General features: G+C 41.1%; 2 protein-coding genes across 16 annotated transcripts; one reads left to right on the forward strand and one right to left on the reverse strand.

The window, feature by feature from the left end:
- Positions 1-1,320: 1,320 nt before the first annotated feature.
- On the forward strand, positions 1,321-30,522 carry LOC144696099 (transmembrane protein 200A-like). Of its 2 annotated transcripts, none has more exons than XM_078567362.1 (2): positions 1,321-1,555; positions 26,193-30,522. In XM_078567362.1, exons 1-2 carry the CDS (start codon positions 1,543-1,545, stop codon positions 27,554-27,556), a joined length of 1,377 nt encoding a protein of 458 aa, XP_078423488.1. In that variant the 5' UTR covers positions 1,321-1,542; the 3' UTR covers positions 27,557-30,522. The 2 variants fall into 2 exon arrangements, with proteins under 2 accessions (XP_078423488.1, XP_078423489.1); XM_078567363.1 differs by lacking the exon at positions 1,321-1,555 and adding an exon at positions 12,963-13,047.
- A 19,491-nt stretch (positions 30,523-50,013) lies between these two features.
- On the reverse strand, positions 50,014-239,028 carry LOC144696101 (protein 4.1-like). Of its 14 annotated transcripts, none has more exons than XM_078567378.1 (24): positions 238,929-239,028; positions 227,263-227,359; positions 139,109-139,560; positions 135,647-135,862; positions 133,895-133,999; positions 127,433-127,475; positions 124,433-124,508; positions 119,028-119,246; positions 116,008-116,095; positions 108,317-108,469; positions 102,806-102,900; positions 100,109-100,281; positions 98,206-98,295; positions 90,014-90,231; positions 88,872-88,931; positions 88,713-88,754; positions 88,348-88,410; positions 85,320-85,499; positions 79,430-79,480; positions 58,115-58,240; positions 56,601-56,702; positions 53,398-53,478; positions 52,508-52,612; positions 50,014-51,705 (listed from the first exon to the last, which is right to left on the reverse strand). In XM_078567378.1, exons 4-23 carry the CDS (start codon positions 135,698-135,700, stop codon positions 52,514-52,516), a joined length of 2,118 nt encoding a protein of 705 aa, XP_078423504.1. In that variant the 5' UTR covers positions 135,701-135,862; positions 139,109-139,560; positions 227,263-227,359; positions 238,929-239,028; the 3' UTR covers positions 50,014-51,705; positions 52,508-52,513. The 14 variants fall into 14 exon arrangements, with proteins under 14 accessions (XP_078423504.1, XP_078423490.1, XP_078423491.1 ...); XM_078567364.1 differs by having other exon boundaries at positions 139,109-139,577; positions 238,929-239,023; XM_078567365.1 differs by lacking the exon at positions 238,929-239,028 and adding an exon at positions 229,004-229,123 and having other exon boundaries at positions 139,109-139,577.
- Positions 239,029-288,358: the final 49,330 nt, after the last annotated feature.

A 288,358-nucleotide genomic window follows, 5' to 3' on the forward strand; every position in this document is an offset into this window, starting at 1 on the left:
AAGGCTAGAATTTCCATATGGAGGAGACCAACCTGAAACTGTAAAAAGTGCTATGCTGTAATTTGAAGGTGAAAGAGAATTTGTAAAGAACATAAATAAATTTTTACAACACTCGTGTTAAAAAAAAAATAAGTGGAATTAGGGCCAAGAAAGAGTGGTGATATTTTTAATAAGTAAAAGGAGGAAATTTAATTATTAATTTTATGTTGTTAACTACTTATCAACATGCACGCTCTGTCACTGAGAGCAACCAAATTGATAATACCCTTCGGAATGTGTAGGAGGATTTTCAGCATATGCCTGACTCCGTAGGAATCAAAACAAAAATATTTCAGCTTCCTGTTTTTTTTATGCAAGAAAGCAAGTCCATGGGACAACACAGCCTCTGTAAACAATATTTTACATGTTGATGCCACTGGCATGCTGTGAGGCATTTCCACCAACATTCACAAGTTCCAAGATAGTTTTAGTTAACATAATGCAAGTGAAACATGATAGATAATGGAACATTGTGATGAATGTAAGCTTCAAAAGCTTTGTGAGTCACACAAATTCCTGTCTCCAAAAAATATTTTACTGGTTACACAGTGTGTGTTTGTGGAACAAACCCTTATGTTACATAAAAAAATAAGTCTGTGGTTCTGAAAGCTAATATGGCTACTAAATCATTAGATTAAAATGTACAATGTTTTATTTATCCATCTGACTGTCCTCTCAAAGTTGATGTAAAAGATCCCATGACACTATTTCAAAGAAGAGCAGGGTGTTATCCCCAGTGTCCTGGTCAGTATTAATCAATATCACAAAAACAGATTATTTGGTTGTTATCACATTGTCCTTTGTGGGATTTGCTGTGTGTTTACTAATCTGCTGCATTTCCTACATTACAACAGTGACTACAGTTCAGAAGTAATCGATTGGTTGTAAAGCACTTTGAGATGTCTGGTGGTTGTGAAAGGTGCACTATAAATATAAGTCTTTCTTTTATGACTTGCTCTGCCATAGTGTTTCACATGAGGAGTCAGGAACATAGGTAGTCTTTAGCTGAAGTTAGGTTGATTGGCAGAAGACAATTGGACCTAATTTAAAATCAGTCATTTATTTTTATTTCCAATATGAACTCCTATGCAACATTTTAATTGGAAACACTCTAAGCGACTTGTATCATGATATCCTTTTGTCATTAGTAACACTGCAGTACTCCCATTGACAGGATAGGGTAATGAAAGCATGACAGGTTTACATAGGGAGGTTCCATTCTAAACATTTTATTAGGGAAAAAGTGAATAAAAAAATGAACACAGATTTTAAATGTATGTCGAATTGTTGGTCACTTGCTGGCTGATCTTACTTAAACTGCTGAGTGTGTTTCCATGAATGCAGTAAAGAATAATGGCTTACCAGATGTGAACTTTTAATCCTACCTGTATCTTCAGAATTATTTTGAACTATCTAACGTAGGGTGAAGTATTGATGATTACAGATCTGGTGGGAACAATTTTGAGGTGATAAATTGGGAGTATCGTACAAGAAGTATCTGGCATGACATTAAAATGTAAGTGTGATTTTTCATTTGTTGTACTGGCGCTGCTTTTGAGGTGTAAATTATTGGTTCTATAATTTGAGGTTCCCATAGAAATATTTTTCTCTGTGTGGTTTGACAGAAGTTCCCACACTGGTTCTTATCAATAGCAGCAATGACAGCTTTCATTTACTTAAACAGAAGTTCCCAGGCATTGCATAAAAGATTTGTGGGAAACAACCAAGAGAGGAGAGGTTAGGAATTGACCAAAAACAGTCAATGATAAATTTGAACAACATATTATAATGCCTTTAATGTAATAAAAGTCCCCAAGGCACTTTACAGGAGCATTATAAAAAAGAATTTGTTACTGAGCCATATAAGGAGATATTAAGGAAAATGACCAAAGGGTTGGTTTCAAAGAGAGTATTAAAAGAAGGAAGAGAGGTAAAGAAATGGGGATGTTTAGAGAGGGAATTACAGAGCTGAGGGCCATGACAGCTGCAGGCACAGCTATCAATGGTGGAGTGATTAAAATCGGGAATGTTCAATGTTAATTGTGTCATTTGAGCTTAAGTACATACAGGTGATGGGCATTGATTGGATGGTTACTTGAGCATATATAAAGAGGCACTGACTGACACAAGAACAGAATGGAGTCAAGAGATGTACGCTTATAATCTTTCACTCTGTGAATAAATCTATTCCAAGTAAAAGACTGGGTCTGCTTTCTTCCTTCACCAACTGGCAGTCAGGAGTACAATATTCAAGAGGCCAGAATTAAAGGAGTGCGGATAACTCAAGAGGTTGCGGGGTTGGAGGAGATTACAAAGATAGGCAGGGGTGAGGCCATGGAGGGATTTGAAAACGAGGAAGTGAATTTTACACCAAGGCATTGGTTGAGTGGGAGCCAGCTGAATAAGCACAGAGTGAACAGGACTTGGTGTGAGCTAAGACACAGGCAGCAGAGTTTTGGATGACCTCAGGTTTATGGAGGGTAGAACGTGGGAGGCCTTGAAGCAAGAGTGAAAAATGGTGGAGGTGGCTGGTGCGGAGTGGGTAGCAAGACATGGGATTAGAGAGCTATATCCCAGTCAGCTGAATGTACTGGTGTCAATGGTGAGGTGAAGGAAGTGGGAGGAAATACACATGAAGCTAGAGTCAGTGAAATGGATTATGTGTTTAAGGCCGATATAAAGCTAGAAGATGGTGTGGAGATTGCACAGGGTGAAGCCACAGAGAGATTTGAAGCAATTGCGATTTGGTGTACAATAGGATATGGAGGCTGTAATATTATAAGAGTATATTCTTATAAAGTGTGTGTCCCTGATAATCAGCTGTCATTCTGTTAGATTTAATAATCTTACTAGACTAGCGACAATGCAGCAGATTTTCCTATAGATGCTTCCTTAGGTTTGAAACATTCCATAGCACACATAACAGTAAAATACTGCAGATGCTGGAAATAAATAAAATCAGAAATTGCTGGAAATACTCAGCAGGTCTGGCAGCATCTTTTCTTTTATTTATTCACGGGATGTGGGCTTCGCTGGCTGGGCCAGCATTTATTGCCCATCGCTGGTTGCCTTTGAAAAGGTGGTGGTGAGCTGCCTTCTTGAACTGCTGCAGTCCATGTGGCTTGGGTACACCCACAGTGCTGTTAGGAAGGGAGTTCTAGGATTTTGACCCAGCGACAGTGAAGGAACGGTGATATATTTCCAAGTCAGGATGGTGAGTGGCTTAGAGGGTAACTTGCAGGTGGTGGTTTTCCCATCTATCTGCTGCCCTTGCCCTTCTAGATGGCAGTGGTCATGGGTTTGGAAGGTGCTGTCAAAGAAGCCTTGGTGAATTCCTGCAGTGTATCTTGTAGATGGTACACACTGCTGCTACTGTACATCGGTGGTGGAGGGGGTGAATGTTTTTGGATGTGGTGCCAATCAAGTGGGCTGCTTTGTACTGGACGGTGTCAAGCTTCTTCAGTGTTGTGAGAGCTGCACTCCTCCATGCAAATGAGGAGTATTCCATCACACTCCTGACTTGTGCTTTTTAGATGATGGACAGGCTTTGGGGAGTCAGGAGGTGTATTACTTGTCGTACGATTCCTAGCCTCTGACCTGCTCTTGTAGCCACAGTATTTATATAGCTAGTCCAGTTCAGTTTCTGGTCAATGGTAACCCCCGGGATGTTGATAGTGGGAATTCAGTGATGGTAATGCCATTGAACATCAAGGGGCGATGGTTGGATTCTCTCTTGTTGGAGATGGTCATTGCCTGACACTTGTATGGCACAAATGTTACTTTCTGTGGAGAGAGAAGCTGTTAACGTTTCAAGTCGATTACTTTTCATCTCCTGTCTTCAGCCCTATCACAGGCCTTCCCTTTTATTCTTTGTTGAAATGGCAAGTGACAGGGAGCTTGCCATTTCAACACTCCACCCTGCTCTCATGCCCACATGTCCGTCCTTGGCCTGCTGCATTGCTGCAGTGAAGCTCAACGCAAACTGGAGGAACAGCACCTCATCTTCCGACTAGACACTTTACAGCCTTCCGGACTGAATATTGAGTTCAACAATTTTAGATCATGAACTCCCTCCTCCATCCCCACCCCCTTTCCGATTCCCCCCGCCCCCACTTTTTTCCAATAATTTATATAGATTTTTCTTTTCCCACCTATTTCCATTATTTTTAAATGTATTTCCATCCATTGTTTTATCTCTACCTTTTAGCCTATTTTGATTCCTTCACCCCAACCCCACTAGGGCTATCTGTACCTTGCTTGTCCTGCTTTCTACCCTTAATTAGCACATTCCTTAGATAATATCACCACCTTCAACACCTCTTTGTCCTTTTGTCTATGACATCTTTTGGCTATCTCCATCTATCACTGGCCCTCTATCCAGCTCTACTTGTCACACCCCCCCTTAAACCAGCTTATATTTCATCTCTCTTCTATTTTTACTTAGTTCTGTTGAAGAGTCATATGGACTCGAAACGTTAACTGTATTCCTCTCCGCAGATGCTGCCAGACCTGCTGAGTTTTTCCAGGTATTTTTATTTTTATTTTTGTTTTGGATTTCCAGCATCCGCAGTTTTTTGTTTTTATATAATTGACTAATTATCTTTTTCGATTATTTGCTACAAAGCAAAGTTTTCATTTCTAGAATGAAGAATTTACAGGGTTCAGTCTTTGCTCTGGGTGTGCTGATTCAGTGTATTTAATATTAAACTTGTGTTTCACCCTGTGTGCTCTGTCTGAGGAGATCCCAGAACCCCTGAATTCAAGAAACCTCTAGTTTGGGCTATATTGGGCTTTTATTTTGGAAAACTCAGAAGTTTTCCTTTTCCAGTAAAAGGAAATAATGATTTCTACTATTTAGTTAGAATACAGGAAAGTTTGTTTCAATACAAACTGCTTCGTATGACTTGCTTATAATTGCTGTCTTTAAGCTTCAGTAATGTCCTTAACCTGGCCCCAGGCTTTTTGAATATTTTAAAATCTAGATTAAATATTTAAATAATGAGGCGACATTATACATCAGGAAACCTGAGTCAGCATAAGATTTAGTTCAGAACATTTAAAGCAGCAAAACTTTGCAGTATTTTCCATTTGGATTATTAACTTAACCTTTTATTTCTCATGCACCAAAACTTGTGTAAAATGATTGGTTGGTTCTGTTCTCAGCATAACGTGGGTTCTGAATGGCACATGAAAGAAAATGACCAAATAAAACAAATAAATATTCGGCCGATGATGGTGTGAAATATTTCTTCCAGTCATCAGCTGTGGTACTTGTGATACATGTCTCCTAGGAGACATGTACATTCCCACATTGAAAGGAATAATCCTTTGACTACATCTGTGGCAGAGGCAATCCATCTGCCATGAAATGAAGACCATTATTAATAGTTAAATGAAGACAGTGTTTGGCTTTTGTTTTGAATGGCTGAAAAATGGCACATGCTATCCCACCATCTGGCGACCTCTGCATAATGAATGTCTAGCTGTGTGAAGCTCTAACTTTCTGTGAAGCTCTTTAATCTAACAATATTCATCCTCTTGTGCTCAATATTTCCATCACTGTGGGCCCAGCTGTCTTAGATTAAAAAGCATCACAATGGTATTTATCCATAATTAATACACCAAATTATTGTTCTGTTTTGCAAATTCAGAAGTTTAATATCTGAAAGTTTAGGATCTGAAAACATTTTCAGAAAAACATGGATTAATTAATATACTGAGTGATATTGAGGCACAGTTTTTTTTTTAACCCATTCGTGGGATGTGGGCTTCGCTGGCTGGTTCAGCATTTATTACCCATCCCTAGTTGCCCTTGAGAAGGTGGTGATGAGCTGCCTTCTTGAACTGCTGCAGTCCATGCGGTGTAGGTACACCCACAGTGCTCTTAGGAAGGGAGCTCCAGGATTTTGACCCAGTGACAGTGAAAGAACAGCAATATATTTCCATGTCAGGATGGTGAGTGACTTGGAGGGAACTTCCAGGTGGTGGTGTTCCCATCTATCTGCTGTCCTTGTCCTTCTAGATGATAGTGGTTGTGGGTTTGGAAAGCCCTGTCTAAAGAGCCTTGGTGAATTCCTGAGTGCGTCTTGTGGATGGTAAAAACTGCTGCCAGTGTTCGTTGGTGGTAGAGGGAGTGAATGTTTGTGGATGTGGTGCTAATCAAGCGGACTGCTTTGTCCTGGATGGTGTCAAGCTTCTTGAGTGTTGTGGGAGCTGCACTCATCCAGGCAAGTGGAGAGTATTCCATCACAGTCCTGACTTGTGCCTTGTAGGTGGTGGACAGGCTTTGGGGAGTCAGGAGGTGAGTTAATCGTCGCACGATTCCTAGCCTCTGAGCTGCTGTTATAGCCACAGTATTTATATGGCTAGTCCAGTTCAGTTTCTGGTCAATGGTAACCCCCAGGATGTTGATAGTGGGGGATTCAGCAGTGGTAATGCCATTGAACATCAAGAGGCGATGGTTAGATCCTTTCTTGTTGGAGATGGTCATTGCCTGACACTTGTGTGGTGCGAATGTTACTTGCCACTTGTCAGCCCAAGCCTGGATATTGTCCAGGTCTTGCTGCATTTGGACATGGACTGCTTTAGTATTGCGAATGGTGCTGAACATTGTGCGATCATCAGCGAACATCCCCACTTCTGACCTTAGGATGGTCATTGATGAAGCAGCTGAAGATGGTTGGGCCCAGGGCACTACCCTGAGGAACCCCTGCAGTGATGTCCTGGAGCTGAGATGACTGACCCCCTACAACCACAGCCATCTTACTTTGTGCTAGGTATGACTCCAACCAGTGGAGAGTTTTCCCCCTGATTCCCATTGACTCCGGTTTTGCTAGGGCTCCTTGATGCCACACTCGGTCAAACGCAGCCTTGATGTCAAGGGCAGTCACTCTCACCTCACCTCAGGAGTTCAGCTCTTTTGTCCATGTTTGAACCAAGGCTGTAATGAGGTCAGGAGCTGAGAGGCCCTGGCAGAACCCAAACTGGGCGTCAGTGAGCAGGTTATTGCTAAGCAAGTGCCTCTTGATAGCACTGCTGATGGCCCCTACCATTACTTTACTGATGATGGAGAGTAGACTGATGGGGCGATAATTGGCTGGGTTGGGTTTGTCCTGCTTTTTGTGTACAAGACATCCCTGGGCAATTTTCCACATAGCCGGGTAGATGCCAGTGTTGTAGCTGTACTGGAACAGTTTGGCTAGAGGCGCAGCAAGTTCTGGAGCACAAGTCTTCAGTACTATTGCCAGAATATTGTCAGGGCCCATAGCCTTTGCAGTATCCAGTGCCATCAGCTGTTTCTTGATATCACGCAGAGTGAATCAAATTGGCTGACGATTGGCATCTGTGATGCAGGGGACCTCCAGAGGAGGTGGATCATCCACTCGGCACTTCTGACTGAATTTATAGCAAATGCTTTAGCCTTATCTTTTGTCAGTGCTGGGCTCCCCCATCTTTGAGGGTGGGGCTATTTGTGGAGCCTCCTCCTCCTCCTCCTCCTCCTCCAGTGAGTTGTTTAATTGTCCACCACCATTCACGACTAGAAGTGGCAGGATTGCAAAGCTTAGATCTGATCCTTTGGTTGTGGGATCGCTTAGTTCTGTCTAATCCTTGCTGCTTATGCTGTTTGGCATGTAGGTAGTCCTGTGTTATAGCTTCACCAAATGACACCTTATTTTTAGGTGTGCCTGGTGCTGCTCCTGGCATGCCCTCCTGCACTCTTCATTGAACCAACGTTGATCCCCTGGATTGATGGTAATGGTAGAGTGGGGACATTCGTGGCCATGAGGTTACAGATTGTGTTTGAGTACAATTCTGCTGCTGCTGATGACCCACAGCACCTCATGGATGTCCAGTCGCGAGTTGCTAGATCTGTTCGAATCTATCCCATTTAGCACGGTGGTAGTGCCACACAACACGATTGAGGGCTTCCTCAATATGAAGGTGGAACTTCATCTCCACAACAACTGTGCGGTGGTCACTCCTACCGATACTGTCATGGACAGATGCAACTGCGGCAGGCAGGTTGGTGAGGATGGGGTCAAGTATGTTTTTCCCTCATGTTGGTTCCCTCACCACCTGCCGCAGACCTAGCCTAACAGATATGACCTTTAGGACTCGGCCAGCTTGGTCAGTAGTGGTGCCACCGAGCCAATGTGATAGGTGTTGAAGTCCTCCACCCAGAGTACATTCTGCGCCCTTGCCACCCTCAGTGCTTCCTCCAAGTGGTGTTCAACATGCATCAGCTGAGGGAGGGCAGTACATGGTAATCAGCAGGAGGTTTCCTTGCCCATGTTTGACCTGATGCATGAGACTTCATGGGGTCCGGAGTTGATGTTGAGGATTCCCAGGGCAACACCCTCCCGACTGTATACCACCTCTGCTGGGCCTGCCCTGTCGGTGAGACAGGACATACCCAAAGATAGTGATGGTGGGACATTATCTCTAAGATATGATTTCGTGAGGATGACTGTGTCAGGCTGTTGCTTGACTAGACTGTGAGACAGCTCTCCCAATTTTGGCACTAGCCCCCAGATGTTAGTAAGGAGGACTTTGCAGGGTCGACAGGGCTGAGTTTGCTGTTGCCGTTTCCGGTGCCTAGGTCGATGCCAGGTGGTCCGTCCAGTTTCATTCCTTTCTATTGACTTTGTAGCAGTTTGATACAACTGAGTGGCTTGCTAGGCCAAGAGGGCATTTAAGAGTCAACCGCATTGCTGTGGGTCTGGAGTCACATGTAGGCCAGACCAGGTAAGGACGGCAAATTTCCTTCTCTAAGGGACATTGGTGAACCAGATGTGTTTTTACAACAATTGACAATTAGATTTTGATTGAATTCAAATTCCATCATCTGCTGTGGTGGGAGTCAAACCCGGGTCCCCGGAGCATTACCCTGGGTTTCTGGATCACTAGCTCAGCAACAATACCACTACGCCATCGCCTCCCCTACGGCACAGTTACTTCATTGCTAAGTTGATTCCATTGGCAATGAACATGATGTCTCATGTCAGGCTGTCCTGACATAATTTAAAACTAAATGACAGATTTATTAGGTCAGTGAATGCCACTCTAATCTCTTGTGGAATTGTTTGATGTATTTTAACGGCAACATCGTAAAAGTCTAGGGTGAGCAAAGGCCAGCTGGTTCTCATGTGTCCCTCTAAAAATAATGACTTGCATTTGTAAAGCACTTTTCATGATCACCAGCAGTTTATAGTCAATTAAGTACTTTTGAAATGTAGCAGCCAATTCACACACAGCAAACTCCCACAAACAGCAATGTGATAACGATCAGATAATCTGTTTTTATATGGATTGAGGGATAAATATTAGCCAGAACATCAGGGATAACCCTTTTTTTTCAAAATAGTGCCATGGGATCTTTTTACATTCACCCAAGCAGGCAGAAGGGGCTTCGGTTTAACATCTCACCTGAAAGTCAGCACTTCAACAGTGCAGCACTTCCACAGTACTGCACTCGAGCATCAGTCTTGATCTTTGTGCTCAACCCTGGAGTGGACTTGAACCTGGAATCTTGTGACCCAGAGGTGACGGTGGTGCCAATTGAGCCACAGCTGAAACTCTACCCTAGCATCTTGGCTATCCTTGTTTGCCATTCAATTGATTTGAATGCCCCATAAAGTCCAGCATCCTATACCACAGGAAGCACAGCAAGGTGGAATTTCCGCCTATAGCTTTGGTCTCACAACGACCCTGTCCCAAACCCGAGGGATGGGGTCATTACCACCATCCCTATGCCTGAATTCTTCAAGAAAAATTGGAATTTTCAGGGAAGTACAGAGGGTTTTAAAACCAAATAGTGGAGCAGGGGATCAAATTTGGGAAGATGTGGTAAAAGAGTAGAGAAAAGGCAAGAGAAAAGGCAACAGACTGTGACAGGGAGGGTCAGAGTACAGGAAGTACAAATCTAAGAGTAAATCATCAGATAAGACTGGAGGTTACAAAAATAAGAATAGGGCAACACTAAAGGCTCCATTACCTGAATACATGCAGCATTCAAGACAAAACAGATGAACTGAGAATGCAGATAGAAATAAATAAGTACAATCTGACAAGCCATTACAGAGACATGGCTGCAGATGACATAGATTGGGACCTGAGTATTGAAGGGTACGTGACATTTAGGAAGGACAGGAAGCTAGGAAAAGGTGGAAGGGTGGCTCTGTTAATTAATGATCGTATTAACATAATACAGAGGGATGGCCTAAGTTCAGGAAACCAGGATGTAGAAACGGTTTGGGTATAGCTGAGAAATCATAAGGACAAGAAGTCACTTATGGGAGTGGTTTGCAGGCCTCCTAACAATAACCATGTGGTGGGACAGGGTACAAAGGAAAAAATAATGGGAGCTTGTCAGAAAGATATGGCGATAATAATGGGGAATCTTGATTTGCATATAGACTGGTAAAATTGGATGGGCAAGGGTAGCCTAGATGAGGAATTCATAGAATGTTTTTGGGATAGTTTCTTAGAACAGTGCGTTCTGGCACTAACTAGAGAGCAGACTATACTAGACATGATAGGATTAATTAATAACCTCATAATGAAGGATCCCCTAGGTAGCAGTGATCACAATGTGATTGAATTTTACATGCAGTTTGAGGGAGAGAAGAGTGGATCAAGATGAGTACTTAAAATTTAAATAAGGGCAATTATGAGGGCATGAAAGCAGAGCTAGCTCAAGTGACCTGGCAAATTAGGTTAAGGGATAGGTCAACAGAGATGCAGTGGCGAAAATTTAAGGGGATGTTTCAGAATACACAGAACAGATACATTCCAACGAGAAAGAAAAACTCCAAGGGGAGGGCCCACCATCGTGGTTAACTAAAAAAATTAAAGGTAATATCAAACTTAAAGATGAAGCATACAATTGTGCAGTGATGGGTGGAAGGTTAGAAAAAACAGCAGAGTGACCAAAAGATTAATAGGGAAGGAAAAATTTGAGTACAAGAGAAAGCTAGCTGGAAATATAAAGACAGGTAGTAAGAGTTTCTATAGATATTTAAAAAAGAAAAGAGTTAACAAAGTGAGCGTTGGTCCTATAGAAAGTGAGCCTGGGAATTAATAATGTAAAATAAGGCGATGGCAGACGAATTGAACTAGTATTTTGCATTGGTCTTCACTATAGAGGATACAAGTAACATCCCAGAATTAGCTGTAAATTAGGAAAAGGTAGGGAGGGAGGAACACGGGAAAATTACAAGCATCAGGGAAGTGGTACTAAGAAAATTGTTGGAGCTGCGGGCTGACAAGTCCCCAGGTCCTAATGGACTTCATCCAAGGGTCTCAAAAGAAGTGGCTGATGAGATATTTGATGCGTTGGTTTTAATTTTCCAAAATTTCCTAGATTCGGAGAAGGTTCCATTCGATTGGAAAATAGCGAATGTAACTCCTTTACTCAAAAAGGGAGGGAGACAGAAAACAGGAAATGTCAGGCCAGTTAGCTTAACATCTGTCAAGGGGAAAATGTTAGAATCTATTATTAAAGACATTATATAGCAGGGTACTTAGAAGAATTCAGGGTAGTTAGGCAGAGTCACCATGGTATTGTGAAAGGCACTTCATGTTTAACCAATTTATTGGAGATCTTTGAATAAGTAACATATGCAGTGGATAAAGGGGAACCGGCGGATGTACTGTATTTAAATTTCCAGAAGGCATTTGATAAGATGCCACGTCAAAGGTTATTGTGAAAAATAAAAGCTCATGGTGTAGAGAGTAATATATTGGCATGGATAGAAGATTGGCTAGCTAACAGGAAACAGTTGGTAGGGTTTTTCTGGTTGGCAGGATGTAATGAATGGCGTGCCACAGGGATCAATTACTGGGGCATCAACTTTTTACAATTTATATAAATGACTTGGATAAAGGGACTGAAGGTAATTTGCTGATGACACAAAGATAGGATAGTAAGATCTGAAGGGAACACAAGGAGTCTACAAAGGGATATAGGTAGGTTAATTGAGTGGGCAAAGATCTGGCAAATGGGATGTAATGTGGGAAAGTGTGAAATAGTCCATTTTGGCAGGAAAAATAAAAAATAATATTTTCTAAATGGTGCGAGATTACAGAGTTTGGAGACGCAGAGAGGTGTGTAGTTGTCCTTGTGCATGAATCACAAAAGGGTAGTATGCAGGTACAGCAAGTAATGAGAAAGCTAACAGAATGTTATCATTTATTGTGAGGGGAATTGAATACTGAAGCAGGGAGGTTATGCTTCAGTTATACAGGGCATTAGTGAGACCACATCTGCAGAATTGTGTACAGTACTGGTCTCCTTATTTAAGGAAGGATGTAAATATGTTGGAAGCAGTTCAAAGAAGGTTTACCAAACTAATAGCTGGATTGGGTGGGTTGTCTTATGAGGAAAGGTTGGATAGGTTAGTCTTGTATCTGCTGGAGTTTAGAAGAGTAAGAGGCGACTTGATTGAAACGTATAAGATCCTGAGGGGTCTTGACTGTGTGGATATGGAGAGGATGTTTCCTCTTCTGGGAGAATCTAGTACTAGGGGTCACTGTTTAAAAGTAAGGGGTCACCCATTTAAAACAGAGATGAGGAGAATTTTTCTCTCTGAGGGTTGAGAGTCTTTGGAACTCTTCCTCAAAAGGCAGTGGAAACAGAGTCTTTGAATATTTTTAAGGCAGACGTAGATAGATTCTTGATGAGCTGGGGTGGGGGTGAAAGGTTATTGGGCGTAGGCAGGAATGTGGAGTTGAGGATGTAATCAGTCATGATCTTATTGAATGGAAGAGCAGGCTTGAGGGGCCGAGTGGCCTACTCCTGCCCCTAATTTGTATGTTCGTATATGAATGCAAGTTTGTCCGTACCTAAGTTCAACTTACTTTTTATCAATCTATACTGAAGGTTTCTGGTCCTATCAGCCTAACCCATTCTAAAATCACATTTTAGGTTTATCTTTTTGAACAATCATTAAATTAAAAAAAGGCTTGACAGACTTGGAGTGGAATCGCCCCAAGTTTGCACAAAGCGTGGTAAGTGGCAGGAAAAAGGACGTTTTACCCTCCAGCCACAATGGAGGGTTTTCGCGCTGTATCGTCCCATTCCCGGCATGTCCCGCCTCATTAATAATGCATTCTTGGGAAACATGCCAGATCGCTGGCGGGGCAGCCTCTAATTCACCCGCCCCGCTATCGCCTCAGGCCAATGCCCTGCAAAAGAGGACAGCCATCTAGTGCTGTAAGAGGATAAATGAGCTCCTTCGTTCTGCCAGGGTAAGTTACTCTTGTCATCACTCTGAACTCTCACACTCACAAACCCATCACACATCCACAGGGATCTCACTCACTGCCAGTTCAAAGGACATCTACCCTGCAGATCGTGTCCTCATCCTGTCCTTGGCACCACTCGTCACCCACACATGTCTGGCATGCTTCTCATCTGGCCTGGCAGGCATCCTGCTTACACTCTCTCCATCTGTCTTCATGCAGGACAAGCTGGCACACAACAAGAGGGAGATTGGTGGAGGAATGCCCAACATCAAGGTCCTCACAGACAGAAAATAGAGTCATCCAGCTGGCCAGTTACGATCTGGACCGTTCCTGTGCTGATGGTGAGGTCGGTGATGCTCGGCCAAGTGAGGATCCAGCAGTGCAACATCCACTATGCTGTGAGTGATGTGTCCTGTTCCGCAGTCCCCTGCTATGCTTTCTCTCCTTGCTTTCGCAGGTACATCTGGGAAGCAACCTAGCGGGTCCACAAACCAGCTTCTCGACTCAAGCTCCTAAGACACCTTGGAAAAGAATCTGATGACACCCTAACTAAGTTCCATCACAGCGCTCACCCACATCCTCCACCAGCGCAGAGACACACACCTTGGTAGTACCTAGTTCTAGATTAGCCTCAGGGTCACAATCTGGTTGCACAGTCTGATCCACAGCAGGTGGAGGCAGGGACTCCCCATGTCCCCAGCACTCGAAGGACTGCTGGAGGCCAGGAACCTACTGAGTCCGAGTCAGAAGATGAGTCTCTGGACTCGGTCATACCTCAGTTGCTGGAGTTGCAAAGGCAAGCTCGGGAACATCAGGAAGGGATGTCCGCTGCACTCCTCGGTTTGCAAGGGACAATGGAGGAGTCTGTCCGCCTTCAGTCTGAGGTGTAGCGCCAGCATGCCAACGCACCGAGGTCAATGCTGGTTGGATGGTGGCTGCCATGGAGACCTTGGTCCAGGACATCACCCCTGCAATGCTGAGCGGGCTGAACTCCATCGCTGATGCCATAGTTGGCCTCCAACAATGTGTACGCGAGAGGGGTGCGGGGCAGCGCGATCTCACTCCAGCTTTCCATTCTCAAGGAGTCAGTCAGGGGCCCTCGGGCACCCGTAGGGAGGAGGATCAGCAGGTGCACACCCCGGGGCCATCCACCCAGGTAACTCTGGGAGTGTCCGGCCTATCTGAATCCCCTCTTCCCGTGACCCCAGCAGCTCCAGCGCCACAGGAGGAGGGAGCCACTGCCAGACAGCAGGGCAACAAAAGCAGGCTGGTGCCCTCCAGAGGATGCCCGCCAAAGTCATCACAGACAGAGCGTAGCAGCAAACAGGCTCCCTCCACCTCTGCTGTGGATGTCGGGGGAACACCAAGACGCAGTGGCAGGGTTAGGAAGGTTAAGAAGATATAGTCGCACAGTCTGGGCATGGGTCTTAAGCAATTGTACATAATGTTCACTACCGTCAATAAACTCCCAAGAATGTCTCCCTGCTGACGGCTCCTTGTTCTGATGAGCAGTGTTCGTGTCACTCATTTGTGAAACCTTGGTTCCTGCACAAGATAAAGGCGGTGTCTCAGTCCAGGGTCTCTTCCCTGTGCAGTGTGAAACCTTCAGACCAAAGTGATGGTCCGGCCTCACACTCCCTGGACACATTACTGATGCCTGCACCTCGATGGTGTTTGTCACTGATGCCAGAATGTCACGGGCTGGCATCAGAGTTCCATCATTCTCTCCGTGTGCTCTCAGCACCTTTAAGGTGGGGTGGCCCCCATCTCATCAGCATCTGTGACCAGTGACACTGTGCTCCTGAAGGGGTCAGGTGCTGAAGGATCAGGTGCTTTTAAAGTTTCATGGCTGCGTCTCTATGATATGACCCTGATCACAGAGTGCAAGCGAGCTGCCCTCAGACAGACAGGAGTCAGACATTCTCAGAGGCTGTGTGAAGATCTATGGAGTGTCCTCATTGTATGTCGTCATCATCCTCCTGGAATCTAGTGACTATTATGGCCTCTGCTACATCCCCATTACGTGACCCTGAGCACTGAGGGCATGTGCGCTGCCATCAGCCATACAGGAGTCAAATGTTCACAGATGCAAGGTTAGGATGTCAGGACTGTCCTCACTACATCTCATCATCATCCTCCATGAATCTTGCGGCTATGAGGGTCCCCAAGCTCGCCTGCCTCATCTGGCCACCGCGATGGCCTCATCGCTGGCATTCTCGCCTTAGAGGACCTCATCACCGCCATTCCCTTCAACATCCTCCTCGTTGGAGGAGACATGCAGCTTTTCCATCTTCTTCTCAGCCAGGTCCTCCCCACCATTGCAGTACCAGGTTGTAGAGTGCACAGCAAGTGATGATGACGCGCGACACTTTCTGGGGACTGTATTGCAGTGCTCCACAGACCTGTCGAGGCACTGGAACCTCATTTTCAAAATGCCTATCATTTTCCCCGCCAAAGTCCGGGTTGCGGCATGAGCGTCTCTACACCGTCGCTCTGCTGCAGTCTGAGGCTGCCGCACGAGCATCATCAGCCACGTCCTCTGTGGGTAGCCCTTGTCCCCCAGGAGCCATCCCTGCAGCCTCTCTGGACCCTGGAAGATGTCAGGGATGTGAGACCTGCTAAGAATGTAGGAGTCATGGACGCTTCCTGGGAATCGTGCGCAGACCTGTAGGATGTGTTTGTGGTTGTGGCACACCAGCTGGACATTCAGCGAGTGGTGTCAGGAAGATATAATAATTTTCATAATGTTATTTGGAATTTATTGTAAAGTAGAGTCATAGTGGAGTGTGTGTGTGTGTCTGTGTGTGTGTGTTAATTGAATTAGAGACAGCTGATTTGAAGGCTTTGATGTAAGAAGATAGATTTGAAATGCTAAATAGGTAAACATGGGTGCAGTTTTAGAATGTGAGGTATAAAGGCAACATTTGCATTTTTAAATAAACAGTAGCTCAAATTCAAAAGAGGGGACGAAATGTTTCAGCTAGTGAGGAGATGTTAAGAGAGTGTGTTTATTTTTTCCCCAAAGATTATTGGTAAAATTGGTACTAGGATAGATTTTTGTTATTAGAGAGGTAAAGTCTGAAGACATAGTGAAACAATGGGAATTTGCATTCAAAGGGGAAAATATGTATAAAGGAGAGAAGGCTGTGTGCAAAGGAAGGCATTTTGTAAGTGTGAAAAGCCTCAAGTTGCTGTCTACAAGGAACTGAAGCTGAGGAAAAACTCACTTTCAGTTTGAATGCTCAGGGTGTGCGCTTTGCCTGGGGTCTGTTTAAATCCATGTGTTTGTCTGTTTCCTTAACGGAGGTGTGATTGGGAGTTAGATTAACAAGGGGAGCTAGGAGATATCATAGTAGTAACTTGTAAACCTACATATGTGCTTAAAATCTTTTTTTTAATTAATAAAGGTTTAGTTTAGTTTTGTAAGAAACCTCTATGCCTTGGTGGCCTTTTTACTGAATTCAAAGCCCACATCTCGAAATATGTAGAAATTTCAAATTGTTGTGGCAGCTGCTTCAAGTTTCCCTCTGGGATTTGGGCAGCTTGGCATTTACCACCCGCCTGCCATAACAGTGGAAGCTCTTGCGGTTGACGTATTTGACTGCTTGTTGCCTCAGAGATCTAAGCGCCACGTGAGTGCAGTTGATGGTAGCCTGCACTTGTGGAAAACCTGAGATCTGTGCAAATCCCAGCACTCTCACTCCCTGGCTTGCCTGATCCTGGGCTAAATGCACAAAGTCCTGTGCCTTTGTGAAGATGGTGCCCGTGACCTCTTGGATGCATTCGTGGGTTGAGGCTTGCGAGATCCTGCACAGGTCACCTGTGGAGCCCTGAAAGGAGCCACTGGCGTAAAAGTTGAACGCCGTGGTCACTTTCATGGCCACTGGCATTGGATGCCCTCCATACCCCCGTGGCACCAAATCCTGCAGCAGGGGCGCATTTGTGACCGACCAGTTCCCTAGATATGTGCAGTCTTTGGCGATACTGGTTCTTGGTCATCTGCAGGAATCACAAGCATCTTCTATGGACCCTGGGTCTAGCGAGGTGCCTACGAGTGACGGCTCCCTGTGGATCTTCAGCTGTGTGAGCAGCAGGCCTGGTTTTCCCTTCATCTTGAGGGAGGTGCTCCTCCCTTTGCTGAGCCAGGCGCTTTTGGTCGTCTTCTCTGCTCTCTGTAAGGCATGAGGAATACCGCTAAATCACCAGGCTCCATGATCCACTCTGAAGAAGTCATACGGACTCAAAACATTAACTTTGTTTTTCTCTCCACAGATTCTGTTAGATCGGCTGAGGTTTTCCAGCATTTTCTGTTTTTATTTCAGCTTTCCCACATCCGCTGTATTTTGCTTTTATCCATGATCCTGATGTTCTCCTCCTGCAGGATCACAGAGAGAGGCGAGTGGGTTAGCATATGTGTCCTAAGACCCTCTCTTGGTTAAGACTGAAGGTCCCTTCACACATGCAGGTGAGTGTTGCCCACCACTTGGATGGCCAGTGTGTAGTGAGCTTCATGGTTGTCCCAAATCCCACCCGCCTCCACCCCACTCCACTTGACCGATTGGCGGGAGCTTTGGCCACTGGACTGCAGGCATTCTCCTAACCCAGACTGCAAGGCTGCGCTGTTAGCTTGAACCATAACAGATACTAGTCCAAACCTTAATAAAGACATTGCAAAGGGCTGTGAGCACCTCCACCAGTGACTGCTGCATGGCCACCTTTCGCAAGGGGATTGTGTAACTTGCCCGGTCGGCCCTCTATCACGCACATTAATTTGCAGTCTGCGCCTGAGGGGTGCAAAGTCCTGGAGGATTTGGTGCCACTTCCGTGCTTTTGCGTTGCTTGAGTGGGCAGTAAAGCTTCAGAGGCCCGACTCCAAGCCCTGTCAATGGAGATGCAGCTGGACAGCCTCAGCTATGGAAGAATGCTCACTTTTGATGAGCTTTTCCAAGTGCATGGCCCATGACTGTTTAGTTCTGATGAAGAGTCAGACGGACTCGAAACGTTAACTCTGTCTTTCTCTCCACACAGATGCTGTCAGACCTGCTGAGCTTTTCTGGCGATTTTTGATTTTGCATCTGAACAGATCTGGGACTGAGTTCCTTGCGTGTCATTTTGCTAGTGCTGTTGGGAAGGGTTTAAACTAACTCCGCAGGGGTGTGGGAACCAGGAGAGATTATTAGAAAGTAATACCAGGGTGCATGGAATTTTGGGGGAGGCATTTAGCAATAAAATGGAGAATAGTAAGTTAATAGATAGAGTTGGAGTAAGGGAGCAAGTAATGAAGTCTAAATCACGGTTACACTGCTTGTATGTGAACGCATGGAATATAGTTAATAAAATTGGGGAGTTACAGGCACCACTTGGAGGTTCCCCTGCAAGTCACTGGAGCTCCCTTCCTAACAGCACTGTGGGTGTACCTATACCACATGGACTGTAGCGGTTCAAGAAGACAGCTCCTCATCACCTTCTCAAGGGCAACTAGGGATGGGCAATAAATGCTGGCCCAGCCAGTGAAGCCCATATTCCATGAATGAATATATAAAAAAAATTGCCTTGTGGGATTATGATGTTTTGGCAATACCGGAGACCTGGTTTAAGGAAGGGCAGATCTGGGTGCTAAATATTCCTGGTTACAAAGTGTTCAGAAAAGATAAGAAAGGGGAAAAAAGGAGAAGGGATGGCGTTTTTGGTTAAGGAGAGTATTGCAGTACTGGAGAAAGAGGATGTGTCAGAGGATTCAAGGTCAGAATCCATTTGGCTACAGCTAAGGAATAAGAAGGGTGCAATTACATGGCTTGGTGTAATGTCTAGACCGCCAGTTAGTGGGGAGGGTATAGAGGAACAAATCTGCAAGGACATTACGATGTTTATATATCTCTGTAGAGTAGTTATAATGCGGGACTTCAGTTACCGGTATATAGACTGGGATATTGGTAGTGTAAGGGGCAGAGAGGGACAAGCGTTCCTGGATTGTGTTCAGGAGAATTTCCTACAGCAGTATGTGTCCAGTCCAACAAGAAAGGAGGCACTGCTAGACCTGGTTCTTGGGAATGAGGTGGGCCAAGTAGATCAAGTGACAGTAGGGGAACATGTAGGGAACAGTGATCATTGTATCATAAGGTTTAGGATAAGCACATTGGTCAATCCAGAGTAAATATGATCAGCTGGCATAGACTGGGACCAGAGGTTGGTGGGAAAAACAGTAGCTGAACAATGGGCTACTTTCAAAGAGGAGATGGTTTGGGCACAGTCAAGATATGTTCCCTCAAAAGAGAAGGGTAGGACAAACAAATTCAGAGCTCCCTGGGTGACAAAGAAGATAGAAATTAAGTTAAAGAAGAAAAAGTGTGCTTACGACAGGTTGCAAATACAATTAAGAACCAAGCTGAATACAGAAGCTTCAGAAGGGATGTGAAAAAGCAAATACTAGAAGCAAAGAGGGATTATGAAGAAAGACTAGCAACTAACCTCAAAGGAAATCCCAAAGTATTCTATAAGCGCATCAATAGTAAAACGGTGGTAAAAGGAGTAGGGCTGATTAGGGACCAAAAAAGGATTTACACATAGAGGCAAGAGGCATGGCTGATGTGTTAAATGAACACTTTGCACCTGTCTTTCCCAACGAGGTAGATGCTGCCCAGGCCATGGTGACAGAGGAGGAAACTCAGTCACTAGAAGGGTTTAAAATTGAGGTAGTATTGGATAAGCTGTCGGTACTTAAAGGCACCAGGACCAGATGTGATGCATCCAAGGATTTTGAAGGAAGTGAGAGTGGAAATTGCAGAGGTGCTGGCAATAATCTTTCAATGTTCCCTGGATTCGGGGGAGGTGCCGGAGGACTGGAGAATTGCAAACATTACGCCCTTGTTCAAAAAAGGTTGTAAGGATCTACCCTGTAGTTACAGACCAGTCGATTCAACTTCGGTGGTGGGGAAATTTCTAGAAACAATCATTCAGGATAGAATTAATAGTCACATGGAAAAATGTGGGTTGATTCGGAAGAGTCAGCATGGATTTGTTGAAGGAAAATCAGGTCTAACTAACTTGCTAGAGTTTTTTGAAGAGATGACAGAGATGGCAGATAAGGGAAAGGCCGTTGATGTGGTGTATATGGACTTCCAAAAGGCACAGAATTGTACTCAAACACAATCTGTAACCTCATAGCCCGGCATATCCTCCACTCTACCATCACCATCAAGCCAGGGGATCAACCCTCGATCAACAAAGAGTGCAAGAGGGCATGCCTGCAGCAGTACCAGGCATACCTAAAAATAAGGTGTCAACCTCGTGAATCTATAACACAGGACTAATTGCGAGCCAAACAGCATAAGCAGCAAGCGATAGAGCTAAGCGATCCCACAACCAACGGATCAGATCTAAGCTCTGCAGTCCTGCCACATCCAGTCGTGAATAGTGGTGGTCAATTAAACTATTCACTGGAGGAGGAGACTCCACAAATATCCCTACCCTTGATGGTGGAGGAGCCCCCAGCACATCAGTGCAAAAGATAAGGCTGAAGCATTTGCTACAATCTTCAGCCAGAAGTGCCGAATGGATGATTCATCTCAGTCTCCTCAGGAAGTCCCCAGCATCACAGATGCCAGGCTTCAGCCAATTCAATTCACTCCATATGATATCAAGAAACGGCTGAAGGCACTGGATACTGCAAAGGCTATGGGCCCTGACAATATTCCGGCAATAATACTGAAGACTTGTGCTCCAGAACGTGCCGTGCCCCTAGCCAAGCTGTTCCAGTACAGATACAACACTGGCATCTACCCGGCTATGTGGAAAACTGCCCAGGTATGTCCTGTACACAAAAAGCAGGACAAACCCAACCCGGCCAATCTGCGCCCTATCAGTTTACTCTCGATCATCAGTAAATTAATGGAAGGGGTCATCAATAGTGCTATCAAGCGGCACTTGCTTAGCAATAACTTGTCCACTGACACCCAGTCTGGGTTCCGCCAGAGCCACTCAGTTCCTGACCTCATTACAGCCTTGGTTCAAACATGAACAAAAGAGCTGAACTCCCGAGGTGAGGTGAGAGTGACTGCCCTTGACATCAAGGCCGCATTTGACCGAGTGGCATCAAGGAGCCCTAGCAAAACTGGAGTCAATGGGAATCAGTGGGGCAATTCTCCGTTGGTTGGAGTCACACCTAGCACAAAGGAAGATGGTTGTGGTTGTTGGAGGTCAATCATCTCAGCTCCAGGACACCACTGCAGGAGTTCCTCAGGGTAGTGTCCTCGGCCCAACCATCTTCAGCTGCTTCATCAAAGACCTTCCTTCCATCATAAGGTCAGAAGTGGGATGTTCGCTGATGATTGCACAATGTTCAGCACCATTCTTGACTCCCCAGATACTGAAGCAGTCCATGTCTAAATGCAGCAAGACCTGGACAATATCCAGGCTTGGGCTGATAAGTGGCAAGTAATTTCACGCCACCCAAGTGCCAGGCAACAACCATCTCCAACAAGAGAGAATCCAACCATTGCCCCTTGATGTTCAATGGCTTTACCATCACTGAATCCCCCACTATCAACGTCCTGGGGTTTACCACTGACCAGAAACTGAACTGGACTAGCCATATAAATATTGTGGTTACAAGAGCAGGTCAGAGGCTAGGAATCCTGCGGTGAGTAACTCATCTCCTGACCTCCCAAAGCCTGTCCACCATCTACAAGGCACGAGTCAGGAATATGACAGAATATTCTTCACTTGCCTGGATGGGTGTAGCTCCCACAACACTGAAGAAGCTGGACACCATCCAGGACAAAGCAGCCCACTTGATTGGCACCACATCCACATTCACTCCCTCCATCACCGATGCACAGTAGCAGCAGTGTGTACCATCTACAAGGTGCACTGTAGGAATTCACCAAGGCTTCTTCGACAGCACCTTACAAACCTATGATCACTAGCATCTAGAGGGACAAGGGCAGCAGATAGTTGGGAACACCACCACCTGCAAGTTCCCCTCCAAGTCACTCACCAGCCTGACTTGGAAATATATCACCGTTCCTTCACTGTCGCTGGGTCAAAATCCTGGAACTCCCTCCCTAACAGCACTGTGGGTGTACCTACACCACAGGGACTGCAGCGGCTCAAGAAGGCAGCTCACCACCACCTTCTCAAGGGCAACTAGGGATGGGCAATAAATGCTGGCCCAGCCAGCGAAGCCCACATCCCCTGAATTAATAAAAGAAAACAATTACAAAGATGCTGTCAATCTCTGGTATTTAATTGTGCCATTGAAATTAGTTCATAAAGGAGTGGCTTCAAAGAGTCCATTTTAGTGTTAATGGGCTTCACCAAGGTTAAGAGGACATTCAGCTATTGGCTATTTGTGGGGCACTGTTTTACTCCAAATGGCTGCAACGTTGACCTAAAACAGTGGCCGCACCTCAGAGCGATTTGAGACCTTACTGAGATACGCAGCAGGGCATGATGCATGAATGCCATTTCCTACTCTCTGTGGAGAAGAAACTAAGGAGATAGAAATTCTGCTCCCACCTCTCTGGCTCACTCTGGGAGCACACCGCATGTACTCCAGCCCATGATCTTTCCGTCTACAGGTGAAATGCAAAGTTCTGCTCATTGTGCTCCCACTTGTAGGCACTGGCAGAGCAGAAGTGAACATTTATCCAGTTACCTCTAAAACCCTGGTTTCCAATTTAGAAACAAGGGCAACTTTTTATTGCAGGGACTTCTCTGCAAGCACAAAACTCTGCTTTGGACTCCCAAACACATCTGCAATCATTTTCCCCCCACAATAACTGATTGCAGTTATTATTAATGATTACTTTGGCTGCACTATTGTTATGAAAACTGTCTTTAACATCGCGATCGTTATTTGGCCATTTTCTCTCTTGCAACAAGGGAGGTTCAATCAATGATTAAGCTTAACAGTGCAGCTGTCGAACATACTGTGAAGTTTGCTTTTAAAACACTGTGCAAATACTTTCCCAAATAACAGCACAAGGGTAACTATTAGCAACCATTTCCACAACGCATTTTGAGAATCATACCCAAAGCTGTTGTTACACTTTACAGGTTTCAAAAATCTAAACAAAGCTTTATAATCTAACGGTTGGTTTATGTGTCCTAAAAGGACAAATAGTTGTTGTTATTTGTGCATGTGGAATGAAAAGATGTGTATTTTGTTACATCAGCTCAAGCCAATTAACTAACTAGTGTCAAAGCCCATTTTGCACCTTCTGTAAACTTGAGCTCTTCTAATACTCTGCTGCTTGTATCCTAACTCACACCAAGTCCTCTTTACCCATCATATCCTGTGCTCCCTGACCTGCATTGGCTCCCGGTCCAGCAATGCCTCGGTTTTAAAATTCTCATTTTTACAAATCCTTGCATGACTTCACCTTTCCCTATCTCATAAGAATATAAGAAATAGGAGCAGGAGTAGGCCATGTGTCCTTTGAGCCTGCTCTGCCACTCAGTATGATCATGGTTGATCTTCTGCTTACGCTCCATATCCGCTGATGCCCTGAAAGGTAAAAAATCGGTCTATTTCAGCCTAGTCAGAGATGGAACAAAGAACAAAGAAAAGTACAGCACAGGAACAGGCCCTTCGGCCCTCCAAGCCTGCGCCGATCATATTGCCCGTCAAACTAAAACATTTTGCACTTCCGGGGTCTGTATCCCCCTATTCCCATCCTATTCATGTATTTGTCAAGCTGCCTCTTAAACACCACTATCGTACCTGCTTCCACCACCTTCTCTGGCAGCGAATTCCAGACACTCACTACCCTCTGTGTAAAAAAACTTTCCTTGCACATCGCCTCTAAAGTTTTCTCCTCTCAGCTTAAATCTATGTCCCCTAGTAATTGACTCTTCCACCCTGGGAAAAAGCTTCTGACTATCTACTCTGTCCATGCCACTCATAATTTTGTAAACTTCTATTAAGTCGCCCCTCAATCTCCGTCGCTCTAGTGAGAACAATCCAAGTTTCTCCAACTTCTCCTCATAGCTAATAACCTCCAGACCAGGCAGCATTCTGGTAAACCTCCTCTGCACCCTCTCCAACACCTCCATATCCTTCTGGTAATGTGGCGACCAGAATTGCACGCAATATTCCAAGTGTGGCCTAACCAAGGTTCTATACAGCTGCAGCATGACTACCCAGCTTTTATACTCAATACCCCTGCTGATGAAGGCAAGTATGCCATATGCCTTCCTGACTACCTTATCCACCTGCGTTGCCACTTTCAGTGACCTGTGGACCTGTACACCCAGATCCCTCTGCCCGCCGATGCACTTAAGGGTTCTGCCATTTACTGTATAATTCCTGCCAGTATTAGACCTTCCAAAATGCATTACCTCGCATTTGTCCGGATTAAACTCCATCTGCCATTTCTCCGCCCAAGTCTCCAACCGATCTATATCCCGTTGTATCCTTTGACAATCCTCTTCACTATCTGCAACTCCTCCAACCTTAGTGTCATCTGCAAACTTACTAATTAGCCCAGGAACATCCACAAACTTTTGGGGTAAAGAATTCCAAAAGTTCATAGCCCTTTGAGTGAAGAAATTTCTCCTCATCTCAGTCCAAATGATTGACCCCTTATTCTGAAACTGTGCCCCTTTGTTCCAAATATCCCAGCCAGGGGAATCAGCTTCTGTGTCTTCCCTGTCAAGTTCCTTCAGAATTTTGAATGCTTCAATGAGATCGATTCTCATTCCTCTAAATGCCAGAGAGTATAGTGCCAGAGTGTAGGCCAAAGTTTACTCAGTCACTCATCATAGGACAACTCTCTCATCCCAGGAACCAATCTAGTGAACTTTCATTGTCCTGTTTCCAAGGCAAGTATATCCTTCCTTCCATATGGTCAGAACCGCACACGGTATTCCAGGTAGTGTCTTGTCAAAACCCTGTACAATTGTAGCGAGACTTCTTGTTCTCCTTGCAATAAAGGCCAGCATGCCATTTGCCTTCCTAATTGCTTGCTGTACCTGTGTGTTAACTGTCTGTGTTCCTTGTACGAATACACCCAAGTCTCTTTGTACATCAACGTTTAGAAATTTCACACCTTTTAAAAGATATTCTGATTTTCTTATTACCTCATACTTTCCCACATTATAACTCCATCTGCCACGTTGTTGCCCACTCACTTAAACCTTCCCAAATCTCTTTGCAGCCTCTTTGTGCCCTCCCCACAGCTTACATTCCCATTTTGTCAGCAAACCTGGATACATTCCCTCGGTAGCTGTAGCCACCTGCAGACCTACAACTCTCCACGAGCTCTGCTCCACCAGTTCTTTGGCTCTTTGTATACCCCTGATTTTCACTGCACCATAATCGGCAGCTTAGCCGTCGGCTACCTCAGTCCCAAGCTCTGGAATTCGCTCGAACAAAGCTCTCTGCTCCCGCTCTTCCTTTAAGATGCTCTGTAAAGCTTACCTTGATCAAGATGTCTGACCGTGTTCAATTAAAGCTGTTGTTGGAGTAAAATGTTTTGTGCCATGTTCTAATTTTTCATTAAAATATTACAGATGAAATCAGTCCTTCACATCATTTTCATTTCACATTTATATTATTCTTCCAATATATATCTTCATTTTTCTGTTGCATTCCATCCATTTTCTCTTTCACTAAAAGTCACCTTTGACAGTTACTTCGCTTTTAAGAGACTTTTATCTTGTTTCTCCATTGATGATGCTTCTTATCTACCAGTTGTGTTCCAATGTTTGTTTTGTGGTTGGCACAAGTGAGTATTTAAGACACTACAACATCAGTGCTCCTTCAAGGAAGGAGGGCCCAGTTTCCATTTTAAAATGTGAAAGTTATGCATGAGAAAGTAACGTTTTATTTGTAAATGTGCATGCTTGTCTCTCTAGGTGGACAAGTTTTTCTGTTTTAATGTAACATTTCCCCCTTTTATTTTAAGTGAGACTAAAACCAGCCAACATGACGACCACATCTGAAGACCCAGCAATAAAGAGCCATGAAAGCTTCAGCTGCCAGCCAGACATCCCATCGCCTCCCAAAGCATCACGGCCAAAGTACAGGTCCAGAGATGATAAAGGTGTCAAAGGAAAAATCAAAATGCGCTCTCCCTCTGGGCTTTTCATTATATTCGGAATGTTTATTGTCATGGTGGGGATCGCTATCGCAGTCGTTGGCTACTGGCCGCATAAGCACAATTCTCGGGTGTCAGTGACCCAGCAAGGAACAAACTCTAGTGAATCGAAGGTTGTGACTCAGCACGTAAGGGTAAAGCTTCAATCTCAACCTCTGCTAAAGCATGAGAAGTTGAAGCTGATTGGACCACTGATCATGGGTTTTGGATTGTTCATATTCATCTGTGCAAACACGGTGTTACATGAAAACCGGGATAGGGAAACAAAGCTTTTAGCACAGAGAAATATTTATTCTATGGCTGGTCACACTTGTAACGGAGAGAATAAAGAACCAAAACAGATTCAACACGGTCCCAATCCTACCTCCACAGATACCAATTTTAGATGTTTAGAACAGTGCTGTGCTACTGAAAAAGCCTGCAGGATAATACATGGTCACACAAGCCCTCAAAGTACAGATATATGGGCAGATTGTCACAGGTCGTCTGTTAAACATAAAATGACTGCCCAGCTGCTGCATCACAAAAGGCCTTCCCCATCCATCTCTCTTCATAGTGTACAGTCAGACTCGTGCAACTCCAGTGAAAGAAACCTCAATGTCCCCTTGAACTGTGGCTCTGACTCCTCAGTTTCCACATCGGTCGTATTACCAGTTATTAAACTCAACAACTGCATCATTGACACTCCTGATATAACTGCTGTGGTGGAAGACATTGAACTGGACCAGAAAGTGGTCATGGTCTCCACTGAAGACTTAAGCCAGCTGCAGAGCTATGGGTATATTCGGTCTAGCAGCATTCGCAGCGCTGATGATGCGACCAGGGTTGTGGACATGGACTATTCCTTGCCCAGTAAATCATTTTCCACCAGGTTTATTGGAAAGTTGCTGTCTCCAGGCATCGCCAGGAAAGTGTACGGTTCAGACATGCAACTTCACACAACATGTAGCTACTCCAAGTCGTTTGACCTTGGGAAGGATGCGAGTAAGCTCAGTGAACAGAAAGGAGAACGGAAGCATAGGAGCTGGCCACGTTTGGATTGCAATTACATAAAAAGGTATCTGAAACTGGAAAACAGAGAAGACTCTGTGGACAGACTACTTGAACAGATTGAACGCGAGTATGCAAGTGAAGAACAGAACATTCAGGAGCTCAGCAACCCAAAGGAATGAAAAAAAAAATGGCTGTAAATTGGAAGATTAGAAATGTAATGTGGGTTTCAAATATTTTATCCAGGTAATCATTTCTGTGAAACCATCGGTTGGGTACAATTAAAAATCTCCTTAGCTGACAGGAACTTATTTACAAAACTAATGCCCCAGTTTTGGTTCTTGTTGTAATTAAGCCATCTTATATTTGGTGGGCAATAAGCTACTTGTTGATCTCTACAGACTTTAGGGTTCAGGTGAGCAATTGCAGCAAGCAGTATTGTTCCTTCAGACAGCTAAAACTGTCACCCATTTCTGACCTGTTGGAGGGTTTTAAATGACTGCAAAGCTTCTGAGGAAATTAACTCTACTACCTATTGCTCAACTGAATAAAGTTTTTCCTGCGCTCCCAATACTTGTCCCAATGTAGTCAGAACCTCTTCTCCCGTGATTTTCTTTCCTATTCCCAAATGGTCATTTCAGGAATGGAGCAATACTCCCTCCTTTTCTTAGTCCACAATGGATGGGGTCAGCTCCTATCTTTATGCTAACGAGATTTGCCTCTATGCTAGCCCCTTTGACTCTTCAAACATTAATAAGCTCACTGACTACTCATTCAAGATCAAATCATGAATAAATAAGAACTTTTTACATTGTGAAGACTGAAGCCATGCTATTTGGCTTCCCCCAAACACTCCATATCTTATCTCCGACATTTGTTGCCCCTCCCCAGCTGCTCAATTACCCTGAATCAGACCCTGTGTCTTATTTGACCCCAAACTGACCCTCAACCTCCTACTTTCTATCCACTAATAAAATTAATTGTTTCCACCTCTCTTACATTGTCTGATTGTGCTCTTAACTCATCTCAGTCATTTCTGCCTGTCGCATCCAACATTGCTTCACACTCTGCTCACTGACCTCCTGAACTCCATCTTACAATGCCCTCAGGTAGTGCAACATTCTGCATTCACGTTCTTCTCACACCATGCCCGACTTCTCTGTCACCCTTTACTTATCAACATCCAATGTTCTATTCCAGATAGCCAGGAAGTAAAGGATAGAACTGGAGTCTAATATCTACACGTTTATAAGCTTTTATTTACAGAGACACACATTACAAGCATGGGCCTCCTAACCCAACAACCACAGTTTCACTCTGCTCCTCTTTATACCTCTTTTGAAGAACCCATAAAGAGTTAAGTATCCCACTGGAATTTAATAAAAAAAACTATTTTAAAGGAAATTTAATAGCTCAAATTAAAATGATGTTCCCCGGGGTTGTTGATGCACTCCAGCCCTCTGGTGCCCACCACACATGGAAAGCCTGAAGCCAACTGGCAGACACTGCATACTCTCTCTCCAGGGACACTTAGGCATGGAGGTAGCTGCAGAAGAGAGGAAGGCAGTCCAGCTGTATGACCCCCCACGACTGCCCACTGCCTGGACCTGTTAATGGCGCTTTGCAAATAAATACTCAATTACTATACAATTAACATCCATTTGTTCCTCATTCCCAAACATTGGGAATGAGGATGACGATTTAAAATTCAAAGTAATCTGCAGCTTTGCCCTTTCCCAAAGTCTGGAAGCTCCTGCAGCACTATGTTCTTGAAGCTGATCTCTGCTCTTCTAACATTGGTTTCCTGAGCAGCCCCTCCTTTCACTCCATCTTCGTTGAAAGATCCTTCAGCTGTCTACCCTGGAACTTGTTTCCTAAACATCTCTAATTGGGGCATTTTACCACTTTGAAGGCACGAGATAAATACAAACTGTAGTTCTAGGAAAAAGAAGTGCCTGATTATTGCTACAACACTCATTCATTTGTTTACTGCTTCATTGTGATGTTGTCACTTCTGATGGTTCCTTCAGCTGCATGGATGAATAAGCAGAAAGAACACCGGCTCCTCAGTGGGACCCCGGCATCAATGCTATTTGCAACTTGTCGAGTTTTCAGGTAGTTAATTGAACAAAGGCAGGTGGGTTTATGTTCTTTCGAGAGATGGTAGGGGGGGGATCCTCCCACTTATAGTAGTACGTCTTATATAGAAGTCCTGTTCAAATATGTGACAGAACTTGTCTAAGGTGCACAGTCTAAAGTCCATCTGTACAGGGAAGTGGTACTATGACTCAAGTACAAATCCAGCAAGCATTCAGGTACATCCTGCAAAAAAATAAACTTTAACCATAAAAAATTGTTCAGCTTAAAATGTACTTCATTATGCACATATTGACAATTATATTTTTGGACTAGTAACATTGTTGAGAGGCTCAATAAATGTAAGTTGCCATTGTTACTTGAGCACACCTTGAAGACTTGCATATTTTAAATTCCATATCTTTGCAGTGCTCCTTCATCAAATATTGGTCTTTTTATAAAGCCTTATGAGCTTTAGTTTACCGTTGAGTAAAATGATTGCTGGGATAACATATAGCCATTTATTCAACTGAAAATCGATGATATCTTTCATACGACCACAGTCTTATATTTAAAACAATATCCTTCTCTAATGTACTGGAAAATGACCTTGATCCTGCATCCAATCAGGTGAACTACCTCTACTCAATCTCTTGGTTATTTATTGCAATTTGGAAACAGTTCAAAAAACCTGCACCTTTAAAACAAATTCCAGCTGTTTTACCCAACATCTGGTGTAAGTGAGCCTATCATGATACCTGCTTCAAATTATTACCAGGCTGAATATTGTTTGGGCCCAGAGTGCAATGTACTGAGAGTGTATTGCACACAAGACGTATACTTTATGTTTTCCGTTACTGAATTTGAAGGAGCAAATTTCGATGTTGAGTGACAAAAGATAAACAGTTCTAGTTACAGATGTGCATCACTCCAATCTTCTGTTAGCTTTTCAATACCCTGTTGACATGTGACAGTAGAGAAGCTGACAGTAGGTACCAGGCCCAAATATTTGTAACCTGTTTTTATTTAGCAACATTACTTTTATTCTTACCTAATAAAACCAGAAGCAAGAGATGTATTGTACCAAGTGATTTATTATTCCTAGGACTTGGTCAACGTTTTCACTCCCTTTGGAACTTTTGATACAAAATTGTGTACGTGGCAAAATGGTACTGCATTCATCAATTTGTTTTGGGATAAGGCACTATTCCAAATCACTTGTTTCAAATATAAAGGCCCTGAAAACCTATTGGGTTTTTGGCTACGCTCTCATTGATGGACTGAAGAGGCCTGCTGAAAAATTTTAAGTTGTTGGTTTTGGAATCTCTAAGCATTTGGCCGGCGTCATTTTTTCTGTCCTTCTTAGTACCTACACTGCACCCAGGACCGATACGCTAATAGGGACTTCCCTTCCCAACCCCAGGTACTTTGGCTGAGGTTCCTGACTTACGTTAGAATTGCATATCGCACGCAAAGCACGCTTCCAATTCCTGTACCCTCACAGTGATGAGATCAATGCTGATTGTACTGTCTCCTATCCCAACTCTCCTTTCTAAATACTGTGGAGTTCCTTAGCATTCCCAGCCTTCCTTTAAAAACTCAAGCATAACATCACTTAACCACTATTTCTTGATTTATCTCCTTTTCCCTCCTCTCCTCAACTTTGGTGGTGCCTTACTCCTCAACCAGAATTCACAATAAAAAAGCATAGTTTTACATCCGTCCTTGAATTCCATTGTTGCAAAGGAGACTTTAGGATAGCATCAGCTGCTATGTTGAGGTAGATTTTGGTTTGGGCCCTGCTCAAGCATGCCCTAGAACTGGGGCCCAAGAGTCAATAGAAACTTGTCCTTTGGCCCCAATGGCTAGAGCTGGTTGTGCCCCCACTTCCGAGTGGAGAGATCAATGTCAAGCTGCCAATGTTTTGGATATTGATTTTAGCCGGACACAGAATTTAGGCTGACGCTGTGGGGCATCCTGCATGGCCGAATGTGCCATCCTTCCGATGCTCTGTCAAACCAAGGCTCCATCTCTTGGGGCGGTTCAAGTGGATGTTAAAGATCACAATGGCACTGTTCGAAGAGTACAGAGTTTTTCCAGTGTTCATCCATTCACAAACACCAGAAAAAAGTGATCCAACCCATTTATTTTTGATTCATGCTACGTGTAAAAGACTCTCAAATCCACCTGTAACACACTGTGGCTTTAAATCTACGCATAGCAGTGGGGCAGAAATGCAAAAAAACCAAATTCCTTCTTTCAGCTTGTAAATACATTTGAGAATATGTACTAATTTAACACATCCTTAAGTGTCAATGAATTTGTTGCAGAGCTGTAAATTCTTCAAGGGGTGTCATTGACATTGCTCACCAGGAGTTGACTGACTCTGAATCTCTTGGGTTTAGCATATTGGGCTGGATAGGCCAATATTAATCAAAAGATTATCTAAACATGAAAACAATGGCAATTCTCATATTTTCTATATTAGTACAATCGGGTGATTACAAATGTGCTACAAGTTTGCCAAGAAATGTTTTTTGTTGGATCAGGAGTTCTATAAACTACAGTTTAAAAAAAGATACCAAATCTGTAAAAAAAGAATTCCTGTAGTGCAGCATGTTCGATGATGTGCAATTCAAAATCTGAGCAATACCACCAGAAGCAAGTCAAAATAACACATTTGTATGTGGGATGATTTTTGTCTCACTGCCCCCGTGTAAAGGGGGAGGATGCAAGATGTAAATTTAAAGCAGCCGTTGACTTGCTCCTGTTGAACTCCTCATTCTGATTTTCCAACAGATGATAAAAACAAAAAACTGCCGATGCTGGAAATCCAAAACAAAAACAGAATTACCTGGAAAAACTCAGCAGGTCTGGCAAGACCTGCTGAGTTTTTCCAGGTAATTCTGTTTCTGTTTTGGAACAGATGATGGTTTCATTACCACATTTAAATGGGTGTTAAAGGCTGTAATTTTGATGTTAATCAGCATGGACACTACATGTTTACGAGGCAGATATCGATCACCAGTTGCAGTTGGGTAAAACTGGAAACAATGGAATCTGATCAGGCTCCTGCTGATATGATTGGGCAGGCAGAGCAGTTGTCCTCCCCACTGCCCTTGCACTGTACACCACAAATCAACCTCTTAGCAGAGCACCTATGGTGTTGCCCATTATAACCATAATATTTATTAACCCTGTTCTCGTTCTACCTTGAAATTCATTTGAACGCAATTCCGCTGCATGCAATTTTAACTGAAGCCTTTCAATGTTTAGCAAAACCCATCAACTTTTAAACATTAATGTAATGAGCAATATAATTTCATGTGGATGTGTAAAGGGTTTGTCCGCCAGTGCTAGTCATGGGCCTTCTGCTTTATGCTACAGCTCAAGACTTCTCCACATAATCATCCTACTCCAATCGGCACATCCCATCCAGAGAACAGGACACAACAATCAGATTGCTTTATAGAAAGGACACAAAAAGCACTGATTCATTTCAACAGTGTACTTCATTTCCCAATAGAATTATTTTCACTACTGGGTTTTATTACAGTAACAGATTTACAGCTGAATTAAGAATAAAAGATGGTTGTTAATGGTGATGGTGATTACTTTCAGATTTATAAACTGATGTAGAATTTGTAAATGTGCAAAGAACTGGAAAAGGGATACATCAGGAACAGCCACACATCTGGAGTTTATACTGCATCTTTCACTAATCATGCGGATCTGTGGTGTGCCAGATACTATAACTGTGTGCATTGTAGGCTGTCTGTTTATAATGGGGAAAGGTAGTCATGGTTTACTTAAAGAATTAATCCTTCGTAGTTTCACCGTGGGAAGAAAAAATGTTGACTTTTCTGCTAATCTTCACTCACCATATCCCGTGGAACTCACTGCATGTAAAACAGCCAGTAATCAGTTTGCAATTTTTGTGTGAAAATTATAGTTAGTATGATAGATATCTTGATTCAGGAGCTCATAGTTGGAACTAGGGAGTGCATTGGTTTTCTGCTATAAAGTTTTGTGTTCTTTTTACAAATTGCCTTGTGTAACATTGGGTTAGTGACACTCCCATGCAGTTGGAAGGGAGTGGTTTATGTTGAAGGTAATGTCCTTCAGACCCTGCCTGCCTGTTCTGTTTGTTCAGATGGGAATTGTAGATTGCACAGCACTACTGGAAGAGCACGGTGTTCATCCAAGTGCCTTGGTAATGTTGCCCAAGTACAGATTTATCTTGGTGACTTATCTCAGTTCAAGGGCTGGCACATCCAGCCATCTACTAGCTAACTGTAACATCAAAATTATGTTCACCTCCCTCCAGGAATGATGTATGGTTCATGGATGGGGATGGACCCTGGAATGGTAAACATGACTATGCTTCTTAAAAATGAAGAAATGGCACATAAAATAAAAAGGACTTGCATTTATATAGCACCTTTTATGACCTCTGGATATCCCCCAAGTGCTATATAGCCAATTAAGTACTTTTTCAAATGAATTTACTGTTATAGTGTACAAAACATGGCAACCAATTCGCACATAGCAAGCTCCCACAACCAACAGTGAAATTCTTTATGATGTAAGTTGAGTGATAAATGTTGGCCAGGACACCAATGTTCTTCTCTGCTGATTGATTTAGTGATGTGGGATAGTTTATGTCCACTTCCAAAGACTAGCTTAAATTTATTGATTAGGAATTTAGTTAGAAGACAGGTGGGGCTTTGTTTCAGGTGTTCATTGACTTGTACCTGATTTCAGAATGGGTACTTTACACCAAACTCAGGGAAATTGTTAATCTTTGCCATGTTAACCCTTGCACAGCACATGCAAAGATATAGATTTCAGTTCATAAGAAGGCTAGATCTGGTTAGAGAACCATGAACTCAAACTAGAAGTGTTTTGGGTTAGCCCAAGTTGCTGGGTGAAAAACATTGCCGATGGTTTGCTGAAACTAGCTGCGGAACAAGTTTTATGGCAAATCAAGCATCAAAAATCTAAAGATCAGCATTGCAAATCTTCACACAGCAAAGTAGGAGGAGCTGAAGTCCACAATAGCCCTGTGGTACGAAAGAGTTAACATAGGTTTGCACCATAAGGTCAAAAGCTACACCTCATATCTAACTTCATTTACGGTAATGATCATGTTAGTTTTCAACTTACTGCTCCTGAAACAAAATGAGGAAGACTGGATTTTTTTCTAAAAGTTGATATATTAAAATGTACAAAACATTTTTCTACAGCCACCTGAATGATGTCAGTAATTTATTCACATTCTGCCGGGAAACTTGGGAGTGTGAAATTTCTGCAAGTTACAAACTATTAAAATGTAAATCGGCAGGACAGAGTTTGAGAGAAAATGTTCACCTCGTCATTGAAAAGACTTGTTGCGGACGGGATGTTGGGCAGAGTTTGGAATAAGCTTGTAATTCAAACCTTGGGACACAGTGAGTGAATTAACAGCAAAGGTCTTTATTTTAAAAATAACTAGAAGAAATACAATAGAAGGAGATGGCAAGTAATTTCCCGGCTCCTACTCATCTTGAAGAAGCATTCTTTCCCTGGGGGAGCATTATTTCAATGGAACTATGCAGTTTCAAAAGACTTAGTGCACAATCAAAAGGCTTCATCGCCCTTCCTAACAGCACTGTGGGTTTACTTACACCAGATGGATTGCAGCAATTCCCCACCACCTTCTCAAGGGCATTTAGGGGATGGGCAACAAATGCCAGTCTTGCCAGCAACACCCAAATCCCATGAAAGAAAAATAAACTGCTGAAACCGAGAATGACCTGCTCTGTCATGACAGAAAATTGGGTAGAAAAAAATCACAATCTTAAAAACAAAACTAATGCCCATTTAGTATCAAATTTGTGAACCCCTTGCCCTTGTATATAAATATGAAATGCTGGAAAACACAGTAAGTCTGTCACTACATAAATGCAAGTCTTTTCTTTTACCAATCAAAAATAAGGGCAAATTAACTTTTTGGCTGTACACCTGAAGCATTAACCCATCTCCCCTCGATTCAGGGCTCGCTGTGTTTTTCTGCTTGTATTTTAAACTTCCAGCATTTGCAGTTTTTTTTTTTCATTTTATCTCCTGTGTTCCAAGCCAAACATCTTTAAAAGTTCACAACGCTAGGTATTTATGGAACCGCTTAGCTTCGGGCATTTTTGAAGCAACCAGCTGGAGATATTTCAAGTTATGAAGTAATATATTGACATATGTTTTTTTAAATGAACTTCAAAGGCTCCAGAGAGAAAAGTGGACAACAGTCAGTTGCGGCTTAACTCAGAGCATAAAATCCATGCAGCATAGAAGGTCACTCAGCCCAATTTTGTGTCTGTGCTGCTGCTTTGAAAGAGCTGTCCAATTAGTCAGACTACCCCTGTTCTTCCTCTGTAGCCCCGCATTTTTTTTTCCTTTATAAGTATATACCAATTGCCTTTTGAAGTCCAAGAAATATTCTGACTCCATTTCTGGAATTGCTAATTGAACCAATTCAAGCCAGAGCCAGAATGCTCAGTTGGAAATTGCATTTGAATTTTGTTCACAAGTTGTTTGATGCTCAGTTGCTAGCTGCATTCCATAATTTGGTATTGATACGAAGCTCCCAACTCCACTCTCTGATCTGTGCTGAGTTCAGTTGCTTCACCAGGGCAATAGCTGCAATTGGCTTCCGATTGTCGTAAAACCCCCATCTGGTTCACTAATGTCCTTTAGGGAAGGAAATCTGCTGTCCTTACCTGGTCTGGCCTACATGTGACTCCAGACCCACAGCAATGTGGTTGACTCTTAAATGCTGAACAGGGGCAATTAGGGATGGGCAATAAATGCTGGTCTAGCCAGCGACACCCACATCCCATGGACAGACAAAAAAAGGGACTGTGGAGTTTGAGGAGTACACTCCTGCTCCTCTGGACTCCATGGAAAATTTAATTTAATTTAAAAATAAAATCACCACTAGTTGTGGGGTCAGAGAAGAATCCTCATTGGGAACATGTTTTACACAGGGAATCCTTCACCAGGCTTTAGGCTGCTCATTAACTTAAGTGCTTTTTTCTTGCTCTTTGTTCCAAGTCTCTTAGATTTAATCTTGTATCTTCAAGCCTCTCAATCATTACTACTGTAAACAGCCTGCTTCTATCTACCCTGTCCCATCCTTTCATAATTTTAAACACTTACCATATTGCCTCAACATTTTTTTCCATTCGAATGCAGATTAAAATTTAAAAACACAAGAAAGAAACTGGTGTGCTGTTGAGGTACAGAGAAGCCTTTAGAGTCATAGAGTTATACAGCAGAGAAACAGGCCCTTTGGGGGGGACCTGATTGAGGTGTACAAAACTATGAGGGGCATAGATAGGAAGAAACTTTTCCCCTTAGTGGAGGTGTCAATAAGCAAGGGGCATAGATTTAAGGTAAGGGGCAGGAGGTTTAGAGGGGATTTGAGGGGGTGGTTGGAATCTGGGACACATTGCCTGAGACGGTTGGCTCTAAATTAAATACCTGACCATGGAGCTACAGGATTTAGGAATACAGCTAATTATATCCTTGACAGTCATCATAGAATCACAATATGATACAGCACAGAGTGAGGCCATTTGACTCATTACATCAGTGCTGGCTCCTTGACAGAGCTTTGCAATTAACCCCATTTCCCACAGCCTGTCACTTTTTTTCAAGTATTTGCTAAATTCTCTTTCCAATGCTATTTGTTCTGCTTCCACCATCCTTTCAGGCAGTGTCTTCCAGGTCACAACACCTCTGGTCCTTGAACCAATCATCTTAAATCTGTGGGCAACTGGAAACAGTTTCTCCTTATTTGCTCTATTACAGCAATTCATGATTTTGAGCACCTCAAATAAAAGTCCCTTCTATCATTCTCTGTTCTAAGGAGAAAGTTAGCATGCAGGTATAGCAATTAGGACAGAAAATGGCGTGTTGGCCTTCATTGCAAGGAGATTGGAGTACAGGAATAAAGCAGTCTTGCTACATTTGTACAGGACTTTGGCACAACTGCATCTAGAATACTTTTTGCAGTTTTGGTCTTCATATTTAAGGATATACTTGCATTGGAGGCAGTATCGAGAGGGTTGACTAGATTGGTCCCTGGGATGAGAGCATTGTCTTACGATGAAAGGCTGAGTAATTTGGGCCTATATTCTCTGGAGTTTATAAGAATGAAGGGTGATCGCATTGAAATGTACAAGATCCTGAAGGGGCTTGACTGGGTAGACACTGAAAGGTTGTTTCTGCTGGTTCAAACACAGTGTCAGGGTAAGGGGCCAATCATTTAGGACTGGAATGAAGAGAAATTGCTTCACTCAAAGGGTTTTGAATCTTTGGAATTCTCTACTCCAGAAGGTTGAGGAAGATTCATTATTAAATATATTTAAGGCTGGGATAGACAGATATTCGGTCTCTCAGGGAATTAAGGGATATGGGGAGCAGGCAGGAGAGTGGAGCTGGTGTGCTCCTGCTCCTATTTCCTGTGAGAACAACCGCAGCTTCTCCAGCCTCTGAATGCACTGAAGTCCTCTCATTCCTGGTATTTTTTTATTCATTCATGGGATGTAGACTTTGCTGGCTGGGCCAGCATTTATTGCCCATCCTCAGTTGCCCTTGAGGTGGTGGTGATGAGCTGCCTTCTTGAACCGCTGCAGTCCATGTGGTGTAGGTACACCCACAGTGCTGTTAGGGAGGGAGTTCCAGGATTTTGACCCAGTGACAGTGAAGGAATGGCGATATATTTCCAAGTCAGGATGGCCTGCTGCCCATTTTACGTCTATGTCCTCCTGGTGTCTTTTACTATCCGCCTCATTGTTTACTACATTCCTGAGTTTCATATCATCTGTAAACTTTGAAATTATGGCCTGTATGCCCAGATTCAGGCCATTAATCCACGTCAAGAGGAGCAGCTGTCCTAATAAAGAACCTTGGGAACATCACTGTATACCCCTTTAGCCTGTAAAGCAACCATTCACCACAACTCTATTTTCTATCCCTTAACCAATTTTTGATCCATGCTGCCACTGGCCCTTCAATCCCATGGGTTTTAGTTTTGATAACAAGTTTATCATGTGGTACATTGTCAAATATGTTTTGTAAGTCCATATACACATCAACAACATTGCCCTCATTGACCTTCTCTGTTATTTCATCAAAGAGCATAATTTGCCTTTAAAAAAATGCACGCAGGCTTTCATTTTTTAGCTCATACTTTTCCAAATGCCAAATAATATTGTCCCAGATTATTGCCTCCAAAAGTTTTCCCATCACTGACGTTAAGCTGGCAAACCTTTAGTTGCCAGGTTTCTCTCTCGACAGCGCGTTAAAATTTGCAATCCTCCAGTTCTCTGGCACCATTCTCATGTTGGAATTGGAAGATTGTGGCCAGAGACTCTGCAGGTTCCCTCAGTAAGCTACTGTGTATCCATCTGAATAGGCTGACTTTTCTACTTTGAGAACTGCAACCTTTGAATACCTTCCCTTTGTCTAATTTTCACCCCTTGACGTTCAATGGCATTACCATCGCTGAATCCCTATCAACATCCTGGGGGTTATTATAGACCAGGAACTGAACTGGACTAGCCATATAAATCTGTGGTTGCAAGAGCAGGTCAGAGGCTCGGAATCCTGTGGCGAGTAACTCACCTCCTGACTCCCCAAAGCCTGTCCACCATCTACAAAGCACAAATCAGGAATGTGATGGAATATTCTTCAATTGCCTGGACGAGTGCAGCTCCAACAACACACAAGAAGCTTGACACCATCCAGGACAAAGCAGCCTGCTTGATTGGTACCACACCCACAAACATTTACTCCCTCCACCACTGATGCACAGTGGCATCAGTACCATCTACAAGACGCAATGGAGGAACTCACCAAGGCTCCTCTGGTAGCACCTTCTAAACCCACGACCGCAACCATCTAGAAGGACAAGGGCAGCAGATAAATGGGAATATCACCACCTGGAAGCTCCCCTGCCCGCCACTCTCCATCCTGACTTGGAAATATATCACCGTTCCTTCACTGTCGCTGGGTCAAAATCCTGGAACCCCCTCCCTAACAGCACAGTGAGTGTACCTACACCACATGGGCTGCAGCGATTCAAGAAGGCAGCTCACCACCACCTTCTCAAGGGCAACTAGGGATGGACAATAAATGCTGGCCCAGCCAGCGATGCCCACATCCCATGAATGAATAAAAGAAAAAAAATCCAAATTTGCTCTCCCCACCTCTTTTACTGCTTTATTGTCATCTTCTCCAGTCAAGATAGGTACAAACTACTAATTTAGCACCTCAACCATACCCTCTGCAAGATGATTTAATCTTTGGTCCCTAATTAGCTACACTCGTTCATTGATTATGCTTTTACTATTTGTTTTTAAAATACCTTGATGTACCCTTTACATTGGGCACTAATCTATACTTTGTACTCTGTCTTTCTTATTCCTTTTTTCAGTCTTGTGTACTTTCTATATTCAGCTTGGTTTTCTGCTATCCTTTGATCTTTGTAATTACCACAAGTTACCCTTGTACATGAATCACAAAAAGTCAGCGTGCAGGTACAGCACGTGATTAAGGAGGCAAATGTAACATTGGCCTTTATTGCAAGGGGAATGGAATATAAAAGTAGGGAAGTCCTGCTACAATTGTACAGGGAATTGGCGAGACCACACCTGGAGTACTATGCACGTTTTTGGTCACCTTACTTAAGGAGGCACATATTTACATTGGAGGCAGTTCAGAGAAGATTCAATAGACTGATTCCTGGCATACAGGGGATGTCTTATGACGAAAGGTTGAGGACGTTGCGCCTGTACTCATTGAAATTTAGGAGATTGAGAGGTGATCTTATTGAAACATAAGATTCTGAGGGGGCTTGACAGGGTAGATGCTGAGGGGGATGTTTCTCTCATGGGGGAATCTAGAACTAGGGTGCACGGTTTCAAAATAAGGGGTCTCCTATTTGAGAGAGGTGAAAATTTCTTCACTGAGGGTTGTTAGTATTTGGGGTTGTTTATTCATTCATGGGATCTGGGCATTGCTGGCTAGGCCAGCATTTATTGCCTATCCCTAATTGGCTGCCTTCTTGAACTGCTGTAGTCCATGTGGTGTAGGTACATCCACAGTAGGAGTTCCAGGATTTCAACCCAGTGACAATGAAGTCAGGATGATGTGTGATGTGGAGTGAAACTTGCAGGTGGCGGTGTTCCCATGAATCTGCTGCCCTTGTCGTTTGAGGTGGTAGAGGTTGGGGATTTCAAAGGTGCTGTTGAAGGATCCTTGGTGAGTTGCTGCAGTGCATCTTGCAGATAGTACAAACTGCTGCGCCACTGTGCATCAGTGGTGGAGCAAGTGGATGTTGAAGGTGGTGGATGGGGTGCCAATTAAGTGAGCTGTTTTGCCCTGGATGGTGTCAGACTTCGGATGTTGTTGGAGCTGCACACATCCAGCGAGACGCGGAGGCTGGGTCATTGAATTTATTCAAGGCTGATGACAGATTTTTGATTGACAAGGGAGTCAAGGAATATTGGGGACAGGCAGCCAAGTGGAGTTAAGGTCACAACAGATCATCCAAGATCTTATTGACTAGTGGAGCAGGCCTGAGGGGCTAAATGGCCTACTCTTGCTCCTAGTTCTTATGTTTCTGGCTCGTTTAGCCTCTATATCTTTAGTCATCTTGAAAGATTTAGCTTTGGCTGTCCTTTTCACCCTCATAGGAATGTGTCTACCTTGTGCCCAAATCAACTTCTCTTTGGAGGTTAACTAGTGTTAAAGTTAGTGTTGAAGGTTAACTATTGCTTAACTAGTGTTTTATCTACCACCTATTGTTGTGCCCTTCTGTAATTTGCTCCTCCATCTCCCTCTCGCCATTTGGTGACCTTAATATACCCAGTAATATAATTGGTCCTCCATTGTTCCTTAATTCTCAAATAGATGGTGTCCTTGGTCCCGCAACTATATCATCAGTCTCTTTCTTTAACACTGCCAACCCTGCTCCATTTTTTCCTTCTCCATCTTTCCTGAATATCCTATAGCCCGGAATATTCAGTTTCCAGTCCTCCTTTCCTTTGCTATTTGCTTCTCCTTGTCCTCAGTGCCCCTTTTTTTATCCTCTCTAATGTTTCATTCTGGTGCCCATTAAGTTAAACATTTTAAAGTCAAACATTTTAATGATTCTTCATTCCAGCTGTCGTTGCTCTAGTGCACTGTGATGCTTCAGCTTTGGTAGTACATTTCCTTCAGTTTTGCCAGATTCTCTTAACCCACTGCAGATGTTACTTGTGGTGGTATTTGATCCAAGCCATTTCTTTGGCTATTACTTTTGTGCATAACCCAGCCAAATTGCTAAAATTCACTGTTGTTCATCTTAATCTTCATAACAATGACAAAGCTGAATAGCATTTGTTTCTTTACATGCAAATAGCTTGGTATTGTCACAAACTTGAGCTGATTTAGGAATTTAGATGCTACAACACTGGCATCTACACAGCAATGTAGAAAATTGCCCAGGTACATCCTGTACACAAAAAGCAGGGCAAATCCAACCTGCCCAATTACCACCCAATCAGTCTACTGTCCATCATCGAAAAGTGGTGGAAGGGGTCATCAACAGTGCTAACAAGTAGCACCTGCTTAGCAATAACCTGCTCACTGACACTCAGTTCGGGTTCCACCAGGGTCACTCAGCTTCTGACCTCATTACAGCCTTGGTTCAAAAATGGACAAATAGCTGAACTCCAGAGGTGAGGTGAGAGTCATTGCCCTTGACATCAAGGCAGCATTTGACTGAGTGTGGCATCAGGGAGCCCTAGCAAAACTTGAGTCAATGGGAATCAGGGGTTGGAATCATACCTAGCACAAAGGAAGATGGTTGTGCTTGTTGGAGGTCAATCATCTGAGCGCCAGGACATCTCTGCAGCAGTTCCTCAGCCCAACCACCTTCAGCTGTTTCATCAATAACCTTCTTTCCATCATAAGGTCAGAAGTGGGGATGTTAGCTGATACTTGCACAATGTTCAGCACCATTTGTGACTCCTCAGATACTGAAGCAGTCCATGTCCAATTGCAGCAAGACCTGGACAATATCCAGGCTTGGGCTGAAAGCTGGCAAGTAACATTCAGACCACACAAGTGCTAGGCAATGGCCATCTCCAACAAGAGAGAATCTAACCATTGCCCCTTTACAATCAGTGGTATTACCATCGTGGAATCCCCCACTATCAACATTCTGGGAGTTGCCATTGACCAGAAACTGAACTGGACTAGCCATATAAATATAGTGTGGCTACAAGAGCAGGTCAGAGACTAGGAATCCTGCGGCGAGTAACTCATCTCCTGACACCCCAAAGCCTGTCCACCATCTACAAGGCACAAGTCAAGAGTGTGATGGAATATTCTCCACTTGCCTGGACAGGTACAACAATACTCAAGCAGCTTGACACCATCCTGGACAAAGCAGCCAGCTTGATTGGCACCCTATCCACAAACATTCACTCCCTCCACCTCCGACGCACAATTGCAGCAGTGTGTACCATCTACAAGATGCACTGCATGAATTCACCAAGGCTCCTTAGGCAGCACCTTCCAAACCCATGACTGCTATCATCTAGGACATGGGAACACCACCACCACTTGTAAATTCCCCTCCAAGCCACTCTCCACCCTGACTTGGAAATATATTGCCACAACTTCACTGTCACTGGGTTAAAATCCTGGAACTCCCTCTCTAACAGCACCATGGGTGTACCTGCATCACATAGGCTGCAGTGGTTCAAGAAGGCAGTTCACCACCACCTTATCAAGGGCAACCAGGGATGGGCAATAAATGCTGGCCTAGCCAGCCCTGCCCTTATCCCATGAACGAATAAAAAACTTGAGGAACTCATTGGCAGTAAAGTCATTTTTAATATCAATTTCTTCTTATTGCTACAGATTTTTGTCAACAAGAATGTACACAAAGCCTTGATAGCTCATCTTGCTAAGATACTGAGGGGCTGACCAGGAAAGTTCCATTTGAATACATAGTCTGCGTGGAGTTGGCTGATCTTGCTATTAGCATTCTTTAGTGTAATTAGGGTAGGTTAGGGAAGGAAGGATTTGTTAGGGTTACTACGTCTGATTGCAGAGACCCTTGTTATGGAAAGTATTCATGTGAATGTTACCCAGAAATGGGAAAGAACTCAGCTCTAATGCTCTTGCATAACCTGCTGACATTCATGGTTTAGGTTCAGCATGAAGAATAGTAATCATCTCGTGCCATGGATCCATATTCGAGTGAGAAAACTGGTGCAAAAGCATTTAAATAGCTTGAAATCAGATCACAAAAAAACAAGTGAAGGATTAACAGAACTTTGTGATCTAACAGATTTTAAAGTACAGATAATCAGTAGTAAACCTAATGCTAAAAGTACAAAATGAAATGATAAAAATCCAGAAATGACGCTGGTTGTGATGGCATTGGCTAGTCATCGAAACTGAACATGGTTTGGAAAAATATTGTGCAAGTCTTCATAAGTTTCCTCAGGATTAAACTCAAGTGCTGGCCAAAATCAGAAAAATGCCTGAACCGATTTTCTCATCTGATTCCAATAAGAACTCAAAATTGTTATATCACCTGATAATGATTAGGGCTTTCTTTCAACACTTTTGACTATCACTTAAAGCAAAGCAGCAGGTCCCATAAACAGCTACCTATTTCCTTTAAGTGCTTGTGTGTAGAGCATGTCAATTGACTAGACAATTACCATTTGATTACTGGATACCATGTGAAATGTTCACCATTTTGCCTATCTATTCTGAAAGGCTGTAAGTACACAACATTAGACTGTTGTATTCAGGCTAAAACTATTAGTTAGATTTATTTGCAAGATAAGCACAAACATGCAGAAAGGCAAATAAACCAAAACATACAAGATATAATTAATTATGTGACAACACAAACGGTTTCAAAACATTTAATGATACAATATCTTTCAAGTAGCTTTGACCGAGTCTCTGCAGGATAACAAAGGAGATGACTGACCTAGAAACCCTCTTAACCATTTCACTTGATATAGGCAATGCAAAGGAAATGAAAACCTCAAAACTGACCACAAATTATACTAAATTAGGCAAAATTAGGCATGCAGACAAGCTCCCTCATAGTGTTAGTTGCTGACCATTGAAACCACATGCTGTCCCATTCCCACACATCAGTTAATGTACTTAAATAACCAGAAGTCCTCTTAAAAATATGCTGTCTAATTGAAATGGCTGACTGACCTCAGGTGTGCATTTTGTGACCACTTCAGACACATGCACTAAAATTTGCAAAAAAAAAAATCTGATGTACAATAGACAAATGTACTTCATGTAATGTATATTTACTGAGCCAACAGCTATAATCATTTATTGCAAAACTTTGCAATTTTTCCTCTTCCACCAAAAGTCTGAAATTCCGACATTAGTTTATCATACACAAGGACCTATTTAGTGCAACTTCCAACTTTTCGGCCAGCAGCTCTTTGACTTCAGTGAGTTCTGTGAATACTTGGTCACACAAGACATCCAGACTCATCCCTGCCCTCCATCCCCTGTGGTTCGTTGCTGCTTTCCCTGTGTCATGATTTGCTCAGATAGAGCTGTGCATTATTGATTGGGCAGGTTTTCTTCTGCTGGCCTGAGTGGTTATTTCAAAAGGATGAACTAACCACAATGACAGTACAAGTGCCAACAGGCTTACTTTCATATGGAATTCTGTCACGGCCATTATCTCTGAGCCCTATCTCAAAAGTGAGCTGCTAGCTATTCCTTAAGGTGAACAAATTGCTTAAACCGCTATCTAATCAATTTTCCCTACAGAAAATAGAACAGGTAAGAAGTTGGGATTGGCAACAATTTTGCAGCTTTTACTTCAGCACCAGTTACTACATTGACATAACGTACTCCTGATTACTTACCAAACTATCTTGAATTTGGTCTTTGGGTAGAATTTTTTTCACGGAGAAAAACTAACCGGACTTTATCCAAATTATAAAGTTACTATTTTCCGTATGTTTCAAATTCTTAAAAGCTCCATCTGGGAACTGCAAATTTCTGAAAACTTAGCTGGGAGGAAGATAATGAGCCAGGGAAAAAAGTAGCCAGTGCGTGAAGGTCTAGCACAGTGATGTTGCCTGATTGTGGAGCCTGCTGACACTATGTCCAGCCTCAAGAGGAATAGCCAAGGCAGTCAAACTCTGTTCCACTATACTGCTCCATGAATTATCTTATGGGATATGGGGATCTGAAGTTGAAGATCAATCATAATCTTACTGAATGGCAGGCCAGGTTTGAGGAGTCATTCAGCTTACGCCTGCTCTATTTCTTAGGTTCTTATGAGGGAAAAGTATGCAAGAAGTGGCATTAAAAAACCATACAGAGTTGAAGATTTAAATCATGAAACAAACCACTTTTTCACCCAACATGCTAAAGCCATAAACTGGAAATTTTACTCGCCACCAGAACATATCTTTTCAGATCATCCACTTGTTACAGAACAAATAAATATGTTTTTCTCCATAATAAATAAATAAATAGCTGGAGTTTGAGGATGCATCCAACATATTAAAAAAACATGCATATGAAGATTCAAAGCCTGTAGAACAGAGCAGTTCACTGTTTACAGGGTGACCTGATTAAATACAAACAATCCATGAGGTTCTATTAAAAGCATGGATGCAAAAAGACTAAGGTTAGAATATAGCTCAAATATACCTTTGCCTATCTGATGCCAACTTAATGCGTAATAAAAAAAAATATCTTAAATTCTCACAAATTATATTTGCATGAAATATTTAAGGCTGGAATATGTGCAATTTGATGGCTGGCTAATTTGGATGCAAACCTAGCATTGTAGACAGTCCCTCTTTAATGCTGTAGTCTTGTTCATTTGCAATGACTTAATGTTAAACAGATGAGGTTTTATGTACAGCACTGAAATCTTTATTGTACTGAATCTCTGCAGGAGCTTGTCTCTAGCATTTTCAATGCGTCAATTATGCAATTTATTTGCGAAGAATATTGAACTGTACAGTTTATAAAATCACTTAATAATTATTGAAAGTAACAGAACTTGCTGATTTCTATTTTCTCCCAACTTTAATGTGCACTGGTTATTAAAAAATTCTTAGAATGTCTTTTTATTTAGATTAATCATTGAAGTTAATTTAACCAATAGCAAAGGATTTAATTTTCAAAGTGAGGTGAAGGCCTACCTAAGCTGATAAAGGTAGTGACTAACTCATCCATATAGAGCATGGTTCAATGACTGGTTTAACCACAATTAACTGTTCTCAGCTGGGCCTGCAGGCTCAGTGCCCTCAGGTTATAAAGGGAAAACTGGCTGCAGTTCTTGCTCCTGATTACCACCTAGTGATCCTTATTTGACGTGTCCATGTATGGACTTGACATGCAAGGTAGGATCAGGCTTAGAAAGTCTGCAGTCCAAGTCAGCCAGCCATCAGGTCTACACAATATGTTTCAGCTTATGCAGATACAGCGTGAAAAAGATTAAAGATTAAAGATTTTAACTGATTTTCAAACTAAAATTATGGACAAAATAGTCACATGAATGTTAGGAACATTCATCGACTTAAGACTGCCACAGTAATTTCAATCCTTTTATCCCATGGGGAGCTTCATTCAACCACAGATTAAACATTAAAATTCTATGATTTTTTTTATCAAACCACAAAGATAATTTACTAAGCAGTCTACAACAGGCGATGATTAAAATCTGCATTACTATTCAAGTCCTATCAGCTGTATTGTGTAGAGGACATTTCCATAGCAGCACAGAAATTGCAGATGGGGTTGAGTGTAAATATAGACATATGAACAATTGCCTTTCAAAGGGGTTAATTGACATATCAGATTCTATTCAATAAATCTGCCACTCTCAGGCAATGATGGTGATGATAGGTGGGAGGGTGGAGAAACAGTATTTTAAAAAACAGGTTTCCCTCTTCTCTTGCCCCCCTATTCTTTCATGGGATGTGAGTGTCGCTGGCAGGATCAGCATTGTTGCCCAACCCTACTTGCCCTTGAACTGAGTGACTTGCGAGAGCATTGCAGAGGGCAGTTAAGAGTCAACCACATTGCTGAGTGTCTCGAGTGCATGTAGGTTAGGACGGCAGATTTCCTTCCCTACAGGACATCAGTAAGCCAGATGGGTTCTTATAATAATCGAAAATAGCTGTCATGGTCACCATTACTAAGATTAGCTTTTAATCCTGGATTTATGAATTCCACCAGCTACTGGTGGGATTTGGACCCATGTCATGGCATTAACCTGGGCTTCTGGATTACTAGTCCAGTGACATTACCATTAGGCCACCGTCTCCCCAAAAGGCATCAATTTCTTGTTGGTATCTAGTTACAGTGACATCAATGGCTCTTGCTCAAGTGACCATTATTTAAACGCAAGGTTGACCGTGAACATTGAAAGGCAATTTGACCATTAGCAGCATTACAGCTGAACTCAAATGTGTAGTCAACAAACTGCATAAAATGTGGGCGGGGACTGCGTGTGGCTATCACTGGATAGGAATTACCAAAGGGGAACACTAGCCAATCCCTTTTCCTTCCTTAACCAGAATCACTGAAGTCTATTATAGCTCCCCTTGAGCAACTCTGGCTGAGATCAATTCAATCTGTGATACTCAAAAATTTGTCTCAACCAGCAGAGCCAATGGGAGCTAAAAATAATTCTTTATATGTACCTTTGGTTCTCTTGAAATTTGTTCATTTAGTACAAGCCCTCCTTAGTTTTGGGAAAACTGTTTAAGTTGCTTACATTATATTAACATTTTCAACATTATAAAGGCCCAGAACTTGGTTAAGTCTTTTTTCCAATCAAAGAAAATAAATATATGGAACCCTGATAATGCACTAGAATCAGGGGCTACGGGTTGAAGCTTAGAGATATCAGACATACAGATGTTTTAGATTTAAAGAGGGCTTTTTTTTATTAATTCATGAGATGTGGGCAACACTTGGCTAGGCCAGCATTTATTGCCCATCCCTAAATTGCCCTTGAGAAGGTGGTTGTGAGCTGCCTTCTTGAAATGCTGCAGTCCATGTGGTGTACATGCACCCAAAGTGCTGTTAGGGAGGGAGTTCCAGAGTTTTGACCCAGCAACAGCGAAGGAACGGCGATACATTTCCAAGTTAGGATGGAGAGTGGCTTGGAGGGGAACTTCCAGGTGGCAGTGTTCCCATGTGTCTGCTACCCTTCTGTGATACAGCATCAGGTACTTCTCAACAGCATTTACAGAATAAAGTATGACACAAGTGTTTCTTAATGCTATCAGGAGAGAACACCAACTGCATTCCTGTGACACTAATGAGCTGTCCTCATTGTCTTGATGAAACTACCAATTACACTTCATTTTGGGCAGTGTGTTACACTGCAGACTATTTGATCCACCAAGATCTGGACTGAGATTGGCCCAAATTCACTGCCCTTATGATTGTTACGGCAGGTAGAAAGACTGCAATCCAGGTTCCCAAGATGAAAGGCAAGTATGCTAGCCTACTGTGCCAACCAGTCCCTAGGGCTTTAAGAAGTACAGTTTATTTGCAGATCATACCTAGCTTACCAGGACCAGGACAGGATAAATACTTTATCAGGTACTTTTATTTTGTAGGTAGGTTGAGCTGGTATTAATATTTTAAATGCACATCAATGTAAACATCTGGCTTCCAGCACTCAACTTGAACTCACGACATGCTCCAGGGAAGAGAGCACAAAGGTTTAATACGCATTCATCTGTATGCAGTCAGCATATTTATTATTGGCTAGTCACAATTTCCACTGATGGAAGCCAAAATGCAGTGTGTTCAAAGGCTAGCCAACCAGATATAATTATGAAACAAAACACAACTGGAGTGTCAACGTCTTATAATGCAGTTTTTTGTTAACTTTCAAATCAGTATAAACATACTTAACAAGTCAAATTTATTGTAAAGCTCACTGCATTCTCAAGAAATCTCTCTGCTTTCTTACTATTCTTCCATGAATAGGTCACCATCAGTCTGATTTCTGTGTAAACTCACCAAATCTTTGAAAATACAATTTAAAATTTGCAAAAAATGTTAATAAGGTTGGAAGACGCAATTTCTGACACTGTACGTTTAAATTACACTACGTATAGCTTTACAAGCTGCAGTATTCTCTTAGCCCATTGTTATTTAAAACATAACAGGCCAGGTATTAGAGCTAGGTACTTAAAAGCTTGGTATATAATTAATCACATTCACAAGTACATGAAGGCTGACGTACTGAAAACAAAATATTTTGATTTCTTTAACGTACTGGAGTTCAGGTTCTGAGGTTTCTTTCAGGAGGTTGGATTCTCAGTATTTTTACAATCAAGTTGGCAGTTCATAGTCCGGGTGTCATCTCCTAGTTTCAGAAATATACAACTGCAATGGATTGGATTTTGAACATTAACAAATTCTAGGAAAGACAGGCAAATAATTAAGGCCACACAGTCACAATGGATTCAAAGGTTTTGCAACTCAGTTTTCTGATCAAAAAGTTTTATTTCTTTAAAACTGTATTCAAAAAGCCATAGAAGGAAGAACTCAGTCAATACTTGCAGCTACCAAATGCAACTACTAAATTTTCCTATTACATCATCAGCATGATCATGGTGTGATTGAAGTCCCACAACACTGAGATAATTCCCACTAATTAATATCTACAAAGACTCTGCAATTCTTTTTTATTTTCCATCAAAAGGTGTCCTAATATTAAAAGCCGATGGAGTAAAGATTTTAAATTGCTAATTCTATACAATTATATAATTAAAAGAACTTTACAAAAATCCTTCAATCAGTAGGGATCACATCTAAAAAGAATGAAATTCAAAGTACAGAGCTTATAGTAGGATTGGGATCATAAGCTTCTTAGATGCATATTATTTGCAATACTGCACACAGCACGAGAAATTAAAATTTTCTTCTGCTTTACATTATAAAAAAAACTAAAAGCTACTTCAGAGCCTCAATATTTTTCAAATGTCTAATTTGCAAACATGATACTTATTTCAATGAGGCACTTAAAATCTTGCCAGCAACATCCTGGATAACTCCTGCTGAACAGGAAAACAAAAAAAACTTTATACAGAAATACAACATATTAGATTGCAGATAATCAGCTAAAATATATTAAGGGTTAAATTATCCAGCCAAGACAATGTATGTTTTGAGAATTTGTCACACATTTTTAAAAAAAAATTCTGAAACATAAGTAAAAGAACATTTGTAAAAAGTTTATTCTAAATAATTTATTCCATATTACTTAATTTAGCACTTGATGATCACAATCCTACTTAATGCATGAACTTTTTTGGTCGAGTATCCTGAAGCCCTGTACAACTTCCTGATAATATCAAAGTTGTTATATCCTTTTTCTGAAGTCCTTTACAGGTTTATCTTTAAAAATAGAATAAAAATTTAAAAGCTGCCTCTCCCTTGCCCCAAAACCATGAGTTTTTTTTTTTGCAAACTTTCGTGTTTCAATCATCCTTTAACAAAATTCCACTGAATATCAACCAAACTGTCGGAATTGCCAGCTAGCTGGTGCTGAATCTTGAGAAACTGTTTAAACAGTCCATTTGAAAAAGGATACATCAGCTTTCAAATGTAAAATAAAAGTAGAAGGCTCCAGACAGGTAAAAATGAAGATTCATTTTTGTTAAGATGTGAGAAATCGAAGTGTCAAAAGTTCATAACTATTCACAGCTGCTTTAATTCACAGTATAAAATGCTTCATGATTAAACAATGCTGGGATTTCATTTCTCCACTCGTCACAAACTACTCAACTTCTCAGCCTAAATATTGAAATTTAATCTGATGTTTTGCACACTAAAACAGCCTGGTGGGGAAAAACCCAAAAGCAAAGCAGTTTTCTCAACCTGTGTTTTTAGGTACTGAAATATGTAAAAATCTATGCATCTAAAACTGTATCAAATAGAATGTAATTAAAAAAACCCCACAGAAAACAGTCCAAGTTTACACATTAGCTTAGAATTCCTCTTGTTCTGTCAAATGTCCTTTGTGTACTTGGTTCCATTTATAAGATTTGGTGATTATTGAAGGGTTGCTAAATAAACGCAAATGGCAGTGGTCAGATCCTAAAAATGTATAAAAATATTCCATTGAATGGTCAAGCAGTAAGACTTGGAAATAAGTTGCTCAAAGCATTTTTTTCTGTAAAAAAAGAAATAGGAAAGGTATTACCTCATGGTAGGACAAAAACCACCAAATATAGGAATTTTAAATTATAACTCATGCAATTTAATGCTCAAAAGTTTCTGTAACTACTTATTCTGCTTTGTACTCTAATTAGCAGATTTTAAACACATCTCTTCAAAGTCACAGCAATCTCCACAAAAAGGGCCAGTTGGTTTACTTCCTTCCAAAGCAAGGTCAATGTTACTACTCGACTGACATAGATGGTGTACAGGATCTGCTGATCTTCACGCCCTGGGGGGAATGCATACTCTTGGCTCAGCATTGCCACCTGCAAAGACTTGCTGCATGGGAAGTTTTGTATCCCAAGCTGCATCTAGCCACCTTGTAAAACAAAGGTGTAACACCACTGTCTTATCTATCTACAGCTGTTCTATAGAGACAGAATGGCTGAAAGCACAAATTGTTGTTTAAAGCGGAGTGAAGATGCACATCATGCTTTAAAGCTTTAGATCACCTACAGAAGAAAACATCCAAACCAGGATTATGCAACGCAGATGTGGATCTGCACCCATGTTTTGTCTGCTGTTCAACAGTACTGATGAGTCTGTGACTTGAGGTCCACTTAGGTGACATTCCTTGCTACAGTGCACTGTATTAGCAGCTCAAATCTGAACTGATGTTAAATCACTCTACTCAAGAGTTTGATTCATCATAGAAACACTGGTATGTAATCCTGTCAGCAATTCTTTTGATTTAATTATGGTCAGAAAAAATATTGTTGTCTTTTAATATAAATACTAAGAATTAAAAACTTTACCTGGCCTTATTCCTCAGCTACCTCTGTCTCTTGATGCACCACTACCTTGGTCACTGACATATCTGGATGCTGCTCTTTGGCTTCTTTGATGGCTTGTGCCAAAGCCTGCAAAAAATACAAGAACGTTAAAAGGTGGAACATACTTCTAAATATCCATGTATTTGCCCAATCGTGCCATTGCTCTCGTATGCTTCTGCAATGTGTGGATTATTAAAGGTGTGTATTATTGTTTTCCATTTTCTGAGTGTAACTTGTATGTAAATTTTTTATGAAACAAATATAACTTTAAAAAAAGACCAATACAAAATCATCTACTAAATCGCTGTGCTTTGAGTTGAGCAATGTGGAGAAAAGCACTAAAAAAAAATTGGATCAAACTGGTTATTTCAGCTTGAAGCAGGTGTAAATGAACAAAAGTGTGCATTGTACAGGTCCAGCACATTCAACAACAGCATAATTCACCACAGGGTAGAAGGATTGCGATTCTATACTTAGAAATCTTCTGACCATGACTAATACCAGGAGTAAAGGAAGGAGGGGACGTGATTGGACAACCTCCTTAAGGCTTCCATGTTAATTTTTGCCCACCTTCTGGCAACAGGATGAACAACGATATTGTTGGAGGCCACAAAGTGGGTGACTCCGTCGTGGCCAGGCCATGGCTTCTGCTGTGAAGAAATCTAATCATTTTAAAACTGGGGCAAATTCTCCAGTAGTAACTAATTAATAATGCAGTCTAAGCACAATTTTTAAATGATGAAACCCGTTACTTACTAACAACACCAGCTGCATCAGATTATTTGTTAATATGAGGAGTAATATCCTGACTCAAGACCTTATTTTAAAAACGGAATCTAGAAACTTACTGCACAGTTACAAATAATTTTCACCTGATCGTGGTCAACATCTGTATCTCCTGTGATTACAATCCGTTTCTCAATTCTGGTTTCTGAAATTCCTCCCTTAATAGTCTGAAAAAAGTGAAAAAGGCTGCTTAAATTCTACTGTATTTAAGCATTCACTTTGACCATAAGACCATAAGACATAGGAGCAGAAATTAGGCCATTCGGCCCATTGAGTCTGCTCCGTCATTTAATCATGGCTGATAAGTTTTTCAACCCCATTCTCCCACCTTCTCCCCGTAAACTTTGATCCCTTTACCAATCAAGAATCTATCTATCTCGGTCTTAAATACACTCAATGACCTGACCTCCACAGCCTTCTGTGGCAATGAATTCCATAGATTCACCACTCTTGGCTAAAGAAGTTTCTCCTCATCTCTGTTCTAAAAGGTCTTCCCTTTACTCTGAGGCTGTGCCCTCGGGTCCTAGTCTCTCCTACTAATGGAAACATCTTCCCCACGTCCACGCTATCCAGGCCTTTCAGTATTCTGTAAGTTTCAATCAGATCCCCACTCATCCTTCTAAACTCCATCGAGTATAGACCCAGAGTCCTCAAATGTTCCTCGTATGTTAAGCCTTTCATTCCTGGGATCGTTCTTGTGAACCTCCTCTGGACCCTCTCCAGGGCCAGCACATCCTTCCTGGTACGGGGCCCAAAACTGATCACAATATTCTAAATGTGTTCTGACCAGAGCCTTATAAAGGCTCAGCAGCACATCCCTGCTTTTATATTCTAGTCCTCTCGAAATAAATGCCAACATTGCATTTGCCTTCCTAACTACCGACTCAACCTGCAAGTTAACCTTAAGAGAATCCAGGACTAGGACTCCCAAGTCCCTTTGCACTCCAGATTTCTGAATTTTCTCCCCATTTAGAAAATAGTCTATGCCTCTATTCTTCCTAACAAAGTGCATGACCTCACACTTGCCCACGTTGTATTCCATATGCCACTTCTTTGCCCATTCTCCTAACCTGTCCAAATCCTTCTGCAGCCTCCCCGCCTCCTCAATACTACCTGTCCCTCCACCTATCTTTGTATCATCTGCAAACTTAGCCAGGATGCCCTCAGTTCCTTCATCTAGATCATTAATGTATAAAGTGAAAAGTTGTGGTCCCAACACTGACCCCTGCGGAACTCCACTAGTCACCGTCCGCCATCCTGAGAAGGACCCCCTTATCCCCACTCTCTGCCTCCTGCCAGACAGCCAATCTTCTATCCATGCTAGTACCTTGCCTCTAACACCATGGGCTCTTATCTTACTGAGCAGCCTCCTGTGCGGCACCTTGTCAAAGGCCTTCTGGAAGTCCAAGTAGATAACATCCATTGGCTCTCCTTTGTCTAACCTACTCGTTGTCTCCTCAAAGAATTCTAACAGATTTGTCAGGCATGTCCTCCCCTTGATGAAACCATGCTGACTTTACCCTATTTTATCATGCACTTCCAAGTATTCTGAAATCTCATCCTTAATAACGGACTCTAAAATCTTACCAATGACCGAGGTCAGGCTAATCGGCCTGTAATTTCCCGTCTTTTGCCTCACTCCCTTCTTAAACAGGGGGGTTACATTAGTGATTTTCCAGTCCTCTGGGACCCTCCCTGACTCCAGTGATTCCTAAAAGGTCACCACTAACGCCTCCACTATCTCTTCAGCTATCTCCTTCAGAACTCTGGGGTGTAATCCATCTGGCCCAGGTGATTTATCCACCTTCAGACCTTTTAGTTTTCCTAGCACCTTCTCCTTGGTAATGACCACCATACTCACCTCTGTCCCCCCGACTCTTGAACTTTGGGGATGTTACTCGTGTCTTCCACCGTGAAGACTGACGCAAAGTACCTATTCAGTTCCTCTGCCATTTCTTTGTTCCCCACAACTACTTCTCCAGCGTCATTTTCCAGCGGCCCAATCTCCACTTTTGCCTCTCTCTTACCCTTTATATATCTAAAAAAACTCTTGCAATCTTCTTTTATATTACTGGCTAGTTTACCATCATATTTAATCTTCTCCCTCCTTATTTCTTTTTTAGTTGTCTTCTGTTGGTCTTTGTAGGCTTCCCAATCCCCTCGTTTCCCACTGCTCTTCATCGCATTGTATGCTTTCTCTTTAGCTTTTATGCTGTCCCTGACTTCCCATGTCAGCCATGGTTGCCTCGTCCTCCCTTTAGTATGCTTCTTCTTCCTAGGGATGAAATTTTGCTGTGTCTCCCAAATTATTCCCAGAAACTCCTGCCATTGCTGTTCCACTGTCTTTCCTGCTAGGCTCATCTCCCAGTCAATTCTGGCCAGCTCCTTGTTTATGCCTCTGTAGTTGCTTTTATTCAACTGTAATACCGTTACATCTGATTCCAGCTATTTCCTCTCAAATTGCAGGGTAAATTCTATCATATTATGGTCACTTCCTCCTAAGGGTTCCTTAACCTTAAGCTCCCTTATCAAATCTGCCTCATTACACATCACTAAATCTAGAATTGCCTGTTCCCTAGTGGGCTCCACCACAAGCTGCTCCAAAAAGCCATCTCGTAGACATTCTACAAATTCTTTTTCTCGGGATCCACTACCAAGCTGATTTTCCCAGTCAACCTGCATATTGAAATCCCCCAAGATCACTGTAACCTTGCCTTTCTTACACGCCTTTTCTATCTCCTGGTGTATCTTGTGCCCCGCATCCTGACTACTGTTCGGAGGCCTGTACATAACTCCCATTATGGTTTTTTTTACCTTTGCAGTTCCTCAACTCTACCCACACAGATTCTACACCATCTGACCCTACGTCATTTCTTGCTATCGATTTAATTTCATTTCTTACTAACAAAGCAACCCCACCCCCTCTGCCAACCTGCCTATCTTTTCGATAGGATGTATTGGATATTTAGCTCCCAGTCCTGATCCCCTTGCAGCCATGTCTCCGTGATGCCCACCACTTTGGTATATAAATTTCTGTTTCTCACAAGATCGAATTGGAATTTTGAGCCATCTTGGCCTGACTTGAGCACACTGCCTGATGGCTGGCTGGATAACAGCACTGGTGAACTTAACAGCACATTTCCTCAATAATTTTCAAAACTCTTTCCAATCTAAATTCATTTGCCTCACAAACGCACTACATTAGAAAATGTATACAGGCCATTTTAGTCACACAATACCAAGAAACATTCAATGGAACCCTCAAGATGTTTTAATAGTTTTTCCTTGCCTTTGTGATTTGAGTGGTTGTAGTGGTGGAGACGGTCTCGGATGTGATAGTCTGAGCACTCATCAATACCCCGGGTTCACAATCACCATTACCATCATCTGCCTGTAACAAATTACAACGTTTTACTAATGAGAAATTCATTCAAGAGGACATACAGTAATGTGATGATAATGGTGCCCACATCCCAAGATTGAATTTTTTAAAATGAGATCTAGTCTACAATACACCCATGAAAGGGATCATTCTTTTTCTAAACAAACAATTTGCATTTATCGAAACTTTTAATATAATAAAACATTCAAAGGCGCTTCACAGGAGCATAAGCAGACAAACTTTTCACACCTAGTCAAGGATGGAAATCTTAAAGAGAGAGAGATGGAGAGGCAGTGGGATTTAGGTAGAAAATTCCAGAGTTTTGATGGGTCTGGATGGCTGGTGGCATTGTTGCCAATTTTAGCACAAAGGGAATGGGTGATACACAACAGACCAAAGTTGAAGGAACGCCAAGTTCTTGCAAGGTTGTAATGGTGGCGAAGGTTGTAGAGGTAGGGATGGCAATGCCCATGGAGGGGTTTGAACACAATGATGAACATTTTAAAATGAATGCATTGGTGCGGGTTGGGATACAAGCAGCAGAGTTTTGGAAGAGCTCAAGGTTATGGATTGTGGAAGATGAGAGACCAGGCAGTAGAGCATTAGAATGGCCAGTTCTATAGAGCATTACTACTCGAGAGCCAACAGACAGATTAAAATGCTTCAAAAGTCATCTCAAAAAAAAAGGTAATGAACAGATAGCATAGCTAACAGTAAACCAGTGTGAAAGCTCCAATTAATAAGGGGCTATAATAAATCCGTTAATGTTAGTTTTTTGGGAAAGTCATTTTCATCTTTCAAAATAAAATTATTGGACTGTAGAGCTAAAAGTTGGTATACACATAAAATACAAATGCAATTAAGACACTTTTCACATAGCTAGCTCCCACAGAGTCACTTCCCTTCATGGAAGAAAATGCAGAAACAAATCAACCATATGTTCTTTGTACATCTGCTAGCCATGTTTAGGGGCAGATGCCTGGGAAGAGATTATGTGTTGTCACGATTAGATTGTAGGTAAAGCATGAGCATTGTGGGCCCTGAGTGAATGGTAGCAGACTACTTAACAGCAGAGGCCATCACAGCTAATCCTGAATCATTCCTCACCTGATGTCTGCAGACATGCACTTTCCAATAGGGAATACTGGAAAGTGAACTCTGAAAGGAACTTGTTCCAATTTTCACTATTTTAACCCAGATACTGAGGCCAACTGGAGAACCCGGCTGGCTGACATCAGTTAACAGCAAAGACTGGGGACCAAACTTGGAAGCTTCCTAATTTGTATGGCTCAGTTCATTCACTGACTGAAGCTCAGTGAGCTAAGCATGAGGCACCTCCCCCAACCCCTAAAAAGATGCCAAACCAAAATACAAATCTCAAACTGCAATCAAGACAAGATGACTTCACAATAATTTCAAACCTGTGCTGCTTCATAGGTGATTGTCTTTGTTTCAGTGTGAACAACAGGAACTTCATTTGTTGCAATTTCATTTTCAGAGTTGGGCATGTCAGAGATGGTCACAGTTTGAGTCTTTACAAGTGGTGGCTATTCAAAAGGGAAAAAACAGTAATTATATTTACTGCAAGTTTCTCAAACAAGCTTTTATACAAAACAGAATTGAATGTCAGTTACTTTTAACAATGGCAAAACAATTATAGTGTGGTTACAATATACTATAGACCACAACAGTACGGTAGCAATGTTTCTTTAGTACCCTTTTGCTACTTATCCCAAATTACTTTTAGAAATATTGAATTGCACAGTAGCAATGTCAAGCAACAGAAAATCAGTGCACCAATTGGATCTGAATTGCCCTGTTGTAGCAACCTTTTCATTTTGCCATTGAGGTTAACTCAGCTTTCATACTGGCACTCACTGAGTACAAAACTGGAATATTTGTGATTAAGCAGCATTTCTGACACAGATCACTTATTTTGTCATGAATATTATTCTTTGTTGCCTTATTTTTATTTGCCTTTTATTTTTAGACACTGAGGCATGCTGATGGATCCCCATTCTAGTAACACACTATGAATAAACAGACTTAACAGGGGTGATTTGACAAGATTCCAAAATGCTCAGGGAACAGATTACCCAATTTTAATACTGGCTCCAGGGATTTAAAAAAATTGACAAGAAGCTCAAGAAACAGTATAGTTAGTGAAAAAAGTACCAATGAGAGTTGAGACTTTTTTTCACTCACTTGCAACATCTGGTAATTAGTAACGAGAGATCGTGCTTTTTCTTCCTCTGAATTCCAACAGTTTAGTAATAGTGGGAAGCAGTTACCCGGAGCCAATAAAACCTCTAGCTACATTTAATATTTTCCAACAAATGTGGTCATAGGTGAAAGCAGGTGAAAAATATGAAAACTGAGAAAAAAACAATGGAAATTTGGATGTCAATTTGCAGCAGTGGTTGTTTTTGATCAATGGAATGATACAGCTCAAAATATCAAATTGCCAAGTTGGATTTTGTAGACTCATCTGTTATGCCCACACATGGGAAGCAGCTAACCATTGAACTTGGCTACCAATTGTCATGTTTGAAGATGCAGCATTCTTTAACTGCAATGCCAGAAATGAACTAGCAATCCTGACAACTGAAGTCAATGTAAAAGATTTAGATAAATGAGTAAATTTCACATACAAACCACTAAATTTAATAGCAAGGGTTGTTGCTGATAGTGCTTAGAAAAATGTGCAACCAAATCCAGTGAGGAAATAAAACTATATGATTTAAATATTAAAATAATAAATGTGGCTTCCAAATTTTTGTCAATTTACTGATGGGCACTACTAGGGAAAGCAGAGACATTTCCAATGACCCTGCCCAAACCAATAATGATTGCATCATTTAACAGAAGTATTGAAAAAAAAGCCCACTAAATTCATGACCCTTAAATAAGTTGTGTCAGAAAATGCTGCCCACTTCCTGTCAAGAGAGAAGTATTATTCTTTAATGTCTATTTTCTTAAACATAAGAGGAAATAAGTGTTAAGCATTTCTACCACCACCTTTTATACCCATTGTTAATGATCACCATGCAAAAGGCAACATTAGTGCTAGAGGAGTATGTCAGAATTGAAATACAAAATAGATTAAGCAAAGGCAACATTTGTCATGGTTTCTAAATTTGATTGCAAGTCGTTTGAAAAGTACTTCACCAAAATTTCCCAGTGTCTAGAAACCAATGACACTGAAGCAAGCAAACACCAAACAACCCTTTGCTTTTCATGAAACAGATGTATGATATAAATCGTATTTTGAACATATCTAAATATATAGTCAGATTTTCTCAGGAGCTCATGTTAAACCAACATGCTGCAGTGCCTGTTTTTTTAAATGGTAGAAAGTAGTTTTTTATGGTGGAAAATAGGTCAGTAATAGGAGTTGAAAGAACCTTGTGGTCTCCTAGTTCAACGTTACCTGAAAGCAGCGGATTAGCTGAGGAGGTTCATGGTAATGAGACACATCGCCATTTATCTTTAAAAGTTGTTCTTTCTGTTCCCCTTCTTTCAGAGATCATTTAGTTGAGGAGCAGCATAGCTCAAGAGGGCCTTTGCTGTAATCTCCTCTGAAGCCTCAGCCTGCACACTCAGGCCTATTTCTGACCTGTTTTGTCACTTCTGCTCCTTGTTTTGAAAGAGGTACAATCCTTCCTCCTCCTTGCCGCTACTCACAGAGAAAGGGATAAAATCCCGTCCCTGTGGGGGTTCCATTAGGTCAGCCAGTTGACTCATGATGGAGCCATTTTCCAGCTTCAGTCCCTCTATTTCTGCCTTGAGATCAACTTTTACACACTGACTGCTCTTCCAGTTCTGATTTCAGACTGTCATCCACATTCTACAAGAAAATGGCAGAAGTAAGGCCTAAACAAAAATAATGTCAAACAAAATGTAGTTGAGTCAAGGTGTCAACAAAGACAGCAACTTCCCACCATTTCTTTTGTGTTTTGTACTGTGTTGAGAAGACTCATTGTGCTGAATAAAGGATTGATTTTAATTGGAATTCTAGCTGCAATAATGGCTCAGCCTTCAGTTATGTTGAAACATCACAAAAACTCATAATTCTCAGCAAATTAATGTGTTGAAAAGTGAAATTCAACAATCTCTCTGAAACAGTAAGGTATCTACCAGAGGAACCTTAGAGGTAATGAGGTTATGATTCGGTGGGCGAGTGGGGCTAGCTAAATTGCTCTTAGGGAGAGCCGGCACAGGCTCGACGAGCCAAATGGCTCCTTCTGTGCTGTAACCATTCTATGATCCTGAACTTTAAAAGGGAAATAGAGTAATGTCTATATACATTTTATCTGCATTTTTACATTTATCTCTATTTACCTGATAAAAATTTGTTCTATTATTACACCATATTTGAGTGTGTTGAGTGTGCTAGAGAAAAAATAACGGGAAAATTAAAGGGACTAAAGGCTGACAAGTCCCTTAGACCTGATGGCCTGCATCCTAGGTCTTAAAAGGAGTGGCTGCAGAGATAGTGGATGCATTAGTTGCACTCTTCCAAAAATCCTAGATTCTGGAAAGGTCCCAATGGGATGGAAAACTGCAAATGCAACACCTCTGTTCAAGAAAGGAGGGAGAAAGAAAGCAGGAAACTATGGGCTAGTTAACCTGAAAAGGAAAAGTTTAGCTAGGACAACTGCAGGCTCATTACAGGTGGGGACAGGAGAATTTATAGTGGAGAACAGGGAAGTGGCAGAGAAGCTAAACAGTTACTTTGCATCTGTCCTCATGGAAGAAGATAATAGAACCTCTCAGAAATACTAGGCAACCAAGGGACTTATGAAACTGAGGAACTAAAATAAGTTATTATAAAGAGGTAGTACTTGAAAAGTTAACTGGATTGATGGTTGATAAATTCCCTGAACCAGATCAACTTCATCCCAGAGTGTTGAAGGAGGTGACTAGAGAGATAGTGGATGCAATGGTGGTTATCTTTCAATATTCTATAGATTCTGGAAAAGTTCCTGGGGACTGGAAAGTAGCAAATGTAACTCCACTATTTAAGAAGGGAGGAAGAAGGAGAATGGAGAACTACAGACCCTGTTAGTTTGACATCAGTAGTAGGGAAAATGTTAGAACCTATTATAAAGGATGTGATAACTGGATATTTAGAAAAGAATGGTAAAATTGGGCAGAGTCAACATGAAAGGGAAATCATTTTGACAAACGTGGAGTTTTATTTTGAAGATATTACTTGTAGCATTGTTAAACAAAAACCAGTGGATGTGGTGTATTTGGATTTTCAGAAGACTTGATAAGGTCCCACACTGGAGGTTAGTAAATAAAATTAGAGCACATGGGGTGGGGGAAATATAATAGTATAGTTTGAGAACTGGTTAACAGACAGAAAGCAGAGAGTAGGAATAAACGGATCATTCTTAGGATGGCAGGCTGTTACTAGTGGGGAACTGCAAGGGTCAGTGCTAGGTCCCACAGCCGTTCACAGTCTATATCAATGATCTGGATGTGGGGACAAATTGTAATATTTCTAAATTTGCTGATGACAAAGACTGGGTGGGAATTTAAGTTGTGAGGAGGATGCAAGGATGCTTGAAGGGGACTTGGGCAGCCTAAGTGAATGGGCAGATGGAATATAATCAAAATAACTGTGAAGTTATTCACTTTGATAGAAAAAACAGAAAGGCAGAATATTTCTTAAATGGTATGAGGTTGGGAAGTACAGGTCTAAAGGGACCTAGGTGACCTTGTTCATGAGACACTAAAAGTTAGCATGCAGATGCAAGAAGAAATCAGGTATGTAGGTCTTCATCGCAAGAGGATTTGAGTATAGGAGTAATGATGTTTTGTTGCAGTTGTATAGTGCCTTAGGTGAGACTGCACCTGGAGCATTGTTACAGTTTGGGTCTCCTTATCTAAGGAGGGATATACTTGCCATAGAGGGAGTGAAACGGAGGTTCACCAGGTTAATCCCTGGGACGGCAGATTGTCTTATGAGGAGAGATTGGGGAGACTGTATTCCCCAGAGTTTTGAAGAATGAGAGGTGACCTCATTGAAACTTACAAAATTCTTACAGGGTGTGCCAGGGTGGATGTGGATAAGATGTTTCCCTGGCTGATGAGTCTAAAACCAGGGGACATAAATGGCCAATTCCTTATCCTGAAATTAAGACTGAGATGAGGAGGAATTTCTTCACTCAGAGGGTGGTGAATCTTTGGAAATTTCTGCCCAGAGGGCTGTGCATGCTCAATCATTGAACATGTTCAAAACAGAAATCGATAGGTGTTTGGAGACTAATGACATCAAGGGATATGGAGATAGCACGGGAAAATGGTGTTGAGGTAGATGATTGACCATGATCTAATTGAATGGCGGAGCAGGCTTGAAAGGCTGAATGGCCTACTTTGGTTCCTATCAGGCAGGGTCATATGGTTTGTGAAAGGGAAATGTGTTTGACAAATTTATTAACAAATTTATTAGAGTTCTTTGGGGATGTAACAAGCAGAGTGAATAAAGGGGAACCAGTAGGTGTAGTGCATTTGGATTTCTAAAAGGCATTTGATAAGGTGCCATAAGATAACAGCTAATGGTATTGGGAGTGAAAAATTAACATGGATAGAGGACTGGCTAACTAACAGGAAACAAAGTCAGGATAAATGGGTCATTTTCAGTATGGCAAACTGTAACTAGTGGAGTATTTATGCTCTACATTAATGATTTAAATGAAGGGACTGACTGTACTGCAGCTAAATTTGCTGATGAAATGAAGATAGATAGGAAAGCAAGTTGTGAGGAGGATACAAAATATCACAAAAGGATATAGATAAGTTAAGTTAGTGAACAAAAATCTGGCAGATGGATTATTATGTGGGAAAATGTGAGGTTGCCCACATTGACAGAATAGAAAAGCAGAATATTATTTAAATGGAGAAAGACACCAGAATACTGTGGTACAGGGGGATCTGGGTATTCTTGTACATGAATCACAAAAGCTCAGTATGCAGGTACAGCGGGTAATTAGGAAGCCAAATGGAATGTTGGCCTTTATTGAAAGGAGAATGCAATATAAAATTAGGGAAGTGTGGCTACAACTATACAAGGCATTTCTAAAGTGCTGTGTACAGTTTTGCTCACCTTATTTAAGGAGGGACATACTTGTATTGGAAGCAGTTCAGAATTCACTAGGCTGATTCCTTGTATGAGGGGTTTGTCTTATGAGGAAAGGCTGAGCAGGTTGGGCCTATACTCAATGGAGTTTAGAAGAATGAGAGATGATCTTATTGAAGCATAAAAGACTCTGAGGAGACTTGACAGGCTAGATGCGGAGAGGGTGTTTCCTCTCATGGGGAATCTAGAATTAGGAGGCACAGTTTCAAAATAAGAAATCCCCCATTTAAGACAGAGATGAGGAGGAATTTCTTCTCTCAGAGGGTCATTAGTTTGGAATTCTCTTCCCCAGAGAACATTGGGGGCTGGGTCATGAATATATTCGAGGCTGAGTTAAACAGATTTTTGATTGACAAGGGAGTCAGCAGTTATAGTGGGCAGGCAGGAAAGTGGAGTTAAGGCCACAATCAGATCAGTCATGATCTTACTGAATGGCAGAGGAAGTTTAAGGGGCCAAGGGGGCCTACACCTGCTTCCATTTCTTATGGTTCAAATCTGATACTTTTGTAAATAGTGTGAGCCAACTTTAAAATCAGACCAAAGATACACTTTACAGATAAACTACTAATGGAAGAAGCCTCCTCTTGCAATAGAAGCAACATGCCTTCATAAGGAAGGAATCTGTAAAGCCAGGCCAACATCTACCAGAATTAATGTCAAACTCCACAATTTATTCATATCTATATTGTGCAGTTTGCAATCCTCTTCTGCCCCACTTTCCTCCTCCCAATTTGTGCCCAAATAAATTAATCTAATCAGTATCAAGTAAGAGGATTCAACTTATACCAAATCATATTAGAGGAGAGGCAATTTGTAAGTAGCATTAGGTGCAAGATTTCTCAGGAAATACCCAAGGAATTAACACAGATTGGAGCTTCCCTATGTTAAGGCTCCCTATAGGAAGTAGGTGTGCACGGTGAAAATTACACTGTAAAAGAAGTTACATTTCTAAAAACTTGAGAGGTCATTGCCAGTCTGGAGTAATACAAGACTCAATACTGAGAACAATATGTAACAGGGCATACAGCCAATAAAAGAGAAACTGATCCTGGATGGAAATTTGCTTACGTCCACATTATTAATAAAAGCTTAATAAAAGTTATACACGTTCATGCTGCAAACTACTAGTTACAAGTTAAAAATCCCATGGTTAATAGATACTTGAATTTGATGAATTTCACCCATTTTCAATTAGGGTCTTTAGCTAGTAGGTCTTTCACACGATTTCACTTTCTTTTGGTGGGGCGGGTGGCGGTGGGGTGGGAAGAAGAGGAGTCTTGCATATCCTCTCGTATTTTTATGAGGTAGGGAGAAAAGAGCAGTTCAGACATTGAAAAACTTCGTTCATAAGAACTGTACCATTTTTCAAAAAAAAAATCCTGAATGGTAGTGGTAAAAAGTCAAGTAGTTCTAAGCTACCAACTGTTAAAAATGCGTGAAAGTAAGAGGCACTAAAAAGAAAGATACTGGAAGAATAAAACACATATAGCACCTGAGGGTGTGAAATAGAGCAAAGCAAAGCAGATTTATTTGGAGTCTGTTTCTGTCCTTCACGTAGGGTCTTCTCAGGTGTTGCATATGGGAAGTACGTTGCTTGGAATATTGTTGGCTTTTCATTGGTACGCAAATGTCCATATAGGCCTTCTATTAATTTCTAGGCAGACAGCAGGAAAGAGTGGAAAAAAGGAAGAAAAGAAAAGGAGAAAAAGTAAAAAGCTCAGTTATAGACACCAGAAAGAGAGAGGCTCATTTCACAACAACATCAAATTGTATTTGTATAGTGCCTTTAATTAGAAGCCCCAAGGCACTATACAGTGTTATCAAATAAAATCTGACATCAAACCATATAAGGAGATATTAAGTCAGAACATCAAAAGCTTGGTCAAAGAGGTAGGTTTTAAGGAGCATCCTAAAGGAGGAGAGAGAGAGAGAGTTAAGAGGTGGTGAAGTTTAGGGAAGGAATTCTAGAGCTTAGGGCCTTGGCAGCTGAAGGCACAGCCATCAATGGTGGAGCAATAACAATTGAAGATGTTCAAGAAGCCAGAATTAGCTGAGTGCAGGTATCTCAGAGTGGTTGCTGTCATTTTAAGGGTTAAGATAATAGCAATACTTAAAACGAGAAGTGACTTTGGCTTGCTTTCCTTCTTTTGCAAAGGCTTGGTTGTTTCATGCAACTTACTCATTATAACAGAGTGTCTCAAAATCAGCAGTGGAATCTGAATGTTATTACATTAGCATAACTGAGCAGATTCTACAGCTTAAATATCCATCATTCTTGACTTAAAAGAGCCCTTTCCAAATGCAGTTAAGCTACAGAATAATAATAAAACTGAAATGTGTAACATTTGGTCTTCACAAAGAATTAATAGCCATTTAAAATCATGCTTCCTGGAAGGCCCTTTAATCTAACCCTTCCCCAAAACACAATTTTTTTAAGGGTTAAAAACAGATGGATGAATCAGACAGAATTTCTGAAGCTTCAGTATCCCTTTTCTGAATTTTCAGACTTATTTGATGATGTCACAGTTTCATTCATATAATGCTGAAATAGCCCATTTACTGAAGGCCCCATTTCCAAATCAGGTTGCCAAAAGCATTTTGTTGAACAGAAAATTTGAGATACAGAGTGAACATCTGCTGGCAAACGGATACTGCAGCTTTAAAGAACATCCATATAACAAGCAGGCATGCTGTGAAACATGAACCAAATTACAAACCTTCTGCAGAAAGCAACATAAACTGCATATCTGTGTTATACTGGGTAAACATACATCATAATAATAGGGTTTAAAATACTTGGGTGCCCATCAAATTCATTTTGGGAAGACCCAAAGGGTAAACATCTCAAGACTCCATTGATCATAGTGTAGGCAATAAAATACCAAACGTTGATACTTACTGGATTCTATTTTAAAATCACACATATACACCTCACATTTAAATTTAAAAAAAATCACAACTGCAAAGGAACAAGTAGCAACCTACCCCAGTCTCTAGAAATACTACAATTACAAGTGTTTTGAGATAGAGTGCACAAGGGATGATATTTAGATGACCTCCTGAAATTATCATTTGGAAACAATAAAACTGAAGGAGCATCAAACAGATATTTTAGCATATGATACGCTAAACTAAGACACGTTTTGAGTGCCCAGCTGATATTTAATCTACAGGATTTTTAACAGTGATTATGTCCTGTCCACAAAATTTTCAGTGGGGAAGTGCAATGCTTTTGATACTCATTCTATCACAAATGATAATTTTAGAAAATAAATGAACTAAGAATGATCTGGTGTGATGAATTAAAGTATTAAAACATTCCAAACCCAAAAACATAGGAACACAACATAAAACTTAGAGGTTTATTGAAAACATCACTTTAGAATGCCATACTATTTAAAAGGGATCCCTGATATTGTTGCAGCAGTTTCTACAAGTAGTGATTAAAGTATGCATTAATACAGGGAACAGCTGATTAAAGCAACATGTGATAGAATTTTAAATCTGTTTGAAGTTTGCTGTTCCAGAGTAGAATTTATTCAAATCATATATTACTGCAAGGTTTAACCGGTGTCAAAATGGCATGTATCTTTTTGCCATAAGGCTTCTTTTAAGTTGATTGTGATGGTAATTTTTCAATATTACAAAATCTGTTAAATTTTACATTGTGCCACTGGTAAAGAATGAAATATAGTATGGAAATCTCCGCACTGGAGAGAGAATAATCAAGTGTTAAAATGCATGAAATTACATAAAGTTATTAATAGTTTCGTCTAAATTAATTTTCCATCTAACAGGTCCAATCTTTCTCAATATATAATTAAAACATTCTGCAACTGACTAAATCAACTGCACATTTCATGCTCAAGGCATCAAAATAAAAAGCCATCTGTTACCAATAACTTTTCCTGCCTACAAAAGAAACTTAACTTTATGTTATGCATTCCATACTCAGAATTTTGACATTTAGTGCAACAGAAACAAGCACATGGGGCAAAAATGGTTTTGTACAAACGTACAAACTCTTCAAAAGTTTGACAGAACAGCATTTGCTTACATCCACGTTTCAAAAACTCATCATTCAGGTGGACACCGTGCAATTTCACAAGTATTTTAACCCCTCTTGGAAAAAAGTGCCAACTTGAAATCCATTTGGTGATCTTGTTACTTTTAATAATTAAATATGCTTCAACCAAAGTAAAAGCCTGAAAACAAGATTAAGTGATGCAATGGCTACATGGCCAACAGAAAGCAAGCTAAATGTGATGTCACATGGCAAAACTCTGCCATAGTTTAGGTTCAGGGAGAAAGGAAAACAAACCATTCCAAAGCAAATTAGAGGCTCTTCCTTGACCTACGTAGACTGCAGTTTTGCAAAATAATCTACAATTACAAATTCTAGCCCCACTTAATTACGAAAGAAGGAGAAATTTAAAGTTATAACAAGTCCTCCTGCCCAGGGTACCTGACCCAAAACCTGATGTCCTGCTGTAACAGGTCAAGTTAAGATTGCTTCAATTATGCTAAAGATATTATTATGCCATTATGTCTAAACAAAACCATTAAAAAAGGTAGCACACTACAATATCAATTACTGCTAAAAAAAACAGTATATTTAAAAAATACTTGCAGATAAATCCAGTGCCAAAAGAAAACCTCTCTGCATAATAATTCTGCACAAAGTTTACGTATAAAGTGTTCCAAGTACAAAATACAAGTTTTGTTTAAACATCTTGAACAGCTGCCTAAGTAGGTCAAGACAAGGATACTGTGTCTATCACCTCCATTCCAAGCAAAAACAAATCATTGCTCATTTATATCTGGTACAGCCAAGGTGTCAGCTAGAAAGCCATAAAAATGAAATATAAAACTGCATTGCATATAGCACTTAGGAACACTCACCAGTAACAACCGTAGTTTCAACTGTTGGGTATTCAATATAGTGAAGGTACACAGTAGGAATGCTATAGCAAAGTGCTTAATTAGAAAGCATATATACAACAGCAGTTCGTTACCTTTTGTATGAATGAGGACCCCCTTTCACAATTTAAAACATTCCATGTTTAAGATAATGCATACAGGATACTTTTCTCCCTTCAGTTTTCATTTGGAATGTCATCAAGAGGAATGTTGTTCATTAGTCAAATTGCCCAGTTGCAGCAGAAAATATGAACATTAGAAGCAGAGGCAGGCAGTGACAAAAATGTATAGAATTAACTGGCTTGCTCTGATGTGATTCTACAACTCTTCAATTATGTAATCTATAGAGACATACAGTGACAAAAATTTATACATCAAATAAGGGACAATTGAGGTGAGTTACAGCCCTGGTCCAAAGTTGTTAGAAATTAGCCTATATGTCCAAATACAAATGCAGGCTATTCATTGTGTTTCCATCATTTCATATAACACACAAAAGGCATTTTTCAACTTTCTGTACTGATATACGATGATTATGTGAAATCATAATCATAGGGAAACAAATCCAATTACTGCTAGAAAAATCTTATACATGCTTCAAGTACAGTTTCACTGCAAAATACTTTCAGATAATATGGACACTGCATGTTTTTCATATACTATAAGGGCAATTTCAGAATGAACAGAAAGCCAAACTGTATAAGGTTTATAAATGAAATTTAGTTTTGTCTATTTCAGAAATCTTAAGCATCTTTAATGAGGTGTGGGGGTAAAACTTTCTTCACTGCCAAATTTTAGAATATATCTTATTAGACGGCAACCACAGATTAACAAAAATCACATGCATGATTTAGATGACCATCTTAATTATAGGCAAATTCTGATTTTATCTTGGATAGTGGACCATAATTTTACATTAGATTAAGGACCACAGGAGAACATATTAAGATTAATAGGATTTTTTTTTAAACGCACATCCTATAAATTAGAGGTGTGTAATCTACAAAAATCAAAAACATTTTGTTGGAAGGTTGTGGTACAACTTAACACTTCTATAGGTGACAAATCGTTATGTTTCAATGTCTCTCAATGCAAAGAAAACAGGGGTTGTATAGGGCAAGTCACATTACATAAGCTTGTTCCTTAAAAAATGTTCCAGTCAGCTACACTGATAGTTGCAAAATTAAGGCATGGCAGATCTGATCTGAATTGAAACACTGCATTGATGTTATATGCATACGAAGAAGGAAGCTTAAATTTTAGCAATACATCAGAATTTTGCAGGGTCCTTATGGCGTTCATTGCCTACAGAGTTAAAGAAATTGTAGTGAAATTAGGCTTGACATCTTTAATAACACTAGAAGAAACAAATCTTCTGGCTCTGGATTACTGGTATTACCAAAATCTTCTTTAGAGAATGCAATCACATCACTCAAAATAAAATTTTGAAGATTCAACTAAAGTTTAGGAAGTGCTTGCCATGAAGAATGGTTTTATTTACTCCAAGGGAACAAGCTACATTTAACTTTAATAAAACCATAACCATAATGAACAAGCAAGCATAAATGGTTTAGTGTTCTTTTTATTTTCTACCACCTCATTTAATACGAATTAAGGCTATCCAACATTTTAACCTTAGTTAGCCAAGTTCCAACAAACTGATGTTTGTATCACCACAAATAAGCATTAAAACTATATTAAACATAGCCAAGCATAATAATTGAGGATGTTGGGCAATTAACACAAATTTTTCACTTCCAGAATATTGCGCTCCTGTATTCTCACATGTCCCCTATTCTCTGTACTGCAACTGTTACCAGTTTTCTGTCACCTTGCACTCTAGAGAAATCTTCCCTTCTCTATCAAAAACAGGTAGTGGCATGAGAAAATGGAACTCTTTCTGTACTTTCAGATCAGGATATTAACTGTACAATGGATTGGAGCTGCAGAAAAAATCCGGTTAAATACCAGTCAACCAAACTTGATCATTTACAGACTTGAACTGGTGGAAGCGTGCCTATTTTCTTCTAGTTTTAGCTACCAAAGTCACTGAACTTAGTGGATTTTCTACGCAACTATAATTGATTTAATGTAATATAGTAATTCAGGCACTCTGTTCAAACTATGATCACTTGAAGAAATTTCCATTAAAAAAAGGACATACACATTTCTACAGTTTTCTCATCGAGACATCCAATACAGTATACATTTCAGTCTAATCAACAATTTGATTGTATTGTTTAAACAAGCCAACTATTCTTCCAACTGCAACCACCTTGTCAAACATGTGGGATGCCAAGCTGTTGTTGTTCTCCCAGCTTAATAGTAAATTACAACCAAAACAAGATAGAAAAATCCATACAATAAATGATGCAGCAAGGAACATACAGAATTATTTAACTTATATTTTAAACTTCACAGTCCACTTGTAAGCTCTATGTCTAAACTAGGTCATTGCATTTTATACTCAATTTCTCTGATCTACTATAAATTTGCACCAATCAGCTAATTCAAATGATGTCCTAAACCTTCATAAGAAACCTGTTTAAACAAATAATACAAACACATTTCCTAGGATTAAATGATAGCCATAAGGTACAATATGGACTGCCAATGAGCGAAAGAAAACTCTAAGCTTACCATCCACTCCTTTACAATTAAAAATAAAAATGTTATATTTGTAGTTACACATTATCATTTAATCCTGGGGAATTTATTTGGATTTTTTTGTATAAATGGGTTTTCTCTGAAGGTTTAGGTGGTCATTGGAATAACCTGATTAACTTATACCTTTATAGTTTATTCCATCAATATACTGGTTTTACTTATTTTTCATAAATTGCTACAATGTTGTATGGTTACATGATGCCTACCTGGTCAACATGCAACTATGTAAATTAATAAACAAAGCTTAGACTAAACAATGTATTGATTTATCAGCACAGTTGAAAGGAAAACAATAAGCCTGCAGATCAGTTTTTCATGATGTAGTGTTTATTTTTCTTACATATACAAGAAAAAAGAAATCCAGGAACATATAAGGTTTCACTGAAAGGGTTTAGTTGTATATTCTTCTCATTGAAATGTGGAACATATTGCAAACTTGTTTTAAATTAATGTGGTTGAGTCTGGAAAATTGTTTATCTCAAATACTTGATATGGGAATTCCATGGTACCAATCCTAAACACTCGGCTACAAATCATGACCCAATGTCTTTGCAAATTATTTATCATCACTTAGATTCACTAGGAATATAACTAAAAGAAGATTCAAAGTACAATTTAAAATCATAAACTAATTATTTGTCATTAAGGTTATTTACAGAGAAAAATAAACTTTGAGAAAATAGGAGCTTTAATGTCCCAACAGCAAATTGGTTTATGATACTGTTAGTCAGTCTCAGTCTTTACCTGCCAAACTTTGAGTAAGCATCTTGACCATTATTTACTTTCAACATCAGACTAAATATTTAAAATTCAATGCAAATGGGCAAATGCATAACTAAATTGTTAAACTTCTATCTAGAAATAAATTACTATTTAAATTATCACTTACATAATGACTATAGCCTCTACTTTAGTTTTGCTTTTTCCAAGACATTTGATATTTCAAATACAGTGCAATCTCAACAGGTGGCCATTCATCACATTGTTAAAAACTGTTAACAACCAAATGTATTAATCACTAGTCACAAAATATTTTAAAAAGGGAACGTTTATTTTTGCCTTTCCAACTTTTATTACCTCAAAATGTACTTCTTCACATAAGTTCATATTTCTTTCTTCTCCTCAGTGCCCTAGCATTTTTCTCCTTCACACAACTTCTAATATTATTATGCATATGCCTCCTGCTCTCCATTTCTTCCCTTCCCTCAAACATCCTTACTGCATCCTTATATTCCAGATCCCACATCCAGTGAACGTTCTGCACCAGTGAAATATCTAACAATCAATGTGGAAGACCAGTGGAAAAAAACACTTTGAAAAAACATTTATGCAAACTGGTATCAGAGACTTATGCAGTTGTCCCCTACAGTGATAAACTTGTAGACTCAATTGAATAAAACATAATTAGGTCATAACATGGCCTTGCATAAAGACTCTTGTTGCATCTTTTCTTGTATGCTCTGGAATATGAACTTAATGACAGTCACAACTATTTTCTCTTTCTTTCACCATTATAGTAATATGCATTGACTCTCAATATTTTGAAATTTAATAATATTTCCATTAATATTGATAGATACATTGGCTGAGCTACTTTTATAACAACTTATTCAGTCTTACAAATTGTTGAATATTTTTGTAGATGCTACATACTGGTTTATTTTCTGCAAGCCAATGAGGAAATTCACTACTTGAAGATATAAATTCAAAAGTACCTGAATTTTGGCGTGTCCCTCCCGGTGTCCCTTTCTCCCAGGTGTTACTTAATTGACCATGCTATGTCAACTTAGAAAGTCAAACATCCAGACATTTCAAGATAATAAGTGCCAAATTCTGACTCACTGCCTTGCACAAAATACTTCCAATGTTAAGCACACTTTCATAGATACTTCTGTAGTAAGAAATGAACAGCACGATGTACTTGCATCCTGATATCTGGTTTGCTACTGCCTCAGCAACGCTATTACTGACTGTTAAATTCCAACTCACTTTTTGAACTATATGGTAACTTACTAGGCAAGTAATTGGAGGCACAACCACTCTCACTGAACAAATTCCAATATAAAAAACACCTACACATTGCCATTGTTTTTCTAATTACAGTAGCTGTTGCATAAAATGATTTCTTCTGGTCTCCTCACATATATGCTTAGCGGGAAGGTGTACTACATTACAAAACTGGGTGGGAGGGTGAGCTGTGAGGAGGATGCAGAGATGCTTCAGTGTGATTTGGACAAGCTGAGTGAGTGGGCAAATGCATGGCAGATGCAGTATAATGTGGATAAATGTGAGGTTATCCATTTTGGTAGCAAAAACAGGAAGGCAGGTTATTATCTGAATGGCTATATATTGAGAGAGGGGAATGTGCAACGAGACCTGGGTGTCCTTGTAGACCAGTCGCTGAAGGTAAGCATGCAGGTGCAGCAGGCGATAAAGGCGGCAAATGGTACGTTAGCCTTCATAGCCAGAGGATTCAAGTACAGGAACAGGGATGTCTTGCTGCAATTATACTGGGCCTTGGTGAGACCACACCTGGAATATTGTGTGCAGTTTTGGTCTCCTTCTGAGGAAGGATGCACTTGCTATTAAGGGAAGTGCAGCAAAGGTTTACCAGACTGATTCCTGGGATAGCCCAACTGACATATGAGGAGAGATTGAGTCTATTAAGATTATATTTGCTGTAGTTCAGAAGAATGAGGGGGGATCTCATAGAAACCTATAAAATTCTAACAGGACTAGACAGGGTAGATGCAGGAAGGATGTTCCCGATGGTGGGGGAGTCCAGAACCAGGGATCACAGTCTGAGGATACGGGGTAGACCATTCAGGACTGAGATGAGGAGAAATTTCTTCACCCAGAGGGTGGTGAGCCCGTAGAATTCGTTACCACAGAAAGTAGCTGAGACCAAAACATTGTATGCTTTCAAGAAGGAGTTAGATATAGCTCTTGGGGCGAAAGGGATCAAAGGGTATGGGGAGAAAGCAAGGGCAGGCTATTGAGTTGGATGATCAGCCATGATCATAATGAATGGCGGAGCAGGCTCGAAGGGCTGAATGGCCTACTCCTGCTCCTAGTTTCTATGTTTCTATTCTGCAACTCCAGTCATCTGCATGCCTCAAATGAATGTTTATTTATGCTTAAAACAAGAGATTAAAAGCTGGCAAACCAAATAGAACAATAAATTGGGGATAATCAGAATCAAACCAAAGCAAGGTATTAATAAGTTCACCAAAATCTTTTGCAGTTAGCATGACATTATGAAGCACAGTTTGACCCAAAGGGCATAGTCACAATTTGTATCTAAATATTCTGCATTAAGAATGACTGAATAAGCTAAAAACTGTATACTTGTCATTGTCCTATATAGTAAATGTAATTATATTGAGGCACCTCAGAATACAACATGCACTATGGAGAAAAGTTGAATATTATTGCACTTTCCATAATGACCAGTTTGAAATGTTTTGGAATGTTCTTTTAGATATTTTATGATAAAAATTCATTTTTGGGAAAAAAAACCATAGCCAAAAATAATTACATTTTTTTCTTTATGAGCAAAAAGCAATTTCACCAATCATTTCCTCAACTTCCACTTTAACCAATTTTTCATCTTACATCAATCAGCTTCTGTTTAGTCTAAATCTTGCATTCCACCCACTACCTGCTGTATTACTCTGTAATGGCCATTTTGAATACAACCACAGAGATCTCACAACACGAAATAAAAAGCACACATTCCAGACACAATCTAACTGCATTCGGCTAACAGCACGTTTCTTTACGTTTGAACAAAACTTACTTTGGGCCGGGTTAAGCCAAGACTGAGAGGGTAAATTGCCTGCTTAAATCCACATCTGTCAACACTATGCATACTAATATAGTGAATCCAACTACATAGTATTTTGTATGCAAAAAGTACATTCAATACAGCTTAATTAAGGAGAGATGTAATCTAAAATGGTAGTTATATTCAATTAACAGCATTAAAGTGAAACATCATTAAATTATATATTTAAACCTTATTATTCATTTAGATTTGCAGACTAAGTTTAGACTGAACTTAATTTTATTGCACTTTCTTATATCAGAGAGCCGAATAAAGCAAACGCTGTTTATTAGATGTAAAATTCTAGTTCACCATCTCTCAAAGCCCACCATCATGAATGTAACTTGAGTAGAAATGTTCACGAAAGTGAAGGTTGCATAACTACCATCTAAATCATCCTCTACATAACCACCATCCAACCTTCCCCCTGCATATGACCACTATCTAACCACCCACTCTCATAACCACCAATCAAACTCCGCTAGTTATATAGCGTCTTTAACAGGGTAAAACACAAGAGTTGCCTTAGGAAGATTATGAAACAAAATTTGACACTGAACCACAAATAAGCAAAGGTTTAAAGAGGTAGATTTTAAGGAGTGCCTTAAAAGCAGTGAGAGGTGGACAAAGAACAAAGCAGACATCAGCCCACTTGATTGACACCACATCCACCAACCTAAACATTCACTCCCTTCACCATGATGCACAATGGCAGCAGTATGTACTGATGCAACTTGCCAAAGCTCCTTCAACAGTACCTTCCAGTCTTGTCACCTCTACCACCTCGAAGGACAAGCGCAGCAAATGCATGGGAACACCACCACCAGCAAGTTCCCCTCCAAGCTGCACACCATCCAGACTTGAAATTACATCACCGTTCCCAGGTCAAAATCATGGAACTCCCTTCCTAATAGCACAGTGGGTGTAACTACACCACATGGACTGCAGTGGTGCGGGATGGTGGCTCACCACCACCTTCTCAAGGGCTATTCTGGACGGGGAACAAATGCTGGCTTAGCCAGCGACACCCACATCGTGTGAACATGTATTAAAAATATTTAGAAAGAGGTTTAAGGAAGGAATTCCAGAGTTTAGGGCCTAGACAGCTGAAAACACAACTGTCAAGGACACATTTAAAAATGTGGATGTGCAATAGTCCAGAATTAGAAGAGGGCAGAGATCTTGGAGGATTGTCAGGGTGGATGAGGTTACTGAGATAGGGGGGAGTGAGGTCATGGAGAGATTTGAAAACAAGGATGAACTTTTTTTAAATTGTGGCATTACTGGGCTGAGAGCCAATGTAGGTCGACAAGCACAGATGTGATGGGTGAATGGGACTTGGTGCAAATTAGGATATGGGTAGCAGAGTTTTGGATGAGCTCAAGTTTATGGAAGTTGGCCAGGTGAGTATTGGAATACTTAACTCTAGAAGTAATAAAGACAAGGATGAGGGTTTTTGCAGCAGATAAGCTGAGGCAGGGACAGAGCCAGGCAACATTACAGAGGTGTAAGTAGGCTGTCTTGGCAAGTACGTGGATATATGATCGGATGCTCATCTAGCTCATCAAATACAAGGCTAAGGCAACACTCAGCCTCAGGCAGTTGTCAGTGAGAGGGATGGAGTCAGTGGCTAGGGAACAGAGTTCACGGTGGGGACCGAAGACAATGGCCTCAGTCTTTCCAATATTTAGTTGGAGAAACTTTCTGCTCATCCAGTACTGGACGTTGAACAAGCATTCTGACAACTTAGAGACAGTGAAAGGGTGGAGAGAGGTTGTGGTAAAGTAGAACTGGGTTTCATCAGCGTATATGTGGAAACATGGCATGCCATCCTCCAACCTCCCCCCGCCTCCTCAAACAACTACTGTCCAACCCACTCTCACCCCACTATCCTGGACCCACCCCTCAAACAAGTACTGTCCAAGCCAGCCCTCCAGAACACAGTCACGTCCAACCTCCCAGCCCCAAACAGTCACTGTCCAGCCTCACATGCAACCAACAACCAACTTGCTGTCTCACACAGAATCACGGTCCAAATCCACATCAACAACAAACATGACACCACTCCTCTTGCGCCCATGTCCAAACCATGTACATAAAAGGAAAAGAGCAATGAATTCCTGAGGAATACTACCACTTGCATCTACCAATCCAAAAAAATATTCAATTAAATCTACGCTTTGCCTTCTACTCTGTGCATGCATAACAGTTTTGCACCTATGGAGAGATATATGATTAAAAGGGCCTGTATTTTCTCAGCCTGCTCCTGAAGCAGAAACCAAAGTAAAGTTACATTTTCTTGCATTTGACCATAAAAAGCACAATTAATTCATAAATAAATTAAATTATGTACTTTGAACGCCTCCATCTTCAAAAAGTGAAAAAAAATACACCTGAAATAAAACCAGTATTCTTGCCTCTGCGCACACATTTATGTCTACCCATAATTAAAATGAAAATATCCTGCAAAAAGTTTTAGAAAATATCCTTTTCACTTGAATACATGTCTTGACACCTCAATTTTCTACATGTAAACTGTAGTATCAACTTGAAATATTGGTATGCTATAATACTGATACAGTAATATATCACTAATAATTTCAGCACTAACATTCCAAAGCATTAATATAAAGGGCTTATTCTGTAGATAATTAAATGCAGATGGAGCAACAAACCTACATAGGGGTGTCAGAATACTTGGTTGTTCACCTGCCCTTCTCAATTAACTGAAGCTGAACAAAATGACTTTTTGCTGTTAAATGCTAAACAGGTTAGACTCTGCTATCACTAATGTTTAAAATACTTCCGTTTACAGCATAGCACCATTTTAAAATATATAGGGTATAAAATTAAAGTATCCATTTAAAAACCAGGATGAAGAAATACATTCACCATACATATACTGAAAGGTGTTTTTGACATCAGTATTCCTTAAATACCATAAATTTGACAGAAATTCAAAGAGTGCAATTGCTTTTTTAAATCCTTTCCAAGACAGCAATTAGGTAAATACCCTTTAACCCAAGAGGTTTACAGTATGAGAAATATGAAGCAGTTTTGGCAAGTTAGAATTGTCATTAATACAATGGCACAGCATGCCACAGCACAAATACAGGTAGAAGTCTTTACAAATGAAGAGGAAAACTATTCCAAAAATTGCATTGTACTCAATGTAATAGAATTAAATAAATAACACACAGAGAGCACACAATTTTGTGAGTAACAAGTAGGAAATATAAATTAGACAGGGGTTTTCATTAAAGAAAGGGATGATTTCACCTGTACAACATAGAATTAAAAAAATACAGCTCAAAGAAAGAACAAGGCCTGACAGGTTTAGATTACAGCTTCAAATGAAAACCCCTTTTGCACTCATACAAAGATAAGCCACCAAACTGTCAGAACAAACACGATAAGGATTGACATTACAAAAGGAATGCGAGGGTGCTGAAGTGAATAGAGGTAACAAGGTTTAGTTTTAGGTTTGTCATCAGGAATCTGAATGGAAACTCTTTGGGAGTTTTCTTCTTTGCTTTCTTGTGCAAGTGCAGTCCCTGTTGCTTCCTGTTTTCCTTTTATCTTATCTTCTTCCTGTACTAACAGAGGCATTTTCTTTGTCTGCTTTCGTGACAGAAGACCAAGAGAAAAAGAGATGAACAAATGCAAGATGGAAAACTAAGTCTGAAAGAAAAGTGGTGTGCAATAAGAAAAGGAAACAATGTGGCAGAGGAAGGAAAACAAAAAAACCACAAAATCAAAAAAATGTAGTGAAGATTTGGGCTTGAGGGATTTTCCTATGTGGGTTTTTAACTTTGAACTTCAAAATTTAAAAGGGAATGACAGCAAGGGTGATGTGTATTTTCAGGAACAAAGAAGAAAGGAGAAAAGAATAAAATGTAAAAATATTGTAACAGAACAGGGTTCACTTGCACTTTGGTAGCTTTTTTTTTTGAAAATGTATGGCCATTTCTTCATGCAACCTTTAACCAGCCATGCACTGTTTAGTAGGCATTCTTAAAGCTGCAGCAGTGGAAGTCTTCACTGTTAGTTTTGGGAACTGTAAGAGTAGAAAAACTAATGTCTGTTGTCTAGCAACTAAAATACAATTTAGCATTGATGAGATCTGCTCGAGCAAATAAAATATTAGCAATCACAGCACAATTGTAACAACTTTACCTCTGGCCCACCAAGCTTCTTTTCAGGGTGTATGCCTGAAATCACCATGGCCTGTACATACATAAAGTTAGTAATTTTAGATACTTCAAATACATATTTATTATATGCACTCTTATTTTAATGGCAACACATAGGTGGATTTACTTATCAAGAATATAGAATTTCTAATTCATTAAAACATCTTAATCATGTGGATAATGACTGAAGTCATTAAATCCGACTTAGAGGGGGTTACTTCCTTTTAATTTTCCTTACAAAGTCATATTATCATGTGACTTCTACCGCACAGCTTACATCTTGTGGAAAATATCAACTGTCCTTAGAGATGTTGTTTTACTTTTCAAATAGATTTAATGAAAAGAAAAAAAGAACTTCTACAAATTAAGAAAATTGGTGTTATCTTATTTCATATTTTTATCCAGTGTTGTAAATCAGTGTTTTTCACTCAAAATTGAAGTCTTAGGACAAAGATCTGAAAATTGGTGTTTACAGAATATTACTGGCAGCATCACCTAAACAATGTGAATATTGTTCAACTCATTCAGTCTCCTGCACATGACATGGACAATGACTGTAAAGCAATAGAATTGGCTAAGCATATCTTGTGTGAATAGGCATCTAGAAATTAGTGTTTAAACTGCTGGACAGTTCCAGCCTCAGTACTAGTTTACTATACCCGTGATAAACCTCAATCTGGGTGAAGAATGGGATTTGTCATCTAAAATATTCAGCATTTTTCTTAAGTGTACCTGACAAATTCTAAATAGATCACAAGTTAAGCCAAGTTCTATTTTTATTAAGTTTGGTTATTTTTACTGGTGTTTTAGGGAATTGTGTTTAAGTTAAATTCCATTCTTATTACATGCAATTCTGTGGTTTTACCAGTGCGTTGCAGATCACATTCAGCCAGTCTTCACGAAAACAGTACATCAGTGCTGTTACTTGCAGGTCAAATGCTTCCAATCCTAACTAACATTTGCATTTACGACAAGGCCACTTCTTTGTCTACCTGTATGTGTGTGTGTTGGCTGCTATACTGAACCAGGGCTCCTTTCCAGCTCTGTCAATTGTCAAGTGGTCCACTCTCTTTGGCCTCTGCTCCTGCCATCATACTTCTCAGTTCCCCATCTCAGTGTACTTAACTGCCTTCTGCTACCCCTCTGCTGGACAGCTGCATGGATTCACATTGCTCCATTCTAGGCACTCACAGTCAGTCCTACCAAAGTAACAAAGCACAATGTACCATCTTCTATCTACCTTACCACTTGGGAGCAAGCTTCTCCAAGTTCCTTGCCATTACTCTTTCCACTCTCATAGGTTTCCTACTATCCATCTACTCAGCATGCACTTCAATATTTCCACTCCTTTGTAAACAATTCCCTTATGCACAATTTTAAGTACATCAATATCCTGGCAGGGTGGCCCTTTCTTACTCAAGGAGGCAGACCATCTTGGTTCACATTCATTGCCTAGACTAGCGTGGCTCTCATCTCCAGGTCCTAGCTCAGCCTTATTCCCCAAGTACTTTCATCTAATCCTTTTGAGTATTACACCTGCGATGCCTCTCTTTCAAGGTCTTATTATCTAATGCCCTCTTAAATCCCAAAGGCAAATTCCTAGCCAAAATCTCCTCACTCTGCTGTGCAATGGTTCACTCTTGGCAATTTCAACACACTCAAATTTCCTTTGCTCCTTCTCTTGTCCTTTCTGAACATCGTCCTGTATGCTCTGTTGGCATAGGCCATGCCAACTTATCTGGTCACTTCCTCATCCTTCTTGGCATCTTCTGTTTCCTTCAAGTTCTGTTACTTACACTCTCCATCCCGGAGGTGGAAAAACTCCCCTCTCACCTATTCCCTGTGGGATACTCCCAACTTCCCACTCACCTGCACTTGTCCTATCATAGCACTGCTGCCACTGTTACCTTTCTCGACATGTTTTTGCTTTAACAATCTCACTGCCAACTTCCCCTAGCCTCACCACCTACCTTTCTCCCAGTTCATCTCTGCCTCTTCAAGTCTTAGAACTGCAGACATGAATATACATGATGCACAAATGGCCTGCTTGTTTCATGTTTCACTCTCTACAGCCAAATGTTCTTACTACTCCAGGATTATCCTGGAGAGTAAGGAAAATTTCAAATTACATCAAGAAATTGCCTTCGCTGACCACTTTCCACTGTTCCTCCAGACTATCCGTTCAAATGCCTCAGCTTCCTTCTGTGCCACCACCCCCAATTTTCACAATTCTCAATCACTAGGCCGCTTCTCACTTATGTGCCTCCAGCCCTCGAACTCATCTCAACATCCGCCTCCTACACTTCCAACACATTTTCAACCCAAATCTGACCATACATCTATTTTTCTTTCGCCCAATGTTCAGTAACATTACTAATAGCTCTCCCAGGTGATGTCATCACTCTCCCCTCAAAAATCTTACACTCACCCCTCATCTTACATCTACCTTTCTTTTTTAACATTGTTAATTTATGCCATTTCCCAGCTATGCACTCACTTTTCCTATCACATCCTGTCTGAATCCCTTTGGGCTGGTTTCCATCCCCACCCACTCACTTGAACACTTAGAATTTGGGTAAAGTTGTGTGTTTAGAAGGTGCTAATCATAATACCCTGACAAAACAATATTATTGAACTTATACAAATTTTAACATTGAGGATCTGGCATAAGTTTGACAAATTTTTAAGGCATAAAACAGAGGAGGTAAAAAATAATCTGTCTTAGAGTTGTTGCACTGATTTCAACTGGCCAAACTCTCTGTACCATATTCAAATAATTTTCTCTCTAGGGAGTAAAATATATCGGACTGAAGCCAAAAGGATAAAGAACAGCTTGGGGCACCATATAAGGTACGGAAAGACAAAATACTAAAAGGGCCTTTACATTCTTCAAAGACATGCCCTCAAAGGGATTTTGCACCTTTATATTGTTACCTTTTCTCTGTGGGAAATGGAGATTAGAATCATTCAAAATGGATATGAAAGATTTAAATTTAAATAACAGACTGTGAAGTTGATACTTTATAAATTTCCTACTTCAAACTTCGGATATTAGGATTGGAGATCAATCACATTTCATATTGTGAATGTATTTCCAATTTGGCGAATATGTATATTCTGCATTGGCTAATATCTGTAATAGAAGAATTTGAGAACTACACGCAAAGTTTATATAATGTTATATACAAAGCTTCCTTACCTCTGTGCTTGGTTATGAACAAGACACAGAGGACTTAAGGTGAAACTTTGACAGTCGCGAAGGTGTACGAAACTAACTTTGAAGATAAGGGATTAGACAATAGGCACAATTTGAGATTTTTTTAGCAACTTGGTTCTCTGGGCTTGGCAATCATAATTACACTGGCTCAATACACATACTAGCACTTTTTAGAGCTGGTTTCTAACTAGGTTCATCCATCAATCCTAACAGGATTGTGGTTTTAAATGGCTGGAAGATGGGAACAATACCATCAAATAAAGCAAGGTATATAGTTAAATAATAGAGTTCTCTATTGAAAACAAAAACAGAACCAGAAATACCTGGAAAAACTCAGTAGGTCTGGCAGCACCAGCGGAGGAGAGCACAGTTGACGTTTCGAGTCCTCATGACCCTTCAACAGAACTAAGTAAAAATAGGAAAGGGGTGAAATATAAGCTGGTTTAAGGAGGGAGTTGTTGGGACAAACCCCCCCCCCCTTAAACCAGCTTATATTTCACCCCTTTCCTATTTTTACTTAGTTCTGTTGAAAGGTCATGAGGATTTGAAACGTCAACTGTGCTCTTCTCCGCCGATGCTGCCAGACCTGCTGAGTTTTTCCAGGTATTTCTGTTTTTGTTTTGGATTTCCAGCATCCGCAGTTTTTTGCTTTTATATTTGAGTTCTCTATTGAACTTGTACAACACAACCATAAACATGTAAAGAACTTTTGACTTGAATGCTAAACAGGCCACATAAAGAAAAGCAATTTAGCAGAAGGCAAATATTTTCAACAAGACTGTGTCAAGCTTCTAGGTGGCATTAGTTTAAAATATTGTTCACTTTTTCTGTAGCTAGATTCAAATTTGCTTTTGATTGATGTCCTGTGCAAAACTTAATCACGTCTGAGTGCTTTTAAATCTATTTAATAGCAGAGAGGTCAATAGGTGAAATATTATGAGATATGCAAATGCCACACTGGTGCAAATGAGAGGACAAACAGGCTCTTCTAAATTTGGAGTTTTGGGGTATATTATTGGGCAACGTAAAGGAAGCTTTTCCAAGGAAGCATCTGACCTATGGAGAATACAAATGCAGGTTTTCTAGATGCACAAAGGGTGCAAAAATCTTTAGTTTTGCAGTAATGACATCTCTTACTGAGATAGGCACATTTTAAAAACAAACTCCCTCATAATGCCCACTTTGTTTGTTTTATTCAGTGCCACCTCCCACTTCCCCCTTCATTGGGATGAAGGGATTTTAGTCTGTATATAGAATATGTTTTACTTTTTAATTATGAAGGGATCAGAGCAACACTCAGGAATCGATTCCTGTTCCCTCCCACACAGACACATTTTCTAACATATTATTTTGATGCCTGGGGATGATTGATACACATTTTGAATATTTACTGAAACACAGTTCTACGCAATTTATCCACCAACACCCCATCCCCACCACCACATATAGGTTGGGATTTTCTGGCCCCATTGTGATAGGACCCATCACCGGAGATTTGGCGGCCCAGCCAAAAGTCTATTGACTTTCTGCGGGACCAGACAATCCCAGTGGTGGGCAGGGTTGGAAAATCCCACCCATAATACTTGTGGGCGTTATAAAAGCAAATTTTGAAATTATATCTTTACTAGTCAAAGATGTAATGACATTTTTGTGAGCAAAGGATGTGATTCCTCACTGGTTCTCCAGAACATGGGTTGGAATAGTAATTAAAAAGTAGAAAATTGTAATTTACAAATTCACCTGCCAATAATTGAAATCTGTGGTATGTGGTCAAGAAATGAGTGATAACACTGATGAAAATAATAAAACTTATCCCAAAATGTCTTATATTACTAATACTCTTTGTCCACCTGTGTAATGGTTCATGTGCCAGGTTAAATCTTACAGGTTAAGTGGTTTATTTGAACTTTATTTCTTTTGGGACTTAATCTAAGCCTTTAGGTTTAAATAATATGGAATGAAAGAACATCCACCAAGAAAGATTCAATTAAAAGAAAGAATTATTAATAAACCTGTGGAAATATGTACTTTAATCATTATTACTTTAACAGGTCTATCCTTGGCCTAATTTAACATAATATAGTTTGAATGAATGACATTTTAAACAAAAACTTTTACAAGCACCCATAAAAGTATAGAAGAACGATCTCCATTTCTACATTCCTATAATCATCATCTTTCCAAATTCATTCCCTCTCATGTTTTGCTCCACAACTGAGGGAAATGCAGGCCACTTGCTTCCAAATCTCTGTCAATAATGTGACTGCCTAATAGGAACAGAGTAGGCCATTCAGACTCTCAAGCTTGTTCTGCTTGAGATTATGGCTGATCTGCGCCCCAACTCTATTAGTCTGCATTTGATCCACATCCAATGATAACCAATCTCAAGTGACACCCACAGCTTTTTGGAAGACAGGATTCCACATTTTCATTGCCTTTGAGCTTTGAAGTAAAAATGTGCTCACTGATCTCGCTGCTGAATCACCTATCTCTAATTTTAAGATTGTGCCCTCTTGCTCTGGATTCTCCCACCAGAGGAAATTGCTTCCCTGTATCAACTCTATTTTATCATTTTAAACAGCTCTGTAAAGATCACTATGTGGTAAATGGCTATCAGAACACAAACTTGAGCAGAGAGAAAAAAAATTAAACTTACTCCTTCTGTGCCAGACTGAACTTGCCCATTGATATTCAATGTTCTAAAAGGCGAGTGTGCCGAGAGCCGTTTATCCCATTCACTAGGACGTGGTTCAGGTACAGATTCCATAAAGCTCCGCTTCAGTTCACTAATACTAGCATGATGTTTCATTATCTCATCTTGGGTTTTGTCTAGATCCTATTACAAAAAAAAAAGCAGAAAGGGGAGGAAGATCTTAAATTTCAGAAATACTGAAATAAGTTAAATGGAAATCCATGCTTTTAAAAGGGAACACTAACCAAATTAGTTAGGCAATCCATTCTTTTGAGGGAAACTAATAAAGCATAAACACTGCAATTTATTTTACATCTAAAATAGGTTTTCTTTTATCTATGTACTTTATAGTTTTCTGCTTAAATTAGACTTTTACCGTCATCGTTTGTACTAAGTTATAATAAAGGCAAAAAACATTTTATTTTAAATTATTTCTTCCCTTCTCGCTTGAAAGTGTCACCTCATCCTAGAGTACGGTCCCATGGGCATTGGCAGCCCTCTGGAACCTTGCCCAAGCAGACATTCTTCCTGTACAAGTTCCAGTGACTGTTCACAGGCAATTCACCAGTGTTGGTCTCACAACTGAGTTTAATGCTATCAGCCAATGCCCACACTTTCCAGTAGGAATCGCTGGCTGAATTCTTCCCTAGCTCAAGGAACCACCTTTAAGGAATCTTAATTCTTTCCCCTCTGTTAAAAAAGCAAAATGAAAATAAAGTTGACTGACCATTTTAGTGTATATCTCTGCAAAAACATCAAAATCTTCAAGTGAGCTGCTCAGTAGTGAACATTCTGAAAATCAATGTGGAAACCAGAAAGAAACAAAACGTCCAAACTGTGCAGTCTGGTCACGTGTAGTATCACTACAAATCCTACTTTTCTTCCAGTGAGCTGCTCTGTTAATTTACCATGATGTTTGAGCAAAGTCACAGATGAAATGGAACACACACAAGACCAGAAGCAACATAAAATCTCCTGATTCTCTTTATAAGCTTATGGCTAGGAAGTTGGTAATACAGTACCCTGCAACATAAAGAGACAGTGAAGAAGAATAAGCACAAAGTTTGTGTTTGACATGCCCAAATATATACCATTAGGATCCTTTGAACTTTCCTCTTTAATTTTTGTAGACTTGGAAGTACTACTTTTTTTCTATCTTTTGTAAGATTTCTGCAGCTATTTAGGTTATGAGAAATTGAATTTTTAAAATAAAGCCTGGTCTGAAAGCAGATTACCCACATGCTCAACATGTCCACATTTAAAATCCATGTAAGTAAAGGAGGAAGATCAATATTAAGTACCTAGATTCAAATTCAACCCCCATTCTATGGTGGTACAGAATGAGAATAGAAAATTTAGTATGCAACTTTTCAAAGCAATAAACCAAGATGAATCAGCTGATCCACATCAGGCCGGTAGTAAAGAAGCTGGCCTCAAATGATCATGTACTGTGCATCAGGAGATTACAAACCAGTACAACCAATAAATACTTTTTAAAAAGTTTTAAAGGTATGACTGGTCCCCTGATGAGTTAATGGGAAAAAGCAGTGCATGATGTGGTACTAATCAACAGAGGGTCCCAGGTTCAATTCCAAGTTTGCACTGTCTTAGCAAATCTCAATCAAGACAGTGGTTGCAAGCAGCCTCAATACTAAGGTCCTCAATTCCTCATCACTACCTATAGTGACCTCTCCTGGAAAGATGAGAATGGACTGGACTCAGCTGCAATGATTTCTACAGCTCAGTAGCCAGCCTCACCTACTAAAACATCAATTTCCCAGAGGAATGCCCAGGGAAACATAACTGAATGTCAATCAGCACATTCAGGAGAACAGAGCTAAAAAGGGGAGGAAAAACTTTGTGGTACTGGTGTTGTGAAATTCCCCCAATTCAAGGTACACACAACTGATTTGGTGCCTGAATGAAGTTTTCCTTCTGCATATTTCCTTTCCTATTTTCTCACTTTATTTCCATTCCATATTAACTAAATACTTTTTCCAGTTCTTTTGGTTTTCTGACCCTGGTTCTTCACTGTACATGTTTTAAAAAAATGCTCAATTTTCTTTGCTTAACTCTTGACCCTTGATTTTGACTTCAGTTTAAGTTCCTATCCTTTAAATCCACTTGTAAGTGCAAACCAGATCAATGTCACTGCACATCTACCACATTCATACAGTCAGCCCAGAGTCTTTCTAAGATTGACTGAATGTAAGAGGCAAATACAGTTTGGAAGCTGCTGGATCTTAGGTGCAACTTTAGACCTGTCTTCAAGTTCTTCAATTTGTTTTGAATCTTCACAGTGCCCCTACTCTCTGGGGTAGAAGGACAAGAAAACAATATCAACAAGTATTCAATAAGATGCACATGTCAAACTCAAAAGTGATCATTCTCCTTTTGACCCATTAGGTTATATGTAGGATTAACAAAAGATCTTTTTAACCCATCAAGTTGCCAAAGGGTACAAGAATGATTAAGCAAATGGTAAAATTGTGTTTCAGTACTGTAACCAAATTAACCAGAGGGAACACTGTCTTTTTAAGCTATGCAGTGTTACTGTGGTTCAAGAATCACCATATTGCGAAGAGTGCATTTATTTATTTTTTTAATTTGTTTTTTTATATTCACAGAAATGTACTTCCGTGCACAGGGGTTAGCATAAACCTTTATACCGGTCAAAAAATAAATAGCAAAGGCAAAATTAATTTACAGTTCTAATGTCCTCTTGGGCCTCACTGTGGACTTTCATAATGGATCATCTTAAACGACCACCTTCCCAACCATACTTTCAAGCAGCTTAAAGAAAAATAAACAGAAAACATGCCATGGCTTGCTTATAAAGAGACAGCACTTAAAAAAAAAATAAAAACTCAAATGATGTTTGCATTTTGGTCACATGCAGCACATGCAACAATGTGTGAATTCAGCCAAAGAATGAATGCAGAACTGGACTAAAGACAACTTGATGAGTAACAAGCTTTCAGTTCATACAAACCTCCAACATTAAATTGCTATGCCTGACATAAATGTTTTCACCCTCAACTTTCTTTGATCTCTTCTGCAAAATGAAAGAAGGGAAAAAAGAAAAGCACAAAAATTAAAATGTTGCTCTTGTGGCATTGCAAAGTAGCAAATAAAAAGTGTTCAAAAAAAAAGTTCCATTAGCGCAGCAGAATCTAGACAGGATGATCATGGAACCACAAGAACATACCCAGATTCGATCACCAAAAGAAAAAGCAGAATGAGCAATTCACCATTGATGAGGGGACGTAATGCGATTAAACAAGGAAAATGATGCTTGGTACACAAGGACAAATATTCCCAAACACCCATCTAATGAAAACACTAGAAAATGCTAACCTTGCGCATTCGGACAACCTCTTCCTCTCCATCAGGTTTTTGCTGTTTAAGTGTTGAAAAAAATAGATGAAGTTTAGTAACCCCTGTCTGCGTAACTTCAAATATTTTATTTTAAAAAACCCCATACATTTGAACTATTTTCATTTTATGGAGACAAACCTGTGATTTTTCATTTGCTGTGGTTGGAATTGGTGTGATTTCAGTCTGCTGTGCGATGACCTGTGTTGTTATTGGAAATAAATGATTGCAGATTTAAGATAAATAATAATCTCAAGTATACAATTTTACAGAATAATTTGCAAAGATTTTTCAAAACCAGGCAGAGAAATGCCATTTTACATTTCCAAACATTATACTTCTACAGCATTATCTTGTTAAAAGGTTAATAGACTTGTACTCCATTTCCACTTTTAAAAAATTCTTTTTGAACGTCAGTCTTTAATGTGAAAGAGAAGCTGAAATCTTCTGTAATCCAAGGTGCAATGTGGACTTTCTTTGTAAATCCTGATGTACATGACTGCAGTAAATATCAATAAACTTAGCCATACTCCATTTGTAGATACAAAAAAGTTTTATGTATGAGCTCGTATCCCCTTATACTGGACATCACTACAGCAAGAATTTGGCACTGATCCTAGTTTAATGACTGATGAAAAAAAAATTGAACAGAAGCAGTGTGAACATTTTTTTTTTTAAATACCTTCCAGTACATCATCATCAGCTGTTGCTCTGTTCCTCTTGCAGTACAATACTTAAAATGAAAACACTCCATTCTTCAGTCCTGCCTCCTGTAATAATTTCAAATTTCATCTCGCAGCATCTATGTTACTGACATGTTTGATTTTAAAATTGGCAGTAAGAGCCTGGATTGAAGCCAAGATGGAAAGCTGCCATTTATATGTCATAGTACTCCAGGATAGTACTGCAGGAGTAAAATGGGTCAACAGCAATATGTAATATTACCAATATGTAATGCAATTGCTCTGGAATAATACTGTCGTCACTGGCCAATCGTCTTTGGCGAAACTGCTCTGCCAAGACGATTACCTGAGGGAGGATTATCTGACACCCCAAATAAAATTGCTCCCCTCTTCCTTCACTAGGCTGTAAGAGGGGTATAAATTTATCGTACTTTTATATAATAGTCATAATTTCAGTAAAGGCTCATTTTAAAATTAGATAACAAATGATTAGGACTGCAACTGAATATCAAGTATATTGAGCTAAAGATCTATTGACTAACCTTCTCATGCATTTAAAATATGTTAAACCAAATAGAAGGTTCAGCACAAAGAATATACCTTAACCTCCTCAACTGGTTCTGATCTTTTTTTGTCAACTAGGTGCTCTTCTTGTTTTACCTCCACCTTCACTTCCTCTTTAGCTGCTTTTGATTCAGTCACTCTTGTTGTCTCGACTGTGGGTGGGCTGCTGGCTTCCACTGAATGACTTTGAGATATGGTTGGTGCAGAGGTAGTAACTGCCCTCGGGCTTCTGTCTGGAGTCCCAGCTACTGCAGCTGTAATGAAATGCATCACGCTCACTCACCGGTATCATACAAACAATCGTTCAATACAAATTTAGTATTTATCTCTACCTTAAATACAGGAAATTGCAAAAATAGCCAATAAAAGTGCAAGGGATTCTGAGTAAGCAATTTATATCTTCAGGAATGTGAATGCCAGGTGGGCATAAACAAGTTATCTTATGTACAAAATCTGCTGCTAAAGACTTTCTGCACACAAGTTTCAAAGCAATCAGTTCTTAAAAGTTGCTGACAAGCTTTCATCTTGATATTAGTGAACATGCCAAATTATGAATTTTATCAAAAATTATCTAAAAGAGGGGTGAAAGTGTCATTAAGCTTGAAGTAGTGCAAGCCAGAATTAAAACACAGCTTCAGTCCCTGAGTAAAATGGTAGCCCACTAGTCACATTCTGTCATCTGAAAATGACCTATTTATCGTTAATCTGTTTTGTGATGACTAATCTTCAATCTATGGAAATATATTACCCCCCCAATCCTAAGAGCCCTAATATTCTGCAACAGCCTCTCATGCGTCACCTTATCAAATATTTTCTGAAAATCTCAAAATGGCATAGCGGGATACAAAGTAAAAGATGCTTTTTGTTGGTTGCCTTAATGTACAACCTGCTTTTCATCTATGAAAAAATATATCCTTCAAAAGCAAGTCTTATATCCTGGGACAGATTAGTATAACACTCTGTGATAAATATTATATTTCAAAATAATGGGCACCATTTGCTGACTGGCTATGAAATCTTAAAGTGGATAATATTCTCACCCTTGTATGAATCCAATTTTGGGGTTGTGTCTATCATAGGAGTCTGTGGATCACTACGATTGAAACTTTGCGGAACAAATTATCATCTGCACTTCATTAACATTTAAAATAAATTATTCAACTATCAAGATCTATGTTCAAGAAGTATAAATAAAATTTGAGACCATCCACCACTAGACAATGCAGGAACATGTCAGCACCATCCAGTAATACTGAACCAGTACTAAAGACGACATAAAAGTTCTAGGATAATCGATTATAACCTTGCCCAACGAGCACTGCACCAGTTGATGTGAATGGATAACCTGAACATTTAAATTTGTTTAGAAGAAACTTCAATTGGGAGTGAAGAGGGAGGAAAGAATAAAAAAGAAAGCTACAACCAGCTATAACACTAGCAAATTTAAATTTTGAACATTGTACAAACACATTTGGCATTTCTGTTTAGCTTTTATAAGCTTTGTGAAATGCGGAATTAATCCAGAACAACTCATTAGAAAACCATATTTGAATCTCAAGCATTACTCTGTGACCCTACCAACATTTCCCTTCACCGAATAAGGAGTACAACATACATTCAAAAATGGCTGTGTATGTGACATTTCTTGTGCCTACACTGACCGCCACCAAATTTTGAAAATATTAATTGTGTGAAGGTCTTTAAGATATGAAAGCAGATTATATAAATAAAAGTACAATTATTTACAGCAAATTAAGATCAACCATTTTATTTTCTTAACCACCTATTCCTACATTTTTATAATAATATAACATCACAAGCATAAGAACATAAGGAATAGGAGCAGGAGTAGGCCATTTTGCCCCTCAAGCCTGCTCCATCATTCAATAAGATCATGGCTGATCTGATCCTGGTCTCAAATGAACTTTCTTGCCTGCCCCCCCCCCCATAACCTTTGACTCCCTTGTACATCAATAATCTATCTAACTCAGCCTTTGAATATATTAAATGACCCAGCCTCCACTGCTCTCTTATGTAGAGAATTCCAAATAACAACCCTGAGAGAAAAAAAAATCCTCATCTCCATTTTAAACGGAAGACCTCTTGTTGTGAAACTGTGCCCCCACGAGGAGAAACATCCTCACAAGAATCTACCCTGTCAAGCCCACCTCAGAATCTTATCTGTTTCAATAAGGTCACCTCACTCTTTTAAATTCCAATGAGTATAGGCCCAACCTGCTCAACCATTCCTTATAAATAACTCCTTCGTCCCAGGAATGAAACTAGTGAACCTTCTCTGAACTACCTCCAAGGCAAAAATATCCTTTGATAAATAAGGAAACCAAAACTCTAGACAGTACTTTAGATATGGTTTCACCAAGGCCCTGTGCAGCCACATTGGAGAAAGCCTGATTAAATAGAACCAACAAAAAAAGGCAATGAATTGTGATAAAATTGCAATTATATGGTTATGAATGTGAAAATCTTGCATTTAGAAACAGTTGTCTTGTCGACTTTTCATAAAAGTACACTGAACTTAAACCACTTCAGTGTTCTCTGGCTAGTTTCCATGGCTTATAAGATGCTTGCTGAACAACTCAATCAACAGCAAATTTTTGGTTATGGAGATTTAAAAAAATTAGGTTCTCTCTCTACCAAAGACATTTGCTATACCATGGGCAGAATTCTGCCCTTGGCGGGTGGGCGGGAAGCTGACTGCCACCCGCGATTGGGTTCGGAAGGCGATTTTGCGCTGGCGGGCCTCCAGCGTGAAAGGCGGCTGGGGAAGGTCTGAGAAGGGGGCGGGCGAGGCCGGGGCATGATGTCCACCGGGTCCAATGGCAACCCAGCGGCTGATTCAGAAGCGCCCCAGGCAGCCCCTGGAAGTATGCCACACAGAAGGGCATCTCCTGTACTCTCGCTATGGATTCCAGTGCAGTTAGACACAGCAAGCGGGAGGGCAGGTTGGCGGGGCAGTTGGCCTCGTAGCCCTCCTGGAGGAGGTGGCTGCTAGAAGGGACACCCTTGTCCCCAGAGATGGGAGGAGGTGGTGGCCACTGCATCTCACCTGGAAGGCCTGGAAGGAGGTGATACCCCGGGTGAGCAGCCACAACGTGGCGAGGCGCACAAGGGTGCAGTGCTTCTGCTGCGATTGGGAAGGATTAGTACCATGTTGGCATGGGTCAGTGTGGAGAGCAGTTAAGGGCTGGCCATCCCCCCCACCACCGTTGACCTCAGGGGTGTTAAGAGTGTGAGTTGCAACTGTCAATGACTCCGGAGTTGGCCAAGGGGGAGAGCCCTGGCTGCTTGGACTGAGTGCCTTGTGGCTCGAGGGCCACAAATCGGATGTGCCCTGCGAGGTGTCCCTTAGGTGGGATTGGCCAGGCTGCAATGGCGCTGCAGGTACAGAGTAGACTAATCAATGTTCCTCTATCCTTTCAGGAGAAGGCATCCCACTACAATATTGAGAGGTCGCGGAATGGTGGGGGACCCCACACCTCCTCACCCTCACCCACTATGAGCAGGAGGCCCTGGAGCTCGAGAGGCAGCGTCCACCTCGCTCAACCGGCCGCGGTGAGGTTGGGTGTCAGACGAAGGTAAGAGTGCAGTGCACAGAGCCGAAGAATGTCAGATATTGCAACCATTCTCATGCAGTCTCTATATTGATGTGAGCCACAAACCTGGAGTCCCCATTGATAATCGAAAGACGTGGGGACCATGAAGCAGATCTCCATTGCCTCACCAGGGTATCAGGCATGCACAGTGACAACGTCATGACTTAAAACTAATGACATGTCCTTCTTGTCTCTTTTAGGTCCACCAGCAGGCATTCGCACCGAGGACCCTGAAGAGCCACCATGCTCCCCATGCACCTGAGTCACACCCACTCTGTCAAGCAGGCACCAGCGCAGATACCAGCACCTCGGTGGGCATAAGATCACCGTCTAGTATCTTGGTGCACATTGGTGAGGGCACTTCACACTTGCTTGAAGTGCAGGTGGATGCAAAGAGTGCCCAAGGCGCCAGCAGTCGGAGGGCGGCTGGAGACCAGGACAATGTTCAGTCAATGGCTGATGATGGGTCTCTGGAGTCGTCCATTAGGCAGCAGATGCTGGAAATCCAGTGGGTGTGCGGGAGGATCTGGCGGAGATACGTGAGGGAATGCGTGCCATGGTCTCCACTTGGTAGGAGTCCCAGTGGAGCATGAGCACTGCGTTGACCCTCATGGCCGAGCACACTGCCTCCTCCATGGAGAAAGTAGCGACTCTCATGGAGAGGCTACCCCAGAGACAGAATCAGGGGTCCCTGGGGATGCATTCAGACCTGCAAGCCCTCGCACAGGCAATGATCTCAGCTGGTCAGTGTCCGTGTGCGAGATGGATTGGGCACCCAGTATCCCAGCTAGGTGCCCATCCATCAATGATGAGCAGGGAGGTCCAAAGCGACCTCACATTGGTGCACGAGCTGCCTGTCGCCTCTGTGGGCTCCTCAGGGCGCTCCGGATGATGGCAGCAGCTCTTCCGCCCCTCTGCCAGTGACTGTGTAATTTGATTAGGCTGTGGCGACTGGAGAGATGTCAGCCGTGGCACTGGCCACTCCCTCCCAGGCGGGGCCATCACAGGCTCCATGGGCCAAAGGACGACCGCCAAGGTCATCAAGGCCAACAAGACAGCAGAGTCAGTGGGCTGTCTCCAATGCTGGTGCCAGTGAGGGGGGAGCACCTAGACGTAAATGTAAAGCACCTTAAGCACAAAACGCGCTTATTACGGGTGATATTTTGTTCCCCCAGTTTGCTTTAACTTTCTTAATGGTGTGATAAACATCACCGGTTATGTTTAGTTTAGCAATGTGTCACATGCAAAATTAAATGAGATGTTATTTCGTGCTATTGGCCTCTGTATGCTTCATTTGTTCTGTAGGTGCAGGATAGGCCATGATGTAATGATGGACGTGTGTCTCCTGAAACTTTATTGCACAGGCACAGAGTGTATGTTGGTGGCCAAGAAAATGGTCCTCTCTGGGATCGAGTATGGAGCCTGCAGCCTTGGCATGTGGTGGTGGTTCTTATTTGGTAGGCTAGCTGAAGGAGCATTGGATCAAAGAATCCCGGCTGTCCCTGCCTCCCTGAAGGTTAACCAGGTAAACATCCACGCCTCAGCGTTCTCCTCACTGTGCTCATCCTCTGACTCACTACTGAACTTATCACCTGTTGTCTGTGCAGCTGTGTCTACATCTTCTTCCTCCACTGGCTCCCCCTTTGCCAGTGCCAGACTGTGGAGAGCGCAACATGCAACCACTATCATTGACACCCGCTCTGGGGGGTATTGCAGAGCGCCCCCTGAACAGTTCAGGCATCGGAAGCGCATCTTCAGAAGACCAATGGTCCTCTCTATCACCGCACTTGTGGAGGCGTGACTCCTGTTATGCTGCTCTGCCTCTGTTCTTGGGTGGCAGAGAGGCGTCATGAGCCACCATTTCAGAGGATAGCCCTTGTCACCCAGCAGCCATCCATCCAGTTGGGCTGGAGCACTGAAGAGCCTCGGCACCTGGGAATCCCAGGATGTAAGCGTCATGGGAGCTGTGAGGGTACCTTGCATGACTTGCAGAATCTGCACCCTGTGATCACACACTATCTGTACGTTCATGGAGTGGAATCCCTTCCTGTTGATGAAGGCTCCCGGCTCACCCACTGGTGCCTTGATGGCCACATGCGTGCAGTTGATTGCACCCTGGACATGGGAGAACCCAGCAATCACTGCAAAGCCTCTGGCTCGCTCAGCCTGGCTGGCCTCATCTGTGCGGAAATGAATGGAAGTCAATGCACACCTGAACAGAGCGTCTGTCACCAGCTTGACGCAACAGTGGACAGCTGATTGGGAGACTCCACACAGATCCCCCACAGAGCCCTGGAAAGAGCTGAAGGCACAGAAGTTGAGGGCCACTGTGATCTTCAGAGCCACTGGCATGGGGTGTCTACCCACACAGTCGGAGCTGATCTCAGGCCCGATCCTCTGACAAATGGAGGTCACTGTCTCCCTTGAGAGATGGGGCTTCCTTCGGCATTGCACCTCAGACATATTGAGGTAACTGCATCGCCGCCTGTAAACCCTGGCAGCAGGATAATGATGTCTTCTGTGGCCCCTTCTGCCTTGGACTTCCTGCTGGCCCTGAGCCCCTTGTGCCTGCGCCTCTCCTCCCACGGGTCATTCCCCTGGAAGCCTCATTGGGACACCTGGCCTCCTCTCCCTTCTGCCCCCTCTCTTCCTACTCAGAGGAGGTGCCTCCAGCAGAGGCCACAATCCCCATTACCAGGGTTATGGAAGGCTGTCTGATATCGGGAAGGGCCCACACAGTCAGAATTCTCCAGGGGTCTGGAAAACAACGAGTCCTGAAATGAAGCCTAGAAATGATGAGAATGCAGCTCTGAAGCGAGATGAAGCTGTCCAGCTCACATAAGCAACCAGCAGCACACGATCTCCAAAACTCCTCACTACTCACATTGACAATGCTGCTGACCCTTCTTATCCCGCCCGTGGATGAGCTTTTGCAAATCGTGGCTCGTCCACCTGCCTATTTTGCCCGTGCGACGGCCGAAAAATCACACGCGGGTACGTAAATTCGGAGACAATTGGTGTGCCCAGGACCTTAACTGGACTTTTAGTTAATGGTGGGCGTGCCTCCATCTCCCTTGCGCACCCGCTGAGCGAAATATCACGAGAGTGTGTGTCGACGTCGGGACGCTCGGCCGACATCAGCGCGCGTTATTTCACGCTCGAGCGGGTCGGGCACGCGTCCGCCCGCCAAGTGGAAAAAAATCAGATGTGATTTTCTAATGTGTGAATATCAAACTTGGATTAAAATTCCTTTTACTATTTTAGAAACCAAGAACACCATTAACAAAGAATGATTAAATTAGCACCGCTGCAGTAATGAACTGCAGGTGTGACAATTCAAATGGCTGTCTAAAATAAGGTAAGTTCCCATTCTTTTAAATGAAGCAGAAACCTAGGCTAACACTTTACAAATATCAAATTGGTTAGAGTTCTGCAGTTCTCAGGATTTTTAAGTCAATGCACTAAAATATGACAGGCAGCTTTGTTTTCAAATCTTAGGGCAGGATTTTTAGCTCGGTGGGTGGGCGTGCACCCGACCCGACCCGATCCGGCGTGAAATCGCGTGAAATGACGTCGGGCGAGTATCCTGACATCATCCCGTGCTTGCGCGATATTTTGTTTGGTGGGCGCATGCGAAAGTCAGAAGCCCGTCTGCCAACAATTAAGAGGCCAATTGAGGTCATTAACAGCGCAATTCTCTAATTTTACGTTGCTCGTCAAACTTTACGGTTGACAGACGGGCGAATCGGCCAGATGGACTTTGCATTTTTCGTGAAGCCTCATTCAAGGGCAGATTGAGGTTTCCGTTATTAAATGAAAGAAAAATAAAAATCTACGGACAGCATTTTTATCATGTTATCTGTTCAAGTGACTGATTGCAATGCTTGGACAATTTTTTTCCTGATTTTAAAAACTTTATTTAATGCTTTTCAGGTCTTCAGTTCCCTGAGGCAGTTCTCTGCTCACACTGACATCAACGCCTGCCCTCCACCCGGCAGTGCTGAGTTTCTCAGCGCGCGCTTCACACTGGCTGGCCATTAATTGGCCAGCCAGTGTGAAATCACGGTCAGGGGCTGATCACGGTCGACTGTCTGTTCCCCAGCCGATTCCGCACCTGCTGATCTCGCGCGCCCACCGACCTAAAAATTCTGCCCTTAGTATTTTAAATCCGAGCGCCCTCACGTCCAAACTTTACATACAAATCCCAAAGTCATCATTTTGTTTTGCTGTCAAAGGCTTTGCTTAATTATCTAAAACAAATGCTAAAGTAATTATAAATCTGTGAAGTCAGTTCCTTTTGAAAAGCCAGTCTCAGAAAGCATAGGTTTTCATTTGCTTAGCTGTTAGTCGGCATAGTTTAAACTAATTACACTAGAGTACACAAAACATTCCTAACACCAACTAGGTGCAAGAGTTATAGAATCTGTATTAGTTGTAAAGACCAGTCGGATTTGGCTCCAGGTGAGCTCTTTAATCTTAAGTCATGCTTTGCAAATTAAACACAGGATGAACATAAGTATTTCAAGTGGTCAGTGCAAAAATTTGAAGGGAGCTTGCAAAAAGGAAAGTGTAGAGACAGGAGCACCGCAGAGCTTTAAGCCAACAAACTGGTACCTGGCTGCTCTCTGGGTGCTTCAATGCGCCTGGGCTCAAGATCCTCGTCCACAGGTAATTCAACAGAAGTTTTTGGAAACTTACGTTTAGCTGGAGAGAATGTGCACACGTTAACACATTTTTTTAATATACTTGTGGTGAGAACAATTCCAAAATTTCTGGTTTAGGTAATTTGAAACCTATTACATTTTATATCTTATTAAATGTTTATTGAGAGAAAATACAGAAAGTTTTAAACTCTGAATTTGCACATTGGAGTAGTTGTAAAATTCCTTTGGGAATATTAAGAGTTAAGTGGTGCATCAATTTTGGTGTCCTGAAGATCAAATCGTGTTTTGTTACTAAAAGGAGATGAAATACGATTTCTAACTTTACTTTCTTCATGCCATTCAGTTCTGTCAAAAAAAATTAAATCAATTATGGTTTGTCTCATTATGATGAATACCTAATGTAACACTGATACTGAAAAATTGTACACTTGGCCCCAAATCATTACATTTCTAATTGTTATAATGTGCAATAAATACTAAATATTGCATCAAGAAGGGCTACAGTGACTCATAAAATCCAAACTCGTTTAAAAATGTTTAAAAAGTTTACTTCGGTCAATTTTTCAAGACCAAACTTAACTTTGTACTTTGTTCAAGAGCAAATACAACTTTCCCCTTCTTGGTTAATCTTTTAATTTGTATGTAGTTACAGTTTTGTTCAAAGCATTTCAATAACACATCTATACTGGTATTATAAATTGAATCAGTGCTTATAGGTTAAAGCCTGGCAGAATAAACAAAACGAAAAGTTAAATATTTATTTAGTAAGCAGCAACGTATTTATTTAACTATAAACTACTATCATCATGGGTGAAAATTCTTATGAAGTTTTTGCTGAAAGGTAGGTGCAGCATTTTAAGTGAAGCACAAAACAAGTCAGTAAATAGAAAGTTATTTCAACTGTCTCTTGAAAATTATGAATTCCACATCTAAAGTTTCTAAGCGAATAGCAATTTGTTTTTAAAAGTTTAAACCCTGGCAAAGTTAATTCACACTAAATGCTGAAATCAAATCACTTTGTTCAACTGATCGTCTGCATAACCTACAATACTTTGTGTGCAACGGAAATACTGGACGCGTGGTCAGTGACTCATTATCACTTCAACCTGTGTTGCAATATATGAATACGGTCAACATTAGCACATGAACTTTCTTCAGAGAAAGTGCAAACGTCAAGACTTCTTTTTGTCAATTCTCCCATTCCTTTTCTAGGTCCACTTTTTAATGAGCGCTATTTCAATTACTTGATTATACGAAATGCTCTTTGTAGCTTTAAGAGTACTCAGCACTTGAAAAAGCAAAAGTTTGCAAGTTTGGCTGCTAGGAAGAGTGAAGATCAAATATGATTTAAAATATTCATATCCGTTATACGATCCTACAAGGATTGCCTACTTTTATCATACAAGAGGGAAGGGTAAGACCATTAAATCAGAAACAAGAACTTTCAAACTTAAGATAAGAAAACTATGTTTTTTTGGCGGACTTTTACATTATAAAGCTCTTGCCTTTCTCCTCCCTAAGTTTTAATAAATTTCAATATTCCAGATCATTAGTGCTTTAAATGGATTATAGTATATGTATTTGAAAAAGTGAGATGACCACCTTCATCTAATGCATATCCCAGTGAACCTGAAGTCACGCTGCAGAAATGGATTGGAACATCCAACCAGTTTTTTTAAAGCTATATAAGTTAAGCTTAAAAAGTCTATCTATTTACTCTAACTGTTGTCAGCAGATTTAATGCACAAATACTGCACAGAATATCAATAAGTCATCCGACATTTACAACTAAATGACATTATCCTGTAGTTCTAATGGTATAATGCAGGATTTGCAATCTCAGACAATTTTACCTCCATCAAGGCTTCTGGACGCCCGTTTACTTGCAGTGCGTTCAAAACGAGGTGCAGGTCTGTCAATCAGAGCACTTGCTTCCCTGGTCTGAACCTGTGTTCGACCACTATAACGGAATTTGGAACCTAGGGACAGGAATTTGCTCTTTGCTGTCGATTCTGGTGTCGTTAGCCTATCAAGGGAAAGTAAATGTCAAGTTAAATATCCTTAACAAAGCTTCCAAAAATACTCTTCCAACTGACGTGCAAATATTACTGATCTATTTGTCTCCTAATCTCTCACATTTTCTTTTGAAAATGGTGGCTCTTACCGGTATATGGCTCCTGCAACCTGATGGGACCTCACCAGTTGTCATTTTGCATTGAAAGGGAAGACAATAAGTGCTGGCAGGCTATTTGGCCATGGAGAGGATCAAGGCTAATCCTGATCCTGTACTCACATGACCTCCACCCATGCAAGTTTTTTTAGCAGGTGACTGATAACAAATCAAGAGTATGAAGAGTGACTAATATTCCTCCTCTTTATCCACAGTGTTGGGGCGAAATGCACCTCAATAGCTGATGGCCAGCTGAGGTCAGCTAATGCAGCATAAGCTAAGAATCAAAACTGTGGTCTTTTGGTCCGTCTGACATAGTAATGTACTGAGTTGTGCTTTTACTAAATGATCTAGGAATTCTAGTAAGATTTTTATTTATATAAAGTGAAAATAGCTTAAAAGGTAAGATAAAAAGGGTGAGAGTAAACTCCAGACCATAAATAGTTTTAACAGTAATACAAATACTTCAGGTTCAGAGAGTGTTAACAAAACTGCTAATAATAAATGCAGCAGTAGTGATGAAAAACAAAAGGTGTGTTAAGTTTAAAAGTGTCAGAAAAACAGCCTTAGGGCAAAAGGTTTTTGACCAAACAAGAATTTTATACACAAATGAGCATAAGAAACAAAACAAGTGAATTAGTTGCACAAATACAGCTTAAAGGGTGATACAGTAGCCCTCACTGAGATAAACTGGTTATTATTAGGAGATTAATATTACAAGTTATAAACATCATTACAAAGAACAGGGAAACTGGAAAGGGAAGTGGTGTAGCAATATTAATAATAAACTCAATGATATTCCTTCTTTCCAATGCTATAATAAAGAGTGGGTTGGCAGCTAAACACTGGGCAGCATTTTCCTGTTGGCAAGCGGGGGGAGGGGCGGGGCCCGCTCACCGATGCGTAAAATGATGCGTGGTGACCTCGGGCGGGCGTCCTGACGTCACAGCGCGTCATTCTGATCCTCAGTTCGGCAGGCGCACAGAAGAGTTGGCTGCGCGCCCGCCGAACTGTCAAAGGCCAATTAAGGCCTGTTAAAAACTAATTAAATTACTTAACTGAGCTGCCCGTCCAACCTTAAGGTTGGTGGGGTAGGCGAAGAGCCCAGGCGGCCTTCGCATTTTTCATGAAGCCTCATCCACGGGCGGGATGAGGTTTCACGAAGGATTTATTAATTGAATAAAAATTTTTGAAAAAATTCATTGACATGTCCCAGTTCATGTGACACTCTCACATGAGGGGACAAGTCTTTTTTTCCTTTATTTAAATTTTAAAACCTTCAGCTGATCTCCCTGTGGCATGGAGGTGCCTCAGGGAGATCTCTGTGCTCTTTCATGTGCATGTGCGAAAGAGTGCCGGGAACCACTCAGGGAATCTCCCCCTGTTCGCACAGGGAGCGCTCAGCGCTTTGGGGCGCGCGTCACGATGGGTGGGCCTTAATTGGCCCTCCCACATAAAATGGCAGCGCAGACACGATCAGGGGCGCCGATCGGGTTCGCTCCCGCCCGCCCCCACACAACACCCCCCCCCACCCCCACGGGGGGAAATTTCTGCTCTCTGGGTAGAATCAAGGAAAAGAAAATATGGTGTGCTCTCCAATGGCAACTCATGAAGGCAAATGGAACAACAAGGGCTGTTTGTATATTCTCCTTGCTTGGTTTTCATGTAGCCAATTGCCCCCTTCCCACTGATAGATGCTCCTGGGTCAAAGTGTCGCTCCCTTTCTAGGTTTATGACATTCTTTCATCTCCTGCATTTTCTGGAGGTCCACATGTGAGCCGGCAATGAGAGAGCGAGAACCAAAATAGGTACAACAAGCCTACTTCAGAATTAGCCAGCTTTCTGAGTGGTTGTGATTAGTTCTTGCTGGTCTGGAGTTACAAAACAGAGAAACAATAGGTGTTCTCCTTTGCCAAACACTTCGATATAGGGAAAAAAAACTTAAAAGGACAGAAGTACTGAAACTACCATTTTTGAAACAGGACATGACACGCAAAAAGTTCCTTAATTTTGTGATGCATTGAGATAATTCAATGTTAGTACCGAGGTAACAAAATTAAACCAAATTCTGAATTTTACAGGTGGTTACAAGAGATATGAGGCGGCAGTGATATCTCTCTTGCTCCCCCTTAAGGTCTATCTAAACACACATTGTTAGATTAGGTGTAATATTGCGAGAATTATTCTGGACCTTAGTGGGGCAGTTTCACAGCTTCTGTAGCTGAATTTGCTTACACAGGGCTGAACTTATGAAGAAGATTTGCAAATGAGAATAATTCTGATATTTTAGACTTTAAATGTTTTTAAACTTAATGGAATAGTAAATTTACTTTCTTCACAAGTTTCCTGATTTTCTTAGTATTATGGGCTGTACACGTACCTGAAAAAGGTATGATTTTCCACGCACACCTTCCACAACTTTTTGGCAGCACGGTAATTGGGCAGTTTGAACCCAATGGTGCTTTCGCATTGATCCTGCAAGATGCACACATAAACACATCAGCAATTCTTTGAACATTTGGTACACGGTTACGCATACTTTTCCAAAAAATGTCATGAGATGCACACCTATTCAAAAATACCGCACATCAAAATGTTTTAAATGTTTGCCCTTAAATATTGAGAAAATTGCCCATCTTCTGCATTTTGATACATTTCTTACATTAACAGAAACACGGCTTATATTTAGAAATTTAATATGTTTAGAGGATTACGTTAATGAATTACATATGAATCACAAATAATTTGAAATATTCAGGAACAGCAGTAGAAAAATGGCTCATCGTCAGGCCTTTTGGAAGCAAGTTCACATGAAAGGATGCAATACCTGTTTAACAACAACCTATGTATAGCAGCAGGCTATTCAGCCCTTGAGCCTGTTCCACTATTCAATGAAATCTTTGCTGATCTGTATCTCAACTCCATTCACCTGCAATGGTTCCATACCCCTTAATGTGCTTGCCTAACAACATTCAATTAATCTCAGTTTTAATGTTTCAATTGACCTACTCTCAAACAGGTTTTTTGAACACAAGGATCACAGATTTCCAGTACCTTTTTTTTTATTTGTTCATGGAATGTGAGTGGTGTTGGCAAGGCTAGGATTTACTGTCCATTCCTAAATGCCCTTCAGAAGGCAGTGGTGAGCCACCTTCTTGAACTGCTGCTGTCTATATAGAGTAGATACTCCCATTGTGCTGTTAGGGAAGAAGTTCCAGGATGTTGACCCAGCAACAGTGAAGGAATGGCGATATAGTCCCAATTCAAGGCGGTGTGTGCCTTGAGGGGCGGTGATGTTCCCATGCGCCTGTTGTCATTGTTCTTCTAAATGGTTGAGGTTGCAGGGTTAGAAGGTGCTACCGAAGAAGCCTTGGTGAGGTGAAGTGCAACTTGTAGATGGTACACACTGCTGCCATGTGTGCTTGTGGTGGAAGGAGTGAATGTTTAAAGTGGCAGATGGGCAGGTGTTTTTTTCCTGGATGGTGTTGAGCTTCTCGGTTGTTGTTGGAACTGCACTCATTCAGGCAAGTGGAGAGTATTCCATCACATTCCTGGCTTGTGCCCTGTGTATGGTGGCTAAGCTTTGGGGACTCGGGAGATAAGTTATTCTCTGTAGAATCCAGAGCCGTTGACCTGCTCTTGGGAATCAAGGAACTTATAGAGCTGTCCCAGTTAAGTTTCTAGTCAATGCCAATGCCCATGATGTCTGATGGTAATGCTTTTGAATGTCTAAGGAAAGAAGTACTTCTTGACATCACCCCCAAATCCCCCACAGGGGGGGATCACCCCCACAGTTCCCAGCTTCTCAACGTTTAGAAAATGCTCTAATCCATGTTTTAAAAGCCCAAAGTGGATGACCAAACATATCCAAGTTGAACTCCAGCTGCTACAGTTTTGTCTACTCGCTCAATCTATTAATGTCACTTTCCAATTTTCACCTGCTGGAGGCTGAGGCACTTGTACAGGTCTCTGAGGAAGATCACTATCCTGCCACTTGGAATACGTACTCATCATTCCTACTCTGTCTCCTACATGCTGAGCAAATCTCTACGGATATCGAAAAGTTGTCTGCAATTGCATTTGGTCCCATTTCTGCTAACAGTGACTGGTGTAGAAAAGGCAGAACATACAGAGTTGGGAATAAAGCAGGTAGTTACTTAAACCATAGGGTCCATGTAACATCTAAGAATAGAGTGCAAATTAAAGAGTTTTGTCTCCAGATGCACTGCATGTTGAGGCGCTGAGCTAAATAAAACTGAAATTGCAGGAATTATTTGGCAAGTTTGTGGAGAGAAACAGTTAACATTTCAGGTCTGTGGCATAGATCGGAAATGTTAATTCTGTTTCTCTGTCCTGAACTGCTCAGTATTTCTTGCATTTTCTGTTTCCATTTCAGATTTGCAGTATTTTGCATGTAGTTGTGGTACCGAGCCATATTATTGCAGATTTTATCTATTATAAGCCGATCTCAGCAAAGTTAGCAATTAGGCCAAAACTACTGGCCCTAAAATCCCTAAGCAGCATTGGTGGGGTTGGAGATTGCAAAAAGAACAAAAATGAAATCATATGGCCAAAGCTTCCACTCTTATTTGCTACCCATCCACTCCTGCTGGGAGTGTGAAATGGACACCAACTAGGACAGCATTAAGCTTGACTGTATATCATAGGTAAATAGCCCACAAGCAATCCATCATGTAACAACAAAGATCATCTGAGAAAGGAAGTATTAAAAGGCAATCAGCACCCATTGAACTCTGCCAGAATAAAATACTGCTTTCATGAGGATGGAATGATGGGGAAAATAAAGAAAACATGAGCAATCTTTATGAGACCCTGACAAGTGTAATTTGTACTTTCTACCAGTAGATGGTGCCACATGCCTATTTTTAAATGCCTTCAAAACTTGTATTCTGCTTTTGTTCTACCACCACCCAAGGATAGATGGTGCCACATATTCAGTCTCACACCACAAGATAGATTCCAAATATATAAACAATAGCATTCAGATAGCAAAGTGCGGAATTGGGAGATACAAAAGACATACATTGTGATAGAGATTTACTGAAAATAAACTCATCAAATGGGTGCACAACTCAAGTCTAAACATCATGACAAGATCACTAGAACAGATTATCTGGTCATATACCTCATAACTGTGGGAGTTTGCTGTGTGGGGATTTTCTATTAATTTTCCTTACATTGAAACAGTGACTACAATTGAAAAGGGCTTAATTATTGAGTAAAACACTTTGGGATACCCGGAGATGGAAAGCCTACTAATAAGTGCAAATGTATATTTGAAAGTAGAAATGAATTGTTTCAGTGCTTGTGTTACTTGCAGTTAGCTTGATTCGATAAAAGCCTCAACTAGCAATAGATAGTTAAAAAGTTATGGACATTTCTTATTTGTTCATGTTACTGTTTTTCACTTTTCCCATTAAACAATGCTGGAACCTGCTTTTTTTTTTATTTGTTCATAGGATGTGGGCTTCGCTGGCTGGGCCAGCATTTATTGCCCATTCCTAATTGCCCTTGAGAAGGTGGTGGTGAGCTGCCTTCTTGAACCGCTGCAGTCCATATGTTGTAGGAAGACCCACAGCGCTGTTAGGAAGAGTGTTCCAGGATTTTGACCGTGACAGTGAAGGAACAGCGATATATTTCCAAGTCAGGATGGTGAGTGGCTTGGAGGGGAATTTGCAGGTGGTGGTGTTCCCATGTGTCTACTGCCCTTCTCCTTCTAGGTGGTAGGGGTTGTGGGTTTGGAAGGTGCTGTCGAAGGAGCCTTTGTGAGTTGCTGCAGCGCATATTATAGATGGTACACATTGCTGCTACTTTGCATCTTGTGGTGGAGGGAGCGAACGTTGAAGGTGGGGGATTGGGCGCCAATCAAGCGGCTGCTTTGTCCTGAGTGGTGTCAAGCCTCGAGTGTTTTTTGGAGCTGCACTCATCCAGGCAAGTGAAGAATATTCCATCACACTCCTGACGTGCTTTGTAGATGGTGGACAGGCTTTGGATAGTTCGGAGGTGAGTTACTCGCTGCACAATTCTCAGCCTCTGACCTGCTCTTGTAAACACAGTACTCATTTGGCTGGTCCAGTTCAGTTTGTGGTCAATGGTAACCCCTAGGATGTTGATAGAGAGGGATTCAGCAATGATAATGTCATTGAATGTTAAGGGGAGATGGTTAGCTTCTTTCTTGTTGGAGATGGTCATTGGCTGGTACTTGTGTGGTGCGAATTTTACTTGTCACTTATCAGCCTGAATGTTGCCCAGGTCTTGTTGCATATGGGCACAGACTCCTTCTGTATCTGAAGAGTCGCAAATGGTGAACATTGTACTATCATCTGAAAACATCTCCACTTCTGACCTTATAATGGAAGGAAGGTCATTGATAAAACAGCTGAAGATGGTTGGGCCCAGGACACGACCCTGAGGAACTCCTGCAGTGATGTCCTGGAACTGAGACGCTTGATCTCCAATAACCACAGCCATCTTCCCTTGTTCTAGGTATGACTCTAACCAGCGGAGAGTTTTCCCCCTTGATTTTGTATATTGTTATAGTTTCTATATTTGCATCCAGTATCCAACTTAATATTCAGAGCACCAAAGCCTTTGGCCAACTGTGTGAGGCTACACCAGCGTGTTTGGAGCCTTGATGTCAAATTCAACCCAGTGACGAGCTACCGACTACAAGTTTGCACCATCATTGAGGCCACCGATTTTCACCTCTAACATTGTTCAATTCCACCCCTGCCTCAGCTCATCTGCTGCTAAAACCCTCATCCGCATCTTTGTTACACCTAGACCTGATTATTCAAATACATTACTCGCCAGCCTCCTACAGTCTACCTTCTATAAACTTGAGATCATCCAAAACTCTGCTGCCCGTGTCCTAATTCCCGCTAGGTCCTGTCCACCCACCAACCTTGTGCTTGTTGACCTACAATGGCTGTTGGTTAAGCAATACCTCAACATTAAAATTTTCAGCTTTGTTTTCAAATTCCTCCTTGGCTTTGCTCTTCCCTCTCTCGAGGGCGAGAGGGTGGGGCTAGAGAGGGCGGGGGTGGGCACCGGCGAGTGGGGGTGCGCCAGCGAGCCCAAGATTATCAGAATTATCCCGAACTCCGTTTTCAGTCTTTTCACTAACTGTTAACAAACCCTCACATTCAACCAATACTCAGTCTCCATTTTTATTAGCGAACATCTGACTTCTCAACACCTGTAGATATTAGCTCACAGTGAAAAATGGAGAATCAGTGTAACATTTTGTTAATTTAACTACTTTACCGGATCATTAATCCAGAGAACGTGATTTCAAAACCCACTATCGCTTGCGAATTTGAATTCAATTTGTAAAACTTGAAAATAAAAAGCCAGCATCAATAAAAATAGCCAAGAAGTTATTAGGTTATTGTAAAAAAAATAATAAACTGGTTAACTATTATCGCTTAAAGAAGGAAATCTGTCTTCCTTACTTGCTTGGCCTACTTGGAACTTCAGTCCCACGTGGACAATCTTAACTGCCCTCTGATGTGGCCTAGCAAGTCACTTAGTTTTGTCAAACTATTATCAGTAGTTCAAGAAGGGGGCCCCACTACCATCTCCTCAGGGCAATGAGAGATGGGATTAAATGCTTGCCGTGCCAGCAGTGACCACAAACAGTGTGGAATTTTGTACAATTAGAAAGAAACAATTTTCTGTTAAGATAATGCTGTTAATACGCATGCTAGTTTGAAACAACATTCAGGAAGCGCTTGGTTTACACCTAATAAATATCTGGGCAAATGAGTTATTCAAGCATTTTTTTCATAAAAGCAAACATTTAAATTTAGAAGATATGAATCACTTCACTTCCCAAATTTCCTCCTGTTGAACTTCAGGACATACGTACCTCTCCTGGACGAATTTTAATGAAGAAGCTGCTGCGTTTGTATGAGATCTTGAGAACTTTAGGCCAGGCGAAGCGATTTATTCTGAGCCTGTCTTTGTATACAAGAAGGCCACCTGAACATACACCAAGCATGATGTCTACTCCTTCTAAGTCCTAAAAGCAAAGCAATTAAACATTAGTGAAAACCAAGAGCTATGCATGTCCAGTTGGAAGGAAGTCTCTAATTTATTTACCCTATTAAATACCACCAAAGGCACAATATTTGTGTTTCTGTGCTACTCAAAAGGTACAAAAACCACACTTTCACATTTAAGAAACTTGGCACTCCATTTTATGATGAACATGGTGTGAGAATGGATATTCTTTTTTTTAAATATTTGTGGAACATTGTGTTATTTTGTAAAGAAGGCTGGGTGTGTGTGTGTGATTTAATTAAGCTGGGTAAGAATTTAATAGGAGTCAGGCTGTATGAGGGTTTGGAAACATGAAAAGAATAGAGAAGCTAAGTTCAGGTACAAGTAAATAGGTTAGATCTGACATTTGCATTTTTAGATAAATTGAGAGCTTGTTTGAATATCAAAGGGGCATCAGAGATTACAAGAAACATGTTTACATCTTGCAGGAGTCCATAGGTAAATAGTAGTGGGGATGTTATATTTTATTGACCCAAAAGCAAAGACAAAATGGAAACATGGAAGATCTTATATTTGATAGGGTATGAGTTTCAAAGAGCAGCATGAGAACAATGGGACTGTGTAGAAAAGGAAAAACAGTATATTAGAGTTACTGTGGATAGCTGTTGAGCTAGAGATGGCTAGAAGTAGCTGGACCTGTCTGAGCTGCTGAGATAGGTGGAACTCTGGTCTGGGAGAGGGCACAGTTTGAATTAACCATTCAAGCCAGAGAAGTCTTGGGCTGCAACAGGCAGTTTTATTCTGACTTGGATTCCACTGCAGAGTGGAAGAGGGTAAAGGTCATGTGGTACACCTTTATTGAAGCTACAGCAGTTTACCTTGTGTAATATTACTGGATTTCACAGAAGACATCTACAAAGAAGCGTTGCCTAGAAGGTGTTTATTTGTGGGTTTGAACAAGTAGTGTTTTTGGGGAATGTTTTGTAAGACTAACCTTAATTGTGTAATTGTAATCTTGTGTGCTTAAGTTTTCTTTTATTTTTGTTAATAAAACTTTTACTTTCATTTTTTTAAATCCCAGAAGTGTTACTGGACTTCTTACTCCTGAGATTGGTACATCTTCTCATTTCAGAATACAACAAAAAAAGGTAAGCCAAGTTGCCCTCTGGGATTTGGTTTGTGCAGCAATTAACACTGGTTGTGGTCATAACAATGGTTGGTGAAACCTGTACAGTAGATGCAAGAATAACTCTTTCATTTTTTCACTTTGCACACTTTTACTGCCTTTAAAAACTACAATTTACCTTCGCTAATTAATTGCACAGATCCAAGTGAGATATTTTAGCTTGCATTTGTAACAGGTGGTAAAATTGCTTAATGCCAAGATCTTTTTGAAAATCATAGTGTATTTTGTATACAGAAAGAAAAATATATACCAAATTTATGCGATTTAAACATAACACCATATCACCATGTTTCATTGTTTCTAATCTGTGAATTATTTTCTAAACTAAATTTCCATTTCAAGACTGCAGACTATCTAGTGTTGCCATTAGACAGTGTATTAGTACCAACAGGCCAGGGAAAAAACATCATTCACTTCAACTATGCTTTAATGGTCTACCAATATGATTCGTGAGATATCTCATGCACCATCTCAAATTGCTTTCACAGAGCTAGTAACAAGACATGTAATAGTTCTCCTCCCTAGTGTTTTATATCCCAACACTGTTTGCCCGACATCCAGCACCAGATAAACAGAAATTCCAACAAAATATTTGGAGGACCAAAGCCATCATCTTTGGACCCAAACCCAAACTTCATTCACTAGTCACTGACTCCATCCTGCTCCCCGGCAACCTTGGTATTGTATTTCACCCCAAGGTGAGCTTCTGACTATATTTCTGCTCCATCAAAAAGGCCGCCTATTCCCACGTCTGCAACATTGTCAGACTCTGCTCTTGCCTCTAGACTTGTTTATTCTATTGCTGGCCTCCCACCTTATACCCGACATAAACTTGAGCTCATCCAAAGCTCTACTGCCATATCTTAATTTACACCAAGTCCCACTTGCCCATCAACCATGTGCTCTTTGACACATTGGCTCCCAGTCTTGTAATGCTTCAAAATTCTCATCCTTGTTGTCAGATCTCTGCATAACTTCGCCAACTCTGTAACTTCCTCCAGCCCTACAAGCCTTGGAGATCTCTGCACTTCTCTAATTCTAATCTCTTGTGCATCCTTGATTTTAACTACTCCATCGTTGCCATCCTCAGCTATCGCAGCACTAGGTTCTAGAATTCCCTCCCTAAACCTCTCTGCTTCTCTCTCATCCTTTGAGGTGCACCTTAAAATCTCTCTTTGACTAAGCTTTTGGTCACTCATCCTAATATCTTATTACATGGCTTGGTGTCAAATTTTGTTTGAAAGCACTGCTGTGAAGTGCTGTGCTGTGTCACCATTGACAAACTGCCAAGAAAAACGGCTCAAGATGAAGCATCACAAGTCAATAAACTAAGGACCTGCCTTCCGGGAGAATACACATACCATACCTCTCGTGACTAATAACATTGCAACATGCCACACAAAAATAGTTTTTGATTTTCGCTTTCATATATTATTTTATTTAAAAATTGAAAACAATTCTCAGATTAGAATCGATGAAACATGCTGTGGTGTTACTGTTCAAGTCACAGATGATTTTATACATATATTTCCCTCTATACAAAATACAAAGAATCAGCCCTATTTTTGTTAATTACTTTAGCAATTGTATCTATTGTGTGCCTCCCCAACACTTTCTATACTCTTCTAAAAGCAGGAGAGCATCACATCATCAAATCAAATTTGGAACCAAGAGAATTTACAGGACAAAAGACAAACAGCTAAATAATACATTCATAGATCATAACTGATATGCTAAGCTCTATGGTAGATATGTCCTTATCTTCCTTTAGCGGTTTTATAGCTGCAGGAACTAGCTTGTCAAATGTACTTTTCACAGAAGATCCCAACCAACTCAACTCAATGATTTAACAATTAAACTATTTAAATGTTCCTCAGTTAAGAGAACTTAGTTGATTTGAATACCTATCAGTGATACAAATAACTGTTTAAACATCTTTATTGATTGAAGTTTGTTATTAATGCCACGTTTGAATCTCTTGAATCAGGTTTCTTCCCCTGCCACAGTACCAAAACAGTTTTCATCAAGTCACAAATGACTTCCTATGTGGCTGTGACAAGGGTAAACTTGCCCTCCTTGTCTTTCTCAACCTATCTACAGCCTTTGTCACGATTGATTGCACGATCCATCTTCCGCCAACGCCTCTCCATTGTCAACCAGCTGGGCGGGACTTCTCTCATCTGGTTCCATTCTTATCCATCTAGCCATAGCCAGAGAATCACTTGCAATGGCTCCTACTTCCACACCATTATTTCTGGCATTCCCTGAGGATCTTAGCCCCTTCCTATTCCTCATCTAATGCTTCCTCTTGGCAATATCATCCAAAAGCATAACATTAGTTTTCACACGTACACTGTCAATATCCAGCTCTACCCTACCATTTTTTATAACTCCTCCACTGTTCCTAAATTATCAGACTGCTTATCTGACATTCAGTGCTGGATGAGCAGAAATTTCCTCCAATTGAAGCCATCATTTTTGGTTCCTACTCTAAACTCAATCCCCTAGCTACTGACTCCACCCCTCTCCCTGGCAAGAGTCTGGTCTGTTCGCAACCTTGGTGTCACAATTAACCCCAAGATGAGCTTCCAGCCTCATATTTCTGTCATCACCCCTGTAAAATCACCTGACCTCTCCCGCTTCAGCTCATCTGCTGCTGAAATCATCATTCTAGGCTTCGTTACCAGATTGAAATATTCCAATGCACACCTGGCTGGCCTCCCACATTCTACCCTCTGTTACCAGGCAGTCATCCAAAACTCTGCTGCCCGTATCTTAATTTGCAGCAAGTCCCATTCCCCTATCACTCCTATGCTCGCTGACCTAAGCTGGCTCCAGTCAAGCAAATCTCTTGATTTTAAAAATTCTCATCCTTGTTTTCAAGTCCCTCCAGGGTCTCACTGCTCCCTATCTGTGTAATCTCCTCCAACCCCACAATTCTTCAAGATAGCTACACTCCTCTAATTCTGGCCTCTCTGGAATCCCTGATTTTAATTGTTCCAGCATTAGTGGCCATGCCTTCAGTTGCCTAGGTCCTAAGCTCTGGAATAGCCACCCTGCACCTCTCTGCATCTCCACCTTGCTTTTCTTCTTTCAAGCACTTCTTAAAACCAACCTTTTTTTAACCAAGTTTTTGGTCATTTGGCCTAATATCTCATGTGGCTTGGTGTCATACTTTTAAAAAATAATGATCCTGTAAGTGCCTTGGGACATTTCATTGTGTTAAAGGTGTCTTATAAATTTAAAAGCTGTTGTCTGGTGATCAGACAAATACCCCCGAGCAGACTGATGGGTGAGGGTGGGAAGGAGGGGAAGAAAGGACAATGTTGAGAAGGACGCTGAAAGCAGAGAGCTGCATCTCTAATGTTGGAGCGGAACATGAGCAGTAAACCCATTTTAAAAGGGTTGGGAGGAAAACAGAGCTACAAATTTGAAAAGTAACAAGCTCTCAAACCATTAGGGACAATATAGAAATTTCAATTGTAAAACACAACTCTGTCCACCATCTATGTCAATTAGCATCCATTACACAAATTTCCCAGAAGACATAAAATAGTTCTCCAACTGACCTCTGCCGCATTTATCTTGTTCTAACTAGAGTGGTTTCACATCCTATCAATTATACTATGCAACAAAAAGAGTGCACATTTCTTATTTCCAGTATGGAAAAACAGTGCATTGATTAATTAATGTCACTGGGACTTAATGGATAAAAGCTTCCTCTGTTGTAACAGTGACTGTAAATCACCTGAAGTACTAAGCAAGCATGCTGCAACACCAGCAAAAAAATGTGCACAGTCATTTCAGCATTCGTTGATCCTAACCAGAAAATGCATACAAGATAAATACAAAAATGTCCATTGGTGGACTTACCAGAATTGTGCAATTGATTCCCTTGCTAAATAAAACAAGGCTAAAATACAGATTGTGTAGCAAAATTGAGAGAAACAAAAAGTAATCCAAATGTAAAAATTGTAGCTCTTAATTCTGTCTTTGAAACCTTGCTTCCTGTTGGCCAACTATGAAGTTATTCTGTTAAATTGCTAAAAGGTGCTATTCAACTATATATAAATTATAACAAGGAGGTAGAAGTAGCATAGTATCAAGTAGTCATTCATCTACATTAATAAATGCAAAAAGAATTCAAATAGAAAATGTTAATTTAAAGCACAGTTTCTTATGCCTCACTCCTCCCTGTGGAGATCTGCTGGTTTGGACATTTTTACATCAAGGATGATGACATAGGTTAAGGAAACATCCAATAGCTAAGCAACAGGGCAACACGGGAACCAGCATTTGCAACTGGTCTGAATATGAATCCAGAGATACCGAATGTGGGTAAAATTTGGGCCAGGATCTTCTTCATGAATGGAAGAAACTTAGTGTGTACAGGTGACCAAGTATGCGCACAATTTCAAGATGGTTGAGCATTACGATGTGCTACACCACAAGGGATAACAAATACAAGGTTTTCTAATCAGTAATTGCAAAAAAATCTTAAACTAAATTTTGGTCATCTATAATAATCCTACTTTCATCACCTTGCTATTTATGCAGCCTTCTCCCTTTCTCATTGTACTTGCATGTGATTACAATTCTGTACAATCATTGTACATGTACAATCAAAACAAATACTTTATTCAGAGCCATGTCACCAATAATGATGCAGGTTTGATGACCAAATTACTGTATTACATTAAAAACTACAGGAAGTATAATTTCCCTTAAACAAATCATGGGATATGCCAAATTTGAAGAAACCATTACCACTGAAACACCTTTATAAAGCACGATTAGCATATGAATATTCCAAGGTGTTTCAGAAATAGAATTGAAGCAATGGAGGAAGAGATTAGGAGGTGCAACTGAAAGCTTGGTGGAAAAGTTAGGTTGTGAGACTTTTAAAAGGAAATTGAGAGATGGAAAGATTTAGGGAGGGACTTCTACAGAGTAAGGCCAGTGTGGCAGAATGCTCTGCAACCAATAATGAGGCAAAGGGAGAAGATGCATAACAGGCTAGTGAGTTGGACATGCATAGCTCACTCCCGTAAAAGGCACACAAGCACTCCTGCCGTCCATCCACAACTTCAAACCAAGAAGATGGCTTTTATTAAGAAGAACTGGCCATGAGTCCTATATAGAAGAATCAATATCATCTGCTGGATTAAAAATAAATCTTGAATAGCACCTCCGCCTTGAGCAAAATGTGGCCCTACTTCAAGTAAGCTCCTTAAACAAAATCCAATTTCCTCTAAAACATAAGCACATTTAGAAACAAATGCCTTACTGATCTCATCTTGTTATACAAATTTTTAAACACTTAGGAGAAGATGAGATCTTTAGAAGTAAAATTAACGCAGCCATGAGTCACAACATCCAGAACCCATTGAGTTTTTTTTAAGAAATGAGAAGTGTGGCAGTCTTTTCCTCCTGAAAACCAGTGCGTTAAGCGCTCTGATGCTGCTGATCAATGAGGAAGGGGCATCCCTTGAACAATGGCCCCAAATCAGTTCGTGGAAAATATAAATTGCTGTTTTGATATGTCATTTGTAAGTTTAATTTTTATTCATTTTTGGTAAGAATATTTTTCCTGTACATGTTGTATTTTCATTTTTTTTACATGATCTGTCTTTTATCATTATTGCACCATAATTAAAACAGTACAAAGTAAGGTGGCAGCAATACCTATAACTAGTTAAAACCCTGTAACCATTGGCTACAACAAAATAGCTCAAAATTGCAAATAAACAAACCAGAAATATTTTTATTGATCGCGTACATCTACAAATTCAAAACGAAAATACAAATGGCAGATGTAGGTCCACTATCAGACCCAAGTCTGACATTTACAAATCCTAATTGAATATTCATTCTATACAGTCTCAAACATTAGAGACTGTTATGAGTTGCATATGAAAAAAATAGGTTTTAATTACTGAACTAACCATTGCAGTTGTTAAACTAAACATCTGGAACATTGCTATATAGGCTTCTGGATCTCAAGATGCTTATAAACTAGTGAAATCCATCAACATTTAACTGTGCATTCCTGCTGCCAACTCTGTTCTCTTGTAACTATAGTTAATGTCTAAAGAAGAAAGAAACAAAGTTGAGAACTGAAACATTTAAACAGCAGCTCTTAACAAGACTGATTTACATTATTTATTCTACTAGCTCCAAACATTTATATTCAGCAGGCAGAAAGTCAGAGATAGATGTTATGAAGCTATTTTTTCTAAACCAGTTGCCATAGATTAAAGAGCCGAGTAAATTTTATCCCAATTTTTTTGACAGGTAAGTGTTTTCTGCAAAAATAGGTGTGTTTTTTTTAAACAGTTGGCTGAAGAATTAAAAAGGAATAAACTTTGTACCTTAGCAGGATGAAAGTCCACACCATACATTGAAAGTTTCTTTGCATTCTCCAAGAATTGCAGATCTGCTTGTGCAGGAGTCATAGCTCTAGAAAGAAACATTGTGAAAGCCAATACCACAGTACATTAATAGTAACATGTTTCATTATCCACTAAAATTGCAATTTGCTAGCAACTTCTGAAAATATCAAACTCTGATTTAATGCACATTGTTCACATATTCTTTTACATTTGAAAGGAACTTATTCCGAGAATACTAGGCAGTAATGTGTTTGAAGTTTTTAAATTCAAAAAATTAGCTGTGACAGTTATTCATAGCAGCATTATGTCAAAAAAAACTGATTCACCACCAATTACTATCCAGCAGATATCACAAAAATATTATCGTTGTATGATCAGTTCCCCTAATGATTTGGTTAAGGTAGAGAATAGCTGCACCACAGAACAGGAAGATACCTAATACCACCCATGGTCTGTGTTGAGCTGGCTGTTCTCAACAAGTAATGGCAAGTGTGTTAAAATTGATCTTAGTGAATTTGGTTTAAGAAGACAATACTAACCACAGCTCTGGCTCTTGGTTAATGTCCAGAAACTGTGCATGCTCAGCCAAGCTAACAGTCTAGATTCACACATCAAGAATGGTGACTTAGGCAAAGTCATCAGCATCCATGAATGCATTCAGCAAATAACAAGAACATTCAAGAGAATTTGGGAGAGACAGGGGGGGGTGGGAGGTGGTGGGGAGATAAAGTTGCCTGATATCATGGCATCTTAGTGCATTCATTTTTCTCTTGACCACATAGGATGAAAACACATCTGTCGTTGTTTTAAGCGAATGGTGAAGTTGACAGATGTGTGGCAGTTTGCAACTGGCTGTTGTGAATTAAGGAGCTAATGGGAGAGAGATATATTGAAGTCATTTCATCATTAGAGATGGGAATTAGCGCAACTGTTCTTTGAGGAAAGAAGTATTTTGAAAAATTCTAACAGCAAATGAAGGATTAAATTCATGACACTGCTTAACAAAAAAAACTTCACCTCTATACACTCAGCCTATGCCTAATTCTATAAAGAACTAGAAAGGTTAAACAACTCTAATAAACCAAATGCTGATGAGGTAAATGTATTCAATAAATACAGATTCTGCATATGAAAGGGGTAGCTCTCAATTTAAACTTTGATCATTCAACATGGGATGAGGCCAAACAGGCCATTGAACTGGGCCCACAACTACAAAAGAAAATATTCTTAGTTACTAACCATTATAAATGTTGCCAACCATGGGAAGAGCAAGGGAAAACAGAATGCAGGCCAAGATGGGTGTACATTCAGTACCAGGACAGAGGCCGTGCATCGTAAAAATTGTAAATTATTTCTTTAAAGTGGCATCATTCTACGATCTCCCGACTAGATGACAGTTCGGAACTTTTTTGGAAACTAGGGGCAGAATCTTCAGCTTGGCCAGTGGGGGCAGGTCCTGCTCGCCAACACGTAAAATGACGCACGGTGATATCGGGCATGTGTCCTGACATCACCATGCGTCATTCCGATTTTCAGTTCGACGGGCGTGCACTGGAGTTGGCTGTGCACCCGCCGAACTGTCAAAGGCCTATTAAGGCCATTTAAAAACTAATTAAACAACTTAACTGAGCTGCCCATCCAACTTGAAGGTTGGTGGCAGGCGAAGAGCCCAGGCGGCCTTCGCATTTTTCGTGAAACCTCATCCACAGGGTGGGATGAGGTTTCATGAATGATTTATAAGTGAAATAGAGATTTTCATTAAAATTCATAGACATGTCCCAGCTGATGTGACACTTTCACATGAGAGGACATTAAAATTTTGGAAACTCAAAACTGATCTCCCTGAGGCAGCTCTGTGCCTCAGGGAGATTTCTGTGCTCCTTTGCGCACATGCGAGAAAGAGCGCAGGCCCCGACTCAGCCTACTCCCCCCTCCCACACAGGGAGCGCACAGCGCTTCCGGGTGTGCGTCATGCTGGGCAGGCCTTAATTGGTCTGCCCACGTAAAATGGCGGTGCGCAGCTGATCGCGGGCAGCAATTGGCTGCGCACCCACCCGCACCCGCCCAACCCTCTGAAGGGGAGAAAATTCTCTCCAAGGAATATTGATTCACGGCTTAAAAATAATGGCCACTTATATAAAGAGAAAAGCAAAGTTAACACAATTCACATAGTAAAAGCTTGACATAATTTACAAAATATTAGCATCAGTGGTAGTACCCACAACCTTCTGACTCAGATGAATGCGCCACTTCCAAGACATGAGCCCATAATCTAAGTCAATATTTTAATGCAGTACTGAGGAAGTCCTGGAGGTGGTGCCGTCTTCAGGGTGAGGCATAAACCTTTGTAGGTGAACATGAGAGATCCTATGGCACTACAGGGGCGAGAACAGGACAGTTCCCCTGCTATCCTTACCAAAATAGGGGTCTCAAACCAATATTGCGAAAAAAGGTCATCATCCCAGAAACTCATTGTTGTCCATGGAATCTTATGCACAAATTGGCTGCTATTTTTTCTATATTACAACAGTGACTACCTTTCTAAAGTACTTCAATGCCTGTGAAGTGCTTTGGGTCTTCCTGAGGCCTTGAAAGGCACCAATACAAATTAAAGCTCTTTTTCTTTTACGCACAGTACGAACCATGTATTTTAAGTGTTAAATGGAATTTCAGTTATTTTTCAATCCCGTTCAGGTGACTGCCTTCACTTTCTTATTAGTATATATCACAGCATTCTAGTCTTATACAAAAACATGGAACTCACTATTAGTGGCTTTTTAGCACACCAAAAATAATAGTGTGTTAATGCTACAAGATTTGATATTGTAAATAATTGTCAAGAGGGAATATGTACACTGGTAAAATAGTTATAATCCTACATTTTGAAACAATTTAATTAGTTTCCAAGATAGATACTCATCCATAATAATTGCAGATACTTGAGTATCAAATGATATAATGTTCAAGTTAACAGCAATTTTAAAAATAAGGATACATACCTGTGTGTTTTATGAAGCTCTATAATTTTCTCTTCCAATTCTTTTGTTTGATTTGGGGCCAACTTAAACTCACTAAGATAATCAGTTCCATGTAACTCTGGGTCATATTCACCCAGCTCTGACTGAACAGTGTATGATCCCAACAGAGCAAGGGTAACAAACGAACATGGCAGACATCCAGTAATGATGTCCTGACGCAGCTGAAGACACAAGTAGTACCTGAAAAGACAAATTTGCATTCACTTTTGCATCAATAATTGCTTGAAAACCATAACTTTAAACACAAAGCCTAGCAAGCATATTCCTCATAGCCAATACTTAAATTTAACTTCAAAAATCAATCACAGTCAATCAATCACAAAATGGATGAGATAGTAATAGGATCCTCTCAGTTATGGTACAGTGTGTGTGGCACAAGTGACAATGAATCATAGAATGGTACAGCACAGAAGGAAGCCATTCAGCCCATCGAACCTGCACTGGCTATTTCAAAGAACAGTACAGTTGGTCCCTCTCCTTCCCCTTTTCCCTGCAATTCCTTTCTCCTTCAAGCATTGAATCAATCCCTTTCTGAAGGCTATGACTGAATCTGCTTCCAACATCAAGCAGAACATTCCAAATCCTTACCACTCATTTTGTCAAACAAACCTTTTCCTCATGTTCTCTGTTTCTATTGTCAATCACCTTAAATCAGTGCTCCCTTGTTTTTGGCCCTTCAGCCATACTTGGGTGCCTTCATACCATGCTTGGTCAAATGCTGCCTTGATGTCAAGGGCAGTCAATTGCTCTCACCTCACCTCTGGAGTTCAGCTCTTAGAGTCCATGTTTGGACCAAGGCTGTAATGAGGTCAAGAGCTGAGTGGCCCTGGAAGAACCCAAATTGAGCATCGGTCAGCAGATTATTGCCAAGTAACTCACCTCCTGACTCCCCAAAGCCTGCCCACCATCTACAAGGCATAAGTCAGGATTTCGATGGAATACTCTGCTTGCCTGGATGAGTGCAGCTCCAACAACACTCAAAGCTTGACACCATTCAGGGCAAAACAGCCTGCTTAATTGGCACCCCTTCCACAAACATTCACTCCCTTCACCACCGACAAACAGTGGCAGCAGTGAGTACCATCTACAACATGCACTGCAGAAACTCACCAAGGCTCCTTAGGCAGCACCTTCCAAACCCACGACCACAACTAACTAGAAGGACAAGGGCAGCAGATACATGGGAACACCACCACTGCAAGTTCCCCTTCAAGCCACTCACCATCCTGACTTGGAAATATATGGCTGTTCCTTCACTGTCGCTGGGTCAAAATCCTGGAACTCACTCACTTACGGCACTGTAGGTTTGGCTACACCACATGGACTGCAGTGGTTCAAGAAGGCAGCTCACCACCACCTTCTCATGGGAAATTAGGGATGGCCAATAAACACCTGCCTAGCCAGCGATGCCCACATCCCATACATGGAAAAAAAAAATGTTGCCAGGGCCCATAGCCGTTGCAGTATCCAGTGCCTTCAGTTGTTTTTTTTGATATCATGTGGAGTGAACTGAATTGGCTGAAGACTGGCATTTGTGAATCTGGGGATCTATAGACGGGATGGTCAAATGGGCAAATAAGTGGCAGATGTAATTTAACCCTGAAAAGTGTGAGGTGATACACTTTGGAAGGAGTCATTTGACAAGGAAGTATTCAATGAACGGCATGGCACTAGGAAGTTCTGAGGAACAAAGGGACCTTGGCGTGTGTGTCCATAGATCTCTGAAGGCGGAGGGGCACGTTAGTGGGGTGGTGAAAAAGGCATATGGGATACTTGCCTTTATCAATCAAGGCATAGATTACAAAAGTAGGGAGGTCATGTTGGAGTTGTATAGAACCTTGGTGAGGCCACAGCTGGAGTACTGTGTGCAGTTCTGGTCGCCACATTATAGGAAGGATGTGATTGCACTGGAGGGGGTGTAGAGGAGATTCACCAGGATGTTGCCTGGGATGAAATATTTAAGTTATGAAGTGAGGTTGGATAGACTTGGGTTGTTTCTGTTGGAGCAGAGAAGACTGAGGGGCGACCTGATCGAGGTGTACAAGATTATGAGGGCCATGGACAGGGTGGATAAGGAGCAGCTGTTCCCCTTAGTTGAAGGGTCAGTCACAAGGGGGCATAAGTTCAAGGTGAGGGCCAGGAGGTTTAGGGCGGATGTGAGGAAAAACTTTTTTACCCAGAGGGTGGTGACGGTCTGGAATGCGCTGCCTGGGAGGGTGGTGGAGACGGGTTGCCTCACATCCTTTAAAAAGTACCTGGATGAGCACTTGGCACATCATAACATTCAAGGCTATGAGCCAAGTGCTGGTAAATGGGATTAGGTAGGTAGGTCAGGTGTTTTTCATGTGTCAGTACAGACTCGATGGGTCGAAGGGCCTCTTCTGCACTGTGTGATCTCAAGTGGATGCTGAGATGAAGCATCCACTTGGCTTCTGGCTGAAGATTGGTGCTAATGCTTCAGCTTGTCTTTTGCACTGATGTGCTGGGCTCCCCCATTATTGAGGATGGGGATATTTGTGGAGCCTCCTCTTCCTGTTAGTTGTTTAATTGGCCACCACCATTCACAACTGTATGTGGCAGGACTGCAGAGCTTAAATCTGATCTGTTGGTTGTGGGATTGCTTAGCTCTGTCTATTGCATGCTGCTTCAGCTGTTTGGCATGCCATTGGTCCTCTGTTGTAGCTTCACCAGGTCGAAATCTCATTTTTAGGTATGCCTGGTGCAGCTTTTGGCATGCCTGTTGGTTGCAGAACACGTCTGTTAAAGAAGTCTTCATAGTCTTCAGTTTGTTAATAGCAAGTCTTTATTAACTACTTGTAACCATATACAACTATATAATAAAGGGTACAGGATTGGAGCTATCGCCAACCTAGGTCTTATCACATCTCTGGCCAACACCACACTGACCCTAGATCTAGGTCATGTGCCTTCTTACATCAGGATAAAAACAAAAAGCTAAAAGCTACTGCGGATGCTGGAAATCCAAAACAAAAACAGAATTACCTGGAAAAACTCAGCAAGTCTGGCAGCATCGGCGGAGAAGAAATCAGTTAACGTTTCGAGCCTTCATGGCCCTTTGGCAGAACTGGAGCATAGTTAGAAGAAGGGAGAAATATAAATTGGTTTAAGGTGGGTGGGGGGTGGAGAGACACATTGAGGGTGTGGTGTGGTGATTGTGGAGATGAGCAGATAATCAAAAGATGTCACAGACAAAAGGGTCAAAGAGGTGTTGAAGGTGGTGGTATTTGTCTGAGAAAAGTGCTAATTAGCAGTTTTCTCAGACAAATACCACCACCTTCAACACCTCTTTGACCCTTTTGTCCGTGACATCTTTTGATTATCTGCTCATCTCCACAATCACCACACCACACCCTCAATGTGTCTCATCCCCCCCCCCCCCCACCCACCTTAAACCAATTTATATTTCTCCCTTCTTCTAACTATGCTCCAGTTCTGCCAAAGGGCCATGAAGGCTTGAAACGTTAACTGATTTCTTCTCCGCCGATGCTGCCAGACTTGCTGAGTTTTTCCAGGTAATTCTGTTTTTGTTTTGCCTTCTTACATCAGTGTGTGGGCCATTCGGTAATCAGTCCCACATTAACCCTGCATGTATCAGGCCCATCTACTACAATGCCCTCCTGCACTCTTCATTGAACCATGGTTGATCCCTCGGCTTGATGGTAATGGTAGGGTGGGGGATATGCCTGGCCATGAGGTTACAGATTGTGGTTATATACAATTCTGCTGCTGCTGATGGCCCATAGCACATAATGGATGCCCAGTTTTGAGTTGCTAGCTCTGTTCAATCTATCCTAGTTAACATGGCGGTAGTGCTACACAACACGATGGAGGGTATCCTCAATGTGAAGGTAGGACTTTGTCTCCACAAGGACTGTGCAGTGATCACTGCAACCAATACTGTCATGGACAGATGCATTTGTAACAGGTAGATTGGTGAGGATAAGGTCAAGTAGGTTTTTCCCTCTTGTTGGTTCCCTCACCACCTGCCTCAGGCCCAATCTAGCAGCTATGTCCTTTAGGACTTGGCCAGCTCGGTCAGTGGCAGTGCTACCGAGCCACTCTTAGTGATGGACATTTGAGTACCCCACCTAGAGTACATTATGTGCCCTTCCCACCCTCAGTGCTTCCCCCAAGTGGTGTTCAACACGGAGGAGTACTGATTCATCAGCCCAGGGGGTTACTGGGGTGGAAGGGCAATAGTCGGTAAGCAACAGAGGTTACCTTGCCCATATATGACCTGATGCCATGAGACTCCCAGGGCAACTCCCTCCCAAATGTATACTACTGTGCTGCCACCTCTAGTAGCTCTGTACTGTCAGTGAGACAGGACATACCCAGGGATGGAGATAGTGCTGTCTGGGGCATTGTCTGTAAGGTATAATTCCATGTGTATGACTATGGCAGGCAGTCGCTTGACTGGTCTGTGGGACAGCTCTCTCAATTCTGGCAAAAGCCCCCAAATGTTAGCAAGAGGGACTTTGCAGGGTCGACAGGGCTGGGTTGGCCATTATCGATGCCGGGTGATCTGTCCGATTTCATTCCTTTCAGTAAACTTTGTAGCGGTTTTAATACAACTGAGTGGCTTGCTAGGCCATTTCAGAGGACATTTAGAAGTCAGCCACATTGCTGTGGGTCTGGAGTCACATGTAGGCCAGACCAAGTAAGGGTTGTAGATTTCCTTCCCTAAAAGACACGAGTGAACCAGATGGGCTTTTACAACAATCGGCAATGGTTTCTTGGTCACTCTTACCAAGACTAGCTTTCAATTCCAGATTTATTAATTGAATTTAAATTCCACCAGCTGCTGTGGTGGAATTTGAACCAGTGTTCCCAGAGCATGAGCCTAGGCCTCTGGATTACTAGGTCAGTGACATTACCACTATGCCACAGCCTCCCCGCCCCCATGCCAAGGTATGCCCCTCTCCCCCCAAACAACCACTCTTGGCCCCTCATTCCTCCCCATGCCAAGGTATGTCCCCCTCACCCACCGCCTATAGGCCCTCCATGCCTATCCTCGCAATGGAGCTGGCCTGGTTGGAAATGCAGGATGTGGGCTCGTGACCTGATCCAGCCCATACCCTTAAAAGGCACTCCTGAGTATCAGAAACCCTATGAAACCAGAATCAGGACCCACCTGCCATTTTTGAAGGGTTCTGGATTCAACGAAAATTCAGCCCTATGTCTCCACTTATAATGACCAAGATCCCATATGCTTTGAGTGGTTAGGATCTGGAGCATTACCTCCAATGGCATTATCATAAGAAACAGGAGCAGGGACAGCAAAAAATTAGTTTGTTTCCCATAACATTATCCTTTAATAGGTTTAATAGAAAACACTCTTTTACCTTGTTATGTCTTCAGTCAGCTGCGCAGGATCAGGTGGGTAAAACTTCACATTAAATGTAAAATCCCAAGGTCCACCTGGATACAAAGAACTGTCATTACACTGTCCACCAAATGGTTTTCAACACATTGTAAAATAAAATTAAATCACGGCCTTTTTTAAAAAAATGCCAACACTTGTAATTAAAGATAACCTTTTATTTAACCTAACCAGGGCATGCTAAGCGGGTCAAGTGGTCTTTTCTTGATTCCATAAAGAACATTTAGCCCAAGGAGGGGAGAGAGAGAAAAACCAAGACTATTTGATCATGATCATTACAATGATTTTTGTTTGTGTGGTTGAGTGAAAACAGAATTAGGTTTAGCTGTAATACCTGCTGTAGCTGAATAACTAATTTAAACTCACTGGAGCTCACACTTCAATAGCCAATTCGATGAGGTACAGAGAACAAGAGTATGATGGAATTACATTCCAACAAGGAATTAATACCTTCAGGAGATGGAATAAAGAACAAACTTATATTTATCCAGCATCTTTCAGACCATCAGATGTCTCAAAATGCTCAAAACCAATTACTTCTGAAATGCAGTTACTGTCATGCAGGCAAAAATCAGAAGCCAAATTGTACACAGCAACGCATTACGAACAGCAACAAGACAAGTGATCAGTTAATACTTTGGTGATGCTGGATAAATATTGGCCAAGACACCGGGGCAATGTTCCTGTTATTCAAATAGTATACCATGCACCAATAATCTACCAGAGCAGGCAGACCACTGATTTGATGTCTTATCCAAAATATGTCATCTCTGACAAATTGAAGCACTTGCTTAATACTACAAGGAAGTGCAAGCAAGGTTACTTAATGCTCAAGTGGTTTGAACCAAAGATGAGTGAGAAAAGTAAAATTTTACAGTTCTTTTCCACTTCACTGTCCATTTTTGTCTGATTACACTTCTATTTAACGCCTTCAGTTGTTTTCCTCTGTTAAAGGGACAATATAAATTCAAGTTGTTGCACAAAGGAAGCTGGGTCATTAGTAAACTTCTTTGATAACTTTGCCCTTGTTCAAATGCCCATCCCAGAATTTGAACACATTATTTACGCTAACACTCCAATGCTGTAGTTACTGCATTGTTGTGTGCCATCCTTCAAATGAGCCATTACACTGTTATGTGATGAGGCATAAATGAATCTTTATAAAATCACATCCTTTTAATACTGAAAATCCCAACATTCTCTAGGTTTTCTCTTAATACAGCCCCCTGGTGTCACCAATATCACTCTTCTCTACATTATCTCTAGAATATCAATGTTTCTCTTGGGTTTCAGAGCATGTTCTCTCTATCTTATGTTTGCTGTGCACAGCCGGCTTGTTGCACTGGGCAGTTCATTTAAGACTGACATGCAGCCATGCAGGTCTTAAAAGTGAACACTTCTTGCGTGCAGCCCGTTTGCTCCCTGTGCAGCACATTCCTGATTGCTATACTGTCACCACAGCACAGCTTGGAGTAAACATTAGTCTCAGTAATCCAAGAGGTGGTCTGACCAGAGTATTGTACAATTTAAATATTTCCTCGATTTGTACTTTTGTACCATTTAGCTGCTCATTGGCTTTGATAATTTCTGTTACGCAATGTTTGGATACATTGATCGCCAAGTTACCAAAACCCTTAGATTGCTAGTTTCTTCCCTACTCACTCTTTTCTCTCTTTATTCATCCTGTTTTAAAATGAAACAGTCTTGATAAAACAATCCTATTACACACTGTAACGGGGAAAATACAAAAAGCCACACATATGGAATGCTTCTTAGCTTGTAGTGCACTCTGAAGTAAATCTCCCCACAGTTGCTGAAATTGATGCTAGTGATCATAAGGTACTATTTGAAGAGCAGTCAGGTTCTGTGCGCTAGGCATACAGGAATGCTCTGGGGTGACCCCCTCAAACATTTCCCGTCAGTCCTGCATAAAAGCTTTTATACTTATGTTTGCTACTTCTCAGTAACCTTAATAGTTAGTAATTGGCGTGGGTGGGATTTCCAACAATTATCCTTCAAACACCAAAAGAATTAGTCATTCATCCCACTGATGTATTTTTGGAGCCTAGTTGACCACAGAAATAGTGCTACATTTCCCTATAGTAAACAGCAGCACTTCAGTCTTTTTCTTCTTCATTATAATTCTTTTTTAGCAATTGATGACAGTGAATCTATTATAAACAAAATACAACAGTGAAATGTACAGATTCTCACCAGAAGGATAGGTTTGTTTTTTGCCTAAAATAATGGACAATGGAATTGGTTTCTGAAACTCTGCCCTCCGTTCACACCACTCTTATGGAAGTATTTTAATCTTAGGAATGCTATATTTATGTCTCTCTATTTATTTTATTACTATAAACTCTTCTCTTTCCTATCCCCCCAAAATAAGGGGATGGGGAGATTCCAATTTTACACTTTAGTGAAGCACTTTGGGATGTAATAATACAAGTTTGTTGTTGCTCTCAAGAGGTTATTTAGGGTTCTTCTAACGTTAATCACCAACCATTATTTTAGTAGTATTGTATTCAATTCAAATACACTGATTATGGATAATTTTTGCTGTATTCATTCTATCAATTGTTATGGGATTATAAGAGAAACCCCACATATGAACAGCCAACATAAGGTTGGATCGAAGGACACGCAAGTACCGAGCTAGGAAACATTCCATTTTATGAAATCAGACAAAACATCCTGAAAGAATTCGTTCAAAGACAGAACAAGATAGAAATCAAAGTGATCATTAAAATCCCTAATGCACTAAAATGCATGTAAAATGAATACTTCATGGGCCTATGTTGCATTATTAACATGGTCATATTTTATAAATTTTTTTGCGTCGACAAACAAGTTTCGGAATACATTGGATAAAAGAACCCAACAGGGATTATTTTTCTCTGTTAAATAATCAGGCTGTAGGGTTTTGGATGAATCAGATTTATTGCACACAGATTCTTACCTTGTAACTGCTTCTTAATCTCTTTGGTGAGATCTAACCAACTCTGAAATCATAAAATAAAAGTTACATTAAATGCTTGTCAAACAGAAATAAAAGTGTACATCATACTGGATGAACCTCGAACAGAAGGGAAACATATTACTGAACAGTTTATAACAATAATCATGAAGAAAACTTCTTCAATATTCTCAAAATAAACCAAAACCTATTTTTTCTCCTTTAAAAGTAGTACTACTACATACAAACATTTGAATTAGGAGCAGGAGTAGGCCACTTGGCCCTTCAAGCCTGCTCTGCCATTCAAGAAGATTATGGCTGATCCAATTGTAATCTCAACTCCACATTCCACCTACCTGATAGTTTCTTTATAAGCAAAGGGGTGAAAGACTATCTAGCTCTGTCTTAAAAATATCCAAAAACTGCTTCCACTTCCTTTTGAGAAAGAGTTCCAAAAACTCACGACTCCGAAGGCAAATTTCATCTCATCCCAGTCTGAAATGGGCGACCCCTTATTTTTAAACAGTGACCCCTAGTTCTAGATTCTCCCACAAGAGGAAACATCCTTTCCACATCCACCCTGTCAAGACCCTTCAGTATCTTTTATGGTTCAATCAAGTCGTCTCTTACTCTTCGAAACTCCAGTGGATACAAGCCTAGCCTGTTCAACCTTTCCTCATAAGATAACCTGCCCATTCTGGGTATTAGTCTAGCAAACCTTCTCTGAACTGCTTCCAACGCATTTACATCCTTCCTTAAATAAGGAGACCAATACTGTACACAGCACTCTAGATGTGGTCTCATCAATTCCCTCTATAACTGAAGTATAACCTCTCTACTTTTGTATTCAATTCCCCTCGCAGTAAATGATAACAATGTGTTAGCTTTCTATTGCTCTAAAGGCATGGCCACCAATGGCAGTTGCCTAAGTCCCAAGGAATTCCTTGCCTACACCTCTCTGTCTCTCTACCTTGCTTTCCTCCTTTAAGACACTCTTTAAAACCTCTCCCTCTGACCAAGCTTCTGGTCATCTGACCTAATATCACTTTATGTGGCTTAGTGTCACATTTTGTTTTATAATCCTCCTGCGAAGTGCCTTGGGATGTTTCATTATATTCAAGGCACTATAGAAGCTTTTGTTTACTTTGTAATCTTTCATTTTTCTGCTATCAGGAGATCGTACGAATGTTTTATGTTATGGATAAACCTTTAGGCCAATTCCCCATTTGGGTAGTTCTGGTGAGAAGCTGCACTAGCACACAGCCCCTGACTTTTCCATCATGGAAAAGTTTGTTTTCTTAACCTTGTTCAATCGAGAGAATTAATGAACATAGAACAAGCTATATCAGGTAACATAACATTCATCAACTGTAACATTCTACTTTTGACAAATAACGACCTGCTGCAACCTTGACTAAAGATTGATGATGTACTCAGGTATTCAGAACACATTCTGCTCTCTAATCCTAGAGACAATGTTAAGTGTTTAGTAATTGATAGCTCTTTTACCCTTACCCATCTAATTAACCAAAGATTCAACTCAGCCATTCAATCTGTTGGGTCTAAAGTAAATCACTTCTGAAGGGTTCTCTTTTGGTTAGTGTTACGATATAGTGGGAAAAATGCACGATTAAGGCTCCACGCAGCATAGTTTAATCTTTTCAGTGAAAGCCCTTTAAACTACAATATATGAGAAAAATAAAGGGCCCTGCTATTAGGCTGGGTGGACAATTTTGAAATCTGTTCAGTAACCATCTTTTGAACTGTACACTAAACTCCCCTCAATAATGTGAAATTAACCTGTGCAAAGTTTAATTTGTTTATAGGCTTCAAATGATTTCTAATCTACACAGTAAGCACACAGATAGACTGGATGCATAAACTCTACAATCCATTAAGTGAATATTTCTCTTTACAGAAATTTGCCTTTTAAGAAGCTGCATGCAAATTTTAAAGTCCCAAACATGGATCTGTGTCACATGTTCAGAACTTATGATTTCTGCACAGTGCAAAAGCATTTAGCTGCAAGCCTTTGCAGTCTGTAATTTGCACTGTTTTGCAAACATATGTAAGGTGCTAATGCAGGAACACTAGCACAATATTAAAAAACTGCAGAGTGAAAATACTGGTATGATGCCAAAACATTTGTATGCAATACATGTACCTCCAAATGCAAGCTGCTAAATATGGTTTCTGACAAAGAAGAAAGATTATCTGGAAAGGAGCTTTTTTAAATTTCAAATTTAGTAGTTATAATTAAGTTGTAGGAGAAACAAAAGCAAGATATACCTTTACGTTTTAAGACTATTGAACATAGCTGCTGTTTAAAACAAAATTGTAATTTTTTTGGCATCAGATAACAACTAGGTACAACCTGCCTTTGCTATTTATACACAATTACTATTCAATGACCCCTGCTGCAAGTGCACATGCATATGTATATTGGCTCAGCTGCTATGCATACCCAGAAAATAGGTCTGCCAAGACTCACCGCATAAATCAGCCATGAATAATAGCCAATGGGGAGAATGGGATTTGGTGGGTGTGAAAATATAGCTCTGCAAGGACAGGAGAAAATCGATGCAGATACAAAAGAAATTGAGAAAAAAAATCAAACTCAACTTCGGGTAGCCAGTTTTTTGCTCTTTATGCATCACTGCCTGAACTGCATTCTCCACTTATATCTCACCTAACAAGTCCAATAATGTCTCATGAAATCACTGGCTGAATTTTGGATTTTTAATGTTACGTATGCCTAATGTCATAGTTAATATGTTTTAAATGTAAACTAAAATGCAAGTTCAGTGGGAAAACCCTGGTAAACAACTAGAGGCTGACAAATCACACTGACTTAAGATAATTTCAATTCAAAAGCTAACTTATGTTTACTGGGTAAGGTCACAGCTAAAAGGATGGGAGGCATAAAATGGCAGGTGGGCTTACTTAGCTAAAGGACTGGAGATGTGACATCTGTAGTTATTCTATCAGAGATATGCATTTTTTTTTATGTGGTTGCCCAGAATAAAAAGGAAACTTTGGAATTAAAAGGTAGTTAATTTGCATGGGATCAGGCATGTGTGTCACATTGCCATAGAGATGGATGAAGCTTAATGAGATTCTTTGAGTTATCTCTGTGAATTCAGTTAGGGCATAGCCAGCAAGCAAGACAATTGAGAGAAGAGCTAAGAGACTGTGCCAGCTTTGGGTCTTACATAGCTTATAGCTCCTTTGAATTCGAGAGATAAAGCCAGACTTTACACCTGAAGTAGAGTAAATGCTAAGTCAATCTTCCATGACACAGCCTGAGAGTGGGAACAGGTATTCAGCATAAGACAAAGTTGGAAAGGGGAAAAATAACCGAAGGATTCGTTTAGCTGGAAGCTAAAGGAAGAAATCTACTGTAATCCTCAATAAAAGGCAGTTAACCTGGTTGAATTTAGAGTTCTGGAAGCAATCAGCTTGGTTGCAGTTTGAAACCATAACAGCTGGCTATTGAAAGCCAAGGGTGTCTTCTGATGTTTTAAGCCACTGCGCAGGAGTTCCAGGGACGCCCATGGTGGAGCTGTGGAAGCAGAGTCCGAGGTCGATAAAGAAATTGGAGGGCTGCTAAGCCAAAAGCTAATAGAAGGACCCCCATGAAATCATGTGCCTTGGAGAAAAACTGGAACGCTGAAGAGAAATCACTGAAGAGTAAATTGTGGACAGCAATGCTAAAACTTTTGGATTGGTTCCAGGAAAAGTGAATGAATCTTAAAGATTTCATAAGATAAGGGAACCCTTGGGGTAAAAAAGAAAGTAGAACTGAGTTTGTAGCACAAGTCTTTGTAAGTTATTGTGTTAAGTTAATAGTGCTTAATTTGTTTAAATTTTTTTGATATAAAATAATGTTTGTTTTTGTTTAAAAATGTGAAATCTTGTGACATAGTTCTGTCCATTAATTGCCGGTTGTTCGGATTTCTTCTTTAACCAGTAACATTCCCTGACCAGATCATAACACTCGTCTATACGGTTTCCCATCTGACAACGGAACACACAAAATACATTGAATCACGCACCGTGAAACCCTGACCAACAATGCTTTAAATTGTAAAAAAGAAATGCAGCATTTTCTCTTTAAAAAACCTCTAAATCCTTAATATAGAGGACCGCTGAATGAAGAAAAAGGGCAATTGGACCAAAATGTCCACTTCTTCCATTGAATGTAAACAAACAATCTAACATATCATGAGTCTACTCCACCAATTTATTCTCCTTTGGGAAAATTCTCCATAAATACTTTGCCCTCAAAATGTCATTAAGTAGATCTCCACGATATTCACTCACTTACATCTCTACAATTTTTGCACAGGCTCTGTCAATACCTTACAACACCTCTCTCCTATTAGCATAGGAGGCATTATGTCCAGTACAATATTTGATCATCTCAAATCAGTAACCATCCCAATTTAACTCTATTTTATTTCCAATCAGATTATTTAACCCTTCAAAAAAAGGAGCTGAATAATTAATTTGGGCATTTTTAATGCATGCATAAGTATATGCATAGTATTCCTGTGCCCCTAATTGTAATCTCTAGATTCAATGGACTTGGTTAATTTTAAACTTGTGCAATCTAGCTGTACACTCATATTAAGTCAAACAGTTAGCTGGTATCTACATTATATATGTCCAATAGAATTTAAAAGGCCTGGATCACATCTTTTTTTGCACATTTAGCTCTGCAACTCCGTCACCAGCAACAGGACCCATAATTGTGCTTATTTCCCTCTATGGGGATTAAATTCTGTAATTCTGTTGGTTTTCTATAAAATTGTAAGTTTGTTACCTTCCTTATAATCAAGTCCTTGAGATGCACTTCATAATTCATTGGCTTTTCAGTAAGAGTTTCATGCTGAAGTGAATAATCAATAATCCTTCTACTTCAAACAATTTATAACAGAATTTAAGGTAATTGTAGAGAATAAGCAGGGTTGCTATTCTAAACATTTATTAATCACTGGTTAGGCCCAGTTGGACTATTATTTTTATGGGAACTAAGGGATACGGGGATAGTGCAGGGGGGTGGAGTTGAGATGAAAAGTTATTATATGACAGAGCAGGATTGAAGGGCTGAATGGCCTATTCCTCCTATTTCTTATATTCTTATTCTTATATTTAGTGTTTCAAGAACGCTGAAAATGTGGGGAGTGATGCTATAGATGTTGCGTTTGACACTGATGAAATATTCAGAGTATTAACAAACATTGAGGAAATAGATATAGATGTAGATTTTCATTCTGAGGATTTTGAGTGTAACACTGAGGATGTAGCGAATGATTAGTAGAAATCATATAAGTAAAAACAGTAAATCTAATTAAACTAGAGCCAAGCCAAGCAGAGTAAAGCAAATGAAAGTAAATTAATTGTGCAAATTTTTTTTTTTCTTTATTCTTTCATGGGATGTGGGCATAACCGACAAAGACAGCATTTGTTGTCCATCCCTAATTGCCCTTGAACTGAGTGGCTTGTGAGGCCATTTGAGAGAGCAGCTAAGAGTCAACCACATTGCTGTGGGTCTGGAGTCACATGCAGGCCAGCCCAGGTAAGGATGGCAGATTTCCTTCTCTAAAGGACATTAGTGAGCCAGGTGGGTTTTTACAGCAATCAACAATGGTTTCATGGTCACTATTACGGAGACTAGCTTTTGATTCCAGATTTATTAATTAAATTTAAATTCCACCAGCTGCTGTGGTGAGGATTTGAACCCGTGTCTCCATTAGCCTGGACTTCTGGATTACTAGTCCACTGACATTACTACTATACCACCATCTCATAATAATTTTGTCTGAATTTAGGTATTTGTGTTTCATATTTGTGGGATTAAAAGTGTTAATTAAAATAATTGTGAAAGAAGGTAATTAAGTGAATTGTTGAATGATGCTGGATATTCAGTCCATATGCCCATCAGCTTATGACTTCATAAAAACGTTTTCTTCATCTTATATTTTAAATCTTATTTTTAACTTTTGTTCCTTTATTTCCCAGATGTAGGATGGGTAGACCAGCTTGTTGTCCTATCGTAGTGCGAATGTAGAGAAGAAGTAGCTTCTGAGAAATAGTCACTTATCCCACTTTCAACTCTTGCCTTACATCTATGGCATCAGTGTACTCAAGAATGATGTGGTCTCACAATACTCTTATTTTTCACAACTGCGTCCTATGGTGTTCTCTACATCGTTACAACTCAAGCAGACCCGATGGGCCGAATAGCCTAATTTCTGCTTCTATGTCTTATGTCTTATGATATGTTAGTTAAGATGAGCCATAAATCAAATTCTGAACGCCTCAGTGAGGAAGCAGTGGAAAAGGAAAATCAGATTTTGAATGCAGTTGGCATATCATGTAGTATACCAGGGCCAGTACCTTACAGAAGCAAATGGTGTGATCTTTTTCTAACATATTTGCAAACAAAATAAAATAGCTTACTCTCTGGTTTGTTGAATCCCAAATGGCCAGACCAAAGTAGTCTTTCTCCAGAAGATTAAGGTGATGGCACACTTTGGTAAAGAGCTCATGTCCCTTGGAATGTCTCTGTAATCAACAACGTTACAGATATATTATGTTCTATAATATCAGTTTGTGGCATGCTATGTTTTGACTTATTGAATAATTTTAACGCTCAACATTAAAACTCACAAGAGCCATGTCACTAAGTACTGCACATGCATTACTACAGTATAATAATGAATGCTGTCACCAGGAATCAGAAAAACTCTTTTTTTTAAATAAAAGTTTTGATCAATGTTCCACAGATTTTGTTCCACTAAATGTTAAACAGTATGTTGACTTATGATTGCTGGAGTAAAGTCCTGGTAGTTGGAGGATTTAGAGATACTGTAATGACTCAAAAATTTCAGCTCAGAACATAATTTCGATGCAATATATTAGTGCCAATGTATAAAAAATCCTAATGACAGCACTGATTGAGGTTACTTTCTCACAAAAAATAGGCTACAAATGAAAACATCTTCCCCTGTAACTGTAAAAATTTATTTTGTCGATCTGGACATTTTTTGCATTGGTGTTAAGCTATTGCATTTAAACACAGGCTCCCATCAACTGACAGAATCAATACACCGCCTGGCTATCAACAATTAGATAGGATCCACTGTTAGGCCATGCCAGGATCACATCAAGCATTTATTTTGCACTGTGTGGGCAGTTCAGCTCTGGGGTCTTGCACCCACCGGGAACGAATGGAAATTTTATTTCAGAAGTCTGGTGTTGTCAAGAGAGCATACAATTATTTAACCATTTAAGCAAAATCAATAATTATTTAATAAACCACACTACCCTATCCTCTGTATGGTAAATTAATTCTGGCTATTTTAAAGGGTACTTACCTGCATTTGATGTAAAATAACAAGTGTGCAACATTGCAAAATAGTTTTTAGAAACAAATTACTGTACTAGTTAACCCTACGCTTAACTCATGCTTTCCAAAGAGCTCAAAGTTATAGAAAATATTGTCAAATTCAGTAACCCCTTTCTCTTTGATCTGCAGGCTTTTAAAACCCAAGCTTGGAATTACTTTGCTTCTGGCTTTATAGTTAGTCCACTCCCCTACTTTTTTTTTAAACCTTGGTGGTATTCCACAGTTTGGGCCTTGTAGTTCACTTGTGCTTTTCAAAAAGAACAATTTAGGTGGAGCAACGACACAGCAGGTTAGTGTCCTGACTAAGACTCCCAGTATACTGCATCACAAAGAGGGCCTCATTTTACAACCCCACCTATGTCAGTTACTAACCATTAAGATTACCAATTGGAAGTAACAAACAAAGGTTCAGGAGCTTTGGTGCAGGAATGAAAGAAAAAGTCAGCGGGGATCACCCCAGAGCGTCCTTGCACACCTAGTGGCTGGTTAAATGGTGTGAATGACAAATACCTGGAGGCAGGTTCCCTTCCCATCCTCTCAGTAGGGAAATGGTGCATGAGGACCAAAGGGGAGGCGGGAAACACAAATAAAACATTTGTTTCACACTTTTATATATAAAATGTAAAATATTATTGCTTAGAAGTTTATTTTCATATAGACTCACAAATTATTGGACACGTCTTTTGGTTAAAAGTTTTAAGAGTTTGTAATGAGTCTCCTTCAAGTTGATTCCTAAAATCTTAGTCAACAGTTGTAGACTACAGAGAAAATAATCAATGCTAGAAAGAGTGCATCATTCTTACCTCAACATCGCACTGAAATTCCATTTCATCCAACAGAGTCACCTTGCAGCGCATGGTTTTGGGGTTTTTGGTAACCTTAGGAGGCGGTTTCAAAACCTTGCTCGTTTTTAGCTCTGTACTTTCACCTTGTTTCTCTTCGGGGGTTTCTAGCTTTACTTCATCCTTAATCACTGGATCCTTTTCTGGAACAAGATCTTCTTTCTCTTCTTGCGCTGGCTGCAACGCCAAAACCAAATGCATATATCTAATCAGCAGAGATGTCTTTTCATGTTTCATGCTGAAGACACCATAAATAACTTTACATTCAAACTTATTTTGAAACAAATTGCCTCTGGCATTGCTCATGGTCAGTTGGTGAATTGCTTATAAACATGATGGCAACTCAGTTGGGAAAGAGACTTCAAAATATTCACCCGACAGGGGCCGAGTATCTCAAAAATTGAATGGAAAATGCTGATGACATATAAGAATTATAAGAGTAAATGTTGGCAGAGAGCATCACCTAAAATTTGCAACAATGAAAAAAAGTTGTGTTAAGGAAATATGTGCCCTACACTGAATTTTTATTATGTAGATTTATTTACTTCAACTTATTTGTGCGACTTATACAGATGAATGTTGAATATGGATTGTCAGTTTTTTTGCCTAAATTATAATCCAGTAATTTGATTTTTAATGTGTGACATCCTATGTACAGAATGAGCACTATTCTTATCCCAATAAAACTGAATTAATTTACTTGGATACTTTGAAACTGATTTGCATCATTACACATGGCCAAATATCCATCTTTTGCTCTCAGCATAACTCTTGAAAGACTTAAATAGATGTGTCAATCTTTCATGCGGCAGATTTCCAAACTCCAGAGGAGGATGTCTTATTTTGCACATCTATTTGGTTGCAAAAGTTAATTAGTCAGAAACAATTTAAACAGTCTGGCATCATTCATACACAATCTTAGGCTGTAGAACAACAGGATTTGGGCAATATACCAATTATTTACTTACAGTAAAACTCTAACACCTGTTCTGTGAGCAGGCTTGTGATTTCTATCAAATCTAGAATCACTCTTCTCTCACATTGCAAGTTTAGATTTACACTACTGATATCCAGTATACTAAGGAAGCCCTCGGTTATGCACCTTGCTTGAATGCCTTATTAAATTGCTGCCATATTTGATAGCAAATACAAAGGTAATTGTATTCATTTGAATTATCAAACATTTGTGTATCAACAGTTAACAAGTTTAAATGTGTTCCAACTGAATTATTCTTGTGAATTCACTTGCCAATTTCCCAGCTATTTAATGGAAAGGTCCTTAACATTGCAATTGTGTGCAGTCATCCGGGAGAAAGATTTGGGATCACTTGTACGCACATTAGTCTTTGCTAGCTGTCAGCTTAAAGTTTAGTAGTACTATAATTTAATTATACTGCTCTGGTACTGACATCGGTTTCCCAAATGAGTTAAGCAGTGCAACAAAGTACAAACCACTGTTGAAAGATTGTTGAAAATTATTGTGCAAATGTCAGGACTCTTCAGCCCAAATGGTCACACACCATGGATCCTTTCTAACTACAAAAAAGTTTAAAAGTCTATATTTCCATTCATGTCACTACATTCCAGGCAGCAATCACCAGCAAGTGGTGTTCTGATTTAAGATTCGTTCATCAATGTGGCAGCATTGCTAAAAACAGTTAATTCCAAAACTCTGCTGACAAAATTCAAGCAAGAAAGGTTAAGTATAAGGCGGACTGATTTTCTTGGTCTTCAGAGGCTGATTTACCAAGATCTGAGGGCAACATTTTGGGCATCCTTGCTTTAACCAGGTCAAACGTAAGTTTAATAATGGCTACTTTAAAAAGGTGACTGTTTTCCAAGCATCAGGAAACTTTTCAATGTACTAGTGAAACTCAAACTCACCCACAGCATAAAACTTTTGATCCAAAAACAAAATCAAACACATTCTGGGAAATGGCTGGGGAAAAAATATTTTCCGTCCAATATGTTACTCTATTTATCCTTGAAATGGAGAAGTAAACCACGACTTCACCATAGCAAAAACGTGCTGATTGCAACTTTATCATTAATCCTTCCAGCTGCATGGATGAATTGATTTAATTGACCATTGTTGGGATTCAACACCCGCCAATGATTGTACTCGTTTGCAATGCTTGACATTTAAAAAAAAAATGTATTAAAGACTTGGCCCCACTAAAATAGTTTAACCCTTGCATTCCTGGGTTCCAAAGGGTTAAAAGACATGAAACATTAACTTTACCCTATACCCTCCACAGATCCAGCCTGATCTGCTGAGGTTTCCAGCATTTTTATTCTTTTTCATTACATTCAAGCTTCTGATAACTAGGGGTTCGAAATAAGCCTTGAAAGCCAATTTTATGAAAGTTGCGCTCATTTTCAAAATGTATGGTAGAAGCTTTTCATATATTCATGCACAATAGATCAATTAATTAGTAAGTTAAAGCAAAATAGTTAAATACAAAAAGGGGAGAAGAAAGGGAGAATGGTGAAAAAGGAATAATAATGCAGCAGAATTTTTGTTAATTTAAAAATTATATTTCAAGTGCTTATTTTAGTGTTTTGAATAAATGCTATCCAATAAATTAACTCCAGCAGTAATGACGTTTATTTCAACATAACAGTGCTTCAGCTAAAAATTCATAAAAACCCAAAGACAGGAATTTCTCTGGACCCAGATTAATGCACATTTCTTCCCAGCTATATATATATTGTCATTGTAGAATGGTTAACACTTTTTAGAATATAGGGGAGAATTTTCTCCTCGTTGGGGGGGGGGGGTTGGGCAGGAGCGGGTGCACAGCCGATTGCTGCCCGCAATTGGCTGCGTGCCGCCATTTTACGTGGGCGGGCCTTAATTGGCCCACCCAGCGTGATGCGCACCCGCTGAGCACTCCCTGTGCGGGCAGGGGGAGTATACCGAGTTGGGGCCTAATCTCCCCGAGGCACAGAGCTGCCTCAGGGAGATCAGTTTGATATGTAAAAATTTAAATAAAGGAGGAAAAAAAATTTTAAGGCACGTCCCCTCATGTGACAGTGTCACATGAGCTGGGACATGGCTATGAATGTTTTTGAAAAATTTTATTAAAGTTTAAAAACCCTCACCCCACCCATGGATGAGGTTTCATGATAAACGCGAAGGCCGCCTGGGCTCTTCGCCTGCCCACCAACCTTAAGGTTGGATGGGCAGCTATGTTAATTATTTGAATTGGAACTTAAATGGCCTTAGACACTTTGGTGGGCGCTAACCGCGCATCATTTTACGTGTCAGTGAACGGGCCCCGTTCACTGAACTGAAGATTCTGCCCATAGAACTGTTTTGGCGACAAAAAAAAAGCCAATTGCAAGTCAGCAAACTTAAAGCAATCCAACACAATTTTCCACCATCTGATCATCACCCACCAATGAATGGGCACTTATTACCTGTGTTTCAGCACTGCTCAGGGAATGTAAATCTAAAGTGGCTTCTTCTTCAATATTATCATCCAACTCCTGATCAGCAATAGGAGCCCCTTGTTCCCTTTCTTCTGTTTGCTCTACTGAATTCAGTTGCTGTTGTAGTGGTACGGTGTTGTCGTCTGCAAAAGCTACACCAATCTCTTTTCCACCCTCTTCTTCTGAAATCTGAGATTTGGGTCTCTTGAACCAGCCAGGTAGGAAGCGTGACAATCCTTTGCTGCCTGAAGGCTGCTCTTTCTCTGCCTCCTCTTTGTGGGCTGGACCACCGTTGATTGGTGTTTGCTTGTCCACCACTTCTGTAGGCTGCTGATTCTCCGTTGGCTGGGTTTCTGCTTTGTCAAAGTTGGGAGGCTCTTGCTGCTCAGAAGTAGACTGTTGCTGATGGGGATTTCCTGTCGCAGCACTTGTGCTAACTTCTGTGGCCATGATGAAACTGCATTTAAAAAAAGTTAAAAAAAACATAAGATACTCATGCTCACTCTGGAGAGTTGGAACTAAACGGTGGCAAATCATGATTCTCAAGACTCAATTCAGCATTTCCTTACAGATTTATGCTAAAATACATTTCTGATTTGTCTGAGCTGTTGAACTGAAAAATGAATGCTATTCGGCACTAAGATGACGACATCACCAACAACATAGTATACAATTCAAAGCAACATGGCCATTTCTGGAAACAGAACATACAGCTGAGAGTATATTTTTCTAAAGAACTATACATACCAGAACCTGTGATTGCTTTTTTACTAATCCTTGTTGGGAAATGCTTGGCAAACTAATTGGGAAGTAACAAGTACAATTTGTATGTGTTAATGTGTGGCAAAGCTGAGAGAAACTATCCAAGAATTCCACTGTAATTTTGTTTTTGCAGTAACTAAATCGGGTGACATTAAGAGAAAATAACTTTTAAGATACTCAATTTTAAAGCAACATAGTTACACCCTAACTCTATGGAAACTAGTACCAAACAAATCCACATCACCTCTCAAGGGGACCACATCATAGGGTCAGTCATCACTTGCCCTGCACAACAGAAGGGAACTCCCTTGAAAGAACTCCCTAAATTGTCAAAACAGCTGTACATCTGGCACGGACTTGTATATTGCACTCCAATAAGCACACAACATTTTTTTTTAATGGATTACTTAACAAGTACCAACAAATGTAACAATTTCCCCCATGTTTCATTAAAATAAGTTTTGAGCACCATGCAAAAGCCACAGTACCCCACTTGGGGACACCACATCTCAACCACAACACCACATCCCACTAATCAACATACTCGGCCAAATCTTGTGGAATGGGGATCTTAGTGGGCATCTCTCTGCATACGACTTTTCCTGCAACCTACCACTTGAAAATCTTTGCGCCAGAAGTACACGCTGGTAGCAAAGCAGCGAGAGCAACCGGTCCAACAGTCTACTACCTTAACAACTGCAACTTAAGAACTGAAAACTAATTAAGAATAACAGAGGAAGGTGAATTGGACCAACACCTTAACAGGAAGAGAAATAGAGAGGAAAAATATGATCAGAGAGGAACAAGGGGAAGCACAGGGAGGGGCTGGCGAAAGCGCGACAGGGGCTGGACGGCAAAGGTGAGTGAGAGGGATACCGCAAGGGCAGGGGAGACAGAGACAGAGAAGGGAAGCCAGAGAGAGGGATGGAGAGGGGGCGGGGGAGACTAGAGAAAGAGAGAGGGAGGGAAGGAGGGAGAGGGATGTGGGGGAAGTCAGAGAGAGGGGAGGTGGGGGGAAGGCCAGGAGAGAGAACAGGAGGATGGGAAGAGAGAGGAGATGGATAGGAGAGAGAGGGGGACAGGGCCAGGAAAGAGAGTAGAGGGGGACAGGACAGGGACAGAGAGAGCGAGAGCGAGAGAGAGAGAGCGCGCGACGAGAGAGAGAGAGATCGAGGACAGAGAGAAAGGACAAATGGAAGGGTAAGAATTTTAAGAAAGGAACTTACTACATGGAAGAATGAGACTGAACAGTTTTAATTGTTTCCTCCCTGGGCCAGAGGGGTAGGTTGACACTGTACTAAAAATTAACAGGTCATTAAAAGGTTACTTATGCTCTTAAGTAACAAACACAACTTTGTGATTAGTTTAATTGGCAATTAATCTACATATAAAGCAAGTTCTTAAAAATAACAAGGGTTAAGGGTTTGTTCATGTTTGTGAGAAGCAATGGTGGAGCAACACAAGTCAGCTGGCATGTTCTGAAGATTCGCAACTCATGCTCTCGCAAGCCCCTGAACTTGCTGGTTAATTTGCGCATTAATAATTGTATGCACCATTATGTTTCCAGCAAAGTTTGGCCAATTGAGTAGCCTACGCTAAAACCGAATCTGCCAACACCGCAATATATATACAGAAAGGTGTTCTTTCATGCGTTGTCTGGAATAGACTTCACGGCTACTTTCAAAAAGCATTACACAACACAACATTGGAGGACTCATGACTGATGGTGGACAACCTTGCTCAATCTTCTCTGAAGAATTGTTTTGAGGAGTCTCCTTAAACAGATCTTAAGAACTAGAAAACAATTTGGGATAAGATCCAGGATTTAACCATTTTCTGCCAAAGTTCCCTTTATCAGGCCACACCGGTATCAAATTGAAAGTCTTGTAAAAATTGATGGAAAAAAATGTTAAGTGCATTTATCCTGGATCTTTAACAATTTCCTCCCACAGTTTCTCCAGGCCATAAGTTCAAAGCCTTATGCAAATCACTGAAAGTAATGAAAATGTTTCCTGGGCCTTATAAAATTCCACAATCTTGCACAAATCTGCAACACACCCTACACATTCCAAGAGTATAATCTGGCCTGCTCCTTTCTAATATTATTGCTGACCACAAAAAAAAACTTGCCTTTATATACCTTCCACAACCTCAGGGCATAACAAAGCCAAATGAAATACAAAGTGTAGTATTTGTTGCAACATAGAGAAATGTGGCAGCCAACATCCACACAGCAAGGCCCCACAAACAGTAATGAGATAAATAACCAAATAATCAATTTTCGTGATTAGGTTGAAGCACAATATTAGCCAGGACACAAAGAGGTCCATAACACTTCTTTGAATGGTGCCACAGGAGTCCATCAGAAAGGGCATATAGACCTCAGTATAACTTCTAGTCTGAAAGACAGCAGCTGTATCAATATGACACTTCCTCAGCACTGCATTGAAATATCAAGCTAAATTATTTGCTCTTTGAAATGAGACTTGAACTCATAACCTTCTGAATCAGAGGCCAGTGCTATCACTGAGCCAATGTTGACACCAAGTATGTATTTTTTATAACAAAAACACAATCAACTTAGATATGCAACAAATACCCTTTAAAAGAAACAGGAATTTTTATCTTGTTGTTAATTTGTGAAAGTGAGTTGCAGCAAAGTGTTTAGGAACAATACATAGCAATTAGATGTTTTATTTTAAAAGAGAGCTTTTACATAAGGTTAACTCTAACTTTACATCAAGAAGTGATATTTACTCCAAAGCATGCAATGTGTGTGCCACAGCAACCCAAAGAGCCACTAAAGACCTATTCAATCAATATGATTCTTCTGTTATGTTGGGGCACAAGATAACTATCAAGACTGCCCTTTTGACAAAAAGGTAACCAGCTTTAGTGCATGGACTCAATATGATGAATGATAGCAAAGATATTCCTTTCACTATCAGTAGATATTAATCAACCACCTATACTGGCTTACCATAGTTCTTGGAGTTCCCTGTTTTTGCGCAGAGGCCGAGGGATGACACAAGCTTATGTATAACAGGAACCTCATTCAATCACCTCATAACCTCTCCACAACCAAAACCTGTGATTGTTGTTTAATTATGTCATATTATAGGCCTCAATAGTCAGAATTCCACAATCAGTGCGGGGTGGGGAGTACAGTGCCATAAGGAACAGATTTATACCCAACTTAACACAATTACCACATTGTATTAAGTACAATGGCAGGTTAGTTTGGCATTGCAAGCACGTGTAAAATATTGGTGGTATTGTGTCTTGTGTACTTATAAAAAGTATTAGTTAAAAAAGTCTCAGATGGAATACACTTAAATTGCCAAGTTTGATTTGTTAGTGCTTCCCTTTTGGGCCAGTTCTGAGTAATGCAGGCGTTAACCAGCATATGTTGAGATCATTATAATGCACAAAAAAGCTTTAAAAAGCAGAAGTAGAAACTTCATTTCCCAATTTACCTAGAAGTAAACTGTAAACATTGCAGAACCTATTGTAAACAAGATATCTAGACTGCATGGCAAAACAAAGCATGATTTAAGGGGTGCCCCTCAGAGTAAGCAAAGCCATCTCATTTCAAGGATAGCCTTTTAATGCCATGCCATGACTTGGTCTAGTGTTGCGGCAAGTACACATGGAAAAGCAGCACCATGCAGCAATATGATGACAGCACTGATTAAGCTTGTGCATATTAAAAATGTTTCAACTGGAAGATTTATTTATTCTAATGCCACAAATGTGCTAACAAAAAAAAACTAAATGGAAAATTACCCAAAACCCCCCAAATTTGTCTGGTTAAATCTTTCGATCCTAACTTAAAAGGCAGAAACTTTGCTTTTCAAGTAACCTTAACGTGACAGAATTCTTCATTAGGATGAAAAGCGAAGTAGTCCGATCTGAAACTAGCGCCCTAAATCTAAACAAAGGTAACTATGCAGGTATGAGGCGCGAGTTGGCTAAGATAGATTGGGGAACTTCACTAAAAGGCATGACAGTGGATAGACAATGGCTAATACTTAAGGAATAAATTGCATTGCAACACTTATACATTCCTTTCTGACGCAAAAAACACAACAGGAAAAACAACCCAATCATGGCTAAGAAATTAAGGATAGTATTAGATCCAAAGTCATATAAACTTGCTAGAAAAAGAAGCTTGAGGATTGGGAGGAGTTTAGAATTCAGCAAAGGAGGACCAAGTGATTGATTAAGAGGGGAAAAATAGTGAGAGTAAACTGGCAAGGAACATAAAAGCGGACTGTAAAAGCTTGTGTAAGTGTGTAAGAAAAAAAGATTGGTGAAGACAAATGTAGGTGCCCAACAGTCTGAAACTGGAGTATTTATAATAGAAAACAATGAAATGGCAGAGCAATGAAACGGAGGAAGACACAAATAACTTCCCAGAAATGCTAGGGAACCAAGGGTCTAGTGAGGAGGAATTGAAGAAAATTAGTATTACTAATTACTAACAGTGCTGGAGAAATTAATGTGACTGAAAGCTGATAAATCCCAGGGTACTAAAGGAGGTGGCCATGGACATAGAGGATGCATTGGTTGTCATCTTCCAAAATTCTGTAGATACTGGAACAGTCCCCGCGGTTTGTAGGGCGGCAAATGTAACCCCACTATTTAAAAGAGGGAGGGAGAAAACAGCGAATTACAGGTCAGTTAGCCTCACATCAGTAGCAGGGAAAATGCTATTATAAAGGATGTGATAATAGGATACTTAGAAAATATCAACGGGATTAAGCAAAGTCAACATGAATTTATGAAAGGGAAATCATGTTTGACAAACCTACTGGAGTTTTTTGAGGATGTAACTTTAGCAGAATAGATAAGGGAGAACCAGTGGATGTGATGTATTTGGATTTTCAGAAAGCTTTTGATAAAGTCCCACATAAGAGGCTAGTGTGCAAAATTAAAGCACATGGGATTGGGGGTAATATATTGGCATGGATTGAGAATTGGTTAGCAGACAGGAAACAGAGAGTAGGAATAAATGCATCTTTTTGGGAGTGGCAGGCGATGACTAGTGGGGTATCGCAGGGATTAGTGCTTGAGCCCCAGCTATTCACAATATATATCGATGATTTGGATGAGGGAACCAAATATAATAGTTCCAAGTTTGCTAATGACATGAAACTTGGTGGGAATGTGAGTGGTGAGGAGTATTTTATGAGACTTCAAGGCAATTTAGACAAGTTGAGTGAGTGGACAAATACATGGCATATGCTGCATAATGTGGAAAAGTGTGAAGTTATCCACTTCAGTAGGAAAAACAGAATGGCAGGGTATTACTTTAATGGTGATAGCTTGGGAAATGTTGATGTACAAAGGGATCTGGGTGTCCTTGTACACCAATCACAAAGCAAGCACGCAGGTGCAGCAAGCAGTTAAGAAGGCAAATGGTATGTTGGCCTTCATTGTGCAAGAACTTGATTACAGAAGCGAGGATGTCTTACTGCAGCTGTACAGGGCCTTGGTGGGACCACATCTGGACCAGTGTGTGCAGTTTTGGTCTCCTTACCCAAGAAAGAATATACTTGCCATAAGAACTTAAAAAATAGGCGCAGGAGTAGGCCATCCGGCCCCTCAAGCCTGCCCCGCCATTCAATAAGATCATGGCTGATCTGCCCCAGGCCTCAGCTCCTCTTTCATATTAGCTCCTCATAGCCCTCAACTCCCCAATATTTCAAAAATCTATCTACCCCCTCTTTAAATACTTTCAGTGATCTAGCCTCCACAACTCTCTGGGGTAGAGAATTCCAGACATTTACTACCCTGAGAAGAAATTCCTTCACATCTCAGTTTAAAACGAGTGTCCCCTTATTCTGTAACTATGTCCCCTAGTACGAGATTCCCCCCACTAGTGGAAACATCTTCTCAACATCTACCCTCTCAAGCCCCCTCAGGATCTTGTACGTTTCAATAAGATCACCCCTCATTCTTCTAAATTCTAAACCTATTTAGCCGTTCTTGATGAGTCAACCCCTTCATCCCAGGAATCAGGCTAGTGAATCTCTTTTGAATTGTCTCCAATGCCTGTATATCCTTTCTTAAACACAGGGACCAAAACTAGGACTGATCCTTGTGGCATTCCACTAGTTACGTCTTTCCAACCTGAAAAAGGCCCATTAATCCCGACTCTCTCTTCCGTGTGTTAACCAATCCTCAATCCATGCTAATACATTACCCCCAATACCTTGAGCTTCTATCTCGTGCAATAACCTTTGATGTGGCACCTATCGAATGCCTTCTGGAAATCCAAATACACTACACCTACTGGTTCCCTTTATCAACTCTGCTTGTTATATCTTCAAACAACTCTAGCAAATTTGTCAAACATAATTTCCCTTTCATAAAACCATGTTGACTCTGTTTGATTGCTTTAAGCTTTTCTAAATATCCTGCTATTTCTTCCTTAATAATGGACTCTAGCATTTTCCCAACGACTGATGCTAGGCTGACTGGCCTATAGTTTTCTGCTTTTTTTCTCCCTCCCTTCTTGAACAGGGACGTCATATTAGCAGTTTTCCAATCCGCTGGGTCCCTCCCAGAATCCGGTGAGTCCTGGAATATTTCGACCAATGCCTCCACTATCTCTGCAGCCAATTCCTTTAAAACCCTTGGATGCAGCCCATCAGGTTCTGGCAGCTTGTCTGCCTTTAGTCCCAATAGTTTGTCAAATACTTTGTCCCTTGTGATAGAGACTGTTACAAGGTCTTTCCTCCCGTTAGCTCCTTGTTTATCTGATATCTTTGGGATGTTTATAGTGTCCACCATCGTGAAGACCGATGCAGAATATTGGTTTAAATAATCTGCCATTTTCCTGTTCCCCGCTATCAATACTCCAGTCACATTCTCCAAGAGTCCCACACTCACTTTAGCCACTCTCTTTTTATATCCCTGTGGAAGCTGCTGCTGTTTGTTTTTATATTTCTTGCCAATTTACTTTCATTATCAATTTTCTCCCTCTTTTATTAGCTTTTTAGTCATCCACTGCTGGTTCCTAAAAAATTCCCAATCCTCTGGCCTACCACTAGTTTTCACCACTTTGTATGTCTTAGTTTTTGATTGGATATTCTCCTTGACCACCTTTGTTAACCTTGAGTGATTCATCCTTCTCATCAAGTCCTTCTTTCTGACCAGGATATATTTTTGCTGAGTGTTATCAAATTTCTGCTTAAATGTCTGCCACTGCTCATCCACTGACCTTCTCCTTAGCCTGTTTTCCCAGCCCACTTTAGGCAACTCTTTCTTCATACCTCTGTGATTGCCCTTATTTAAGTTGAAGACACTGGTTTGAGACCCGAGTTGCTCGCCCTCAAACTGAATTTGAAATTCTACCATGTTGTGATCGCTACCCCCTAGATGATCCTTAACTATGATATCTCTTATCAATCTCACCTTATTACACATTACTAGATCTAAAACAGCCTGTTCCCAGGTAGGTTCTGCAATGTACTGCTCTAAGAAACAATCTCTGATGCACTCTACAAATTCGTCTTCCATGTTACACCGACCAATCTGATTTGTCCAGTCAATATGCAGATTAAGATCACCCATGACAATTGTAGTGCCCTTCTTACACACCTCCACTATTTCCAGGTTTATAATTAGCCCTACAGTGAGGCAACTCTTCGGGGGCCTATAGATGACTCCCACTCGTGACTTCTTCCTCTTGCTATTCCTTATTTCCACCCAAACTGATTCCACATCATGATCTACTGCACCTATATCTGCTCTACTCACCACTGCACTGATACATTCCTTTATTAAAAAAGCTACTCCACCTCCTTTTTCTTATTGCCTATTTTTCTGGAATGTCGAATATCCTTGAGTATTGAGTTCCTGGTCTTGGTCACCCTGCAACCACATCTCTGTAACAGCTATCAAGTCATATTCATTTATTTCAATTTGTGCCGTCAACTCATCTATCGTGTTACAAATGCTGCTTGCATTCAGATAAAGAGCCTTAAGCTTTGACTTTTTACCATTATTGCTCATTCTGGTTCCAATTTCTGCTGCACTCTTCTACTGATATTTTCTGCCCCTTCCTGTCACACTTTGATTATCGCTTCCCTCTCCACTACCCTGCACCTCTGCTCTCTTGTTTCTTTTTGATTTTTTTTAAAGCTTCCCTTCAATTGAATCCTTCCCCCCACTAATTAGTTTAAAGTCCTGTCTACAACTCTAGTATACGATTCGCCAGGACACTGGTCCCAGCATGGTTCAAATGAAGTCCGTCCCAAAGGAACAGCTCTCTCCTTCCACAGTACTGGTACCAATGACCCATGAATTGGAACCCGGACAAATCTTTGAGCCACGCGTTTACCTCTCTAATCTTATTTACCCTACGTCAATTTGCACGTGGTTTAGGTAGTAATCTGGAGATTATTATCTTTGTTGTTCTGCTTTCTAATTTAGCCCCAAGCTGCTCGTAGTCCCTCAGCAGAACCTCTTTCCTAGTCCTAACTATGTTGTTGGGACCTACATGGACCATGACAACTGGATCCTTCACCTCCAAGTTCCTCTCCAGCCCAGAAGAGATGTCCTTAACCTTGGCACCAGGTAGGCAACGCATCCTTCAGAACTCGGTCTTTGCTGCAGAGAGCAGTATCTATTCCCCTAACTATGCTACCCCCTATTACTACAACATTTCTCTTTTCTCCCCCCACTTGAATGGTGCTCTGTACCACGGTGTTGTGGTCAGTTCATTCATCCTCCCCGCAGTGTATGCCCTCATCCACACCAGGAGCAAGAAGCTTGTAGCTATTGGACAAGGGCACTGGCTGAGGCTCCTTCAAAGCTAAATTATGGGTTCCTATACTTGCCTCACTCGCAGTCACACCCTTCTGTCCCTGACCACGGTCCAAATTTGATGTTATTAATCTAAGGGGTGTGACTGTCTTCTAAAACAGTATCCAGGTAACTCTCCCCCTCCCTGATGTGTCGCAGTGTCTGCAGCTCAGACTCCAGCTCTTCAACTCTGAGCCAAAGTTCCTCAAGCAGCCAACACTTGCTGTAGATGTGGTCACCGTGAATCACACTGGTGTCCACCAGCTCCCATATACTACAGCTGCAACACATCGCCTGCCCAGCCACCTCTATTCTATTTAACTAATTTGGATGCTAAATATTTTAAAAGTGAATTTCTTAACTATACCCTTCAGATGTAATAATGTCTGTTGATTTAAACCACTTGGCCAATCAAAAGAGTCACAGGTGAGATACCCACCAATCACCTGTTTTCCTTTGACATCACACTTAAGCTCTGACAAGTAAAAACAGGTTGAAGGTGCTCTTTGCTGCCGCTTTTTATCTCCCGCCACTGCTACCCTTCTCACGCAGGTCCGCTCTCCTCTAAGTGCTGCTGACTGCCTGTCCCAGGATCCTCTTCTCATACTCTCCTCCGGAGAGAGTGCAGCGAAGATTTCACCAGATTGATTCCTGGGATGGCAGGATTGTCGTATGAGGAGAGGTTGGTCGACTAGGCCTGTATTCAATGGAGTTTAGAAGAATGAGAGGGGATCTCATTGAAACGTATAAAAGTTTTACAGGGCTGGACAGACTGGATGCAGGGATGATGTTTCCTCTGGCTGCAGGGTCTAGAACAAGGGGCCACAGACTCAGGATATGAGGTAGGTCATTTAGGATTGAGATGAGGAGAAATTTCTTCACTCAAGAGGGTGGTGAACCTGTGGAATTCTCTACCACAGAAGGCAGTGGAGGCCAAGTCAGTGAATATATTTAAGAAGGAAGTAGTTGGATTTCTAGACTCTAAAGGCATCAAGGATATGGGGAGAGCGCGGGGGTATGGCGTTGAGATAGAGGATCAGCCATAATCATATTAAAATGGCAGAGCAGGCTTGAGGGGCCAAATGGCCTAATCCTGCTCCTATTTTCTATGTATTTCAGAAAATTATAATGTCCAGGGAAAATAAGACCTCTCACTATCATTATCTAGTAACTTGTAAACCGTGACTAGGAAAGGAAGAGGGGAATATGCCTATAGACATACCTTCACAGACGATATGGCCCTGTCAAACTCTCCTTGGGAGCCTAGTGTGCTTTAATCCCCACCTTAAACATTCAGCTGAACAGTAGCGAGTGTCTAAGTACAGTATTATGGTTTTGCACGACTCCAGGGTGGATCTGATTGAAGAACACAAAAAGAGCATCTGCCTTAGTTGTTGCTTCATAATGGCAGAAAGCTTGGTGGTTGCCAACTTCTACCTGGGCACAGAGGAGGGTTGAAAGGTACTTTGATCTTTCTCCTCTTCTTTTAATGACAAAATCTCAATATGGATCAACCTTACAGCACCATAAAAGGTGTCTTAATAGTTCTTGATCGCATGATTAGAAGTGCTGATCAATTAAAAAACTGCAAAAGGTTTTTTTGGTGGATTTGTGGTAAAAAATGGGAAAACCATTTCAAGGGAGGGAGGGCGCTGACCTACAATAATTTCTCATTCAGTATATCGACTCAATGGACTACAAGGTGTGGCTATGCTGTAATAAGAAGATGGTGTCACAGCATTCAGGCACTGTTCAAAAGCAGCTCCTGGGTAGCAAGGATTCAAACTCATGGCATCTGTTATCTAATGACCAAATAATGGCTGTCTTCTACGGCAGCTGTGCAGGGAAATAAGTGGAATATCTATAGGGTTGAAGTGGTCCCAAGGTAAAATGCTGAGTGATAAGAGTTCAAAATAAAGTCAACATTCTGTGCGAGATTCAATTGTCTAAAGTCTAAACCTAACAGAATGCTGATGATGAGTGATCAGCCAACCTGGCTCACATTTGGAACTTGGAGTCTATGATCCTTCCCCACGAACTCCAGCTAACCCTGCAAGTCCATGCCCTAATGGGTAGAGTCGTTGTGGCTAGCAAAGCATTGGGAAGTTAAAGTGAACTGTTAAAGTGCATGGTTTTAATTGGCTTCACATCACTACCATGGTGTCCCACCAGTAATTATGCTTGCCGCTGCCTACCCCCCCACCACCCATTTCTCAGCTACATGTTTGGTGGCATCACCTGAAATGACAGTTTCCACAAATATGCTGACAATATCCAGCTTTACCTTACCTCCACATCTCAAGACCACCACTATCTCTAAGCTATTCAAATACCTATTCGATATCTAGTACTGAATAAGTAGAAATTTCCTCCAACTGCAGAGATAGTGGAGGCATTGGATGAAATATTCCAGAACCCACTAGATTCCGGGAGGGTCCCAGGGGATTGGGAAACCGCTAATATGATACCCCTGTCCAAGAAGGAAGGGAGACAAAAAGCAGGAAACTATAGGCCAGTCAGCCTAATATATGCCGTTGGGAAAATGCTAGAGTCCATCATTAAGGAAGAAATAGCAGGACATTTAGAAAAGCTTAACGCAATCAAGCAGAGTCAACATGGTTTTGCGAAAGGGAAATCATGTTTGACAAATTTGCTAGAGTTGTTTGAGGATATAACAAGCAGAGTTGATAAAGGGAACCAGTAGATGTAGTGTATTTGGATTTCCAGAAGGCATTCAATAAGGTGCCACATAAAAGGTTATTGCACAACATAAGAGCTCATGGTACTGGGCTAACGTATTAGCATGGATTGAAGACTGGTTAACACAAAGATGACAGAGAGTTGGGATTAATGGGTCTTTTTCAGGTTGGAAAGACATAACTAGTGGAGTGCGACAAGTATCAATTCTAGGGCCTCAATTATTTACTATCTATATTAATGACTTGGAGGAGCGGGAAGAGTGCAATGTATCAAAATTTGCTGACGATACAAAAAATAGGTGTGAAGGCATGTTGTGATGAGGGTATAAGGAATCTGCAAGGGGATATAGATAAGTTGAGTGAGTGGGCAAAAACTTGGCAGACGGAGTTTAATGTAGGAAAGTGAGAGGTCATGCACTTTGGTAGAAAGGATCAAAAGGCAAGCTATTATTTAATTGGACAGAGACTCCAAAAATGTGCAGCACAGAGGAATCTGGGTGTTCTTGAAACACAAAAAGTTAGCATGCAGGTGGAGCAAATAATTAAGAAGGCAAATGGAATTTTAGCCTGTATTGCTACGGTGTTGGAGTTTAAAAATAGGGAAACCTTGTTACAACTGTATAGGGTGTTGGTGAGGCCGCACCTGAAGTACTGTGTACAGCTTTGGTCCCTATATTTAAGAAAGGGTATATTGGCATTGGAGACAGTTCAAGAGAGATTCACTAGGCTGATTCCTGGGATGAAGGGGTTGACTTATCAAGAACGGCTAAACAGGTTAGGCCTTTATTCATTAGAGTTTAGAAGAATGAGGGGTGATCTTATTGAAACGTACAAGATCCTGAGGGGGCTCGAGAGGGTAGATGTTGAGAAGATGTTTCCACTAGTGGGGGGAATCTCGTACTAGGGGACATAGTTACAGAATAAGGGGACACTCGTTTTAAACTGAGAAAATGAAAGTCATCCTCTTCAGTCCTCGTCACAAACTCCATTTCCTTACCACTGACTCCATGCCTCTACCTGACAACTATCTGTGGCTGATCCAGACCATTCACAACCTTGGTATTATGTTTCATCCCAAGATAAGCTTCCTACCTCATTTCCACACCCTCACTAAAACCACATGTTTCAACCTCTGTTGCACTGCCCAACTCCACCTTTGCCTCAGCCTAACTGCTGCTGAAACCCTCATCCATGCTTTTGATACTTCTAGACTTGACTATTCCAAAGCATTCCTGGCTGACCTCCCACATTCTACCCTCCGCAAACTTGAGGTCGTTCAAAACCCTGCTATCTGTGCCCCAAATCACACCAAGCCCTGTTCACCCGTTTCACTTGTGCTCATTTACCTACACTGGCTCCCAAAGTAACACCTCAATTTTAAGATTCTCATCCTTGTCTTCAAATCCCTCCATGGCTTTGCTCTTCCCCAACTTCAAACTTACAGCAACCCCCTCCCACAACCCCCACACTTTCTGTGCTCCACCAATTCTGACCTGTTTAAGCATTAAATTTTAATTGGTCCCCTATTTCAACCTTGCCTTCAGCTGTCAATGTTCTAAGTTATGGAATTCCTTCCCCAAATCACTCTACTTCTTTATTCTTTTAAGATGGCTCCTTAAAACCCCTCTCTCTGATCAAGTGTTTGATCACCTGGCCAAACATCTTATGTAGCTTGGTGTTGCTTGTTAAATGTGCTGAGACATTTTATTACATTAATGACGCTATATAACTGGGGGTTGTTGTTGGTTAAACTCCAGTAACCCCATTTGTGCCTACTCGTATGTTCTGAATCTTTGGACCTGTCAACCTGCACTAAAGTCCTTACAATGCCAGCAAATAGGGTATGAGCATATAGGAACACGGCAAAGCATTTCTATGTATCAGATACCTAGCCAACCAAAACAAATAGATAGCAGTCAAGGTCCACTGGATGTATTTGTGCAATAATGACACAATGCTCTAAGTGAGCATAATATGCACCTTCAATCAGTAAAACACTTCTACACACAAAAAGGTGGCATAAGTTTAAAACCCCCTTCCACAAACAGCAGTTGATGCAGAGTCAAAGAGTCACGATGGCACAGGAGGGGGCTATTTGGCCCGGTGACCTCTCTGTAGAGTAATCCAGTCAGTCCCATCCCTGCTCTATTCCCTTAGCCTTGCAAAGTTATTTCCCTCAAGTGCCCTTCCTACTTCCTTCTGAAATCAGTTGTTAATTTTAAATTTGAGATTGAGAGATAACACAGGTTCTCAAAGGATATGGGGTAAAGGTGGGTATACAGAGTTAGGTCACAGATCAATCAACGTCTCACAGAATGGTGGAACAGGCTCAAGGGGCTAAACGGCCTACTCCTGTTCCAATTGCCCTTTAATAACTCATTTTGTTTTAAGCCTACTGAAACATGATGCTTGGTTCAAGAATCATTGTGAGGGCACTTGAGGATGATTTATAATCATGTTGTTGCACCCTACTGAAGAAATATTCCCTCTTCATTGACAGACCTCATCACTGAGAACTGATGCATTTTTACTACAATAAAATTTGAATAGAATAAAATCCTTATTTTCAGAGAACAGTGATGTGGAATGGTTTCATGGTTCTGTGTATTTCCTAAATTCAATATGCAAATACAATTTAAAAAAAATGGGACCAGCAAGTGGATAGGGTGTTTTTTCATTGGCAATACGTTGAGAACTGTTCGAGTAGAACAATCGTATTTCCAGCTAATCGTTATAGAGTAAAGCCTAAAGGCTACATACTGTAAAACTAGGTGGAATATTAACATTTTAAAGGAATAATTTCTGAATTCTTAATAGATAGAAAAAAGTGCAGTTCAAGGTTCTGTAGCAGTTACACCTTTATTCATAATGCAGCCTCTAAACTGACAGCTCAAAAGGGGTTAAATTAAGGCTATATTTGGAATAAATTACATTCAAATGTTACAAAATTTAAAGAAAACATCATTACACAACAACTGCAACTTCCATGCTTTGCAGCAATGGTAAACATGTAGTGTGAGAATGTACCAAGTACTTGAAAAAAATCTATTGAAATACAGATGAACAAACTTTGATTTATAAAGTGCCTTTCATGACCACAGGACATCCTTAAGTACTTTAAAGCCAATGAATTACTTTTGAAGTTGTAAGGTAGGAAACATGGCAACCATTTTGCATACAGCAGGCTCCCACAAACAGCATTGTAGTAACAGCAAGGTAATCTATTTTAGTGAGGTTGATTGAGGAATAACTGTCAGCCAGGACACTGGGGGTTAACACCCCTGCTTTTTGAATAGTGCCATGGGATCTTTTATGCCCACCCAAGTTTAACATCTCATCTGAAAGACAGTGCAGCATTCCCTCAGTACTGCAGCCTTGATTTTTGCACTCTCAAGCCTGGAGTGCAACTTGAACTCACTCTTCTGACTCAGGCAAGAGTGTTACCAACCATGCCACAGGCCATCATTGTGAACATACAAAGCTTATTCAGAATTTCTGTTGGTAAATGACGGAGAATCATCAATGGCTCAAGCCAAAGGACAACTTCACTGCTAGAAAGTTATTAGATAAACTTTTCCTCATCTTTGACAAATACATGACAACTTTATTTACATGAAAAACCATTGAGCTGTTGGGGTGCATTTTTTTCTCAATATGATAAAATCTTCTTTAAAATGCATAAATAATTGCATTGTGCAAGAATATATACAATACCTTGCATTATAATATTTGCCCATCAAAAGACTCTATTTCCTCATGCATCCTACCTTCCTTCACAGCACCACTAGTAGCAGTCTTCAGTTGCCTGGGTTCGCTCTCTGGAATTCTCTGCCTCTCCAAGATCTTCTTTTAAATTGAGCTTTGACTGCAATTTTGGTTATTCCTCCTAAACCCTGTTGCTTCCAGGTTTGCTTTCCTCATGTTCTTACAAACAGCCTGGAGATGTTTTTGTATGTTAAAGCTACAATGAAACTGCAAGGTACTGTTGGATTATTCCAATATAAAGAACACTAACTACTCAAAATGTGCGTATTCAAACTATCCCAATTGTGCACATTACCTAATAGGAAAGAAGTCAGTAAACATAAGCAACCTAATTCTTTGAAAAAAAATCACAATATAAACAAACTATATCTAGAATATGCACAAAGTTGATCGGTCCTTTTCAACACATTCATATGAAAACGTACCAGACTCTAACTAATATCTTAAGTGGTCTGTCTCAACATGGATTTTTAGTATTGTAATACAACAATGAAAGTTTCCTTTCAGTACAGCAGCATATCATCCCATATTTCCTGTCAACCACTGCCTGTTCACATTTTCTAGCTTGCTGTTCCAACGTTACTTTATCCCTTTAGATAATAATGATTGGACTTTGAAGAAAAACTGCAGGACAAACCTCTGACAATGCATAAGAGAATGTTTAACAGCAAAAACACTAGATTCTACAAGTTCCAAAAGCCAGTTATAAGAACAAAAGTAATTAGTACTCTAACACTAGCATTGTGGATGAGAAAATATTTAGCACCATATTATATGGCAAAAAGAAAATGGAGCATTGAATCCAATGTTTACCAAATGTTCAAATTAATTTTATTCTAAACTGGCTTTCGACATATGTGATGACGCATTAAGCAATTAATTTTAAATATACAGTAGCTTTCCTGCAGATGTGTTCAGCTATTGTATACATGTAACATTTTAAAAACCTCTCAAAATATTTAGAAAAAAATATTCATATAAAACTGTGTCCATGTTCTATGAATGCAAAACGTCAAGTGTAATAGAAATGGTGCCAAAAAATTTACAGAACTGAATTATTATATATATACTATTCTATCACACTCTAAGCACATTGTAAAGCATTTAATAAATAGCACTGTACACAACAAAGCCTACTGCAGCACCGCCACCATTAAAAAACGACAAAACCCTTTGTGTCTGGCAAAACCCAGGCTTATTTTCAACTGCTAAAACAAACTGCTGCACACATCAACATCTACATGCTGCCAAATTCTTTACAAATTGTAGCTGCCCACTGTTAACACAGAGCAAAGGCTTACACTGTCAGCATATTGTCCATACCCAGACAATTCACTGTCCATACCCAGACAATGCTCTGAAAAGATTCCAAATCCTCTTTTTTGCAAGCTTTGTAGCTACCATTGTTTATTTTGAAACCGAACTGCAGCCATAAATCTATTTACTCAAACACAGTCCAAAATGCAAAAAATAAAAACTGATCACTGGATAACCTAGGTTTTTCTCTTTCCAGACAATTTTAAAAATTGACCTCACCCACAGACATCCAAGATAAATACTGCCTCCACACATCGTTTTTCAGCACACAAAAACAAGTGGGCACAAGCCACCCACCTGATTTGTTTTACTATCCTGCAGTGTATAAATGTTTGGGATCTTTGAATCCAAATTCACAAAGCTGATGGGTATGAATCATGATTCAAGTGGAGTCCCAAATCCTATAGAACAGTGGTATTCACATTGTTGGCAACCATATCCACCAATTTCAGCTCAGTTTAAAAAAAACCTTGCCTCACTCACTCAACTTCCACTAGTATCAGACGTCTGCTTCTTCGTAATTCCGAGAATACTATTCTACGAAACTGTCTGAAATCAGATTTCTTTATTCAAAGATATAGATTATACATTCATTTTGTTCTCTAATGTTTTAAAATAATCAGGTTTTGACCATAACAGTAAATTATTTAACTTTATAAAATGCCAAGTCAGGCTAGTTCATTCTTCACAAGTATCACGTTTGAATGCCACGTGTTGAACTTGGTATACAAAAGTCGCCACTACATGAGATCACAAGTATGATCTGTGGAATATTCAGATTTTAAGCACAACAATTTACAATAAACAAAAACTAATCTTGTGCATTTATGAAAATGAAATACTGCCGCCACACAATTTTTCTGGACACAGACCACTCAATATTTACAACGTTCTAAATGTGCAAAAGTTTGCACTAAATTAGCACTAGACATTTCAAAATGGGTGAATTGTTTTTGAAATTTCTTATAATAAACAAATCAGTGTGTGAAGATTCCATATAGGTAGACTTGCTCCTACTGTGCAATATTAGACTTAACAGCAACCTAAGACTACCCAACATATCTACAATTTAATCCTGGTCATACGATTTCTCAGTATTTATTTCTACATTTTTCAGTGTAGATATAAGGGTAAAGAACAAAAGGCAGCAATTCCTGTACATTGAGCCACAGTCGACAAAACTAAGGTCCAAAACAGAATACCAATTCCAAGAAGTTAATGGGTATAGGTTCTGAAAATGGGTAACATTCACTCAAGGTGATTGAAGCTTAATTCTTCACTGTGAATTTCTGATCTCAACTGTCCTGTGGTGCAGCAGCACCAGAGAAAGGTCTGGGTATGGTAGCATTGAGATTATGTTACTGGACTAGTAGACCAGAGGCTTGAACAAAAGCTCAACAGGAGCTCAAAACCCACCATGGCAGTTTGAGAATTTGAATTCCGTTAAGTAAAGAAATTCAAAGTAATTTATATTCTAAATGAAGAAAAGCCTGAGCTTATCCCTGAGACAGTAGAAACTTCAACTGTACTACACTTCCAGTGCCAGAATGGAAACCAAGTGGTGGAATATTGAAGTTGTAACCAAAATTATGTGATCTGTGTGCTCATCTTGCTGATATCTATTTAAACCCAAATTCATTAGTATATGCCAGATATTTGCTTTATGCCCTAATTACCTATCTGGGTTCAAATTGCCAGGAAATTCCATCTGAGGTGCTTTTCCTGTGAGGATTTTTTATTTTGGTGGGGAGAAAGGATGGAAGAAGTCAAGTGGCTGGACTGTCTTACGAAGCTTATCGCAATGGTAGACAACCCAAGAAGAGGTTAGTAAAGCATAATATGGACTATGAAAAGTGCATGAGCTCAAGGAGAAAAATAACTGGCATTTCCCAGCCAAAGAGAAGAAATAGCATAGCATAGTAATAATCTTGACAAACACCACTGCGAGCTCTCCACTATCTTAGTAAAGGTAGTGAGCAGGACAGGTGGATGGAGCAGTTAATAAAGCATACAGTACCCTGGGCTTTATTAATAGGAGTATAGAGTACAAGAGCAGGGAGATTATGCTGAGCTCATTTAAGACACTAGTCAGGCCTCAGCTGGAGTATTGTGTACAGCTCCAGGCACCACACTATAGGAAAGATGTGAACACATTGGAAAGAGTGAAGAAGTTTACAAGAATGGTTCCAGGGATGAGAAACTTCAGTTATGAAGATAGGATGCAGAGGTTGGGACTGTTCTCCTTGGAGAGAAGGCTGAGGAGATTTGATAGGTGTTCAAAATCATGAGGGGACTGGATTCCCACTCATAAAAGGATCGAGAATGAGAGGGCACAGATTTAAAGTGATTTTCAAAAGAAGCAAATGTGATGTGAGAAAAAACTTTTTCGCGCAGCAAGTGGTTCGAGTCTAGAATGCACTACCTGGAAGTGTGGTGGAGGCAGGTTCAATTGAGGCATTCAAGAGGGCATTAGATGATTATCTGAATAGAAACAATGTGCAGGGGTACAGGGAAAAGGCAGGAGAATGACATTAAATCATAATACTCATTCTGCACCACAATGTTCTGTGATTCTGTGAGCAACTGGGCCATTCAGGTCAAAAAGTCTCTATCAATTCCTAGTCATTCCTGTTCAGTGTTGAATTTAATGACCTTAGCCAGGGCAGTAGTAAGGATGCTAAAAATTGACTTCAGCAACCCTGACCTTAAAGTCAATTTTCCTACTCTTGATTACTATTCAATGACTCGTGTGTGTAAGGGTGGCTGGTGAAGATTTGGGTTTAGTTATGTGATCCCCATGACCAAATAGCCCACCAATATTCACAGTCTAAACTTAAACAAGAGAAGTGGCCACATGAGTGAAGTATCAAGGATTAGTCGGTGTTTGTTGAAGAATGCCCTAGGAAGAGGCTCTTGCCTTGAGAACAGATGAGGAACGAAAACTTGCAATAACAAAAAAAACACACTGCAGTCCTCAAAGGATTAATCAAACTAGATATAATCTCTCCAGATTCCACTACAATCTGCTCCAGTCTACTCATTTGAGGCCAATCCACTTACACTGCTAAAAAATCATTAAACAACCTGTAAAGTACTTAGTGCAGCCGTGTGCTAGTATTCATGCAAAACAGCCCACTGATGACAGACATTACTTTCTATATTAGAAATATCATAAGGACACCTGCTCACTGTACTCGAGCTTCACAATGTTGACAGAAAATGGAGAGAGAGAGAGAGAGAGAGAGAAAGAGAGAGAGAATTCTTTTTCATAACTTAATGGTAATCATACTATCCAGATCTTGACAATCTCAAACATTCAATGGTCCGTTCTGGGCTGTGAAATTATAACAATTGCAAACTGGAACAATGCTTGCACTCAACATTTCACATCACTAAGGCTAAGAGCAGATTTGATAGGTATGCTGCATACTCAGGAAGTGAAAACATGCTAAAACCACAAAAACAACAATTTCAAAACCACAATATGAAGGTCAAAATACTCCTTCTCAAAGGGAATAAAAAAGAATCCACCCATTTCATAGAGTTGCCACCAATGGCATGTACTCAGTTCCAGGAAAACACGAAAGACCACCTTTTAAAGAAAATACTGTAGCGTCACTTCTGCCTAACACCTTATAACAGTGCTCACACACATCTAGTTGCAATGCTCTTAAGATCTTTAGCTACAGCCACCTTTATATATCTTTGGGAGCCATGCCATATTAAATATCCCCAGACACTTAGCAGTGGCTTCAACACCCAAAGAGTCAGTAGCATGATTATACAAATGGGGTTGGGGGTGGTCCTATCCTTTAGCTCAGTTATAGGGCATGGTAGCACAGCAGTTATTACTACTAAGAGGCATAGATTATTAATTGAGAATGTGTGTTCAAATTATATCATGATTTGAAAATTTGAATGCAATTTTTGTTGCTAGGATCTGGAATGAACTGCATGAAAGGGTGGTAGAAGAAGATTCAATAGTAACTTTCAAAAGGGAATTGGATGAATATTTAATTAAATATATTCACATTTGCTAGTATGACTACTACTACTTATATAGCACCTTCAACTCAAGAAAATGCCCAAGGTATTTCAAGGGGCATTATAAAGCAAAATTTAACACTGAGCTGCATAAAGAGATATCAGGGCAAATGGACAAAAGCTCAGAAATGCCTTAAAGGAGGGAAAAAGAGAGGTAGAGAGGTTTATGAAGGGGGGCGGGTGGTGCGTTTCAGATCTTAAGACCTTGGCACCTGATGAAGAAATTAAAAATCAGGGATGATTAAGGGGCCAAAATTGGACAAGTGCAGATACCTGGGAGGGTTGTGGACTGGAGAAGATTACAGAGACAGGGAGAGGCAGAAAACAAGGATGCGATGTGTCAGAAAAGCAGTCTGATTGTTGAGAGTGGAGGAGTTTGAGAGGTGGTAGTAAGGGAGAGCTGGGTGCCTTCAGAAGTATGTGAAAAATTATGCTTTGTTTTCGATGATGTCACCAAGGAGCAGGATGTAGCTGAGAAATAGGAGAGGGCAAAGAATATATCTTTAGATAACACCAACAGCAACAGTGCAGGAGCAGGAAGAGAAGCCATGGCAGGTGGTCCTCTGCTTACAATTAGGAAGATAAAATTGGAACCAGGCGAGTGCAGTTCCACTCAGCTGAACAACAATGGAGGCGCTGGAGGAGGATGGCATAGTCAATTGAGTCAGAGGCTGCAGGTGAGCCAAGAAGGATGAAGAGGGTTGGTTACCCTTGACACAGTCACATAGGATTTAATGAGAGCTGTTTTGGTACTGTGGCAGCAGGTGAAACCTGAGTGGAGGGTTTTAAGTATGGAATTCCAGGGAAAATGAACATGAATTTGGGAGGTAACAATATGATCAAGGACTAGAGGAAAGGAAAGTTAGAGAAAGGCTGTTGGGGAAAGAACAGGGGTGTGCTTTTTCTGGAATTGGGAGATCTTACAAGGAGCCAGCACAGGCACAATGGACCAAATGGCTTCCTTCTATGCTATAAGATTCTATGATATAACTCATGACTCAGACATCCTAACCACTGTTACGCAATTACTTGTTTTGTTTTATATTGTCTCCACAGTTTTGTCTATCATTGGGTTTGTGCATACACTACACTGTATGTAGAATATTTACGGATGCTTATCTTGACACTCGCTATTACATTATATCCTCAATTTACATTGTATTGTTTGCTTTTTAATCAGACCTCAATCACCAATCTCCATTTTCAATTATTACATTGTGCACTAATTGTGGATTTACAATAAGCTGTCAATAAGAAGAGTACTGCCACATGCTGTAGAACCTCTAATTTCATTTGAATATGCTCTATTTGGGTGTTATGAAGCATGAGATTAAGTGCCACTTCAAGGAGATTGTTCTGAATTTTAATAAAGTCAAACTTAAAAAAAAACTGCTACACTGAGCACCAACCAATTCTACAGGGAAGAATAACAACGCATTTAAAATTTGACATTTTACAAATTAAATAATAGCCAGAGTCAAATTGCAGATAGAAGAATAAAACACAGGAAGCCATTCGACCCATTGGGTCTGCGATGGCTCTTTTGAAGAGCAATTCAGCTAGTCCCGCTCCTCCACTCTTTCCCCATATCACTGCAATAATTTCTCCTTCAATCATTTATTCTAGCTTCTTTTGAAAGCTATTATTGAATCTGTTTCCATCGCCCTATCAGGCACAACAGTCCCAATCCTAAACACTCAAGCAAAAAAGTTTTCTTCATTTGTTTCTTGTTCTTTTGTCAATCACCTTAAATCAGTGCCCTCTGGTTATTGACCCTCCAGCCACTGAGAACAGTTTCTCTATCTTAGCCCTTCATAATTGTAAATGCCTTTATCAAATCTCCTCCTAGCCTTTTCTGCTCAAGGGAGAACAACTACAGCTTCTCCAGTCTACATATGTAACTGGCAATCCCTCATCCCTGGAGAAATTCTAGAAAATCTCTTCTGTATGCTCTCCAGACTTCAACATAGGTTGTAAAGTGTGGTGCTCAGGAATGGACATAATACTCTAGCCTGGGCCAAACTAGTGTTTTATATACATTTTGGAATAACTTCCTGGTTTTTGTACTCTATGCCTCTATTTATATTTGTAGAACTTGCAGAAATGTTCTAACCAAAGTTACTGAAATAACTTAAAAAACAAGGAACAAGTAGAGGAATGATACAGTCATTAGTCTCATTTACAAATGGAAGTTTTGCACTGGTGTAAAATCACTGATGATTTTTACACTACTGGTACATATTCATCAATCTCTACGGTATGGTGATTAGTTAACTCAATTAGCAAGATGGCTAGACTGTGATGCAAAGTGATGCCAGCAGTACAAGTTCAACCCCGTAGCTGCTGTGGTAGTTTATAGAGGCCTGCCTCCTTGCCTTGCCCCACGTTTGATGTGGAGTGGTGCCCCTCAAGCTGTATAATTAATTGTTTCTCTCTAGGGAGTGATGCTTATGGTCCTTCGTGAACTATGGCTCATTACTATTACCATAGTGTTACACACGGGGTAGGCAAAGCCAAATGCAATCAGGTTATATAGGATTAAAGATTGGGATAAGCAATACTCAGTGCCAATTTTAAAGTCACATATTCTGTATGTATTTTTATACTATGCATACATTTAAGGGGCAGTTTTCATTATAAGTGTGCCATGCAAAATTAAATACTTTGTGCTCATGCTGCAACACCTCCACTGGCAATAGGGTGGAGTTACAGTATGAGAAATTTATATAGAACTTTACAGCACAGAAACAGACCATTCGGACCAACATGTCTATATGCCAGTGTTTGTGCTCCATACTATCCTCCTCCCACCTTACTTTATCTCACCTAATCAACAAATCCTTCTGTTCCTTTGTCCCTCATATACTTATCCAGCTTCCCCTTAAATGCATTATGCTATTCATCTAAACCACTCCAAATGGTAGTGAATTCCATATTCTAACCACTCTCTGGGTAAAGAAGTACCTCTAGAATCCCTTACTGGATGTATTGACTATCTTATATTTATTGGCTCTAGTTTCTGACAAGTGAAAACACTTTCTTTATATTTACCCTATCAAACCTCTTTCACAAGATTTACCATAGAGAGTTTTCATTATAAAAGGTGGAGGATCTAAAATATTACAAACCACCCAAATGGTGAGAAACCCATCACATACAGTTCATAAATTAAAACAGCTGAATTGCTCCTTTAAGGAAACCATATGTAACCACAATACATACAATGATTTGTATGACTACAGCTGTAGCCAATTTGAACAAACTGAGTTGTGTTTTAGGATGACTTTGATGTGAAAGTAATGGCATAAATGCAACTTCTTTCTTTCTGCTTTTAATGATGGAGACCAAGAGTTTATTCACAAGAATGCTGTAAGGCAAAGCAGCATGCAGGTAATAAAGTACTGACATAGTGGATGTGTATTCTTCTGCCAAATCAGGTTTCACCATAGCTTTATACAGAGAATAAAAAGAAACAAAAATGCAAAATTCAAAATGCACAGCAGATTTTAAAGCATTTTAAAAGTTGGATTCTTTACCAGTTTACTTGTTCTGCACCTGTTGCGCATTTTTATTTTGCTTACAAAAAATTACCATAACTAAACTTTGTAATTATGGTAGCAATCTACACGCAATTTGTCTTCCCTCAATAAAGATGAGAAATTTAAAGACAAAAAGCTTCCTTCATTCCTCTTCCCTGCTATCCCTCTGCCCAACAAGTGGAAAATTTGATTTTAAATGTATGTTGCCATTCCATGTGTTGCTGTTGTTGCATGAACACTAAGAAGGAGAAGACTGGAAATCGAATTATTGCAATTGATGTTTAGAATGGAAATCAAAACCAAAAAAAGTCACATGATTTGTAAACAAATTTAATGACACAATGGTGAAAAGCATTTTTTTTATCCTCCGTATACAATTAAGCGATGCACCAGTATAGGTGGCAAATTTCAAAACTCAACAGAGACATAACATGGACCAGCAAAATTTCACTGTGTATGGACATTATTACAACATAGTTAACAATCTTTGTAGCAGACTATCCTGTATATGTGGGGACAATTACACTTGTTGTCACTGCAATACCTGAAACCTATCATAGCTACAGACAAATGTACTTGTATGGGCTCTGACGGAGAGCACAAAGATTCAGCAAGGCCCCTTTCAAGGCTGATGTAGTTTTATGTGATCATTTGTGTGTGGAAATTCTGAGCTCATGATTTCCTGAAAGATGCCAATAAGATTGAAAAATTGCTGTAACTGTTGGTACAAGAGACAAAGATTGGAATTTGTTTATTACACTGTCATAACTGATGTTTTTAAACTACAGCTTTCAATGTTGTTCCAATCATGTACACGGGAGAGTATACATGTTATGTTCACATTATGTTCAGGCATAGTGGTATTATCACTGGACTAATATTCCAGAGACCCAGGGTAATGCTCTGGGGGCCTGGGTTTGAATCTCACCACGACAGATGGTGCAATTTGCATTCACTAAAAATCTGGAATTAAAAGTCTGATGACGGCCATGAAATCATTGCCGATTGTTGTAAAAACCCATCTGGTTCGCTAATGTCCTTTAGGGACGGAAATCTGCTGTCCTTCCTTACCTGGTCTGACCTACATATGACTCCAGACCCACAGCAATGTGGTTGACCCTTAAATGCCTTCTGAACAAGGCCAATTTGGGATGGGCAATAAATACTGGCCGAGCCAGCGACACCCACATCCCATGAATGAATTTTTAAAAAACATACTGTTATGCCATTAAAAGCTGTTCCATAAGAATATGATGAAATACTCTGTAGTACAATTAGTTTTTCCAACCCTTTCCTTTTCAGTACTGTTCAGTCCAATCTAGAAAACAATTTTACCTCTTTCTGAATAAATGACAACTTAAAATTTTTTTTCATACTAAGTTCTTCAATGATTTCTTTCCAGATCGGTCAAGTCAGTTTACTGATTTAAGTTTTAAAACAAAATAGTGACAATACTAATTAATGCAAAAACGCTATTAACTGAGATTTTCCCCTTTTTACTCTTGGTAGCAGTTTGTTTTTAAAATTTGTTCCAGAGGCTCGTTGCAAAGATTTTGTTTATGAGGAACCCATGCACTACAAACGGTTCACCATGCTATGCCTTCCTACTCCTCAGTTGCAGAGATTAGAATTCACAGTGTTGTTTTTATGAAGGGGAGCTCCTTTCCTAAGGCATGACACAACCATACCACACCAGTCACAAGTTAATTTGTTAGGAAATCATAACCACACCTTTTTCAACATACTTCCTATGACCTGATGTTCAACAACAATTTCTTTCTTATTTTCAACAGAAATTGACCAGTTTGTTGCAGAGGGCAAAAAGCATCTCATCAAAGCTGCACTTTCCTCCCCCCCCCTCCCTGGTCTATAACCAGTAAAATCACAATCCCAAAGCCAGAAACCTCACAAATCCTTTCATCATTCATGGGTCATTATCTTGGAATTCTCCACCCACCTGAAGAGGGAGCACCATCAACTCCACAACTGAATCAGTTCAAGAAGAAGATCCATCACTACCTTCTCAGAGCCTCATCAGCATCACCAACATCCCAAAAACATACCAAAGGATAATAAAATGGAATTCAACTAAGTTAGTCCCTGCGATCCAATGGGACAAAATAAGCAGATGGGATCACAAACTTTTTGGAACAGCAGTAAAAATAGAATTTAACTTTTTGGGCACTGCTGACCAATTATCAGCAATGTGTAATGAAGTGGCAGTGATGTACAATTAACCCATGACTAGATGGATGCTTCATCACAATTATTATAAACTTTTAATTTAAGTGATGTTTTTATCCTTTAGGCAAAACTATTTTAAAAATACATTTCAGCCAACAAGTTGGCTATGTTTATGCTAGTGTAGATTTTTCAATGTACCCATGGTTTATCTTTATTGATTCAGCACCAAGTTGTACCAGAATTGACAAATTTTGCCAGCACCATTGAGTATAAGTGCTCTCTACTTCACTGTCAATACCTAAGCTGCATATAATACAAAAACAGATGTCTAATATGCATAAAGAGGGCAACTAAAAAAATACAATTTCAAATACTTTTATTAATGTTCCATCTATTTGCACAACATGATCAACACATTTTATTCTTTCCTTAAGCTCTGATTTCATCAAATTTATTAAGAAATTTGCTCCTAGCACTTAAGCCACAAGTTATTGTACCAATTTACAGCTTTGTTTCAGTAAGTCAGAAGGACAGTGTTCATTTACACTACGTTGTGATTCCAAAGAACCAGGTCCAGGAATAGTAGCATAGTGATTATATTCCATCAGCATCCTTCCATCTACCAAAGATAAGACATGCAGCAAACAATCCAGTTCAGACGAGGCACACTTTTGCTGATGGCTGAAGAGGCCCATCCTTGACAGACAGGTTCTGCCACAAGTGCAGCACATGAAGCTTCCAAGAGTCATTGAGAGTTGTTGTTTTCTGCATTGGCCCTGTAGCCAATGTGGTGGTGCATGCCAGCCTACAGGGGATATCACCACTTTCCTCTGTCATCAGCTAGTGACCCTCAGGTGCAATAATCAATGTTTAGGGCCTTCATGTAATGCTTGCAAGTATTCTTGAAGCGGAGCTTTGGCCGAAGATCACCCATGACCATAATGAATGGCAGAGCAGATGAGGGGTCAAATGGTCTACCCCTGCTCCTATTTCTAATTGTTCTTATGTTTAAAGGGCATCAATCAATATGATGGAATACTCCCCACTTGCCTGGATGACTGCAGCTCCAACAACACAAGCAGCTTGACACCATCCAGGACAAAGCTGTCTGCTTGATCGGTACCCCATTCACCACCGACACACAGTAGCAGCAGTGTACACCATCTACAAGATGCACTGAAACAACTTGCCAAAGTTCCTTCGACCTCACCTTCCAAACCTGCAACCTCTACTACCTAGAAGGCACCACTTGACAAGTTCCCCTCCAAGTCACACACTGCCCTGACTTGCAACTATAATGCTGTTCCTTTACTGTCATTGGGTTAAAAGCCTGGAACTCGCTTTCTGACAGCAATGTTGGTGTACCTACACCAAATGTACAGTAAAGTGGTTGAAGGTAGTGGTTCATCAACCCCTTTTCAAAGGCAATTAGGGATGGCAACAAATACTAGCCTTGCCACCACACTCGTCGCAGAAATGAATTTTTAAAAAATTCACCTACAGAGATCTCAAAATTTGAAATTCAATCTGAAATTCTCTTCAGAAAAATAAAATCAATTATATCAGCAGTCAGTATACTTAGGAAATTCCCTATAGTGATACCTAAAAGATACCTATTTTTACATTAGCTTGATGGAGTGTTTGTGTTGGTGAAGTAAGACCCCCCCCACCCCACCCCCCACCAAGTATGACATGTGCCATCTTACAATAACATTTTGTTCTAACAGTAAAAAAGTGTCATGTTCTGCAATACCTACTGAGCTGCATCTCAAACATCTGCACATCCATCTTACCCAGATGATTACTTTGAAGAGAAAAGGTCCAACACAACACTTCAGAGCTGTTCAATGAGACCCAGTCGAGAAAAGTCCCAATTGAGATTCTCCAAGAATATTCATTTATAAATATAGGCTTTGGTAGTACACAAAATCCACTCTTGCTCTCCCTGAAAAAGAACATTATTGGCCTGAAGAAATCTTTCAGATTTGTTGGGGGCAACAATTTCAGGGCTGATGACAACAGCCATCAAAGGTCAAGTTAATCTTGAGGCCATGCAAATTAACCTATTAACATAATATTGTGACAACCCGATACAGTCCTTCATCCCAAATAACAACCACATATTTCTCACAATAAAAGCACCACCTAGATGAAAGGCAAACTGCGGTAGTCAACATAGACACCTCCCTCTCTCAGGTCATGAACAACATTGTGCCTCTCCAGATCAGTTAAGTCGGTAGAATCCTGAAAAGCCTGCAAGAGTATGTCTTGCAACCAATTCTCTATCTTTGGCTTGTAATCACATTTGATAATGTGCATATTAAGGCACAGCATGCATTAGATTATCGTCCAGTTGAATCAATTGCTTCATGTGACAGGAAGTTACTGACATTTTAAACTCTCACCATTTTGTTTTAGTGGCAGTTGTGGGGGGTGGGGTAGGAAATGAATAGGGTGGTGTCACTGAACATCCCTACTTCATTTGAATTGGATGAGCAGCTGATAACCAGCAATTAAACTACATCAACAATTCTTCTCAAATATGATGTTTAAACACCACCTGGCTCACTGCTTCCATGTAGAAAACGACACTTAATTAGGTTTAGGAGTCAAAGAACACTAATTAATCACGCGTCAGCATGGGCTTGCAAATACCAGATACCACACAGTAAATTAATGAGATGTTAGAAAAAGCTATCACAGAAATTCTCCCATTAGTCACAGACTTGTATCACTGTGTAGTTAACAGCAACTGATATGATTGATAAGATCCATATGTATGCATATACCATGTCCATTATTAAAGACAGCAAAATACAAAGCATTTTTGTCACAAACTATATGTACTGTGTGGTTTTGTAAGTGAAAATTCAACCCATTTTAAGATTGCTCCAAATATTTATCTTCCCCGGTTCCCACACGGCACCCAAGAGAAAACTGAACTTATAGTCAAACATACTTATTCAAAACTTTGACTTATCCCTATTCAAATGGGACTGATCTATACCTAGCTTCTTTGTTTTTGATTCCCTATGCTCCTCTGCACTATCCTTTCATCGAGTCGCTATACATTTGTTCAGTGTCAAGTTCCACAAAGATAATTCTTTAGTATTAATGAAATGGCTCCCAAAAATCAGAAAACAGGGGCCCCCAATGCACTTTTATGAATGTTTCTAATTCTTCTCTACCCCATTCCGGCTGGGGTGGATTCCGAACCTGTCTCCTTACCCTTGGCGGAGGTTGTGGCAAGGTAGATCAGATCTGCATTTGGCAGGTTGCAAGCAGAGTGAGCTGATATGGATTTGGTGAGTGGGGATTTTGGTGAAGTGCTCCTTCTTTTCCCAGCTTTTTTCTTACTCCAGTGCAGCAGAAGGAGCTGGTTGGTGAGTAAGTGGTAAATTATTCTACTTATTCTAATTGTAATAAATAGTTTTGAAAGTTATGATATGGTATGGCAGGGAAGCTGCGGTATGTGGAACGTCATGGATGCACCGTGTGTCCTAGACGAACACATGTGCAGGAAGTGTCACCGGCTGCAGAAGTTTGAGCTCTGGGTTTCAGAACTTGAGCAACGACTGGAGTCACTGTGATGCATCTGCGAGACAGAGAACTACGTGGATAGCTGTTTAGGGAGGCGGTCACACCGTAGGTTAGAAGCGTGCAGGCAGAGGGGGAATGGGTGACCGCCAGGCAGTCTAAGGGAACCAGGCAGGTGGTGCAGGAACCCTCTGAGTCCATCTTGTTTGCTAATCGGTTTTCCATTTTGAATAATGGCAAGGGTGATGATTCCTTGGGGAGTGCAGCCATAGCTAAGTCCGTGGCACCACCAGTGGCTCAGCTGCATTGGAGAGGAGGAAGAAGAATGGAAGAGCAATAGTGATAGGGAATTGGATAGTCAGAGGATTTGACAGACTGCAGGACATCTTTCTGGGGGATGATGAACAGCCAGAGGTCATGGCCCACACTGGTACCAATGACAGGAGGTAGGAAGAAGAATGAGGTCCTGAAAGCAGATTTTAGGGAGTTACGTAGGAAATTAAAAAGCAGGACCTCAACAGCAGTAATCTAAGGATTACTCCCAGTGCCATGTGGTAGTGAACATAGGAGCAGGAGGATTGAGTGATTGAAGATACGGTGGAGAACTGGTGTAGGAGGGAGGGCATCAGATTTTTGAGGCACTGGGACCATTTCAGGGCAGGTGGGACCTGTACAAGGTGGGCAGGGTTACACATTAACAGGACCGGGACTGATATCCTCGCAGAGAGATTTACGAGTGGTGTTGGGGAGGAATGAAATAAGTTTGCAAACAAATGGGAAACTAAGCTCAAATTGGAAAGAAATAAAGCTGATAATAGGAAGTAGAAAAGTAGCAAGCAAAATTAGAAACAAAGGCGAGTATCAACTAGGCTTAGAATACAGAATCATTTTAAAAAGGCAAAGGGCACTCTCCCCAAATGCACGTAACATTCGCAACAAGATAGATGACTTAAAGGCACAAAAGAGGTAAATGGGTATGATTTAATTGTCATTACAGAAACATGGCTACAGGGTTACTATGACTGGGAACTGAATATTTAAGGATATTTGACATTCAGGAAGGACAGGCAAAAAAGAAAGGTGGTGGTGTTGTGCTGATAATAATGGATGGGATCAGTACATTAATAAGGGAGGATCTCAGATCAGAAGAACAAAATATGCAATCAGTTTGGGTGGAGCTAAGAAATGGCAAGGGGCAGGAAACATTGGTAGCTGTTGTTTATAGGCGACCAAACAGCATTGGTAGTGTCGGGCCTGGTATTAACCAGGCAATTAGAGAAGCATGTAGCATGGGTAATATAGTAATCATGGGTGACTTCAATCTGCATATATGAACACACGAGATAGGAGCCGGAGTAGACCACTCGGCACCTCGAGCCTGCTCCACCATTCAATAAAATTACGGCTGATCTGATTGTAACCTCCCGTTTACCCCTGATAATCTTTCACCTCTTTGTTTATCAAGAATCTATCTACCTCTGCCTTAAAAACAAAGACTCTGCTTTCACTACCTTTTGAGGATGGGAGTTCCAAAGACTTGCTATTCTCTGAAAAAATTTCACATCTGTATTAAATGGGCGACCTGTTATTTTTAAACAGTAACCCCTAGTTGTAGATTCTCCCACAAGAGGAAACATCCTCTCCACATCCACCCTGTCAAGGCCCCTCAGGATCCTGTATGTTTCAGTCAAGTTGCCTCTTACTCTTCTAAACTCCAGTGGATACAAGCCTAGCCTGTCTGATCTTTCCTCATAAAACAATCCACCCAATCCTGGTATTAGTTCAGTAAACCTTATCTGAACTGCTTCTAATGCATTTACATCCTTCCTGAAATAAGGAAACCAATACTGTACACAGTACTTCAGATGTGGTATCACCAGTGTCCTGTACAACTGAAGTATAGTATCCCTTCTTTCGTATTCAATTCCCCTCACAATAAACAATAACATTCTATTAGCTTTCCTAATTACTTGCTGTACCTGCATACTAACCTTCTGTAATTCATGCACTAGGATACCCAGATCTCTCTCAATCTGAAAGCTCTGCAATCTCTCGCCAGTTAGATAATATGCTTTTTTATTCTTACTGCCAAAATGGGCAATTACACATTTGCCCACATTATACTCCATTTGCCAGATCTTTGCCCACTCATTTAACCTATCTATATCCCTTTGTAGCCTCCTTATGTCCTCTTCACAATTTACTTTCCTACCTATCTTTGTATCATCAGCAAATTTAGCAACCATACCTTTGGTCCCTTCATCCAAGTCATTGATATAACTTGAAAAAAGTTGAGGGCCCAGCACCAATCCCTGTGGCACACTACCTGTTACATCTTGCTTACCAGAAAAAGACCCATTAATGACTACCCTCTGTTTCCTGTTAGCTCGCCAAACGTCTATCCATTCCAATATATTTCCCCCTATATCATGAGCTTTTATTTTCCACAATAACCTTTCACGTGGCACCTTATCAAATGCCTTCTGGAAATCCAAGTATAGTACATCTACCAGTTCCCCTTTATCCACAGCGCATGTGACTCCTTCAAAGAACTCCAATAAATTGGTTAAACATGATTTACCTTTCACAAAACCATGTTGACTCTGCCTAATTGCCTTGAATATTTCTAAGTGCCCTGCCACAACATCTTTAACTAATAGCTTCTAACATTTTCCCTATGACAGATGTTATGCTAACTGGCCTGTAGTTTCCTGCTTTCTGTCTCCCTCCCTTTTTGAATAAAAGAATTACATTTGCTATTTTCCAATTTAATGGCACCTTCCATGAATCTAGAAAATTTTGGAAAATTTAAACCAAACTATCAGCTATCGCACTAGCCACTTCTTTTAAGATGCTAACATGAAGTCCATCAGGACCCTGGGAATTGCCAGCCCACAGCTCCAACAATTTGCTAAGTAGCACTTCCCTAGTGATTGTAATTTTCCCCCGAGATCCTCCCTCCCTTCCAATTCCTGATTTACAGCTATTTCTTGGATGTTACTTGTATCCTTTATAGTGAAGATCAATGCAAAATACCTGTTCAATTCATCTGCCATCTTTTTATTTTACATTATTAATTCCCCAGACTCACTTTCACTCGGACCAATGCTCACATTGTTAATTCTTTTCTTATTTCAGTATCTATAGAATCTCTTGCTATCCGTCTTTTTATTTCTAGCTAGCTTTCACTCATACTCTAATTTTTCCCTCCTTATTAACCTTTTTGTCATTCTTTGCTGTTCTTTATATTCTGTCCAATCTTCTGACCTGCCACCCGTCTTTGTACAATTATATGCTTTTCCTTGAAGTTTGATACTGTCTTTAACTTTTTAGTTAACCATGGATGTGGATCCTCCCCTTGGAATTTTTCTCTCTCATTGGAATGCATCTATTGTGTATTCTGAAATATCCCTTTAAATGTCTGCCACTGCATCTCTATTGACCTATCCCTTAACCTCATTTACCAGTTCACTTTAGCCAGCTCTGCTTTCATTCCCACATAATTGCCCTTATTTAAGTCTAAAATACTAGCCTGGAACGCGCTCTTCTCTCCCTCAAAATGAATGTAAAATTCAATCATATTATGATCGCTGCAATCTAGGATTATCTTCACTATGAGGTTAACAATTAATCCCATCTTGTTGCACAATACCAGGTCTGGTATTGCTCGCTGGTTGGCACCAGAATGTTCTGTTCTAAGAAACTATCCCAAAAACATTCTATGAACTCATCTACGCTAACTTTGCCCATCTGAGTTTTTCCATCTATACGTAGATTAAAATCCCCAATGATTATCGGCATACCTTTCTGACAAGCTCCCATTATACCTTTCTTTATACTCTGTCCTACCGTGTAGTTACAATTAGGGGGCCTGTAGGGCACTCCCACAGGTGACTTCTTGCCTTTATCATTTCTCATCTCAACCCACACCGCTTCTACATCCTAGTTTCCTGAACTTAGGTCATCCCTCTCTAATGTGCATCTTTAATTAACAGAGCCAACCTCCACCTTTTCCTAACTTCCTGTCATCGTAAATGTTACGTACTGTTCAATATTCAGGTCCCAATCTGCGTCATGTCTCTGTAATGGCTATCAGATCGTGCTTATTTATTTCTATTTGTGCTATCAGTTCATCAGTTTGTTTTGAATGCTATGTGCCTTTAGTTTTGTCCTTCTATTATTTTTGTAACCGTCAGCCTCGACTGCTGTTTTACTCTTAGATTTGTACTCTCTATCCCTTCCTGTCACATGCTATTTAGCATTTCCCACATTAATACCTTTCTCTCTATCCTTGTCTCTACTCATTGGTTTACCACATCTTTCCAAGTTTGATCCCTGGCCCCCAACTACTCAGTTTAAAACTTTCTCCTTTCCTAGTTATGCGGTTTACTAGAACACCAGCCCCAGCACAGTTCAGGTGTAGACTGTCACAACAGTACAGATCCCACTTTCCCTAATACTGGTGCCAGTGCCCCACAAACTGGAACCCACTTCTCCCACACCAGTCTTTGAGCCATGCATCAATTAATCTAATCTTATTTGTCCTATGCCAATTTGCACATGACTCAGATAATAATCCAGAGATTATTACGTTTGAGGTTCTGCTTCTTAATTTGGTGCCTAGCTCCCCATACTGACTATACGGAACTTCTTTCCTGATTCTAACTATATCATTGGTACGTACATGGACCACGACAACAGGATCCTACCCTTCCAACTGCTAGCTCCTCTCCAGCCCTCAGCAGATATCCCGAACCCTAGCACAGCACAAGTAACACAGCCTTCTGGACCGTCGCTCTTTATTGCAAAGAACAGTATTAATCCCCTTCACTATACTGTCCCCTACTACCATTACATTCCTTTTTCCTTCCCACACTTGAATGGCTTTCTGTATCACGGTGCCATGGTTGGTCAGCTCATCCATCCTGCAGCTCCCACTCTCATCCAAACAAGCTGAGAGAACTTCAAACCTATTGTACAAAAGCAAAGGCACTCCTGCCCTCTGGATCTCCTTACCTGCCTCATTTGCAGTCACACATTCCTGTCCCTGAACACTGACCAAATCAGAAGACCCTGCCCTAAGAAGTGACTGCCTCCTACAATAGTGACCAGATAAATTTCCCCCTCCCTGATGCATTGCAGGGTCTGCAGCTCAGCCTCCAGTTCAATGACTCTGAGCCAAAGCTCCTCAAGCCACAAACATTGCAGATGTGTTTGCCCTGGATCACACCAGCATCCTGGATCTCCAACATGCTGCAGCCGTGACACATCGCCTGTCTTGCCATCTTTATTAGCTACTTAAATTATTTCATTCAATTCATTATTTTCCTTTTTTATATATATTTTATTAACCCTACCAGCAATTTGAATTCTTTTTAAACCTTAGAAATAAAATACACCTTAACAATGTGCAAGATACTCACCAAACAGGTAGCTTGTAATGGGAAGGAAATCGGCCATCCTTACCTGGTCTGGCCAACATGAGACTCCAGACCCACAGCAGTGTGGCTGACTCTCAAATGCCTTCCAAAATGGTCTGGCAAGCCACTCAGTGCTCAAGGGCAATTACAGGTGGGCAATAAATGCTGGCCTAGCCAGCGACGCCGCCATCCCATGCAATGATTAAGAGAAACAAAATACCTACAGGGTGGAAAAGTTAGCAAAGGCAAAAGCAAAGGAGCACCTGCTTCCCCTAACTCCCTTAGTCACCCAACTCCCAGCACTCTGTTCAAAGTCACACTCCGTGTTAAGTCGCACTGAAACGTCTGTTTATATATCCTTCTAAAACTAAGAAGTTAGCTGACCCCCGTTACAGAAAAACTGGTTTAAAGCTGCTTTCCTTAATTAGCTAACTTAAGATGCTCTTGCAGTAGGGCCCTGAAAACCCTGCTTAAGGCTGGGAAATTTAAAACTTAGGCACTAAATTTCAGTTAAATGCTAAATACAAACAAAAATTAGATTTTTACAAAGAGATTAACATTCCCTTACTCATCCAGACTGCAATCAATCAATGTAGACTGGATAAATCTAACGAGGCACTAATGCTGTGGAGGATAAGTTTCTGGAGTGATTTAGGGATGGTTTTCTAGAGCAGTATGTTGAGGAACCAACTGGAGAACAAGCAATTTTAGATCTACTATCATGTAGCGAGAAGGGTCTAATTATTAATCTTGTTGTAAAAGAACTTTTAGGGATGAGTAAACATAATATGATAGAATTTTACATCATGTTTGAAAGTGAGGTAGTTTAATCTGAGGCCAGGGTGTTAAATTTAAACAAAGGAAATTATGAAGGTATGAGGGGCAAGTTGGCTGAGGTGGATTGGGACAATGCCTTAAAAGGTATGATGGTACACATGCAATTGATGGTCTTTAAAGAATTATTACATAGCTTACAGCAATTGTACATTCCTTCATGGTACAAAAACCCAAAAAGAAAAGTCAACCACTGCTAACAAGGAAGTTAAGGACTATATAAGATTAAAAGAAAAGACCTATAAAGTTGCCAGAAATAGCAGTAAACCTGAAGATTGGGAGCATTTAGAATACAGCAAAGAGGGACCGTGAAACCAATAAAAAAGGGAGAATAGAATATGCATGTAAACTAGCAAAAAACATAAAAACAGACTGTAAAAGCTTCTATAGCAATGTAAAAAGGAAACATTTGGCTAAGGTAAATGTGGGTCCATTAGAGTTAAGAGAATTTATAATGGGGAATAGAGAAATGGTAGAGAAGCTAAATAATTAATTTGTGTCTGCCTTCACTGAGGAAAATATAAGAAATCTCCCAGAATTAGAGATCCAAGGGACTAGAGAGAATGAGGAATTGAAGGAAATTAGTATCAGTAAGATAAGTCTATTAGAGAAGTTAATGGGACTGAAGGTCAATAAGTCCCCAGGACTGATATTCCACACCCCAGAGTGTTGAAAAAGGTAGCTAGAGAGATAGTGGGCGCATTGGTGATCATCTTCCAAAATGCTATAGATTCGGGAATTGTTCCTGCAGATTGGAAGGTTACCCAACTATTTAAGAAAGGAGGGAGAGAGAAAACAGGGAATTACAGGCCTGTTAGCCTTATTTCACTAGTAGGAATAATGCTGGAATCTGTTATAAAGGATGTGATAAATGGACACTTAGGTAATAATGTTTTGATTGCATTGGGCAGAGTCAACATGCATTTATGAACGGGAAACCATGTCTGATGAACCTGTTGGGAGTTTTTTTGAGGATGTTACTGTCAGAATTGATAAAGGGGAGTCAGTGGACATAGTACACTTGGGTTTTCAGAAGTTTTTCAATAAAGTCCTCCAGAGGAAGTTGTTTAGCAAAATTAAAGCACATGGAATAGGAGGTAATATACTGGCATGGGTTAAGGATTGGTTAACAGACAAAAAACAGAGTAGGAATAAACGGGTCATTCTCACGTTGGCAGGCTGTGACTAGTGGGGTACCACAAGGATCAGTACTTGGGCCCCAGCTGTTCGGATGTGGGGACCAAATGTAATATTTCCAAGTTCACGGATGACACAAAGCTAGGTGGGAATGTGTGTTGTGAGGAAGATGCAAAGCGGCCTTAAGGGGATTTGGACAGACTTAGTGAGTGGGCAAGAACATGGAAGATGGAATATAATGTGGAAAAATGTGAGGTTATCCACTTTGGTAGGAGAAACAAACGTGTGGAGTATTTCTTAAAATGGTGAGATTAGAAAGTGTAGATGTACAAAGGGACCTGGGTGCCCTTGTCAATAAATCACTGAAAGCTAACATGCAGGTGCAGCACGCAATTAGGAAGGCTAATAGTATATTAGCTTTTATCACAAAAGGACTTGAGTAGAGGAGAAGCGAAGTCTTGCTTAAAATCTATAGAACCTTGGTTAGACCACACCTGGAGCTCTGTGTGCAGTTTTGATCCCCTTAGCTTAGGAAGGATATTAATGTCATATAGGGAGTGCAACAAAGGTTCACCAGGCTTGTTTCTGGGATAGCGGGACTATCCTATGAAGGGAGATTGGGAAAACTGGGCCTGTATTCTCTAGAGTTTCAAAGAATGAGAAGTGATCTCATTGAAACCTACAAAACACTTGAAGGGATAGACAGGGCAGATGCAGGTAAAATGTTTCCCCTGGTTGGGGAGTGTAGGGAAAAAGGCATTGAAGTGGATGATCAGCCATGATCGTATTGAATGGTAGAGCAGGTACAATAGGCTGAAAGGCCTACTCTTGCTCCTATGTTCCTATTACAAGTCACCTTTATAAAATCTATAGGTATCACTTGTAAATTGCTGTGCACCATGTTGCTCTCTAAGAAATGGGCTGCGACCACTTCAGCTTGCATCCAAGTGCTCAAAAAACTCAGCAGGTCTGGAAGCATCTGTAGAGAGAGAAACCGAGTTAACGCTTGAGTCCAATATGGTTCTTTTTCGGAACTGGAAAGAGGTAGAAATATGACGACATCTATGTTGTTGGGAAAAGGGGAAGGGTCAGGTGGAACAAAAGGGAAGGTCAGCAATGGGTTGGAGGTCAGGGGAAATTAAAAACCAAAGATGTCGTGGAACGAAAGACAAATGAATTGGCAATGGTTGTAGTAAAGAAACAAAGCATAGGTCAGAGTATGTGTTAATAACAGAATAAAGGCCAGCTCAGTCTGAAAGCAAAAAACAAGATATAGACTGGCACTTGGCAAAATAAAAATCAAAATGGAGGACACAGTTTATGGTCTGAATTTGTTCAATCAATGTTGAGTCCAGAAGACTGTAAAGTGCCTAAAAATGAGGTGCTGTTCCACCACATTGTTCAGCTCTACTTGAACACTGTAACAGGCTGAAGACGGAAAGCATGAGAGCAAGATGGTGAATTGAAATGACAAGCAACCTGAAGGTCAGGGTCATGCTTGTGGACTGAGCAGATGTTTCACAAAGCAGCCACCCAATCTGCGTTTAACATCCCCGATGCAGAAGAGACCACATTGTGAGCAGTGGCTACTGCAGATTAAATTGAAAGGGGCACAAGTAAATCACTGCTTCACCTGGAAGGATTGCTTGGGGCCTTGGTCAGTGAGGAGAGAGGAGGGAAAGGGGCAGCTGTTACACCTCCTGCAATTGCATGGGAAGGTGCCATGGGTGAGGTGTTGGAGGTGATAGAAGAGTGGACCAGGGCATTGTGACAGGGAATGCTGACGGGGGGAGGGGGGGAATGGACAATGTGTTTGGTGGTGGTATCATGCTGGAGGTGGCAGAAATGGCACAGGACGATCCTTTGAGTAGAGGTCACTGGGGTGGAAAGGGAAGACGATGGGAATCCTATCATGGTTCTGGAAGGGAGAGGAAGGGGTGAGGGCAGAAGTGTGGGAAATGGGTCAGACGCAGTTGAGAGCCTGGTCAACCACAGTGGGGGGGAATCCTCAGTTGAGGAAATAGAAAAACCTGTTGGGAGTGCTATTGCTCAAAAGCCCACCACAACAGCTCCCCAGCTTAGTCAAGATTGTGTTGATTAAGCATTGGATTAGGGTTTTATTCTGAATTCAACAGGTTGACACATCACTTTTGAATATTCTGAAATTTACATGTAAATTTTTCCATCCTCACTGACAGTGCAGATAAAGGTAGGAGTAAGGGTACTTAATTCTATTCAAACAAGGATGACTTAACTCGATCACTGTTCTGGCAACAGTCTGGTTGGGACAGCACCACAATGCTGTTTTACAAGCCGACAGGAAAAGTAATTATTTCTTTGCCCTTGTCGCCCTTACTCTTTCTCTAAGCCTTTCTATCTCAGTCATGCTCCCCTGGGGCTACGTTCTGTTTTTGCACATTTTAACAAAAAAAATATTAAAATGTTTCCTGCACAGAAGTTTCAGAACTTCTGTGTTTGTTACACTCTGATGCAGCACTGCTCTCTCTCTCTCTCCATAGCTGCTCCTGCTATTTTTAGTCACTCATAATCTATAGACTTTACAATTGTATCATTTTCCTCAATGATCTCCAACAGCTCCCTTTTAGCCCAGCAGCCATATCAAGATGCAATATTCAGTATAATGTTCTGACCAGAGCACTGTACTGAGGTCTTCAGACTTCTGCCTATCGGTTAACCGATTTGTTTATGCTTTTTACTTACTGACATACTAGCGTAATTATAAAAATACCTGGGAAAACGTACGGACTCAAAACGTTAACTGTGTTCCTCTCCGCAGATGCTGTCAGACCTGCTGAGTTTTCCCAGGTATTTTTATTTTTGTTTTGGATTTCCAGCATTTGCAATTTTTTGCTTTTATTTTATACTAGCATAATTATGTCTGTCGCTGCATATCAACAAATAATTTTAAAATTCTGCAATGACACTGCTATTGTTTTCCTCAGAGCAGCAGACACTGAATTTTAGAATTCGGGATGACATCCCCAGAGTATGTGCTGATTTTTTTTAAAGGGAGTACAAGGCAGAAAAGTCTGAAGACTTCTACTATGGCGGACTAAAAAACTAAAAAGGAAAAAAACAAAGACTCTCACCTACCAATATGCTAATTCAACAGCTGTGCTATACAATAGAAGACACAGTTTCCCACTCAAGATGTGAAAAGACCCTCGCCTTAAGCATATGGTACTCCCTGCAGGGGAAGAGGAAATACCTTCTAATTACATTTGTCTGCATTAGGTTATTCTTAAATAAAAACAAGGCACAACTACAAAACAAACACTCAACATCAGCAAAGATTCCGCCAATGATTAATTATTTTCAACATTTACACATATATCAACTGAGATTATTGGAATTTTGCCAACAAAACAGGATACTTAGACCTGAAATACTGACGGCAAGTATCAGTCATATATTGAGACTGGCACTTTTTTCCCTTTATTTTTAATATTTTGTGTGTCAAATCTGTTTTATCTATCTCCAGCCCAGTTATAGGGGTTAGCATCAGTAGAAATAAACCAAGTCCCTGCCTGAATGAGTATGATTCAGTCCAAGATGTGATTAACAGGAGTAATATCAGAATCCATTTCCTGCAGTCACATGTGAACTTGCTGGTGTGTCAGCAAGGTGGATGACTCAGTGACCGTATTTCAAATAAACCAATAGGGGTTAGGCTGGGTTGCTCCAGTGGCACTAACAGAAAGGTAACTGCACAGGTGTCCCTTAAACAGAGCAGAAATTACTGATATAATTATACATAAAATGTAATTCGACTCAAATAAGGTCAAAATTTAAATCATGGCATCAGCGTCACAACAGTTTAAATATTAATGAATATGATAAAATCTAGCCTACTGACACCCAGAGGATCTACAGGAGGCGATATTACCTAGGTGATCCAATAAGATCCACAGTTAGCGTCCTATAACTTGAATAGGAACTATAGGTATTTTTAAAGTGAAAAAAACAATTAATGCTCAGTTTATCAACTGAAACTGCTTAATTTACTTTATTCTTGTTGCTTTGTTTATAAATATGCAAAACTTTGAGTGACACTAACCAATTTTCAACAGGCTTTCAACAACATTCAAATTATGGTTTGGATTTCGCTTCTGATTAATAACATTATGAAATGCTTTACAAACACAAGATACTTTACAGTAAATTTCCACAGGTCTCATGATCATTCATTTTAATTTCAGGGATCAGCTGTAGAAATCCAGGGAAAATAGTTTAGCTCCTAACTGGTAATAACCCAGAACCATCAACAGGTTAACACCTGATGCATCAAAAACATATTAATTTTGGAAACTAGTGATATTTAGGATATTTACTGTAATTGATTTTAGGTGGAAAACATGCCCACCACTCACAATTGAATGTCTACAAAGGCCAGCTTACTTTGATTGGAAAAGTGAGTAAAGCAAAGGCCTGGCAGATGTATTGCTCTACATGAGCTAAATAACAGCTGCTCAAAGAGTAACACAGGCTTTAAATATTGTTTTCCTTGAGGAGGGAGAAAGAGGTCTTACTGAGCTGTTGTGGATCAATCAAATCAAAGCTGCAGAAATAATTTGCTGCTGGTAGATCAAGTAGATTTCAGTACAACCGCTTGATCTTAATGATACTGGAGATTAATTGCAGTAGAGAAAATGGGATGATAGGTTATGGTTGTTCACAGTCAATCTATATATGGCATCAATACCACTTTAGCCTAGATTTCACATCTATATTTGCATAAATTTCATATAATTTTTCTTACAGGAAGTCAAAGAATAGCTGTTCTAAAACCATAGAGATGCTATGTAATGCACAGTGGATTATCATGAAGTTGATATATGGTGACTTATAGTGGCATTTTTTTATTTCATGATATCCTGTGATTTTCTTTTAAAATCAGTTTTCCACAATGCTGTCCAATTTTACAGAAAACCTGCTTAGTTTTGATTATATTTTACTTACGTACTTGGATTGTTCCTTGTGCCTTCTTTGAGATTGGAATGTGGGCTTTAGTTTAACGAACAATTCCTGGTATAGTCGTTGGACTTCAGAGTTTTGGTAGCAGTACAAGGTGGATGCAAAAAAATATAGGGCACTTAATGCTGGGGCAAAGGACCCCAAGAGATGGCAGCATTGGAAAGGATGATAAGATCCAAAGCACTGAAAAGGGTCCTGGGGCATGTCAGGGCTGTACATGATGCCAGTGTCATGACAGGGTGCTGGTCGTTATCAAATGGGCAACAGTCTGGCTGGAACGGAGGCTTTGCAGTCCAGGGTCTGATCAGGGTGTCCTGGTCTGTCAACACAGGGGGAAGGGGCCCTAGTTTTCAAGCAATGGAAGAGGTGTCAGCATTTAGAGCACTGAAAGTGGTTATGGAAGCAAGGATGGTGGCAAGGATTTGGAGCAATGGAGGGAACGTGGAAGTATTGGAAAAACCTCCAAAATCGAAGTCTAAATACATTCCAGATTAACATAGAAAAGGCCTTCTCTTCTCAACCAAATTCCAACTCTGGGTGACCCAAAACTCAAAAAATATTCCTAAATCTTTAACAATTGCAAATTTTACACAAAGACCACAAAGAAGTAGAAATGTCACACTTGTGCATTAGGAGATTCTGAAGCACATTGTTGAGACAGGGTTGTGTTCTTCTCTTTTCTGCTTACATGACCAAAATAGGATAGTGCTCCATTTGCTGGTGTTACTATCCCACATGTTGGTGAGCGACAATAACTGTATTCAACAACATGTGGATGAACAATATGATGCTCTTAAAGTTATGGGTAGCTAAATTTGAGTTTTTTTCCAAAAATATACTTACTTTATTCATAAAAATATTGTAAAATTACATTACTTCATGTTCTTTCCATACACCAAGTTGCACTCAGAGGTACCTAAATACAATTGCAATTACACGTGATATTTACAACATACGTTCCATGACAAAGATACTGCCCTAGGTGGCAGGTGGACCTTGAACAGTACCCTTTTCCCATCGAGCCTTTGCATCAAAATCAATCTGGTTTAAATTTTACAATGAAATGGCTGCCCCAAGCTTTAGTGCGCCCCACAGCATGTAATCCTGGACCTTGGAATGTGCCCGTCTGCAACACTCTACTGTGGACAACTCTTTGCACTGGAAGACCAACAAGTTTCAAGCAGACCAAAGAGTGTCTTTCACCAAGTTGATGATTGTTTCAGAGTGCATCCCTGGGAACACAGAGTCCTGTGGTGCATTTGTAACTGATTTCAGATCACCTGAGCGTATTTCAATGCATTAAACACTCCACAAGTTTAGTGTTGATGCAGTTAAAACCACTTATTACTGGTGCTCACCCTGGAGAATAAATTGGGTGTGAAGGCACAAACTGACTCCAAAGTGAAGCAGAGTGCTTTGTTTGAGTGTTAGATCAGGCCTCAAATCCAGACACTGGCTGCATTTAGATAACAATTGCAGTTCTAGTAAAATGAGAAATTGCATTGAACAGACAGTGGTGGTAATGTAAATGCACCCTTGTAATAATTCTGCTGTTAGGTTGTAGTTTTGAGATTCTTTTTCATGCTATTGAACTGCAAAACAGGATACAGGGGTGCTCACTAATTGCCCTACAGAAACAGAAGTTTAGTCAAAACCTTAAGTTGTTAATTAAATTCTACAAGGCGGCTGCGGACCCATAGGACATATCAATTCACCAGTGGCATGCCCTTCATATCTGGACAAAGCACTCAGCTGATTGCTGAGTGACTAAATTTATAACCTACATTACGCCAAGTGTGCTTACAACCATGAACTGACAGGGGATGCATTTAAGTTGCACCAGTGCATAATGTTTGGGAAATTTACTAACATCATTGTAACACTAATTTCCTTCCTAGTAAAGGGTACTTAAGAGTCACTTGCAAATTAGCAACCTGCAGTTCATACCTACTAGCTATGTTTTTGAATTTTTACGACCATATGAACATATATATGAACATACGAAATAGGAGTAGGCCATTCGGCCTGTCGAGCCTGCTCCACCATTCAATAAGATCATGGCTGATCTGTTTGTGTTGAGTTCCACATTCCCATCTACCCCTGACACCCTTCAATTCCCATGCCTAACAAGTATCTATCTACGTCTGCCTTAAAATTATTCAATAACCCCACCTCCACCACCGTCTGAGGCAGAAAGTTCCAAAGTCTCACAACCCTCAAGAGAAAAAATTTCTCCTCGTCTTTGTTCTATAAGGGCGACCCCTAATTTTACCTCTCACTCTTCTGAACTCCAGTGAAAACAAGCCCAGTCTGTCTAACCTTTCCTCATAAGACAACCTGCTCATTCCAGGTATCAATCTAGTAAACCTCCTTTGAACCGCCTCCAATGCATTTGCATCCTTCTTTAAATAAGGAGACCAAAACTGCACAGTATTTGAGATGTGGTCTCACCAATGCCCTGTATAACTGAAGCATAACATCCTTACTTTTATGTTCAATTCCTCTCACAATAAAGGATAGCATTCCCTTAGCCTGCTTGATTATGTACTGTACCTGCATACTAACTTTTTGTGTCTCACGCACTAGAATTCCTAGATCCCTCTGTACCTCGGAATTCTGCAGTCGTTCTCCGCTTAAGTAATACTCTGCTTTTTCATTCTTCCTGCCAAAGTGAACAGCTTCGCATTTTCCCACATTGCACTCAGCCTGCCAGATTTTTGCCCACTCACTCAATCTATCTACATCTGTCTGCAAACTCCTTATGTCCTCTTCACAACATACCTTCCTACCTATCTTTGCGTCATCTGCAAATTTAGCTATCATGCCTTCATTCTGAGTCGTTGATTGAGACCCCTGCAGGACTCCACTTGTCACATCCTGCCAATCAGATAAAGACCCATTTATGCATAATCTGTTTTCTGCCATCCAGCCAATCTTCTATCCATACTAATATGTTAACCCCTACACCATGAGCTTTTATTTTTCGCAATAACCTTTGACGTGTCACCTTATCAAATGCCTTTTGGAAATCCAAGCACAGTACATCTACAGGCTCCCCTTTATCCACAGCACATGTTATGCCTTCAAAGAACTCCAATAAATTGGTTAAACATGATTTCCCTTTCACAGAACCATGCTGAATCTTCCTGATTACCTTGAGTTTTTCTAAGTGCCCAGCTATATCCTCTTTAATGATCGATTCTAACACCTTTCCTACGACAGGCGTCAAGTTAACTGGCCTATAGTTTCCTGTTTTCTGTCTTCCTCCCTTCTCGAATAGACGGGTTATATTTGCTATTTTCCAGTTTGATGGAACCTTTCCTGAATCTAGCAGCTTTTGGAAAATTAACAACGCATCTACTACCGCATTAGCCACCTCTTTTAAGACCTTAGGATGAAGTCCATCTGGACCCGGAGACTTGTCAGCCGCAACTCCATCAGTTTGCTCAGTACCGCTTCCCTTGTGATTGTAATTTCACCAAGTTCCTCTCTCCCTTCCACCTCCTGATTTACAGCTATTACTGGAATGTTTTTTGTATCCTCTATAGTGCAGACATAAGCAAAATATTTGTTCATTTCATCCATCACGTCCTTATTACCTACTATTAACTCCCCATTGTCTCTCTCTAGAGGGCCAACACACACTTTACTTAATCTTTTCCTTTATAAATACATGCAGAAATTTTTACTTTCTGTTTTTACATTTCTAACTAGTTTCCTCTCATACTCCAATTTCTTTCTCCTGATTAACTTTTTAGTCATTCTCTGCTATTCTTTATATTCTAACCAATCATCTGACCTGCCACTCACCTTTGCACAGTTATATGCTTTTTCCTTCAGTTTAATGCTTTCCCTAACTTCTTTAGTTAACCACTGATGGTGGGTCTTCCCTCTACGATTTTTCTTTATAGTAGGAATATATTTAGAGAATTCTGAAACATCCCCTTAAATATCTGCCACTGCTACTCTATTGATCTATCCCCTAGCCTAGTACCCCAGTTCACTTCAGCTAGATCAGCTTTCATGCCCACATAGTTACCCTTATTTAATTTAAAATGCTAGTTTAAAATTTAAAATTAAAAGTTTAAAATAGAATACCATTAATCATTGCCACTAGCCACTGCCTTTTAAAAAATGCTGTTACACTACTGCAGTAACAAGTCACTACAATGCCATCATCTCTTACCTGTAGGCACAGAAATCAAAACATTTCGTGTAGCATAAGAGGCAGCTATTAATAGTTCATTGTAACATTCTCATAAGTTTACAAAATTCAGAGCAGTGATTTCATATTAGCACTTTGAGGTTTAAACATATGCATCACAAAATTAGTTAACTCTTTTATAAAGATCTTCGTCAGCCAAATCTGTTTACTATACCATATTGACATTCATACAAGTTTGTTGTTCATATAAACCTTGTTGTTAATCTTGCCAGGGTATCAGGGGAACACAAATCTCTAAGGCTGGAAGCCTAGAAGGTAATAGGAGAAGGAAATTTCAAGTAGAAAGTCACTCCAGGGTACTTCTCGCACACATCTCAACAGCCAGTATAAATACTGGCATTACTAGAGATCTGGTAAAAGTTTATCTACACACAACCAGTGAATGGTAACAGAAGAGGGGAGAAAGTAGCAAAATTATTTAACGTAGAAATGCAGTCTTTTGTAAGTTAATGTATCATTAATACTACAGTGACAGGGCACCTGATCCCCATCTGAAGTTTCATATTGGAAAGCCCTAGATCTCTCCATTTAAAACAATATAATTTACTGAAAAAAATCCATAAAGTAAAGTGATATCCAAATTGCAGTGTCTCAGTAGCATTTGTATATAAACCACTATGCATTGTAGGAATCACATCCCAGATATTAAAAGAACAAATCTAGGCAATAATTGTGATTTCAGTTGTGCATTTAATTTTAATTTGAATAAAAATTCAAGCATTTTCAGAAAAGTTCCATATGTTAATTTATTCTTGTGTGCAAGATAACTCCTCAGTCTAGAAGCTGGTTTCCTGTCATTCAGGAAATAATGTTTAAATGTGCTGACTGATCTTAATTTTGCTGCATCACTTTCAACGTTCTCCTGAACAAACACATGGAAAAATTAAATTAAGTTAAATAGTATATAACGATTGAGTACAGTAAATATGTTGTAACACAGAATATTACACAACAGAAAAAGTCAATTTGGCTCAGAGTACTTCCAATCTCCACCCCTCCATCATTTTCACATGGTCCATCACTGACACTTCCCTCCCCTTCCTTGACCTTTCTGCCACAATTTCTGGTAATAGACTGTCCACCAATATTCATTACAAGCCTACCGACTCCCACAGCTACCTTGACTACAGCTCCTCACACCCCGTTTCCTGTAAGGACTCCATCCCATTCTATCAGTTCCTTCGCCTCCGTCGCATCTGTTCTGATGATGCCACTTTCCAAAACAGTTACTCTGACATGTCTTCCTTCTTCCTTAACCGAGGTTTTCCACCCACGGTGGTTGACAGGGCCCTCAACCGTATCTGGCCCATCTCCCGTGCATCCGCCCTCACTCCTTCCTCTCCCTCCCAGAACCATGATAGGGGCCCCCTTGTCCTCACTTATCACCCCACCAGCCTCCGCATTCAGAGGATCATCCTCCGCCATTTCCACCAACTCCAGCATGATGCCACCACCAAACACATCTTCCCTTCACCCCCCCTGGCGGCATTCTGCAGGGATCGTTCCCTCTGGGACACCCTGGTCCACACCTCCATCACCCACTACACCTCAACCCCCTCCCACGGCACCTTCCCATGCAACCACAGAAGGTGTTACACTCCTAATTGTCCAAGGCCCAAACATTCCTTTCAAGTGAAGCAGCACTTCACTCGCACTTCCCTCAATTTAGTCTACTGCATTCGCTGCTCCCAATGCGATCTCCTCTACTTTGGAGAGACCAAACGCAGACTGGGTGACCGCTTTGCAGAACACCTTCAGTCTGTTCGCAAGTATTACCCAGACCTCCCTGTCGCTTGCCATTTCAACTCACCACCCTGCTCTCAAGCCCAAATGTCCATCCTCGCCCTGCTGCAATGTTCCAGTGAAGCTCAACGCAAACTGGAGGAACAGCACCTCATCTTCCGACTAGGCATTCTACAGCCTTCCGGACTTAACATTGAGTTCAACAACTTCAGATCATGAACGCTCTCCTCTATCCCCATCCCCTTTCCGACCCCCCTCTTCCCATAATTTATATTTTTAAAATATATTTTTTATCCCCACCTATTTTTAAAATCTATCGTTTTATCTCCACTTTTTAGCCTATTTCGATCCCTTCCCCCACCCCCACTAGGGCCATCTGTCACTTGCTCGTCCTGCTTTCTACCCTTAATGTCACCATTAGCACATTCTTTAGATAATATCACCACTGTCAACACCCCTTTGTCCTTTTGTCTATGACATCTTTGGCAATCTCTTCTTTGCTTCCACCTATCACTGGCCCTCTATCCAGCTCTACCTGTCCCACCCTTCTCTACAAGCTTATATTTCATCAGATTTCTATATTTCTTTAGCTCTGATGAAGAGTCATACAGACTCGAAACGTTAACTGTGTTCCTCTCCGCAGATGCTGTCAGACCTGCTGAGTTTTTCCAGCTATTTTTGTTTTGGCTCAGAGTACAGTGTTTTCCTAAATGAGCCATAGTCTAACCCCACACTTTTCCTTGCTTCCCATGTATTTTAATATTTCTCTTTTGCAAGTAACTGGATTCCCTTTTTAAAAGAACCTAAGAATTTTGCTTCAACAATGATTTGAGGCCGAATTCCACATTCTAACTAGCATGTCTAAAGATCTTTTTCTCTCAATTCTTTTAGTGATTATCTTTAATTTGTACCCTCAATATAACTTCACCAGCCAAGGGAAATAATCTTTCATCATAAAACCTTATAATAACTTCATAATCTTGAAGACATCTATCAAATCAGCCCTCAGCCCTTATAAAAATAATCTCAACAGCTCTCTTCATCACGAACACCTTATCCCCGAATCTTAGCAAATCTACACTGCATCACTTCCAGTGCTTTTACACCCTTCCTATAATGGGATCTCTAAAACTGTAAACAATCTAGACACAAATTGAAGGATTTTTTTTCTTTAAATGGCAGCTTTATCTGTTTTTGCTGCCACCTTTAATTACTGGTGTATCTGCACAGCACTGTCTCTACTCCAATTAAAAATATATTTTTGTTCCCTAGTGCTGTATATTTCACTAAATGCAACTCCTGCGACATATCCACCCATCCTGTTAGCCTATGTTGTCTATCAGTCAATCACAATATAACATACCCCAATTTGGTGCCACCAGCAAATTAGATAATTTCCCCTTACTTCAGAAGTTTAGATCATTTAGCTATATCATAAATAATATAAGCTTCAATACAGACACTTGTGGAACACTGCTCTCCACATCTTTACAGTTCAAGAAAGTTAATTTTACGTTCTATTCTCCAACTCTAATAATTTGCCCACATTGCACAATGTGCCACTATCTTTGCTATTTTTTTGTATGGTACCTTCTCAAATATTTTTGAAAATCTATATAAAACTGCATTTTTCCCCCCTATTAATTCTTCAATTCTTCTAAGATTGATCAAGCACAAACCGCCACTAGAAATCTGTAATGACTAACTGATTAATTGACATTTCTACAAGTCTAACAAACATAGTGCTTTAAATAAATCACATGGTGTCTGGTTTCAAAACTATTGATTTACATCAATTAAGGTCAAAATTTCAAAATTAAAAGTTTTGTCCACATTATACTAGTGTATCAACAAGAAAGTTAGCACATATTTGCACATTAGTAGAAAAATGAACCCAATATGATGCATATATATTTTTCATAGGAACATAGGACTTAAGAGGAGTAGCTATTCAGCCCTTCAAATCTGCTCTGCCATTCAATAAGATCATGGCTGATCCGGTTGTGCTCTCAGCTCCACTTTGCCGTCTGCCCCCCATAGCCGTTGACTCAAAAATCTGTCTAACTCTGCCTTGAATAAATTCAATGATCCAGCCTTCACTGCTTTCTGGGGAAAAGAATTCCACATGCTAACAACCTCTTGAGAGAAAAAATTTCTCCTCGCCTCCATCTTAAATAATAGGCCTCTTATTCTTAAACTATATCCCCTGGTTCTAGTCTCACAGGAGGAAGCATCCTCCCGGTATCTACCCTGTCAAATCCCTTCAGGATCCTACGTGTTTCAATAAGATCACCTCTCATCCTTCTAAACTCCAAAGGGTACGGGCATATCAAGTGTTTGTGACAACACTGCAAATAAGCTTGAGTAGTTAATTGGGACAATCTATGTCACATTGCTAATATGACAAGTGTATCGGCATTAAACATACAGCCAATTATAGTATATCAACTCCATTACACGTCATGGTTCTTTTTGCATCTTTATTACTCTGTAGGATGAGAACGTTAATCAGTGCTGATACTAACATTTTAGTAAAAAATAAGCTATGTGGAATGCTTCTACTTTCCGCTGTATACACTAAGGTGAAGTACTGATGGTTACTGATTAACATTGTTGGCAAAGGAATTCATATATAATATGAATTAAGAGAATTCCACAAGAAGTATAATAAGACAATATTGAAACATGCTGGCTTAAACTGGACTTCTTAAATAAGCACTGGAGTACAAATGGTATGGGAAGAGGAAAAAGAAATCTTGAGTGTACCCCATGTTTTCATACATTACCCATGAGGAATATAAGTTAGCTATATTGCTTGCTGTATAACAGACACATTTAACAATATGGTGCATGATGAGAAGGAAATTTGCCAAATGCTAAAATATTAGAGGGGGTAGGGGGTCTGCTTTGGGTGCAATCAAGAAGTTACATCCAAAATTGCATTGCTTGATTTGCACCATCCCACCACAAGGTGTCAAACCTTCCATGAACCATCAAAATTGGGCAATTTTTTTCCCCATTAGAAAGTGTTCCTTGATGTATTTAAGAGTATTTAACCTTATGCATTGTTCATTAATACAGCTGAAAATGGGTTTAATTAGTAAAACTAAGCATTTTTAATAAGGGTGTCTGTTCCTCCACCTGAGATTGACCCACTTAAAAATAAATGATAATGCATTTAATTTAATACTTTTACTGGTACACACTAGTCAAGTTTCTTAGTAAATTCAATAATTTTGATGTGAAAGACTTAAAACGTGCCTACCAGTTGAGAAAGTAATTCAAAAAGAGATGGAGGATCCTGAGCTTTATAAATAGGGAGCATAGAGTACAAAAGGCAGTTATGATGAAGTTATGAGACACGAGTTTGAATATTGTGTCCACATCCTTTCTAAAATGCAGTGCCAGAATTGAAGACTTTAGAGAGGGTGGAGAAATGATTTATTAGAATGATTCCAGGGATGAGAGACTTAATTTACATGAATAGATTGGCAAAGCCTGAGGTTGTTCTCCTTAGAGCTGTTAAGGTGAGAGGAGACTTGATAGAGGTGTTCAAAATCAAGCGGGATCTAGACAGGAGAGAAACTGTTCTCAATGATGGCAGAGTCGAGGACCAGAGGACAGAGATTTAAGGTGATTGACAAAAGAACCAAAAGTGACAGGAGGGAAAAGCTTTAAAAAAAAAACCACAGCAAATGGGTATGATCTGGATTGCACTGCCTGAAAAGGTGGTAGAGGCAGATTCAATTATGGCTTTCAAAAGTGTACTTGAAGGGAAAAATTTGCAGGGTTTTGGAGAACAGTGGAATGAAACTAGCTGGACTGCTCTTACAAATTGCTGGGTCCAATCACATCCTTCTGTTATGTAACCATTCTATGATTCCATTTTATAGTATCTGTGCACTTAAGAAAATGCATGCAATTTGAAGAGCCTTCAAAAACCAGTGCAATTGGCATTTGGCTATGGGCAGGGCCTGACTGGGCAAACAGGATCTGGAACCAGCATAAAAGATTGTGGAAAATATGAACATAACCGGCCTTGGGTGTAACTCAGTTAAATTCAAAATTCCCCAATCATTAGCATTGGTTGAACTGTTATTACCAGTGAAAATTTGACCCATGAAATTTTTAGGCAGCATTTTGAATAGTAAAATGAACATGCAATAAAATTTTGGAGATGGGTAAAGAAAAAAGGTTCTGGTGCAATGGGAGCACAATTTGCATGTAGCAATAAACAAATCTCTCAAAAGTCAGGCTATTTCTTCAATTGGGGTGTAAAATTGATTCGATACCTTATGCTATTCTTAGATGCAGTTCAAGGTTTATAAAAATATTTTTTCAATGGAATAGTGCACTGCATTGGTGGACTTCACCACAATGCAACTGCTCTTTGAAATCAACCTCAAGATAATTTACTTCATATGAGTTTTAAATTATAACAGTGCACCATCTACAAACCTTACAAGTACAGACTACTGAAATCAGGAATTCAAAATAGTACAAATCCCACAAGAAAGATGCTGTTAAGACGGCAGTTCAAAAGGCAATAAACACCTAAGAATTAAGCTACCCCACCCCCATGCCTCCTCTCTAGACAGCAAGAGGCTGCAAACACAAAAGGAACGAAGACAAAGGAGGACCCCCGTACTGATCACACTGACCAGTCGCAACACGTCTGTAGGTTTTTTTAAAAAAAGTTTATATACATTGGAAGAGTGCCTCGCCCTGCCCAGTATCGACAGCTAAAGTTCATTGTTTGTGCAAGGATATAACAATTGTTAACAACAAACAAACTGATTCACAGCCAGAACAAAAGGTAACAGATGCAATGGAACAGCATTAACTATATAGTATGCGGTCTTCTTGTGATTGATAGTGACAAGTCCCGAGTACGAATGTTTTAAACACTAAATTTGCTGAAACCAGATATAAGTTTAGACGTGGTAATGAGTGCATCACCAGAACGTGGAAGGATTAAGATATTCCTCTAATAGAAAACACTCCAACACACAAATAAATTTAAAAAACTAAAATTATTCTATCTAGTAAATAGCCCATACTCAGGAGAACCTGTTTCAAGGATGCTTCATTGAAGCGACACAATTAATACCTCAGTGCAAAATGGCGTCTGTTTTAAAATCATCACAAAGTACCAGAATTAATAAGGAAAATACTCAAAATGCAAAGCAAAACTTGTAGCAGCTCACCTTGATTTGCAAAAAGAAACAGTTTCAAAAGAACAAGAAAAGCATACAAGAATCCTGAAAATCACGTTTCACTCATACAATGTACATATCGTACGTAAGCTCCAAACTCACGGGAAGTATCAGTTTCTGTTGTGGGTGGGTCAGAGTATGTAAAACAAGGAGCTAGTGACTCAAACGCACCAATCACATTAACCTAACTCACCTTGTACCCAATCATTGAGCAAAATCACCGTGGGGCATGCCAAAGCAACATCAGGCAGTGCACCCCCCCACCCACCACGAGCAGCCTGGATCAGAATATGTCAACAGCTCAGAAACGTAGCACAATAATAATCCAGCACCACCCACACCAGGTGTCACTGCTCGGGCTCCACCATGCCTACCAGGATTGGTTCAAAAATAGTTATCTTAATGTTTAAATTACTCCTTTTGTTTGTCCTTCAAAAACCGCCCTGTACACAGACAATATACGGTCTTCCACTGAAAAATTCTACATTTTCACTAACGATATTTGAAGGTTACTGCCAAACTGTTATCTACTTTTGCTCTAATATTTTCTTCCTTGCCCCTCCTGTCTGAAGGCAGCAACCCCTGGAATACTGTACGACCAACTGTAAGTCTCCAGTACCTCTCAAAATGCCGTCAGTAAGTCATATCGACTATAGGGGTGATCACTTCAATATCTCCATCCACTCCAACGCACATTTTTAAAATGAAATAAACTTAGACAGTAATAAACAGCCAATGTGCTTCAATCTTGGTGTTTAGCTCACAGTGGCACAGTCACCCTTGATATAAATAGAAAGGATTTATATGATCAGGTTAGTTCATTATTGATATTAGAACATCTATATTGAACGATATATTGGAATTGAATATTGCATGCAACCTTGGTTTCACATCAGCTCCAGTGCAGAACAATGAAATTTTGGAATTGACTAAATCCCAGTATATCCGGGGCTTTACAATGGCTCTCAGCTAAAGAAAACATTTTAAAAACATTAGCGTATACCGAGTTGACCAGTGGGGAGGGGCAAGGGATGGCAGGACAATAAAGCAAAAATTGAACAGCTGTGTAGTACTGCAGCTAGGGATGGAGAGAAAAAGGCAAACAGCATCTGCTTAGAGAAGACCAAGCAGTTACCATAGCAATGAGGATCACAGCAGTACGAAGATGGCGATGAAATGAATCTCTCGTTTTACGACGGATGTAAGGACGGTATTTGTGATAACAGATCATTATAAATACTGGAGAAAGTGTCATCACATTTTGATTATCTATTCAGTACAGCAGTAACACCACTGCTTAAATCTTATTTTGCTCCCTGTTTTGTGTAGTCAGCTGATCTCAGACAGGATAGCAATAGGGTTGTTATAATTCTTAGAAGCCTTGAGCACAGGGGCGGGGATAAAAAACAAAATCACCCAGAGTTGCCAGTCCCAATTACAGTCCAGTGACCTCTGCTGGACATGTTGTTACATGAAAATGGGTTCTGGCTCAGCCGTGGTGCCCGTGGCAGTCAAATAGTTTGTTAACTGTCACTTTAAAGTTTGCAGGTAGAAAAAGACAAACGAGGCAGAGAAAAAAGAACTTACGTTTTGTATAACAATTTAAATTGCTAAAATGTTTACAGTATTATTTCTATGATTCACATTGAAAAATCCATCTGGCAGGATTCAAATATGAAATAGAAATTCCTGTAGGGTTGAAAAATGCCACCACTCACAATTCTACTACTGTTAGAATAACAATGAATTATTCATCTATACTGCTGTTTCAATTACTCTTTTACTTGTACTGACTTTGGTTTTTAACTTGTCACATTGAAATTTTAAACAATTATAAAATAAACTGCAATTTAAAATGTTGATGCTAAACATTTGAACCTTGCTTCAAACAAAATTGTGATATTGTAAATGTTCAGTTTCTCAGGGGGTTCCTGAGCAGGGTGGTTTTATAAGATGTAACACTGTAAATAAAATTTGCTGTTCATTATTAAGGCTATTGATGAAAATTTTCTGATTTTAAGAAAAATATTAGAACACCTATTGATAACTACTTTAATAAACATAAAAACACCCAATATTACATAGCTGTGCCAAACTGAAGTCTCAAAACACATAATCTGCAAGTCATAAAGACATTATTTTAATCATTGATGTCTAGTCAAAAGCCCAGAATATTTGAACAATATAGTTTAATTTGATTGCTGTGTGAATTAATGACATTCATTTTGATCCATAAGAATCTAAAGTATTTTACCCTGAATGAGAATCACCTGTAATTACTTAACTATCTAATACATATTTGTTTAAAACACAAACTACCATGGTAGTTTCTTTCCACCATGTAATTGGTCATCTTCCATAAAATCCAATGAAACAGTAGGAAGGGAAGGGGTTAAGCACAGTGTTCTGCTGTGTACAAGCGATACTCCAATGAATGCGTAATTTCCTTCCTTAATCAGCCAGTCATAAGAATAGTTCAAATGACAGGCAGAAGAATTAGGTTGCTCCCCAAAAACAAAGAATATTTATTTGATCTTCCAATATGCCTTCTTAAAAAACAAATCTATTCCAGACTCCTTTCCCTCTGGCCACGTTCTAAAGTTCTACAAGGAAACAAAATGCAAACTTTCATTTCAAATTTTTGAAATGAATATCTCACTGCCAACTATTGTTAGAAATATTGCTGGTGCAACATTTCCTTATAATTAGTCATGGCGAGGATAACCATTGTTTCCAGTCTGGAACATTTTATAAAATGATATGACACAAATGTGCAGCATGAGTTGATCGTGTCTCTCTAGTGTTAACTAACTAGTCAGTCATAAATGTTAAATAACACTGCGGTGTCTGTTTTGCATTAATTTTAACTTACAAGTCACAAAGTTATGTAATTAGAGACTTGAGCACAAAATCTAGATGTAGTAATTTAGTGCAGTACTGAGGCAACATTGCACTCTGTCGGAGGTCCCATCTGCTCTTTCACGTCGACCTAAAAAATCTAATGGTACTATTTGAAGAGCAATAGGAATTATCCTGGTGTCCTGGCCAATAGTTATTCCTCAACCAACATCACATAAGCAGGTTGCCTGGTCATTTTCTCACTGCTGTTTACGGAATCTTGCTGAGTGCTGCTGCAGTTCTTCAAGTTACAGCAGTAATTACACTTCAGAAATATTAGTTTGGGATATCCCAAAGTTATGACAGTTGTGATAAGAATATAAGTCCTTTCTTACTTTAAATTAATGGCTAATTGATTTACTAAAATACTGAATGCATTAATGAAAGAAGAATGAGTTCAGGAGGGCGGAGTTATACATGCATATGATACAGTAAGCACTAACAACTGAACCTCGTTTCCTATGGCACATAGAGTCATGATTTTTAAGTGGAAGTGTGGCTGAGAGGTCTAAGGCGCTGGATTAAGGTTCCAGTCTCTATGGAGGCGTGGGTTTGAATCCCATCACTGCTAAACATTCAAGTGATCTGCATTTTAGGGACTGCAGCAGCCCCATTCAGACCAACAGATGCCAGCCTATATTGAATGCAGCAGGGTGTGCGGTGTTTTATTTATACTATTGCCTCTATGGGAGTGCAATATTATTGCCATAGAGGGAGTGCAACAAAGGTTCACCGGACTTGTTTCGGGGATGGCAGGATTGTCTTATGTAGAGAGAATGAGGAAACTGGGCCTGTATTCTCTAGAGTTTCCAAGAATGAGGGATGATCTCGTTGAAGCCTACAAAATACTTATGGGGAAAAGACAGGGTAGATGCAGGTAAGATGTTTCCCCTGGTTGGGAGTCTAGAACCAGTGGACACAAATTCAAAATAAGAGGGAAAACTCTTAGGACCGAGATGAGGAGATATTTCTTTACTCAGGGGGTTGTGAATCTTTGGAATTCTCTACCCCAGAGGGCCGTGGAAGCTCAGTCATTGAGTATGTTTAAGATAGTGATTGATAGATTTCTGATTAACAATAACGTAAAGGGTTATGGGGATAGTGTGGGTAAAAGGCATTAAAGTTTTCGATCAGCCATGATCATATTGAATGGCGGGGCAAGCTTGACTGGCTGAATGGCCTTCTCCTATTCCTATGTTCTTTTTCAGAATTGGCATAGCATGGGCCCAAAACCTCTAACAACAGTAGAGTGGACTAAATCAAAGATAATAACAGACATATTTCAGCAGGTCAGGCAGCATTTGATTATTATTTAAGTCAATGGCCTTTTGTCAGAACTGAAAGATTTTCTAGATTTTTAAAAATTCATTCATGGGATCTGGGCATCTTTGACAAGGATAGCATTTGTTGCCCACCCTTAACTGCCTTCGAGAAGGTAACGGTGGGCTGCCTTCTTGAACCACTGCAGTCCATGTGATGTAGGTACGCTCACAGAGCTGTAAGGAAGGGAATTCCAGGATTTTGATCCAGTGACAGTGAAGGAATGGTGATATAGTTCCAAGTCAAGCTGGTGTGTGTCTTGGTGGGGAACTTGTCGGTGGTGGTTTTCCCATGCATCTGTTGCCCTTGTCCTTCTAGATGATCAAAATCGCTGGTTTGGAAGGTGCTGTTCAAGGAATCTTGGTTAGTTGTTGCAAAGCATCTTGTATATGGTACACACTGCTGCCATAGTGCTTTGGCGGTGGAGTGAGTGAATGTTTATGTTGGTGGATGGGGTGCCGATCAAGTGGGCTGCTTTGTCTTGTATTCAAGCTTGAGTGTTGTGGGAGCTGCACTCATCTAGGCAAGTGGAGAGTATTCCATCACACTCCTGACTCGTGCCTCGTAGATGGTGGACATGCCCACCCTCCCGAACAACCCAGCTACCCTCGATTACCTCCCTGACCATCCAACTACCCCCCCACCCCATGAGCTCCCAACTACCCTTCCACCGCCTGATTAACTACCCAAGCATCCCCCCGACCTATCCTACTCCCGATCCATCCTACCATCCCCCCACCAACCCCCCCACCAACCCATCCTATCCACTTACCTTCTCCCGAACTTCTCAAAGTGCATTTAAACATACAGACCTTTAAATTTACGTGGTTTACAGCAGTTAGTGCTGTAAAAAGGGGGCATGGCTTCACTGCCCTGATGCTGCTGCCCTGCACTGGAAGGCCTCGGGAACCTGGTACGCTGCACGTTTCTCAGCAGGCCCCGGTTGGAAGAGCAGGCGAGAAATGTGCAGCTCCTGACCTGGGTAAATAAAAAGGAGCAGAGTGGCAATCCAATTGCGATTGTCACTCCTCAGAAGTTCTGTCATTAATTAATTGAATTTCAATTCCACCAGCTGCAGTGGTGGGATTTAAACCCATGCCCCAGGGAATTAGCCTGGGCCTCTGGGTTTCCAGTCCAGTCACATTACCTACGTGCCACCGACTGCGCAGGTTATAAGCAGGCACTGGGAAAGGGAAAGGCAGGGTGTGGTGGGGGAGGAAGATGAAAAGTGAGCAACAAGTATTGATTTAAGCACCTTTAATGTTATACAATGTCACAAGGATCTTCACAGGAGCATTATGAAGCAACATTTTACAACGAGCCACATAAGGAGATATTAGGACAGATGACCTTACTCTGTCATGGGTGGAGGGCAGTAGGCGATGAAGCAACAGCAGCAATGTTGGTCCAAGGCAAAAGAAGGTGATAATGAAAGAAATTGGATACAGACCTGAAAAGTTAACTGCTTCTCTCTCTACACAGATTCTGCCTAAACTGATGAAATTTTTTTTCCAATATTTTCTGTTTTTACTTCTAAATATGTGTCCAGTGAATGGTTGAATACCATAACTAGAGGAGAAGCAAAGCACAGTTGTAAAGTGGAGATGGCTCCTGTGGCCCTGGGGCATGGCAGAAGAAGGCAGCTAAACGTCAGGGGTGCAGACCACCTGATGGGCCATATACACATCTTTGAACTTGACCAAGAACTTTGTAGTTATACTTGGGAAAGTGTAAAAGTATACATGGAGTTGTTACATTTAATTTCAATTTACCAGAAATAGACTGGGAAATCTATAGAGATGGTAAGAGTTAAGACATAATCCTTGCACCGTATTGGATCAATACACGAAACAATTGGTCAAAAACACAGAAGCAGGACCTGACATTAAGTAAGAGACAGTAAATATTAGAGGAGGTCAGAGTCAGAGAACAAGCTGGCGACAGTGACCAAAACACAGCGGAGTTGAAGGCCAGGTTTATGATAGCAAAGAGAATTAATACAATAGAAATATTCTACTTCAGATAGGAAGATTGTGAGCTAATGAGCTCAGGAAACTGCACTAAACAGCTCTGACAAATGGGAAAAAATAGGCAACAACATGAATCATGTTTAGAAATACTATTCGCAGAGTGCAGAACTAGGAAGGAAGAAGTTGTAGGGGAAAAAAGATCCATGGAAATAATGCAGGGATTATAGGCAAAGAGATAGGTTCCCTAATGTATAAAGTCACAAGTAGCATCACGGCCGAGATGACTATAAAGACAAGATAAAGGAGATGGAAAAACTGCTAACTGGTAAAGGGTGCAGCGCATTACACATTAATCTTTCACTTGAAAACCCAGCCTAGCTGATGAAACGGATGTCTCATGTCTACAGCCTATGCAATGTAGGGTAGGGCAGTCCCAACATGGTTCATAAAGGGATTGAATTTGCAGGATAAAATTGTTCTTAAATTACTGAGGCCAGAGATCAGTTAGTGTGAGAAATGGAACATGTCACACTTGGTGCAGTAGTGGATGTTCTCTTAGAGTGAGCAGTTCTCCATACTTGCCTGTCTACTTGAGAATCCTTGTTTAAAGGTTGCCTATCCTGTCATTATGTCTGTGAGTTTCCTGGATTTGAGGATTAATCTCGAGGCACTACAGCAAGCAACCCGAAAGGAAACATTCGCTTGATTCGCATCAGATTTTGTTCTTTACCTGACCCCTTTATGATAGTGCAGCCCCTCCCATGGCCAGAATATGACTTTAGCCACTCATACAACAGAAGAGCTTTGGTAGTGCAAGGCATTGCAGGTATTTGGCATCACTGTTGCAGTCTTTAATATTTGAAAGTGTTGTTTGTTACCTGTTGGCTTGCTCTCTGGCTGCAATCTTAGAAGCACAAGTAACATAAAAGTGTCCACTTTCGTAAGCAGTGACAATGTATAAATTAATGGAAGCAGGGAACTCCACATCCTCCTTCAATTCCATACGCTTGGAGCTTGATGTGAAAGGAGATACAAGTATTTGCTTTTTTCTCAAAAGGCACCAATTCCAGGCTGGTTAATTGTGTGGTGCGATTACAGTTGATTTTATGAATTCCTATATCTAGTGATGTTCCCGCTATCTGTTTCTTTTTAGTTTGTAACTAGGGTTGTCAAGTTGGAGGGCATTCAGCTGGCGTGGGAAGAACACTGTTAGCAGTTAAAACATGATCAAAACCTCTCTCTGACTGAAGTTCAGGGAGATACATCATGTCCACCGCCCTCATTGCGCAATGAAAAAGTCTAAATGATCCAAAACTCAAACCGTTAGTCGCACATCATTCAAGCCATTTACTTTGCTGATCCCACCTCCTTCCCCCACCCCTTCTCCTCGCTGGAACTCACCATCCTCCTTCATGCCAAACAACTATTTTCTCCTCAACAGTTCCTGACACTACCTGTGTTCACTAACACATTTCTAGTTCCATCTCGTCATTGACCTTCCAATCACATTTCCTGTCTTCCAAGTGAACCAACACAGTTAAGGCCATGTCAATATTCTTGTTCTTTCTGAAGTACGCATACATTTAAGATGCTCTTCTTCCTGCTTGCATCCTCCTTGTTCTCAAAGCAAGCCATTTCTCCATGTCTCCTGCTTTACTTCTTTCCCAGTACCTCATTTGGAGCTTCAAGCCCTTGGTTTGCAGCTGTGCACTTTCTTCATCTACTCCTGGGCAACCTTCTAGTTCTCAAAACTTCTAACCTGACAACTGCTAACACTAAACCATAAGCAAAGACACTACAAGGGACCCAAATTTTTCAATAACGTTTTCAAACTATGGGATAGTGTTACATGTTCAGATGTTGCATGACCAACTGTCCAAGAATATGTCCAACAAGGGTTGGCAACCCGAGTTTGATGCAGAAACTAGGTGCTTAAAATAGGAAGCACCCCACTGATGAGCATTTAAAGTTTTTAAAACGATCTGGAGATTTAATTCCTAGAAAATTAGATCAACAAGGCAGGAAATATTAAAAGAAAAGTGAAGCATTTATATAAATGTATTCCAAAGCAAACAGGTTAAAATAAAGAAATGGTAAAAACACTGAAAGATCCTAAATGTGTCATGACATCAAGTGACCACAGGACAGCAAATATACTAAAATCATTTTTTTTTTCTGTGCTCAGAAATGAGTCTGTAGACATTGGAATTTCTAGGGTGTGGAGGAAGTACGAAAATAAATAGAAACTTTAGAAAATGTAATCACTTATAGACAGAGGAAACAAAAAGGCATAAGGCAATTGGCCAAATTTGCATACAAAAGATACTTAAAGAAGTCCTTATCAAAACCTACCACATCTTTGGCATTATTTTTATAAGGATTAATTAGAAATGGTAGTTTGAGAGGATGAGAAAGTCACTGATTTAACACCAATATTTTAAAAGTGGCATAGAAACTGGGAACCAGTGAACCTTACATTATTACCCCATGAAAGAAAGGATAATGAAATTACCTAGATAGGTGCAGAATGACAAGGAGGTAATCAGCACTAATTTATGGATGTGCAAGTCTTGCTTGACAATTTTTCCCTGTGGTCATATTCTTATACACCACACACTTGCCTGCTACATCAGCATCTGAACTTAGGCCAGTATTTGCCAGGCAATTATTCTGCCACCACCATCCAGGTGGCCATCAGTTCATTCAGCACTGACAGGGAATCTAAGTTGAGGTACTCCTGGGACAGGATTTTCCTTCTAGGCATGGTTAATTGATGGAGGGATAATTTCTGGGTCCTGAACCTTCCTACTGGGAGAAAACCGGCACTGGCCCTGGGTTTCACAGGGGCAATCCCTTAACTATCTTGGAGACAGGTTTAGCGGTCACTTAGCAGCCACAGGGGCGGGTACAGAGGCAAGCAAGGGCCCGATTTAAGCAGACCATGGCAGCCATTACTGTGACTACCATTTCACTGCTTTACCTTCTGTGTGAATGATGTCTCAGAAGAGGCAACGGCCTGGAACCCGGGGCAGGGCAGCTTCTCGATTCACAGATGTAGGCCTGGAGGTCCTCATCAGGGCTGTGAGGGAGAGTAGGGCGGACCTCTTCTCAGAAAGGTGGTAGGAGGAGGCCACCCACCCAGACCAAGCAAGCCTGGATGGAGATGACTGAGAATCAGTGGGCGCAGTATAGGTGCAATGTAAGAAGTTCAATTACGTGATTCGCTCTGGTAGGGAAAGCATAACACTGAACCCTCAGGATAGGCTTCTGGGTCTTGACCCAACAGCAGAAACATCAGTTGAGGAGTCTGAAGGCACAGGCTGTTCCTGAACATGGAAGGAGTGTGTGCCCAGAGCACTTACTGACCCCTTAGAATAGCTACCTCCCTGTATAGCTGGGGAACCTATGTACTCTGCATCATCCTCCTCCTATTCCTGCTCCTCCTTTTCATCCTGAGCTGTGGCCATCCAGTGCTTCAGCCTCTTCAAGCTCCACACCACAGTGAAGGGCCAGGTTATGGACAGCGCAGCACTACGAGTGAGACTCTTGCAGGAGTGTCCTGCAGGGCACCACCCAACCAGTCCAGACACCAGAACTACATCTTCAGAAGTTCAATGGCCTGCTCGATGGCTGTGTTAATGAGCAGATGGCTTTGATTGTAACAAATCTCTGTGTCTTTCTGGGGTTCTCAGAGGACTGAGTAGCCGTCTCTTCAAGGGATATCTTTTGTTCCTTAGAATCCATGCATGAAGTTTGGGTGGGGGCATGAACTGTGGCAGCCTGTATTTGCAGAGGATGAAGGCTTCATGTCTGCTGCCAGGAAAGTGAACGCACAAATGTAGGAAGCTCTTGTTGTGGTCTCTAGATCAGTTGAATGTTGAGGGAGTGGAAACCCTTCTCATTGGGTGCCTTGATGATGCCCTGCGCCTGGGGGAATCCAGCGAAGGAGGTGAAACCCACTGCCCTCCATGCCTGCAAAGCGGTGTCTGTTTGGAATCGAATATACTGTCCAGCTCTCACAAATAGATATCAGTGACATGCAACATGTAATGGCATGCAGCTGTTTGTAAGAAACCACCAAGGTGCGCAGTTGATTCTTGGAAGGAGCCAGAAGTGAAAAAGTTCAAGGTCACAGTAACTTTGTGGCTACTGGCATGGCGAACAGTGCTATGAGGTTTGAGGTCTTCTGCAATGAGGGCACATAGCACTGTGAACATCTGCCTGGAGAGCCACAGTCTCCTGTGCCCACTGATCCTCGATCATCTTAAGGTAGCTCTCTCTTTGCCAGTACTTTAAGGGTATGGCCTCTGTGTCCTTCCTGCTCTATGTCCCTCTCCTCTTCCCTCCTGATGCCTGAGGCTCTGACAGTCCTGCAAAGGGTGCTGCTCTTCATCACAACTGGGCCCAAAATCTGAGAGTCATGCCTCAATTGCCAACTGCTGCCTTCCTTGTGTTCAGGTGGCCTACCAATTGTGTTTGGTAGCCTTGTCTCCTCCTCTTATACAGCCACAAAGCCAGGAGGGTGATGACCTGCTGCACTGCATGAGGGCCAACTGACCATTCTCCCCACAACCTGTAATGACACAATGGCACCAGTGTGCCAATGACTGAGTCCCCCTCTGCACGGTTCTCCCATTCATGGAGCCCACCTAATTCCTTGGGGTGACCATGGTTCTTGCCTCCATTCACCTGGCTTGCCCCAGAAAATGCATGCAGCCCATGTGCCCCAGTCAACATGCTCCTTAACGAGCTCTCAATGAGTTCTTTAACAATCTTAATTGCCATGGTTAATGGATTGGATGGGAATGTGGGGTAGTCCTCCCTCCTTGCCCTGGCGAAAATCGCGACATTGGAAAACCAGAACGCCAGCCGGCGCCAGTATTTTCATCATTTGACCTGAAAATTCAGTGCCTGGTTCATTTGGATTAATTCTACACTAGTCAGTACAACTACCCATTAAGCCTATGAGTTAGCTTCCACTAAATTATAGAGGCAGTGTGGGAAGTTTAACTTTGAAACACTTCACCCAAAGTTATTATGTTTAACTGAATAATCAGTGCAGGCTTGAAAAGATAAATAACTGACATTTGAGGAAGAGGAAATATTGAGCAAGTTTAGGCTCTTCCTCTTCCATGCTCAAAAGTGTGCCAGTGTAATATTTAACTACATCACTAAAATTTGTTTCACTCTATTCTTTCCTTTAATCCTCATTACCTTTGAATTCTCATTGCAAACAGCAAAGGTTAATCAAATACAGAATGGCATCCAATGGCTCTATTAAATGCAAGTTCTATACCACAACTTGAAAAAGAAGGAAAAACCAAAACACTTTTTCTAAAACTAATTAAGTGGATTTACACCAACTTTACAAATAATATGCAGGCTTTTCAGAGCCCTTTCAATAAAGATTAACAAAGGCCAACTTAAACTTTTGAAAATTCACAACATGGTTCCAGGAGGCACATCAACAGCTCAGATGGAAACAAAAACAAGCTGCTACTTTACTGAAAGCAGATTCTTTTTAAAAGAAAGTGAAAAGTTTTTAAAGCTTTCAGCATTCTGTACTTTGCTTAAGTGGCTACTCTTCATTTGCAAGCTTCCAAAGCAAACGTCAGCAGGCTATGTAATCCTGGGGGGGCATCAATTCTATCCTCAGCCGACATTTACACTTTCCATTAGGAGCAGTCATTGAATAGTTATAAAAAAGCATGAACCCGAAACATTTTTTTGTTTACTTTCCACAAGCACAATAGGATGTGCTACTATGTTGAAGGTATGCAATAACAGTAATGTTGTTGTTGCTGCTTTCTAGTGGCTAATTCTAGTGCCCCATGTACCACCCTGGTTAACATAAACTAACATGGCAAAATTCTGAGAATTGACACCGAGATCTCCTAGTCTCTATGGCCCTGATAATTACTGGGTGAGATTTTGGAGCAAGAAGGTTGGAGAGACGAGGTTAGGAAATGCAGGAGTGTGGGCTTCCCTGAATGGCGTGGAATTTTAACCCCAGAAAATGTGATTTCTTGTACCCACCACCTCATCCTTCCAGGTTCTCCATCTGAAAACCAGTCTGATTGATCGACTTGATTTCCGGTTGAACAGCGATGGCTGCGTGTGCAGGTTTAGTGATGGGGTTGGATAGGGATATCATGGCTGTGGGAGGGAGGAGGTTGGAATGGGTGCTGTTTGGGAGGTCAGGGTGTTTAGAGTTAGCTTGTTGGGTACAGAGGAAACACTCCTGCTCCTTCTAGTCCACAAGCTGTGCTTCGGAGATATTCACATTATGATTTCAGTTCTTCTCTCCTCGTTTTACCTGCCAGGTTTCCTGAGGCCAGGGAAACCAGGACTGCAGAAAGGTTTCGACAACCAACCCACCTCCTGAGAATAGGTTTGTCATCTGCCCCCTCATCCTGCCTCCATTAAAACTGGAAGTGGGCGAGTTCATTTTTGAAATTTTTAATATTTTTACTTTCAACATGACTCAAACCCACCTGTTTTGGGGGTTAAAATTAACTACGTTTCAATTAATTGGTGCCTTTATTATCTGTAAACATTCAATGTTAAAGCTTTGAATGTGTGTGAAACAATGATAATCTGTTTTTTTGTTTGCACAAGTATGAAGCTGACTTTTATCTTCGGTGAGGCTCATTTTGCTGGGCCTTGGCTTACAATTTATCCTATGCAATATGAAGGATAAGGTACTTAACATCAAGTGTGCTTCATTAAAACAAAAATTATAATCGAATTCTTCAACAAGGCTATAAGGTTGGACTTTAAAAATCAGTTGCAAAGCAGCATATCTTTTCAGGAATCTGGAATACTTCCAAATGCATCAGCATAGAAGATGTTTCTCCTGGGTTACAGGAAATCATTCAACATTTTTGCCCCCTTTTTTTGATAAAGCAACCTACAGTCCTCTACAACTAGACTGTCATGAGTTGTGAATTTGTAAAAGAAAACTTTCCGTAACCTAGGTTTACTTATTTTTTTAAACTGCCAAAAGATAAAATATTAACTGTGTAAGATAACCAAAAATGAGCCAATTTATTGCAATCCTACCATCCAATATTTTTGAATAATTCCCAATCCATTGGTTATCACAGAAAGACGAATATGTCAATATGATTCTGCTACATGTGCACAAATTTCACAGCTGTAATGATTGAGCAGCAAAAGCACCATGAAGATTTCATAACTACGCTGAGCTGAAGTAATTTCACTGATTTACCAGAGAGTCCAAATCAATCAGGAAAGCATGAATTAGATGGATAAGTTTTTTTTAAAAAAGCTCAACATTTTTTCACATATCACATTAATGGGGCAGTAGGAACTTACTGCTAATGTGTTAGCTTTAGATGCTTCAAAAGGTGGAAGCTCCATGCAAGAAATGATGTAAGTGCTGTAATATTCAGTATGCAAGGTGTCCAAGTCGGAACTATGGCATTGCAAATTAAGTCAAAATTCTACATGTAGAGCACATTTTCGTAACAAACAATCGCATGTGGCGGGCAAATCTTTAAGTAAAAAAAATCAGTACCTTCTCCTCCAAAACCTGTAATTTTACACTTATGTTGAACTTGTTTCACATGTACAAAATTGGCTCCTGATGCGGCCAAAATTTGCTGTTTTTTAAAACATTAATTTTAAACTAACTCCTAATTTATGTTTTGTTTGTTTAAATGAGCTCCTTTATCTTTGGGTGGAGTGTGTGCTGAATCTAGCACTAGCTGGTTACTACAAGAACTGGGGCTATATTTGATACATGCCCTGGCAACCATGAGGTAAAGCAACTTTAATTTGCCTACTTCGTCCACTGTATGACCCACCCTCCTCCTTCCTGACAATATTTCCAATGGTTGTTTTAAGTAGCACATTACCAATGTACAAACTTGGTCCTATGCTATAAATGAATTCAAATTTTGGACAATTTCTACTTATGTAAAGAAATCAATCTTTTCTTTCAAGTAAAGTTAGATAATTCCAACTCAAAAACCAACTGATTTTACAGTGAAAGTTCAGGATAATTGGTTCTTAAAATTTATTTCTGAAAAAAATTAAAGTTCTTCAATATTCATTTTAAACTTATCTTACAATGGCCAGCCACCAGATTCTTTTGCTTATTCTCATTCACCTCTATTGATTTATGTCTCAGCTGTGTTCAGGTGGTCTAATGCGAAGCCTGAGCACTTGGAACTCCTCCCATCAACAGTACTCCTGAGCCTAGATATATTTTTAATATATTGACACTGTTCCATTGAAACGGAGTAAAGAAGGGGAAAGAAAATACAGATGCAAGCTTTCAACAGTTTACTAGCATACACAAGGGTCTTTCACCTCTGACAGATAAAGTGGAAACTGGAAATAATAATTGTCCTGCTGTCTTCCCCCTCGCCCCTATGGTCCCATCTCCCCACTCCCCCCCCCCCACCCCCCCCCCACCCTACCCCTGATCTATTTCTTTGCAAGTTGCTTCACTGTATGAAAGTTTAAAACAGAAGTTAGGAACATAGGCACAGGAATAGGTCATTTAGCCCCTTGAGATCACAGTTGATCTGCGACCCAATCCAAATATAACTATCTTTGCCTTATATCCCTCAATACCTCTCGTTAACAAATTCTATTAAACTCAGATTTTAAAATTAACAATTGATCTAGCATCAATTACCCTTTGATGAAAAAATTTCTAAACTTCTACCACCCTTTGTTTCCTAATTTTACTCCTGAAAGATGTGCTTCCAATTTTTATCCATATTCCTTAATCCTAGACTGCCAACAAGCAGAAAGAGTTTCTCTCTATCTACCCTATCTGTTTCCCTTAATATCTTGAAAATGTTGATCAAATTACCTCTTAAATTCCAGGGAATACTACCCTACTTTGTGTAATCTGACCTCCTAACTTAACCCATTGTGTCCTGGTATCATTCTGATAAACCTATGCTTCATTCCCTCCCAAATCCAATATATCCTTACTAAGGTGTGATGCCCAGCACTGCTCACAGTATTCCAGGTGTGGTCTAACCAGGGCTTTGTATAGCCATAAAAACAAAAAGCTAAAAGCTACTGCGGATGCTGGAAATCCAAAACAAAAACAGAGTTACCTGGAAAAACTCAGCAGGTCTGGCAGCATCGGTGGAGAAGAAAACAGTTGACGTTTCGAGTCCTCACGACCCTTCGGCAGAACTGAAGTATAGTTAGGAGAGAGGTGAAATATTTCACCTCTCTCCTAACTATACTTCAGTTCTGCCGAAGGGTCGTGAGGACTCGAAACATCAACTGTTTCCTTCTCCACCGATGCTGCCAGACCTGCTGAGTTTTTCCAGGTAATTCTGTTTTTGCTTTGTATAGCCACACCAGTTGGTACTTAACACAGAATTAACCACCACAATACAAACCATTGTCTTTCGAGATAAAAGGCTGCCATTAATGCAGCTGAAACTAGTTCTCCAGGTATAAAAGCTAAAATTTCATTAGCTTTTTTGATTATTTTCTGTACCTGCTTTTGACATTTAATGATCTATGTATTTGGATTTCCAAACTTCTTTGGACCTCCATTTCTAGTTTTTCACCATTTAGAAAGCACCCTGTTCTATTCCTTTTAGGCCCAAAGTAGGTGACCTCCCATTTGCCTGTACTGAAATCAATTTGCCACAGTTTTGCCAATTCTCTTAATCTATCGATATCTCTTTGCAATTTTCTGCTTTCGTATACATTGCTTATAATACCAGTGGTCTGTGTGTCAAATTTGGATATGTACCTTTCTATCCCATTGACTAAGACATTAATAAATATGATTAATGTCTAAGACTGCGACACGGATCTTTGCTGGACAGTACTAGTTACATCTTGCCAATTAGAGTACCTGCCCCTTTATCCCTACACTACATCTCCTGCCACTCTGCCATTTCCTAAACACATTAATAATTTGCCTTCAATTTCAAATTTGACTCAGACAAAATATTTTATTCCCTCTTATTACTTTCCAGCCAAGAAAGCATCCAGGCATTTGGTTCCCTTTGTTAAGGCAGCTCTCAAATTGGCCAGAAGGTGGTTCATGATATTAACACACGTTAACTCATCCTGCAACTATCTCTCCCTGTGGGAAAGCAACAGGGGCGTAGCTTGAAAATAAATGTAAATTAGCTGCACCATGGCACTATCGATTCATTATCCGCTTACTATCTCTTCACGGCGTCTATGTGCTACTATATCTTAATTCTCAATCAACTGAATCATAAAGGTGTCCCCACCCTAAGCGGCACTACTCTTCTGATACAAGAAATATACTGTTCCTGTGTAAGTTATTAAACTACAATCATCAGCTGTCTTTGATTACTTCTCCACACCCTTCCACAACGGGTGGGAAAAAGCAAAAGGATGAATTAACTATTGTATAAATGCCATTGTCACATTCAGACAGCAACTCAACAATAAACACTCAACGTACAGCAAGTAGGATTCCAGAAATGGGCAATGAACTATAAGACAATGAAACACACTTGTTCAATTAGCTAATAAAATGGGAGTTGTTCAGTCAGAAGATTGTTGGGGGTGAGGGCACATGTTTATATTTGCATCTGGGTCCATGAATGGTGCCTAGTTGGGACTGTGCACTGAGCATCCAGGACCATAAGTTGAGCATCAAGGAATGTGGCCTCTGCATCAGACTATATGGCATGTTATACAGCCACAGATATCCATGGAAATAGCTGGCTTGAGCTTCGTGCAATGCTGCCAATGATATGCATTCAAGTGGGCATTTGCTAGCTCCACTAGTGTCCAGTACAGTGGCATACAACTCCATGAACTATTGTATTCAACTGCAAGTCTCAAGTGGACAGATTGTTCTAACTGCACTGCAAGATTTGAACATAAATCTGCCAAGATACATACAAACTAAATAATTTCACAATAATACTTAGAATACCTTTGCTCAAATGATTACCAATTGTCCTACATGGGCACCAAACAGAAGGCACAGACTTCCTTTATCCAGTATGCATAGTAATAATATGTATTGAATAGTCAAAATCTATATCCTGGGCTCTCACTTAGCTGGAATCACTAGCAAAAATCAAAATACCTACTGTTCAACAAAGTTTACACCAAGGCATTTTTTAAAAAAAAGTACAGTATAGTCAAAATAAAAAATCCAAGTTTCTGAACCCAACTTCAAAAAGATAAATTTTAGTTAATATTCTATAGCCTGTCTATCAGTTTGGAGTCTTTTGCCAGTTATACCAAACATAAATAAAAATCCAAATTTGCAGTTTCAGCACTTCTGTTTAACAAATGTAAACGTATGCAATGTAATTGAGTCATTATGGCACAGGAGGCCATTTGGCCCATCAAGTACATGCTGGCTCTCTGTAGAGCAATCCAATAAGTCTCACTGCCCCACGCTATCCCCATCAAAACATAAATGCTTATAATCTTTTTAGGGTGAGTGTATTCTGTAAGGTACTTTAGAACTTACAAAAGAAACATAAATATGATAGGTGTTGTTGCAGCAGATGTCAGGTCAAATATTTTAATGCATAGTTGCAAATATTGTAAGATGCTGTAATTACACTTCAACGTTCAGGTATCTTTTTTCAAGACTGAAGTGACTTGGTAATATTGACATATTTCAAAACAGCTTCAATATAATAGCAGATCAAACGTTGAGTTTACATCCAATTGCAATGCTGCCCTACATAATGTCAGTTCATTTGATGTCAGCTTTTAAATCAATAACCTAGAATCTGTAAAAGTATGATTATACAATTCAGTTAGGATCGAATAATACAGTTTTAATAAACTGAGTAGAACAACCTCTAGGACAAATGGCAACAAGTGTCTGCAATCATAAACAAAACCTTTAATAAATCTGTATACTAACTGCATTTCTTAATTAATTATATTTATCAATCGATAGTGAGCCAGAGAAATTGCAACAAAGTTGGAAATCAGTAAGATCCAAAAGTGGCGGAGAAATGGACTTCAGCCCAGGAGAGTGCGGGCAGAATTTTTCCATCGGTGAGCTGGGGGTGGGGCCCGCTCGCCGACGTGAAAATGACACGGGATGACATTGGGAGGAACCCCCGACGTCATCCCACCCCACTTAAATATTCAGGAAGGCGGGCGGACAGCTGATTGCCTGTCCACCCACCGACCTGTCAATGGCCAATTGAGGCCATTGACAGGATCATTAAGCCAATTAAAGACCCTGCCCGTCCAACCTTAAGGCTGGCGGACAGGCCAGGAGCCCCAGCGGGCTTCTGAAAAAACATGAAACCTCATCCACTGGTGGGATGAGGTTTCATGTCTGGTTCAGAAAAGTTTAATAAAGTTTTTGTGATATTTATTAACATGTCCCATCTCGTGTGACATTGTCACATGAGGGGGACATGTTAATAATTTTTTTATTATTCTATTTTTGAAGTTTGAAACACTGTCAGTGATCTCCCTGAGGCAGCACTTAGTCTTAGGGAGATGTGTGCTTTTTCATGCGCATGTGCGAAAGAGCGCACTCTGAGAGTTGGGGAATCCCTCTCCCCCTGCACAGGAAGTGCATAGCGCTTCACGTCGGGTGGCCCACCCACTTAAAATGGCGGCCGGGCCTGGTTCGGCGGCGGCAATCGGCTGCCTGCCCGCCCATCAAGGGCAAAATTCTGCCCTGCATTTTTGGCCAATACTACACTGTAGTAAAATAATACTGAAAAACTAATAGGAACTTCAACTGCCTGAGCCCCAAGTTCTGGAATTCCTTCCCTCTCTACCTTTTCTCCTCCTTTAAGATTCTCCTGAAAACCTACCTCTTTGACAAAATTTTTGGTCACCCGTCGTTCTCTTCTTCTTAGGCATTTTAGTATATTAAAGGCACTATAGAAGCATAGAAAATAGAAGCAGGAGTAGACATCACTGCATCCAGTCAGTCTGACTCTGTCAGAATTTTATATATTTATATATTTCATTCTTCTAAACTCCAGTGAATACAGGCCTAGTCGGCCCAATCTCTCCTCATACAACAATCCTGCCATCCCAGGAATCAGTCTGGTGAACCTTCACTGCACTCCCTCTATGGCAAGTATATCCTTTCTTAGGTAAGGAGACCAAAACTGCACACAATACTCCAGGTGTGGTCACACCAAGGCCCTGTACAGCTGCAGTAAGACATCCTTGCTCCTGTACTCAAGTCCTCTTGCAATGAAGGCCAACATACCATTTGCCTTCTGAACTGCTTGCTGCACCAGCATGCTTGCTTTCAGTGACTGGTGTACAAGGACAACCAGGTCCCTTTGTACATCAACATTTCCCAATCTATCATATTAATTTATGCTGTTGGTGTTCGTTTTCAGTAAAAAAAAATTTAGTTGTTCCAGATAAGAATAACAAACTGTAATTGCTGGGAATTTGAATAAAAAAGTAGAAAATGCGAGTCACACACAACTGGCCGGAATTTAGTTGGCATGGCGGGGGTCCTGATGCCCGGCCTGAAAGCCGAGGCTAACCCCACCTCGGCCATTTGTGGGACCCTTCAGCTGCATTTTTCAACCACTGGCTATTGAGTAATTGTTGTTGGGTTTCCCACCTCTTTAAAGGGGTGGGGGTGGGCGAGTTCATGAGGGCAGGGGTTGGTGTTGCCATGAGGGCAGCCATTGTCACCAGAAATGGGTCACAAAGTGCATGATAAGGAGGCTCATCCTACCCCAGAGGAGGCCCTTAATTGGTCATTTAATTGGCTCAATTGGCCTCTGGACAGGAGGGCCATGGCTAGTAAAATGCCATTGCAGTAGGAAATTGATGGACACTCCACCCCCACCTTCCCTTGCTATTTTACAGGCCCTCTCACCTCCCAGCCCATCATTGGTCTATAAGCATCTGAAAAGAAGAAGACAGGTTAATATTTTGGTTTGAGACTTTTTGTCAAAAACCAGCAGCTATAACTGAATGTACTTAACCAATGCATTTATCTTTTTTCAGATGCTGACAGACCTTTTGCGTATTATAGGTATTTTCTATTTTTATTCAATTGTCCTAGTTCAGCTACAGAAGTCAGCCTCAAGAATTTTTTAAAATAAGAGTAAATTTAATTTCAGACGCAATACATAAAATGGAGAAAGGAAGCTGAAGGACTTTGACTCACTCTGAATTCATGTATGTGCAGCACAATGCCACATAAAGTGCTGCAACAGAAGTTCTGATAATGCCTGTCAGTGACCTTCCATCAACTGGGATTTGATATACCAAAATTCAATAAGTATGTACAATTTGTCATTGGAAATGAGGCTTTATGTATTGAATCATTTTACACTACAACTAAAATACTACTCATCATTCAGGAGAAAAGTAGAAGGGCTCTTGGTTTTGTTATGTTATGTGCAAATGAACACTTGTGTTGGTGCAGTTGTAACTAACTGTTTTTATCTCCAGATCCTTTAAAACATTTCTTTCAAAGAATAGCAAAGTAATCCAAGAGAGGAGTAATGTGTATGATGTGCTTATGCCCATTATGGGGCCACCTGAAGTACTACAGTAAGTTGCAGTTAGCTTTCCTTGCCAAGTTCTACTGAAACTGCAAGTGGCATTCAGGCAGTAAATAATTAAAGAACTTTACAGATCACAATGTAAACATTGGGATTTACACAATGGATATTCCCCAGTTTAGAAATATTGGAAAAGCAAGAAACAAAGGACATGGAAAAAGTCCAGCTTTAAGCAAATAAAAAAACTCATGGGCTGAATTTTCCCCCCATCAGGCGGGTTGTGTGGGGGCGGGCAGGAGCGAGCACGAATCTGATCGGTGCCCTCGATCAGGTGTGCGCTGCCATTTTAGATAGGTGGGCCAATTAAGGCCCGCCCAGCAGGACGCATGCACTCGAAAGAGTGCAGAAATCTCCCTGAGGTACAGAGGTGCCTCAGGGAGATTAGTTTAAGTTATGAAAAATTTACTTAAAAGAATTTTAAGGATGTCCCCTCATGTGAAACTGTCACATGAGCTGGGACATGTCTATTAATATTTTCAAAAATTTTTATTTAATCAATAAATCATTCCGCCTGCGGATGAGGTTTCATGAAAAATGCGAAGGCTGCCTGGGCTCTTCGCCTGCCCTGCCAACCTTAAGGTTGGACGGGCAGCATTCTTAATAACTTTAATTACTTGCTCAATGGCCTTAATAGTAGCCAACACGGCTACGCGCCCACCGAACTGACAGTCTAAATGACACATGGTGATGTCGGGACGTCTGCCTGACATCACTGCGCGTCATTTCACATGTCAGTGAGCGGGCCCTGTCCCCGCTCGCCAACCAGAAAATTCTTCCCCATAACTTCAGTAATGCTCACAGAATTACACGGTGTTATGAAAATAAATTAAAATCCAAAGTCTTATTGGTGAACCTTAAAGTGACTTTCTCAAAGCAATAAACTGAAATTCTACGTGCAAAAGAATCTATTTCCTGGGATTCTAAAGAAACCTTTTCAATTTTGTCTCTCTTTAAAATCACATCCGCATAACACTAATAAATAAAAACAGAAAATGCCGGAAATACTCAGCAGTTAAGAGTTAATGGTTCAGGTTAATGACCCTTCATCCGTTTTGATGCTTGGTTGACATCCTATTTTACGAATGCAAGATAATCCAGAGTGAAAAAGGATCATTTAGCCCATTAACCCATTCCATTCAAAGCCCATGTATGAATACTCTTATCACGGGCTGCCCAAACCACCTGCTGATTTCCTGCTTTAAGAACACAGCATTTTCCCTATATCTCCTTTGAAAAACAGATCAGCATTAACATCTCCTTAAAATTCAATCCAACTTATGTTAACAAGTGGCAGGTGACCTAAACCACTTAAGTTCTTTGGGTGTCTATTTCACACACTGCAAGATACATTGTGGCAACTCACCAAGGCTATTTTGAAAGCACCTCCCAAACGCAAAACCTAGAAGGACAAAGACAGCAGGCACCTGGGAACATCCCCACCTCCAAGTCACAAAGCATCCTGATGAGGAAATGTATCGCTGGGTCAAAATCCTGCAACTCTCTATCTAACAGCACTGTGGCAGTATCTTCACCAAAGGATTGCTGTGAGTCAAGGTGGCTCACCGTCACCATTTTTTCAAGGGAAATTAGGGAAGGGCAACAAATGCTAATCTTGCCAGGGATACCCACATCCCAGGAATGGAATAAATATGATTACTTGCTGTCTTGTGTGGAGGGAAGCCTCTAATCTTGTTTGTGAGTTTTGTACTTTGTGTAAATCGAATTTTATGTTACAGCATCCCAATAAACATTCCTTGATCAGGAATAGAGAAAAAAAAACATAGCATACATGCACTTACTCTATACATTTAAATGGAAATATGACATTAAAGCTGAACATGACTTACGATTCAGAATACTGCTGGCAAACCAATGGGTCCATAATTTATTGAATTTGATCAGCTGATGTTAATGCAACAATTATAAGATCTACTTCATCATTCAAGTTGAAAACTGTCTGATAAGGTGGACTGGTGCATAAGGCTATCTTACAAAGATATTAAACAAAATCTGTAACCAGTATAAAATTATAGTAATTATATAGCACTGAGCACCCTTTAATACTGCATAATATGCAGAAGTAATCTGACTGCTGCTCTAATCTTGTCTAAAGTTTCATGAGCCACAATCCACTTAAAGCTCTAGAAATACAATGCTCACAGAATTACACTGTGTTATGAAAATAAATTAAAACCCGAAGTCTTACTGGCCAAACTTAAAGTGACTTTTGACAAAACAATAAACTGAAATTCTAGGTGCAAAAAAATGTATTTCCTGGGATTCCAAAGAAACCTTCTCAATTTTGTCTTTCTTTAAAATCACATCCACATAACACTAATAAATAAAAACAGAAAATGCCGGAAATACTCAGCAGTTAAGAGTTAATGGTTCAGGTTAATAACCCTTCATTCGTTTTGATGAAGGGCCATTGACCTAAAACATTAGCTGTTTCTCTTCACAGGTGCTGCCTGACCCACTAAGTATTTCCGGAATTTTCTGTTTTTATTTCAGATTTCCAGCATCTGCAGTATTTTGCCTTTGTTCACGTATCATTATTTGGTAAATTCTATAATATTACACTAACTTAGTTACAAGTTTGGTTTTATGGTTTTGGTTTGCTGCAGCTTTGTAGCTTTCTTTGCCAAACTACATAAAACTCTGATGCAAAATGCACTCAGGATAAGAATACAGGGGCAGGATTTTTCAGTCGGTGTGCGGGGGCGAGCCCTACACGCCGACGTGTAAAATGACGCTCGATGACATTGGGCATGCGTCCTGATGTCATCGCGCCAGTCCCGCGATGTTTCGCTCGGCGGGCGCGCCAGAGCTGGCTGCGTGCCCACCGATATGTAAACGGCCTACAAAGGCCATTAAGAAAGCAATTGAATTAATTGTTAATGCTGCCGTCCAACCTTACAGTTGGCGGCGGACAGGCGTAAAGGCCAAGTGGCCTTCACGAGCGGGATGAGGTTTCCTAAAGCTTTTATTAAATAAATAAAATGTTTTTCATAAATACGTGACATTTTTTCATTAAAAATGTGACACAGTCACATGAAGGGGCACGTTTAAATACATTTTTGACCTATTTATTTAATTTTTCGGGATCTATTCAAATTCCCTGAGGCAGCTCGGTGCCTCAGGGAGATCGAAGCGCTCTTCTGTATTATGCTGGGCGGGCCTTAATCGGCCCACCCGTGTAAGCTGGTGGCATGGAGCAGATCGCGGGCGGCGACTGGCTCCGTGACCACCCCCGCCCGCTCCCGTCGAGCCCGCCTGCCGCCTGAAAAACTCAGGCCCAGAGCTATTGAAAAAAAACATAAGATACCAACATTTAAAATAAAAAAAGTACAGAAATATGCATGTATCCTTGTAATCTAAAAATATACCTGGTTTTCAACAAGAGCACTAGTAAAAACATGCTTCAGTGAATTGTGTTTGATCCTAATATTAAACATTTTCAGCGTAGGATAAACTTAATACAAAGAATTAAGTTTAGTTCTGGAGTACTGATCTGAAAGTATTTTTGTTAAAATATATATTATTTAGAAATTAGGATAAAATTAAATGGTCTCTTTAGTTTAATCCTATGTAGGCACAGCCATAAACAGATATAGGCTCATATATGCCACAAGAAACAAATAGATAAGCCTGTATTAAATTTAATGCAGCAAGTTTAACATGTGATTATTAACAGAAGAACCTCAAATTATTAACAAAAGAACCTCCTCTTGTACCAGTGGCACAAATTTAACATCTTGCACAGATGGTATAAATTTGAAGGCTTTACCACAATGGCTTTTGAGGTAGAGGCTATAATATACTTTAGAAAGTAACTGAATAATAATTTGAAAAGAAATTTTTTTAAAAATGCAAAAGGAAGAACAGGAAAATGAGATTAAAGCAGATAGCACAATTTCTTCCTCTTGTGCTGCAGTTTGAGTCATAATTGGGAAAATCCTTATGAGAATCTCCCTTAATCTTATCTGCTTTAGTGAGAAGGCTATGATTCCTGGCAAAAATCTGGTGACTGCCTTCTTTCTTCTAACTTACCTTTTCAATCTTCCAGTGAAGCCTTTCAGGTTCTGCATAAATCCCAATTTGGTTAAAATTTAGATTTCAAGGATGGTAGTAAAGTATCTTTAATAGGTCTCCGTGGTCCTGAGTTTGGGGTGGGGGAGGGGGTGGTGGTGTGGAAATCATGGAGCCAGAGTTCATTTTCCTCATTCTATCCAACAAACCCTGCTGGAAATGCATGTTTGTTTACAACATCAGGTTGAGCAGTTGTCCACTACCAACTTTCACTACCTTGGCCAGTTTCTAGAGGGAAATATGTGCCTATGAAACTATGCCTCAAAGATTCAACTTGAAGAGGAGAGCTCAGCAAAAACTGTGAAGAAAAACAAGACACCTTCATTTCATTCTCCGAGATATGCGATAATTTCACAAAACACAATAACCATTTTTCATTGTACTGCCATCTTGTGGTTATAGGATATATATAGAAGGAACATAGCAATTAGGAGTAGGCCACTTGGCCCTTGAGCCTGTTCCGTCATTCAACTAAATCATGGCTGATCATCTATCTCAACGCCATTTTCCCACGCTATCCCAATATCCCTTCATATCTTTAATATCTAGAAATCTATTGGTCTCTGTCTTGAACATACTCATTGACTGAGCCTCCACAGCTCTCTGGGGTAAAGAATTCCAAAGATTCACCACCCTCTGACTGAAGAAATTCCTCTCATATCAGTCTTAAATGTCCTACATCTTATCCTGGGTCCGTGTCCCCTGGTTCTAGACCCTCCCCCACCCACCCCCCCCACCACCCCCCCACCCCCCCCACCCCAGGCCAGAGGAAACATCCTTCCTGCAATTCACCCTGTTGAGCCCTGTAAGAATTTTGTATGCTTGAATGATATCACCTCTCATTCTTCTAAACTCTAGAGAATATAGGCCCAGTCTCCTCAATCTCTACTCATGGAACAAGCGCGCCATCCCAGGGATCAATCTGGTGAGCCTTCGTTGCACTCCCTCCATGGCAAGTATATCCTTCTTTAGGTAAGGAGACCAAAACTGTACACAATACTCCAGGTGTGGGCTCACTAAGGCTCTGGACAATTGCAGCAAGACTTCTTTACTCCTGTACTCACAATAAAGGCCAAGATACCATTTGCCCTCCTTAATTGCTTGCTGCACCTGCATGCTAGCTTTCAGTGACTCACGAACAAGGATATCCAGGTCCCTTTGGACATCAACACTTCCCAATTTCTCATCATTTAAGAAATACACTGCATTTCTGTTTTTCCTGCCAAAGTTGATAACTTCACATTTTTCCACATTATATTCCATCTGCCATGCTCTTGTCCACTCACTTACTCTGTCTAAATCTCCATGAAGCCTCTTTGCATTCTTCTCACAACTCACATTCCCATCTAGTTTTGTGTCATCAGCAAACTTGGAAATATTACATTTGGTTCCCACATCCAAATCATTGATATAGATTGTGAATAGCTGGGGCCCAAGCACTGAGCCTTGCGGTACCTCACTAGTCACAGCCTGCCAACCTGAGAGTGACCTGTTTATTCCTATTCTCTTGTTTTTTGTCTGTTAACCAGTTCTCAATCCATGCCAGTATATTACCCCCAATCCCATGCGTTCTAATTTTGTTTACTAACCCCTTGTGTGGGACCTTATCGAAAGCCTTCTGAAAATCTAAATGCACATCTACTGGTTCCCCCTTATCTATTCTGCTAGTTACTTCCTCAAAAAACTCTAACAGGTTTGCCAAACATGATTTCCCTTTCATAAATCCATGTTTGCCCCGGCCAAATCCTACCATTATTTTCTAAGTGTCCAGTTATCACATCTTTTATAATAGATTCTAGCATTTTCCCAACTAATGATGTCAGGCTAACAGGTCTGTATGTAATTCCTTGTTTTCTCTCTCCCTCCTTTCTTAAATAGTGGGGTTACATTTGTTACCTTCAGATCTGTTGGAACTGTTTCTGAATCTGTAAAATTTTGGAAGATGACCACCAACCCATCTACTATCTCCGTAGCCACCTTTTTCAACACTCTGGATGTAAATGGTACGTACAACATACACAGGATTCTTTCTAAATTAGATAAATTTTCAAGCAATAACTGACTATTCATCTTAACAAAATGAATGTAACCAAATGCTTTTTCTTACCAAATAGGGTTCTTCACTAGAGTCCTAGCAAGCAATACAGGGTTCATAAAAACCTTTGGTAAAAGCAAAATACTCCGGATGCTGGAAATCTGAAACAAAAACAGAAAATGCCGGAAAAACTCAGCAGGTCTAGCAGCATCTGTGGAGAGAGAAACAGAGTTAACATTTTGAGTCCGTATGACTCTTCTTCAGATTGGAGAAGGGTCATATGGGCTCGAAACGTTAACTCTATTTCCCTCTCCATGGATGCTGCTAGGCCTGCTGAGTTTTCCCAGTATTTTCTGTTTTTGTTTAAAACCATTACTGGACCATTTCAGCTTAGTTATGCCTAATACTGGATTAATAAATTATTAATTATTTATACTGCTTAGGTGCCTATTTAAGTGGTTCAAAAGTCTGACACTAGAGTTTTCACCTGTGTGCAGTTGCTTCTTTTGTTAATTGATCCAGGTTGAATTGAAATTTCAGAATGAAAATGAGCCCCCCCCCCACCATTGTAATCTGGATTTGGTAATTAACCCTTTATTCATGACAAAAGAATAAATAAATGCTTTAGCCTTTCATTTCATTTGCACATTTGTCCTATGAGTTACAACAAAATACTGCCCATGTATTGCTGTGTCGAGAGGCCACGTCAAGTAGAAAGAATGCATCACAACACATTTCAGTGCAGTTATAAAACTGGCATCTACCTGAAAGTATGGAAAATTATCTAGATACGCCTTATTCTCAAAAGCAGGACAAATTTAACCCTGCTCAACTACCAGCCCATCAGCCTCCTCCCAATCATCAGTAAAGTATTTTAAAAGTTATAAATAGTGCCATCAAGCAATGTCTATTCACCAATGCTCAGTTCAAGTTCTGTTAGTACCATATTGGCTACAGATTTTATCACAGCCTTGACACAGACATAAACTGAATGTCTGAGGAAAGGCGAAAGTCACTGTCTTTACCAGCAGATGAGCCATGGACCAAAAATGACATCATGGTGCCCTAGCAAAACTCAAGTAAGTAGTTTCAGTAGCACCAATCTTACCTGAAACATGGGAAGAAGATCATAGTTGACAGAGGCCAATCACTGCAGCCCCCAGATCAACAAGGTAGTGTCCATGGCTCAACCATCTTCAACTGCTTCCCCAATGATCTGATGATCAGTGTTTGGATACATTCAAAATGCTTTTATAATGAAGCAGATCAAGCCAGCCTATAGCAGGACTTGGATAACATCCAGGCCTGGGCTGATATGTCGTGGGTAACATTTGCGTCAAATGTTAGAAAATTACCAACTCCCGCCTGCAAACCTTCAACACACTACCATCAACAAAACTACTGCTATCAAGATCTTAGTTATCGCTGTTGACAAGAAACTTTGTTGGATGAGCCAAATCACAGGATTACATTGGCTATACCGCACAGAAATAGGCCTTTCAGCTCAAACAGTCCATGCTGGAGTGTATGCTCTACTCAAGCTTCCTCCAATCTTCCTCATCTAAATCCACCATCATAACCATCTAGTCTCTTCTTCCTTAAATGCATCTAAACTATTCACTTCAACCACTGCCTGTGGTAGAGAGTTACACATTCTCACCACTTTTTGGTTAAAGAAGTTTCTTCTGAATTCCCTATTGGATTACTTAGTGACTATTTTATATTGATGACCTTTAGTTATGCACTTCCCCATAAGTGGAAACATTCCCACTGTAACCACACTATCAAAACCTTTCATAATTTTTATGACTCCTATTAGGTCATCCCTCAGTCTTTTTTCAAGAGAAAAGAAACTCATCCTGTCAAGCCCTTCCTAATATGTGGTATTTCCATATTTCTAGTATCATCCTTGTAAATATTCTCTGCACCCTCTGCAATGCCTTTAGATCCTTTTTATAATATGGCGACCAGACTGCTAGCAGTACTCTAAATATGGTCTAACCAAGGTTCAATACAGATTGAGCACAACTACCTCACTTTTCAATACTATCTAGAAATCTAGAAATAAAGCCTGGTGCTTAATTTACTTTGCTTTTTAATTGGCCTAGCTAACCTGTGGCGCAACCTTTAGTGAATGGTGTATTTGTACTCCAAGATCCCTTTGTGCATCTACCCCGCCTCGAGAGGTGTCAGCTGTGGCTCAGTTCATAGCACCCTCGCCTTTGAATCAGAAGGTTGTGGGTTCATGTCCCACTCCCGGAAACCAACAACTGTGGATGTACTCGAAAGAGTTACAATCTGTGACTGTTGATAACTCGAAAGAGTTACCCCGCCTCGATTTGCACCTTCAAAGTAATAAGTGATCTCTCTATTATTCCTATCAAAAAATGTGCTACCTCACACTGATCTGTGTTGAATTTCATTTACCAATTATTTGCCCATTCTGCAAGTTTATTAATATCCTCCATATCAATGCCATGGCCACAAGAGCATGGCAGAGGCTCGGCTCTCTGGAACAGCCGGCTCATCTCATAACACCTCAACTCTCCATTATGTCTCTCCACTATCTGCAAGATTCAAATCAGGAGTGTGATGGAATTTTGCCTGGATGGGTGCAGCTGCAACAACATTTAAAATGCTGGACACAATCTAGGACGCAGAAGTCTTCTTGACTGACACCCTACCCCTTGAATTCAATATACTTTCCTCCACTACAGTGGTTCTAGCACATACTTATATATAAATGAGGTACTGTAGCATCTCACCAACCTTACTTGAACGGCACTGAACTTCTAAGGAGGACAAGAGCAGCAAGGTTATGGGAATATCATAACCTACTATTTCATTTGAAAGTAAAAGACAATCCTGGCATGAACATTTACAGCTCTTTTTTTTTTCATCCTCAGTCAAAATCCTGAAAATGTCCTACTGTCTCAAGGGAAATTAGGGATTGACAATAAATGCTGGCCTAGCCAGAGATGCCCACATCCCATGAAAGAATAAAAATACACAATTATGGAATCACCATGACCACAGGAACTGCATTAGTTCGAGGAAAACACAATAAATATGACCTTGGCCATGTTACCCACACCCAAGAACAAAATTTAACAGTGGATCTCTACAGTAGATGGTAGCTTAGGTTTTACTTTTCTGCCCCAGCCCCAACCCAACCCCGCCCCCAACCCTGCCCCACCATTCATTGCATGCACATTATGCCTCATTGCGCCGATGAGCCATTGGTATAGATTAGTAATGCATCAGTGCATCTTCATGTGTGCCCCCAGACAGCAAGCATGGTAAGCAATTTGCTGAATCTGTCATCACCTGTCATATCTGTCATACATGTACAAGGCATATAATCTTAATAGGATTACTTGACAGGAGGAGGAAACCTGGCTTATTTTTCTACTCATTTCAGGCTTCTCAGCAGATTGTGGATCCAGCCTGGAACCTTCCTGGTCTATATTTAAAAATGCAACACTATCCACAGTATATTCATTACACACTGTGCAATAAGGAGCTCACCCTCAACCCATCCCATCCTAAAGTGTTTCTTGGGTCCCAAAGTGGTATTGCCAACTTCTGGCTGTATATCAGGGAAAGCTGAAGATCCATCGGGTTTGTAAATTTGCAGAGTTTCTATGCAGTGACTACTTGTGTCCAACTACTTCAGAAATTTGCTCCCCAGTCTATCAGAAAATCATATATATTTTGTGACTGTAAACAAATAGTTGCTGAGCACCAACTCCTGAAATGTTATTTAGTTTGAGTTTTCACCATCTTCGACAGGACAAAGTTCTACTGATCAGGAGTCATAAAGTACTGGAAATATTAAATTGCAATATCTTACTGATATACAAAGTAACATAATGTAAGAATTACATGGAACTGAAACATGAATTGATACAATATCTCTGGGAAGAAAAAGGAAATATTTGTCAGTCAGAAGAGATTAACCACACAAGTTAAATGTTATTTAGGTTATTAAGTAGCAGACTAAGATATGTATTACAGACAAGGCTTCTGCAACACATGCTTGGATTATATCCAATAACAATGACGACTTGTGGGAGACCAAGGGAAGCAGAACTAACAAACTAAATAGATGGACGTGAACTTCCATAAGATCACCTCAGGTTGTAAATTCCCATAGTTACTGACACTTCATGCTATGAAAAGAGCAAAGCATTTGACTTCAAAAGGTTAGAAAAAAAACCTTAACTGAAAAGCAAGCAACAACTTTCTCAATGCCTTTGAGGCCCATATTTATTGGCCATTAGGCAATGTACAAGATTCTACTGGTTATAGCATCCAAAGTTTAATTAACTAAGTTAAGATTCTAATTCTAGTCTCCCTGAATTCACAATATACATCTATATTTCCATAGCTAACAGTGGTAAAGTCATACTTCAACAGTATGAATTAAATTCAGGAGACAAATTAAAATCAGATTCGTTCTAACGCTATTTTGTAAATACAACCAAAAGCCCCCTAGCAACTGTATTCTCGTGTTAGGTTGAACAACTAGGGAATATGTTTAATAGGAACCGGGAGAGGATGAATGCTCCATTAATTACACACTATATCTGTTTACCTGGAAAAAAGATGATGGTGTCCCTGAAGAAAATGGTTCAAAAAGGAACCATCAATTTTCCTCAAACTGGGATACTATCTTCTAACAATTCACTACCATATTATCTAAGAAATTTTAAAATACACAATTCTGAAAGTACTCTGTATGAGAATGTGGTTGTACCACAGACAACAATTATCCCTCAAAATATTATGTGGAAAATAATGAATCCAACTATTCCTGATAACACAGAAATTTCAGAAAAAAATATTTCTGATGTACTGTATGCCCTTTGCCATTATCCACTTTGGTAAGAAATTGCATAATGCATAACACAGTATTACAGATACAGTAACTACACAACCTAGTGTTTGCTTCATTAATGATGATTATTTGTAACACGAGTGCACAGTATGTTTTGACATTTTAAATTCCAGTGATATTGCAATTTTTAAAAAATCTCCCATATCAGCCAAGTCCTTACAGCTGTCTATGCCCATAATTACACTGAACAGATTCACCTGAACAAGTAAAAGAAAAGTGGCATTACAGCAAAAACTGGCCACTGAATTAATAATGAATGTTTAATTTGTAAACTGCATTAATAATTGAAAAATGTGGGGCCCTCATTAGATATACCAAATACATTTTATATAATGTATTTTCTTTCTTTGCAGATATACCTGGCCCTGGTATAACTTTAAACTGCAAAAAGTACAGTACTGCAAATTCAGTTGAGCCAACACAATGAAAAGTACAGGCTGTTCTTTAAAAGGCTGTGAAAAAAGCCTCTAATTTGAATTGAAACATTCAGAACTGTTTAGGGTTCAAAATTACAAATCTAAATTGTAAAGAAATTTTGGGGGGCAAGTAAATGACAACTTATAACTGCTTATTTGTGGTTTTATTAAAGAACAGACACAAGCAGAAATAATTCATTTAACTGTTTGTAAAGAATCATACTGGCCGCCAGTGTAGTAAGAAAACAAGCAAATTTCAACAGACTGTGTTCCTCTATGCTATTTACTCATAGGACTGTGGCAAAGAAATTCCAACATAAACACTTTTCTAAAATTTTTGGCTACAGATTTAGGTTATTTACAAATTTGTAGTCTACTTGGCCATAAACCTAGTTCAAAACAAGACACCATAAAATAGTAAAGGAGCACATAGTAAGAAATGACAACTATTGTGGGATAAGTTACACATATCAAACTGTAAAAATGCATTCACATCATCAGTATCATTTCAAATAAAGCTGTTTGTTTATAGGCAAGGAACCAAGAAATTTTAGGGTTGATGTTGAATTTGGGTCACAACATTGCATCGGAATTAAATGTAAACAGATGAAAATGGGGCTTGGGACCACCGAAAGCCAAAGAAGTCTGAGAACTGGGACACAAAACTTAAACGAAGACCAGGTCAAACACTGGATGAAAATTACTGAAATGCAATGGAAAAAAAATGTTCAGGCCCAACATTCAATAGATCAATTCAACTGATACAATCATAACTGAATAACTTATGCGCTACAACCAAACCTTCATTATAGCACCAATAAAAGTCAGAAACGCAACAAAAGCATTTCTACTCCATTTTTTAAAACTGTTTTTGTAATCTTGCTTTCAAACAATAGCCCCCATACTCACCAAAATGACAGGCATCATAACGCACCATCCATACATTGCCAATTTTCATCCACAACGTTTCATGGAAAATGAAGGAAAATAATTACTTCAGATATGCAACCCAATGACAAAGCAGTATCAAAATCTACACTAAACAGACGTGAATTTCAACTCGAAGCTTAGCTTTAAATAACTATGACCTAATAATGATACAATGCACTGTACAAGTGCTACTTGATCACTGGGGCCTAAGTACATAATACTATTGGCATTTCCTAAAAAAGGAACTCAAGTTATTAATGCAAAAAATACTGTAATATTTGGAATGAATATCGCATAGTTAAATTTTGACCTCTTCAATTCAGAATATAAAATATAAATATGTAAAGCTCATGACCAAGAGAGTTGAAGAGCTGGTAATCCTTTTAAATGCATATGGTATGGAGTCCAAGAGGAGAAATTGCAGGATGAGTCATAACTTTTTGCATCCAATTAAAATAACAAGTCACTAGGCTGGATTTAAATGTCATACTGTATCACTACTAGAGGGAAAAAACAATAGATTAAACATTAGCCCCGTTCTTAGAACTAGAAAAAGACACTTCTCCTAATTGCTAGATTATTTCAAAAGGAATTTGCTGTGGAGTTTTACTGGAAACATTTGTGTCACACTTTGTGATGCTGGCATTATATATTTTGGTCTGGACATTAACTACATTTATAATGTGGAATAGTTGCTTCAATAGTTTGAGGCTCAACTTTAAAAAAAAATTTTATTCATAACACAAATTAGAAAAACCTTTTCCTTCATAACATACAGTAACAAGATTATTATTATCAGATAGTGTTGATTATCTTATTACTTACACAGTCACAATCCTGGACAGTAATTTAGATCTGAAGGAGAATCCCATCAATGTTTCAGAATAAATTCACAGGCTGCCTAATTTTCTGCAGATTGTTCCTTTAAAATAAAAATAGTTTAAAAGAAAGTGATTGGTAAAGCAGAGTGCACATGAAGAGAAAGAACTGGATTCCTCATAGTTTATAAATATACTAACTAGATTGAATCTCATTGCCAGCTAGTCATATAAAGTGATGTTCTGATGCTTTGCCAAATTAGCCACACAAAAAACGTATCTTGATTTTTGCTGCATAGTTAAGATCAATAATGCAAAATTGTATTCCTGGTTATTGAAACTGTACATATTTGTTGTTCTGGTAAAGTCAAGAAACCTTAGTAATGTAGGCATGTTAATGATTTATGGATCACACGTCTAGTGATATCATGACCATCCTACTTTTAAAAGAGGTCTTGAGCTTACACTACAATAAACAGCCTCTATTGATAATCCTCAACCAGATGTTGGGATAAACTTAAAGCCAGAAATGTCTCTTCAAAATAAAAAAATCCTTCCATTCCCACCACACACTGCCACACTTAAAAGTTTTCCTACACAGGCACTGAAAGCATGGAGGCTTGGAGAGAGCATTTTTCTGCATATGCAGAGACTTAAAACTGGTTAACCGCTTCATGTGATAGAATGTGGTAGATAGCAGGCAAATCCACCTAGATATTCTCCCGGCAATAGAGTAGTAGCTGCATGATCAGGTGCTAGAGAAGAAAAATACTCAGATTTGAGTTCAACCCTAGTCTGGCAATGGCAAAGATAGCATTACAGACTGTGACAGGAGAAGAGACAGAGAGATTGAAAGAGGAAATTCCAAAACTCAGAGCATAGACAGTTGAATGGATGTCTTATGGTGCAGTGGGTAATGTTGCCTCTGAGCCAGAAGTTCCGGGTTCAAATCCCACTCTAGAACTTGATGGCCAAGGAAGGTGTATACATAATGGGCCAAACAGGTTGGGTATCAACTTGTAAATCCTTCCAATATATGCTAATGGCAGGTGGTAAGAGCCATGTGATGGAAAGAAAATTGGAGCCTCTACCATCACAATTCATAACTCCAGACTACAACATGCTTGTAAAAGTATACGTTGCCGCAACAACTCGGACTCCTTGGGGGGCCAGTTGCCTGGATCAGATTGGTGCCAACAGCATAGGGTTCATTCCTCGTTCTGGGACCTGCCACCTTGCCGTACCCATGATGGAGGTCATGGTGCTGTGGGTCGGATCTGCCTTCAGGCAGAAAATTGAAGAAGGAGATGACAACAGCTGAATGCCCCATCATTGGTAGCCATGCAAAGTGAATGTGGGGTGCATAAGCTGCCAGAGTTGGAAAAAAAGTTCTTGAGGGTTTCGAAGGTGGTGGACGGTAAATATATACGGAGGGGCAATACATTTCCAATGTGCATCACACAACACATTCGACAATGGCCACATCCCATCAAAAGTATAGAAATAATGGGCTGGGATTTTTTGCAGAAAATCTCTTTCTGGACCTTAATTTCAAATGCAGAATAAGTGGGACATGAAGTGACTATCAATGAGACTGAAGTTGTTTAGTTCCTGGGAACTAATACATAAGTGATGGGACAATAGATAACATCTAATTATAGAATGCTTTGTGACTGAGAGCGTTGATTGGTAGCATAGATTTTTTAAAAATTAGCAGAGCAATGATGCATTGTAAAGAAAGAACTTACATTTATGTAACTTCTTTCATGAGCTCAGGACTTCAAAGAACTTTACCGCCAGGTAGAAATAAAGAAAAACTTGCATTTTATTTTTCTTCCCAATGGAAGAACATGTTAAATTATTCTGGAGTGTTACACCACTGGCCACTCAGATCTCTGCATAGGTGTAGAACAAAGGGTTAATATTATTCAGAGACAATTGTGGATTGGTGGTATATCACATTGGAACATGTTATAAACCAAAAATATGTGGAATGTTCTGAGGAGCAGTGTTTACACGATGGCTATTGATTCCATGATCTGCAACAATTATTATTTAGATACAGAAAATCAGAAAATGCTCAGATTATAATTTTATTTTGTTCATATGGAGAACATAATTTTGTGACCAAGATTAACTGTCCACTTCTAAGACAAGTTAATCGAAACCAAAGGAGAGTAGAAATAGGAAAAGTGAAACAGAAAAATTAACACAGTAGTCCAAATTCTAAACTAGTGGATCTCTTGTTGCGTTCCCACAGCGAGTCAGGGCAATGAAAATTTTACTCAAGTACATTTGTGATGATGTGAATATTGGCATGGTGATCTGCTGGGGTTTATGAAGCTCTGTTTACTGCTAGAAGTGTGAAACTGAAGGATAACGATTGTGGGACAGCTAGTTTTAGCTTGGAAAATCTTACCAAGTTGCGATGTGGCAAGTCCAGTCATTGTTGTCTATCCCGAACTGCCCTTGAACTGAGTGACTTACCCATTTTCAGAGGGTTGTTAAGAGTCAAGAGTAACCCGTAGATCAGATCAGGTAAGGATGGCAGATTTCCTTCCCTAAAGGGCACTAGCTAACCAGATAGGATTTGATGACAATCAATGATAGTTTCGAGGTCACTATTACTGAGACTAGCTTTCAATTCCAGATTTTTATTAATTGAATTTAAATTCCACCAGCTGCCATGGTGGGATTCGAACCCCTGTCCCCAGAGCATTAGCCTCTGGATTATTAGTCCAGTGTAATTGCCACCATGCCACTAGTTATACAGCTTTGGAATATAGAATCACCAGGACTGAAAAAGGCTGTTGTGATCCATTTGGCTGGTGGCAATAGACCAGCTGGGCCAGTAACTCAGACTTTTAGGGACAATGTTAAAAAAAACCTACCGGGTGTCCATAAGCACCACAATGAAAATAGAGTGTCAGGGTGACTGTACATGTCTCGGTTTAGAAGACTGTCGTATGTTATATGTTCAGCAAGTCCTATGAAGAGGTTCTGAGTCTTGTATGATTGAACATTAACTGTTTATTGATAAAACATAACTATGTACACGTATACAGGGTATAGCACAAGCTATGAGCTAACTCCATGCTTGATTCTACATAGGTCTCTGTCCAGTCCACAACTGACTCTAGTCCCTGGTCATGTATCTCTTTACATCACACTGTGGGCGGTACTGTTTCCAAATCATACATTAACCCTTGCTATGCCAGATACACTTATATGACAAAGACCAGTGCTAATTTTGACACAAAAGCAAAATAGTAAAGATGCCAGACATCTGAAATAAAACAAAAAGCTTGTCCACCTGAAACACTAACTGTTTTTCTCTCTCTCCACAGGTACTGCCAACTAAGCATTTCAAACAATTTCTGTTTTTATTTTAGTGCTAATACCACAATTCTCTACACTTCTGATGTAACATTTTTGTTCCAGGAGACAGTAAATAGTTCCAGATGAAAAGCTAGTACTGGCACAATGGACCAAATGACCTCCTTCAATACTGCTCAGCAGCACAATCACTGAGCCACCCTCAGAATGTTCCGGATAACATATTACTCATTCATATGCTAACAATGCAGTCACGGGATTACCCATAGGATCTATTCATTTTCTAACTTCTACATATTAACAATTGAGGCAACTGAGCATCAAAAATAAAGAAGTACGAGCAAAACGATAACCATGAACAATTCCAATCGTTATTATGGTATCGCATGGCTGTTGCTTTGCAAAACAAATACTAGCTTTTGCAAATAACTGAACACCATAAATAATGATCATACTATTACCAGATCCTATTGCATTACTGCTCCACCAAATCCATTTGTAGATTGTAATAAAGCTACAAAGCAGTGCAATGTTGATAAAGAAACAAGGCTTCAATGCTCGGTCAATGGATTCTTGGCAGCTACAAGCTTTAATCTTTGTAACCTCAACTACCTAATGACAACAATTTAAATTTCAACTATCTTAAACCCGTTTTCCAATGTGATATCCCCTACTTCGTAAAATTTCAAGCAAAATTTCAAATGTATGTCGCAGGCTTATCTTTCATACTAGCTTTTAACAAAATATGGAATGAAAAACTAGTCTTAGTAACAGTAGCCATAAAATATCATTGATTGTTGTAAAAACCCATCTGGTTCACTATTGTCCTTTAGGGAAGGGAATCTGCCGTCCTTACCCGGTCTGGTCTACATATGACTCCAGACCTACAGCAATGTGGTTGACTTGTAACTGCCCTCTGAAATGGCCTAGCAAGCCACTCAGTTCAAGGGCAGTTAGGGATGGGCAACAAATGCTGGACTTGCCAGTGACGCCCACATCCCATGAAAGAATAAAGAAAAGAAAAAGATCTATTGGGTGCAGTACTGACCAGTTCCTTGGGACACAGGCAATGGAATAAGCTATGCTGGCTCCCCCTCTCTCAAGCTGATAAAACTACCCAATTATCCATCCAGCTACTACAACTTTCATTGATAAATAGATTAATGTATTCAGTTACTAACAGAGATTTTAAAAAATCTTTCACAGGGTGTGGACATCGCTGGCTAGCCCAGCATTTATTGTTCATCCCTAATTTCCCTCGAGAAGGTGGTGGTGAGCCACCTTCTTGAATCGCTGCAGACCACGTGGTGTAGGTACACCCATAGTGCTGTTAGGAAGGGAGTGTGTGGCTTGGAGGGGAACTTGCAGGTGGTGGTGTTCCCATGCATCTGCTGCCCATGTCCTTTGAGGTGGTAGAGGTTGTGTGTTTGGAAGGTGCTGTCGAAGGAGCCTTGGTGAGTTCCTGTAATACATCTTATGGATGGTACACATTGATGCCACTCTGCATCAGTGGTGGAGGGAATGAAAGTTTAAAGTGGTGGATTGGATGTCAATCAAGCAAGCTGCTTTGTCCTGGATGGTGTCATTGTGTTAATTTATGTTTCTAAAGTCTGATAGTTGGATACTTTAAACATTTCACTTGTTACTAAAAACAAATAATGCAAATTAAACAAAATAATATTTAATTATAATTTTTCATTAAACAGCATTTTCAAATCGGAAGTTATCATACATATTAGATCAGTTATTAAAATATATTAAAGTCTTTAAATTATAACGTTGGATAAGGCAATTAACCACGATAATCTAAAATACATATCAAAACTTTCAGAAGTACACAAGTATGCCAATTTTAAACCATCAACTAAATATGTTTATTGAGCCAGCAAGTATGGGAACTGTGCACTAGTATTACATTTTTAAAAAAAATCTGGCAATTCAGTACCATGTTCTATCAAAGTTAAATAATTATGGTTCTGGTTACCATATTAAATGAAAAGGCTGCAGATGTGTAAGCCTGCAGACAATCAGTTTGAGAGAAATATGTTGAAGAGAACCAAGATCAAAGCTGGCATTTGCCAATGCAGTTCTCTCAATTTTATACACTTCAATTTTAATGGAGCTTACAGAGCAATTTAAAAGACTAGTCAATATTCATTGATTGGATGTGGGCGTCACTGGCAAGGATGTCACTTATTGCCCATCCCTAATTGCCCTTAAGAAGTTGGTGGTGGTGAGCCACCTCCTTGATAACTAAGTGCAGAGGCCAATTAAGGGTCAACCACATTGCTGTGGTCTGGAGTCACATATAGGTCAGACTAGATAAGGACAGCAGGTTTTCTTAAAGGATATTAGTGAACCAGGTGGATTTCTATGGCAGTCTGGTAGACACATGGTCATCAGTAGTGATATTTGTTTTTTATTCCAGATTAATTTAAATATCTGAATTTTAATTCCCCAGTTGCCATAATGGGATTTGAACTCAGGTCTCTGGATCATTATTCCAGGCATCCGGATTACCAGCCCAGTGACATACTCACTAAGCTATCATTCTCATGAGAGTGCAGATATATCAAAATATGCATAAGCATGGACCATAAGCATAGTCCTATCTTGAATTCACTTCATGGCCTTTTATTTACTACATACTAATTAGTTTGTTTCTGTGCTTTGTCCTGAGTTTTTGAGCTAAGCCTCCATATTATCTGTAGACAGCAGGCATGGGAGCATTTTAAAAAGGGGATTAAAGGTTTTTAATCTTTTAATTACCCCAAACTATAATTGAAAGTTTTTAGAATAAGCTTCATTTATTTTTTTTTTTATTCATTCATGGGATGCGGGCTTTGCTGGCTGGGCCAGCATTTATTTCCCATCCCTAGTTGGCCTTGAGAAGGTGGTGGTGAGCTGCCTTCTTGAACCGCTGCAGTCCATGTGATATCAGTACACCCACAATGCTGTTAGGAAGGGAGTTTCAGGATTTTGACCCAGCAACAGTGAAGGAACGGTGATATATTTCCATGTCAGGATGGTGAGTGACTTGGAGGGGGACTTCCAAATGGTGGCATTCCCATCTATCTGCTGCCCTTGTCCTTCTAGGTGGTAGTGGTTGTGGGTTTGGAAGGTGCTATCAAAGGAGCCTTGGTGAATTCCTGGAGCGCAGGAATGCTGATGTTTATGCTTCTGCTTTTACATATTTTCATAAGCAAGAATCTTACTTGAAATGGAGTGTTTCTATATAATTTTAGTTAATAATTAAAATAAATTAAATACTGTAGTAAACATTTATATAAAGTATAAGGTATGTCAGTGCAGCTCCACCATGTGGACTGTGCACCTTGCAGGATGTGGGAAGTCATGCAGGCACAAAGTGTCCTCGATGACTACATCTGCAGGAAGTGTCACCAGCTGCAGAAACTTGAGCTCCAAGTTGTGGAGCTCGAATGGTGACTGGAGTCACTGTAGTGCACCCACAAGGTTGAGGATTAGGTGGATAGCATGTTTAGAGAGGTGGTCACACTGCAGCTAAGAAGTACCCAGGCAGAGAGGGAATGGGTGACTGCCAGAGTATCTAAGAGAAACAGGCAGGTAATGCAGGAATCCCCTGAGGCTATCTCCTTCTCTAACTGCCTTTTCATTTTGGATACTGGTGAGTGAGATGGTTCCTCAGAGGGCTGTAACAAGAGCCAAGTCTGTAGCACCGCAGGTGGATTAGCTGCACAGGAGGAGAGCAGGAAGAGTGGAAGTGCTATAGCAGTAGGGGATTCCATAGTTTGTGGAGTTGACAGGCATTTCTGCGGCTGTAGACGTTACTCCAGGATGGTGTGTTGCCTCCCCGGTGCCAGGGTCAAGGATGTCACTCAGTGGCTGCAGAACATTCTTTTGGGGCAGGGTGAACAGCCAGAGGTCATGATCCACATTGGGACCAATGACACAGTTAGGAAAAGGGATGAGGTCCTGAAAGCAGATTTTATGAAGTTAGGAAGGAATTAAAAACAGGACCTCAAGAGCAGTAATCTCAGGCTTACTCCCAGTGCCACATGGGCGTTAAATATTCCTGGATACAAGGTGTCTAGGAGAGACAGGAAAGGATGAAAAGCTGGCGGAAGGGTGTCGGGGAGTGGTAATATTGGTTAAAGATGGCATTACAGTACAGGAGAGAGAGGAAGTTCCAGAGGGGTCAAGGGCAGAATCTCTCTGGCTGGAGGTGAGGAATGAAAAAGGTGCAATATCATTGATTGGTGTGTTATATAGACCATCAATTTGTGGAAGGGATGTGGAGAAACATATTTGCAAAGAAATTATGGAGAGGTGCAAGAGTTATAATCATAATGGGAGACTTCAACTATCCAAATATAGACTGGGATAAGAATAGGACAAGAAGGGCGAGAGTTCCTGGAACGTGTTCAAGATAATTTTCTGCAGCAGTATGTTTCCAGTCCAATGAGAGGACTTGCACTTTTGGACCTGGTTCTGGGGAATGAGTTGGCCCAAGTGGATCAAAGTGGGAGAACCTCTGGGGACAGTGACCATTGTATCATAAGTTTAGGTTAATCATGAAGAAGGATAGAGAACAATCCAGAGCAGGGATACTTAACTGGGGGAAAGCCAGCTTCGTTGGGATGAGAACGCATCTGAGTTAAGTGAGTTGGAATCAAATGTTGGCAGAAAAGACAGTGGCTGATCAATGGGCCACCTTCAAAGAAAAAGTATTGCAGGCAATGTCAAGGTATAGTCCCTTGAAGGGGAAAGGTAGGGCAAATAAATCCAGAGCACCCTGATGTCAAGAGAGATAGAGGTAAAGACGAAAAGGAAGAAGTGCGCATACGACAGACATCAGGTAGAAAATACAATGGAGAATCAGGCTGAAAATAGAAGGACCAGAGGGGAAGTGCAGAAACTAATAAGAAAAGCCAGGCGAGAGCAGGAAAAGAGGCTGGCAGCGAACCCAAAAGGGAATCTCAAGGTCTTCTATAAGCATGTAAATAATAAAAGGGCAGTAAAAGAAAGGGTAGGGCCTATTAGGAGCAAAAAAGGAGACTTGCATGTGGAGGCTGGAGAAATAATGGAGATGTTGAACGAGTACTTTGCATCTATCCTTACAAAGGAAGAACTTGCTACCCAGGCCGAGATAAGAGAGGAGGTAACTGGTACAGTAGAAGAACTTACAATCGAGAGGAAGGAGATGTTGGAAGGGCTATTTTTACTTAAAACAGATAAGGTACCAGGACTGGATGAGGTGCATCCAAGGGTAGTGAGGGAAGTGAGAGTGGAAATTGCAGAGGCACTAGTGATAATCTTCCAGTCTTCCATAGACACAGGGGTGGTGCCAGAGGATTGGAGAACTGCAAATATTACACCCCTTTTTGAACAAGGGTGTAAGGATAAAGCTAGCAACTACAAGCCAGTCAGTTTGACCTCAGTGTTAGGGAAACCTCTGGAAACTATAGTACGGGATAAAATCAATAATCACTTAGACAAGTGCAGGATAATTAAGGAAAGCCAGCATGGATTCATCAAGGGAAAATCATGTTTAACTAACTTGCTGGAGTTTTTTGAGGAGGTAACAGAGAAAGTTGATAAAGGAAATGCTGTTGATGTGGTGTGTATGGATTTTCAAAGGCATTTGATAAAGTGCCACACAACAGACTTGTGTGCAAAATTCTAGATCATGGAATAAATGGGAAAGCAGGCACTTGGTTGAGTGACAGGAAACAGAGTATTGATAAATGGTTGTTTTTCAGATTGGAGAAAAGTTTGTAGTGCAGTTCCTCAGGGGTCTGCGTTGGGACCCTTGCTCTTCTTGATGTATATTAATGACCTAGACTACGGTGTGCAGGTATGATTTCAAAATTTGCAGATGATATTGAGATTGGAAATGTTGTCAACTGTGGTGGGGATAGTCTTGAACTTCAAAAGGACATAGACATGTTGGTGGATTGGGCAGACAAGTGGCAGATGAAGTTCAATGCAGAGATGTGTGAGGTGATTTGTTTTGGTAGGAAAGATATAGTGAGACAGTATAAAATAAACGGAGAGCCTCTGAAGGAGGTGCAGGAACACAGGGACCTTGGTGTATATACATAGGTCATTGAAGATGGTAGGGCATGTTGAGAGAGCAGTTAATAAAGCATATAGTATCTTAGGCTTTATTGATAGAGGCATTGAGTACAAGAGTAAGGAGGTGATGTTGAACTTGTATAAGACACTATTTGGACCTCTGTGTTCCCTGTCTCCAGCTGTGGGCACCATACTTGAGGAAGGATGTGAAGGCATTGGAGAGAGTACAAAGGAGATTCACAAGAATGATTCCCAGGGTGAAGAACAATAGCTATGAGGATAGATTGGAGAGGTAGGTACTGTTTTCCTTGCAGAAAAGAAGGTTGAGAGAAGACTTGATAGAGGCGTTCAAGATCCTGAGGGGTATGGACAGGGTAAATAGTGAAAAAATGTTCCCAGTCAAGAGAACATCAAGAACTAGAGGGCACAGATTCAAAATAATTGGCAAAAGGGGTAAATGTGATGTGAGGAAATTTTTTTTCACCCAGAGGGTGGTTGAACTCTGGAACGAACTTTCTGAAAGGGTGGTGGAGGCAGGTTCGATCGAGTTATTCAAAAGGGAATTGGATTGCTACCTGAAAAAAGAGAATGTGCAAGGTTACAGAGTTAAGGCAGGGGAGTGGGACTAGGTGGAATGCTCTTTCAGAGAACCAGTGCAGACTCGATGGGCCGAATTGCCTCCTTCTGCACTGTGAAGATACTACCATACTGTGAACTTCATGCACCTTTTTCCTAACTCAGTTCTGAAAGGACACATCAAGTACTGAAAACAGTGAGGGAAACTGCCTTGAAAAGAGTCACTGCTGGTTTGAATTAATAACAGTGAGCATTCCAACCATACATATTACAGGATGTATTATTCTCATGAATAAAAGTAATTGGTCAATCTTGCTTCAATTTATGGAGATAGAACAGGCAAATGTTGTGGTTATCATGATGTCATAGGTAAACAGAGTGATGGTTCACTGGTAGGAGTTAGGTCATTTTGTCATCTGGTTGTGATTAAAACAAATGGTTTTCCCAAAAACTTGTTCAACGAATGCCCAATATGACTTGATCACTGCAAGCCATTTGATAAAAGCCTCGGAAACATCATTGAAATAGTGTTGGTATTAATTTGTATAAAATTATCGTGTGCTTTCAGTAACTGAACAAAAAATTCAACAGTTTCAACGAAAAATATCCAATAAACAGAACGTATTGAGAAGATTCAAGGCATAAAACTACAAAATCAATACAGCCAGTTATCTACGAACAGCAGACGGCAGCGTATTAGAACTCCGCTAATGCTATTAAAAACTGCCCTGGTCATAAATATCTTTATTTAGCTGGTGCAAGAAGAATCTAACGCTAACTCGTTCAACAAGAATAAAATATCAATTCTGTACGTTTGAACAACGCTTTCAACCTTACAGTTGTTTAATAGCTGCTTTCCCAGAAACAAGTTATATGTAAACATCTGAGCTTGCGTTCGGAGTTTAATGCAAGTTACAAGAAAAACTACACGAAGCAGCCGTTTTTCTAAAAAAAAAATAAAGAATCACCCCTACAGAATTGTGTTTTCGTTTCTTGAGGTAACTACTACAGCAAAAAAAACCCCGAAACATGGCAAACACGTCAGCATCACAATAAGGATCGGGTTAGATATTTGCAAAAAAAAATTCATGTTATATTACGAAAGGAGACGGGAATCGTTCAACTCAAATCGCTCTACCTAATCCTGCCAGTTTATCCTGTCCGGTTTGTCAAATTTTCCAACTGGGCACTGCAGCAATTGTCCGGTTTATAAATACTTTTTTTTAAAATAGAAACTTCTTGGTGGGGGAAATTACAAATGTAGAATTTCTAACTATCAGAGGGAAAGTGGTGTCCCCCCCCCCCCTAGAATTATGCCTGGAATCTCCCTCCTTTTGCCTGAAGGAGGGGGACTGAGGTGCACAAATTCCGCAGTGCTGCTGCTGCTCCTGCCCTTTCCTCAACTCATTCCCCCCTCTCTCTCTCTCTCCATCTCAGACACAAGATCCAAAAGCTCCTATTAAAAGTCGGAGGTCGAATGTGTACATATATATATATATATATAAAGTGGGATTAAGAGGCATCTCTCCCCTCCCCCACCTCCACACACCTGGGCCGGTGCAGGTAAGCAGGGAAAACATGCCCTAGCAACCAGCGCCGGCCTCTGGGTTACCCACCTCAAACCTGGGGATTTTATTATTAAATCGCCGTGACAACACTCCCGAACGCCTCTAAGACGCCAGCGGGTGTGAGGAAAAGTCCTACCTGAAATTGGTCGGATGCTGCACTAATTTTTTTTTTCCCCCCCCACCCTCTCCCAAAAAAACCCTCTTCTCCTCCTCTCCCGCACTGGCTCTCCCGGCCTAAACAGCCTCTTCGCAACCGACCCCGAGCGCCACATAGCGCCCGCCTCCCCCGCTGCCCATTGGCCAGCTGCGCTGATTGACACTAAAGCATTCCCATCGCTATTGGTCCCTCCCGGATCACTCAAACCCACAGGGGGAACGCCCCCTTCACTCCCCTCCCCCTCCCCCATCAGTGACCCCGCCCCCATTTGGACTGTCACTGATCAGGTTGAGTGACAGCAAAGTGTGGGGGGGGGGGGGGGGGGGGGGGGTGGCTCTTCAGCATTGCAATGCCATGATTTTGTGTTGGAGGGAGAGAAGAGAGAAAGAACAACTTCATTGCATATTATACGGTGCAATGCAGCTTCGTTTCAAACCTTTGGACTCTGCTGATCTGAGTTGTGTAACGTGATACCTGCTTTTGCCAACCTGCTTCTTTCCATATACCACCCCTTCCAACTCAACCACACAAACTGCAACTACATATATGTACAGTCGTACAGGTTGTTCTGTGTTCCAAAACAATAAAATGCCTGAGGGTTGAGGTGACATTGAGAAAATTACTCAGACTCGATCTTGTGGTCCATGACATCATCCCAACCTCTGTATGGTTTACTGTGTATGAACTTCAGCTTGCCTGTTTAATTATGCAATACTCACCTGGTATTTGTACAATTTATAACCGACCTTTGCATCATGTGGCCATTCTGTATTTTGTTATCACTAGTTAGCTCCATTCATCTTCAATAATTTTTTAAAATAATCCAATTTTAAAAGTAAAGATATTATAAACAATAGCTTTACTTGTATTCAATTTTTAAAAAAATTAATTTTTGATTTATAAACACAATTTACAAGATGTAAAAGAAGAGTTCCACAACATAGATTTGTTTTAGAAACTTAATATGTTATTAACCCTGTTCTCTTTTTACATGCCTCATTTGTAATCTACATCTAAAATCAAGATAATAAATACATTTGTACGAAGTTACCTGCATTTATTATAAAAAATACTTGAAAGGCGATGCAGAGTGGATCTCGGAATTCTGAGGCAATCCACAGCATCTACCTGCTTAAAACTAATCTCTAAAATATAAGAAACATGTAGATTTTATAGTTTACCTATTTGTTTATTTGTGGTCATAATTTCTTGTATGTAAATCAAAAATCTGTGCTTAAGAACAAAAGCAGGCACACTGAACATGAAAAGTGACAAGAAACATTCTACCATTTTAATTTTGAATTTGTTTTAGGAAAAGATCAAAATTAGGGAATGACAGAGCTCTAACTAGTTCATAGCACTGAAACCCTGCAATTGAGATAACAAGTTTTTGTTATTCTGTAAACTTTTCATATAACGAGTATACTATTCAACTTTCTTTATCTAACACACTCACTTATTTGCATTATCACTACATCTTTAATTTGAACTGGAGCCATCACTATATGGATAACTAAAACTATTCTCAACAGTTATCAGAATTAACTACCAATGTTTGCATAGTGGTTATGTTATTAGATTAGTAATCCAGGGACCTAGACCAATGATCTGGAGTTATGAGCTCAAACCCCACCATGGCAACTGTGGAATTGAATTGCAGTTAATGAAATAACTCTGACATAAAAAGTAAGTGTCAGTAATAGTGACCATATAACTACTGGATTGTAATAAAAGCCAATCTGGTTCACTAATGCCCTTTAGGAGAGAAAATTTGTCATCTTTACCCCATCTGGCCTATGTATGACTCCTGGCCCAGAGCAATGTTGTTGACTTTTAACTGCCATCTGAAATGGCCTAGCAAGCCACTCAGTTGTTACGAAGTTGCCCTTCGCAAGACAATTAGCGATTGGTAATAAATGCTAGCTTTGCCAGTGATGTTCACTGTGAATAAATCTTCTTCTTCTTAGGCAGTCCTTCGGAATTAAGGATGACTTGCTTCCACTCCGATTCGATGTTGGCTGATAAGTCCAATGTGTGATCTGCAGGCTCTGCCACATGCAGGGCAGGTGGTGCTTGAAAAGTTGGGTAGATGAGTTGTTTGGAGGTTTGTGAGCTCCCTCCGACCCCTCAACTTCACCTCTGCACATTCCCAATAAAGTCTCTCGATGTGTTCAGTGCCTTCCTGGATGATCCTTCTCCATTTTAGTCAGTCATGAGCCAGTCAATAATGACAGCCATATCAGCCAAACAGATTGCATAACACACACTGATACAATTCCTTTCCTCGTGGAAAACAAGGTGGCCCAAACCGGAGGCAGCAGGAACTAACTGGAGGTGGATGGCGTTCCTGCATCTCCTGACCCCCATGGAAGAGATGGTGCTGGCTAGTACTGGATGGCCATTGCTGAAGTCATGGCCAGTGGAAGAACTAAAACTATCAAAGATGTATCCTTATTCCTAATTCTCCTTCCCTCACACCCTATACTATATTATTTACAAGCTGCAGATGATGTAAGAAGGCATCACTTAGATTCTCCCCTTCCACAACTTTCTCTGTGCCTTTCTCTTTTCAGATATTGAAGAGGTTCAACCTGGTCAGGTAGTGGAGGAACAGAGAGAAGAAAGTGATGCGTTGCACTTTCAATTGATTTCACACTCACAGCCGCCAGATCAGATATTGACGTTGCGTGTGTGCCTTAGAGGATAGCGTAGAGGTGGAATCTGCACATGGTGAGACATCTGGCATGAGTGGCCAGAGCCAAGGTAGGAGACAAAGATAGCACAGTTGGTCAGAGAGCTGCAACAGAGTACTCAGATGAGCGCTTCATTGGGGAAGCATGCTGAAGAGCGCTGATGGGTATGCACCATGAAGTGTTTGCTACATTGGGATAATTGTCAGAAAGCCTGCTTTTAATGTCAAGAAGCATGGAGGACCCAGTTCCAATACAATAGGGCTTTGCTCAGAGGTTTTCAAACATTATGCCGGAGGCCTTTTCGGAGGAGGTGGAAAGTAGGAGAGATGTCCCATATCTAGAAGGCCCTCCAGACACACACTCAAATGCCCAGTGGCAGCGGATTTCTTTGAAGGTCAATATTTTTCCAGCACAAAAGTGTTGGCCAACTCCATAAGCACACTTGCAGGCCCAACCATGATGCAGCATTCTGATGGCCAATGTGTCAGCTTCCATTGCAGCACCAGCAGCTTCCCCCAGAAGCTTGAGTTCTGCAGTGGAAGCTCAGACTGCTGTAGTCCAAAGTCAGCTTGCTGCCTTGGAAGCACAGACTGCTGTCATTATGGCTGTGGATTACAGTGTACAAGAGGCCTGCGGGGTGTCACTGCAATCCAGCAATCTGTTCTCAAACAGTTTAGTAGCAGTGCCAATCCAGAGGCTCCAATCAGCACCAACACACTGCTTTCCCTCAGGAAGGCAACATTTATCTTCCTACCTCAGCCAGTTCACCAGTGCCCTTGCTGTTGCTTGTCAAAAGGCCAGCCCAGACTGCTGCCACCCATGTTGAGATGGTGCAGTCTGCAGTCGTGCCTATCAGCCCAGAGCCTCTCAAGATCAGTGCTCAGGCACTGGGGTAACACAGAAACATAGAAGCATAGAAACTAGGAGCAGGAGTAGGCCATTCGGCCCTTCGAACCTGCTCCGCCATTCATCATGATCAAGGCTGATCATCCAACTCAATATCCTGCTCCCACTTTCCCCCCATATCCTTTGATCCCTTTCGCCCCAAGAGCTATATCTAACTCCTTATAGGAACACCAGGACAGGCAAAGGCACACGGAAGACAAACACTAAGGGAATGCACAAGGGTGATTAGTTGACTTTTGAAAATGAAATGATTTCATTTATAAATTTGGTTTGGAATGTTTATTTTGTTGTGGCTTTTAGTTTTGTTTTGTGGACAAGTGAACACTGTGATAGTCAATGACAGAGGAGTGGTATGGAGTAATACAGTTGATCATTGGGAAATTGGAGTTATGATTGCTTGTATTGTGGACAGTCAGGACAGAGAGGGGCCTCCTCTCTTCTTCCTCCCCTTGCTGCTCATGCTCTTGTCCATGAGCTGCTTGCTGTAGAGCTGGTGGCAAGGGCAGTCCTTTCAAGGTAGTGAGTATGTGGAGCATGCAACATGCCCCCCACAGATCTTGGCACCCACTCTGTAAGTACTGATGGGCTTTTCCAGAGTGCTCTAGCCAGTGAATGTGTTGTTTTAGCAAGCCAATGGTCAGCTCATTTTGTGTGTGGCAGATTGACTTTCATTCTTTGCATGCTGTGCATGTGGATTGCATGTTGGAGTCATCAGCCATGTGGTCAGAGGATTGCCCTTGTTGCTATAGTGGCTCAAATGCAGCTGCCACAGCAGGCTGCCACAAAATGTAGCCATCTTGACTGCTGCCAAGAAACCAAGCATTGACCAACCTGCATGATTCTCTGTCTTTGGTTACATATCAGCTGGATGTTGAGGAAGCGGAATCCCTTTCATTTCCAGTGAAGGGCAAAGTTGATATGCAGCAACCGCAAAGCAATATGTGCACAGTCAGTGGCAACCTGTACCATGCAGAAGCCTGCAATCCTAGTGATGCCTTACGTTCGCTCCACCTGCTTCTCTCTCTCAAGAATAGAGAGTGTCAGTGGTTTCCATTATGAGCAGTGGATAGTAAATTGTGAGATGCTGTAAATGTCTCCTGCTCCAGCCTCGAAGAAACCAGGTGCATAAAATTCATCATCATAGTCAACTTCACAGCCACTGGCAATGCAGTCCTCATCCTGCTCTGAGATTGCAGTTGTGGCTGCAGCAGTTTGCAGATTTCTGTGATGACATCTGTACTGAAGCGCAAATGTCTCATATTGTTCCTCACTGAGGTTCAGTTGGGAGAATTGCTCCCTGAGCACTCTGGATGGATATGGCCTCCTGCTGAGAACTCATCTTTCCCTCAATCACTTCTGTTTTCCAGTAGCTTCTCCTGCTGTATCCCTTAGGGAATACCTACTGGTGCATCCATGCCTGGGAGCAACTGGTTTGTGCAGAAGCTTTGAAATCTGCTAATACTCCTTGAGTACTTGTCACATCACTCCCTGTCGACTTTTAATACTTTAAAAAAAAACTATACTGAGCATGAAACGCTTGTGAAATTGAAGTAACAGCCAGAAGAAATCAACCAGCAATTAAAGTGTCAACAGTTGATGATCCCTTTAAATAGGGCTGGTGGGAGGCCCTTTCAGCTGCTGAATGTATGTTTGGCTGATTGAGGTTAAGAGAGGGTGTTAGCTGGAGTGTTGAGCTCCAAATCAGTACAGCTGGCATCAAATCAGCATTGCATGCTGATTGTCATCATGATCTGCTTGCTCTGCATCCTTAGGGCACCCATTCACCCACCACGTGCATTATGGTGCTCGTTTCAAGAGTGTGCACAGTTGCCAATTGCTTAATAGAGAAAAAAGATTGTGAAAAATCAATCTATGAAACGGGGTGAAAGGGCCAGCTCATGTATACTCAATTTCTTTCATGTGCAGCACAGGAAAGAAAACCATACTATGTAAATATACATTTAAATAACCCCAAAAATGTCAATATGCAAATATTTGCTACAATACGCAGCATTCACCTCTCGGCTTCACATGAAACAAATATGGATTTGTGGAAAGAACATTTTGAACAACTTCTCAACTGTGAATCCACAGTGGCAGCTCATACTGTCCAGGCTATCCCCCAGTACCCTCTGGAACAACATGGGTGGGAGAGCTGCAACAAGCAATGAAGAACAACAAAGCCTGAGACCCTGATAGTATTCCAGCTGAGGCCTCCAAAGCTGGTGTACTTCTGCTCACATCAAGACTCCATGCATCCATCCTATGGATTTGGGAGGAAAAGAACTCCCCCCACCACCAGGCCCCCACCACTCCCCCAACACCCAGCTTCAGGAATGTGACAATAGTGACTATCTTCATGAAGAGAGATAAATCTTGTTTTGGAAACTATGAAGGCATTTCCCTTTTATCCATAGCAGGGATAATCCTGGCACACATCCTCCTGAATCACCTACTTCCTGTAACTGAGGGAATCCTCCCAGAGACACAGTGTGGCTTTAGACCTTACAGAGGAGCCTCTGACATGGCCTTTGTTGCCAGACAAAGCCAAGAAAAATGTTGAGAACAGCACCAGGAATCTTTCACTAACCTGACCAAAGCATTTGACTCAACAAATCATGAGGTTCTGTGGATTGACCTCCAAAGATTTGAATGTCAAGAAACTTCACCACAATCCTGCAGTTGCATGGTGATGATATGACTGCAGCTGTCTTGAGTGGGAGATCTGAAACAGACACCTTCAAAATCTGGACCAGGGTCAAGCAAGGCTGTGTGATAGCCCCCATACTATCTTCAATCTACCTGACAGTGCCTATTCACCTCATCAAAGATCAACTGTCCTCCGGTGTGAGTATTAAATATTGCCTAGATGGAAAACTCTTTAACTTCAGCTGCCTTCATGTCAAAATTCCACAGACCGCCATAGATAGATATGATCTACAGTTTGTGGATGACAACAGTGTCGTTCCACTCTGCACCAGATTTGCAAGCCACTCTAGATATCTTCAATTTTGCAGACATGAAAATTGGCCTACCCTTGAATGTTGCCAAAACAAAACTCATATATCAACCCAGACCTAGTCAGTCAAACATTCCACCTCCCATATATGTTGAAAGAGAGATTCTGGAATATGTTGAGCACTTCCCATATCTTGGCAGCCACCTCTCTCAACAGGGCCAACATTGACAAGGAGATCCAACACCACATCAGCTGAGCCAGCTCAGCTTCTACAAACCATGGCAGTGAGTGTTTGACAACAACAAGACCTCCATAAGTCGATAAAGGTCCTAATGTACAGAGCAGTTGTTGACATCACACTGCTGTATGGCAGTGAGACCTGACTGTGCATCAGCGACACATAGGGCAGCACTTTCCCCCTGTTGGGGGGGTTGTGCGGAAGTGGGCGCAAGTGGATGGATCTCTGATCGGCGCCCTCGGTTGGGGGTGCGCCACCATTTTACGTGGGCGCGCTGCCATTTTATGTGGGTGGGCCAGTTAAGGCCTGCCCAGCGTGACGTCCGCCTGGAAGTGCTGTGCGCTCCCTGTGCAGGTCGGGGGGGGAGGATTCCCTGAGCCCGGAGCATGTGCGCAAAAGAGTGCACAGATCTCCCTGAGGCAAAGTGCTACCTCGGGGATATCAGTGTTGCTTTTAAAAACCTAATTAAAGACGGAAAAAATTTAAGAACATGTCCCCTCATGTGAAACTGTCACATGAGATAGGACATGTCCATTACTTTTATTAAAACATTTTCGTGAAATTTTAAATCTTGCATGAAACCTCATCCCGCCCTTGGATGAGGTTTCATGCATTATCCGAAGGCCGCCTGGCCTCCTCGCCCGCCCACCAACCTTAAGGTTGGACGGGTAGGCCCATTAAGTTCATTAATTAGTTTTTTAATGACTATAATAGGCTGTTGACAGTTCGGCAGGCGCGCAGCTGAGTCGGCTGCGCACCCGCCGAACTGAAAATCTAAATGATGCACGGTGACATCAGGACGCACGCCCGACATAACCCTGCACCATTTTATGCATCAGCAAACGGGCCATCCGGAAAATGCTGCCCATAAGAGCGCTTGAGAAATTCCATCAGCAATGTCTCCGCCACATCCTCCAGATTCAATGGGAGGACCTTCGAACAAACGCTAGTGTCCTTCTTGAAGCCAGTTCCACAAGAATTCAGGCAAAAATTCCTGCAAAATCAACTTCGATGGACTGGTCACTGTGTCTGGATGTGTCCGTCTCCCCTACCAGGTCCTGTTTTCTCAACTCTCAAATGGCCAATGATCCAGGGGAGGACAAAGAAAACAATTCAGAGACTCTGAAGCTCTCCTTGAAGTGTGGCACTATTGACAGTAATGATTGGGAGGAGGCTGCTACCATTCGTTCAGAATGACAACAGCCTGTCCATCAAGTTGCATCACACTTTGAGTCACAATGTCTTAATAATGAGGCAAAGCATGGCAGAGAAGAAAAGAAATGGCATCAAATCCTGCTCACATCATGGCATTTCCTGCCCCAACTGCCCAAAGATCTGCAGGTTGAGAATCAGCCTGTTCAGTCACATTAGGACCCAAGGTAATAACTCAGGACTCTGAGTAGACGTCATCATTGAATCAAGCGACAGTTGTTGATGAAGGTGAAGATATAGAGATCAGTTTAAATGAAAATAGAATTGTTGATAATGATGACACAATTTGTGGGAATGGATGAACTGTGATTCTATGCTGCGACCGATAATTTTGCACTGAAGAATGCTAACGAGAGTAAGACTACACAATCCATTAACAATTATAAGTGCTTTATAAATACAAGTTATTGTTTCTCCCTAGCATAACCCAATCACAGTGAACGTGCTGCAAACATTTATTTAATTTCTTTGACCTAACCTAGTTCTGGTCCAACCATTTGCACCCACCCTCCTGCCACTCCCCAGACAGATTTAATCACTCATTAACATTCTAATAAAACCATTTTTCTGACCAGAAAGAGGGGCTTGTGTTAGTGAAGGTGCAAAGTTGTCTCTATCAAATCACTCACTGTCTCTGCACTCACTGAGATCTGTTTTGGTGGTGCAGGTTGAGGGATGACTGTTGGCCAGGACACTGGGAGAACCGTGCTACAGATCCTGTATGACCACTCGAAAGGCAGACGACACTTTGGTTCTGTGACTCTTATGAAAGACAGAAACTGGGCTTGGTCTGATAAGTGGCAAGTAACATTTGCATCACACAAGTGCCGGGCAATGATCACCTCCAATAAGAGAGAATCCAGCCATCTCCCTTGACATTCAATGGCATTATTATTGCTGAATCCCTAACTATCAACATCCTGTGGTTACCATTGACCAGAAACTGAACTGGACTAGACATATAAATACTGTGGCCACAAGAGCAGGTCAGAGGCTGGGAATTCTGCAGAGAATAGCTCATCTCCTGACCCCACAAAGCCTGTCCACCATCAACAAGGCACAACTCAGGAGTGTGTTGGAATACTCTCCACTTGCCTGGATGAGTGCAGCTCCAACAACTCTCAAGAAGCTCATCACAATCCAGGCCAAAGCAGCCCACTTGATTGGCACACCCAAATCCCGATTAAATATTCACTCCCTTCTCCACTGAAGCGCATAAAATCAGTGTGATTATCTACAAGGTGCACTGCAAAAACTGACCAAGGTTTCCAAACCTGCGATCTCTATCACCTAGAAGGACAAGGGCAGCAGATAGATGGGAACACCGCCACCTGCAAGTTACCCCCCAAGCCACTCACCATCCTGACTTGGAAATATATCGCCGTTCCTTTGCTTTCGCTGGGTCAAAATCCTGGAACTCCCTCCTTAACAGCACTGTGGGTGTATCTACACCCCATGGGCTGCAGCAGTTTAAGAAGACGGCTCACCACCACCTTCTCAAGGGCAATTAGGAGTGGGCAATATAACTGCTGGCCTAGCCAGTGATACCCACATCCCATGAAAGAATAAAAAGACTGAACAAAATGACAGGAGGCTAATTGCAGTGGGAAACAGCCCTGTGACTCTTTCTTTGTGTAACTCTGTGACTAAACTTTCCACTAAACTGTCTAATTTTTACGTTGTGGGGAAAATGGATGGAGAGACCTACTGCCAGATCCACACTCTAGGAACGCCACATCATATCTCCTGCCCCTCCCCCAGTAGACATTATGGTGTTCCAATTTTTGACTGCCTCACCCCCTTTAAATGATGGCAGTGATGGTGCTAGGGGAGCAAACCGATTTCCTTGCTGTCCCAGGTTATGCCAGAATTGGGGTAGTGGTAATTACCAGGGCAGGAGGAGTACTCATAGCCTAATTAATGATTATTGGCCACCTGCCTCTGCCTTCTGCCTTCAGAGTTTTATCAGTATAGGCCTCAGTCACTTAATACAATTTGTACTAAAGGCCTAAATGATGAATTAAAATGATAGTTTGCCCTTGCAAGAACCTTCTAGAGTTAATGTAATAGTGTCTAAAATAACTCCATAGATAAAGGGCACATGACAACAACCAGTGATTTGTGATGTCTGCACTATGGTTTGGAAAGCTGAGACATTTTTTTATGACATCTTTCATGGTGTAGAGTAGACTAACTGTGACACGATCGATAGTGGAGGAGGAAGAATGCCTGGAACATCATCATATTGGGAAGTTTAGAATGATCTTGTGACTTAATAGCCTCAAATCTGAAATTACTTCATTTTAATTTGGAGATAAAGGACTGATTGTGCATTGGGTCATCTCAGAGCAAATGATCCTCATAGGGAGCACTGGGTGAGGGAATTAGTGGATAGAAATCAAACCCTGCGGCCTTGCAAATTACCCAGCCCCTGCTCCCTGCAAGTGCTGCTTCATGCCAGGACACTAACCCACCAAGCCACCATGTATGCCTTAATTTCCATATTAAAGAAACACTCACAGCATCATGCCACTTTTGAATGTCAAACAGTTCAGAAATTACGAGCAGCTTTAATTTCCTTTGTTCTATTTTTGTTAATCTTTTGAATACCTTTGCTTAAAACAGGGTCTTGTGATGACTTTAGTGGTGGAAATAGCTCGGAATTGCTGAACGCATCATAAGTAAGATGTAAATTGGTATCAGTGGAAAAACATTAATTAACTCTCGGTGTGTCAGCAAGCAAGTTCTTTTGACCACATATGTTAATTCAGTCAGAAAATGAAGAAGGACTCAGCATTTGGTTGATTTTTAATTATGAAATGATTTGGACATGCAAATATGTTGCCTGAAAAGGGACAGTGTTACATTCAGTTGAGTAAAAAGAAAACACTGCCTCAGTTATGTGGAGAAACTTGAGATGCTGGGGTTGTTGCTGTTTGAGCAGATTTGATTGAGGGGTTCAACATCATGAATGGTTTTGATAGAGTAAATGTTTCCACTGGTAGAAGGGTCAGTAACCAGATGACATAGAGTCAAAGTGATTGGAAAAAGAACCAGAGTTGACATGAGAAAACATTTTTTTATACAGCGAGTTGTGTGTTATCTGGAATGCACTGCCTGAAAGGGGAGGCAAATTCACTGGTAACATTCAAAAGAGAATTGGATACACACTTGAAGGAGGGAAAAAAAATTACATGACTATGGGGAAACAGCAGGGGAGTGGAATTAATTGGACAGCTCTTCGAAAGACCAGCCACATGCATTTTTTTAAAGTTGTTCTTTTGCGGGATGTGGGCATCACTGGTAAGTTGCTCATCCCCCTTGAGCTGAGTGGCTTGCTAGGCTATTTCAGGGGGCAGTTACGAGTCAAACACATTACTGTGGGTCTGGAGTCACCTGTAGGCCAGACCATGTGAGGATGGCAGATTTCCTCCCCTAAAGGGCATTAGTGAACCATATTTGGTATTTTCGTGGCATCAACACTGAGACCAGCTTTATATTGCGGATTTTTATTAGCTGAATTTATATTCTACCAGCTGCTATGGTGCAATTTGAACCCATGTCCCCAGATCATTAGCCTGGGCCTCTGGATTACTATCCCAGTAGCATTCCCACTATGTCGCCATCGTCTCTTAAATGATGGGGGTTGATGGGCCAGATGGCCCTCTTTGTGCTGTATGATTCTATGATGCTTTTTTTTAAATAAAAGTAGTAATCTCAGGCACAATCCAGTGTGATACTGAGCCACACATACCAAATCTCAGCCAATTTAGGATGCTACAATTGACCTCAAAGTTGGAAGAGGGCAAAATCAGATGGCATTCCTGCTCATGAACATTGTTCAGTCATGCTTGCTGAAAAATGAACTTACGTGGATCTTAGCGAGAACAGGGTTGGGGTCTGTTGTGATCCCTGCTGCTGTCAAATAGCCAGATGACATAATTGACACTGACCTGCACATGGGGTGGAGTATCAGACTGCTGCCAAGATATATGGAACTGGCTTCAGCAAAAGTCAGCAAGAGGGAATTCTGGAGAGTGTGTTGACGTGGTATAATGTTACACCCCAATACACTAGACTTGACAGTTATTGCAGTAATTACATGCAGATTCAGTTTGTTGTGCAGGAAAAGGATTAAAGGCAGCGACCTGTGTATCCTGTATCGGATCTGTTGTATTGAGTTTGGCTAAAATTCATTTTACATTAGAGATGAAAATTAAACATTGAGAAAGAGTAAGTGATACAATCAAGACAAACTTTTATTCAAAACAAATACACATTTGGGTGCATCAGGCTGTCTTTGCTATTCAGAACATGAGCCAATGATTCGCTGGCATTTTGCTTGCTTCTGTTAAATAAATGGATTAATCTGCACTGCACACAGAACATTCAAGTTAGCTGAGTCATTGGGTTGGGTCTCCATCTGTTACTGGTGTCTCACTGTCCAAAAAGGTACACGATTCAGTAACGCACACATTAACAAAGAGCATTAGACACATTGCATCGTAGAAAGAAACATGCTTATAAAGGATCAAGTGTAATGATGTTTTTAAGAAAGGGTACAGATTGGATTGGTCTTCAAAAGTAAGACAGTTAAAGGCAAAGTGTTGCTCCTCTTGAAACGTTAACTGATATTTCCATCTTCATTTCAGGATGCTAACGAAAATGTTTTTTTAATGTCAGTTATTATAATTGATGTTACACAGTTTTAAAAGCTGTATGTGGACACAGTTGGTTTACTCATCATATAGAGCTGAAATATTGCCAGAATTTTAAAACACTTGGAGGAAATGTTTTTTTTTAACATCTTGCCTTATCTGCACACAGCAGAAGCAAATACTTAATGAGCACAAGGGGCTTTCTGACTCCTTTAAAGGAAATGCTTGTAATATTAAAAAAAACACATGAAACAGCTTAAAGAGGAACCATCTGTTAAAGTTTCAAAATATGGACAAAGAAAGTAAATAGCTTCTCATCTTTCTAACTTATTTATTCAGGATAGTCTAGCACTCTAGCTAATACATGTTTGAATGATTTGACTCAAGTAACAAAAATGCAAAGAGCAAATGGCAGTAGTTATAACATTGCACATTAAAACACCAAGGCACAGATTTTCGTCCCCGGGTCAAGTGTGCAGGGTCAGCAGGTTTCCAGGCTTGGCGAACCCGACCTTTAAAAACAGCTGCCCGCAGGTCAGATTTTTGGTTGGGGGAGGGGGTGGGATGGGCTGAACTAGGAGTCAAGGTGAGTGACCCCAGAACGTATGCAGGGGCTGCCAGGTGCAGAGGTAGGCTGGGCACAAGGCCTGCCTTCACGATCCACATTGTGTTTAAATTTAAAAAGTCACAAAACAAAATACATCCCTCCAGCGCTCACTCCTTAGCCCCCTCACCTCCCCACACACTCCCTATGCCCCATCCATGCCAACATATGTCAATCCATACTCCCAGCCTCCCACCATGGCTCCCTCATACCCCCTTGTCAGCCCGTGCCCTTCTACATGCCCCATGGGACCCCATACCCCTATGTCAACTTAGTACCACTCATGCCACCCCATATCCCCCATCACCACCCTTTGGCCTTAGCCCCTCCATGTCAACTCGCCTAGCATCATTTGACACTTCCTTGACAGCTTAACAGTTCCTGGACAGCTTGGCAGTTCCAATGAGTTTGTGGTTAAAAATTGCATAGTCATGTTTAATTCTAACAATCCCAAAAGGTGCCTTACATTTCCCAAAAGATGTCTTATTGTTTGGTAAGGTACTGCACATAAGGTTACTTAATAAGATAAGAGCTCATGGTGCTGGGGGTAGTATATTAGCATGGATCGAAGATTAGCTAACTACTAGAAGACAGAGTTGGGATAAGGGGGCATTTTTGGGATGGCAACCTGTAACTAGTGCAGTGCCACAGGGATCAGTGCTGGGGCCTCAATTATTTACAATATATATTAATGACTTAGATGAGGGAAGTGAATGTACTATCTCCAAGTTTGCGGATGACACAAAAATAGATGGGAAGGCAAGTGGTGAGGACGACACAAAGAGTCTACAGAGGGATATAGACAGGTTAAGTGAGTGGGCAAAAACTTGGCAGATGGAATATAATGTGGGAAAATGTGAGGTTATGCACTTTGGCAGGAAGAATAGAGGAGCTGAATATTATGTAAATGGAGAAAGACTGCAGAAGGCTGCAGCACAGAGGGATTTGGGAGTCCTTGTGCATGAATCCCAAAAAGCTACCATACAAGTTCAACAGATAATAGGGAAGGCAAATGGAATGTTGGCCTTTATTTCAAAGGGAATGGAGTGTAAGGATAGGGAAGTCTTGCTAAAACTATACAAGGCACTAGTTAGACCACACCTAGAATACTGTGAACAATTTTGGTCCTCTTATCTAAGGAAAGATATACTGGCATGGGAGGCAGTCCAGAGAAGGCTAATTAGGTTGATCCCTGGTATGGAGGGATTTTCTTATGAGGAAAGGTTGAGTAGGTTGGGCCTGTACTAATTGGAGTTTAGAAGAATGAGGGGTGACCTTATTGAAACATATAAGATTCTTAGGGGTTTGATAGGGTAGATGCTGAGAGGTTGTTTCCCCTTGTGGGAGAGTCTAGGACCAGAGGGCATATTCTCAGATTAAGAGGCGCCCATTTAAAGCAGAGATGAGGAGGGATTTTTTTCTCTCACAGGGGAGTCAATATGTGGAATTCTTTATCGCAGAGAGCTATAGAGGCTGGGTCGTTAAGTATATTCAAGGCTGAGATAGACAGATTTTTAATCAGTAAGGGAATCAAGGGTTATGGGGAAAAGGCAGGAAAGCGGAGTTGAAGATTATCAGATCAGCCACAATCTCATGGAATGATGGAACAGACTCAATGGGCTGAATGGCCAGCTTCTGCTCCCACATCTTATGGTCTTATGGTCTTATCTTTCCCAAAGGTGTCTCATGACCCCATCAAAAGGGGTACCTTACCTCTTCAAAGGGGTGCCCTAGCTATCCAAAGAATTCACCAAGCTCAGAGTTCCTCTTACCTGCTCTGATTTGTGCATTCCAGGGTTCATGCAGGTAGAGCTCAAAAATCAAAAGTCAGTGAGAGCAGCTGATGATTGAAATGGCCAGCTGCCTCCGCAAATCGCGCATGCGCGAATCCTGGTCCTACTTTGTCCCACCCCTGGGAAGTTGGGAAATGGTGGGTTCGGGGGCAGGACTCAGAAATTTCGTCCATTTCAGGGATTTTCACCACAACGAAGAGCCCCTCCATTGTGGTGAAGATCCAAACCTAAGAATTAAGTGTTCCTATGCCTGATAAATCTATCATTGGTGTCCCAATTACTTTTGCCTGTTGGTAGCACACTAGGAAGGACCAATTTCTCTATAGTGCCTCCAAGCTTCGCATGCCTGGCTTACTATCTGTTGATTTACATAATTTTCCTGCTGACTATGTACCACATTTACATAATTTTCCTGCTGACTATGAATCACATGGTACAAATTAAATCATTCATTCAGTCCATCTCAGTTTATCCATCATAAGGTAACCCCTGTGCAGCACCAAATTGTTTCTTAAATTATTTCTGAGTTATTGCCTTCATCAATCTAACTAGAAGTCCATTCCAATGTATTGTTCACCTGTTATATGAAGAGTAGCATCCTGAATAGATCTTAAATTTGCCTTTTACCAGTTTGAACCTGAGTTACTTTGCTATCATTGCAATTTAGCTTAAATATAATTTCTGGATTAATTTTTTTTCCCTAGATTTAATTATCTATAACACTACAAAATCACTTTTCAGATGCTTTCTTTCAAGGCTAAAAATCTTAAGTTTCTCCAGCCCTGGACCTGCAACGATTAGTGTTTTTTCCACTTTGACATAACTCTTCTAACAACTACCATTGTTTATTGCCCTTCAGGCAATTTCCTTTCCATTCTTAAGATTCAACCTAAATCTCCCCTGCTTTGAGCTTAGCTTAATAGCCTTTTATGTGAAACTTCCATGTCAAATGTCTTTTGGAAATCTGGGTATAATACATTGCAGGGCTCTCCACAGAGCCCTTGGAAAATCACTGCCTCAAAGAAGTAAGGAGATTGGTCAGGCAGTGTTTTCTTCTGAATGTATGCTGACTGCCGTTTACTAGGTCATTATTGTACCAACAATGCTCAAGTTTACTCCTGATAATCACTTCCATTATTTGACATGCGATTGAAGTAAACAAAATCTTTTCATCCTTGGTAGCATCTACCACCAAGAGCCCTGACCTTTCACCTAGGCTGTTTAATAAAAGATCAAGCTGGACAGACTGAGTTATTGTGCACACCTGATGTTCTGCCACCGTTGGAGGTGTTGGGTGGAATCGTCTGTGCCCGCTGGCGTTGGGTGGGTTCGGTGGTAGGAGTGGACAATATGACGAGAAGGCCAAAAATCAGTTTCATGACGTTGTGAAACCAGTTTGCAATCATCCGCTCAGCCTGCCAATGGCAGATGGCATTGCCACAATCAGATGTTGAGAACCTCATTATAATATCTCATGATCTCATTATAACATCAGTCCATCGGACTCATTTCGCCCCCCACCCATTGGATCGTCCCACCACGTCAGTAGGAAAACACGCCAGTGCAGAACACGTCTTGACAACTGTGACGTGTAAAAGTCGGGACTTACCGCCAGGGCTTTGCTCATGTTGTGGACATCCGAGGAGCAGAAGATGCTGGAGCCCAACAGCAACGGGATGCCAGAGGGATGTTGATGGCATGCTGGGTGAATTCTCATGGACATGGGTCTGCTGCGAAGCAGCTCACGGAAGTTGGAAAGTCACTGTTGATGCATAGAATGGATGATGGTCGAGGGGATGGGAGAGGAAGGTCCAGGATCGGCTGGGAGAGGAAGGGGTGTTGGGGGGAATGAGGTTGGGAGGGGAGGAATGAAGCTGTCGGTGGGTGAGGTTTGGGGAGGGAGTACGGGGAGGAGGGGGCAATGGGGAGAAAATGGCAGCTGAGGAGGTAGGTGTACGGTGGGGTGGAAGGTGTAAGGGTAAGAGTTCGGAGGGGGGAAGGAGTGCGGAGAGGGGAAAAGACGGGGAGGGATTAAGGGTGGAGGAAGAAATAAGGGTGGAGGAAGGAGTCAGGAAGAGCTCTGGAGGGGGTGTGTCCAGGGGAACATGCCAGGGAGGGGTCTAATATGTCCAAGGCTGCCTCCTAGGGAGTGAACTGAGGGTGGGTGTAGTATGAGGGAATGGTGAGAATGACCGAGGGCAGAGTGAGGCGGCAGGGTGAGAGGGTGAGGATTGGACAGTAGCGGTAGGAGGGACAGTGAGGGTGGTTGGTGGGGACTCAGAGGTAGACAGACCCTGGGGGTGGGAAGGAGGAGGTCGGGGTTGTTAACATGGATGGAGTTGGGATTTTCGGGAAGGAAGGGAATGTACCTGTTCACCTGGACATCCGCAAAAGGAAAGGGCTGTGGCTGCTAGGCCATGGAGGGGAGGTAGAAGATGATGCCAGGGGGGTCAACTGTGATGGGGGAAAGGAGTCCAGGGGGACGAAGGAGTGCAGAGAAGGGAGGGTGTCAATGGGGAGGATGGAATGTGGAGAGGCGAGGGAGTAAGGGTGGAGGAAGAAGTGAGGGTGGAGGAAGAAGTAAGGCTGGAGAAAAGAATCAGGAAGTGGCAGGACTAAGGGTGGTGAAAAGTCTGAGGGAGTCAGGAAGAGGGAAGCACTAAGCAATGACAGCGGGTGAGGTTGAGGGGCTCACAGGCAAAGGGGACTCGGAGGGAGAGGACAGCCTCTGAGATTCCTGAGTGGATGGCCCAGGGTGTCCAGCTGCCGCTCCTCCTCCCTTCGCCTGGGGACCTCCGCCTAACTCCTTGAGGGGAAGGAACACCTGGAGGGACGCTGAGGTTCCCCGTTTCCCTCTTGGATTGCAACTGCAGGAACTCACCCATGGCTGTCGTGATGGATTGCAGGTCTGCCGGACCAGGCATCTCCATGGAATCCGCCATCCTCCCCATGAGACCTCCATATGCGTACATGTGGGCGCTACTTCATCAGACAGCAGGTGGACGCACTCCTCTGGCTCATGTGCCACTCTGCTCAGGGCTTCCAACAGCTCTGCGTGATGTTCCCCTGCCTTCTGCTGACTCTACACGATGAATTGGAAGGTCAAATCTAGAGGCTCGTCATCTGACTCAGACCTCACAGATGCCTCTTCCTCAGAGTGCCGGAGAGCTTGGCTGAACCTGCCTCCTGCTGCTGCAGACACACGCCCGTTCAGTGACCACCAAACTGTGGACCCAAGCCTGCTCTAGATCTAGGTTCCACCGAGGTCATGTCTCTGCGCTGGTGCAGGGTGTGGGTAAGCGCTGTGACGGGTCTTCCAGGCTGCTTGTTTCCAGCTCTAGAAATGAGGGTGGAGGAAGGAGTTGAGTAGGAATAAAGCTGGAGGAAGAAGTGGAAGTGTCATCTTGACTGCAGGTGAGGACCTGGATGGAGCTGAGGGAATGGCTGCCTGAGGGTGTCGGTCGCTTGGCAGAGCTCCCTGGGAACCAAAGTAGAGATAATTAGTGCATGGCAGCAGAGTCAAAAGCAGGAGAGGGAACACTCACATTTGCGTTGAAAGAGGAATGATGTGGTGCAGGATCCTTATGAGGGTGTTCGCCACCGACCTCACCATCACCACAGGCACGGTCCATGTTCTCACCAGTCAGTGCAGTGGCACACTCCTCAAAGTGAGTGAGAGGCCTAATGTGGGCCACTCCACCCCTGGTCTGGGACCTCTCCCTGCTGATGTGAGTAGGCTTCTCCTGCAGGGAAACAGATGGAGAGAGTGCGAGCAGGACGCAAGGCACTGGATGGAATGTTTGCGTGGTGAGCGGAGCCATGGACAGGATGAGGATGCGACCTTGGAAGGTATGAGCCTGATGGAGACGTGAGGGTGTGTGTGAGAGTTAGTGGTGTTGGCCCTTCAGGTGTGAGATCCCTGTGGATGTGTGATGGGTTTGTGAGTGTGTGAGTTGAGAGTAATGAGAAGAGTGACTTACCCTGGCGGAATGGATGAGACTGTTCTAATCTGTCTCTGGGTGGCTGTCTTATTTTGCAGGGCATTGGTGCTGACCACCACTGCCACTGCTTCCCATGCCGGATTAGTGAGGCTGCCCATCCTGTGGCCAGAGCAGGGGTAGAGGACATCAGGGCAATCCTCCAGTGCGTCCAAAAGGCACTGGAGGGATGTGTTATTGAACCTGGGGGCTGCAGTCTTTTTGCCTTTCAGGGCCATCCTGCCTTCTTTGTAGCAGCCGTGGGTTTGAAGCACTGAGAGGTGTGCGTGCGGCTGGACTTTAATTATGGCGCCCGGCGTAATGAAGCAGCGAGGTGATGGAGGGGCAGGCGAATCGGAGCCTGCCCCCAATGGAAACAGCATGTTTCATGAGAATGCATAATTAATGTGGCAGGTGTGGGATGATACGGCATGAAAAGCCGCCATTGCGGCCGACCCACCCGCTACCGCACTTAGTGCAAATCTGGGACTATTGTCTTTCAGATAAGATATTAAACTGAGGTCCTATCTGCTCTCTCTCTAGTGCACATAAAAAACCCCAGCATTTGAAGAAAAGCATGGGGAATTCTCTCACCAATTTTAACTCATTGGCCTACACTACTAAAAGCAAGAATTTGCTCACTACCTCATTCCCATTTGTGGGATCTTGCTGTGTGCGAATTGGCCACCGTGTTTCTCCGATTACAACAATGACTGACTTTAAAAGCACCCGACTGGCTGCAAAGCGCTTTGCGACAGCCTGAGGTTGTGGAAGGCGCTACCTAAATGCAAGTTTTTTTCCTAAACCTGAGACTTAATGATAGCAGTGGCATTTGAATTGTTTATCATAGAATGCTCATAACAAAATTCCAAGCTAAATCTTTGTAAATTTGCCTGCCCCTGTTGAATAAGTTTCTTGCATCTTCTGCTGAGTAAATAGCTGTAGTGTTAGAGGCAGGGAAATGGAAACACTAATAGAACACTGCCCATTTCAACCTTGCTGGCCAGATACAGTGGATTGTTTATGACTCAACTGAAGAAGTTTGTTCCCTTGGTCAAGGGAGACAGGTCGAGTGAGGTGTTTTTTTTTAGCAAGACTCAATGCAGTTCAGCTAAAATTGCATTAAATAATTTAAACGTGCTTTAAATGGATAAAAACACTTGGGTTTTGAGGATTGTAGGAGGAAGGAAGGAAATACAGAGGAAGGGAAGGCATTCTACAGTTTTCAGTTCCTGGGAAGATGTTAAGTTGCAGTAGGAGTGACAGGCCTTTGAATCAAATGAACTTATTTACCCCGATTACACTTTGAAGTAAATCCTGAGTTTGATGCAGATCTGGGCTGAAATATTGTTCCATTGTGATACAATTCCAATCATCACTGACTTTTTCTAATGTGTCTAATGTTTCGATTTTTCAGAACAAACTTCTTTATCACTGCTGATCTGAAGAATCACAATGTGAATTCCACTTTATGGGCAGAATTTTCCCTGCCTGCCTGCCTCAGGTGTGATCGGTAGCGTGAGTGGACAATATGGCGCGATCGGTTTCACGACGGCACGAAATCAGCTGCGATTGTCTGCTCAGCCCAACCGATTCCCGTCATTGGATGTCGGGAACCTCATTGTAATAGATCAGCATGTCATTATCAGGCCATCCTGCCGGAATCGTCCCTCCCCGCTGGACCGTCTGTCCACATCGGCTGGAGAGCACGCCGACATGTTTTACAATAACAGATGTGAGGGTGTGTGTGAGAGTTAGTGGTGTTGTCCCTTGAGGTGTGAGATCCCTGTGGATGTGTGATGGGTTTGTGAGTTGAGAGTGATGAGAAGAGTGACTTACCCTGGCAGAATGGAGGAGATCATTCATCCTCTTGCAGCACTGGGTGGCTGGACTCTTTTGAAGGGCGTTGGTGCTGACCACCGCTGCCACTGCCTCCCAAGCCGGATTAGTGAGGTTGCTGCCCGTCCTGCGGCCAGAGCGGGGGCAGAGGACATCCTGGTGAACCTCCACGGTATCCAATAGGCGTTCCAGTGACGAGCTGCTGAAGCTGGGGGCTGCAGTCTTTTTGCCTTTCGGGGCCATGTCTTCTTTGCAGCAGCTGTGGGCTGGAAGCACTGAATGGGTGTGCGCGTGGCTGGACTATAACTATGGTGCCCGGTGTGATGCAGTGGTGAGGTGATGGTAGGTGGGTGAATGAGAGCTCGCTCGCCATGGAAACGGCGTGTTTCCCGGGAGCGCATAAATAATGGGGTGGGTTTCAAAACCCGCCATCACATCCGGTGGGTATCCACCCGCTGCCACATTTAGTGCAAATCTGGGAAAATTCCGCCCTATGTTATGCTCAATTTGAAATACCTACTTTTCATCTGAGCAACGTTTGCAGCGCTTATTGACAACTAGTACATGGCAGTAATACGTAAGTGCATGGGCAGTGAAGCTTAAGAGTTCAGTCTCTCCAGGCCTTCATTAAAAATACACACTAAGTGCAGCATTGTAAATTAAGGATGATACCTGAAGTGAATTAAAGGGGCAAAAAAACAGTTAGTCATTATTTTCCCCCCTGTTTGGTTAGAGGAGGAACCAGCTAAAATATAGCGTTACTTCTGTCATGGTGATATCGCGCTTGAGGTGATGTAGTTATTTATTTTCATGTGGTTTATAACAGCACATTATCGCCTAGATTTTCTTCTGCTGGATGCTGAGGAGAATTTTTAAAAATAGGGTGGAAGCTTTTAAGATCTGGTCAAGGGAGCCTTTACACTTCATGCATATTTCTACCAGCTTTCCACTCAGGGCAGGCAGGAACTTTTGAATATTATGGAAATGGAATTCAATTAATGTAAAAGCTTGTCTTGTCTTATTTTCCTGATCCTTCTCATGGCAGAGGTCCAAATAACAGAAGGACTGAAAACCAGCCTTCGTGGTTGTGAACAGCTGCTTTAGATTGAATGATTTTTGAAGGGTCCAACATGCAACTCCCTGAACCCCCCCCACAACAGGTAAGAGAGGAGCGGAGGGGACAGAATGGCCCAGATGCTAATAGATTTTCAGCTTCCTCCCTGATCACCAGGGTGTTCTTGCACAGGGGGAATGCTGAGGCCAGGACAACATCCTAAAGCCACAAATACAGGTGGATTAAAGGTCCTATTAAGCGGAAGGCACTTTGTGAGAGATCTGACCAGGCCCAGCAGATGGATAGGGAGAGGGTAATCAGCCCCACTGTGCTTGTGAATAAATCAATTTCACGAGGCCAATTTCCATTTTAAAACTAGCCATGGATGACATGGTTTGTTGGAGAGTTAACCTGGGTTATTCCTGTGTGCATTAGTGTAGAGAGTAACTGCACAGCATTGTTAGAAAACCTGTCCTGGGGGTTACCTAGCCATATCCTCAGCAGTACAATAGTATATAATACCAGAGAGCTTAGAGAGCATAGTGATAGTAAATTAAAGGGCAGAGGGAAACATTTTTAAATTATAACTTGGCCGATTAAGACCATTTTAAGTTTGTCGGTATGTGAAGTTTGTCGGTATGTGAAGTTTGTCGGTATGTGAAGTTTGTCGGTATGTGAAGTTTGTCGGTATATGAAGTTTGTCGGTATGTGAAGTTTGTCGGTATGTGAAGTTTGTCGGTATGTGAAGTTTGTCGGTTTGTGAAATTTGTCGGTATGTGAAGTTTGTTGGATTGTTTGAAATTTAAGTAGGTTCTCACTTTAAAAAAAATGATAGTTTTACATGGGGATCTAGAGGTAATTGGAGTAGCAAACCTCAGAGGACCAGAAATGGTCCACAAAAAGAAAGAGTGAAGTGCTTTGCAATCAATTAAGTGTAGTCACTGTTATAATGTAGGAAACACAGCAGCTATTGTGCACACAACAAAGACCCACAAACAGCAATGAAATAATGACCAGATCTTTTGTTTTAGATTTTGGTTGAGGGACAAATGTTGGCGACTAGGAGAGCTCCCTTCCTCTTCTTTAAATAGCCCCATGGGATCTTTTACATCCACCTGGAAGGGCAGACAAGGCTTTATGCAAAAGATGGCACCTCAGGCAGTGCAGTACTCTCTCAGTACTGCACTGGTGTGTCAGCCTAGGTTAGGTGCTCAAGTCTCTTGGACTTGAACCCACATCCTTCTGAGTCAACAGCAAGAATGCTATTGCTGAGCCACAATTGATATATGATGGCACCTATTATTTTAATATTTAGTGCAACATGTTATGTTCCCCAAAAATAAACACAGATAAATGCAGAAAAAAGTATAAATAGAAAGTTGCCGTTATATCATGCTGACCACCCACACACAGACATCTGGATAACAATCCAGCAGCCAGCCTAAGGATACAGTATATGATACTATTGATCTCAATAAAGTGCTGCAGATTACTAGTCATCTCATGACAATTTGCATCACTCCACCAACTCACGCACATACTGAAGAAGGCTAAGATTATAGACTATACATGGTGTGTGGGCTAGTGTGTTCATAATATTTTGCCTTATTATACTGGATTTCTCTTCATAATTATATCCTTGGACCAGAAGAAAGCTGTATTACTGTACACAAAAGGAAATTATATGTAATTGGTGCTACATACGCAGTCACACCTTAACATTCAGTGCCTTTTAGCTCACTCAGTTATTTTAATTGGCATTAAGTTCCTGTTTAACAATTTGGGGGCTACAGGAGCATTGCCACATCTCAGACTCTGACAAGTATCACAATAATGTCCTGCGATAATTGCCAGATTATTATAAAATGATCTCTGCCTTTCCCATTCTGTCTAATTATTTTAATCAATTAAACTTTAAAATGTAAAGTTGGCATCTTTAAGCATTGTTTCCCAACTTACCTGGCCCTCCATTTACCTCTTTTTAACCTTGATGATGCTACACCCTTAACCTTGTGCCTTGGAACCTCAGTAGAAATAAAAGTAGCATTCATGCCTTAAAGTAATTTAAAACATTGCTTATGTTACAACAACAGCTTGCACTTATAGAACTTTTAATTTAGGAAATGTGCCAAAGCACTTCACAGAGGCGTTAGAGTTCACCTCTTGGGCACATTTGTGTAATTAATAATGCTTAAATTATCAAATTGCATTTTACATAAGATTGGTGATGTAAAGCCTTAATGTGTATGGATTTTTGGGATGATTTGTGAATTTTGTGGTATGCTTTTAAGAAAATCTTAAAGTTGACATCTCTTTAAGTGCCAAATACTGTGATGTGACTTTAAGAAAAAAAAACAAATGGAGTTATAGCTAGGACACACTTGGGCTCCAGCAAGTTTAGCTTAGTAATAAACAGAAGCCAAAGCTACAATGCTGATTGGCTAGAAGAATAGCCTGAGGACTAAATGTTTTAAGGCGGGGGAGAGAGAGAGAGAGAGAAGGAGGGAGACAGGGACAGAGAGAGATAGAAAGAGAGAACATTGAGCAGGCAGCTGTGAAGTGTGTAGCCTCAGCAGTTAAGGTAAACTGGGAAGTTGTGAGTCGAGAAAGGACCCACTAGAGTTGAAATCTTAAAGCTGCAAAGGGATTTGTATGTATATTAGAATTAAGGTGGCTAAGCTAAAATCTCGAAGGCCATCGTGAGTCAAGAGACCGGGTTCTAAGAACCAAGAAGAGAAGACCCTAGAAGTCCTGGGATCCACGAGAAAGATAGACCAACATGGGTTGAACTTGTGTATTGTGCCATGCCTTGACTTATCAAATGTTAAGTATCAATCTTTATTGTCTAATAAAACTTGTTAGTTTGCATTCTAAATTAGTGATTGCCTTTTTTGCCAATAAGGTTATTCCTCGACAAGAATTTTAGTATTAGAATCTAAATACCAACAGAGGCGTAACTAGGGCCTTTTGCTCCTACTGCTGAAGAAAGAGATAATAAGGGCAGTGGCCAAAAGCTGGTGGGAAAGTGTGTTGGGCGTTACCAGTGTACATGTGGAGGCTAATCCCATGTCTGCAGTTGATGTCGCAAGAGACAGTATGCAGATGAGAACCAGGAAAGGATAGGCTGTCAGGAGACTCCAGAGGTAACAGTGCAATTACCATTTTTTGGTAAGCAAATACAAAAATCATTCCAGTACAGCAAGCCCACATACGTAACAATGAGATGAAAACAAAGTAATCTGTTTTGCTAGTTTTTATGTGGGGACATTGGAAGAACTCAATGGGTGGAATTTTCTGTGCCTGTAGGCGTCAGGCGTGTTTGGTGTCGTCAGCGGACAATATGGCGTGATTGGTTTCATGACATCGTGAAACCATTTCACGATTGTCCACTCAGCTTGCCGATAGTGGGCCAAGTTTCCCCCCATCAGACGTTGGGAACCTCATTGTAATACATCACCATATAATTATTAGGCCAGCCCTCCGGAATTGTCCGCCCCAGTTGGATCGTCCGTCCATATCGGTGGGAAAGCACACTGACGTGTTTCACAACAGCACATAAAAAGCATGCACTTGGCAGGATGCACTTTGGGGGGAACTTGGAGGTGAGTACGCAATAACGTTGAGCAACACTTAACAGGGTTGCCTGTTGGACTTCAAGCTTGAGGGGAGTTGGGAGGTTGGGGTTAAGGGCTGCCCAGTCATTGAGGTGACTTATGGGGTGGAGCCGGGGTTAAGGGCAGTTGAATATAGCGGACAAGCATTTGGGGTGGGCCGTAGGGTGGGTGAGGGAAGTGACCACGTATTAGGGAAACCTGTATAAAGTGACCATTCCTCTTCAACTGAGACAGTTCAGGCAGCCACATCAATGTGATTGGAGTTAGGCTTCTAGCTTATCTGCCCACTCAAACAATTCAGAGGCATCAAAGTGCCACCAAGTGCTCCAGAGCTTTCTCCCCTCCAGCCACTCCCCCCCCCCCCCGCCCTGAACAGTTGGACGACTGCACACATTGTACAATCTCCTTGCTAATGCTGGCCATGGAGCAGTCACTGCTGGAGGCTCACAGCCCCTTGCGATGTCAGCATCCTGGTTTAGACCAGTCTCCCCTCATGGTTCAAGCTAACAGTGCAGCCTTGCAGTGTGGGTTAGGAGCCTGAGCTGAGAGCACAGCATGCAAAGCTGCTGCCAATTGATTGGGTGCACTGGGGCGGGGGTGGTGGGGTTTCGGGCAGCCATGCAGCGCACTAATCTCTGGCTATCCAAGTGGTGGACAGCACTCTCTGGGATGCATTTAGGGACCTTCACACTTAACCAGGACAGGTTCTTATACATCCAAGCTAACCACGTGTCTCTCTCTTTCATCCTGCAGGAGGAGTACATCAGGATCATGGAGACTGGTGACCTAGCTGTATGCCTGATGGCCCTCAGAGAGTGAAGACAATGGAAGAGAGTGAGACTGAGGCTCCTGGCTGTGCAGAGGCAGGAGCAGCACCCTCAGGAAGAAGGGGGCTCCCGCACATGCCGCTGAGAAGCTTGTCAGTGCCTAGTTAGGTGCAGGGTCTGTAGGGGCCGCATTTCATTCCTGAAGATGACCGAGAACCAGTGTTGCCGAAGACTGCGCATGTCTAGGGAACTGTTCGGACACGTCTGCCATCTACTGCAGGATTTGGCGCCACGGGGACATGGAGCGCATCCACTCAATATCTACGCCAATGGCTCCTTTCAGGGCTCCACAGTGATCTCTGTGGAATCTCACAAGCATCCACCCACAAATGCATCCATAAGGTCAGGGAAGCCTGACCTTATCTTTGTGCATTTTGCCCGGGTCCACGACAGCAGGGATGCAAAAGCGATTGGATTCGCCTAGATCTCGGGTTTCCCACAGGTTCAGGGTGCGAATGGCTGCACTCATGTGACGCTCAGATCGCCATCGCAACACTATTAGAACTACATTAACCACAAGGAGCTCCATTCGCTGAATGTGCAGCAGGTGTGCGACCACCAGAAACACACCCTGCAGGTGTGCATACATTTTGCAGGGATTGTCCACGGCTCCTCCATCCTCAGTTGGTCACAGATCCCTGAAGTCTTCCAGGGTCCACAGAAGCTGCAGGGATTCTGGACCGGTCTGGTGGAGCCCTGCAATACAGTCTGCAGAGGGTGTCATGCATCGTCACAGTCTGCTGTGCCCTTTACAACCTGGTACAGCAACGGGGAGAGGAGCTGGCTGAGGAAGAGATGGAGGAGCTGGAGGTGTCTTTCGATGAGGAAAATGATGATGGGGATGAGGGTGAGGAGGTCCTTGGAGGCGACGATGGTGGGGATGAGACCTCGCACTGGCCAGATGAGGCCGGCGCGCTTGGGAGGCCCTCATTGCTGCTAGATTTGTGGAGGATGATGACAACATGCAGTGAGGTGACCCCGTAGATTCTCACATCGCATCTGTAAACAGTTGACTCCAGTCTGGCTTACGGAAGCACGAATACCCTCTGTGAGAATGCGCCTGTCATGGAGATGCAGTGGAGGCCCTAATAGTCGCTCGATTCCAGGAGGATGATGACGACATGCAGTGAGGTCACTCCATAGATTCTCACACAGCTTCTGAGAATGTCTGACTCCTGTCTGTCTGAGGGCAGCTCGCTTGCACTCTGTGATCAGGGTCATATCATAGAAATGCAGCCATGAAATTTTAGAAGCATCTGATCCTGTGTCCGCCTTCAGCACCTGAGCCCTTCAGGAGCACAGCATCAGTGGTCACAGATGCTGAAGAGATGGGGGCCAGCACCACCTTAAAGGTGCTGAGAGCACACGGAGAGACTGAGAGGACTCTGTGGCGCCTGCCCACTACATTCTGGCAGCAATGATAAGCACCACTGAGGTGCAGGCATCAGTAATGTTTCCAGGGAGTGTGAGGCTGGACAATCACTGTGGTCTGAAGGCTGCACAGAGCATAGGGAAGAGGCCCTGGGCTGAGACACCTGCCTTTTATCTTGTGCAGCAATGTTTCACATCTGAATGGCAAGAACACTGCTCATCAGAAGAAGGAGCCATAGGCAGGGAGATATTCTTGGGAGTTTATTGACAATAGTGAACAGTATGTACAAGTGATTAACACTCGTGCCCAGGCTGTGCAACTAATTCTCCTTAACTTTCCTAACCCTCCTGCTATGTCTTGGTGCTCCCCGGACATCCACAGGGAGGTGGAGGCAGCCTGCCGACTGCTGTGCCTTGTCTGTGATGACCTTGGTGGGCGTCATCTGGAGGACCGAGACTTGGAGGGCCCTGGCCTGCTTTTGCGGTCTTGCCGTGTGACAGTGGCACCCTCCTCGGCCTGTGGAGCTGGAACTGCTGAGGTCACAGGAAGAGGGGATTCAAATGGGCTGGACACTCTTGGTGTCAGCTGGGTGGATGGCCCCGGGGTGTACACCTGCTGATCCTCCTCCCTATGGATGCCCGAGGGCCCCTGGCTGACTCCTTGGGGAGAAGGGGAAGTTGCAGTGAGATTGAGCTGCCCAGCACCCCTCTTGCGTATGCATCATTGGAGGCCAACATTGGTGTCAGTGATGGAGTTGAGCCCGCGCAGCAATGCAAGAGCGACGTCCTGGACCAAGGTCCCCATGGCGGCCTCCATCCTACCAGTGTTGACCTTGGTGCCTTGTCATGACGGGCTATCACCTCAGAGTGAAGGCAGATGGAGTCCTCCATCATGCTTTGCAATCTGAGGAGTGCAGCGGACACACCTTCCTGATGTTCCCGAGCTTGCCTTTGCAGCTCCAGCAACTGAGACATGACCAAGTCCAGGGGCTCAATATCTGACTCAGACCCAGCAAATTCCTGGCCTCCAGCAGTCTTCTGAGTGCCGGACACAAAGGAATTCCCTGCCGCCACCAGCTGTGGACTAGACAGTGCGATTTGCTCACTAGATTGTGGTCCCGAGGCTCTTCTAAAGCTAGGTCCCACCGAGGTGTGTGTCTCTGTGCTGGTGGAGGGTGTGGGTGAGCGCTGTGACGGGACTTCAGGGAGGGTGCCTTCAGATTCCTCTTCAGAGGTTTCTTTGGGGCTTGATTGGAGGCCCTGGGTCATGGATTCCACTGGCTATTTCCTAGATGTGCCTGCAAAAGCAAAGCGAGATAATTAATGCATGGCAGTGGCCTGTGAAACAGGACACATTACTCATGGCATGGTTGTCTGATGTATGTTGCACTGCTAGACCCTCACTTGGTAGAGCACTGCCGTCCTCACCATCAGCACAGGACCGGTCCAGATCCTCATCGGCCAGCTGGATGGCTCTGTTTTCGAAGTCCATGAGGATCTTGATTTCAGGCATTCCGCCACCGGTCTGCAACCTCGCCCTCTTGTTGTGTTCCAGCTTGTCCTGCATGAATAGAGATGGAGGGAGTGTAAGCAGAACGCCTGCCAGGCCAGATGATAAGTATGCCTGGCCTATGTGGGTGGTGAGTGGTCCCATGGACGGGATGGGGACAATGGCAGTGAGTGTGAGAGAGTGAATGGTGATGTCTCATGAGGTGGCAGTGAGTGAGGGCCCTGTGGATGTGTGATGGGTTTGTGAGTGTGTGAGTTGAGAGTGGCGAGAAGAGTGACTTACCCTGGCGGAACAGAGGAGATCATTCATCCTCTTATGGCACTGGGTGCTGTCCTCTTTTGAAGGGTGGTGGCGCTGACCACCACTGCCACCGCCTCCCAAGCTGGGGTTACTGAGGTTGCTGCCCATCCTGCAGCCAGAGTGAGGGTACAGGACATCCCGGTGGGACTCCATGGCATCCAAAAGGCGTTCCAGTCACGCGGCACTGAACCCGGGGACTGCAGTCTCTTTGCCTTTTAAGGCCATGTATTCTTTGCAGCAGTCGTGGTCCGGAAGCACTGAGTGGGTGTGCACACGGCTGGACTTTAAATATGGTGCCCGACGTGATGAAGCGGCAAGGTGATGGCGGGCGGGTGAATGAGAGCCCACTCACCATTGAAACGGCATGTTTCCCAGGAGCGCATAAATAATGTGGCGGGTTTGGGACAATATGGCGTGAAAACCCACCATCACGGTAAAACATTGTTTTACCCACCCGCTACCGCACTTAGTGCAAATCTGGGACGATTCTCCCCACTGTACTTCTTTAAATAGTGCCACTGGATATTTAATATTTATCCTAATAGGCAGAATGCGCCTCGGTTTAATGTCTCATCCAAGGACTGGTCAATCAATGGAGAGCACTTCGTAGGGATACAGTTCCTATTGATTCATTCAAATGCACATTAGATTTGTTTAAGAAAATAACATTTTGGGATACAAAATATGAGCAGTTTGAAACCTGACACTTGGCACATGTGGGAGGCTTGGATAAAGATGACTTTGAACCTATAGTTCCCAAAGCTCACCACCACTGGGGTTTTCCTTGTGTCATTTCTGTTTCTGCTGTAGACTAACTGAGAGTTTGATTTCTATGATCAGTCAACAATTCCATTATTGTTACATCATATTTCTACCAGAATATTAGAGGGCACACTAGCTGGACCTTGGGTTTTTTTGACTAGGAAATCCTAGGATGACCTCGGTGGTATTCTGGCACGCCTCAGCGCTGCACTATAGTGGCTTTATGCTATCATAATTTTGCTTTACAAATAATAACAAAAAACGAACAATCTCCATTTCCCAAGGAACTAGCCTTTATGTCGCTGTCTTTCAGTTTCCAAATGGGGTGTACTTGAAGTATATAACATATAAATATACGGATATATTTTAAACAAACACCACTTCACTATATTGAAGAAATTTTAGCAAAATGAATTTTAAAACCACTTCCATATTACAAAGTGTACCCAGTAGTTAGCTTCATTCAATTTATCAAATTACAACGTGCATCAAGCTAATTTTCACCAATGATTGGAAAAGGTCTAGTTTAGAATTTATTTGCTTAAGGAACACTTTGGGCTTTTGTTGCTCAGGAAATACTTTGGAACACATGAGGTACAATAACCAAACAAAACACATGGGTGATGATACCCAATACACCATATGGCAAATGGGTTGGTGAAGATAGATGGGAACACTTGGTAGGGCTTGCTGTTGAGCCTGATGTTGGTATAATTATGTTTTATAGATGAAAAACTCTAGGGAACATGCCTGCCAGTTCTCAATCAGCGCATTGGCAGGCAAGGCTCCATATCAGGAGCTCAAATTCTTTCAGAGAAGCTTTTGGTCCATTGATGTTTTCACACACTTTTCTATGCCTGCCCAGTGAGGATAAAACTACAGGCCAAATTGACTTCTGTTTTAACCTAGACTGAGCTGTACTGAGAAAAAGATCATTTTCAATTTAAACCAAAGTTCCCTCGGATGGCTTTGCTACTGAACAATGATAAAATGTTCTTGGAAGAGAGGGGTGAATAGGATCAATTAACAGCTGTTTATTTTTGTCATGTATTGATGATGCACCCACTTGGCCTGCAGTTTTAATGCACTACTTGTATCAATTGCATTCATTAAATGGTGGATTAACATGCAATTGACTGGTATATTGACGGATAATTAAGATTAGGCATCAATGTGCTGGTATCCATTCGGCATCTGTGCCAACCATAAAAAGTGCTTTTAACCCAGCACAACATCGCAAAACCACCTCAAAACTGATATTTTGGGACTGCCCAGAAATATAAACCAGATATATAATTAGACCCAACTTCATTAGTACAGGCAAAGAATAGATGCCATTTAGTAGGTATGGTAGCATGATGGCTTTGTTAGTCGACTGTTATGACATCACAAGTGATTTGTGCCAGGTGGACCAAATCCACAAGGGAAACTTGGCCACGCTATCACTACGGTTTTGCTATGTGTATTTATTACGCGAAGATTTGTGCACTGAATTAAGAAGTAATGAGTCTACTAACACATTTAGAGATTTTAAAAACTAGTTTAAGACATTTATTAACAAAAGAAAAGATTTCTAGCACATACGTAAGATTACAGTTACTTCATACTACAACAAATCCCAAAATCCCTAATTAACCTGACTCCCAAATACACACCCACTTTAAGGCAACAGTCCAAAATAGATTTGAAATTTAGATAGGCGAGCCAGCAGGTTTACCACAGCATCACTCAACAGTGGAATGCCAAAGTATTTCCTCCACCTTTGGTCACTGGGCACAGCAGACTTCTTCAAAAATGGCTGGAGGCTTCCCCAAGGCTGTTTTACACAGTCCTTTTAGATCTTAACCTTCCATCCTTCTTTATATATGTTTCTCTCTCTCTAATCTGTAAATTCCATTGTTCTATATGTCTTTGGAAATTTCCTTTTCCCATAATAAAAAAAATCCTTCATTTTGCCAATATGGTCAGTACCTTTGGGATAAATAAACACTCTGATTGGCCTTACACTCTTGTTAGTTGTAAAATCCTATCATCCTTTGAAACCCAAATAGCTCTTCATTTACCTAAATATGCAAATTTCCATCACACCCACTACATGCTGCCCTCATCCATGTTTACTCATTAGCATTTCAAATGCCTTTTACCCCTAGCTTCTTTTGATCATTTCAAGCTTGGAGTCTATCTGACTCTAATTCAATTAAATCAGCTACACAGACAACCATCCACACTCACACCCATAAACCTACTTTACAATAAACCACAATAATACAATGAAAAATCTAATGAAGACCAAGTTCAAATCCCACCATGGCAGTTTGAGAATAAAGAGCAGATTGTTTATGTGCTGTAGCTGAGCTGCTGATTAGGTTTGGGAAATGTCTGATTTGAATCCACCTCATACCAAAGTATGCCACCTTCTATGCAAATAATTCCTTGATAGCAACTCAGTTTCATTGAGCTGCAGTTTATCTGGCTGCTAAATGGGCAAAGCATTGCTGGGAAGTCCTCTGTTAAAAGGCTGGTCCCTGTCTACAGGCATTGCCCACTGGCAACATTAGGTCAGTGAAAGGCAACACCTTCTCCTTTGACTAGTGATTCGTTGTAAGCATTTCGGAAACATACAACATCGGCAGCAAAGAGTTAATAGGCTTCCCATGGAATCTGTCTAACACACAACACATTCTGACCACTCTTGTTTGGCTTTTGAGTTCTCTGTATATGATGCAGGTTTTACTTATTGCTTCAAGTATTCAAGCAACTGGGGTTGCTAAACAGTTTGTGACTCCTGTTCTAGACTCATTGGCTGGAATTTTCTAACCCCATTGGCGTTGGGCGTCATGGCAGGGGTGAGTGGGCAATGTGGCAAGAAGGCCAAGAATCGGTTTCACGCCATTGTGAAACCAACTTGTGGTCTCTCGCTCCACCTGTCAATGGCCTTTCCTGTTTCCGGAGGTCAGAAGTCTAATTTCAAAGCATTTGCATCTCATCATCTAGCCTGCCCGCCAGAATCATCCCCTCATTCTGGATCATCCAGGCACGTCAGCGTGATTGTACGCTGATGTGTTTCACAACTGTACATGAGCGACATGCACCTGGTGAGCTGCACTTCACTCGGGACTTTGAGGTTTGTTTGCCTTCCTTGCTTCAGGCAGCACTCGCGGGCGTCAGTTCCAGGTTTCGCAGGCAGCACTACATCACTTTTAGAGAGGCTCATGGGCAGTTCTCTACTTACCAGAGCAGCCCGTAAGGTGGGGTTGGCTTTTCAATGGCTGCAGGGCTAGGGCTTGACTGTGGAAGGGGGAGAAGTGGCCTCAGGCAAAGGAAGAGGCTGCAGGACGAGGGCTGTACTGGGGAAGGGGGCTATCCTAGGGTGTGTATGGGGCACATGTTGATCTGTGCAAGTCACCTTAAGAGGGTGAGGGCTGAGGAGGCAGTATTCAGAGGAGATGAGGCCAGATGGAGATGTGAGGGTGTGTGTGAGAGAGTGAGTGGTGATGTCCCTTGAGCTGGCAGTGAGTGAGACGCCGGTGAATGTGTGATGGGCTTGTGAGTGTGTGAGTTTAGAATGATGAGATGGTTGCCTTACCCTGGCGGCATGGATGAGATCATTCATCCTCTAGCTGCACTGGATGGTGAATATCTTCTGTGTAGCATTGGCACTAATCACCACTGCCACCGCCTCCCAAGCCAGAGTGATGATACTGATGGGTCTCCTGTGGCCAGAGCAGGGGGTAGAGGACATCATGACAACCCTGCACAGCATCCAAAAGGTGTTCCAAGGATGTGTCAGAGAAACGGTGGACTGCAGTCTTCTTGCCTTTCGGGGCCATGTCTTCTGTGCAACAGCCCTGAGCTGGGAGCATTGAGAGTGTGAAAATGGCTCATGTGGCTCAGGTAAATGGTCAACCCTCATTTTTAGTCCCAAGATAACAGGTCTGCCAAAAATCAGGCTGCAGTTCAAATATGGTGCCCAGCGTGAGGAAGTGGCGAGGTGAAGGGGTGTTGGGCGAATTGGAGGAAGCCAGCCAGAGAAATGGTTTGTTTCCCATGACTACATAAATAATGAGGTGGGAAGGGGACAATAAGGCACGAAAACCTGCCATTGCAGCGGGCGGGTAAAACGTTGTTTCACACGCCCACCATCACAATTAGTGCAATTCTGGGACAATTCCGCCCATTTTGTTCATGAACTGAGCACGCTTTCCTTATACCAGAAAGCCTTAAGTGATCGCTGCGTTACATGTACAAATAAGTTGATTTTAAATTAACACAGTAACACATGATAATTGCACAGACTCACTGAAGAGGTCTCACTTAATCCTATACAGAAATTAATATTATGCTGCTAAAAGTTTGACGATTTTAATTTGCCGTTGGCCTTATGGTTGCCTGACTGGGACAGTGGGGCCGATGATCGCCAGTCAAGCCTATGACATTGTTTATAAGCATTCAATATAACATGGGCAGGATTTTCGGGTTGTCGGGCGGGTGTGGCAGGTGGGCCCAGGAGCGGCTGGGAAATGGTCCGTGGCCCTCCCCGACCGCGATTTCACGCTGGCCGGGGCCAATTAACGGGGCAGCCAGCGTGAAAGGTGCGCTGAAAGACTCAGCGCTGCCGGGGTGGGGGAGGGAGGAGGGCGAGGGCAGGGGTGGGGCGTGGGGTGGGGGGGGCGTGCACTGAGGGAGCTGAAGAATTGTAAAATCAAAAATGAAGATTTATAAAATCTGAAAAAAATGTCCTGACATGGGACTAACTCACAATAACATGATCAGAATAAAAAATATTACCCCAAAATTTATATTTATTTTTTTATCTAATTGCGGAAACCTCATCCCGCCCGTGGTTTAGAATGATGAGATGGTTGCCTTACCCTGGCGGCATGGATGAGATCATTCATCCTCTAGCTGCACTGGATGGTGAACATCTTCTGTGTAGCATTGGCACTAATCACCACTGCCACTGCCTCCCAAGCCAGATAAAAAATCAAAAGGCCGCCCGGCCGGTTCACCCACCTGCCAACTGTAAGGTTGGACGGGTAGCGGAAAAAATTGTTTAAGTTAATCAATTAAGGGCCTTAATAGGCCTCTTAATTGTCGGCGGGCGCGCTGATGACTCTCACGCGCGCCACCGACCCAAATGTCACGTGAGTGCGCAATGGCGTCGGGAGGCTTGCCTGATGTCATTGCGCACTATTGTCCGCCCGATCGGGTCTGGCACGTGCCCGCCTGCAGGGCATAAAATCCTGCCCCATGTGTAAGAGCAGTCTGAAAGATTGGAAGAACTGAATTATCCACCCATTACACGCCTGGCGTAATTTTCATTTCCAAATGAGGGCGGGCAATCGATGGAGCCCGCGTGAGGCAAATATAATCGCTGAGCTGCTTCTCGATGTCCGGCAGGCTTGTTGATAAAACCGGGCTTTTCTCCGCAGTTCTTTTGTGTCTTGCTGGTATCTTGCCTGGGAGTCAATATTCTCCCTGTTCCTCAAAGCATTTCTACAAAAATCAGACACTTCTGGAAGTGCAGAATTGCAATGAATGGCAGTTTGATTTATTTTTAGAAGTGGTTGAAGGAGGAATATTTGGGCATTCCGAAATGGTTCATGTAGTTCAGTTAAATGGTCAACCCTTATTTTTAGTCACAAGATAATAGATCTGCCAAAAACCTCATCACTAGCAATAGCTCTTGATGTCAAAGGCAAATTTGTAAAGATAATTGGGTAATATTAAATGTCAGCCTTGGCTTAGTCATATTATTCTTGAGCATATAATCTGGGTGGACACTTCAGTGCTGTACCGAGAGAGTGCTGCACTGTTAGAAATGCCGACTTTTGAATGGATGTGAAACAGAGGATCTCACCTGCCTCTCTGATGGTTGTAAAAGTCTGCTCATGCGCGGGGGTGTCACTATTCGAAGAAGAGCAGAGAATTCTCCCAGTGTCCTGGCCACTATTTATTTCTCATTCAACATCACTAGAATGACAGATTATCTGGTCCTTGCCTCATTTCTGTTAATGGGACCTGGCTCTGCATAAATTGGTTGCTGTGTTTACCTATGTTACTACAATGACTATATTTCGTCATTGATTATAAAGCACTTTGGGATGCCCTGAATTTGTAAAAGGTGCTATATAATAAATAAATTGAATATCAATGGCTGCCATATAGCTAGCAGGCTTAAGGGAGCTTTGGAAACTGATTAATGCCTCTCCTTTAGACCAAAACGGAAGTGTAACCCACGCAGTAAACAAAAATGGGAGTTAACAAGGACTTCATATACTCAAATTAAACAGAAGGGCATCATTTTGAAATAAACCATGATTTATCATGAAGACACGAAACAGAGGATAATAGATTACAGGAACTGTTTTACATAATCCAATTTATTGCTTCAGGTTGCCGAATATAACCTAGAATCCTAGACTATCAACTATTTATGTTTAATTGATTGGTGATGGAGGGATGTTTGATTGATGATAATTTTATGGTTAAAACCTTTCCTTTGTAGTTGAAACTTTTATTGTAGGTAATTCTAAATTTGTGTTACTTAAGCTCTCTAGTTGCTTGAGGGCTGTATTGATTTGATAAACACATACATTCACAGTATATATGTATATATTTATATATAGGATAAAATATCAAAATATTTTATCCAGCATATTTCAGTGTCCATTGCGTTTTCATTGTCACATATGCAAATTTTGTGTTACTAACAAGTATAAAAAAGGCAATCTGACCTCTAATTGGCCTGAGAATTTGGAAAAAGCAGTCAATCACTGATTTAACGAAAGAAAGAATAGCACTTGAGGTCTTAAAGGGACACACCATTTACATTCAGATACACTCTAGTAGCGTAATAATATGCGCTTTATACAGTATAAGTTCCTCTTTGTATAAAGCAGTGTAACTACTGAAATATCATTGGTAATGCCATGGATGATTCAATATAATAGAGTCAATTTCCACATAATTGATTTAACTGGAATGAAGGATATTTCAAACTGAAAACTTCAGTGCAGGACTCAGGGAGTGCTGCAGTGTTGGAGGTGATGTCTTTCAGGTGAGAAGTTAAATCAACACCTTCTCAACACCTGCCTTCTCAGATGGATGTAAAAGATCCCAGGGAAGCATTTCAAAGAAGATAAGTGCCCTGGTCAATATTTATCCCTCAAGAAACATCATTAAAAATGACTATATGATCATTACCATATTTTGTGGGAAGCAGTGTGTTGTTATGACCTGGAATTCGCTGCCTGAAATGGCAGTGGAAGCAGATTCAATAGTAACTTTCAAAAGGGAACTGGATAAATACTTGAAAATAGAAAAAAAAACTACAGTGGCAAGAGGAAGGAGCAGGGGAGTGGGACTAATCAGATAGTCCTTTCTGAGACCCCTCACAATCACTTCCGCACTATATGATTCTAAGATCCTGTAACCACCCAACAGGCTAAATCCGTGTTCCTAAGAAGCATTCACATAATGAAAATTGTTTGGCAAATTTTGTTTTGTGTTTACCAAACACTTTGACATAATGATGTAACTTACATTGAAATGAGTCACTTGGCCATTTTTTTTATTGTTCCATGGGCAACAAGGCCAGCATTTATTGCCCGTCCCTAAGTGCCCTTGAGAAGGTGGTGGTGAGCTACCTTCTTGAACCGCTGCAGTCCATCTGTTGCAAGTACACTCACTGTGATGTTAGGAAGGTGTGTGGCTTAGAGGGGAACTTGCTGGTGGCGATGTTTTCATGCTTCTGCTGCCCTTGTCCTTCTGGGTGGTAGAGGTTGCGGGTTTGAAGCTGGCTTGGCGAGTTGCTGACATGACAGCATCATTTGCGGGATATCATTGCAATGGCACCTGTTTCTTCTCGTTGTTCTGTGTCACCGAGGACAGTGCCTCAGCTTCAGGTCAGTTGATTTTCCTATTCATGTATCTATCATAATAATTGCATCTAGGTTGTTAATATTTTATTCACTTCATAAGCTATGTGTTAGCACGCCTGATGGCTTTAATAGTACTGAAAAGATTCCAAGAAATAGGGTCACTAAGAGAAAGAATAATGTTGTTGAGCAAAAACAACTATAACCAAATTTGAAAACTAAGATTGCTGCTACATTTATTGATATAAAATCTAATAAGCCTAATTTTATCGCATATCGAATATAACATGCAGAGTTTTACTTATCATATTAAAAGGGCCAAAGCAGAAAGGCAGCCAACAAGGCATCAAGCTGAGTGTTATTTGTCACATACCTTTTCATGGGCTCTGGGAACAAAACAGGATCTACATCCAAAGACACAGTTAGTGGCATTAAATCTTTCAGCTCCAATCTGAAAGGTAGCAGGTTGGAAAACAAAAATGTACTCAGAAAATGGCCGGACTGGCATTTAATTCTTTTCAACTTGGAAAATGGATTTAATCAATTTCCCAACGTAATCAGATTTCTGTCTGTTTGGTATCACTTCTTGGTGTTATCTGCCTTACTAGCATATATTTCTGTTACTGTATATTAACAACATTTTTGGCAGTGATAATACTTGCTTTGGTTGTTGTTATCTTTTTAAAGAAACAAATTAGGATAGTGGCTCTGCAGAATAGTGGCTCTCAAACTGGGGTCCGCAGAGCCCCGGAGGTCAATATAGATCTTTCAGGGCCCAGGAATGTAGGTGTGGCCTTATGGTTGGGCCAGGGTGCTGTAGCCAAGAGTAGGCGGTGGATGGAGGTGTGTGCTCTGCTCCTCTAGCACTCTCCTGGTGCTCTGCCCACCAACCCCCGCACCCCCCTACCCCCGCACCCCCCTACCCCCCCGCACCCCCGCACCCCCACCTTGTTCCCATTGAGCTCCTGCTCTCCCCCAGCTCCCCTAGTGTTTTCCCTCGCTCTCTGCTCTATTTGGGCTTCCACCTACAATAACAAGACTCTACAGAGAAGCAGGAATACCCATCTCGCTGATATCTGTAAATAAATGCCAGATTCCTTAAAAACATTTTTAAAACACTCTTTACATACAGCACTTTAACATTATGGGTATTACATATTATTATTTAGATGGGGATCTGCGATTAATAATCCGTTTACAAAGGAGAGCTTCAACCAAAAAAGTCTGTGAACCACAGCTCCAGGAGTATGCTAATATTTATAGTGGGCGCCAGGGACTATCGTAATATTAACAAAGGTTTCCTGAGAGAAAAGTTCGAACCCCATGGCCTAGGCTTTAACCTAAGTGAATTGAAAGTTCCTGAAATTGCTGTCTCTTCCAGGGGTACCATGTGACCATTTTTGAACTTGTTTCCATTTTGAATTCTAGCCATTTTTGGCCTTTTTGTTTCAAGCTATTCTCATAGAGCAAAGACTCATTTCCTATGTCCTTGAGATGGTTTCCCTTTGGCTTGATTTCTAGATAGAATACTGTAGTGTGTCTAGGGTACTGAAGGGAGAATTATTTTGTAGACTACTTCAGCATGTTCTACCAAACATCGTCACAGGACTTGCCTTGTCTTCAAAAGGTAGCAAAGAAATTTTAGAACTAGATCTTAATTTAGTCATTAATGTCACACAAATGTATTCAAATAGTAAGTAAACTAGTAAATAATCAGCAAAGCATGATATATATATATATAATACATATTTTCATTAGTTTTAACTCTTTTTAGTGTAGAAAATAATAAATAATTTGCACCTCAAATGTTAGAACTATGACTGTAATTGTCCCTTTGCATTGTATTTTAAAAATTCATTCTTTGGTCAACAACTGGAAAAATTATCCAGCTGACATTTTAATCCCATTTTAATCCTATCTTATACTCTCCCTTGGAAAACTCTAGATCAAACTTGGTTTGAAAACCACAGGTTGATTAATAACCCTCAAAACTGTAACCAGAGCCAAGCTGTGATTTATATAACTATCTATTAAATTAAAAAAGTTGCTAGACACATCTGCAAAAAATCACACAGTGTACTTGTACTTGAAGTGAATGGCTTGGCTCCGACCTCAAGTAATTTGCTTGGAATGGCTTTGCCAAACATTTCTATTCTGTCCGTGAGGGCTACTCTGCTCTCAAACCGCTTCAACCCTCCTTCCTCCCTCCCCCGAAATTCTCACTCCAACTTTTATTTTCCAAACTATTGCAACTAAACTCAACGCAATTTTGAAGGATAGTAATTCATCCTTCTACTGCGCACTCTTTGTTGTCAACACCAGATGAACAATATCAGGCCTTAGCCATCTGTCACATTGTCTGTGAAGCAATGGCGCTAGGGATAGAGAATCAGAAGCCGCTAAGCTGCAATGGCCAGACCAGCGCTCCCTGCAAACAGCAGCCCACATCTGGCGTGTCCACTCACAGCTTGGGATGTGGTCTCTTTCGCACACGGGGGAATCAAATGTAAACTGGGTGACTGCTGTTATGTTATTTGGGTTCTTTTGCTGGTTTCCTCTGAATGGGGTGATGGGCTTAACAGAATCTGGGAAGAGAAGAAGGAGGTTGGTATTTCAGATGTGGTTAAACCATCAAAACACAGTCCTAGCAGGAGAGTTGTCTTTTCTCCTTTCACGCACTTGTGGCTGGCACTTGGGTGGCGTGATTGTTACATTTTGTTCTTTCAATGTCTTTTAGTTGCCTCACTGAGTTGATGATGGTATATCATTCGCCAGTTTTTACTTTCTTCCAGCTTTTCAAAAAATATGCATACTAACCGTCCAATTTATTAACTCCTTTCTGTGACCAGGGTCAACAATCCTGAGTCTTGTTTTCCACCTGCTGTTCTCTGACCTTCCCTTCCCTCCTGCACCTACCCTTTGGTTTCAAATTCTCAGTCAGAGTTTAATGTCCAAAATGCTAACCTGCCTTTCCTCTTTTCAGGTGCCAATGTGTCTGCTGTATATTCCCATTTTATGTTTCTTGGGCACGTAATAAGTCATGATTTAGAAAGTCTGATGTTGATGGGAAGGATCAAAAGCGAAAGAGATTGAGGTAGACAAAGAATGATCTTTTTAAAGAGCCTCAAACTGGATGAATGTACCACCAATGAACATGATCCACGTCTCCAGAGCAAGACTAACATGGAGGTCCATCGTTGCCAATGCCCTCTTAGGGCATGATATCCGAAGAGAGAGGGAGAAAATTTTTATTTCAGTTTTCCCAACACTTGTAGTTTTTTAAAAAACAGGTGAGTCTTTAAAGTGATTGTAGATTCTGACCTTTCAGGATTAATTGACTGATAGCGTGGGAAGAAAGAAACCACACAAATACCACATTATTTGCCTGAATGCTTTACTAGTTAATCAGTATTGTTAACTGACAATGTCCCTTATTGTCACCGAACAAGTTTAACCTTGAACAATATTTGGTCCCCTAATAAAACCATCACTTAAGTGATGCTTTTAATCTGTTGCTCTTGGCATTGCTGGAAATCATTAATAGGTATTTTCATTGTACAGAACTTGAGTATTGCTGAAGAAAAGAGACATTTTGTTGAAGCTTTTCGTCTTGCACTCATCAGGACAATTCGCAAGAATACAATGTAGGGGAAAACAACAAATTTATACTGTATGAGAACAGAGTGCTGATTGGTTGGCAAGTCCACTTGTTGCCAATTAACAAAGAACATTTTATGTTAATATTATGTTTCCTGTCTAAATAGTTTGTGCAGAATAAACACCTGCTCAGTATTACTATAGGCCTAGTTGTCATTTTATTGTTTAAAAAGGATCATTAGCATCCAGGCAAATACAGCACAATCTTTATTATCCATCATGGATGGTGCCGGTTAATCAAAAATGCCGGTTAACGGAGAGTTCTATTTACCAATGGAATAAAGTGCAATACTTGTAGCATGAACTAATGTGCAAATACTCAACAAATAAAGAACAGTGTTCTTTTTACTTCTAATCTTCAAAAGTACCTCATTTTACTTTTTCTTTATGGGATGTGGGCTTCACTGGCTAAGCCAGCATTTATTGCCCATCCCTAATTGACCTTGAGAAGGTGGTGGTGAGCTGCCCTCTTGAACCGCTGCAGTCCCTGTGGTGCAGGTACACCCACAGTGCTGTTTGGGAGGGAGTTCCAGGATTTTGTTCCAGCGACAGTGAAGGAATGATTATATACTTGCAAGTCAGGATAATGAGTGACTTGGAGGGGAACTTCCAGGTGGTGGTGTGCCCATGTGTCTGCTACCCTTGTCCTTCTAGATGGTAGTGGTTGTGGGTTTGGGTGGTGCTGTCTAAGGAGGCTTGTTGAGTTCCTGCAGTGCATTAAAACATGAATCAAATTATTAAATAATACAGTATAAAGGTACATGTTCTGAATAACTTCATAATTGCTTTCATTTGGTGAAGTGATGATTCGTATTAGGGGAACATAAGAAATTCCGGTTAGTAGAGAATTCCGGTTGTTGGAGCGCCAAATAACACAAAGTTTACTGTATGTCTCCAGGGACTGGACAAACAAATTCCACTAATAAATTGTCCACCAAACCACTGCCCTACCTCTGCATCGTCTTGCATGAGTTTAAGAAGTGTCAGGTAATGCTCTCATCCCATGATTGCTTAACAATAAATAATTATAATATCAGTTCTGATGAAAGGTGCTTGGCCTGAAACATCTCTCCCCACTTTCAAAAGCCTCCTCAAAACCTACCCATTTAACCCAGCTGCCAGTATTTAACGCAATCTTCTTATCAAATTCCTGCTCAGTGGAAGAAGCAGGAAAATATGCCTCTGATTTTTTTTTCAAGACTTTAATATCAAATAATATTAATGACTGTGACCTTGCATGAGAGGGCTGTGTATTGTTTCAGCTCCTCCCCAAACCTACCCAGCCCAGAGAAGGTACAGCTATAAATCTCCTCCACCATCATCTGACTCAGCACCACATGATACAGTGTCTGTGTAATAGATTCACTGTTATGCCTGCCACCTGCTGCACCTGGACAAATATAAAAACACGTGACACTGTTAAATTAATAGCATGGTGCATGTAAAAAGAAAATTGGAACCTTTAGCAATAAAAGAGTCTAAACTGGATTCAAAAAAAAAACATTTGGCAAGCACTGAAGATAAGGATGAAGCTATATTTAATTTACATTATTTTTAATTGACTTCACACACTTCCTTTGATGTTGTGCCAGCTGTGGCTCAGTTGTTCGTGCTCTTGCCTCTGAGTGGGTTGTGGGTTCAAGACCCACCCCTGAGACTGAGACACAAAACCCAGGCTGACGTTTTAGTGCAGTACCAATGAAGGCCTGTCAGCCTGGTTTCAGCCAAGCACCAGACTTACCTTTAAGCCTGGGCTCCATCGTTGTCTCTTCTTTGGGCAATACCTGCAATCCCAGCAGCAGCCACCTCCCCAGGAGGTGCTACTGGGACAAGAGAGCTGTCAGCCATTTGGTTGGCCATGACTCTCAGGGGCGGGACTTCCTCTGAGAGAGGGGCGGAAGTTCCACTTCGAGCCAATTAATGGCCTGATAGCTGTAAAATGGCTGCAAGCTGACCAGGCCAAGTGGAGGCGGGTTTGTCCCTGACATTTCAGCTGAATGGGGTAGCAAGGCAACCATCTCCGTGTAAAATTCTGGCCCTGGTGACAAAGCAGTAGATTATTTAAAGGGGTAAAATTGAAATTAAAATGCTGGGAGCATAGAGGAGGCCTGTTAGTATTTGGAAAAAAAATAGATTAATATTTTCACAGAAACTGCTTGCCTATTCTTGGAAGCATTCTTCTGTTCAGAATATATATTAAACTTTTGTTTGTGCTGTGCCAGCCAAAAATTGCATGTTTTTTCTCATTAGATATCAGCTGATGATTACAAGTATTCCCACCCATCATTGCCCTGAAAAGGTTGTACTGGCTCTTCTTGTAACAGTATAATAGTTTGACAATTTAGTAGATTCAAGGGTATTAAGAGTCAATTACATGTTGCAGGACTGGAGTCACATGTAGGCCAGACCAGTAAGCGATAACAACAGAGACCCACACCAGTGAAGAAAGAGAGGAAGAAAGAGAAAGGCACAGACTGAGAGAGAGAGAGAGAAACAGAAAAGAGGAGATAAAAGAGAAAGAAGGAGAAAGAAACTTGTATTTATATAATACCTTTGACAACCTCAGGACATCCTAAAGCACTTAACAGCCAATTAAGTACTCTTTGAAATGTAGTTTACTGTAGGAAATGCTGGAGCCGATTCATGCACAGTATAGTTCCAAAAAATCAATGTGATAATGACCAGATCAATTTGTGTGACTCCATCCCCCTCCCTGGCACACGTCTGAGGTTGAAACAGGTACTTTGCAATGTCGCCATCTTATTTGACCCAGAGAGGAGCTTCCAACTCTATTTCTATGCTACCAATAAAACTGCCCACTTCCACCTCTGTAACAGAGCTCACTTCCTGCTGAAATCCCCTTTCATTCCTCTGTTACCTCTAAATCCAACTATTCCAATTCTCTCCTGGCTGGCATCCTACCTTACACCCTTTGTGAACTCCAAAACTGTGCCGTTGGTATCATAACACACATCACGCCCTCTTCACCCACCAAGCCTGCGCTCTCTAACCTAGATGGCTCCCTGACCAACAATGCTTCAGTTTACAAGTCCTGCTTATGGTTTTTCACGTCCTTGTCCATATCCACGGGCAGAACTTTGCCTTCCTCAGGCAGGCTCGGTGGGGGCGGGCGGGGGCAGTCGGGAAGCCAGAAGGCGATTTAATGCTGGCCGGCCAATTAAGGCCCGCCCAGTGTGAACAAGAGTGGTAGTGCTCAGCTTGTGCAGGCGGGGGGAGGAGGGCGAGTGTGACCTTCATGCATGCACGCGAGTGAGTGCTTCAGGATCTCTCTGAGGCACAGAGCTTCCTCAGGGAGATGAAAAGGTATATTTATAAAAATAAAGACATTAAACATGTAATAAAACATGTCCCCTCATTTGACTCTGTCACATGAGCAGGGACATGTTATTAATTAAGCTTCAAAATTTTTATTTTATTTTTATTTGCTTTAGGAAACCTCATCCTGCCCATGGATGAGGTTTCCTAAAAAGTACAAAGGCCACTTGGCCTTTTCGCCTGCCCGCCAACCGTAAGGTTGGATAGGCAGTGAAAAATTCTACTTAATTGGTAATTTATTGGCCTTAGCACGCCTTTTGATTGTCGGTGGGCGCGCTGCTAACTCCGGCAGTGCGCCCGCCAAACGAAATATCGCACGGCTGCGCGTTGATGTTGTTAATTACCAGGGTGCATAGATTTAAGGTGATTGGTAGAAGGATTAGAGGGGACATGAGGAAAAGCTTTTTCACCCAGAGGGTGGTGGGTGTCTGGAATTCACTGCCTAAAGTGGTGGTTGAGGCTGAAATGTTCAACTCATCTAAAAGGTACCTGGATCTGCATCTGAAGTGCTGTAACCTATAAGGCTACGGACTGGGTGCTGGAAAGCGGCTTTAAAATAACCGGCTTGTTTCTTTTCTCTCTTTTCTTGGCCGGCACAGACACAATGGGCTGAATGGCCTTGTTCTGCACCGTAACCTTTCTGTGGTTCTATGGTTCTATCCCACGATTTTAAGTTACTCCCTCATCAGTGCTTGTGCCTTCTGCTGCCTAGACCTGGAACTCCCTCCATAAACTTCTCTGCATCTGTACCTCTTCTCTTTTAAGATGCTCTTTATAATTTACCTAATCTCCTAACATCTCCTTATGTGTCTTGGTGTGAAATTTTGTTTGGCAATTAATGCTCCCGTGAAGCATTTGGGAAATTTATTATGGTAAAGGCGCTATGTGTTGTTATATGTAAGTTGTTGATGATAAATATTGGTCAGGACCCCATGGAGATCCACCCTGCTCTTATTTGACATGGTGCAGTGGAATCATATACGTCCACTCAAGAGGAAAGACAGGGCCTCAATGTCTCAATACTCCCTCAGTACTGGACTGGAGTGTTGGTCTAGATTTTGTGCTCAAATCTCTGGAGTGGAACTTGAACCTACAACCTTCTGACTCAGGAGAGTTGCCACTGAGCTGTAGCTGACACCAATTAGGTTTTTAAATGACAAACGGGTAGCTTCATGTCTATTGTCCCTCCAGTGCTAGCCTACAAATTAATTAATAACTTACATAATTTGCTGCAGTAGAATTTGTACTTAACCTCTAGTCTACTAACGGCAACAATAATGCTACAACATCCAGACCAACAGAAAGGAATTCTAACACTCCAGTTTAATCTAGGGTATAAGTAAATTCTAGCGCCTTCAATAGTAAACACCCTGTCTGTCAGCAACACACCAACATTATAAATAGACTTATCAGCAACCATCAGTTTTGCAATGACAGGATGTTTTTGCCCAGTTTTGTTTAGGGATTATCAGATTATGTTTGTTTATGAGATGGAATTTGCTGGCTGGATGCTGTATTTTTGAATCACTACAACTAATGAGAGAGACAGAGAGACAGCGTGAATGAGCTGGCATTGGATCAGTTGCATTGTGCTGAATAGGAAGTAGAACAGCTGCTCATGTCGATCCAACAACAGTATTCTCGAGCTCTGTCAACTCAATGTGGTTCAGCATTTTCCATTTAGCGGCACAACATTTACTATTGATGGTGCAATTTTCAAGAACATTTTATTTTAATGACACAACCTTGCCTGTGCTTTTACCAATGAAGAGAAACAGAGTATGAGAGGGAAGGAGAAATCAGCATCATACAGTATTTCTTTTACCCACGATTTATGCAGAGTTAAATCCACACACTCACTCCAATCCTGCAATATTGAATGGAAGCAAAAGTGCCAGGTGCAAATCATCTGCATCATTATGTTTTATAGCACAGTTTGCTTTACACACACAAGTTAACTTCATACAAAGGGAATTATTTCCTTTTGGAAATAAATAGTAAATGTGTAGAACATTACTGCATATGTAACAGCATTAAGAGACACTGGACAGACCAGAAACAAACCTTGCACTAAATCCATATCTGGGATGGTTGTTCCAATATCTTTTGTATCCTTGAACAGGATACAAATAATGTTTAATGCGTAAGAGGCGATGCTTCTCCAACCTCCAGCCTTGCTCTCTCCCTTTCTCTTTCAACCTTTCTTGTCTTTCCTCTTAGTCTTCTGTGAAGTGCATGGGGAAGTTCTACTAAGATAAAGGCGCAATTTGGATGCAAGTTGCTGTTGATCTCCACTGATAATACTATGGCTAGTGCTCCTCTGAATTTTCCTCAATTGTTTCTTCTAAGCTGAAAACACTGTTTTAAACCTTCTTTTGTCCTACATTTTTCTTAAAACCTGCTCAACATTACCAGATCATTCTCTCTTTCTTTGCTCAGGTACCATGCCCTAAGAGAGCGACTATGGACTTCCATGTGTTGGTCCATGGTTATGCTTGGTAAAGGTAGTGCAGTGGTGTACTGTTGCCTTCTGCAGGTTCTGGCTGACCAGGAGACCACCCTGCAACACCCAGCCAGGCCATTACTTCAATATTTACCTTATTTCCTCTTCTGTTCTTTCTCCATCAGTAATGTCGATGGACTGTATATAATTACTGGGAAATAGTGCGGACAAATGTGGGAGAAATGCAAACACATATATATTATAATATATGAAGTGAAATATGATCTTTTGAACTGACAAAGACTGCAATTTCACATGTAAGGTATATCAAGGTAGAGGCAAGAAGAAAGGGTTACAAAACTTCATCGTTGCACATGATCTGAAGGTATAAAGCGTGTTGCAACAGAATTAGAAGGCTGTTTCAGCACCAAATTACAGAGAAACAAATTACATGGTGTGCTGTTTTTATGCTCAGGTGGATTTTAATGTTGCTAATATTAAAGCTTTAAGTGAGAAAGCTATGATAACTATTACAGTTTTAAAAAACTTAAACTTCAACAGCTCACTGTTAGCATGTAGAAGGACTTTCTTTTTCATTCTAACTCGTTGCTTAATTGGAACATTAGATCAAACTGATAGTTCAAGGCACACCATAAATCATCAATGGATGCTTTTATTCAAATAAGATACCTTGATTTTCAAATTCCCATTAAAGAACACAATGGGCATGTTTTCCTTCCCTTTTATCTTATAGAATAAAACTTTCAATTAAAACAATGACGGAAATTCATGCAGATGTTAATAGCCACACTTCATCTTTTTGGTTAAATGCTATGCTACAATCTCAGTGGTCTGGTAATTGCAGTAGTTCTGTAGAAGTTGCTGCTGAACCAAAAACAATGCTATGATTAATAGCACCATTGTGTGTGTCTCGGTGTCAGTCTCCACCCTACAAACTGGGAAATTGAAAGAATTGTGATTACAGGTCACCTGAATTAATTAACTACTTGGAAAATGTTGGGCGGCATCTTCCCCTCCCACCCTAATTTCAGTGGTGGGATCAGAAAGTCAGAGTGATTTCTGCTGTGGAACGGGGTAGGATTTCATGTGCAATCGTCCGCTCTGTGTCTTATTAGTCGTGCATGCGCGTGGTTTGCATTGAGTCACGTGGTGGAGGGGGCAGAATGTCTGGCGCCCCGTCATCATGTCCAGGCGCCATAGTTAAAAGGCACCCAGACAGGTCGTCACTAATAGCACCAGGACCTGGGATGAAGGATGAGCAGGAGAAGGCAACAAGCCATGGCTCCTCGCTTCAGCGACGCATCACTCCCCCAACCCACATTACCACTCATTTGTGTTTCTGTCGCGGGGCCTGGATGTCACTGGCAAGGCCAGCATTTCTCTTGCCCATCCCTAAATACCCTTGAGAAGGCGGTGGGTTGCTGCCTTTTATGAACTGCTGAAGTCCATGCGCTGTGCTGCTAGTGAGGCAACTGCAGGACTTTCACCCAGCCACAGTGAAGGTACAGCCATGGGGTGGAGTGCAGGACAACTTGCAGGCGCTGCTGTTCCCATGCATCTGCTCCTCTGTCCTTCTGACTGGTAGAGCTCGCAGAGTTGGAGGGTGCTGTTGAAGGAGCCTTGGTGACTTGCTGCAGTTCGTCTTGTACATGTTACACACTGCTGTTACTCTGTCTCAGTGGTGGGTGGAGTGAATGTTGAGGGTGCTGGATGGGATGCCAGTCAAGCGGGCTGCTTGGTTCTGGATGTTGTCCA

Source organism: Cetorhinus maximus, chromosome 21 (genome assembly GCF_964194155.1).
Source record: "Cetorhinus maximus chromosome 21, sCetMax3.hap1.1, whole genome shotgun sequence".
NCBI lineage: Eukaryota > Metazoa > Chordata > Chondrichthyes > Lamniformes > Cetorhinidae > Cetorhinus > Cetorhinus maximus.

Coding starts and splice junctions, on each gene's coding strand:
- LOC144696101 (XM_078567364.1), bottom strand. CDS start 227,309: ATGGGATTCTCCTTCAGATCTAAATTACTGTCCAGGATTGTGACTGT. Junction 127,476..133,894: donor GGGATTCAACAAACCAGAGA/GTAAGCTATTTT, acceptor TTATGATTTCAG/AGTTGGTTAGATCTCACCAA. Junction 88,755..88,871: donor CAGCAAATGAAAAATCACAG/GTTTGTCTCCAT, acceptor ACACTTAAACAG/CAAAAACCTGATGGAGAGGA.